Genomic DNA, 288,358 nt, shown 5'->3' with positions numbered 1-288,358 from the left:
TTCCTCTTGTTTTCTCTCTACACTAACACACTCTGCTTTAGTTACAAATTAAAGGCTATTATTCTCCATGATTAAAATTTAAAATTAGCAGACCAATTATATGAGACTTAAAAGAGATATCATTAATATTCTAAAACAAGGGGATTTTTTCTTAGCCCATAAAAGCAAAATCTTGATTTACTCAGAATTGATGAAAGACTAAAGGTCATAAAATAGGCCTTTGCTTTAAAGTACATCTAACTTTCTTTCACTGAGACAAACACTCACCTCATACTTCCTCCACAATCATGTGAGATTTGTGATTGTGCCTTCTTTGCCTCATGTTTCTCTAATCTTTAGCATCTTACCTGGATTTTTTAAAAGTCAGGGAACTGTTTGCTCCTTGTTATTCCTTTGTATCTCTCATTTTCCCCCTTTAATTAATTTTTTTACTGTAACTCACTCTACAATATTACAGTATATTTGGAAAAAGTGGTACTAAAGTTAATTGGGAATATGGACTTCACTATTTGGTCAGTACATGACCCTGGGGAGTGGAATCCCAGCAGATGGTAGCCAAGAGAAGCTTGAATTTCACATTCCCAGTGGATTCACCTTTCAGAGACAATGGCAGAGATGGTATACCCAGAAAAGGGACACAGAGAATAAGGTAAGGCCATGGCATGGGGATGTTAGGAGCCCTGCAATGTCAGAAGTGTGTGGTATCCCAGTCATACCTAAAACCTGGTCATAGGCATCCCTACATGAGTGACCTCTATGCATGTGCCCTGGAGACATGGGTTTCAAATGTATATGTCCTTCACATACGTTCCCTGGCCCACTTGTTCTTGCACATGGACCTGTCTACTCTGTTGGCATGGCAATCTATGGGAGTGTAATCCATAGAGGCATGAGTAGGGAGGGACAGGGATAGAATCTTTTCTTTTCACTTTATTTGTAAGACTGTTTGATTACATATATTTTTAAACTCATGTATCTTCTGGCTGGTAAAAAATAAATAAATACATCAGTGAGGGCTTGGAAACTATGACTTAAAATAGAGGTACCTTTCTGAAGACCCACATATAAAGGGGACCCTAGATACTATAAGCAACAATGAATATTATTTATATAATGTTTTGAAGTTTGTGTGTGTATGTATACATATACATATACATATACATATACATATATATACACATGCATATCCATGCATACACATGTACATTATATATCATATGTAACACATAATAATTGCATACATGTATCTAATTGTAGCCTTATGAGAACTTAATGAAGTATGTATAACCTATGCTATTATTCCTATTTTACAGGTGAAGAAATTGAGACTGAAGGAGATTGTGATTGCATCATAGTTATAACCTTAGCATTGGGGGCAAGATTTGACCGTAGGCCTTCCTGACTCCATATCCAGAATTTTATCTACTATGCCATATTGCCTCTCCTCTCTGGTTCAACTTTCCTGTTCTTTAACCATTCCAGATGTTCTTCTAGATATCATCCAGCTTACCTTGTTGTAGTTGTTCAGTTATTTCAGTTGGATCTGACTCTTCCTGACCCGATTTGGGGTTTTCTTGACAAGGATGCTGTAGTGATTTGCCATTTTCTTCTCCAGCTCATTTTACAGATGATGAAATTATGGCAAATAGGGTTATGTGACTTGACCAGCATCCCACAGTTAGTAAGTGTCTGAGGCCAGATTTGAACTCAGATCTTCCTGATTCTAGGCCTGCCATTTTGTCCACTGTGCCACCTAGCTATCCCAGCTTACCTACATCTTTTACAAAACCCAGTATTTAGCTATAGATACAGTAATCAGATTTAACCTGGTAAGGGTAAAGTATAAATTGAGCTATAACCTTCCTTGTTCTATAAATTAGAAACCAGACCATCCAATGAGCTTAAACTTAATGAATTAACCTTTTTGGCTACCATGCCACACTATATAGTCTGCTGGAGCCAGCTTGAACCAGCTTATGAAAGTCAATTATTATTTTTTCATTGTGACTATTTGTATTTCAGAAATTGTCAGTTGCTATAAATGTGGTTTTGATTCATTATTGTATTGATTATATAGATTTAGGAAAGTAATGGAGAAAAAAGTCAATAATGCAGACTAAACTTAAACTTGTGCAATGATTCCTTTTCTCCCCAGAGATATGTTTGTTAAATATGTAATAGCATCCCCCTCAAGCTGACCCATATTGAGCTTGCCATCCACTAATACCCAAGATCTTTTTCACATGAACTTTGATCTAGTCATATCCCCCCAATTCTATATTTATGAATTTGACTTTTTAAAATAAAGTGTAATTTTTATTCTTATCTCCGTCATCTTATTGAATATTGCTTAACATTTGAACTTTTTGAGATCCTTTCTGATCCCCACACTGTCAGCCAATATGTTCGTTACCCTTTCAAGCTTCATGTCATCTGTAAATAGGAAGTCCATGTCTTCATCCAAGTCACTGACGAAAATGGCAAACAATAGCATGTAGGATACCAGAGACCTCCTTCTCAGTTGACACAGATGGAATGATGATTACTCTTTGTGTTTGGTCATTGACACAGTTCTGAATGAAGCTCTCTGTACTACCATCTTTGGGCTGGACTAGCCCCAAAAGTTCTAATATGTTCACATGTATAGCAAGGGAGATTTTTGACAAACACCTTGCTGAAATCTTATATTTTATCCAAAATAGCTCTGTAATCTACTCATCTGTTTATTTTGTCAAAAAGGAGATGATATTAGTTTGTCATAACTTGATCTTGATAAAAAAAATTCTGGTCCTCTATGATCCTTGTGTTCTTTTCTAAGCACTCTCAATCATCCCTGTGAAAATGTCTTAGAAATTTTACTAGTAATATGCCCAATTGGGGGAGGGGGCTTTCTGAAGTACAAGGTTTTCCCTTTTTTTTTTTTCTTTTTTTTTCTTTTTTTTTTTAGTGAGGCAGTTGGGGTTAAGTGACTTGCCCAGGGTCACACAGCTAGTAAGTGTTAAGTGTCTGAATCCGGATTTGAACTCAGGTACTCCTGACTCCAGGGCTGGTACTCTATCCACTGTGCCATCTAGTTGCCCTCTTTTCTTTCTTTCTTTCTTTCTTTCTTTCTTTCTTTCTTTCTTTCTTTCTTTTTTTTAAAGGTTTTCCCTTTAATCTGAAGGGCTTTATTGCAGGTTATTATTTTGTTTTATTTAAGCTAAGGCAATTTTTCTCTTTAATCCAAAATTTTCCAAGAGCAGAGGTCATTTCCAATCTTCCAGTGCAAATGAATTATGTGAAGAATAATAATATTGTTGGAGTAATAACTGGTATTTATCTATCATTTCAAGGATTGTAAAGTATTTTACATCCCTTATCTCATTTGGAGTTCATTATATCCCTGTGAAGTAAGTACCACATGTATAAGTATTATCCCCATATCATTGGTAAGGAAAATGAGGATAAGTGTTTAAGCGACTTATCCATTATCCCACTGCTCATAAATTTCAAAGGTGGGATTGTACCTAGATCTTTCTGGCACTAAATCCAACATTCTGTCCACAGCAAAAGACTGAAAAAAACCCAGAGATGTAATTATATATTACCAACAAAGGACTTCCATTATATTGCAAGATCTCATTAACCTTGGTACCCTGCTTCATCTCTACCCTCTGTCTCTCAGATTGGAGGGTGGAGATATTAATTCCTAAACCTTCATTTATGGAAGGAACTTGGTTCAGAACATCTCCTCATTTCTCACCTGACTGTCCCACCAGTTTGGTATTGCTTTGATTTTTCTACTATATTTCCCTGACAGGTACCTTCCCAACTCATCCCGTATGCCCCAATTTTTGATCTTCTTTTTGCATGTCATCTTCCCCTATTAGATTGTAAGTTCCTTGAAGGCAAGAGACTATATTTTTTTTTCCAAATTGTATGCCTCAGGCTTAGCCTGGTGCTCAGCACAAAGTAGCTGTTTAATAAATGTTTATTGACTAATATTGTAAGTTCTTTGAGAACAGTGTATATGCCTATTATATCTTTTTTTGGTTTTGTTTTTTATTGTTTTTTATTATATCTTCATTACATCCAGTATCCAACAAAATGCTTTCCATATAGCTGACTGAGTGACTGAATTCCTTTAGAAAATAGTTAATCTTCTAGGAGTTACATGAGGAATATTAGCCTACTGTAAATAACACTGACGTTGTTCTTTGTATTCATAGTCTTACCTACATTCTTTGATAGATTTGTGATCTTCAATGTCTGACCAAGCTCTAAACACTCTACGGCGCCTGATTCAGCCACTTTCATGGTCATTGGAACAAATTATTATCTACTCATTCTGCTAGGGAAAGTCTTCACATTTGGGGGATAGACATCTCTCTAACTCACCAACAGGTTTGAGACCTGTTGGTTACCTTTAGCCTGGTTTAGTCTGTCCACCAACATAGTATGCACTTAATAAATCCTTGCTTATTTATTGACTGATTGGCCATGGGCAAACAAATGATAAGAAGTTCAGAGTCAGAATTTGAACTCACATCTAGCTCCAAGTTCAGTACTCCTTTTACAATATTATACTGCCTCTTACTGTCTCTTTAGTTTCTTATTCACAAAGTGAACAGCTTGTTTCCTTTTTAAATGCCACCTCGAAAATGAAGTCATCATTACTAATATGCTGCAGCCTACTTACATACATCTTTCATCATTCCAACATCATTTGGGTCATATGCAATTAGCTGTCAATACAATCATTCTTTGCCTTCTATGTCTCCCATCTCCTATCAACAACAAAAACAACTTATCAGTTAGCTCCAGGTTTCCCCTTTATCACAATTTAACAGGTTTATTTCAATTTGCTGGCAATGTTTTATATCCTGTAAATTGCAAGTCAACTGAAAGGTAATACCTAAAAATACAAAATTCAATAAAAGATGTGTGAAAAATAAATGCCACTTGATTGCAATGTTTAATTTGTGATGGAATTCTCACTTCATAGTTCTTGAGGCAGCACAGTTCAGTCCTCTAAATGTTTCCTTCCAAAAATAAACACTGTAAACACCAAAATGAAGATGAGAAATGTGAAGACTGAGAGCTGAATTGACCTGATAAAAATGGGATGAGGCAATTTAGAAACAAAAGACTAAATCTTGCATTCCTATCCTCATGTATGACTTCAAGCCCTTTTATGGTAATGCAGGTAAAATCAGCAAGAGCTGTCCATAAATTTATGTGTACCAAAAATTCCCTGTAAAGTATATTTTGTTTTGGGGTTTTTATGCCATGAATACAGGAAAATAGCTGGAAATGTAAACATTTTCCAGTATGATACAAGAAAAGCAAAAAACACCAAGATATTTGGCTCTGTGTATATAAAAAATCTTTTATATATATATATACATATATATACATATATATACATATATATACACACACACAAATACATATGTACAAACATGTATATATACATACAGATGCATAATGTAAGTATGTATACATTTTATTGAATGTATATAATGTATAGTATATGCAAATGGATATGTGTGGGGCAGCTAGGTGGTGCAGTGGATAGAGCACCGGCCCTGGAGTCAGAAGGACCTGAGTTCAAATCTGGCCTCAGACACTTAACACTTACTAGCTGTGTGACCCTGGGCAAGTCACTTAACCCCAATTGCCTCACAAAAAACCCCAAAAAACAAAACAAAACAAAACAAAAACCAAAGCAAAACAAAACAAAACAAAAAAACCAAATGGATATGTGTGTGTGGTATAGTAGTAGTAGTAGTAGTAGTAGTAGTAGTAGTAGTAGTAGTGGTAGTATATAGATAGAAAGGAAAGGTGGCATGCTATAGTATCTACAGAGCCTGACTCAATGCAACAACATCCCACCTCTGAGACATATTGGCTCTGTGGTCCAGGACAATTCACTTAATGTTTTATTGCTCTAGGAAACTCTCCATGACTATAAATTGTAGAGAGGGTGTTGATCTGCATTGGTAGAGGGAGTTTTCTCTTCTGAAAGTTCACTATAACAGGGAAATAACAGGTATAGAACCTATCTGAGAGAAAGACAGAAATGGGAACACAGAGACAAAGCTAGACAAAGAAAAAGACACAGAGGGACTGGGGTGGGGGTGGGAGTGAAAGGAGAAGATTTCTGTGGTATAGGAAATTCCAGAAAAAGAAATTCTCTCTTTACTAATCTAGACAAAGGTTTTCCTGCTTCTGAGATTATTCGTTTACTCCATATATAGACAGATATAAGACCTCATGTATTTATTTAACGCATTGCCCTTGTGGTTCATTGTATCAAAGCCAGTCCTCTGCAAAATCAAATGCTTTTTCTTTGTTAACTCTCCCACTTCATCCTTTTGTGCTCCTCTCTCACCTTCTGGCCACTTCCCTATTGTATGCCTAGCACCTGCATGCTTCCCTTTGCCTGATCAAAATAATTCAGTAAATTCATCATTTTACTCAGGCCCATCCTGGTCATCCTGCTTCCCCTAACTCAGCGTTTTTGTGACCTCATAATTAGACCCTCTTCATTATCTTCATGAATGAGATTAGCTGCAGTGCTTTTTCCCCTCTGCATTATTCTGAAAGCCCTGTCAAAGTCCCAAGTGGATTCAACCATAAAACCTGGGAGGTTATGTCCCCCACAGTACATATGAACCATTCATACAACAGGTGTTCAAGATATATTTGTTGAATCAATACTAATGCTATTCTGTTGATTATCTCCAGTTTATCTGGTATATATATATATTGTTTGTAAAAAGTTTTTCATGCTTTCTCTTTATTTGACTGAGTTCCTTGAGAACAGGGACTTTTTTGCCTTTCCTTTTATGCCCTGGGCTTAGCATAGTGGCTGGCACATAGTAGGCATTTGTTCATTTCTAGTTAACTGATTAATGAAAAAACAAGTGACATGAAAATGGTAAATATAATCTATTGACAAAGAGCAAAGAACCATTCTTATTTAGATAGAATTTTTCACTCTTAACAAACCAATAGGGAGGGAGCAATAGACTATATAGCATAGTTTTCAGGAGTACTTGACTAGGACAATGAACTACTGGGATTCACAAGTAGGCTTGAAACTGAGGATAATTGTGACCTCTTTGTATGAGTACTTAATGATGGTGAAAGGCGGCTAGTATGTTGGGTGAGTCAAAATGTAAAATGGGCCAAATTCAACAGCAGCAACAATTATCTATGGAAAGAAAAGGTCTAAATGAATCTAAGGTGAAACGTAGACATTTAACAAAGCTTGTTCATTTGACAATATATCCCATTTGAAAATGAGCAGCAGTGTTGGGTATTTCACAGAGCACTGGTCTTGGGTTTAGGAAGACTTGGGTTCAAATCCTGTCTCAGATACATATTAGCTATACGACTCTTGACAAGTAATGTTACTTCTCTGGGTCTTGCTTTTCTCATCTGTTGAACTAGGTGCCCTTTGAGGTCCTTTCAAAATTCTATATCTCTGATCATGTGATCTCTCCTGCAACATTGCCTCTTTTCCTGCACCATTCAGGGTGATTCCAGACCTTCAGAATGGGTTTACAAGAATCATTTAAGGGACTAGAATTTTTAGGGCTCTTATTTCTCCCTGTGACTTCAGAAAGAAACCCTTCATTTAGGGAATATGGTCCACCTACATGTAGTATAGTATAGGCTAGGTCTGTGACCTGAATACATACAGAGTAAATGCACATATAAGATACATATCTACAGAGCCATATTAAGAAAATTAGAATCCATTAGGGAGAGAATTGCCTTTGTTACAAGTCATTAGAGCTAAAATCCTGAATAACTTATAAAGCCAATTATCTCACATATAGGAATCAATTGCTGCTGCCATTTTGCTAGTGCTCAGCGTCTTTTTTGATTACAAAGTTTTATCGGTTTCAAGCAAGGTAAAAGGCAATAAAAGAGTGCCGTAAAATTGGTTAAGAGTTTGGGTAAAACTGTAAAATGCCAATGTAATGAAGAGACTACCACTGAAAATTCACACTGAAATTAACATTTACAGAGACACTTCTGGAGAAAGGAAGAAAGTGACTTGATCAGAAAGTTTAAAATAAACGAGTAGAGAAAAGGTGGCTGAGAGAAATATCACATCAATGTTTTACAAAGAGTAGAGTCTCATATTACCTGCTATAAACATATATTGCAAGTTAAAATGAGATAGGAGATAACAAGTATGCAGAAGCAAAGATCAAATATTCAAGGTAGTTAAAATGTTCCCTGCTTTTAAAATTAACTATAAGCAATGTACTATTGGCTATCTTTTTAATGATACATTCTACTGATGCTGGGAATGAATATACTGTAGGGGGAGGGAAAAGATTCCTGAAAATAATAGGCATGAATTTTTTCTCCTTTGGTCTAGACATGTGATTTTATTGTATAGTGAACTCCCAGTAAAGGAACAGTCTCTATCAATGAAGATGGGCCACTGCTTTAAAATTTACAGTCTTAGAGGGTTGTTTGAAATATTAAGAGGTTGTGACTTGCCCAAGACCACATAGAAATGAACTGGAAAAATTTAAATATTTAATATTTAAAAGTAAATCTGGGGCAGCTAGGTGGCACATGGGATAGAGCACTGGCCCTGGAGTCAGGAGGACCTGAGTTCAAATCTGGCCTCAGACACTTAACACTTACTAGCTGTGTGACCCTGGGCAAGTCACTTAACCCCAATTGCCTCACCAAAAAAAAAAAAAAAAAGTAAATCTTCAACTCTGTCCTTTGGTAGGGGTAGGGAATAAATAGTGCATTCATTTAAGTAACCCTTCCTAGAACTTGGTCTAGATCTTAGAACAGCTTTCTGTTAATGAATGAACCAGGTTCTTCCAATTTTCTGCACCTTCCAGGCAGAAAATTGGCAGAACTTTTGGAAACCTACCTTTTACAGGTCCCTAAAATAGGCCCAAGCTCATTGATATAATAAATGTACCAGCAGAAATGATCTGCTTTGTATCCAACAAAATTTCTGAAAATCATCTTGTTATACCAAGATGGGGTTGCTGGATAATATTACATATTGAACTAAAATATACCTTTTGAGTTTCAGTCTTCATTACAAAGTTGTTGTGTGATATAGAATGAAGAGAGCACAAATTACTTTGGTTTTGGAATCAGGGGTCCTTGTTTCAAATCTTGACTCTACTACTTACTGGTTATGTGACATTGGGCAAGTCATTTCCAATCTGCATATCCATTTTCTCTTCTGAACAGTTAGGATGGTTGGACTTAATCATCTCTAAGGTTCCTTTGGACTCTCAATCTAATGTGCTGTTAATTTTTTTAAATAGTTTCCCAGAAGGGTAAAGTAATTTGCAATTCTCACCTCAAAACAGTGATATAATGATTTGGGAGAGAAAACTGCAGCATCAATGGCACTTTATCAACAAAAAGTATAAAAAGGAATGACCTTGTGTAAGGATTATATAATCAGCTTCAAATCAATGCCAATAAATTCCCATTGGCCACTGGACTTCAATTATAAAAGGAAACATTAACCTGTATTCTCTTCTAACTTTGATTCATTGCTCTAAAGGAAGATACTAGTCAGTAAGTGGAGGCTTAACAGAGAGGGCTTGCTCTATATTCTTTCTATTTTGAGTCAATAGACATTGTGGCTGGTCTTTAGATGTTGGACTACTGTCTATGTACTGAAGTGTAAAAATTATTGAGAAGAGTGTCTTTTTATGTGCACCTAATTCATGAGATAATTATTTGAAATAATGTTGGTAGCATAGGTGGGTAAGATGACATGGAAGTTTTATCAGTACCCTCAGGAATGATCATTAGTATTAATCCTTCCCAGAGGAAAAGCCGTAATGCTCACTATACAGTGTGTCCAATGCCCACCTACATTTATAAAGTACAAGTTAAAGGTTGCTAACAATCACAAGCAATTTAACTAAGTCCATGCTACAGGATACATGGGAAAACCAAAATAAAGTATAAAATGGAATACCAAGAGCTAAATATAATGTGAATAATGGCATTCATATTACTGATTGTATATATGTGTGTTTAGATACATTGTTGTTGTTTGGTCATTCATTTATTTCCCACTCTTTATGATCCTGTGGAACATAACATGCCAATATTATCCATGGAATTTTCTTGGTAAAATTATTGGAGTGCTTTGCCATTCATTTCCTTCTCCAGTAGATTAAGGAAAACAGAGGTTAAGTGACTTACCCAAGATCACATAGTTATTAAGTGTTGGCTGCTGGTTTTGAACTCTTCGTGACTCCAGTCTTGGTGTTGAGGCATTCAGCTGCCTCTATGTATATACATATACATATATGTGTATACATATACATATATGTATACACATGTATAGATACATATTTGGAATAGGGCCTATACCTGTGATTTTGTTGATATAGGGAGATCTCTGGTAAGGAAACTCTCTCTGCCAGTGTAAATTGGTATATTATGAGAAATTTATTATGTTGAAGAGTTGCTTAGGGCATCATCCCATGAGTATCTGCTCTGTGATCCAGTTACACTAGTCTCCCTCTTAGAACAGGACACTCCAGCTTCGGAGTTGGTATTTTCAAATATGTATTTTATAATATACCCCCTAACTAGAATGTTCTCCTTTCTAGTCTCAACCACCTTCTTTCTCTGTCTTCCTTCAAGTTGAAATTAAAATCCTGCCTTCTACAGAAAAGTTTTCCTATTCCCATTTATTCTAGTGCCTTCCCTCTCTTGATTATTCCCAATTTATCTTCTATATAGCTTGTTTCATACATAGGTTTTTGTATGTTTTCCTCTCCATTAGCCTGTGAGCTCCTTGATATTAGGGACTATCTTTTGTCCTTTTTGTATCCCCAGAACTTAGCACAATGCCTGGCACATAGTCGGTGCTTAATAAATTTGTAACTGAACAACTGAGATGAGGGAGGCAGGACTGTTCTAAAAGGTAAAGCACTGAGAAGACACTGGAGAGGATAGAGTGAATTGTACTGGCACAGGGGCTGTTTTTCATAAGAAGGGTTACCTCTGACTCAGAGGTGAGAGCAAAGGAGGACAAAATGAGATATGATGTAGAGAAGGGTTTCAGGTATAGAAAATGTGAGAAGAGGGAACTCGTGACAGATGGCTTTTTTTTTCTCCATAAAGTGGGTGGTAAGGTCTTCTGCTGAGAGGGAAGGGGAGGGAATAGTGTAGGAGGCTTGAGGAGAGAAAGTTTAGAACAGCTGCTGTGGAGTGTTTGATAAATTAGGGAAGCTTAAAAGAATTTCAGTGCATCCACAAAGTCTCAATGGAAATGAGATTTATAAATTTGTAGTGGACCCATTGTGATTTAATCCAATGGTACTTAGCACCAAAAGAGCAGGTGTGGAAAAGGCAGGTGGTGGAGGTGACAAAGGATTGGTGTTTGGCAAGGCATGATGATAGGGCAAAGGAAGAAGAAATTGAGACAAAAGGAAAGAGTTAATTTGACCAGTTAGCTACAGCATCAATTTTGACCTGGGAATGAGAGGAAAATTGGACTAGGGAAGTCATAAAGGATAGAGTTATTGGGGGTGTCAGTGAAGAAAAAAAAAATGAATTTTAGTTGTAGTAAGGGAAATGAAGAGATAAAAAGATTAGAAATTTTCAGAAGGATAGAAGGGACATCAGAATTCAGGTTTGTGGGGAACAGTTGTGAGTGGTGTAAATTCCACGTTCTGACTAGCCCTGCACATGGCTATGATGAAGGGAACATGGAGATCATGGGAGTTGAGAAGGTTGGTAGAAATGCAGGTGTTGAGTGATTATAGTATCTGTGGGGCCATTTGTATATACACCAAAGTCCTCAAATATGAGGATAGGAGTTGGGGGTGGAAAGGAAGACTTTGAGTCAGGCAATGAATTCCTTAAGAAGGGAATAACTCATGCTCTGTCTAGACAATACAGAAGGATGGCTAAATCTCCAAGGAGAGATTGGTGATTGTTACAGTGAGAGGGGCCAAAACTAACAGAGAAGAGCAAGGCGTGTGTCTGTTCCTCCTTCCATCTGGCCTGAAATGGGTTATACGTGTATAGGCTTAGGGAACTAGTGAGGGAAGAGCCTCCCAGTACTGGAGAATGCAACCAAAGTGCAATGTTTTATGGGGGATGTAGGTCTCTGTGAATTAAAGAAAATGTAAAGACATCTAAGAGAAAAGAAATTTTGTTAACAATAGACTGGGAATCCCAAAGGGCATAGCGGATCTGGTTCAAAACAGTATAGGGACTCAGGTGGGGATGGAATGAAGTAAATGAAAAGGGAAAGGGGGTTTTGGCTTGGTAATCCAGTCCAGCACTCTTTTATTAAGTGACTAAGTGACTACTATGTGTCAGGTACCAAGCTGGAAGTTTAGGATACAAAGGCACAAGGCCAAAAAAAAAAAAAAAAAGATGTCTTTGCTCAAGAATTTGCAGCCTTACTGGGTCATGGGGATCATGAGGACAGACAGCTACATTTTTGACAGCCACAGAAAGAGGAAATACCATTTAATTGAAATTCCAGCCCACAATGATCCTGTAATAGCCCATAAATACCTTGTTGTTCTTGCTCACTTAACCAAGGTAAAAGCTAACAGTAGGTTTGGACAATGAAGGTAAGGAGAAGAGAATACACATTTATTATTTATTAAGAACCTACTATGCGAGAGGCACTTTGATAAGTGCTTTACAAATTTTATTTCAGTTGAAATAGGCAAATAGACTTCCTGTGCTAAGATGTCCAAGTGAGGAAGCTCTCCCAGATTTCCCCTCCAAACTGACATAAAACTGCCTCTGAATTACCCAGGAGAAGGAAAATGGCCTACCAGCCTGTCAGGAAAGGTCTGTCTTAACTGGGTGTGGAGGTAAGTGAGGTCCAGGAGCAGCAACAGCAGCTTCCAGGGCTCACAGCAGGGGACCTCAAGCAGGGCTCTAAGCCTGGGGCAATTCACCATTGAGGCTCCACCTACCTGCAAACCAGAAGCTCCCTGCACAAGTGAGCAGTCTGTACAGCATAGCAGGTGTTCCGTCAAGGAAACATTTTGTTTCTTCAGGAACAACAGGGGGGACTGTAATGATTGGAATGACGCCACCTACTGGAGACTTGCTGTGGAGAGCTCCACCATGAGGAAAATGCCTCAGAGGCATTGTGGCTTTTCCTTGGCGTCAGGAAATGACGCTTGCTCATGGGTGCTGTCTATCAAGTCTACCAGCCAATCAACTGGAGGAGCCTCCTATGGTCTGGGAGGAGACAGGAAGGAGGAAAGGGAGCCTGCGCAGAGAGCGCGGGCCTTTTTGGCTTCCGGACTTGATGGTGGTGGCGGCAGAGGACTTCACAGGAGATTTGAGGAAAGATAGGAATGCCAGACTGTTAGAATTCTGTTCTCAATCTTTTTCTTTCTATTTTCCAATAAACCCTTAAAAACCTAAACTCGTTTTATCAGTGATTTTTAGTCAGTTTCCCCCAAACTGGGGGAACACATTAGAATCCACATTTAGAATCTTAAATTACACACAGGGACCCCCACCAGGTACCCCAAAGCTAGCTCAGACCAGCAGGGAGGCTTTTACACCACTGCTAACCAGTAGTGAAGCCCTGTCCAAGACTGGTCAACAAGTTCCCACCCCTTCTACTTCCCAGCAGAGAGACTCATTTCATAAATCAGTAGCAGGGACTCAGCAGATCACAACCCTTCCAGGGCCTGCTAGCAGAGTGACTGGTTACCATGGCAACCCAGGAGCAGAACCCCCCCCCCCTTCTCCTCCCTCCACACACTTGGGCAGATTGGAAACAAAATTGCTCTTCCAGGACCAGCTAACAGAGGGGCCCTGATAACAGAGTAACCCAGTAGCAAGGTACCAGCACTGGGGCAGACAAACAACAAGATCGCTCCTCCAGAGCCAGCTCCCAGAAAGACTTTGCTAACTTTAGCAACCCAGCTAAAGCAAGTGGCTAAGCCCTAAAGTCCAGTAAATATCACCAATGAGACATAGAACCTCAGCACAAACCCTGGGACAGTTTAGGAAGAAAGCCCAACTTGAATAAAAATATCAAGGCACAAAAGTGAGCAAAAACAACAACAAAAGCTTGACTATTGACAGTTACTATGGTGACAGGGAAAATCAAGACATAAACATACAGGAGGACAATAGTAACAAAATGGCTACAGGTGAAGCTTCAAAGAAAATTGTAAATTGGTCTCAGGCTAAAAAAGAATTCCAGAAGAGCTTAAAAAGAACTTTAAAAATCAAATTGGAGAAGTAGAAGAAAAATTGGGTAAAGAAATAAAAATAATTCAAGAGAACTATGAAAAAGAAATACAAAAATTTACTGAGGAAAATAACTCCCTAAATAACAGATTTGACCAAATGTAAAAGGAAGTACAAAAGGTCATGGAGGAAAATAATTCTTTAAAAATTAAAATTGAACAAATGGAAATTAATGACTCTATGAGACACCAAGATACAATAAAACAAAATTTAAAAATGTGAAATTTCTCATTGGAAAAACAACTGAACCAGAAAATAGTTCAAATATTATTGGGCTACCTGAAAGCCATGACAAAAAAAAAAAAAGTCTGGACAATATCTTTCAAGAAATTTTCAAAGAAAACTGCCCTGAAATATTAGAACCAGAGGGAAGAATAGAAATTTAAAGAATCCACCAATCACAACCTGAAAGAGATCCAAAAAGGAAAACTCGCTGGAACATCATAGCCAAATTTCAGAACTCACAGATCAAAGAAAAAGTATCACAAGCAGCCAAAAAAGAAACAATTCAAATACTGTGGAGCTACAGTCAGAATTACACAGGATTTGGTAGCTTCCACATTAAAGAATCGAAGGGATTAGAATATAATATACAGGAAGGCAAAGGAGTTAGGTTTACAACCAAGAGTCACCTACCCAGCAAAATTGAATATAATCTTTCATCTGGAAAAAATGGACATTTAATGAACTAAAGGACTTTCAAGCATTTTTGATTAAAAGGCCAGAGCTGAATAAAAAATTTGACCTCCAAATACAAAACTCAAGAGAATCATAAAAAGGTAAAAAAGAAACAAGAAAGAAAATTTTAAGAAATTCAGTAAGGTTAAACTGTTTATATTTCTATATGATAAGATAATATTTGTAAGTCTTAATAACCTTATTATAAGGGCAATTAGTAGTATATGGAAAGAGGATGTGGTTTAAGGTAATATTGAAGGAATGATAATATTTGTAAGCCTTAACTTTACTATAAGAATAATTAGGAGTATATGTAGACAGAAGGTGTGGTCATAAGGTGACATTGATGGAACAACAGCCCAGAAAACAGAATAAAGGGGTAAAAAGAAATTTCATGAAAGAAGAAGGAAGGGAGAAATTAAATGGGGTTAACTCTCTCTCTCTCTCTCTCTCTCTCTCTCTCTCTCACACACACACACACACACACACATACATACATACATACATACACACACAGGCATAAAGGAACTATCATAATAGAGGAGAAGATGGGGGACATGGACAAAGATTAAACTTTACTCTCATCAAAATTGGCTCAAAGAGGGAATAACAAACACACTCTTATGGATATAGAAATCTATCTGCCATCGGGTGTCAGAGTGGGGGCTTCAGGTGAAAAATAGCATGGAGAGAAATAGTCATCAGAACTATAAATGTGAATAGGATGAACTCACCTATTAAACTGAAGTGGATAGCAGGATGGCTTAAAAACCAAAATCTTACAGTATGTTGTTTATGAGAAACACATTTAAAGCAGAGAGATACACACAGGGCACATGTAAGGGGCTGGAACAGAATCTGTTATGCTTCAGATGAAGCAAAGAAAGTAGGGGTAACAATTATTAGATCGAGGTAAAAGAGATAAAGAAGGGAACTATATCTTGCTGAAAGGTACCATAAAGAATGAATTCATATCAATACTTAACATATATGCACCTGTGATGTTTAAAATCTAAATTGTGGTTGCCTTAAATTAGAAGCTTTAGCACCAGTCCTTGGGCATTAAACATTTATTAAAGCATACAGATATCCCCATGGAGTTCAGAAAGTTAAGAAAAAAAGCCTATTTAGCCTAGAGTTCCAGCCTGGTCTGGTTCTTCCTCAAGTCCTCTGCCACAAGCCTTCTTCAATCACCAACTCTCTCCAGCAAACTGGTTGTGGAAGCTTTTTATAAGTCTGGAAGAGAGGAGTATATAAGTGTATATAAGTATATAAGTGTATAGGAGTATATAAGTGTGTCCTTACACACTACTTCAAGCTGATTGGTTGGCATCATCCAAATCCATTGGTTCTGAAGGTGTTCTCAAGGTGTGATTACAATCCAGTTAACTTGAAGTAGGCTAATCAACAGTTAATCACTCCCACTTGATTCAATCAGTCTAGATTAATCTCCAGGTGGGTCTTTGAGTATCTTCTAAATCTCATTATTTCATCACACACCAAAAGGTATAGCATCTAAATTTTTGAAAAAGAAGTTGAATGAGTTACAGGAGGAAATAGATAATAACACTATCTTAGTGGGGAACCTTAACCTTCACCTCTCAGAACTGGATAAATCTAACCAAAAAATAAACAAGAGATTCTTGAAAAGTTAGATGTCATAGATCTATGGATAAAATTGAATGGGAATAGAAAGGAATATACCTTCTTCTCAGTAGTACATGAGACCTACATGAATATTGACCATGTATTAGGGCATAAAAACCTTACAACCAGATGCAGAAAAGCAGAAATAGTAAAGACATTCTTTTCAGATAATAATTTAAAAAAATTATATTCAATAATAGACAATTAAAAGAGATATTAAAAACCAATTGGAAATTAAATAATCTGATCTTAAAAAACAAGTGTTTCAAAGAACAAATCATAGAAAAATCAATGATTTCATGAAAGAAAATGACAACAATGAGAAAACTTATCAAAATTTATGGGATGCAGTCAAAGCAGTTCTTAGGGGAAAATTTATATCCCTAACTGTCTACTTCAATAAAATAGAGAAAAATCAGATCAACGATTTGGGCATGCAACTACAAATACTAGAAAATCAACAAATTAATAATCCCCAACTAAACACCAAATTGGAAATCCTAAAAATCAAATGAGAGATTAATAAATTTGAAAGTAAGAAAATTATTGAATTAATAAAGAAAACTAGAAGCTGGTTCTATTAAAAAAACAATAAATAGATAAACCATTGGTTAATTTGATCAAATAAAGGAAAGAAGAAAACCAAATTACTAGTTTCAAATATGAAAGGGGTGAACTCACCACCAATAAAGAGGAAATTAAGACAATTATTAGGAACTATTTTGCCCAATTATATGCCTATAAACTTGACAATCTAAATGAAATGGATGAATATCTACAAAAATGTAAATTGCCCGGATTAGCAGAAGAAATAAAATATTTAACTAAGCAAATCTTAGAAAAAGCAATTGAACAAGCCATCAATAAACTTCCTAAGAAAAAATCCCCAGAACCAGATGCATTCACAAGTGAATTTTACTAAACATTTAAAGAACAATGAATCCCAATACTATATAAATTATTTGAAAAAATAAAGTGAAAAAGGAGTCCTAACAAATTCCTTTTATGAGACAAATATGCTGCTGATACTCAAATCAGGAAGAGACAAAACAGAGAAAGAAAATTAGAGACCAATTTGCTAATGAATATTAATGCAAAATTTTAAAATAAAATACTAGCAAAAAGAATACCGAAATATATCACAAGGATCATACACTATGACCAGGTGGAATTTGTGCCAGGAATGCAGGGCTGGTTCAATGTTAGGAAAACTATCAGCATAATTGACCATATCAATAACAAAAGCAATAGAAATCATATAATTATCTCAATTATCTAAAACCATCAGCAAGCATTATCTGTAATGGGGATAACCTAAAAGCCATCTGAATAGAATCAGAACTGAAGTAAGGATGCCCATTATTTTATATTGTATTAGAAATGTTAGCTATAGCAATAAGAGATGAAAAAGCACTAAAGGAAATAGAATACATAATGAGGAAACAGAACTATCACTCTTTGCAGATGATATGATGTTATATTTAGAAAATCCTAGAGAATCAACTAAATAGCTCCTTGAAATTATTAACGAGTTTAGTGAAGTTGTAGGATACAAAGTAAACCCGCATAAATCATTCTCATTTCTATATATTACCAATAAAGTCCAGAAACAACAGATAAAAAGACAAATTTCATTTAAAATAACTATGGCCAATATAAAATACTTGGGAGTCTACCTCCCAAGACCACTATATGACCAGAGCTACACAACACTTTTCAGAGAAATAAAGTCAGATCTAAACAACTGAACAAATATTAATTGCTTTTGGGTAGGCAGAGCCAATATAATAAAAATGACAATTCTAACTAAGTTAATATATTTATTTAGTGTTATACCAATCAAACTATCAAAAAATATTTTATAGAGCCAGAAAAATAATAACACAATTCATCTGGAAAAACAAAAATTCAAAGATATCATGGAAAAAAATGAAAAAAAAATATGAAAAAGGGTGGCCTAGTAGTTCCAGATTTCAAACTGTATTATAAAATGTTAATTATCAAAACAATCTGGTACTGGCTAAGAAATAGAGAGGTAGATCAGTAGAATAAAATAGATAGAAATTATACTATAGTAAATGCCTATAGTAATCTAGCATATGATAAACCCTAAGATCCAAGATTTTGGAACAAAAACTCATTACTTGGCAAAAACTGCTGGGAAAACTGGAAAACAGTATGACAGAAATTAGGTACAGACCAATATCTCACACCATATACTAAAATAAGGTCAAAATGGTTACATGATTTACATATAAAGGATGATACCATAAGCAAATTAAGGGAGTATGGAATCATTTATCAGTCAGATTTTTTGTTAGAGGAAAAATTTAGGACTAAAGAATATACAGAGAATAAAATTAATTGTAAAACAGATCATTTTTATTATATAAAATTAGAAAGCTTTTGCACAAACAAAACTAATATAACCAAGATGACAAGGGAAGCAGGAAACTGGGAAAGAATTTTTGAAACAAATAAAGCCTTCATTTCTCAAATATATAGAGAACTGAGTCAAATTTATAAAAATACAAGTCATTCCCCAATTGATAAATGGTAAAGGTTCTGAACAGGTTTCGGACAAAGAAATCAAAGCTATCAATAATCATATGAAAAAAATACCCTATATCATTATTAATCAGAGAAATGCAAATTGAACAAACAACTCTGAGTTATCACCTCACACTATCAGAGTGGCAAATATAACAAAAAATGGAAAATATTGGATGTTGGAAGGGATTTGGGAAAGCCAGGATGCTAATCTACTTTTATTGGAGTTGTGAAAAGATCCAACCATTCTGGAGAGTAATTTGGAACTATGCCTAAAGGGCTATAGAACTGTACATACCCTTTGATCCAGCAATACCACTGCTAGGTTTATATCCCAAAAGCATCCTCAAAAAGAGAAAAAGACCTATTTGTACAAAAGTATTTCTAGCAGCTATTTTTGTGGTGCCTAAAACTTGGAAATCAAAGGAATGCTCAACAATTGGGGAATGTCTAAACAAACTGTGGTAAATGATGGTGATGGAATATTATTGTGCTATAAGAAATGACAAGCAGGATGACTTCAGAAAGGCCAGGAAAGACAGGTATGAAATACTATACTTTGAAGTGAACAGAACCAAGAGAACATTGTACACAGAGACAGCAATATTTTTTAATGAAGAACTGTGAATTACTTGAGTATTCTCAACAGTTCCATGATGCAAGACAATCCCAAAGGACTATTGATGAAACAAACTATTCACCTCCAAAGAAAGAATTGATATTGATGGAACAGACTAAAGCATGCTATTTCTCACTTTCTTTCATTTTTTTAATCAATGTAATATAATTTAATTATGTAATGTTTTACATAATCATACATGTATAACCCATATCAGATTGTTTGCAATCTCACGGAAGCAGCAAGGGAAAGAGAGAAGGAGGGATAAAAATTGGAATCCAAAACCATAAATAAAACTGTTTCATTATTTTTTAATGGGCAAATACCTGGTCATGAAGTCCCCATATATGGCAAGGGCCCATATATGTAGCAGATACTGAGCTTCTGGCCTCCTACTGGTAGTTGGGCACTCCCAACTTCTCAAGCCTTCTCTATGAAAGTGTCTCTACTGGAGCATTCCCCACATTTGGTTTTGAAATGTTTGTTAACCTATACTCTTCCCTTTCCCATTCTCCACAAAGTGACTCAAATTTTACTATTGTGTGGAGTTTTATATCAAAGTACACACTTGTGGTATTGGTAAAAAATTTCTAGTTACTAAGCAATGTTGAACCCACATATTTTATTAACTGGTTACCTGGGGAAGAGGACCTAATGAAACTCAGAATGATTGTTTAGACTAGGCAAGCAGCATCAGAAATATTAATAGTCCCATCCTCCCCTTAAATATATCTTTTCCATACTTCTACACATTAAAGGCCCATTAACATTAACTTGCCCCTTTTCTAGAGTGAAAATATAATTATCCATTCAAATTCCACCTGAATATGGATTTTGCTTTGTTCTCAATTGCATTCTACAATTATATGAATGATATGAGATTTGAATTCAGGGCCTTCCTGACACGAGGCCTGGTGCTCTATCCACTGTATTACCTAGTTGCTTTACTCAGAGACCCTAGGCAAATGTATTCTCTCTCAAAATCAGGTTTTTTAATTTGTTAAATGGGAATTATAATCTCTATAGGACCTATATCAAAGAGATGCTGTGAGAATGAAATAAATTGATTAGGCATTTTACAAATCTTAAAGTATTTTATAAATTCCAGCTGCCTAGCATATAGAATTTTTCATCTTAGATTGTTGAAACTGTACTGGAATGAATCAGTAGACTCAGATTCTACTAGCAGGTTTGCCATTAACTACATGGACTTAATATGACCAATGAAAACCCCAATAAGCATAGTTTCTTGGTAATTGATCATCAATTTATTAATTAGGCTAATCAACAATCAGTAAATTGATGGTCAGTGATTTCTCTCAATAATCAAAGACACACAGTGGAGACTGGGAACCCCTTAACTAATCCTTCTGAAAGGGAATTCCCTTGACAAGTGAAAATCAACCTTGATTGATGGATATTAAAAGAGGAGATAGGATAGGTCTTCAGCTCCTCCTGCTGATAACATGACTTGATCATGGGAATCAGCTGACTTCAGCAATCTGGACATGGGAATCCAGCTCCATCCATACCACTCTGGTTGGTTTTCTCCTTCATGAGCTGGGCTACCCTAAACTCTAGTGGAAGGGTACAGGGACAGGGGCTTCTTTTCCCAGGGTAAAGACTCACCCAGACTAGATTCTGTTTATACTCTAAAGAGAAGTTAGGTCTCCTAGTTGGTTGGGATCTCACCCAAGTTTGAAAAGCATTTTCCTTTAAAGCTAAAAGAAATCTCATCAATCAGACATGCCCTTCAGAGATTGACTTTAACAATAGCTGGGACTTTAAATGAAGAAATTGAGGAGAAAAGCCTGGATCCCAATTTAATAATTAGTTTAATAATAATAATAATTTCCCTCATAAGATATATTATACAACCTGATAATGGAATGGGAAGGGGGCTAAAATTCTAGCTGAGTTCAAATCCTAGTTGTGATACTCACTACCTATGGCTAATTCACTTCACTTCCATGACCCTCAGTTTTCTCCTTTCCAAAATGGGGGGCTGAGGGGAGGCACCTAGGTGGCACAGTGGATAAAGTACCAGCCCTGGATTCAGGAGGACCTGAGTTTAAATCTGGCTCAAATACTTGACACTTTCTAGCTGTGTGACCTTTGGCAAGTGTGTGTCCTGCAAAAACAAACAAATAAATGAATAAATAGGTCCCTGAGTGGCTAAATAAATGAGTGAATAGATAAATAAATAGGTAGATAGATAAATAAATAGATAAATGAATGAATGAACAAAAAATAGATGAATGAATGAATGAATGACTAAACAAACAAATAAGTAAATAGATAAATATGAAAAATTAAAAAAAAATAAAATGAGGGGGCTGGACTGAATGACCTCTGAGGTCACTTCTACCTCTGTATATGTGATGCTCTGATATTCAGGAGCTGAATTAGATTACTTACAAGTCTGCTTCTAGCTCTAAGGTTCTATAATACATCTCATATGTACAAATGTGAGATTTGCAGGTAGTAAGATTAGTTTCCTGCCTGATGAAATCCATAAGTTCAATTTTTCTTTTGTTAAATTCAGTGATGGCACTCAGGGAGAACCATGCAGATGAGCTGACAGTGCTGAGCTGATAGGTAGAAGCATAATATCCAGGGACTGGAGGCTCCCTAGCACTTCACCAGAACACATCCCCTAGGTTAGGTTAGGAATTAATGAGAAAATGAAGAGCTTTGCTTTACAACCAGCCTCACAGAATATAGAGAGATACCCATAAAATAGTGCATATCATTAGAGGTGAGGCTGAGGAACAGCCGTGAGAATCCCTGAACAGTAAAGGATTTTAGCCTCAGGATAAACAAGCCAAGTTATAGTAACTTTTCCCCTGTGGTGGAGGGGGGAAAAAAAAACAAACACACTTTTATATTTCCTTTTTTCTGTTAAGAAAGCTTAGAAAGAAGACTTTAAAATATACTTTACTTTCTTCCTTCCTTCCCAGTGTCAGTCTCAAAAAGGATTTTGGTAAGCATCCAGAGATCAAGGCCTCTGAATTGTGTAGTTCAAATGTATTCCCTTGATCAATCTGATGAACTAATTAAAAAGCCTTTAACCTTATCCTAAATACAAAATTAAGTTCAAGTAAGCTCTCACTTGAAAGCAATTGCTCAATCAAATCTAACTATGAGATAAACCCCTGTTCCCATTTTTTGTGTTTGGCTCTGAACCCTTTATCCCTCCCACACATCACTAACTGGAAACCCATTTGGATTAATTGGCATCTTTTCTAGAATGCCAATACACCTTGCTAGGGGTAAAACTACTAGTCATTCACATCTTAGAATCAATTTCTTAATTACATCTAAAATAACCCCAGTGACCTCATTCTGTGCAATGAGGAAGTTGGAATAGCTGGCCTCTGAGGTTCCTTCCAGATAAAGTCTATAACCCTAAAAGTATAGCAATCTTAAAGACCAGTGAAGAAGACAGGATGGCGGGGTTTATTATTGGGGGTTTTGGAACGGCTGTTTTTTGTTTTTTTTAAGGTTGAATTATCTTAAGTCCACCTCCCCCAGAAGAGTGGGACTCCAGGGAAGACATTACCCTACTCCAGCCCCAGTGCCTAAAGAGCACTTGTAATTTTCTGCTCTCTTGTCATTGTCTAAGTGTGGGGTGGTGCCAAGTGATCTAGGGTGGGAGACTATGGTATCTAGAGGAAGCAGGGGATCTGTTTCATAAATAAAACCCTTCTCTATACTCTGGCATTCTCTCTGGCAGTTCCCTATCCCTAGAATACTCTCCCTCCTCTTTTCCAACCACTGACTTCCCTTGGCTTCCTTTAAGTCCCAACTAAAATCCCACCTTCTACAGGAAGTGTTCCCAACCCCTCTTAATTCTATTAACTTCCCTTAGTTAATTATTCCTATTTATCCTGTATATAGCTTGTTTTTTTTATGAATCTCTTTGTTTGTTTTCTCCCAGGTTAGATTTTATGCCCCTTGAGGGATAGACTGTCTTTAGTTTCTTTTTGTATTCCCAAACATTTAACTCAATGTTTAGCAGATAGTGGCATTTAATAAATGTTGATTCATTTATTGATTTTTCTGTCATGGAACTCTTCGGAAATCTGTTGAAGACCATGTATCCCTTCATGGAATAACATTTTAATGTAAAATAAATAGAATTTTTAAAAATTATGTTGAAATGAAGTTATCAAATTACTTTTTAAAAGTTCATAGACCACAAGTTAAGAAGCTCTATTTTAACCATTGTTCTTTTCTCCTGGGAGAGAAATTATGGAAAGAAGATCCTATTTTGGAATGAATAAAATAAGTTTTTTCTTATTTCTGTCAGGGCATGTTTCTGATAGGGAAATATGGAGAAAGGTGACTGGGCAGAATTAATTATTTACTGAGCTATTGATAACTTGTTTCAGGGATAAGGTGATGGGAAATTTGATACAACTACAATTTAATGTACATGTATTGGATGGTATTGGATAGATACCCTATGTTTTTGAGGAAGAATGAGGAAACCTGGACTCCCTAGGTGTTTCAAAAGAGGCAGATCAATTTGGTTTTGCCCTGGATTTTGAGGTTTAGAAAAGGATAGATGTAGGGATGGGGTGCAAAGCCAGTCCCATTTTATACCACCCCTCACCCAAATCCAAGTTTGTCAAGGTCTGAGATCAGTGGAAGGGCCCAACCCTAAAACAAGAGTTACAAACCCAGAAACATGCATATTCCCCTAGGTTAAGCTTGACAAGAAGGTACATGAACTATTTAGTAAATAACTACACTTTCCAACCCTTTATTTCCTTTGTGTTTGTGAATAATGAATACTAGAATTTATTTTCTTTCACAATGAATGGGAATTTGAGGTTTATTGAAAGAAAAAGGGAAAGAAGATCAAAACAGCTTGACAACCCCTTACTCTAAGGATATCAGTGTCTTCTTCCCTCTAACCCACTTCCCTCCCAAAAGCATTAAGGAGGAAGTTTGGTGTTTGCTTGTCCAGTTCACATTCTAGGGCAGGCATCCTGGGGCTATTTGGCACTCCCTGCAGTCAGTATATATTTACTACCCTATTTTATGGGAGAAATATCTCCTCTCAGTTCATGTAGTAAGTATCTGCTGCCAACTTAATTTACCACAATGCAGAAATTATAGACGGAAAAATTTAGGTATTATTATTCAGCTAAAGCAAAGGATCAGGTCTCAGAGAAAAACTGAACAATCATTGGGATTCTCATAAGTTTTCATAAAGGCAAAATTACAACAGAGTGACAGAGAAATAATGATTTTACATATTGGAATCTTCTACATTCCTCTTAGTCCATAAAAGTTAAAGCAGAAATATTGATAATAGCATGTTTCCTTCAATGTCATAAAAGTTGAATAAACTTAAAATGATATAATTTCATACCTCCCTTAAGGAAACAAATTTCTTTTTTTTTTCTTTTGGAAACAAATTTCAAACAAACTCTATGTAAAGTAAGTCAGGTTTCATGTTAAACTACATTTAGAGGGTTCACAAATAGGTTGAGGGGAAGATTTGCATATTCTTTTAGATTCTTTTTTTAAAAATTATTTTCAATTTATGGAATAAAACAAGCATTTCTATAACATAGTATAGTAAAGATGATTGCAAATGAAACTGCAAATTTATTATGTATAACTTGCTATTACTTTTAAATGCATAATAAAGTTGTCATATAAATTTCTTTTTTTAATATAAAAAACTGTTTAAGGCTTTAAGTAAATTTTCACATCCCATGAGTCAGGTTTTGGTTAGATAAGTTTAATATTAACAGAAGACAGGCTTTAAGTTAACCAAAAATTTCAGGAAGAATAAAAGGAAATCAAAAATAAAACTTTAAAGTTTTCAGCAAAATTAGTCAAATCTTGTACATGGCCCACCCATTCTGGATTTATGGAATGTTTGAATGCATTAGTATAGTACCCAGTGGTGCAGTATAGTTTTTCTTAAGCTTTTTGGTGGCAGACCCCTTTACAAACCTAAAAATTACTGAGGATGCCAAAGAGCTTTTAGGTAATATCCTTATGGATTATATCTACTCTATTTTCTGTAATAGTAAAGTGAGATCATATTTGTAAAAAAAGTAATTAATTAATAAAAAAAAGGATTTATCACATTACCTGGTACTTTGTAGGTAACATAAAAATACTTATTTCTTTCCACTCCCCCTTTTCCCTTAAAATTGATACATTTGTAAACATTTATTAATTATTTAAAATAAAATATTTAAAACAATTCCATTACATGTTAGTATAAATGACAATTTTATGACAATAGCTATGTTTTTTTTAAAAAAATGAGAAGCATTGTTTTACACATCTTTGCAAATCTCTTCAAAGTCTGGTTTGATAGAATACTGGATTTTCCTATCTCCTGCATTCAATCAATCATAATATGTTGCTTGGTGGAAATATATTTTAAAAAATCTGTTCTAACATTTAATTGGAAAAGTGAAGAGTATTTTAATAGATAAATAACAACCTAGTATTGTCAACCTGAATTCAATAGAAGACAGTCATTACAGCAAAAATGATGTTATTTAGTCAGGGCAAGAAAGTTGCATGCAGTAACAACATGGCCAGCCCATCACAGTTGCACTCTCTGCAGTAGAGTTTGAATGCTTGGCAGTTCAGCTCAAGAGAGGACTTTAATGTCCAGTACCCTGCCATGTGATCTTCAGAATCTTTCTAAGACAATTCAAATGGAAGCAATTCAGTTTCCTGCAATGTTGCTGGTAGACTGTCTAGGTCTCACAGGCATGCAATGATGAGGTCAGCATGATATCTCTGTAGCCCTCCAGTTTGGTAGGCAGCCTAATACCTCTTTTCTCCCACATTTTCCTTCCAAGTCTCCCAAACACTAAGCTAGCTCTTAGAGTTGTGTGTGTCAACCTCATCATCTATGTGAATGTCCATGGAAAGTATACTGCTAAAGTAAGTGATCTTGTCCACAGCATTCAGAATTTCTCCATTTATGGATGGTGTAGTGCTAGCTGGTAGAGAACCACTATTTTCTTGGTATTAATTGTCATGCCCAAATTAAGCACAAGCAGCAGAGAATCTATCCATACTTTGCTGCATCTCAGCCTCAGAAGCTGCATTGAATGCACTTTGAAAATCAATACTGTAATAGGTTGGGTGTTGGGCTTTCAGAAAGTCCCACTTCAGATCTTCACTTACTTATTAGTTGTACTTCCCACAGCAAGTAAGTCATTTTACTTCTCTGAGCCTGTTTCCTCAGCTGTGAAAAGAAGGGCTTGGACTTCAGAATGTCTATGGTCTCTTCCGGTTGTAAATCGAGGGTTTAGGATTCCATGATACAAATATCAAGATTCCCTCAAGATCTGTCTCAGTGTATCACTCAAGGCTCCCTCTACCTTCCTTTCTGCCACCACATACGAATTTATCCTGCATATGGTTATTTTGTACATTTTTATATTCAGGTGTGAAGTCCTGAAATAAATAAGTCATGACTTGAGGAATAAAACATATTTAATTGAGATAACAGGGTAGAAAATTGCCCCCCGGGGGATATCTCATGAGCACAGAATACAAAGGATTTCCCAAACTGGAGACCAACATAGAAGGTTTCTATAATTTTAGGAAGAGGAGGAGTTAGTATGAAGTAGCAAGGCCTAGTCATGAGATCCCAGTCACCCTTGGCAATCCAGGCAAGGAAAACGACTTCATTCTGGCTTTTCTGTCCTTCATGCCATGAATCACAAGGGGGCAAGGACACTGTGAGCTGCTTTGGAACCTGGTCTAGCACAAGCTGGCATTGTTTACAGGATAAGTTTCCAGAATGGAGGGACTTAGGGTACAATTCAACTCAACCTAATTGATTGTAAATCCAAGGACATATGGAAATTCTGACAATACTAGGATCATTAAGAGTATAGTTAAGTAACATTAGATTTGTTATTAACAATTGTCTGTCATTATATTAACAATTATATTATCCCTAAAGCTTAGCTCTGTGTCTGGTAAACAGTAAATAAATATCTATTGAGTGACTAATGTGAGAAATGATATTTAATAACTAATATCTTGGGGAGATTCAGTTTTCCCCCTTCATGGAGGCCTAAATGCTCCTCCTCCCCAACTTCTGAAAGTTTCCCCTCCCCCCCTTCTTGATGAGATTAAATGAACTCTCTTTCATCTTGGTCAAACTCATCTGAAGTTTACAAGTGTGGGGAAACTCATTGTGTTCTACTCAAGCTAAGGTAGAGACATATCAGTTTATCTAAATAGGAAAGTCTCTCCTTCCATGGAAGGGTCACTTAGCCTACCCACTTTGAAATGATAGCCCAAGGCTGGGGGTAGTCTGATATAGCCCTTGGTTTTAATATAACCCACCTTTCCCACCAAATTCCTTACCTGTCTTTGTTTAAACTGTCTATAAACCACTACAAATCTGTTATCTGGTGTCCTATTCAGGAATAAACTGGATAGTACCCATGGTCATATTAAATTTTCTTCCCTGCTTAATAAAACCTGTCACAGGGGAAATGGGTGATGGTGGTCCTTAGGTATTCCTCTTTAAAGAATTATACCCTGGGGCAGCTAGGTGGAGCAGTGGATAGAGCACTGGCCCTGGAGTCAGGAGGACCGGAGTTCAAATTTGACCTCAGACACTTAACACTTACTGGATGTGTGACCTTGGGCAAGTCACTTTACCCCAATCGCCTGACTAAAAAACAAAAACAAAAACAAAAAAATAAAAACAAAACAAAACAAAACAAAAGAATTACACCCTGGGGCAGCTGGGTGGCACAGTAGATAAAGCTTTGGCCCTGGATTCAGGAGGACTTGAGTTCAAATCTGACCTCAGACACTTGACACTTACTATCAGTGTGAACCTGTGCAAGTCACTTAACCCTCATTGCCCTGGGAAAAAAAACAAAACAAAACAAAACAAAAAGGAATTACACCCTCTTGCACAGGAATCCAATTAGAATAAAATAGTCTTTTATTTAAGCACAAGAGAAGGGAAACTAAGAAAGAAGTCAAGAACTTCTCTCGAGGTTTCAGAGACATTCTCTGAGATACCTATGTCCTCAAAAAGTAGAAAGGCAAAAGCTTTTATAGATAGTAGATTAGGTGATCACCACCTGACAATGGAAAGTTCCTTTTTTGGGGGGAGGGCGGGATTTTGAATGAGAGGTAGTCTTCCAGACTTCTGGAGTTATCTCTATCCCTTGGCTCCCTTACTTCTTAAAGTGTGTCTGTCCTTTAGTTTAGCAAGCCAGTTTAAACTTTAATAGTCCCAAATTCCATAATATGTCCCAACCCTATAACAAAACCTTTCTTTAATTTCACAGGCATTGTCTTTCTCTGGTTTCCTTCCCTTTTAGGAAGAAGGGGATTTAAATATTGAGAACTGGCCTTTGTGTTCTCTGGTCTTCCCCTTTGGGGGATGCTCAAGAGAGCATTTTTCCTAGGTTTACAGGACCAGCCATGCATGTTACAAGGCTTTTGAACCCAAGATATTGGTGCCGAAGGATTGCTTAGACTGATGGAGAAACACTGCTTTCCCAGATTTGGATTGTGTTCTGATCTTTTGTGTTCTTCCAGCAGTCTCCCTGCCGTATTCCATGGGAAGAAGACATTCTTCGCCTGGATCAGAGGTGGGATAGGAAAAGAAGGTACACAACTAACCCTTTCCTTCTTTTTCTTTGTTGAACCACATCTGGTCAAGGGATCCCTTCATTTATCCTAAGGTGCCTTTGAAAAATGCATTATATATGTTTTTGTTTTTGTTTGTTTTGGGTTTGGTGAGGCAATTGGGGTTAAGTGACTTGCCCAGGGTCATACAGCTAGTGTCAAGTGTGTGAGGCTGGATTTGAGCTCAGGTCCTCCTGACTCCAGGGCTAGTGTTCTATCCACTGTGACACCTAGCTGCCCCAAATGCATTACATTTTAAATTCTCTAGGGAAGCTTGTTATTTAAGAGAACCCTGCTATGAGTCCTTTTTAATGGCACTTCCCCTCCCAATGTGTTCTTTTTTTTTTTGTAAATATGGGTTTTGCAGTACTGGGCTTGCTTAAAGCCTCACTATAAATATCCTCGCTAGCCTCGCCATAAATATCATACAACCAGAAATTTGACCCCAATACCTCCTTTTGTTGTCTCTGCCTTTTGCCACTGTAGACATTAAAAAATAAATAAAACCACCACTTGGCTCTTTCTAGGGATGTTAGTGGGAAATGCTGTTTGTTTTGCCTTTTACAGTGTTGGCTCAGAGAGGATCTGCAGACCAAAGGAAGAAAAATCAGTTCTTGATTGTAAGTGGCAGCCTCAGTTAAGGCAAAGCCTGTCTTAAGCCTCTGGAAGCTACAGATTCCCTATTTCCAACCCACTGGATGTTTTCCCAATGCCCTGAGGAAAGCAAGAGAATCTCATTCACACCTTGCAATGAATGACTTACAGTGTTACCCTCACTGGAGAAGAACATTTGCATTTGCAACTGGCCTAAAGGGAAAAGGTGGTTCTTAAAATGGAATGCTAGAATTTCAGGTATCCTAGCAGCTGATAGAAAAGATTTTTGGTCTGGGGAACTCCCCCTGCCCTCTAGTACCTTTTCTATCAGGGTGTTGCACACAGTAGGTATTTAAGAAATATATATGGAATGAAAGACCAGAGGAATGTTTCTCCTGCCAATACAGGTGTCCAAGAGATACTTTAAAGAGAAAGGGAAAAAACAGCCTAGGAAAAGTTCTACTGGATGATTTCAAATTGGCATGGTAGACAATGTTCCTAAAGAAAAATTAAGCAAGAAAAGTTGTGGGGGTCAGGGTTGGGGAGAAGCTACTCAAAAAATGAGGAGGGATATCAACAGTGAGAGAACTTCCTCTGGCAGCTTAGAAACATAACTGAGCAAGAATAATTGATTCATAAGAGCAGGTAAGTGGAGTAGTTGATAAAGAGCTCTGGGCCTGGAGTCAGGAAGACCTGAGTTCAAATCCAGCCTCAGACACTTACTATCTATATGACCCTGGACTAGTCCCTTAACCTTGTTTGCCTCAGTTTCCTCATCAGTAAAATGAGCTGGAGAAAGAAATGGTAAGCTACTTTAGTATCTTTGCCAACAAGGCCCTAAAGGAAGTCACAAAGAGTCAGACACAACTGAAAAGACTGAATAACAACAAAATTAATTCATAGGACCTGAGAGTCAAAGCTGAAAGGAACCTTAAAAGTCTTTTGTTCTGAAGACATATTTATAGATGAGTAAAGTAAAGCCCAGGGCAGCTAGGTGGTACAATGAATAGAGCATTGGCCCTGAAGTTGGGAGGACCTGAGATCAAATCTCACCTCAGACACTTACTAGCTGTGTGACCTTGGGCATGTCACTTAACCCCAATTGTCTTAAACACGGGGCAATCTCAAATCATCCTGATAGATATCCTGCCACTGGATTCATATGGTTCTGGAGGAGAGAGTGAGATTGGTGACCTTGCACAGCCCTCCCTCACTTAAATTCAATTAAGTGCAAGTCATGACATCACCCTGATGTCATTCACTCTGAGGACAGGGTCCCCTTCTGGAATGAAGGACAAACAACAAAGTAAATCCCAGAGAAGTTAAATAACTTCCGCAGAGTCACAGGTATTAAGGAGGAGTTTCAGTATTTGAACCTATACTCTGACTATAGGTCTGGTATTTTTTCCTCTGTACTACTTGGTTATTTCTATCTTCCTCAAGAACTTCTTCTATAGGTTCCCTGGTATTTCCATCATTCTCCTTCTGGGTAGGTCTCTTTTCCTCTCCAACTCTAGAACTCTACTATATTTCATGCCATTTGCCCCTAGTATGGTTTATGATACTTATATTGGTTAAAATTTCCTACTTTTACACAGTAGGTTGGCTACCTCTTTGGTGTAGGCCTAGCAGGCAGAAGAGGAAGAATCCTCTCACTGTCTTTTTTTGTTTGTTTGTTTGTTTTTAAAGTGAGGCAATTGGGGTTAAGTGACTTGCCCAGGGTCACACAGCTAGTAAATGTTAAGTGTCTGAGGCTGGATTTGAACTCAGGTACTCCTGACTCCAGGGCCGATGCTCTGGGCCACCTAGCTGCCCCCTCTCACTGTCTTTTGTAGCTCCTTTGTCTGGCCCTTTCTATGATACTTATTAGCTTTATTGTTTATTCGTTTTCCATTGTGTTCAACTCTTTGTGACCCCTTTTGAGGGTTTTCTTGGCAAAGATAGTAGAATAGTTTACCATTTCCTTCTCTGGGTCATTTTACAGATGAGGAAACTGAGGCAAATATGGTGGAGTGACTTGCCTAGGGTCATACAGCTAGAAATGTCTGAGGTCAAATTGAACTCAGAACCTCCTGATTCCAGGCTCAACACTCTATCCACTGTGCCACCCAATTTCTTTCTACTTACTATCTACTCTCCCTTATTTCATAATTGTGTATTAATTTTTTGCCCTTTGGATCATAAGATCCTTGAACATAGACCCTGTATCATGTCTCTCTTTGTATAGCCCAGACCTAGGATAGTGCCTTTCACATTATAGGTATATGTTTGCTGTTTGGTTATGTTTGTATATGTTATATGTTTGCTGAGTATATATTTGTTGAATTGAGGTGAATTCATAAGTAATGTATCAGGGAAAGTTAGGTGGTTCAGTGGATAGGGCACTGGCCCTGGATTCCGGAGGAACTGAGTTCAAATCCAGGCTCAGACACTTGTCACTTACTAGCTGTGTGACCCTGGGCAAGTCACTTAACCCCAAATGCCTCACACAAAAAATAATAATGTATCAGACTTAAGTATGCAATTTGTAGCTGATAATAATTGATAATATTTTGGATAATGATTAGAAGCCCATAAAAATATTGATAGACTAAAATAATGAAGCAAATCTAGCAAAGTGAATTTTATTTAAACTTCATCTAAAAATAAATGTAGGGGGCAGCTAGGTGGTGCAGTGGATAAAGCATTGGCCCTGGATTCAGGAGTACCTGAGTTAAAATCTGGCCTCAGACACTTGGCACTAGCTGTGTGACCTTGGGCAAGTCACTTAACCCCCATTGCCATGCAAAAAAATTTAAAAATTAATAAATAAATGTAAAATTGCACAGTTGGGATAAAAAATAGCACAAAGAAGAAATTGGGCTAAAATGGCTTGTAAACAGTTAATATGAAAAAGATTTACAAGATTTATCTGACTGCTAACTCTATACATGTCAATAACTTAATATGGCTGCCAAAAAAAGAAAAAGAAAGTGGTTTTAGGCTTCATCAACAGAAATAAATGTAGTCATCTCACTTTTCTCTTCAAGTACCACATTGTTTCTACAGTATTGGATTTAATTCTGGTGACCATATTCTGGGGGGCATATTGGAAAGCTACTGTGTATTCAGAGGAAGCCAATCAAGATTTTGAAGGGAATCAAAGTTATATCATATAAAGGTTACCTGAAGGAACTAGAAATATATAGCCTAGCGAAGAGTGGGCATGGGGAAGGCAATAGCTATTTTCAAATTATTGAAGGTCTGTCACATGGGTTACATTGATTTTATCTGTCCCCAGAGAGGAAAGCTAAAAACAATGGTAAGAAAACTTCTTTGTTTTTGTTAGGGACCTGTGATTTAGTTGGAGAAAGAGGAGAAAATCTCTGCACAAATGCAAATCTTCAAATTAACAACTGAGTTTCAATTTATAATCTATAGGGTTGCCTGGATCACTGGGAAAATTTATCTATAGTTGAATATTTTCTAAATGTTTGTGTTTTAAACTTCTGTCTGCCTCAGTTTCCTCAACTATAAAAGGAAGATAATGATAGCACCTACCTCACAAGGTTATTGTCAGTATCAAATGAGATAATATTTGCAAAACACTTAGTATAGTGCCTGGCAAACAGTAGACACTTAAGAAATGCTTTTTCTATTCAGGTTCTATCATATCCCTTTCCTAGGCAAACCTTATTTCTATCCATTATGCCATGATATCTCATTTTAAAGTTATAGCAGAAAAATACAACTAAATATAAGGGAGATTTACCAAATATGTCATTCTCCTGCTCAAGAAACTTCAGAGTTCTTTTGCCTCGAAAATAAAATAGAAATTCCTGTTTGGCATTTAAAGCTCTTTACAATCTGGCTCCAGTCTCTTTTTCTAGACTGATTTCACATCACTCCCCCTCACAACACTCCTCTAACAGACAAACTGGCCTATTTGCTGTTCCCAACACACAACATTCCATCTCCCATCTCTAATCCCTTCGCCTGGCTATCCTCAATCTTCAGAATGCTCTTCTCCACTTCTGCTTCTTAAAATCCTTAGCTTCACTCAAGGCTCACCATAGGTGCCATAATGTACTTGATGGTGTTCCTAGTACCATCACTAGGGTACCTAAACAGAATCACCTCCGTGTGGTCCTCTCCCCATGCCTTAACCAAAATATGTTGTATTTCATTTCTTCCTACACACCCCTTTAGAAACTGAGCTTCTTGTGGGGCCCAGTTGATTGATTTTGTTGTATCTCTAGCATCCAGTACTTTAGGAGATATGAACTGGGCCTGTGATTTCATTAGTATAAGGAATTCCCTCTATCAATTCAGGTCAGCACCGGGAAGTTAAATGACTTGCTCAGTGTTAGAGCTAGTATGTGTCAGAAGTTGGATTTGGGGGTGGGGGGCAGCTAAGTGGCACAGTGGATAGAACACAGGCCCTGGATTCAGGAGGACCTGAGTTCAAATCCGGCCTCAGATACTTGACACTTGCTAGCTGTGTGACCCTAGGCAAGTCACTTAACCCTCATTGCCCCCTTCCCCCAAAAAAGAAGTAGGAGTTGGACCCAGGATTTCCTGGTTCTGAGATCAGTTCTCTATTGACCATGCAAAGCTGCCTCTTTACCAGCCAAATAGTTGGTGATTGATGAGTGTGGTGTGCCATAGTCTGCAACAGAGTCCTGCCCCCAGTACCAGCAAAGGGACCCCTGAATTTCCTTCTGACCAGTTGTCCAACTCCCTTACCATCTGTGGACTGAGAGCTCAGGAAATTGCCACTGCTGCCACTGATTTAATCACCCCCAAGGCCTATTGCTGCTTTGCTGAAGTGTAGCCTGACCTACTTTGATAGAGGGATCTGAAATAGGTAGTTCTCTATACAAATGAAATCACAAATCCAATTCTTATCCCTGTCTCCAGTCTATCTACAGAAATATCTAGAAATCTAGAAATATAGGTATATCTAATGTAGACTAGATAAAGATACGGATATCTCTGTAGGTTATCCATTACCTTCATATTACACCCTGGATAATAGACATTTCCCACTTTGATTTTATTTGTGTAGCTAGTTAGGCCAAATACTTGAGTAATTATGAATGCTCTTTAAGGGGCTCTGCAATGTTCTGGGCTTGACACAATGAACATAATGTTATTCATAATAGGAGCTCCTGAAGGACCTTATGTTTTATGGCGAATCCTTCTCCAACCTGGACTACGAGTGGAATCTCCATTATTATAATGGTGAACGCTTTTGGTGAGTATATTCTTTCCATTTCATGCCTTACTTGATGTTAATGATCATGTATATATACAGATATATTTGGAACAATACGTCATTCCCTCCTTAATGCCTTGCCCCTGGGTCTTTCTTGAGGGAAATAAAAAATCCATTGTATTTGAAAGACTAACTTAAAACTATTCTAATTAATAAATTTTTACCTAAGTTAAAATATAATGCATCCAAGTATTATAATAATAACTTTAAAGGCCTGAGTAGTTAGTTTTATAGTCTTGTAAACAGATAATTATATGCTGTTATCATTGTGCTACAAGATAACATTCCCAAGAGATTAAATACTTTATATTCTGTAGCATGACATAAAAAGCACAAAATAGATTCAGAAAACTTGCATAATAGAAATTGCAAGCAAAGACAGTAGTGGGAATCCATGGTTTGTATGCTCCATAGATTATGTACTAAAGTAGGCAGCTAGGTGGTACAGTGGATAGAGTGCCAGGTGGGCCTGGAATCAGGAAGAACTGAGTTCAAATCTCTGATATTAACTAGCTGTGTGACACTGAACAAGTCACTTAACCCTGTTTTCCTTCAGTTTCCTCATCTGTAAAATGATCTGGAGAAGGAAATGGCAAATCACTGAGGTATCTTTACAAAGAAAACCCAAAATGGGGTAAAAAAGAATCAGACACAATTGAAGTGATTCAATAAAAACAAAAGAGTTAAACCTGAGATAAATTGGATTTTCATTGGGCAGACCACCTGACACTGAGAAGACATCAATAAGAGTTGGGTAGAAGGCATGCAGGGACTTTAATCTGTGCTATTTGAGGAAACATAATATTAGTGAGATCACAGTACAATGTAGCTAGACTTAAAGCCAGGCAGACTTGGGTATGAATTCTGCCTAAGGCCCTCCCTGACTACATGAGAATCTCTTCAAGCCTCTTTTTCCTCTGTGGTATCATTTACTACACTGGGTTGTTGTGAGACTCAAATGAGTTAACATATATACATTTCTTTGAAAATCTTAAAGGGTTATATAATAATAATAATAATGGCTATTATTATTATTACTTAAATTTTCTTTTACACTTTCATGATGCTCCTATTTTCCAAACCAAAAGGCAGAACACGTGCTTTTGAAAAACCTAATGACACGTATGCTTTCCTTGAAAGAAGGCTGTGATTTAATAAACATATCATAAAGCATGGAACATATTTTAGTTGGTATATTTACCACTGAACTTTTGAATGTTAAGTACAAATGGGTCACTATTAACTGTCTCTAACTTCCTCTGGAGTTAAGAGGAAGCGAGTAATAAAGGGAAAATACTATTTCTATTGTTCTTTTTAGAGTTAACACAACAAGCTCCTATTTAGTCTGTAGGTGTAAGGCAACATGATGTTGCAAGATGTTCATTGCCTCTAAGAAAAACCTCTGAAATTTCCCAGCTTTCTATCTTTTGCCAGCTGACAGCACCATGGAAACAGAAAATGGATCAGCAAAAGCTGGTCAAGTAGTTTTTTTTAAAAAAATACCCACAGTTTTGTTTTGTTTTTTAAAGACACATACAGAGGCTAACTTACAATTTTATACATTTTAAAGGCCAGAGGAATGTTTAAAACTGACCTATTTTTCACTGATTTAAAAATATCAGTAATATCCCCATTTTGGTGGGAATACTTCTAACCTCAATGGTTCAAGAGAAAAAGACACATATTTGGTCTTTCACTTTCCTATCAGGTTTTAGCATGTTTAGGAGTTCACAGGTTAGAAGTTCTTATAGAAAGAAAAAAAAATCCTTAAGTTAATACATACTCAACTTTAAACAAAATGTCCCCCAAGGAAAAAAAAAAACTATAAATGGTTCTATTTTACCTAAATCCTGTATCTAAGAACTAGAGGGGAAATTGTGGTATATTAGAAGACTGGACTGAGTTGAATGACCCCTATTCTAGTCCCAGTTCAGTTACTCAGTAACTGTGTAACCTTGTGCAAGTCCTTGTATGTCTCCATGACTAAGATTTCTCAGGTGTAAAATAAGGTGACTGAACTGGAACTCCACTTCCAACTCTAAATACACACTCAATGTCTCCCTCTGATTCATGTTGTCCTAGCTAGGTGGTCATTCTCTTAGATTTCCCTACATGCTCCCTGGTCAGTTGTGGGGAGTGGGGATATATATATATATATATATATATATATATATATATATATATATATATATATATATATATATATATATATATTTTACACTCAGCTTTTGCTACAGTCTAGAAAATGCCAAGTTTGACACTTATTCAGGCAATGATCCTGGCCAAATCACTTAATCTTCTTTCTAAGCCCCAATTTAATCACCTATAAACAGGGGATAATAAACATTGCTTACTGGCTGAGTAAAGCCTTTTTCAAATCTTAAAGAATTGGATAAATAGGAACTGCTGTAATTGTTAATATAATAATTTCTGCTCCCCTGTGGAAAATACCTTTCTAATGTGTAAGTGATATATGGATATCACTGGACAAATATTAACCAAATTATACCCTCTGGCTCTCCTCTTATTGAGACCCCTTGGAGACCATCATATTTCTGTCTGCATTTACATGTATTACAATTCTCAAATTTATGCATTCTTCTATTAGTTACATTGTGATTGGTGTCTCCTTGGGAAAAGTTGAAAAATGTACTGACCTAACACTTTTGTGTTATAAGAAATGATGAGGGGACAACTAGATGGCACAGTGGATAGAGCACCGGCCCTGGAGTCAGGAGTGCCTGAGTTCAGGTCCGGCCTCAGACACTTAGCACTTACTAGCTGTGTGACACTGGGCAAGTCACTTAACCCCAATTGCCTCACTAAAAAACAAAAAACCAAAAACAAACAACAACAAAAAAAAAGAAATGATGAGCAAGATCCTCTCAGAAAAACCTGGAAAAACTTACATGAGCTGATACAAAGTAAAATGTACTGTTTACAAAATAACAGCAATATTGTAAAATGATCAGCTCTAAATGACTTAGCTATTGTCAGCAATACAATGATCCAAGACAACTATGAAGAATTTAGGATGAAAAATGCTATCCATCCCCAGAGAAAGAAGTGGTGATATCTGAATACAGATTGAAGCATAATTGTTTTTTACTTTATTTTTCTTGAGCTTTTTATTCTTATTTTGTATGTTTTCTTTCACAACATGACTGATATGGAAATGTTTTGCATAACTGAACATATATAACATATTGAATTGCTTGCCTTCTCAAAGAGTGGGGGGAGGAAGAGAGAAAATTTGGAACACAAAGTTTTAAAAATGGATGGTGCAGCAGGACAGCTAGGTGGCACAGTGGATAAAGCACCGGCCCTGGATTTGGGAGCACCTGAGTTCAAATCCAGCCTCAGATACTTGACACTTACTAGCTGTGTGACCTTGGGCAAGTCACTTAACCCCCACTGCCCCACAAAAAAACAAACCAAAACAAACCAAATTGGATGGTGCAAATTGTTTTTACATGTAATTGGGGAAAAGTAAAATGCTAAATAAACAAAAGAAAAATGTACTTACCTAGTCAACAGCTCATTTGGGAATCTTATATCAGGGGTTATCTAACTCAACTCAACTAACATTTCTAAAACACTAAGTGCCAGGTACTGTGCTAAGTTCAAGGGATACCAAAAAATGGAGGGAAAAGTCCTTCCTCTCAATGAGCTTTCAGTTTAATGGAGGAAACATGAAAAGAATTATGTACACACAAGATATAGACAAGCTAGGTAAAGTAATCTTAGAATGAAAGTACTAAGATTGAGGAGGACTGGGACAGGCTTCTTAAGAAAAAAATTAGTATTACCATTACTTACAACTTGTGAGTTTGAAGACTTTTAAAATTGTATTTTTTTTCCAATTATATCTAGAGACAATTTTTTTTTTTTTTTTGGTGAGGCAATTGGGGTTAAGTGACTTGCCCAGGGTCACAAAGCCAGTAAGTGTCAAGTGTCTGAGGCTGGATTTGAACTCAGGTCTTCCTGAATCCAAGGCCGGTGCTCTATCCACTGCTCCACCTAGCTGCCTCTAGAGACAATTTCTTTTTTTTTTTAGTGAGGCAACTGGGGTTAAGTGACTTGCCCAGGGTCACACAGCTAGTAAGTGTTAAGTGTCTGAGGCCAGATTTTGAATTCAGGTACTCCTGACTCCAGGGCTGGTGCTCTATCCACTGCGCCATCTAGCTGCCCCCTAGAGACATTTTTTTTTTTTTTTGCAGGGCAATGGGGGTTAAGTGACTTGTCCAGGGCCACACAGCTAGTAAGTGTCAAGTGTCTGAGGCCGGATTTGAAATCAGGTACTCCTGAATCCAGGGCCGGTGCTTTATCCACTGTGCCACCTAGCCGCCCCCTAGAGACAATTTTTAATGTTCATTTATATAAAACTTTGAGTTTCAAATTTTTCCCTCCCTCTCTTCCTCAACTGCCCTCTTTCTAAAATGGTAAGCAATTACATATAAGTTATATATGTACAATCATGTAAACCAAACTTCCATATTAGTTTCAGTTGTGAAAGAAGAAACAGACCAAAAGGAAAACACACACACACACACACACACACAAAGTAAAAATAGTATGTTTCCATATGCATTCAGACTTCATTAGTTCTTTCTCTGGTGTGGACAGAATTTTTTATTATGAGTCCTTTGGAATTGTATTGCATCATTGTATTGCTCACAGGAGCTAAGTCATTCATAGTTGATCATCATGTGGTGTTGCTATTACTGTGTACAGTGTTCTCTTGGTTCTGGTCATTTCACTTTGCATTAGTTCAGTTATTTTCTGAAATCCACCTGCTCTTCATTTCTTATAGCACAATAGTATTCCATAAGAGTTTGAAGACTTTTGCTCAGGTAGGCCAAATTTACTTTGCTCTCTGCTTTAGCTGAGGCTTACGAGAATCCCAGGCAGTTACAAAAGAGGGGTAGTGTTCCAAATAACCAAAAATCAATTGATTTTAATCTTAACTCTGGAGAAAGTCATCATACCTCAATCCCTTCTTCATGTTTGGATATTTTAATTGTATTTTCATCTGAATGTAGAGAACAGCAAGAAAAACAGTATGTCCCAACTGTAGAGTGCAAGATAAGAGTAATTTATAAGTCTAAAAAAGGTAAGAGGGCAACAGGTTGTAGAAGACCTCAAGTGTCAACCTGAGGAGTTTATATTTGATCCTAGAGTGAATAGTTGCCAAAGAAATTCATCAAGTGGGCCTGGGAGTGGTGATGGGGTAGGAGGACTAGATATGACCAGACCTAAACTTTGGAAAAATCATTTTGCTAAGAGTGTGAAGGATGGATTGGAGTAGAGAAAGATTTGAAGGAGGGAGTAATGAGTGCCTGAACTAGGATGTAGGTTACATATGTGGAGACCAGAGGAAAGATAGGAGAGATGTTGTGGGGCTAGAAAAGACAAGATTTGCCAATTACTTAAATATGTGGAATTAATGAAAATGTGGAGTTATGAATAACACCAACTGTGTGAAGTGGCTTATTAGAAGGGGACAAAACTAGGGAAATCTGGAAAAGGAGTGGGTATGTGGCGAAAGATAATGTAATGAGATCTGTGAGGCAGATTGTAAGCCATTAATGACTATTCATTCTGTGCAACTCACTGTCCCACATAAAAAAAAAGTGGGTGAGGCATCTTATGCATGATTCATTTCCCTGGTGCCCTCATAGGGACACCAGCTACAGATAGTTGCTGATTTGAGGTTCAGGAGAGGGAAGAGAGGGTGGGCATGCTGGAGATCAAGGGAAATTTTCTTAGTGGCACCTGTGCAGCTGCTCTTGATGGTGTCGAGGTTGTGTTATTGTCCTGAAGAACTGAAAGGGAGAGGGCGAAACTTACAGGGAGGCAGGAAAGGGCAGACTGGGATTGTGTTTGGCGATTATGAGTAAAGAGTATATATGATAATGTTGGAAACAAGCTACACAATCAGATATATAATAGGCTAGGTGAGTTGTAACCCATCTTCCTACCATCTGTTTGGTTGAACACATATCCCTTGGGGTCATTCAATGGTCCGCACTTTGGAAAACACTGCCTTAAAATGCTAGGAAGCTTGCATCAAATCAAGGATTCTACATAACTGGTTTAAAGAATAAAATGAGCAGCATTAATTTGGTTTACTGAGCAAAAGAGTCTTCAATCCCAGAAGTTGCAATTAGTTATGATCCAAAACAATCCATTTCATAAATCTATTTCCATTTTCCTGTGAGTTTAGTTTCTCTCTAAGAGATAGTACCATCTATAGCCTTGCATCAATACATTTCTTGACTCAGTTAAGCAGATAAAACACATAAAACTACCTTGGAGATAGGGAGAAAAAAAACCTCTGAAATGAGTTTAAATAGTATTTCATACTTGAGCATATTGGATTGAACATAGTCAGCATTTCTAGAAACCCATTTCTATCAACTTTTCCCCATATAAATTCATTCATTATGAAAACATTGATTGATTTTTTTAGTTGTGAACAGAGCCTTAGGTTAGCCATTGGGGATTGATTGATTTATTTATTTTTTGCCCATGCTTTTGATTTCAAAGTTATAGAGAATTCCTGGTGTAGAAATCTCCTTTACTGATACAGAATGGCAGATCAACTGAAATGTGTAGCCTTAGTCATCTGAAGCACTGAGAATTTAACATACTTGTTCATAGCCATAAAACTTAAGTTTTTTTCAGAGGCAGTATTTGAACCTTAGTCTTCCTCACTCTAAAGCAAGCACTCTACCACTATACCATGTTGCCTTTATAAGTAAGCCAAATAATACACAATGGCTATGATAGCAACAAGACAACAACAAAACAATAACAAAACCTGGCCCATGCCACCAGCCAGTTGTGGCATCTGAAAATTTTAAACACTCACTACTCTCCTCTTAAATGGTCATCATTTTTTAAATGAAAAACCTATCAAGCTTTGACCTTTCGAAGTATCTGTTGTCTCACCAATAGACACTGTGGTGGTGAATATCACAAATATATCCCTTCTTATCCTGTGTGATTTTTATTAATATCCTTCAATAAATCCTCTACAAAGTGTTCATTTCAAGGGATAAGGGCCTTTTTTCCCCTGGATCTCCTGATATTAAATGGATATGAACACAGCCATTGGAAGGTCGATCTATTATCTCTTGTTTTCCCTACATGACTGGCTAAATCATATTCAAAGGATCCATCTTTTCAATTATATCTTTAACATTGCTGCTTGTGTACAATTCTTCTTTGGTAATGCATTGCAGTGCATTTACCCCTACCACAAACCTTTCAAATGCCCTTTGGGTGAGTCAAAGTTTAATTCTTTTAAAGATTATGGTATTCCAAGATTAACAACCATACAATGGAGCTGGCATGTTGGTTAGACTGTGATCTAATGTCTGAATTTCCTGTGTACTTTCTAAAGAAGTAGAAGTGGCACTAAGAAGAAAAAAGATGATAAGAATCCCTGAAATGGACCAAGGGAGATCCCATGCTGTAGGCAAGACAGTTTTGAGACCAGTGAGTAATTATTTCCCAAGATATCAGAATGATAAGGGTACTAAATGCCCCAACAAAAACACCGAAAACATGAATAGTATAAAAAGATAAAAGGAAGGCATTTGAAAATATTACTAATTATCAGTTCTTAATTTCTACAGATGTTATTTGACTGTGAGATGTGGAATGATAACAGTCCCCAAATAACTGAGAAATAATATAGAGAGGGTACTGAAAAGGTACATGTGTCAGAATTTGGCAAACTGCAGCATAAACCAAAAAGAGTTGAAGAATGGGGACCAATGGATATGTTTTGAGCTCTAACACTGGAGGGAACATAGAAATCAATGAGAATACTTACCATTTGAGTATCTGAGTGCTGAGTAGATTCCTACTTTCCTAATTCTGCAAATTTTTACATGAGTAACCTATATATGGACCCACAGTATTTTCATTGGAGACATAAGAAGGGAACAATTGGCTAAGCTTTTACAAATGATATTTTATAAGATCAAGACACACAGTTGATAGAAAGGTACAGAAAAATCCATGGTCACTCTGGGTTTATTATTTGTTGGTTATTCCACCAGTTTGATCTTGAATTGCAAGGTATTGAGAAAGAGCCAGCTACTAAATTGATCTAACAGTAGGTCCTACTGATAGTAGACAAACTTATTTAGTGGACTAATGAGAATGCATGTGCCCGAATACTTCACTGTCACCATAGTCTGTATATTGGTTATGATTTATAAGAGACAAAATAGCAAACATGATAATCTCAGGTAATTAGCTTATCCTATAACTGAAAACAGAGGACCCAGGGAGATTAAGGACTGTGGTTTTTTATACTGAATTAAGTAAAAGGAACTACAGTCGGAATGAACAACTCCATTGAGTATAGCACCAAAGCTATTACTTCTAGATGTTTAGTCTTATCTGACCTATATACAATTGGCAAGATCATATATGTTATATCTCTATATATATTTGTGTGTGTATATATGGGTATGTGTATATGTGTATAATTTCAGATTCCTGGAAAGATGCAGCAGAAGTAACTTCATGTAACTAGTCTCTGCTCATTAATATGAAGTGAGGTATTAACTAGGAGACATAGGCTTGCCCAAAGTGTTTGCCACTGACATAGAGATTGATTATCCAGTACTAGTTCCAAATGGATGAATGAAAGATACTTTATGGACAGTATTCTCCAAATGTAACTGTTTTAAGATGGCATTGTGTCAGTATCACCAAGCCCTAGAACATGGCAAGGCCTCCTAAATAGGATACATAATCATTTTGTAAGGTCTAAAATTCTAGCTGTGATGTCTAAAATCTAATGAGTGGTCGCCTTAAATGAGAAGCTTTAGCAAGAGTTTAGGGTTTTAAGTATTTATTAAAGTGTATTAGAAATTAGTGAAGGGGGAGGGGGAAGCAACCTTCATCTAGCTAATCTAAGAGCAAGCCTCCATCCTCCTACCAAGCCCCAAGTCCGGAGACCAAAAGAACTCACTTCTCTGTGGCTTCTCCCAGAAGCCCCGTGTGAAACAGGAAACAGGGCTGTCCACACACACAGTTCCAAACTAAGTGGCTGGTAACACTGATTGACAGGACCCACAGGCAGCAGACATAACTTTCCGACACCAATCTGACCTTCAAAATCCCAGAAAGGTCACTTCTGGATGCCAAAGACACATGTTTTCTTTTCAGTCCAGAGCTCACAATGTCCCTCCCAGCAGGGGGTGTCATTCCAATTCTCACAATTTAAAAGAGTTCTGTCTAACTAATGACACATAGAAAACCTAACCAATACCAATAGAATTTGAAATTTGGAAACCCTTCCTCTGATAAAGTCATAAAAATAAAATAAAACTCAAGTTTAAGTATTTGAAGGAGCTCTGATTTCATAAACTTAGGAAATTTCCTGTAACAATTGGTCTATGAAATTAGCCATATCAAAGAGTGATCAATGGAACATAGAGGTTAAGTGATTTAACCACAGTCACATAGCTAGTAAAGGTCAGATGCTTAAGACTGTAGGAATTTCTGATTCCTGACTCTAGCACTCTATTCATTGTACACACTGGATCTGGAAGATTAAAAATTCAATTTTTAAAAGTGAAGATTGTCCCTACCTTGAAAGAGCTTACTTTCTAAAAGGAGGAGTCAACAAATTTAGTAGAGAGGTACCCAGGGAAGGGTTTGTGGGGTTTTTCATTTTGGGTTTTTTTTTGGTCTGGGAAGTCTTAAGGATGGTGAGCTGATCCAAAGGGCAGTTAAATGAAATACCTTTTGTAAAAATAATGGAGTATTAAATTGATCATTTTGCTCTAAGCAAGGAGCAGAAAACAGGGGATTATATGCACAAGTGACAGATCAGGAAAGATTGTGGATGACTAGACAGTTTGTGACACATGGTTTGGTCTAGAGTAAATGTATTCTCTTGGGCTAGATGAGTTGGAACTCACTAATTAAAACAGTGAGGATTCCAAAAAAAGAGTGTATGGATTCCTGGGAGACTGGGAGTATTGTTTGTTTCTGTAGGTCTGGTCTGGAGGATTCATCTCCAAGTGAAAGGAAGAATGGTTGTGACAGAGCAGATGGCAAGATGGCCTAGGTGGATACGAGGTGAGTAAAGTTCATCTCTTCCAGAAATAGAAATCTATGCAGAACCAATCCAAGCTGGGGGTGGGGAGCAGAGAGAGTGGGTAAAGCAGGGGAAGGGGAAAGGATGTAGAATAGGTTAAAGTTGAAAGCACAGCTAATGGAAACCATATCCAGGTGTGAATATAGCACAGGAAGGAGAAATATATGAGATTGTGGCAGGTTCAGAAGATGCTACTAAAATAGTTGGTAGGATTGAACAAGTTCTCAGAAAAAGCCATGGTCCGCATCTCCTGGTCATCTAGGGCATCGCTTCATCTTTCTTAGTCCTTTAAGCTTTGGCATTCTCCTATCAATGGGACTTCTCCTCCTAGAAGGCATCCAGATGCATGAATCACCTGCTGCTGGGCAGCTGGCACTCAGGAGTTCTCAACTTCATGAATTCACAACACTACTGCTATAGCTAGAATGATCCACTTCTCAGAATGGCAACTCATCAGCCTGTGATCAGGAAAGAAAAGAGAAAATAGAGCAAGATAGAGATCTGAGCATGTGTTCTTGCTGTCATGTGCTTTCAGCCACCATTGTTCCTGGTGAGGAAGGAAGAAGAGGGAATGGAAGAACTATCATATCTTCCCCCCTCCTGTCTGCTAGAAATAAAAAAAAAAAAAAACACACTGGAAAAATGGTAAAAGTAATAGGTAATTGCTAGAGCCCTGTTCTTGATTGATTAAAAGGCAGGCCAGTGAAGTCCTTGAAAACCTGAAGATTGCTCAGATAGATTGTTAGTTGAAAGAGGTTAAATAAATATAATGGACTTTAAAGACAAACATACTAGTTCCTGCTTATTCTACAGCTATATTGCTTATCCTGCTGGAGCTATTCTTAATAACCACTCTTCTTTCCATTATTTCTCTACATCTTTTATTTCTATATGTGCTTTTCAAGCAGAAGCTATTTTTAAATCTGCATCTTACCCAATAATTTTCCTGAATTCTTATAACATGTGTGCACTATTCTTTCATTTAAATAAATCATGACAGCAAGACCCCAGAGGTAAACATCTGAAAGATATTCTAAGGTTTGTTTATTTCTTTTTAACTCCAGCTTCCCAAGCAAAAAAAAAATCTGAAAAGGCTGAACAAGTAAAGAGATCAGGCATATCCCCAAGAAATTTAGTTGTCTTCCCTATAAGCATCTGATCAGAAACTCTGTGCTGGTCATCTTTAAAACACTTACTGTGATCTTTTAGTTAGGCTCCACAAAATTCTGTTTAGTAGGAAAAGTCTAAAGTGAATTCTCTAGTTCTCAGGTATAGACTTGGATGACAAAAATTAGTGTTATAACTGGCACTTCTATAATAAAAATTAACAAAATATTATTTTATTTAGAAGTTAATGATATAGGGGCAGCTAGGTGGCACAGTGGATAGAGCATTGGCCCTAGATTCAGGAGGACCTGAGTGCAAATCTGGCTTCAGACACTTGACACTTACTAGCTGTGTGACCCTGGGCAAGTCACTTAACCCTCATTGCCCTGCAAAAAAAATGAAATTAATGATATATATTATCCATATTTTACAGATAAGTAAACCAAAACTCAAAGAGGTTTGTGTCTTTTTTAGCATTACACAACTAGGAAATGATGACTAGAGTTTAAGGATAGAACTCAGGTTTTGTGTCTCTAAGTTCAATACTTTATCTACTACCCCATAAGGTTCCCAACCTCTAGGTTGAGGGCCTTCAAAGGTCATGATAACCCTGAATGATGTATCTGAGAATTGTTATGAACACCAAACATTGCGATTTTGATCTTTATTGACAGCATTTACAGTGTGACAAAGTATGAAAAAATTAGTCAGAATATCTTGTGGAGAGTGAATAAATGATCTTTTATGCATCTATACTACTATTTCCAAATGTATATAAATTCTTTTAATAAAATTAATTTAAAAGCAAAAAAGAAGTTAATGGTATTGAAGGGGAAACATGACATATTAGACAGAATTAAGATTGTAGTTAGGAGGAGCTGAGTTCAAATCTGCCTCTATTGGCTGTGTGCCCATGGGCAAGTCACTTAACCTTAGTGCCCCCAAGAAACTCCATCCTAGAAGAATGGCTGATCTATTTTGAAAGCAAAAGTTTCCTCACTGGAAAATCCCTATATCAATGAAATCATAGTTCTAAATTTTGTATATAGTATTAAAGACTTAAGGACAATACCTAGATCTCCTCAGCAGTAAGAAGCCAGTATTGTCAGGCAAATACATCAATTGTTGTGAACTTTAACAGTTAACATCAGAAACAGCTACCAGCTTCATCCTGACTCTCTGAAAGAAATAAGTTCCTAACAATGAGTTCAGAAATGTTTAAAAAAGTGTTTCTGAAACAATTATCAAACTATTTCTTACATTCAGGGTCGGTTGTGTCCCCCCTATTAACTGTCATTTTGATAGTGACAAGGCTCTCATCTTACTCGTCTTAGAGTTTGGATGTGGATTTATCTAATCAAATTGATATGGCTATATGTTAATATAGCCTATTTAGCAATAGGCTAAGGAAGGATCATCTATAATAGGAAAACTCCAACCCCATCCCATCCCTATTTAAACTGAGATCATTCAATGAGGCATATCCTTACACAGTTATTTATGCATTATTTCAGAAAGGATTAAAACCCAGTACATCAAAGCCTTCAGAATGTATCTTTCATTCAAGCCTGCAAATCCTTCCCAGAACAGTCATCTTCCATTTGGAAGGCAAGCCAAACCTCAAGAACTCACTTCCTGTAGGATCGATGTCCAGTCATTTGGGGATACTCAGGAACTCAGGGTGCTCCAAATGGTCTGTCTCCTCCTGTAAGGGCAGCCTGTCTCCAGCAGACAGATTGGCACCAGGCAGACTTGATTGGGTGCTGATTCTTCATCCATATGACCAGATGATCCTTACTCTTCAAGTCTGCAGTCCTTGCCAAGGTGAGGGGAAGGAAATTTTCTCTGAAGTAGATAGGGTATAAACAGCCTGCGTCTCTCAGTCCTGTCTAGGCTTCCGAAGAGGAAGAATGCTCAGGCACCCTAAAGAGGAACAACACAGGTACACATGGCCCAATATTTTCTCTTACTTTCATTTTAGCTCCTTTTTAAAATGTCAAACTTTTAGGTTTCTGTTTTGTTTTGTTTTCCTGTAATGCCCAAGTTCACTCCACATGTGGGAAGGTTACATTTCTTTTCCCAAGAAAAACTTTATCTCTTCTGTCTCCTTCATCTTATATCTCCAACTAATCACCATCTTGCCAATTCCATCTGTGATATTACTCTAATCTATTCCCTTTATTATACTATATTATACTTATCACCTTACTATAGGTCAAGCCCTAGCTCTTCTTTGTACTATTGAAATAGCCTCTTAAGTAATCAGTACCTAATTCAGTACCTGACATCTGGTAGGCTGTTAATAAATTGATTGATTGAATTGGTTGACTGAATTATTACCTACTTTATTCATCCTGTGCATAGCTAGCAAATAGCTCTTTCTAATATTCCTTTTTAATCATACCTACCATTGAACTCAAATAGCTGTTACCTGCTGAAAAAGGACCAAACTACATTTCCTGATATTGGGGGTACTCATTAATCTGCCTCCATCCTACTTTTCAGGGTTTTTTTTTTTCTCTCACATACTCAATATTTAAGGTAAACTAGGTTCATTGGTATTTCTAGAATATTTTGTATTTTTGTCCCAAGGATGGAATGAAATACTACCATGGAAATTCTACCAGTCTTATAAGGAACAGCCCCAAATCTATGCCATCTATGAAATTCACTGTTCTATCCTTCCTCATCCTCTCCACTGCAAAATGATCATTTCTTCCTCATCTGAACTCATCATCTCCTTTGTGCTTATATACTTTTAGAAGTAGTATAAGACAGGGGAGAAGGAGCTATGCAGAGCCAAGAAAACCTGGGATCAATTTTTGTCTCTAACACATTACAGGCTAAGAGAACCTAGACAAGTCACTTATTTTTCAGTGCTCTGACAACTAAGACTAGAAGTTTCAGAAAATGTACTGACCAACATTGATAGAGGCAGGTTCCACACCTGATAGATCCATACACAAACCAATGAAATCATAGGTCTTTCATAATATTTAATTTGAATTATTTATGGAATATATATTATATATACATGCATATATAATATGTATTTTCTCTATATATAAAACGTATGATGTTATATGGCACAATCTAGTAGACAGAAGTTACACAATATCTATATACACATAATATATATTATATATATACATTGCATGTATAATATATAATGTATCTATATTATATATCATACATAAGTATACATGCATATATGCATGTATGTACATATGTATATGTGTATATGTGTATATGTGTATATATAAACTCATGCCTTACTAGACTTCAAACAAGTTTAGGAAAAAACTACACTATTTATCTTTTTTTTTTCTTTTTTCTTTTTTTGAGGCAATTGGGGTTAAGTGACTTGCCCAGGGTCACACAGCTAGTAAGTGTCAAGTGTCTGAGGCTGGATTTGAACTCAGGTCCTCCTGACTCCAGGGCCAGTGCTCTATCCACTGCGCAACCTAGCTGCCCCTATTTATCTTTTATACCTCTTACTATGTAGCACAATTCATTACAAATAGCAAATGAATGAATCTCCTGTCAACTAACTAAATACATATGGGACCTCAGTGGTGAAAATATTTCCTCCATCAGTAAAGATGAGAGATTCTCCAAAGATGCTTTTACTGTGTGATTCTTAGAGATTGGGGTTAGAACCAAAATTATGATTTCACTAACATAAAAAACTCTTGGCTGAGGAAACCCCCTTTACAAACTTCTCTACAACTTATTAGTTTTATTGAATTGTCTAGGGCATTGAGAAGACAAGGGACCAGTAAAGGGCAGAGCTTGAACCCAGATTTCTTAGCTTTGAGGCTTCCTCACATTCCATGACACTATGCTGTCTTTTATGATTCTTATCCGTCTTTCTACATTGGACCATTCTAATGTTTTGAAGGACTCCTTATTTTTATCACATCTCAAGGGGAAAACTCAAATTTTCTTACTGTTATGTCTGATTCTTACTACAGCATGGGCCCAGTTCAGTTTTGTTTGTACATTGCCCTCACTGATATCTTCTATACCAATACTTTTATATATATTATTGCAAATATACTAACTATCAGTATGTTTCATGTTCCATTCTCTTGTCCTTTGGATCACCTGAAAAAAAGTGTTCCATATTTCATTATTGTATAATACCAATGAGAAAATAATTGGTCCTTATATATATATATATATATATATATATATATATATATATATATTAGGACCAATTTTATATATATATATATATATATATATATATATATATATTAGGACCAATTTTATATATATATATATATATATAACTATAGCCATAGATATAGATATTGAGATAGGAAACATTAGGGATAATTTAAAACACTATATTTTTTCCCAAATGTTAACCAGTCCAACTTTATAATCTCATGGTTGGATGGGTTAATGGATGGATGGATAGATCTGTGATTTTATCCAATTTGGGGAATTTTTAATATCAAAGCTCTACCTCCTATTATAAATTGGCAATTCCTATGTAATAATCTTAGTTTCCTGAGCCTATTGGGAGATTGAATGACTGTACCCATGGTCTTTCTGACTCCCAAATAGGAATTGTCCCTCACCCTTTATTCACAATGAGTGAATATGTGCAATGGGATCCTAATACATTCCTAGTGTTTTAGATGGCATCTCCACACAGAATACACTAGAGAGAAAATGACATCTCTCCTCATGAAGGATGCTAGGGAGTTCTTTCTGGGGAAATCATCAAAGACAATATACCCCATATCATGCAATAGCATGTGTCAGTGACAAGAATAGAGTACAGGTCTTCCCGACTCTGAACTCGGCTCTCTTTCCATAGTCTTATTGAATTTGTGGATGGATAGATAGACAAGAAAGAAAAAAACATACATACATAAACACAGTCATAAAATTTGCTTCCTCTCCAGGTTCTATTCCTGACTGCAGTGCTCTACCATGAACCAATGTGGATACCTTTTCTTCTCCCTCTTTACCTTCCTTTTATGTGTTGTTTTACCTCATTAAAATCTGAGTCTCCTCTTGGGGGCAGCTAGGTGCCACAGTGTAAAAAGCACTGGGCCTAGATTTAGGAGAACCTGAGCTGAAATCTAGCCTCAGACACCTGACACATACTAGCTGTGTGACTCTGGGCAAGTCACTTAACCCTCATTGCTCCAAGGGGAAAAACTTTCTTTTTCTTGTATTTGTATTTTTAGTGCTTAGTACAGGGCCTGGCACACAAAAAGTAAATGTCATCCATGCATGTCTTCTTTGGAAAATGTTATCATTGATAAAGAATACTTCAGATTGGATTATCTGCATGGCATCTCTCAGGATACTTCTGATTGTTCAGGGCAAATAGTCCCTTTTTATGCTTCTTTTGGTGTCAATACACAGGCAATCATAAAATCAATCAACAACTTGTGAGCCTCTCTGGATCTTAGTTTCCTAATCTGTTAAAAATGGAGAGAAGGAGGTAGATTAGATAGTCACTAAGATCCCTTCCATCTTTTATGGATAATAAGACCTCATATTGGTTCCAAATACAGACATTTCACTTTTTATGGTAAATTATTATCAGGTTAAAACTTAACAATAATTTCAGATACCTAATAGTGACTTGTGATAGCATCCAACAAATACTAACAATGTCTCTATGGACCCAAGAAAATTATTTAAGGGCTCAGAAGATGTCAAAGATGTAGCTGCCACTGATATTATGATACAAATATTGTCACCAAAAGTTTTGGTGTATATTCTTTTCCTGAGATATCAAGCAAATTTTTGTGCTGTCTGGTATACAACACTTTCTGAGGAATACACACAGTGCAGCAAAATAGAAACACATAGTAAAATTTAAAAAAATAGAAACATACAAAATTAGAAAGTCAACTAAATAACCATTCTCCACAATACTTCTCAGTTATACCATATCAAGGTCTCACTTGGATTCCTTGTTCTTCCTCTTGTTAGCACACTGAGCTCTATAGCTCCAGTGGGAAGGCCAATTATGAAGACCAGCCTATATTTATGTACTTTTGCTGTTTTTCTGTGCTGTCTACAGGAAGCCTCAGAGTACAAAAGAGACCAATGCTTTGGTAGGACTACAGACAAAAGATGCTATCTTTCTGTTCCCACAGAAAAATTTTCCTGTCTCCCAGATTGTGATGGGAGTTAGAACTGAAAGGTGACTTAGAGATGCAAGAATTCCAAGAAAAATTCTAAATTTTTGACATCCCAAAATAATACACTGTTACATGAATGTCCCATTGTATGATGGCACTAAAGTTGGCATTTCTTCCAGAACTATTGACATTGAGATACTCCCTTTATTTGTTTCTGGCAGGGTTCATTTAGAGTTTCTTTCTGGGAAAGGGTATAGATATTTTCCTTCTCTAACTGTGACTGCCAAAAAAATACCCATCATAACAATTATGATGCTGGTACTTGTGATATAGCCATCTGCACTAAAGGAATTAATAACCAGGGAAAAGAAAAAGAGAGTACATGAATTATTAAGGAGACTATATGAAAACAAAAATGGTAATAGAGCTAGAGATGAAATTATAGGGTTCTTATGAACCCAGTAAGCCAGAATTGCAGAATCTCAGAGTTGAAAGAGGCCTCTGAGGTGATATAATCCAATCCATATTTAAACAAGGATCCACTCGATAGTATCCCCCACAAGTGGTGATTCAGTCTTTGCTTGATGACCTCCAGTAAAGGGGAATCCATTACCTAATGTGGCAGGCCAATCTATTTCTATATAGCTATGATTATGAAGAGTTGTTTTTCATGAAGACTAAGTCTATTTGTATCCAGGCAAATTCCACCAACCACTCTTAGTTCTTCCCTCCTAGGCCAACCATTATAAATCCAAACCCTTTCCCCTTGATATCCCGTCATATTATTAAAGATAGATCTTATCACAGCTACAGTCTCCATCCCCAGTCTTCTCTTCTCCATACATACATATTTCAATTGTTCCTCATGGGCATCATCTTGAGCTATATCACCTTACTAGACACTAGACTCTGGATGTTCTCTAGCTAATTAATACCTATTAAAATGTGATACCAAGAATTGAACATAATACTCCAGTTTCACACTTCGACATTGTATTGCAGCACTCTCTCTCCTTTTAATACAGCCTAAAATCACACTAGATTTAAAAAAAATCTTTTTAAATCAAAATTTTTTGAATCATATTGAATTCCATTCCATTGAAACCCTTGGATTTGTTACAAATGAAATGTAGTCAAACCACACTTCACCAGTGTGTTTTTCTTATGGTTTAGGATTTCAATCTTTGCTCATCAGATGCCAATCAATAGTGTGACAAATTTTGCAAAGTAAGATCGGTGTGTGTGTGTGTGTGTGTGCGCGCGCGCGTGTGCTTGTTATGTAATTCTTACTTTTAGATAGTCTTTTATCAGTCAAGCAAGAATTTATTAAGCACCTACTTATTATGTGTTAACAGGTAAGCATTATGCTTAGGAAGACAAAGAAAAATCAAAAATCAAACTTCCCTTGACCTCTATGATCTTAAATTCCACAGGGTTCTACAATATGTATACACATAAGAACATGCAAGATAAATGTATACAAAATAATTACAAAGTATTTTTGGCAGGGTTTTTTGGGGTGGACACTATCAACTGTAGGGATTAAGAAAGGTTGCATGTAGAACATGGCAAATGAGACAAACTGAAGGAAACTAGATATTTTCACCCTGGAAACTCACTCCACCCCTAGACTACTTCTTATACTGGAAGCACCCCCCCCCCCCCATGGCTTATCTCTCTAATTGGCAGTTTACTCTAATAACAAAATTATAAGGAGCATGCCCTGGCCAACTAAGTTTTCATTCCTTTTGTTAGAAAATAATGAGATTTGGCAGATACTCAAAGGCCCACCTGGAGATTAATCTAAGATTGAATTAAGTGAGAGGGATTGACTTTGCTGATTAGCCTATTCAAGTTAATTAGATTGTAACCACACCTCGCTGGCCCTTAAGAAGGTATTGTTTTCAGAAGCTAAGGACTTTGAACTCAACTTGAGACCACCTTCAAGTCCAGTGAACCAATGTATTTGGATGATGCCTATCAATCAGCTTGAAGCAGTGTGTAAGGACCACCTCTGCTCCAGACCTATAAAAAGCTTCCACACTCAGTTTGAGGGGCAGTTTGTGTTTGAAGCAGGCTCATGGTAGAGGACTTGAAGAAGAACCTGACCAGGCTGGAACTCTAGGCTAGATAGGCCATTTCTTAACTCCATGTGTCCTTTTTTTCTAATACCTAGTATGCTTTAATAAATTCTTTATTTTTTTTGTGGGGCAATGGGGGTTAAGTGACTTACCCAGGGTCACACAGCGAGTAAGTGTCAAGTGTCTGAGGCTGGATTTGAACTCAGGTACTCCTGAATTCAGGGCCAGTGCTCTATCCACTGCGCCACCTAGCTGCCCCTTTAATAAATTCTTAATGCCCAAAGATTGGTGCTAAAGCTTCTAATTGAAGGTCACCACACATTTAGATTTTAAACATCACACTTTCTAGACTCCAATCCTGTCTCTCTCTATTTTTTCTATCATACACCTGCCTGAGATACTTTAATCTCTCCCACTCAATCTTCCTCTTATTATCTTCCTTTTATGTGTTTTCTTCCTTCACTATAATGTAAGTTCCTTGAGATCAGGACCCATATTTATTTTTGCTTGAGTTTGTATTGCTAGGTTCACCTCAGTGCCTAGCAGATAATAAATATTTGTTGTTAACAAATATTTGTTGACTTCACTTGAGTGCATGCCAGGTATGAAGGACACTTGTCCAAAAATAGAGGAGGGAGCTGTGTGTGAGAAATACTAAGTAGACCTGTTTGTTTGAATTGTAAAGTGCATGAAGTTAAATAATGTTTAATAAATATGGAAATATAAGTTGGAGTTAGGCTAGAAAGAGTTTCTATTTAATAGCAGAGGTAATACTCAGACCCATACTTTAAGCATTTTCCCTTTGGCAACTTTATGGAGAATGCACTGGAGCTGGGAGTTACTTGAGGAAGGAAGATCAAACACAAGGATATTGTAATAGTCCAGATATGAGGTGAATGTTACTTGAACTATAGTTTGATATGTGGGTTGAGGGAGGATGACAAGTCAATGATGACTTTGAGTTAGCCAAGTTATATGATGGAGATAATAGTGGTATCCTTGACAGAAATAGACACATTTGGGAAAATGGTGAATTTTGGAGAGAAGATGATTTTCTTTGCAAATGCTGAACTTAAGATGCCTATGGCACATCTTATTCAAAATGTCCAATAGAGTTGGTCCTGAAGGGCTTAAGCTCGGGAGAGAGATTAGGGATGGATATATAGATCTAGCAGTTGTCTCAATAGATGTAATTAAATTTATGGAAAAACAGTGAAACCATCAAGAAAGAGAATTAGACCAAACGAAAAAGAAAAAAAGAAAGAGAATTAGCGAGAAAAGAAAAGTGTCCTGGACAGAGACTTATGGTATATCTATAGTTAAAGAATAGGGTATAGATATTAATGAAGCAAAGGAAACAGAAAGAGAACTCAGACAGGTAGGTGGAGAACCAAGACATAATTGTTCTGAAACCCTATAGAAGAGAAAATATTCAGGAGGAAAATGTGATCAACAGTGATTCATATTACACAAAGTTGAAGAAATATGAACACTGAGAAAAGTTATTGGATTTGGCAATTAAGAAATCATTCATACCTCTGGAAAAAGCATTTGAGAAATGAGGTCAGAACGTAGATTACAGAAAGAAAGAAAAGTGAGTGAAAAAGAGAATATATGCAATGAGCACAGATAATTTTTTTCTGTTTTGTCTGAGAAAAGGAAGAAAAACATAGGATGACAGACTCAAAGGATGATAGAGATACTTACCTGCCATCAATGCTAATGGAAGAATATGGTGTCAGAAGACCTAATGATACAGTAGGGGAAAAAAAAACCCACTGGCTCTGGTGTCAGATAACTAAAGTTCAAATTTTGTCTCTGTTGTTCATCATGTGTGACTTGGGTTTGCCACTTTTTTCTCTATGCCTTATTTTCCTCATATGTAGAATAAATATCTATGGTCTTAATATATTTTCCTTTATCCAAATTCATGGTTGTATATGAATCCTTCCAGATGAAAGTAAAATCACTTCTACTTCTATGTTTGTGTCTTTACAAATATTAAAAGGAACTATGGACCTGTTTCCTTGTAGTCAATAAATGTTTCCTCACAGCCAAATATTTTTAATGCTCTAAATCATTAATGATTAAAGAAATACAAATTAATATAACTCTGAGATTCTATTTCATATCTATCAGATTGGTAAAGAATACACAAAAGAAAAATGGCAGTTGTTGGAAAGGATTCAGGAAGATAAGCACACTATTTTATTGTTGGTGGAAATATAAATTGGTCCAGTCCTCCTAGAGAATAGTTTGGAACTATAGCACAAAAAAAAGTCACTAAGCTGTGCACACTTTTGGACCCAGAAATAGAGCTACTAGTCTTATACTACAAAGAGCTCAAAGAAACTGAGAAAATGATGAATTTTGGGGGGGGTACTGAGGCCCCCCATTCAAGGGCCTAACCAGGGAGCCTTGCCTGACCTCTTTGAAGGACAGCCCAGAGTCAGGAGAATTGCAAAGGAAATGTAGATTGACCTTCCAGACTACCTAAAGGAAGTTAACTGGGGGGAAGCTAGATGGCGCAGTGGTAAAGCACCAGCCCTGGATTCAGGAGGACCTGAGTTCAAATCCAGCCTCAGACACTTGACACTTACTAGCTCTGTGACCCTGGGCAAGTCACTTAATCCTCATTGCCCTGCAAAAAACAAAACAAAAAAACAAATAAAGGAAGTTAACTCACTGAGGTGACCCCAAGTCATGTTATTCAATGGACTGGCAAATTAGCTTAGATCAATGTGCAGTGACCTACCCCTACCTGAGAGAGGATAAAGATCCTTCAGGAGAGGGGTATTGCTCTCTCTTTTGTGCTTTTTTTTATCTCCACTGCTCTTTACACTGTGCCTCTCCCCATCCTCGGATTTTATTCTGGGCCTGGGATGCTGGAGGAGGCAGCTACATGGTCCCCTCTCTTTCTCTTTTCTATCTAGATATGTAGGGCTTCTGAATTCTAATTTTTAGCAATGTGCTCTCTCTTTCTCCTTACTAACATTTAATAGGCTTTAATAAATGCTTAAATGCAGTAGCCTCTAATTTCTTTTTTTCTGTTTAGAATTTTATTTTCCAAAATATATGTAAAAACAAATTTTGACATCAATTTTTTAAAACTTTGTGTTCCAACTTCTCCTCCTCCCTACCTTCCCAGCCCCCACCCCCAAGAACTCAAACAATTCAATATAAGTTAAACATGAGTAGTCATGGAAAGCACCCCCACATTAGCTATGTTGTGAGAAGAAACAGTTAAAAAACAGAACTTCAGATTAAGGAATTGTCAAAGAAAAAAAAATGTGTTTCAATCTGTTCTCATATACCATCAGCTCATTCTCTGTAGATGGATTGCAATTTTCATAAGTCCTTCAGGGTTATATTGGATCATTGCCTTGCTGAAAATAACCACATGCTTCCCAGCAGATCATCTCACATAATTGCTGTTATTTTGTATACAGTACATTTCACTCTGCTTCAGTTCATGTAGGTCTTTCCAGTCTTTTCTGATAGCATCCTGTTCATCATAACCTTTATATTTATAACCTTAAACTTTACAATTAATTTTTTTCACAATAGCCCAGCAAAGTAGGTACCACACATTTTGCCATTATAGTCAATCATCATAACTATTTCCCTCCATCCTATTCCCTTCCCATGATATTTACACTATTTTCTATCTTCTTTTACCCTATTTCTCCTAAAAAGTGTTTTACTTCTGACTGTCCCCTTCCCTATTCTTCCCTCCTTATCCTCTTCCCCTTCTACTTTCCTGTAGGGTTAAATAGATTACTCCTCCCAATTGGGTGTGAATGTTATTCTGTCCTTGAGCCCACTCTGATGAGATTAAGGTCTGATGAGATTAAGATCTAATTCTATGTTCTAAATTTTTCTTCCTCCCTCCCTCCTAAACCTTCCCTATGAAATCAAGCAATTAAATATGTCGTACTTGTGCAGTTATGGAGAACATCTTCGCCTTCCTTGAAAGTATTTTGCTTTTTACTGTTCTCTCTCCCAATATGCTCTTCTCTCCTTCCCCTCTTCTCTGCCCCCCCCCACCATCTCCCTCCCCTCTCACTTTCCCTAAGGGCAAAGATATATTACTATACCCACTTGAGTATGTATGTTATTTCCTCTTTAAGCCATAAGCTTTTTTATTGTTTCCTTCATTTGAAGTACCTCTCCTTAGTCTACCTCTCCCTTCTCTCCTCCCCCAGTCTATTCCTCCTACCCCTCAACCCTATTTTAAAGATGTCATGTTAGCTAGGTGGCACAGTGGAAAAAGCACCAACCCTGGACCCAGAAGTCCCTGAGCCCAAATCTGGCCCCAGACATAAGACACCCCACCTTGTTTGCCCCATAAAGTATAAGGATAAACAAAAAGTAAATGCTTCATAAATATCACCTCTTCATATTCAGTTCAGACCTGTGTGCGCTGTGTATTCCTTATTGAAAAAGTTCTTATGAATTTGAAGTATTATCTTCCTATGTAGGGATATAAACATTTTGATTTTTTAATGTCCCTCAAGATTTCTTTTTCCTGTTTACCTTTTCATGCTTCTCTAGGGTGTTGTTTTTAAAAGTCAAATGTTCTTTTCAGTTCAGGTCTTTTCATCACAAATGCCTGAAAGTCCTCTTTCATTGAAGTCCCATTTTTTCCTCTGAAAGATTTTTACAGATCAGTTTTGCTAGGTTTATGATTCTTGGCTATAGTTCCAGTTCCTTTGCCCTCTGGAATATCATATTCCATGCCTTCCAGTCCTGTAATGTAGATTCTGCTAGATCTTGTTTTATCCTTATTGGATCTCCACAGTATTTGAATTCCTTTTATCTACTTGCTTGAAATATTTTCTTCTTGACCTGAGAGCCTTGGAATTTGGCTATAATATTGCTGGAGGTTTTCCTTTTGGGATCTCTTTCAGGAGGTGATCAGTGGATTCTTTCATTTTCTATTTTGTCTTCTGCTTCTAGAATATCAGGGCAATTTTCTCTGACAATCTCTTGGAAGATGCTGTCTAAACTCTTAATTTGGTCATGGTTTTCAGGTAGTCCAAGGATTTTCAAATTATCTCTCCTGGATCTATTTTGCAGGTCAGCTGTATTTCCAAGGAGAAATTTCATATTGCCCTCTATTTTTTTTTTTAATTCATTTGGATTTGCTTTACTGTGTCTTGGTTTCTCATAAAGTCACTAGCTTGCATTTGTTCAATCCTAGTTCATATGCAATAATTTTCTTCAGATAGCTTTTTTATCTTTTTTTCCATTTGGCTTTTCAAGCTGTTGACTTTTTTCTCATGACTCTCCTGCTTTGCTCTCATTACTCTTTCCATTATTTCCTCCACCTCTCTAAATCATCCTTCTATCTCTCCTACTTTCTCTTCAAAGTCCCTTTTGAGAGCTCCCATGGCCTGAGACCAATTCATATCTTTCTTGGAAGCTTTGGATGTAGGGGCCCTAAGGTTGCTCTCTTCTTCTGAGGGTGCACCTTGATCTTCCTTGTCACTAAAGAAACTTTCTACTGTTCTCAACTTTCTTTGCTTGCTCATCTTTCCCCTTTTTACTTGACTTTTAACTCCCTCTTACAGTGGGTCCCTACTTCTAAACTACACTGTCCCAAGCTTCAGAGGGTCCCAGGTATTTTGGTTTGAGGGAGGGCAGGTTTTACTCTTGACTGGCCTGTTTTCTGTTCCAAAGATAACCTCAAGCCAACTTGCTAAGCCAATAGAACTATGTGTGCTATGGATTGTAGCTTTGACGAGCCTTTGGCCCTCTCCCACCTGGGTCTCCTGTGACTCAGGATTTCTTCCTGGTTCCCTGCTGGTGTGGGATAGCCAAATTCCTCCTTAGGTCCCACAGACACCCCTGCACTCCCCCCCCCCGCCACCAGTCTTTCAATCCTCTCATCTGACCATAAATTTAGATCCAGAAGACATTGGTGCTGCAGCTGATTTGGAGGCTCAGGGGTAAGTCGCTCTTTCACAGAGTGTCTGGGGGCTGTGTCAGCACAGTTGTGGTTTTGGACTCTGTTCCCAGCTCGGTACAGCCCCCTTTAATCTGGAAAATAATCCCAGCCCTTCTTTTGTGGGTTTTACCACTCCAGGGCTTGTTTATTGCAGTAGTAGCCTTTAATTTCTAAGTAGCGATATATCAGAAACCCTAGCTAAGTTCCCTAATACTTGGGATAGATATAGGCACCCCCATATAATTTCAAATGAACAAAACAAAAACAAGGGCCAATACGTACAAAAAAATTTTCTACCAACTCTTTTTGTTGTAGCACCCCACTTTTTCTGAGTGTTATTCAGCATACATTAAGCCAGAATCATCTTTTGTCTAAACTACTCCCATACCAATTAGAAGTTACATTAACTAAGTCCATCAGCCCTGAAATAAATACTAAATAATGGCCTTCCTCACAGTATAATTCTACTTAATAACCTGAAGAGTAGTGTACTTTTCTATGCAAATTATTCACTGCTTAATCACTGGAAGAATATGTCTGATGAGGAGGTCAGAATATGATATGGGTAAATCATAAGATCAAAAATTTAGAGATGAAAAGGTCCCTGGAGTTCATCTAGTCCAGGACTCTTGAAACTCAAATAAAAAGGCATCTCCACGAGCCACATATTGACTTAAAAACTAGAAATTAACATTATCTCTATTCAATTGTATTTTTATTTTTGTTAAGCATTTCCCATATATAATATATACATGCACACATATGCATATATATACACATATGTGTATATCTTTGCATCTATGTGTTTAAGATACATGTATGTGTGCATGCACACACATGTATTTGGTTCCCAGATCAGGTCACTTCACAGATGCACATATGAAAACCTGTTTAAGAGATCTGACATTAAAAATTGACATGGAAGAACAACTATTTCTTTTTCTTTTTTTTTTCTGTTTTTGTTTTTTTGCAGGGCAGGGGGTTAAGTGGCTTGCCCAGGGTCACACAGCTGGTTAATATCAAGGTCTGAGGCCAGATTTGAACTCAGGTCCTTCTGAATTCAGTTCCAGTGCTCTATCCACTGCACCTCTTAGCTGCCCCCAGAAGAACAAGGGGTTTTTTTTGTTTGTTTTGTTTTTTTGGTGAGGCAGTTGAGGTTAAGTGACTTGCCCAGGGTCACACAGCTAGCAAGTGTCAAGTGTCTGAGGCTAGATTTGAACTCAGGTCCTTCTGAATCCAGGGCCAGTGCTCTATCCACTGTGCCACCTAACTGCCCCAGAATAACTATTCTTAAAGAGGGATACATCTTACAATATAACTATAGAAAAACAAGGAATCTTAGAATACATACAATATGCAGTATATAGTAAAGTATCTGTACTGAATCAAAAGACGGATTCTAGTCAGTACTCTATCTTTGCTATACTGTGAACTTTCAACATGTCATAACAAGAACCTCATTTATCTAATATGGGGCAGGAACTTCTCAGAGTTAAGAGAAGCAAATGATTATTTGGGTGCCCATTAATTTTTGTGAATGGAGCTGATACAACACAATTAAATGTTGAACATTCTACTCTATAACTAGTCACAGAAAGAATTATTTATATTAAAAGAACTTTTTGCTTCTCTGTTTCAGCATTCTAAAACAAACAAAAGATCAAAACCTATGGTCCAGAGATATTAAGTGATTTTTCCTGAGGTCACAGAGAGAATAAATGACAGAGCAAGAATTTAAAGCAAGGACATCTATTTCCAAATGAAATTTTATATAGACACACATATACATGGATATGTGTTTATACACTATTTCCATTTTACTTTATATGTAGTATAAGGTAGTATATGGCCTCAACAAAAGTAAAATATTTTCTTACATGATAAATATATATATTTATTTTTATTTCATTTTTTATCTAAAAAGTATTTTATTATTTTCAAGTAACATGTAAAGATGGTTTTCAACATTCATCTTTATAAGATTTTGAGTTCCAAATTTTTCTCGCTCCCTTCCTTCACCCCTCCACAAGACAGAAAATAATCTGATATAGGTTATATATGTACAATGACATTAAACATAAAACCAACAGTAGTCATGCTGTGAAAGAAGAATCAGAACAAAAGGAAAAACCTCAAAAAAGAATAGAAACAGTATGGTTCAAGCTTCATTCAGATTCCACAGTTCTTTTTTCTAGATGTGGAGAGCAATTGTCTTGGATCATTGTAATGCTAAGAAGAGCTAAGTCTATCACTATTGATCATCATGCAATGTTGCTGTTATTGGGTACAATGTTCTGCTGGTTCTGCTCACTTCACTCAGCATCAGTCCACTTAAGTCTTTCCTTTGTTCCCTGAAATCTGCCTGCTCATCAATTCTTATGGCACAATAGTATTACATTACATTCATATACCACAACTTGTTCAGCCATTCCCCAATTGATGGTCATCCCCTCAATTCCTAATCCTTTGCCACCACAAAGAGAGCTGTTAGAAAGATTTTTGTACATGCGGGTCCTTTTCCCTTTTCTATGATCTTTTTGGGATACCGACCTAGTAGTGGTATTACTGGGTCAAAGGGTATGCAGAGTCCCATAGCCCTTTGGGCATAGTTCCAAATTATTCTCCAGAATGGCTGGATTAGTTCACAACTCTACCCATAATGCATTAGTGTTCCAATTTTCCCACATCCCCTCCAACATCTGTTATTTTCCATTTTTGTTATATTTGTCAATCTGATAGGTGTGAGGTGGTACCTCAGAGTTGTTTTAATTTGCATTTTTCTAATCATTAGTCATTTAGAGCCTTTTTTGTGTGGCAATAGTTTTGATTTCTTCATTTGAAAACTGCTTATTCATATCCTTTGACTATTTCTCAATTAGGAATGATTGGATTCTTATAAATTTGATTTATTTCCCTATATATTTTAGAAATGAGGCCTTTATCAGAAAAACTGGCTGTAAAAATTGTTTTCCAGCTTTTTGCTTGTCTTCTCATTTTGACTGCATTGCTTCTTTTTGTAAAACAAGATTTTAGTTTAATGTAAGCAAAATCACCCATTTTGCATTTCATAATACTCTCTATCTCTTGTTTGGTTATAAGTTCTTCTATGCTTAGTTAAATATATATTTTTAAAAAGTTATGTGAGTAGAGTATCTACACATACATGGAGAGACAGAGACAGGGAGGGATACAGGGAGGGAGGGAGAGGAAGATAGAGGGAGAGAGAAAGAGAGAGAGAGAGAGACACAGAGAGAGAGAGAGAGAGACAGAAAGACAGACAGATAGACATCTATTAAAGAATTCGGTAAAGCAAAACATTCAATTTTAGAGATTGCAGCCAAACTCTCCCATTGAATCAGTTACTAGGTTTCATGTTTTTACGATCATTTTCCCTCAGTATAATTTTGTTATTGTTAGTGGTAATCTTCAGCTTATGTTACAAAGGACTTTCATGCCTTTTCTAGTCATGTAGGTTTTCATTAAATACTGCATTATGGGACAATAATATCTACATAATCTGACTCTTCTACTATCCTTTTAATAGATTGTGTGATTAGGCCCTATTAAAGTGAATGAAGTGATACAGGTGTTATATTTTCCTTTCAGTATAAATTTCTTAGGAGGGGGGCATGGAATCTGGTGTTACCAACTACTTTAATTGAAGGGAAGAACCACCTATTTTTACTTCAAGCTAATGAGCATTAGCAGTAATTATTTAAACACCTGAAAATATTGATGGACACTACATGTAACCTCTTAATCAAATAGCATAGGGAAAATTGTGAAAAGCTCAAGAATGACTATACAGTGAACAATTCTAAGAAGAGAGAAATAAATTAGTGGGATGTGTGTGTGTTTGTATATAGGTTCCAAAGGTTGTCATGCCGGGATGGGAGTGCGGATAAGCTCCCACTCTATATAAAATGCTCCAATGGCATGCGTCTCAAATAGCCTCTGACAACCGAAGTCCAACTTCTGGCCTTCTCATGGCAGAACTGTTTCCACTAACAGGAGAAGAGGTGAAGGCGAGTCACTGGCGCCTTAAAGCCAGTCGCTTCGGGCAGGTGGGGCTCCTTAGCCTTGGCAGGCAACCAGCCTAGGGGAAGGAACTCTGATTTTAAACCTCCACTGCCTTGCGGCTATACCCATATATGGGAAAGACTTCAGGAGTTAACCCTGAGGAAAAATCAGGAGTCGGAGTTCCTTAGGTAGTTGGATGTTGGACATCACATTCCTCTGGCAACTCCTGCAGCGGCACTGGTGCCAAACTGTATTGGCTCTGCCTCTCCTTTGGATCCACCAATGTCGAGGAGAGGGAAAACCTGCTGCATGGGCAACAGCTTGTTTTCCAATTGATCTGCCCAGGCCAGCGGCCTGGAGAGGACACTCCAGCTACTCCTCATGTGGTAGATACAACATGGGATGCGGCAGTTACCGGTTATAAGTCACTCAGGAGCTGCGGCTCCCATATCGGACTGCACAGCCTGTGGCTCTTCAAGGCACTGATCCATGGTCGCCTGCGACTGGTGGAGGCATGTTACTACTACTGTATATAAATATATATATATATATATATATATATATATATATATATATATATATATATATATATATGCATGTATATGTATATGTATATGTATGTGTGTATATATATGTATGTGTGTGTATATATATATGTATACATATATTTCTATTCCAAGCACTGTAATACTATTATTTTCTGTCTTTTGAATATAAGTTATTGCTTTTAACCAGTTCACTTTTTTTTTTTTTTAATTTTTTTTTTTTTTTTTTAGTGAGGCAATTGGGGTTAAGTGACTTGCCCAGGGTCACACAGCTAGTAAGTGTTAAGTGTCTGAGGCCGGATTTGAACTCAGGTATTCCTGACTCCAGGGCAGGTGCTCTATCCACTGCGCCACCTAGCTGCCCCTAACCAGTTCACTTTTAAAACCATACATATCCAGAATAGAAAAGTGGATATTCTGTAAGAGAAAAATGGAAAGAATTAAGAACTTGAAGAAGGCATAAATTTCCTGGATTCTTTCTTAATGAAAGAAGAATAGGAGACATTGTCCCAAATTAAATAGATTCTCCACTCTGTTAAATAATTATCCCCCATATCCTGAAGCTACTCTTGGTTCATATTTTTACTGAGAACAAAATTGAATCGTATTAGGAGAACATAACCCTAAAGATGATTTTGAGTCATCAGGAATGCAGTCTCATGAATAGACTTGTCAAAAAACACTAACCATATCCAGTGTGTCTCTGAATCTTCAGATATTACCAAATTCTGGATGTAGAAATATTTCTTCCAGTGCCCAGGGGAGAAAATCCAGCTCTGTCATTTATCTGCCCCTCTAGCAACGTCTTGTAGACTTGGAATTAGTGATGTTGGCTTATTCAGAATTTTCCTCCCCAAAAGGGGAAAAAAAAATCCCCAATAGTTCCTTCCCTCTCATCCTCCTATCCCTTTTAATTCCACAAAGGATTCATAAGGAGAAGAAAAGATTGCCTGTCTAGACCCCCAAACCCTGAGGCTCTATCAGAGAGAGGATAATGTACTTAATTGTATGCTGAAGTTGTAGTCAAGATGATCTAGGTTCAAGTTCCATTTTAGACACATTTCCTGAGTGACCATGGGAAAGTTGCTTAACCTTTTTGTACCTCAGTTTCCTCCTCTGAAAAAATGGGGGAGATGGACTTAATGATTTCCAAGGTTCTCTCTAGTACTAAATCTATGAACCTTTGATTCTATGATCATCACATGATAGTTTTAAGGAAACTGATGTATACATTTCTCCCTCTGAGATATAAATGGTAATTGAGGGTGTCATCTACTTAGACACTCATGAAGTCGCATTATCTTGATAGTCTCTGATTTCATCTGGTGAAAGTTCAGGAAGATAGTGGCTATGAACGACTCTAGTCTTCTCTGGAGTTATCATTTTTGATGTATTTCTTCTATTCCATTGAATCCAACAAATATTTATTAAGTGCTTACTAAGATGACAAATAGCACAGCCTCTTTCCCCAAGTAACTTACTATCTAATAAGGAAAATGCAATCTCCATACAAATATTTATGATTTAGAGTATAATATGGGTTGTCTGGAAAAAACCATAATGTGTAGAGAAGATCTCTTCTAACCGTGGATGAGGGAAGAAAAAGGGTACAGGGAAGGCTTTCGGAAGAAAGTGCCATGTGAGGTAGAGAAGGATTTCAACAAGTGGAGATACAGATGAAATGAATTCCTGTCATGGTAGTGGTGATAGTATAGAATTGCACAGAAGAGCCCAGAATGGAATTAGGGAGTGGCATGAAACAAAATAATTGTGGGAAAAGCATTTGGAATGAGAAGACTTAAGTACTAGAATAAAGAGTTTGTATTTGCTCCTCTAGGCAATGGGAAGGCATTGAGCTGTTCTAGGCAGAAGCTATGCTCACTCTGGGATTTTAGGTGGATACTGGGGCAGTAGTGTTGAGGGTGGATTGTAGAAGCATAGAAATCATAATACTTGGCATTTTGTGAATGAGTGGCTAGGCAGTAGTTCATAGTGCTAGAGCTGAAAGATTCCTCAGAGGCAATCAGGTCCAACTCCTCTCCTTCTATATTAGAAATGAAGAAGGGTAGGGGCAGCTAGGTGGCACAGTGGATAGAGCACGGGCCCTAGACTCAGGAGTACCTGAGTTCAAATCCGGCCTCAGACACTTAACACTTACTAGCTGTGTGACCCCGGGCAAGTCACTTAACCCCAATTGCCTCACTAAAAAAAAAGAAATGAAGAAGGAAAAGCTAGGTGGTACAGTGGATAGAGCACTGACACTGTAGTCAGGAGGACTTGAGTTCAAATCCAGCTTCAGACACTTGACATTTACCAACTGTGTGACCCTGGGCAAGTCACTTATTGCCTCAAATATTCAGGGCCATTTCCAAATGTCCTGATATATAATCTCACCACCAGACCTAGATGGCTCTGGAGGAGAAAGTAAGGTTGGTGACTTTGAACAGCCCTCCCTCACTTAAATCCAATTCAGTGAAAGTCATCACATCACCACCACCCCACCCTTGTCTAGAATTCAGGAAAAACAACAACAGAGATGAGGAAACTAAAGCACAGGGTGATGACTTTCCTAGGGTCATACATTCTATTCTAATGAATCATATGACAGTATCAACGGGGAAATTTGAAGGTATCTCTTTCTGATTCCAAGTCCTTTGCTTCATCCACTACAAAACATTGCTACTCCAGATTGTTTAGAGAGAGTATGGGCACACTAGGGTTGAAATAGAAATGATCCTGTCTATCCTTAAGCATGAAAATTTCTTTTCTTCCAGTGTTCCCTTCATCTTATATATGGTTTGGGGATATGATGGTAGCTTTTAACATTTAATTTCCAAGGGTTTGTATTACAGTGAATTCAACAATTCTGTGTCTCTTTCTATAAACTAGGAAGAACATGTCCAAGACACAAAAAGTCAGAAAAAAATATATATATGTACTTTCTGTACATGCACGCACACATATATACACACACATACGCACACACACACAGACATATATATATATATATATTATTTTTCGGTATGAAGTAAAACCAACCTTCAGAACTTGCTTGCTGCTGTTAATAGAATCAACCCTGCTGAATGTTCTACAAGTTGGGAAAGAGCTTGTTGGCAGAAGTAGTTAATTACTCCTTTCAGGGAAGCTGTGTAAAGAAGTAGCAAATAGACAAGATTTAATTCTAGTCTCTTTCGACTTCCTTCTAAGGTTCTGCTGGGGAGATTTGTGCATATTTGGCTAGAAGACAGGAGGGAGAGGGAAGGGAAAAAGAGAGAATGGTTACTATCTGGGAGCATTACTTTTTAGTGACTAGAAATATGCTCATTTCTGCCTTCTTTATTTGACTCCAAATATACCCATTATTAGACTTGAAAAGCTGCTATTGCAGCTTTTAAAGACTAACTGCAATCTGTGAGTCAGTGTGGTGTAGTGGGTAAAGGGTTGACTTTAGTCCGAAAGACCTGATCCTAACCACAGACAAGTGACCATGGGTTAGCCACTCAACCACTCACTTCCAGAGAAAAATATTTAGGAATAAAAGTTATAGAGGAATTGCAGATCTGCACAGATGGAGTGAATTTCTAAACTAATAGTTATGGAATTTGGAGCTTGGAAGGTGGCTCTGTAGCCATTGAGTTCAACCCAAATAGAAAAGATTCTCTAATTCTATAACATACTTAACAAGTAGCAGGCTAGGCTTTACTTAAGACCTCCAAGTAAGGAGAATACATTACCTCTAAAGGTAGCCTATTGCATTTTTAGGCAGCTATAATTATGAAATCACAAATTAGCCTCAAAGAAATTGGGGATTTTAAGAGGCAGTGGGAAAGAGGATGTGTATTTCAGGCACAAGGGTCAGTCAAAGCAAAGACATGGATATTAGAGAGTGTTCTACAGCAGGGCTTCTTAAATTTTTTTCACTCACAAGCCCAGGTATATAGATATATAAAATAGGAATACATAATTTTAAAATTTGCCAAATTTTTCATGACCCCCACTTTCAGTTATGTGACCCCATATGGGGTAATGACCCACAGTTTAAGAAACTTTTATAGTAAGGACCAACAAGAAGGTCAGTTTGGCTAGATTGTAGAGGGTATGCAACAAGATTAGAAATATACAATGGGCTCAGATTTTAAAGAGATACCCAGAAGTGATTTTCCTAAATCACAGGCAGAAAAATATTACTTCCCTACTCAGTAAACACCAACAGCTCATTATTACCTCTATAGTCAAATATACATGCCTTTGATTAATATCAAAAGCCTTAAAGTCTATTATTCCCTTTCATACAATCTTAAGTTCCACCAAACTGGTCTACCTCTTGCTCTTCTCACACAGCACTCAATCTTCCATTTCTGTAATTTTGATACCTGAGACCCCATATGCCTTCAATGCATTCCCTTCTTACCTCTTCCTCTCTTCCTCCCTTACCCTCCCTCACCCTGTCTCTCCCCTTCTCACACCCTCCCTCTCCCTCTCCCTCTCCCTCTCCCTCTCCCTCTCCCTCTCCCTCTCCCTCTCCCTCTCCCTCTCCCTCTCCCTCTCCCTCTCCCTCTCCCTCTCCCTCTCCCTCTCCCTCTCCCCTCTCCCCTCTCCCCTCTCCCCTCTCCCCTCTCTCTTCTCTCCTCTCTCTCTTTAGGGTATATATAGGAACAAAGCAGCTGAAACATTTTTAGGTCATACAAAACAGTTCCATATTTGTCAGGTTGTGAAAGAAAACAGGCAAAACCCATAAGAAATAAACTAAAAAACATTATGGTTCTGTATTGAGACACCATCAGTACTTTCTCTGGAGATGGATTTCATTTTTCATAAGCCCTTCAGAGTTGTATTGGATCATTCTATTGCTGAGAATAGCTGTCATTCACAGCCAATCATTTTACAATATGGCTGTTACTTTGTATACAGTACATTTTACTTTGCATCAGCTCATGTAAGCCTTTCCAGGATTTTCTGAGAGCATTGTGTTCATAATTTCTTATAGCAGAATGGTGTTCCATAATAATCACATCCCACAATTTGTTATCCATTCCCCAATTAATAGGCATCACCTCAATTTCGAATTCTTTGCACCAGAAAAGGGCTATGATAGAAATTTTTCCACATATAGGTCCTTTAACTCTTTGTTTTTGATCTCTTTTTAGATACTGACCTAGTAGTGGTATTACTAGGTCAAAGAGTATGCATGATTTTAAAGCCCTTTGTCCATAGTTCCAAATTGCTCTACAGAATGTTTGAATCAGTTTACGACTCTACCAACAGTTCATTAATGTCTCATTTTCCCCATATCCTCCACAACATCTATCATTTTCCTGTGCTGTCCTATTATACAATCCAATAGGTGTGAAGTATTACCCCAGAATTATTTTGACTTGCATCTTTCTAATCAATAGTAAGTTAGAACACTTTTTAAAAATATCACTATAGATAGCTTTATTTCATCTGAAAACTGTTCATAACTTTTGATCATTTATAAATTGGGGAATGGCTCTTATTTTTAATAAATTTGACTCAGTTCTCTATGTGTTTGAGAAATGAGGCCTTTTTCAGGCAAACTTGCTTCAAAATTTTTTCACAATTACTATTGCTAACCATATTTCACTCTGTCCTATTCCCTATCCATGACATTTACTCTATTCTCTATCTCCTTTTATGCTGTCCCTACTCAAAGTGTTTTGCTTCTGAATGTCCCCTCCTATCTGCCCTCCCTTCTATCACTCCCCCAACAACCCTTATCCCCTTCCACTCCTACTTGCCTGCAGGGTAAGATAAATTACTATGCCCAATTGAATGTGTATGTTCTTCCCTCTTTGCCAATTCTGATGAAAGTAAAATTCACTCATTCCCTAGCACCTCAATATTTTCCCTTCCACTATGTTTTTTTCCTGCTTTTTTATGTGAGACTCTTTTACCAAATTCCACTTTTTTCCCAGTGAATTCCTCTCTCACCCGTTAAATTTATTTTTTAAAGATTTCATCCTTTGGGGCAGCTAGTTGGTACAGTGGATAAAGCACCGGCCCTAGATTCAGGAGGACCTGAGTTCAAATCCGGCCTCAGACACTTGACACTTCCTAGTTGTGTGATGGTGGGCAAGTCACTTAACCCTCATTGCTCCACCCCCCCCAAAAAAAAGATATCATCCCTTCATATTCAACTCATACTTGTTTCCTCTGTCTATACTCCATCTACCTGTCTTAATGAGAAAGTTCTTATGAGTTAGAATTATCAACTTTCCATATAGGAATGTAAAGAATTTAACCTTTTAATATCCCTTGTGATATTTTTTAACTGGTTACCTTTTTATGGTTCTCTAGAGTCTTGTATTTGAAAGTCAAATTTTCTATTCAACTCAGGTCTTTTCATAAAGAATACTTGAAAGTCCTCTCTTTCATTGAATTCCCATTTCCCCCCTTAGCATTATAATCAGTTTTGCTGGGTAGGTGATTCTTGGTCATAAACTCAAATCCTTTGTCTTCTGTAATATCATATTCTAAGCCTTGCACTACTTTAATGTAGAAGCTGCTAAGTGTTATATTATCATGATTTCTTTCTGGATGCTTGCAATATTTTCTCCTTGATCTGGGAGCTCTAGAATTTGGTTATAATATTCCTGGGAGTTTTCATTTTAGGATCCCTTTCAGGAGGTGATTGGTAGATTCTTTCATTTTCTATTTGACCTTCTGATTCTAAAATTATAGGGCAATTTCCCCTGACAATTTCTTGAAAGATGTCTAGGCTATTTTTTTTTTTTTGATCATGGCTTTCAGGTAGTCTAGTAATTTTCAAATGATCTCTCCTGGATCCATTTTCCAAGTTAGTTGTTTTTCCAATGAGAGATTTCACATTGCCTTCCATTTTTTTTTTATTCCTTTGGTTTTACTTTATTGTTTCTTGATTTCTCATAAAGTCATTAGCTTCCATTTGTTCAACCCTAATTTTTTAAGGAGTTATTTTCTTCAGAGAGTTTTTGTACCTCCTTTTCCATTTGGCCAATTCAGCTTTTCAAGGCATTCCTTTCCTCAATGGCTTTTTGTACCTCATACCATTTGGCCTAGTCCATTTTTTAAGGTAGTATTTTCTTCAGTATTTTTGTGTGTCTCCTTTACCAAGCTTTTGACTTTCCCCCCCATGATTTTCTTGCATCACTCTCATTTTTCTTTATATTTTTCCTCTACCACTTTTACTTTATCTTCAAAGTCCTTTTTGAGTGCTTTCATGGCTTGAGAGCAATTCATATTTTTCTTGGAAGCTTTGGATGTAGGAGCTTTGACTTTGCTATCTTCTTCTAAGGATGCATTTTGGTCTTCCTTGTCAACTAAGAAACTTTCTACGGTCAGAATTTTTTTCTGTTGCCTCATTTTCCAAGCCTATTTCTTGACTTTTAATTCTTTGTTAATGTGGAGCACTCCTTCCAGTATGGAGGGTGCCCTGTCCCAAGTTTTGGGGGTTTTGTGCAGCTGTTTTCAGAGATACTTCTAGCAATTTGTAAATTTTATTTCTTCCATGGTGGTATGATTTAAGGAGAGGTAGGTTTACTACTCTCCTGGTCTGCTGCTTTTCTGCCCTGGAACTATGATCAGAGTCCTGTTCCATTGTGGCTGCAACCTCTAGTGTACTTATGTTCATCCCCCACACTTGGGACTGCCACCCAAGACTGTGACCTGGATACTAGTATGGGCAAAACAAAAGATTACTCCCTCAGTGCTAGCAAAGAGATCCCTGCCATCTCCTTCTGGCCAATTATTTGACCTCCTTACCATCTGTGGGCTTCGTTCCAGAATCAGTTGCTCCTGCTGATGATTCAGAGGCTCCCAAGACCTGCTCCTGGTTTGCTGTGACTGTGGCTAGCTCTACACTGGGGTTGGAGCTGTGCTGGTGAGGCCTGTATTAGGCTGTGCTCCACTCTTGTCCTGGTACAGCAGACCTTTCCTTACAACTTTCTAAGTTGTTTTTGTCTAGAAAATTATTCCACCCTGTCTTTTTGTGAGTTCTGTTGCTCCAATAATTGCCTTAAGGCATTATTTGAAGGTATTTAGAGGGATCTTGGGGAGAGGTCAGGCAAGTCACTATCTTTCCTCCACCATCTAACTCTGCCCCCACCTCTGTCTCTTAAAACACGTACTTCAAAAGTCAGCTCAAGTGAGCTGACTTTTCTTGATCACCACCCTCTCAGCTGTTAGTATCTTGCCTCCCTGATTTCCTCTTATTAATTCAGTATATATTTAACATTACTTATATATTTACATATCTTCCCAGAGAGAATGTAAGCTCCTTAAGGGCAGGGATTACTTTTTTTTTCATTTTTGTCTTTTTATACCCAATGTCTAGTATATAGTGGGGTTTCCTTGATTATCCCACCCACTTAAAGGAAATTATCTTTATTGGGAAGTGTGAAAAGGGCCTCTACAACTCCTTGAATCAATCTGTTCTCTGAATAACTTGGTCATGCCCTAATGAATTTGTATGAAAGGAAGCAGCTTGATGGGTTTGGAAAAAGCAAAGTTATTATTTAGCTTTGGCAAAGAAGGGAAATAAAGAAAAGCCATTGTCTTTGTGACAGAAGAAGATCTGATTAGAGGAAACTTTCAAGAAAATATAGGCTCTCTCCCCAACTTCCCTTTTTGATTCCATCTATTCAAAGGGTGGTCCCAAATTCTTAGTGCAGTTTTAAGATTTAAACTGGGGATTCCACATTGTAAGCTTAAAACTGAACTAAGACTTTAGGAATAGCTTCTGTATATGGCTCAAATCTGCTGGTTCTTTATCCAAACATTTATGGTAAGGTATATTTCTCCTCAAACAAAAAGAGGCCAAGAATTAACCAGAGATAGATATGAACATAAAGTTACACAGAGAGTCTAATCTTCTGCTTAAATGTTAGGAGACTTTTTAATCAAGTGCTTGGTTTACTGAATTCAGAACTTTTTGTATAAAATAAACTCCCTGGAGAGGAGGGAATTGTGAAGATTAGGAAACATAATGTTGCCACTTAAGCTTCAGAGTCAGTCAGTCAACAAGCATTTACTGAAGCTCTTAATATGTTGCCTGGCACTGTGCTAAGCACTGGAAATCAAAATAAAAACTAAAATTTGAAATGGCCCCTACATTCAAAGAACATACATTCTACTAGCTTTCTAAGTGAACCACAAGGATTTTCCAGGTATACCATCATATCATCTGCAAAAGGAGTTTAATTATTGTATTGCTCTTTCTGATTCTTTCAATTTCAATTTCTTCCCTTATTACTATAATATCTAGTAAAATATTGAATAATATTGGTGATGATGGGCATTCTTGTTTCACTCCTGATTATTGAGGCTTCCAGCTTATCCCTGTTTCATATATTTAATAATATAATGAATTGATCTTTAAATTTTTGGTAGACTTAACTAAATCCATCTGGTCCTGATAATTTTTTCTTAGGAAGCTCATTTATGGCCCATTCAATTTCTTTTTCTAGAATGGTTTTACTTATTCTATTTTTTCTATGAATCTATGCAGTTTATATTTCTGTAAGTATCCCTTCATTTCACTTAAATTGTTAAATTTATTGGCATATAATTGTTTTAATTTAATCCTCATTAACACTTTTAATTTTTAATGCTGATGATTTTGTTTTCTCTCTTTTAAAAATCACATTAACCTATGGTTTATCTGTTTCATTATATTTTTTAAACCAGCTACTTGGTTTTTTTTAATACTTCAATGATTTTCTTATGTTCCATTTTGTTAATCTCACCTTTAATTCTTAGTATTTCCAATTTGTTATTTAATTGCGGATTTTAAATTTGTTCTTTGTCTAATTTTTTTTAATTGCAAAACCAATTCAATGGTCTGCTCATTCACTATTTTATTGATGTAAACATTTAGTGAGATAATTTTTCCTCTGGTTACTGTTTTTGCTGCATCCTATAAGTTTTATGTTGCCTTGATATTATATTTGTCTTTAAGGAAATTATTTGTTGTTTTTATGACTTGTTCTTTAGCCCACTCATTCTATAAGATGAAGTTATTTAGTCTCCAATTAATTTTTAATCTGCATTTCCATAATCATTTATTAAATATGACTTATTACTTTATGATGGGAAAATGATGCATTTAATATTTATGCTTTTCTGCATTTGACTAAGAATTTTTTGTGGCCTATATATGGTCAATTTTTGTAAAGATGCCATGTGCCACTGCAGGGTGGGGAGGTATATTCTTTTCTATTCCCATTCAGTTCTTCTCAGATCTATCTATCTATCTATCTATCTATCTATCTATCTATCTATCTATCTATCTATCTATCTGTCTGTCTATCTGTCTATCTAATATCTAGCATATCTAACATTCTATAAATCTCCTTGGCTTATATTTTATTTATTTTTGGTTAGACTTATTTAGTTCTGAGAGGGGAAGGTTAAATTTTCCGACTATTATAATTTGCTATCTATCTCTACCTGTAATTCATTTACCATTTCCTCTGAAAATTTGAATGTATATATATTTAGTATTGACATTATTTCATTATCTATGGTATCTTTTAACATAATACAGTTTCCCTGCTTATCTATTTTAATTAAATTGATTTTAGCTTTAACTTTCCCTGAGGTTATGATTACAGTCCTTACTCTTTTAAATCAGCTGAAGCATAATAAATTCTATTCCAACCCTTTATTTTTACTTTATGTATGCCTCTCATTTTTAAATGTATTTCTTGTAAACAACATTTTGTTGCATTCTTGGTTCTGATCCATTTTTATATCCATTTCTATTTTGTGGGTGAGTTCATCCAATTCACATTTGGTTATAATTACTACTTATATATTTCCCTCTGTTGAATTTTTCTTCACTGTTTATCCTTTTCTCTTTCTCCCCCTCCTTCTCCCTTTCCCCCATCCCTCTTCAGAAATCTAATTTTCTTATGATACTGCCTTCTTAATCCATATACCCTTCTAAAAGTCCCTCCTTTATCCTATCCCTTTGCCCTATTTCTAAATCTGCAATCCTTCTAATAGTCCTTCCCTTATCCTATCCACTTCCCTTCTATTTCTTTGTAAGAAGACATTTAGATTCTACTAGTTATGTATGCTATTTCATCTTTCACCAAGTTCTGATAAGAATAAGGCCTCCACACTACCTGTCCTGCACCCTATCCTCCCATTCATTATAACAGTTCTTTCCCTCTTCTTTTTTTTTGTATGAGATAATTTGCTCCATTTTACCCTTCCCTACCCAATTTTATTTTTTAGTATCATCCTATCACAATCAACTTAACCCCTGGCCTTCTTTCTATGTATACTCTTTTGGACAACCCTAGTAATTATAATATTTTTAAGAATTGCAAGTATCATTTTCCCACATAAGAACTAGTTTAACTTATTAAATCCCTTATAATTAGTCTTTCATGTTTACTTTCTTATGTTTCTCCTGGTTCTTATAAGTAAAATTTTATGTTCAGTTCTGATCTTTCCTCAAGAATTCCTGAAAATAATTTACTTCATTAAATATCCATTTTTTCCATTCAAAATTATACTCAGTTTTGATAGGTAGGTTATTCGTGGCAGCAAACCCAGCTCCTTCACATTTTGGAATATTATATTCCATGTTTTTTGGTATTTTAATGTAGAAGCTGCTAAATCTTGTATTACCTTGACTGTAGTTACACAATATTGAAACTTTCTTTCTAGTTGCTTGAAATATTTTCTCCTGCACCAAGGAACTTTGAGACTTAGTTATAATATTCCTTTCAGATTTCATTTTGGAATCTCTTTTAGGTGGTGATGGTTGATTTTTTTTTCAATTTCTATTTTACCCTCTAGTTTTAGAATGTTAGAGCAACTTTCTGTTATAATTTATTTAAGTATATCATCTAGACTCTTTTTTAAAATAATCATAACTTTCAGGTAGCCTGACAATTCTCATATTATCTTTCCTCAATCTGTTTTCCAGGACATTTATTTTTTAAATGATATGCTTCACCTTCTTTTCTATTTTTTAATTTTCATTTTATTTTTTCTTAATGTCTTATGAAGTCATTAGCATTCCTTTGCCCAATTCTAATTTTTAAGGACTTATTTTCTTCAATAAGATTTTGGATTTCTCTTTCCAATTGGTTGACTTTATTTTTATAATTCTACTGCTTTTCTTGCATTATTCTTATTTATTTTCCCAATTTTTCCTCAACCTCTCTTGTACAAGTTTTAAAATCTTTTTAAAGCTCTTCCAAGAACTCTTTTTGGGTTTGTGATCATTTTACATTTTTTTAAATTTTACAGAAATTGTTTTGTCTTTGTCTGAATTTGAACCCCTATCTTCTCTATCACTATAGTAACTATCTGTGGATGAATTCTTTCTATTTTTATTCATTTTAATGACCTATTTCTTGGCTTTTAATTTTGTATTAGAGTTAGGCTCCACTCCCAGGGTGTGGGGAATAATATCTGAGGCTTCAGATGTTTCATGCAGTTGTTTTCTAAGCTATATCTGGGGGCCTTTTGACCTCTCATTTATTCCAATATTCTATAATCCAAGAAAAGGTGTGGTCACTGCTACTCCAGCTCACAACTTTGTCTATAAATGGTCTTAGGTACTCTTCTACCCCACCCCCCAATCCTTGAGTGAAAACCAGGGCTCTAGCACTGGCGCCATTGCAAATGTTCTTGCTCCCTGTGCTTCTCACAACAGTCACAAGCTAATTATCAATTCACTTCTCTTCCCTGGAACAAAAATCAGGTGCTCTGTTCCTTTGTGGGTGACCACAGCTAACAAGGTTCCTATCCTTCTATGACCATATTCAACTGTGTATGCTCACTCCTCCTTGTCTACAACCAAAGCCTGGATCCCAGTCTGGTCAGTGCAGATGGGCCTTGTGTCCAGCAACAGCAGAAGGCCCCCAGTTTTCTCCTGATTAGCCACCCATTCCCAACACTGTTCATGGAGCGAAAGCTCCTGAAGCTGATTGTTGCTGACACAGGTGCCCTTACAGGTTGCTATTTGTTGATTTGTGAGGTATCTGCCCTTCAATCCAGCCAGACCACAAACCTCAGGAGGTCAGATCATTCCTAAGGTTCTTCCCACCTAACCTGTTTGCTGAACTCCAATTTTACACTTCCAACTAACTCTTAGACATTTTGAATTGTATGTTCAGTAGATGTCTTAAACTCAACACACCTAAAACCAAACTCATCTTTCCCTCTAAGCCCCCTACCATTCTAACCTTCCCTATGCAACTTATTACTGTAAAGGGTAGCATTATCCTCCAAGTCCCTCAGGCTTACTACCTACATTTCATTCTTGACTTCTGTAAGAAAACAATGGGTTTTGGGACACCCAAAGGCCCCAGCTTGATTGGATTGAAGGATGCTGCTGATTGACTCACTTAAAGTTGACTTGATTGAAGCCACACCTATCTGACTCTGAAGAGGGTGTGTTCTCATAGACTACCTCAACACAGGACCACCCTCAAGTACAGTGAACCAATGGATTTGAGTAATGCTAGCCAATTAGCTTGAAGTAGTGTGGAAGAAACACCTCTCCTTGGGAGACAGAGGAAGCTGGGACTCCCAGTTCATTGCTCAAACAGGCTGGTGGTGGGTGAAGTTGAGGATGTTAGGCTAGATTGGTCTTTTCTTGGCTTTTTTACCCAGGTGTTCTATTTTTCACTAATAAATGCTTAATGCCCAAAAATTGGTTCTAAAGGTTCTAATTTATAAGTAAACCCTATCTAGTTTTCTCTACACTTGGGACAGGAATAAGAGGACCACACATTAGATTTTAAACATCACACTCCTGATGTCTTGCCCTCCCCATATCCAATCTATTGCATATCTCTCTAGTATGCTCTCCTTTGCCACCACTCTGTTATAGGCACTTAATACCTCACACCTGGATTATTGTAATAGCCGGCTGGTAGATTGCCTGCCTCAAGTCTCTTCCCACTCCCATCTATCCTCCATTCAGCCATCAAAGTGACTTTTCCTAAAGTATAGCTTCAAATATGTTAGCATTTCTACTCAATAAACTCCAGTGGCTCCTCATCACATCCTGGATCAAAAAAAAAAAAAACTAACTGGTGTTCAAAGCTCTTTATAACCTAACCCCTTGGGAGCAGCTAGGTGGCACAGTGGATAGAGCACTGGCCCTGGATTCAGGAGGACCTGAGTTCAAATCTGGCCTCAGACACTTAACACTTACTAGCTGTGTGACCCTGGGTAAGTCACTTAACCCCAACTGCCTCACCAAAAAAAAAAATAATAATCTAACCCCTTTGTATCTTTCTAATCTTCTTAGACCTTAGTCATCACCATGTATTTTCCTATCCAATGACACTGGCCTCCTTGCTGTTCCATAAACAAGATATTCCATCTCTCAACTGGGCATTTTCTCTGGCTGTCCTCATGCCAGGAATGTTTTCCCTCCTTATCTCCACCTGCTGGCTTTTTTTTACTTCTTTAAGTCAAATTAAATCCCATTTTCTAGAAAAAACTGATTTTAATCTCTCTTAGTACTAGTGCCTCCATTCTGTAAATTATTTTACATTTATTCTTTATATAGTTTGTGGCATATAGCTTGTTGCTTTCCCCCATGTGATTTTAAGCACTTTGAAGGAAGGGACTGCTTTTTTTGTGTCTCTTTGTATCCTCAGTGCTTAGCACATTTATTAGCAAACATTAATAAATGTTTGTTGATTGACTGATTAGAACCAAGAAAGGAATGGAGATATGGCTGGTCTGGGTATTTTCTTTAAAATGGAGCTTCTAAGAGTTAATGATGAATGAGAAAAAGCAGTTCTGTAGAGCAGCATATACTTCCAATGTGAGGAAGCTACTCTGGCATGATAAAGTCCTAGAAAGGAATAAAAACCACTGGACAGATATTTAAAGAGTTGGTTATAATACAAAGGGGTTTAAAAAGCACATTACCTGGCACTTCATAGGTACTTAGTAAATGTTTATTTATTTTTTATTCTTGTGACTTTCTCATGGAACTTTCACACTGTCTTTCTTCCTTTCTCACCTACTCCCTCTATAACTACCTGCCCAAAACAATGAGTTTTCACCAAACATTTATTAAGCATTTACTACTAGGCCATGCATTCAGCTAAACTTTTGCCTAAGAAACATAAAAATAAAATGTCCCCACTGAAGGAGATTGAATTCTTTTTTGTTTCTTTGTTTTTGTGGGGCAAGGGGGGTTAAGTGACTTGCCCAGGGTCACACAGCTAGTAAGTGTCAAGTGTCTGAGGCTGGATTTGAACTCAGGTACTCCTGAATCCAGGGCTGGTACTTTATCCATTGAGCCACCTAGCTGCCCCCAGGAGATTGAATTCTAATAGGAGTAGACAAAATTTCAGCCTTGTGTGAATTTCAAGAAACAGTATAACACCCAAAGTCTATATCCAATATAAGTTAAAAGACGGATAATCACCACTGTCTGAAGTCTTACACTGCCTCTTTTGAGTAAGATATTTAGCATAATTGAGCTGTAATAGTACTTAGATATCAACTAGTGTAAGCCCTTATTTAATTTTTAATTTTTCTTTTTCACCAGAAACAACAGAGGCTAGTCTAAAGTCCCAAGGTAATCACTAAACATTAAGCCACATAGAAAGTTTTATATTTATTTAGAGAATATTTGACCATATAGGAAGCAACTTCTTTTAGGAAGCTAGGAAACAAAAAAATGGGAGTCCCATATTCTTGATGCTCTACCTCTGGAGGATTTCGAAGTGGCAGAGTAAGGTGACTAACTGAGAGTTGGCTGCAGGGTTCAGACACCAGCCTTCATTGCAAAGCCAATTTAACTAAAGATTTTTAGAAAATAGGGTCCTAGAGAAAAGGGTATCCCACATTATATTGTACTGTTTGGGGAGTCATCAACACTGTCTCCCTTACTATATCTTCTCCATGTATTTCAGAGGCTCCCATTCCTCTGTCTCTAAGTCCTGGCACTCATTTCAGTCCTCTGATCAAGTAGATTTATTTAGAATACTCAAGCAAAAAATAATCAACTCTCCCAATCCGTTCTTTTTAACTTTTAAATAGCCAGACCTTGAGGAAAAACAGCCTGTTAAAAAATTTCCCATAAACCCAAATATGTTTTCTTTCTTTTACATCCTCTCTACTAAAAACAACATTCAGAGTAAATGAAGTCAGTGTTGAACATAAAAGTTAATATTCCCCAAATGATTTCCTATCTGCTCAAGTAGAGGCTGATACTTAATGAGCTAAAAACACATCAATGATTTAAATATATCATGTCACAGGCACATCTTGCAGTTTCTCAGATCACAAACTAAAGCATTCCAGAATTCAAATGTGCGTGTGTGTGTGTGTGTGTGTGTGTGTGTGTGTTTGTAAGTGTAATGTATTATATAAATTCACTGAAAGCCTCAAGCCATTCTGGTTTCTGCCCTATGTCAAAGAAATTAGATAGATAGGATCATTTACTTAAAGCTTAATTGGACACTTAATTGGTTTCTTACCAGTTAAATGAAGTCTTTCATGTAAGGAATCTCACTTGGAAGATCAGAGTTAATGCTTCCTTTAGTCCTTGTATGGTATAACAATTATCAAACTGTCTCCTAACAGATACATAGGTAAGAAGATAATCAGATCTAGATTTGAAAGAGACCTCAGAGGCCATCTAGTTCTCCCTTTTGTATAAAAAGAAACCATAGCCCAAAGAAATTATGCAGAGGTACAAAAGTCAAAGAGTAGATTTATATCTGTTCTTTTGATTTTCTCTAATTTGTCAAATATATCTTGTTCAGAAATAGGGTTTTTTGCATGTTGTGTTCTCCCTCTCCTATTAGACTGTCAGCTCCATGAGAGCAAAGTCTATCTTTCTTTTTCCCTTTTTATCCCCATCACTTAGCACAATGCCTAGGACATAGTAGGATCTCTATAAATACTTGATAATTTAACATGATTAACATATTCAAAAAGATCTTTGTTCCTTTTTAAGGAGATATGGTTTCTTCCAACTACAGCAGCAGACAAGAAAATAAATGGGCTTCAGTAACATTTTTCTATTAGGTGATACATTCTCAACAATTATGTGAATGGAGACAGATCCTACCAAGTTGGAAAGGATTCATTTTCGGATTATGATAGCAATCTGTTGTCCAAAAAATAGCCCTGATCAGTTCAGAAAGGTTCAACATAAGAATGATTGCCACTAAGTGATAAATTTTTGACCATGACAATTCATGAAAGCTATCCATCAAGGTAAAAATATAATCTGCAGAAATGGAAGGGATTAAGAAGAACAGAAAGATTTGGATGAGGAGGATGGAAGGGCTGTGGACCTAAAAATTGTGGTTGTAGTAAACATATTTTATAGACATACCTTCTACTGATGCAGATAAGATACTCTTGCATGATTTATAATCTAGGACTAGTGGGGGAGGGGAGCACTGGGAGGTAAAGTAAGTTCATTATGATTACATAACTATGAATTGACTGGTACAGAATTTGAACCCAGGTCTTCCTTTATTCTCTGTCTCAATGTTGTCTCCTGAATCTGTATATATAGAAAGAAGATATATAATGACGAAAAAAGAATATCTTTGATGTACTGAACTACAAATATATATTTTTTAAATAAAAGAGAATTGCCCCCTTTTAATAGATTTTGTAGTAGGCTTAGCTAGTGAAGCATTTTCTGGGTCTCTTTTATTGATTTTTTAAAAATCACAGAATAAGTATCCTAGAAATATACTGTTAGAAGGTACTTCAAGGTCCATCAAGTCTAACTATCACATAAATCACAAAGAAAAGTCCATCGCTTCTTTATTATTGACCGCAGTAGATTGGGTCTAACCCAGCCAGTGTGAAACAGAAGGTAACACATCATCACTTAGTGAATCACGATACAAGCAGACAAACTAACTTAAAACTATTTCTCTTTCACAGAATGTGAAAGGATGCTTTCCTCCCACTTCACACATCCAGGTTTATCCTGAAAGATTTGTACATTAAAAACAGAAGCCAGAGAGTTCACTAGTAGGTGGAAAGGACATGTTCCATTTAAGAGGTAGGTTATGGAGATGACAACATTATGAAGATTAAAGAGTCAATCATCTCTTACAAACTCTTATTGCTGAAAGGTTTTTGGGGGGTTTGGGTGGGTCTTGGGAGGTTTTTTTTTTCTTTTTTCCTGGGGGGTTGTTTGGTTTTGGTTATTTTTTGCCTGGAGAGTTGAGAAGGAATGAGTGGTGAATGCACCACAGAAATGCCTACATTTCTGAAATTCAACTATTAACTTCTCAGGCCTCCATTTTGTTTCCCTTTGGCTCTGTTCTTTATTCTCTTTTTCCCCAAATTCTTCCATAATCTCAATCATCACTCTTTTCTTCTCTTCTGCCTCAGTACCATACATGAGATATCAGTCCTTGTTCTCACCAAAGTCATTCTCTAACTATGCCATTACCATTATTCCCATGTCCATTTCTCCCCACCATGAACAGTGACCCCATAAAAGGAGACTTCTAAAAGACCAATCACCTTTCACTAGCCTTAGAGGATTTAATAAGCTCACCTTTGGCATGCCATCATAGGGTCGAGCTATCATAATTTACAGCTGAGTGTTCAATAACCCAGACAATGCTTTATTCAGTTATTTACCATGAAAACAGGACCTACCTCAAAAGGCATTTTGCTAACCCCTGAATTGATCCCTTTTCACCAACCTTAATCAAATCAATACTATTCTTGGGTATGTCAATCAACTGTCCTATAGCTTTAATCACAAATCCCTGTGATTTGACAGACCAACACATCTTTCCTTGATCCCTTCTTTTCTGTATGCATTGAATCTCCCAATAGAACATTAATTTCTTGAGGGCAGGAACTGTCCTATTATATTATTTGTATTTTTATTCCTAGCGCAATGCCTAGTATATAATAGGCATTTAATAAATGCAATTTCATTCATTCTTTATCAGTATAGTAATGGAATCATTTATGCTATTCCTCCTCTAAGAATATTCCTGTAAGTCTATTTTTAGTGATTTTATTATCTTCAAAATTTCACTAGAATTATTAGAGAGAAAGTAGCATAAGTAGAATATGTCACCCTCATATTTATCTCAAGTGGGTGGGATTTATTTTTGCCACCATATTTAAAATGTAACAAACTGCAAAGGGTAAGTTATGGGGTAAAAATAGCAATCATATTTGGATCAGACTCAATAAGATCAAGGTAAATACAAATTTAGGTTCTTGCCACGTCATTAAACAAGTCCTAGTTGTTGCTATGTACTGCAGCACATATGGACTCAAAAATCACCCACAGTTTTGAGACCCCCTAATAGATGACCATATGTACTGGCTCTCATCCCAAGGAAGAAGAGGGTTGAGCTGACATTTGGCTGGCTGCTACTTGAAGATGCATTTGCTCACACGGTTACTGGTTTGTATTTTATTTTCTGGCAGTTTTTCCTCAAATTCTGTTATTTAACAACATTAATAGGGGAAACTATGCATTATTTTAGATTGTTAAAAACACACATAATTAAAGTCCTTTCCCCAATACCATCCACCTACCCCATATTCTCTCCATCTTTTCCATACCATACTATTATAGTGCTTTTAACCACCAGAATACTTCATCTTTATTAATATTTTGTCATTACTAAGATTTTTAGATGTACCTTGAATTATTCTCCTTTCAGGTTAAGTTATTAAACCTCCAATCAATTAAGTTTTCCTCATCTTTAAAGCAGTCATTGGTTTTTTGCCTCTAGTACTTAGATATATGCTAACTCAAAAGAACCAAAAGATCTCATTCTTATTCTTTTGAATCCTAACCGGAAGCCAATTTTGTGATGAATAAATGAAAAATCATTATTTAGCTTTTAGTGTATGTCAGACACTGTGCTAAGTGCTGAATTTATATAAATGAAATAAGTTGGTAAGACTTCCAAAAGTTAGGCTTTCTGTGTGTTTTGGTAGAGAAGTGGCTATTTTTAAAATAGGATATCTATGAATCTTATTTTGTCTTAAAGTAAAAGGTTAAAAGAGAACAGTATCATGAAAAGATATATATTAGTGAACTTAGTACTATTTATATAAATTAATCATTTAAACTTTATTCAATATTTAATGACACAAAGACTATGGGTTAAAAGACAAATGATTTAGGATTTCATAGATTTGAATCTTTTGGGGCTAGAACACTAAAAAACATTGAAATCTGAGTAGTTCAGACTTCCCACTCATTCCCAATCTCCCCAGACCTATTCTACTCACACCCTTCTCCCTCTTCATTTGAATTATTTATTTATTTACTTATGTATTTGTTTGTTTGTTTGTTTATTTATTTTTAGTGAGGCAATTAGGGTTAGTGACTTGCCCAGGGTCACACAGCTAGTAAGTGTTAAGTGTCTGAGGCCGGATTTGAACTCAGGTACTCCTGACTCCAGGGCTGGTGCTCTATCCACTGCACCATCAAGGTGCCCCATTTGAATGATTTATTGAGGTCTCCTCCTCTTTTAAGGCTATGAGGTCCCAATTGGAGAAGATACTTAGCATTTGTAAAGGGGGATCTGGTCATAAGGACATGGTAAGTTGATTCTATTATTGACCTTTTTTCATGGGAATACCATTAATGAAGCATTACTCAGTGCTATAATTAACTTTTGCAATGGTGTAGAAACAATAATGTTTTAAATAGGGTTTCTATGCAAATATATTAATTTTTAAAATATTTCCCATGAAATATCAAATACAAATCTATATGCACATCAAAAATGAGTCTTACATGCAGCAATTTGGGGTATAAAATAGGTTTGATTATTCCCTTTTGCTCCAAAATTTCCCCACTCTTTGTTCCAGGGATATTCCATATACCATATCCTTAGGGTCAAAATATATAGGTACCACCAGTATATTTAAAGTCCAAAAGTATTTCATAGCCAGGTTATTTTATTATCTGTATCAATTGTATATTTCTCTCTTTTTTATTGTTTTTTTTTTTGGTGAGGAAATTGGGGTTAAGTGACTTGCCCAGGGTCATACAGCTAGTAAGTGTCAAATCTCTGAGGCCAGATTTGAACTCAGGTCCTCCTGACTCTAGGGCTGGTGCTCTATCCACTGCACTACCTAGCTGCCCCATATTTCTCTTTAAACATTTTTTTTTAAATGTAGCTAATAACACAGTTTCTGCCATTTGGCCTCAAACTCCATTCTCTAACTTTCAGTGACTTCACCATGATTTTTGGTTGCTATTTTATGTGAAACTGTCTCCTATTAAACATTCTTTAAAAAAATAAATTAATTAATTGAAACAAATTAATTAAAACATGATTCAAGAAAGATTCCATATAGCATGAAACTTTAGCTTGATCAAGGTTGAAAAGAAGCCAAAGTTCAAATTTGAACCAATCCAATGGTTAGGGAAACAAAGTTTTCTCCTTATATTTTTTATATTCTTTATATTCTTTCCCTAAAAAAAAGTTTAACAAAGTTAGGAAATATTCTTGCAATGTTTAAGTATTAGAGTCACAAGAATTTTCCAAAATAAGATATTTGTTTCAAATTCCATTTGTTTTCACACTTTTCTAATTAAAAACCTGTCCATGTTCTACAGTTAAATTTAGACAATGAACACTATCAGGGTATATAAAACCCGTGTTTCAACTTTGGGTGTTTGTATCTCTGTCTTAAAGTAGAGAGAAAGCATAGCTATGTACAATCAAAAATTTACTTTTTATACTAAAGAAGGAATATATATACATACATACATACATACATATATATACAGAATAGTTATTCCTTCTCTGATTAATGGCAATGCTTAAATGAGAGAGAGAGAGAAAGAGAGAAAGAGAGAGAGAGAGAGAGAGAGAGAGAGAGAGAGAGAGAGAGAGAGAGAGAGAGAGAGAGAGAGATATGATAAATCACAAGACAAAATCAGGTAAAGGGTCTTTGGAAACCCTTAGAGTTGTTCATTTAAAATCTGTACTTGATGAATGGCCATTGAAAACTGGAAAGTATTCTCATAACTGTAATGATTTGCCTTCCTAATATTTGCCATCTCTTCTCCTTCAGTTTCCAAAGGACTTGAAGAATTCCATTCTTTAAAACCCTGTTTATGTCCTATAAATCAACAGAAAAGTTGAGGCAATATTTCATTTCCATAATTGTTCATAAGATCATTAATTTAGAATGAGAAGTGACCACAGGGGGTATGTAATCCAAATCCTTCTTTTAGTATATAAAGAAAGCGAGTGCCAGGGTTTAAGTGACTTTCCCAAGGCTGCACAGGGAATGGCAAGCCTTCAGGTGGACTATTCAAGTTTCCTTTTTGAGATTATCAATTTTCACCATGAGGTAAGCTTTTTCAAACCACTTTTTTCATTTTCAGTTTTAGTATCTCTAGTGTTTAGGAAAGTGCCAGGAACATAGAAGTAACTTAATAAATGCTTGTTGAATGATTGATTAGTTTGATCCATGTTATTATGCACGGATAAGATGAATTTCTCTCAAATACAAATTGAACAAGGTAATTTCAGTAATTTAGTTGTGAGAGATCTGGGCTCTAGACATGTTGGCTGAAAATAAAGGCACTAAAAAAGCCATGTGTGCCCCAAAATACAGTGGTGTGTGTATTACTTGGAACAAACAATAACTTTAATCTTGTTATAGGATTAATAATGTATGTATCTTTCTATTGGTCCTGTGCTGACTCAGAATGTACAACCCTGATCATATGAAATTGGATAGATCATATCTCCCTCATTTTAATTGGGTCTCTGTAAGTTGACTGCTGGATTTCATGCCATACATTTCATTCCTCTCTTTTGTGCTGTTTTTAATTCTGTGTTTTTGTAAGAATAGACATTGTACTAATCAAACATACAAAAGTAGTTGCTCTTAAAGAACACACTTCAATTAGAAATATTTTAAGGGCTGCTGTTGTGATAAAATCAAGCATTTCAAGGATCATTGAAGTCCACAATAACACAAGATCAGTCAAGAAGAAGGATAATAGAAAGGGAAGCAAAAACCACACCAAGAACTGACAAGTGACTGCCTTAAAATAGTTTAATTAATTCTTTAAAATAAGTGAAGACCTGAAGCTGGAAGGGTTGCTATTGCTTCCTCTACAGGGTAGCATAAGCTTCTTAAAGTTGGAAGAATAGCAAGAATACCAGTTTAAAAAAGATTGTAAAAATAATTTTAGTGATGAAACAATGTTTCATTCAAGGTTATAAACATTTTTTGTCAGAAGATGTCCAAGTAAGGCTACAAAATCAAATTATTATAATTAGTGTATAAAACATTCTCCCAAAAACTTATTTTGGGATTTTTTTTTCTTTCAGCAGGCCTAATAGCTTTATCTCCCATTGTAGGAATACTGAATCCTAATAAAAATAATAATATTCTGAAAGGCAGAATTATAGGAATCCTCCAAAAGGAAATGGGATATGGAAACATGGGCTTATTCCATGCCACATATCATGAAAAATGAAAAAAATATGTTAGAGATGGAGACAAAAAAGCTTCACTGGCATGGGATTTGATGGATTTGAACCCCACTGAAAATCAATGAGCTTGGGGGCAGCTAGGTGGTGCAGTGGATAGAGCACTGGCCCTGGATTCAGGAGGACCTGAGTTCAAATCCGGCCTCAGACACTTGACACTTACTAGCTGTATGACCCTGGGCAAGTCACTTAACCCCAATTGCCTCACCAAAAAAAGAAAGAAAGAAAGAAAGAAAGAAAGAAAGAAAGAAAGAAAGAAAGAAAGAAAGAAAGAAAGAAAGAAAGAAAGAAAGAAAGGAAGGAAGAAAGAAAGAAAGAGAGAGAGAGAGAAAGAGAGAAAATCAATGAGCTCTACTCACACCAGCTTTGGGAAATTGGGCTGTTTATCAAAGTACACTTATGGTCAGATGTGATGAGTACTGTTTCATGATAAAGAATTAAATGTCATGAGTCAAAATCTTATAAAGTTAATGCCAAATCATATAAAAAGTGATCATGGAAAATGTAATATTAATTATGGCATATTGAACATTTATTAAATGTGCAAAAAAACTTGTAAAGTTTTTTAAATCAATTAAAATAATTATTTTATTTGCTCCCAGTAAATTCAAATATCATTGTATATAGAAAATGTTTCTACAATGATGACAATCCATCCAAAGATGACCTTAAGGCCAGGTAGGTGACACAATGGAGTTGTGGTCAGGGAAACCTCAGTTCAAATCCTATTTCAGAAATTTATTAGCTGTGTGACATGTGAACAAATCACTTAATTTAACCTAGCCTAATTTCCTCAATTATAAAATACACATAATAATAGCATCTATCTCACAGGTTTGTTGCGAGGACCAATTGAGTTGTTATTAAAGCACTTTTCAAGTTTTAAGATGCTATACAAATACTAGGTATTCTTAACCTAAGAATAATAATCCCTCCTGTCACATTTGCTTCCCCTCTAAGATAATGTTAGCACAGGGTTTATCATGAAAAATGAGACCACTGAGAGAATTTGAGCATTTTGAAATTGAATGTTCCTTTGCATTCAAGTCCTTATATATGGCTCTTAAGCAGGCAGACAGCTTTCAGATTCATTTCATCAACATTAGAAAAATTGTCTTGGTGGTGCATGCTTTCTCCATTGTATAACCCCAAATTAGGTATAAATGCAATAACATTTGACACATGCACTTGTTTCCAGAGTCTAGGATTACCACCCTTTTAATTTTCTCTATTTTTTCCAAGAAAAAAGTTATTACTCCCCAATGGTCAGTAGTTCCTTCTTGTTTCCTGGTTTCTTTCATTACATATATACCTATATAGCAAATTCTTTGAGAGTAAAAAGCTTTTGACTCTTTATATTCATCTTCCCAGTGCCTAGCAGAGTACATGACACATAATAGATGCTTAATAAATATTGGTTGATTGAGATTGGCTAATATAACAAAAAAGGGAAATAATTGATGTCCAAGGGGATATGGGAAAACTGGGACACTAATGTACTGTTGGTGGCGTTGTGAACTGATCCAACTATTGTGGAGAGCAATTTGGAACTATGGTTATATGGAACTATGGCTACCAAACTGTGCATACCCTTTGATCCAGCAATACCACTGTTAGGCCTATATCCCAAAGACATCATAAAAAGGAGGAAGGGATTATTTGTACAAAAATAGTTACAGCAGCTCTTTTTGTGGTGGCTAAGAATTGGAAATCAAGAGGATGCCCATCAATTAGAGAATGGCTACATAATATTTGGTATATGATTATAATGGAATAATATTCTGCTATAAGAAATGACAGGCAGGATGATTTCAGAAAAACCTGGAAATACAGAAACTGATGCAAAGTGGAGTGAACAGAACCAGGAGAATGTTGGTCACAGTAACAGCAATAGTGTTCAATGAAGAACTGTTCTATTTTATTCTATGAAATACAGTGATCCAAGACAACTCCAAATAACTAATTGATATTGTTTGAACACAAGCTTAAACATGTTAGTTTTCATTCCTTCTTTTTTTTCTCTTTTTTTAGTCTTCTTGTACTAATATGGAAGTGTTTTACATGATTACACACCTAAACCTGTATCTAATTGTTTACTGCCTCAAGGAGTGGGAAGGGGAGTGAGGAATAGAATTTGGAACTCAAAACACAAAAAAATCATCAATATTTAAAAATTGTTTTAACATGTAATTGGGGAAAATTATATATATATGTATAGATATATTTATATATGTATATATATAAAGAAGATGAAAACAAAATGGAAAATGCACTCTAAATCAAACAAACAAGCAGATGAATGAATGAATCTATTGGTTGGTTGGTTGGTTGGTTGGTTGGTGAAACTATAGGGATTGTTTTGAAAGCAAAATCAGGCATGTGAAAGAAACAAGAAGAATAATGGGCTTTTATAAAATAACATAAATTTGTGTTTTTTCTCACAACAATGCATGTCAGTGGTGTTGCAAATGTCTTTGCCCCAGGTTTTGATAAAGATGCTGAGGCACAGGGAGATTACATAATTTCTGCCATGGTCAGTTAAAAAAATATTAAGTATTAGAGCTATAATTCAAACCTAAGTCCCCAGAATCTATGTTCAGCTGTTTTCCCACTACATAAGAAATGAGATAAATGGGAGATGGAAGAAAGCAGAGAGTAAAGAGTGAAAAGGGGAAAAAAAATCTTCCACCTTTTCCTCTTCTCACAGTATAAATCCAGCACAAATGCTTGAAGACCAGGGGTCTCATCATTTTATTTCATAACTTAAATAGTCACAGCAAAGAAAAGGTCAAAGTTAAAGACATCATGGAGAGCCTGGGTCATGATAAAGAGGAATGAAGCAGATCCTACCTCCAGGTGTTTTAGGCAGATTTCAAATCCCCTGCTGCAGAATTGATAAGGTTCCTGAATCTGAATATTTGTTCATTGGTACATTGAAGCATGAATTAATTAGCAAGCTTTCTAGTACACTGAGCAATTAAGCTCCCCTGCAGGCTACAAACATGCATGGCCATTGGCTCTCTGCCTCTTTTTGATCCCATTTTTGCAATACTTCTCTAGAGGGTAGTGCAATTGAGAAGATGGCTGGTGACCCATTGGTTTCACCTCCATCAACAAGTCTGGGCAACCCCAAAGCTTAACAACACACTGATTTCCTCTAAAACAAACAGGAAGACATTCCCCTCTCCTACATAAAACCTCTGAGATTTTGACTACACCCAAGGCCTAATCCATGCTTTGGAAGAAATGACTCCATCTCTGAGTTGTTGATTATGGGTTTTTTCCCACTCCTTTAATGCTCTTCTCATTATCCAGGAAGCCTTTCTACATCTTCTCTGCCTAGATAAACTTTTTTCAAGGAAGACCCACTTACACTGTGATGGTCACGCTGCTCTGTGCTCTTGTCAAGATACTTTTAATTTTGGCTCTTGATTTTATATTCTCTGTTTTCCTCTAGTGCTCATATGAGTCTTCTGCATATTCAAATTGTGTCTCCACCTAGACAGAAATCATGGCAACAAAATATTGTATCAAGCAATGTTTGCATATTTTAAAGTATAGTGTTTTCTAGGTAGCATGATCCTTAGTTACTTGTATTCTCTTATACTGAAACTATTACAGAATAGATTTGAATCAATTTGGATTAGAACTGTCTTCTATTAATTCCTTGGCCTCAAATTCTGATTTTGCCCTAAACAATTCTTAGATACATACCTTTAAACTAAGCCCTACATCTGTTTCCCTTTACAGGCAGCAGAATTACATGGGAAATAAAACATATTGATTTTGGATTCTGAAGTACTGATTTCAAATCCTGCCTCTGATATTAACTACCTGTATGGCCTTTGATAAGCCACTTAACCTCAGTGTGCCTCAGTTTTGTTTTTTTTTGTTTTTATCTGAAAAATAAGAAATGTTAGACTAGATGGACTCTGGGGAGCTTCCCAACTCTAGATTTATTATTAGTTTGCTTAATTGGCTGATTTGTTAGTGCCTGACCTAGTCTCTTCAACTATGTTATTATTACTTTGTCTATAATGATTAACCCATTGTGAGTCATATCATCGACTCTGAGACTGTATAATCTCAGGCAGCACCAATGGGTGACTGGTCTGGGTACAACCCTTCATTTAGGCATCCTTGCATTGACTCCCTCTAAAAATAAGCATTGACTTTAACATTGTCTCACTCCCTGATGAGGCAGTTCATGGCTGCAGCCCAGTAAATTTGCTAGATCTTTTGTCACTACCATATGTCCCTGCTTACTCATTAAGGTCAGAATCAGCAGGATATTTGCTTTGTCCAATACATAATCCCTAGTCCCTCAGAGCAGCTCTGCTTTCCAATTGTGACATTTCTTCCCAAATTCTATTCACAGTGCCCTTCAGTCTGGGCACTTATAACTAAAGACATGTCTGTCCACAACCACATTTGAAAATGCTCAAGAAAAACAGGGCTGTTTGTTGTGGTCTAATTGCAAAGCACCCTGTGACTCTTTTGTAAAGGACTCCATATAAATGCATGTTGTTGTTGGTGTAATTATCATCAAACTAGTGCACATGCCATGGCTTTGCCAATGTGGAAATCATTCCATGAGAGCCATGTAATTTAAACAGCCATTTTATTTTATTTGTTGAAATTAAGTAAAAGGAGGAGAGTTTATTTTTATCTGCCTTTTCTTCCTTCAGACTAAAAAAAAAATTACTAAGAAGGGGAATCCTAGAGGTTTGGAGTAAAAACTCTCCCAAATCCAAATGTGCTTGTGTGTGTGTGTGCGTGTGTGTGTGTGCGCATTTATATACACATGTATCTGTCCATCCAATCACCACTCTATTTATCTACATATACATCTGTATATGTATGTTGTTATTTAGTCATCTCTAACTCTTCATGATCCCCTGGACAATGTCCATGGTGTTTTCTTGGCAAACATACTAGAGTCGTTTGCCATTTCCTTATCCATCTCATTAAGACAAACAGAGGTTAAGTGACTTGCCCAGGGTCACCCAGCTAGAAAGTGTTTGAGTCCAAATTTGAACTTAGGTCTTCCTAAGATATAGATATAGATATAGATATAGATATAGATATAGATATAGATATAGATATAGATATAGATATAGATATAGATATAGATATAGATATAGATATAGATATGGATATAGATATAGATTATATACACACATATATATCTATAAGTATGTGTGTTCTTTTTCATGGATGAATGAAAATCATAGTGTCACCATATCATAAGATGCAGAGCTAGAAGGGACATTAGGGAACACTTAGTCCAAGTACTTCAAATCTGGACTCAAACACTTTCTAGCTGGGTGACCTTGGACAAGTCACTTAACCTCTGTTTGTCTTAATGTGATGGAGCACAAAGTTTCAAGAATTACATTTAATTGAGGAAAAACAAAAATTTAAATAACTTAAAAGAAGAGATAAGTATGGGAGTTTCTCTTTTTAAAATTTTCATTTGTCATCACTTTTAGGTGCTAGCATCAGGCCAAACTTTGTCTATGGCAGCCTTGGAGCCATGTAGTCAGCCAGCCTAGCAAGGAAGCTCCAAGAAGCCAGTGTGACCAAATCAATTTTTTTAAAGCATACCTCTGACCACTTCACTCATCTGTTTAAGAAACTTAAGATGCTTCTGTGGTTGTCTATGGGCTCAGTAAAAATGTACTCCTTTATTTAACACTTTAGAGGCCTTTAACAGCCAACTTTTCAAGACATTTTTCACATTACTTCCAGTCATGGACTTGACATTATAGCCAAACCAATCCATCTGCCGTTATTTATACATATCATTGCATCTCTGTGCTTTTGTACTTGGAATGGTCTTCCTCCCTATGTCTGCCTTTTCAAATCTCTAGTCCCTTTCATGGTTCAAATCAGGCACCCATCCAGCAGGAAAGGCCTTGCCTGATCTTCCCAGTTGTTCAGGGAACAACTTGCCAAAATGACTTTGTCTGACTTTGTGTATACATAACATTTACTTATATGAACATTCAATTACATGAAAAGAATATAAGCTTCTTATCTTTTTCTTTATATTCCCAGACCTTAGTACAGTTTCTTTCATGTAATAAATGCTTGTTGAATTTAATTGAAATATCTGAGACTCACTTTCCTCAATTGTAAAATGCAGGAAGTTAAAGAGTTAAAATTTTTAATATCCCTTATGATTTTTTCCCATTTATGTTTTTTATATTTCTCTAGAGTCTTGTATCTATTCAGCTGAGATCTTTTCATCAAGAATACCTGAAATTCCTCTCATTGAATTCCCATTTTCCCCCTGAAGGATTATACTCAGTTTTGCTAGGTAGGTGATTCTTGTTAGTAATTTCCAGTTTCTTTGTCCTCCAGAATATCATATTCCAAGCCTTACAAACTTTGTTTGGGGGGGTGGTGGTGAGGCAATTGGGGTTAAGTGACTTGCCGTGGGTCACACAGCTAGTAAGTGTCAAATGTCTGAGGCTGAATTTGAACTCAGGTACTCCTGACTTCAGGGACAGTGCTCTATCCACTGCACAACCTAGCTGCCCCCCCCCCCTTACAAACTTTTAATGCAGAAGCTGCTAAATCTTGTGTTATCCCAACTGTGGCTCTACAATACTTGAATGGTTTCTTTCTGGCGGCTGGCAATATTTTTCTCCTTGACCTGAGAGCTCTGGAATTTGGCTATAATATTCCTGGGAGCTTCATTTAGCATTCTTTTTCAGGAGATGATTGGTGGATTCTTTCAATTTTTATATTTTTGGAAAATGCTGTCTAGGTTCTTCTTTTTTTAATCATGGCTTTCAGGTCATCCAATAATCTTCAACTTATCTCTTATGGATCTATTTTCCAGGACAGTTGTTTTCAAATGAGATATTTCACATTGCCTTCTATTTTTTTTTTTTTTTTGCTTTTCCTTGTTTATATTTATAGTTTTCATGTGGCCCTCAGTTGCAGCATATCAGATGCAAATTGGGTTCTTATTTTTTTTTTTTTTTGTCGTTTGGTTGTTTTTTTGTTTTGTTTTGTTTTTGCAGGACAATGAGAGTTAAGTGACTTGCTCAGGGTCACACAGCTAGTAAGTGTCAAGTGCCTGAGGCCAGATTTGAACTCAGGTCCTCCTGAATCTAAGGCTGGTGCTTTACCACTGTGCTATCTAGCTGACCCCTGCCTTCTATGTTTTTTTTTTCATTCTTTTGGTTTTGCTTTATTGCTTCTTGATTTCTCATAAAGTCATTAGCTTCCATTTGCTCAATCCTAATTTTTAAGGAGTTATTTTCTGCAGAGACCTTTTATACTTCCTTTTCTATTTGGCCAATTCAACTTTCCAAGGGATTCTTTTCCTCATTGGCTTTTTGTACCTCTTTTACCATTTGGTCTAGACTGCTTTTTAAGGTGGTAATTTTCTTCATTATTTTTGGGTCTCCTTTACCAAGCTGTTGACTTTTCCCCCATGATTTTCTTGCATCACTCTCATGTGTCTTTCGATTTTTCCTCTACCTCTCTTATTATACTTTCAAAATCCTTTCTGAGTGTTTCTATGGCCTGAGACCAATTCATATTTTTCTTGCAAGCTTTGGATATAGAAGCTTTGTCTATGTTATCTTCTTCTGAGGGTGTATTCTGATATTCCTTGTCACCATAGAAACTTTCTAGGGTCAGAACTTTTTTTTCTTTGCTCATTTTCTCAGCCTATTTCTTGACTTTTAATTCTTTGTTAAAGTGGGGCACTCCTTCCAGGGTGGAGGGTGCACTGTCCCAAGATTCAGGGTGTTTGAGCAGCTGTTTTCTGGGAAAATTATATGGATTTGTAAGTTTTTGGTTCTTCCAAGTTGTGTGATTTAAGGAGAGTTATGTTTCCTCTACTCCTGGCCTGTGCTCTTGTCTTCAAGCAACCACAGGCCTGTCTTTCTGCCTTCAAACTATGGACAGAATCCCACCCCACTGTGGCCACACAAGCTCCAGCATGCTTGTGCCCCCCCCGCCCCCCCCCCCCAACCCCAGCCTGGGACTACCACCTAAGACTGACCTAGATACTAGCATGGGCAAAACAACAGAGTCTTGCCTCAGTGCTAGCAAAGAGATCACTGTAATCTCCTTCTGGCCAATTGTTTTACTCCCTTACAGTCTGTGGGCTAAGAGTTCCAGATGCATTTTCTGCTTCTGCTGCTGCTGCTGATTCAGAGTCTCTTGAGGCCTGCTCCTGGTTTGCTGGGGCTAGGGCTAGGGGTGGGTCTGCGCTAGTGTGGCTTGTTCTGGCATGCACTCTACTCTCACCCTGGACAACAGACATTTCCTGCTGAACTTCTAAGTTGTCTTTGGATGGAAAATTATTTCACCCTGTCATTTTGAGGTTCTGTTGCTCTAGAAATTGTCTTATGACACTATTTGAAGTTATTTGGAGAGGTGTTGGGTAGAGCTCAGGCAAATCACTGCCTTCCCTCTGCCATCTTGGCTCCTCCCTCTATACTCATTTCTTAGAGCACAAAAGTAAAAGAGAGGGAGAGAGGATATCCTCCCTTGTATCTCAATTCATGGTGCCTACACTGTGAATAAACTGTTAATTTTACCCTGTGGGCACAGCAGGAATGTCCTCAAATGAGAGAACACTTGTGTAAAGAAGAGAAACTATGCCAGTCTGGCCAGGTTTAAAGATGCTGCTTGGTTTGGCAAAGCAGCCAATCAAAGCAGGCCACTCCTGTCGATACAGTAGGAAAAGGCAGGATGCAGAGTGCTTACATGTTAGATTTGGTTACATTCAGGGCAAGGCCCTTACATATATAATAATAGTAAAACAACAACAAATAGAATTAGAAGTTTGAAGAAATGTTTTCCCAAATCTAGGCAATTTATGGTTATATCACATTAGATTTAATTGAGAATTCAAGACAGTCACTAGCATTCTCACCATTCTTTTATATTAGTATAACTCTTTGTCCACATTGCCCTAAGTAAAATGAATTTCCCTCATTAATCTCCCTCCACATTAAGAGGTTACAGAACCTGATTACAGAATAGTTATGATGATATAAAAGGAAATGTCTTAAATTCACTATGGCATATGTACAAATAGTCTTTAATTGGTTCTTGTTGACTAACCACATTGTGAGTGGAAGATATTTTGATTGGTTTCAGGGGCATTTAAAAATATAGTTGGGGGGGGGGCGGCTAGGTGATGCAATAGATAAAGCACCTGCCCTGGATTTAGGAGGACCTGAGTTCAAATCCAGCCTCAGATACTTGACAATTACTAGCTGTGTGACCCTGGGAAAGTCACTTAACCCTCATTGCCCCACAAAAACAAAAATATAGTTGGTTTCTGCCATCCCTCTTTTGTCTCATTTGTTCTTTGTCACATTTTTGCTCATAGTTCCTGGTGGAAGATGATGTTAAGGGGAAAGGATTTAGAGAATTTTTATCTCTGAGGCCATGTTGTCGCAGGAAACAAGACTGAGCACTTAGCCTTTTTGAAAGTTAATTGATTAATATTTTATTATTAAGACATGAACAATGGCTACTCCTGTTCAATTAAGCACTACTTTTGGGTGAAAGATGACAGATAATACAAACATAAAACATAGAACAATTAAGACATCTAGATGTCATGGCAGAGTACTGAACCTGGAGTCAGGGACATCTGAGTTGAAATTTTGCCCCAGACACTTACAAGCAGTGTGACACTGGGTAAGTTTCTTAGCCTCTCTGTGCCCCAGCTTTCTTATCTATAAAATCAAAGGTTGCACTCATGGTCTCTAAAGTCCCTTTCCACTCTAAATATATTCTCCTATAAAGAGAATAACAAGGAGGTAGTGTGATGCAGTAGGAAGAGTGTTGTTTGGAGTAAAAAGACAACTTCAAATCTCAGCTCTGACAAAGAGTACATGCATGATGTTAGATATGCCATGTAACCATCCTGTGACTTAATTTTATCCATCCATAAAATGAGGGTTTGGGGTTCAATGTCTTTTAGAATTCCTTCTAGCTTTAAATCTATAATCCCATAATTAAAGTACTTTTTAATCATCTAAATAGAAAAAGAGGCCATCCAGAAATCAAGACATGTGGTAGGTATGAGGAGCCTGCAACATATTACCAAAAAATGGAGAATTATATAGGAAACCAAGATGAAAGTTGTTATCAAACATGTGCTTAAGAGAGCAAATTAAGTGATTTCATCAAGAAAGCATTGATTATGTAATGGATAAACTGTGTCCTCCATGGGAAAGAAGGAGAGAAGAAAAAAAGCAGTTATTTAGTGCTTACTATGTGTAAGGCATTGTGTTGAGCACTGGGGATACAAATACAAGTAAAAAGAAAGACAAACTTTGCCCTCAAATATTTTTATTTTAATTGGGTAAGAACAAAGTAGAGGAGCTAAAACATAGGGATGTTTAAGACGGAAACCTGTGGAACCCAGAGGAATTCCGGGACAAAGCCAGGAAAGGAATGAAGGCAGATCAGCCTGAGATCCTCTGAAAAATGGAGGGAGGGTGAACTTTGTGGAGGAAATTTCCATTGTGGTACATCCACAATAACAATGATTTGTTTACCATTTCAATGGTATATGGTAGACTGTTCCAGCAGTAGAGAAGACATGATTTTGAAATGTAGGGGAAGTCAGAAACAGAGTCAGGAGACTAAATAAGGAAGTATCCTTTTGATGTCAAAAGAACTAAAGGAAGGCCTCTAGCACTTGAATAGCTCTAGATGTCTTAAATAGTGTATGTTTGATGTTAGGGTCATCTGTCATCTTTTCATCCAAGAGTAGCCCTTTGTTGAAACAGAGTAGCTATTTAATTCATGTTTTAAAAATAAACTATTAAAAAATTAATGATAACAAAACATGGGCCACAAATATTCACTGTGAAGATGTAATGAGAAGCCATTGACAAGATATAGGTTTGGGGCGGAAAAGAGGGAGAAGAGGGGTGAACTTTACCAGGAAGAGACTATCTATGTCCATGACATCACAGATCCAATTAAATTTTGTAGTAAATTAAATCATGTTTCATCAGATAGAATATAATAAGATTTAGGAGACTCTCCACAAAATCTAGGCAGCATCATGATGTTTGCTTAGTCTGCTCTAATCTCAGGAATTATACAGGCAGTAGTTAGTTAATTGTACTCATGGAGCACCTACTATGAAAAGATAACAGTAGCACAAAGCAAACTCACATTGGTACTATTCACCTGGATCTTGGGTCTTGGCAAATGGATAGTAACGGTTAGTAATCAAGGTAGTTTGTTGTCAATGCTGTAGTTAAGATGGTGGTGGTTTAAATTAGGATAAAAACTAGAATGTGTACTTTTTGTTTTCCCCTAATTGTTTTAAATTCCTTGAGGTCAAAATTGTTCTTTTTTCATCTTTGCAGGCTCAATAATTAGCATAGCTGTTGTTGTCGTTTGTCCTTCATTCTCGAAGAGGACCATGACCTCTTGACTTGCAGTGAATTGAATTTAAGTGAGAGAGAGCTGTAGCTCTCTCTTCCTGAGTCTTATGGGCCCAGTGGCAAGATATTCATCAGGATGACTGGATATGGCCCTGGATATTTAAGGCAATTAGGGTTAAGTGACTTGCCTAGGGTCACACAGCTAGTGAGTGTCTGAAGTGAGATTTAAATTTAGGTCCTCCCAACTTCAGGGTCAGTGCTCTATCCACTGTAACACCTATCTGCCCTTGACACAGCACCTGGCACATGGAAAAGCTTAACAAATAATAATAGCTAAGATATGTATAATACTTTAAGGTATGCAGGACAATTTACAATTGAGGGGAGGGAAAGAAAGGGAATAAGCATTTATATAATGGCTATGTGCCAGGCACTGTGCTATACACTTTATAAATATTATCTTACTTGGTTTTCATGACTGTTCTCTGAGACCAACCACATTTTATAGTTGAGGAAACTGAGGAAATAGAGGATAAGTGTCTTTCCCAGATCACATAACTAGTAAGTATCTAAGCTAAATCTGAACTCTTATCTTCTTGACTCTAGGTCCAGTGCTCTATCTACTCTGACACCTACCTCCCCCTATCTCATTTAAATCTCATTTTATTTTCATAACAACTCAGGAAAGAAGTGATGTTATTATCCCTACTTTAAAGATGAGGAAACTGGCAAACAGGAGTTAAATGACTTTCCCAATGTCATAGACTTAATGTCTGTGGCTTGATTTGAGTTCCTCACTTGGGTCCCATGCTCTGACCATTGTACCAACAGTTTGCTGCTAAAAAAGTTGTTGTATAAATAAAATGATAGATGGATGCATTTGGGCAAACTACATTTTTCATTATAATTAAATTTATATCTTGGCTAATGACCAAGGGTAACATTTACACAGAATGAATAAGTAAGCAGCATGAATTATCTTATATTTGCAATTTAAGCAAATAATTATTGGGGGCAGAAGGAAGGAATTCCCTTAGCAGGCTATACCTATGTTAGATTACTTGTGACTCACTGGTAATGATTACAGACCATTAATAAATTAATCTTTTCTATACTAATATACTGGTGATAAATCTATGAGTTACTCCAGACATTCTAGGATGCAATTTGAAACTGTTTTTTTTAAAGTAACTAAAATATTTATATTCTCTGACTCATAGGTCTCACTAATAGGCAAATACCCCAAGGAGGTCAAAGATAGGCTCCATATACAAAAACAATAATTCTAAAAGCATTTTTGGTGTGGTAGTAAAGAACTGGTAACAAAGTAGATGTTCAATAATTTGGGCATGAATATAAAAGTGTGATATCAGCATGTAATGGAAGTTCACTTCATCATAAGATCAAATTAATATGAAGAATTTAGAGAAGGATTGGAAAATGCTTATGAACTGATGCAGAATGAATTAAGGAATGACAGGAAAACTATGGAGAATGATTAAAATTTAAATGGAAAGAACAATTAAAAAAAAAAAACAAGAACCTTAGGGTGGAGTCAAGATGGTAGAGGAAAGTCAATGATTTCCTGGAGCTTTCCCCACAATCCCTCCAAATGCCTTCAAATAATGCCGTAAGACAATTCTTGGAGCAGTAGAACCCAAAAAGGATGGAGTGAGATCATTGTCCAGCCAAAGATGGCTTAGAAGGTTGGCAGGAAAGGTCTGTTGTACCATGGTGAGTCTGGAGCCCAGACCTGGGCTGTACCTGCACAGATCCAGCCCCAGGCAGATCGTAGAGAAAGAGGCCCCCAGGAGCTTTGGAATCAGCAGTAGCAACAGCAGCTACTTCTGGAACTCAGCTCATGGAGCAGTGAAGGAGTCAAGTGGTTGGCTGGCAGAGATTGCAGGGGTTTCTGCTGGCACTGGGGTAGAGCTCTGTTGTGTTGCCTGTGCTTGGAACCAGGAAGTAGTCTTGAGTGCTTGTGGTCCAGGTGGGAGAGGAGCGCAAGCATACTGGAGCTTGTAGCTACAGTGAAAGAGTATTCTGTTCCCAGGTTAAAGAGCAAGCAGGCCTGTGGTTGTCTACAGAACAGAACATAGGCCAGGGGAGTGGAGAACATGCCTCTCCTTAAATCATACCACCTTGGACCCTCTGAAGCTTGGTACAGTGGCTCCTACAAGCAGTGCCACTCTTTAAGAAGGAGTTAAAAGTCAAGAAATAGGCTAGGAAAATGAGCAGAGAGAAAAAAATGCTGACCTTAGAAAGTTTCTTTGGTGATGAGGAAGATCAAAATACACCCTCAGAAGAAGATAAGAGAGTCAAACTTCCTACATCCAAAGCTTCCAAGAGAAATATGAATTGGTCTCAGAACATAGAAGTGCTCAAAAAGGACTTTTAAAATAAAGATAGTTAGAGGGAAAAATGGAAATGAAGTGAGAGAGATGCAGGAAAGTAATGAAAAAACAAAAAAGTCAATGGCTTGAAAAGCTGGACCCAGGAGGACCCAAGCCTGAATCCAGTCTCAGACACCTGACACTAATCAGCTGTATGATCCTGGGCAAGCCACTCAACTGTGACTGCCCCATACAAAAACAAACAAACAAACAAAAATTATATAAAATGCTTTAAAGATATCATCCCTTCATATTCTACTCACACCTGTGCCCTATTTCTAACTATACCCCACTCAGTTCCCCTAATACTGAGAAAGTTCTTATGATTAAGAAGTATCATCTTCCCATGTAGGAATGTAAACAGGAAAAGCCAAATTGGCCAAATGGAATAGGAGATACAAAAGCTCTCTAAAGAAAATAATTAAAATAAAAATAAAATAAAATAAAATAATTAAAATAAAATTAGGATTGAACAAATGGAAGCTAATGACTTTAAGAGAAATCCTGGGTTCAGGAATTATGCCTTGTCCACTGTGCCACCTAACTGCCCCATAATGATATCTTTTTTTTTTTTTTTTTTTTTGGTGAGGCAATTGGGGTTAAGTGACTTGCCCAGGGTCACACAGCTAGTAAGTGTTAAGTGTCTGAGGCCGGATTTGAACTCAGGTACTCCTGACTCCAGGGCCGGTGCTCTATCCACTGCGCCACCTAGCTGCCCCTCCATAATGATATCTTTAAAGAAATAAAATTAATGGGTAAGAGGAATGCACTGGGATAAAGGGAAAGGGAGAGGTGGAATGGGGTAAAGTATCTCACATAAAAGAAGCAATAAAAAGCTTATGGAGTAGAGGGGAAGATGGGGAAGATTTGGGGGAGTGAGTGAGCCTTACTCTCATCAGAATTGGCTCAAAGAAGTAATAACATACACACTCAAGAGGGTATAGTAATATATTTTGCCCTGCAGGAAAGTGGGAGGGGAATGGGGAGAAGGGGGAAGGGGAGAAGGAAGGGAATACCGATTGGGGGAGGGGGCAGTCAGAAGCAAAACAATTTTGAGGAAGGATAGGGTAAAAGAAGATAGAAAATAGAGTAAATATCAAGGAGATTTAATAGAATAGAGGGTAATACAGTTAGCAATAGTAACTGTGAAAAAAATTTAAAGCAAGTTTATCTGATAGTCCTCAGTTCTCAAACATGTAGAAAACTAAGTCAAATTTGTTAAAATGAGAGCCATTCCCCAATTGATAAATGATCAAAAGACATGAAGTTTTCAGATGAAATAATCAAAGCCACCTATAGCCATATGAAAAAAAATCCTTTAACTAACTACTGATTGGAGAGATTCAGGTCAAAACAATTCTGGGTAATACTTCATACCTATTAGATCAGATTATAGGACAGTAGAATAAAATGACAAATGTTGTGGGGGATATGGGGGAAATGAGACATTAATACACTCTTGGTAAACTTGTAAACTGATTTAAACATTCTGTAGAGCAATTTGGAACCATGGCCAAAGGACTATAGAACCATTCATACTCTTCAACCTACCAATACTGCTACTAGGTTGGTGTCCTAAAAGAGATTTTTTTAAAAAGTTGAATTAGAAATTGGGGTGATGCCCATCAATTGGGAAATAGCTGAACAAATTGTGGGATGAGATAAGGATGGAAAACTATTGTGTTGTAAGAAATGATGAGCAGGATGCTATCAGAAGGATTTATGAAAAATGCAATCCATCTACAGAGAAAGAACTGATGGTATCTGAATACAGATTGAAGTATATATATTATTTGTTAGTTCCTATTTCTAAAGTTTTTTGTCTGTTTTGTTTCACAACCTAATGTGGAAATGTTTAGCATAACTGCACATGTATAACTTATATTGAATTGCATGAGTTCTTAAGGGGGTGGGGAGTGAGGGAGGAAGAAAATTTGAAACACAAAGTTTTAAAAATCAATGTGAAAATTTGTTTTTACATGTAACTTGGGGAAAATTCTAAATAAATAATAACATTTAAAAATAAAATTAAAGAACTTGTACTCTGTGTAATTATTATAATCAATATTTTACACAAAGAAAATATGAGGAAATTTATCTACCTCCCTTCTTATAGGTATGAAGCAATGTTTATAGTATCAGATTTAGTTGTTATGTAATATTGTTAAGCTTTTTTGCCCCTTCTCTCTTTCTAACATTTTTTTTAAAAAGAAGGGATGGCTTAATTGAGGTAAGGTAATGATGAATATATTTGAAAATGGCAATGATGAAAAATCAAATGTTATCAAAAAAATTAAAAATTGAGAAAATAAATTACTGTGCTTGTATTCCAAAAGAATGTTTAAACATTGGAAATTTGTCATGACATATCAAGTGAAATTCACAGGTTGTCAACACTTCCATATGAAAAGTTCTGATAGAGACAAAAAGTATTGCTTTGAAATGAAAGTATAAACAGAAGGATGATTGATCAATATATGAAATATTCTTAGTTGTTATATTATTAACACTAAATTTGATATTTTCATTAACATATCTGTCATCTATTTTGCCATATTTCTTTAAATGATAAAATCCCACCATGAAACAATTTTTTTTTTAAGATTCACATTTTAAAAGTGATGTTATATGGATGTGAATCATAGAATATCACAGTCTCCAAGGAATCAAAACCTTGGGTTATTCAAAAGATATTGTAAATATGCATGGTGGTAATAAATAGATTAGACAATGCTTTTGCTCACAAACTATGTGCACAATCAACCAAAAGATATCTTTACAAATACATAACCCAAAAAGGGGGTGGGTTGATTATATAAAGAGGGAAGCAGATAGACAATCCACATGTTAGATTAGTATTGACACAATATCAAGAGATTTAAAGCTACCATACACTATCCACTCAGTCAGGAAATTTAGGTGAGCATGAACAAGTAAGAAAAATAAAACTCAGGCCTGGAATCAAGATTCTCTGATTTTGTTTGCTATTATCAGCATATTAATTGTCAATCTTTATACAATTTACTTTAATCTTTTCCTACTTCAGTTTTTGGAGGTTTGTTCTGAGCCAAGTTAACATTTGTAAAACACTCTGAAATCCATGTTATAAATTACAGTTGAATACAAGTCCTACTATTCTGACTAAATCAAATGATTTAATGATTTTCAAAACTATAAAAATGTATTGTTATTCTTGCTCTCCTAGAAGTAACATCTCCTAATTGCTTCATCTTCCTTTCCTGAATGGTGGTTGGAGTGGGGGAGGGAATTGTGAGGAAAGAAGCAGCTATAAAATCCTTACCAATTAAATTCTTGGAGGAAGTCAAACATGACGACAGGAGGATATAATTTCCATATTCGTAATACATTAAATAAATCTAACCACAGCAAATAACTGAGATATCCCTCAGAAGTGGAAACTTGGAAGAGAGCTCTAGACCTGGAATCAGGAGAGACTTTTATTCAAATTCTGCTTTGGACAGTTGCTAGATGAGTGACTATGAACAAATCATGTAAGCTCTTTAAGCATCATTTTCCTTATTTGTAAAGGAAATCATAACACATAAGCTACACACCTCATATGGTTCTTATGAGGCTCCAACCATTCCAATGCAATAAGCATTTATTAAGCTCATAATAGCTAGGTGGTACAGTGGATAGTGCACTGGGCCAGGAGTCAGGTAGACTTGAGATAAAATCTAGCCTGAGACACTTACTATGTGACCTGTGCTAGTCACCTGTATTCCTCAGTTTCTTCAACTGTAAAATGAGCTGGAGTAGGAAATGGCAAACCACTCTAGCTTCTTTGCCAAGAAAATCCCAAATGATGTTGGAGGCGATGTAGAAAAGCTAGGATGCAAATCAACTGTTGGAGGAGTTGTGAAAAGATCCAAAATTCTGGAGAGCAATTTGGAACTATGCCCAAAGGGCTACAGAACTGTGTATACCATTTGATCCAGCAATACCACTGCTAGGTTTATATCCCAAAGACATCCCCCAAAAGAAAAAAGACCTATTTATACAAAAGTATTTCTAGCAGCTCTTTTTGTGGTGGCTAAGAATTGGAAATCAAAGGAATGTCCATCAATTGGGGAATGGTTAAACAAGCTATGGTATATGATGGTGATGGAATATTATTGTGCTATAAGAAATTAGAAGCAGGATGACTGCAGAAAGGCTTGGAAAGACTTCCATGAACTGATGTTTAGTGAAGTGAGAAGAACCAAGAGTACATTATGCACAAAGATAGCAATATTGTTCGATGAAGAACTGTGATTGACTTGACTTTTCTCAACAATACAATGATCCAAGATAATCTCAAAGGACTATTGATGAAACATACTATACACCTCCAAAGAAAAAACTACTATTTATAGAACACAGAGTGAAGCATCATATTTTTCACTTTCTTCCATTTTTTTCTTGTATAAAATGAAAAATATGGTAATACTTTGCATAAATTTAAGTTATAGGACAAGGAAATAAAAGAAAATAGGAGAAAGTTCATTCTATTTTTCAGCCATCTGAAAGTCCTATTTCTGGATCTGGCTTCTCACAATGTGTGTGGCCTCTACCTGACTCCCTATTTAATGGTTGTGTAACCTTAGGCAGGTCCGCTTCCCTTTCAAATTTGCTCAGCTTCAGCTTTCTCTTCTGTAAAATGAGTCACTTGGTAAGGAGAGCTCTAAATCATATTTTTTATTAAATATTTTTCAATTAGCAAAAATCTTCCTTATTTCCCTTTCTCTCCCTAATACAAAATGAAAGAGAAAGAAAACTCCTGTTAAAAACATGTATAGTCAAGGAAAATAATGTCTATATTGGCTATTTAACAATGATATGCATCATATTTATAATATTTATTATCTATTTATTGTATATTGCACATATTTAAAAATAAATCTATATATTAAAGATACATACATGTCTCATCTTTTACTCTTGAGTCCTTCACCCCTCTGTATCAGAAGGCAGGTAGCATGCTTCATCATTATTTTTCTGTAATCATGGTTGATAACTATTCTAATCACCTAAGTCTTTCAAAGTTGTTGTTTACAAAATTGTAGCCTTTATATAGACCATTCTCCTGATTCTGTTCACTTTACTTTGTTTCACTTCATACATATCTTTCCAGGTTTCTCTGAAACCATACCCATCATCATTTCTTATAGCATTACAGTATTCTAGCAATTCAAAGATCATAACTTGTTCAGCTATTCTTTGAGTAACGGAACACTCATATTCCCATTCTTTGCCAGCTCAATAAGAATTACAAATACTGTTATACATACTTAGTTAAAGTTTGTTTTTGCTTAGGACTAATTTCTCCTTCCTTAATTTATACTTCCTCTAATTCCATCATCTCTCTTCTCACCTTTCCTTCCTATTTTCCTATTGAGTGAAATGTATTTCTACTTATATTCTTCCCTCCTTTGATTGGTTCAGATGAGTGGGGTTCAAATTGTCAGTTATTCCTCCTCATTTATATAGACTTTTACTTGCCCACTCTGATGATATGAAACATATTTCCTTAACTTTCCATCCTCTTCCTCCATTGTATTCTTCATCCCCTCTCTTTATAAGACCATCAAATCATAACAGAATGATTTTCAGATATTCCATTTAATTAGACTTCCTCCATGACCCCTGATGATGATAGGGTTCAGAAAGAACACATACATCATCCTCCATATTAGAATAAAATTACTTATGCTTGTTTAGTCCCTCATGATTATTCTTTCACTTTTGCCCTTTTTTATTTTTCTCTTGATTTTTGAGTTTGCACTTCAAAGTTTCTATGCAACTCTGGTATTTTTATGAGAAATGTTTGTAAGTCCTCTGTTTTAAGTTCTCTATTCCTTTATAATGGTAGTTGCTAAATTATGTGTGATCCTAACTGCCTTCTTGGTAATTTAATATTTTCTTTGTGGCTGCTGAAAGTTTTTTCTTTGACCTGGAACATCTGTATTTTGGCTATAATTTTCCTGGGGGCTTTAATTTGTGTGTTTCACCATCTGGTTTTAAGATATCTGGACAGTTTTCATTTAACGTTTCTTTAAATTGAATTCTAGGCTCTTTGTTTGTTTGTTTTGTTTTGTTTTTTAATCAGGGCTTTCAGGTAGCCCAGTGATTCTTAATTGTTTTTTCTTTTCTGTTTCTTTTCTAAATTATCTTCTTTTTTGCCATGAGATAACCTTAATTTTTTTTCTATTTTTTCAGTCTTTTGACTTTGCGTTTTTTAACTTGAAGACTCATGGAAGGGCAGCTAGGTGGTGCAGTGGATAAAGCACCAGTACTGGTTTCAAGAGGACCTGAGTTCAAATCTGGCCTCAGATACTTGTCACTTACTAGCTGTGTGATCCTACGCAAGTCACTTAACCCTCATTGCCCTACAAAAAAAAAGATTCATGGAGTCATTGGTTTCTATTTGCTCCATTCTTATTTTTATGAAGTTTGTTCCCTGCACAAAGTTTTATACTTATTTTGCCAAGCTTTTAATTCCCTTTGCAATTTTTTCTTCTGTACTTCTCATTTCTTTTCTCACTCATTCCTCTAGTATTCTCCTTTGATTTATTTTTTTAATAATGCTTAAAAAACCTCTTGCTTCATCTCTTCCAGAAATTCTATTTGACTTTTTGCCTAATCTGGGTTTTTCTTTGAGGCTTCGCTTGTAGATATTTTGGAATCATTCTCTTCTGGGTTTGTGACTTGAGTTTTCCTGTCACAATAGCAAGGAAAAGAAAAACTTTTTTGTAGCACTGTGGTAAGTGTTTTACGCATTATCTTTTTAATCTTCACAACAACAATGTAAGATGGATGCTTTTATTATCCCCATTTGAAAAAAAAACCTGAGACAAACAGAGGTCAAGTGACTTCCTCAGGGTCACAAAGCTACTAAGTTTCTGCAACTGGATTTGAACTCAGGTCTTCCTGACTCCAAGCCTAGCACTCTATCCAGTGTATCACTTAACTGACTAATAGCTAACTATGTACTAATGCTTTCTAATTTTAGACTTGATGTTAAGGGTGTTACCTGAAGACTTCTGGAAGGAAAATCTATGTTGATCTTGTTGCTCCTTTCTTAGGGGTTATTGAAGTATTGTGTGATTTCAAGCTCTCAGGTATGAGTCAGGATGGGGACCTGTAAGCTCTCAGTGCTTTCATAGTGGTCTTATCAAGGTAAAATCTGCTCACTGTCCATCTGCACTGAGCTGTAAAGTTCAGTGTAATTTGTAAAAATTCCTGACCTGGGTTTGGGTCTGATCAAGAGTTTTATTCAGAGTGACAGAACTGCAAGGTCTCCTTTCATTTAGGATTCCTGTCATAGTTATTTCTTGGTTTAAGACTGGACTAGAAGGGGGAATTAAAACCCTGCTCTGTTCTGGGGTCTGAGCCACATTGCTTCTTCTTGCTTCTGAATTTGCTCCTCTCTGAATACACTTGAAACTGTTCCGTAATCCAGAAAACCACCCCTGAGCACAGGTTCCCCTCATCAATCTGCCCTGGATCTGTCACCCAGACCTGAGAAATAAATGACAAACCTGCCAGTTGCCACCTATTTCTGTACCCTACAAAAGGCTGTAGTGCCTCAGTATGGGTCTAAGACCTTGTCTTGCCTTGCTTCACAACCTCTTCCTGCTTGATGGAGTGCTCCATGAGACATGATCCTGGCATTGAGACATGATCCTCACCATTGTCCAGAGACCTCTCTTTATATATGCTGACCTGCGTTAGAAAAATAACTCAAAAAAAAAAATGACTCACCTGTGGATGAGGGGGATCTTCATTTGTTTCCCTATAAGAATCCTATATAGTTCAATTTTAGATGTTTGAGGAGGACCCCCACCACCACGAGATCTCTTGATACTTTACCATCTTGACTCCACCCTCAATTATATGATATTTTTTACTTCCTTTGTCACATAAAACTCTCCCATATTCTCCTTCCTTTGTCCTTCATTTTAGATCCCCGGCCTTTCATGTTTTGCTGTCTAATTTTCTAATTCATGACTGTTCTTGTATCAGAGATTGCCTTTCAAGATCAACTTTCCCCCACATCACATAGTAATGCATAGGATTCCATGGTGTATTTCCTAGAGAGATAATATAAAAGTAGCCTAATATGGAACTGAGTAGTTGAATTTCACATTGCATCCAATCATTCACCCTGATCAACTTCTTGCTGTCTTCCCCACAACCTCAGGACAACTAGATATCCAAAGACCATACCCAAGGGTACTAAATCTATTCTGCTTTGCAACTCCTGCCCTGTGGTTGAGCTGTCCTAAATGATGAATGAGTGGCAAACTCACATATCCCACTATAAATATCCAGCCTCAAATCAGACCATGCTTCATATCCCATTCAGCCATCCACCCTGTCTGTCTTTTTGCCATCTGCCCGGACAAATGCCCTTGCTACTCCAACCCTAACTACCTTTTTTTCTTTTCCACCTCTTACTCTGGAAACAGTAATCAAATAAATGCTACTTTTGCATCTGCAAAAAGTTTTACAAGGTTCAGTATCGCCTTTATTTTCCACACCTAAAGAGTCATCCCTAGCCAACACTGTTCTATATATGTTGCCATCCTGTATTAGAATGTTAGCTTTTTCCTGAGGAAAACAGTCTTCACTTTTGCATTTGTGTCTCTAGTGCTTAGCATTATGCTTAGTAGTACTTATATAAATGCTTTTGAGTGAAGGAATGAAATGCATATATTTTGTTTATTCATTCACATGGAAACATTTTAGAGTGTCCTCACATTATCTCATTATATTTCTTATAAGAGGTATAAAGGATAGTGTGTAGGAGGATAGGCTGGGAGGTAGGAAGACCTGGGTTTATGTCCTGCCTTTGATACATGTTGTTAATAATAATGATTAATATTGTTGTTGTTGTTGTTAACAACACATGTAGTGCTTTTAAATTTGCAAAGTATTTAACTTAAAGCATCTCATTTAAACTTCACAACAATCCTTTAAGGTAGGTTCTATTATTATCTCCATTTAAATGAAGAAGAAACTGAGTGTGAGTTTTGAAATGAAGAAAAAGTATCTGACAAAAGTTAAGCAATTTGCCCAGGGACACAAACCAAGTAATTATCTAAGACAAGATTTGATCATAAGGCTTCCTGATTTCCAAGATCAGAATTCTAGTTACCTCTTGGATAGATTTAAGAAGCCATGCAAGAGTTATGATCTAAACTACTTAAGGAGGCACCCAAATCATGGAGATGATTATATTTGCACTTTACATATATAGCACCCACCTCAAAGGACTTGTGTAAGGCTCAAATGTGTGTATACATATATACACATATACATATGTTTGTATGTACATATATATATATAATATACACATAAAATATATGTATAAAACTTAAAGTACAATTTAAATGCTTCTTTTTTTTCCTCTTTTTTTTTTTTTTTTTGGTGAGGCAATTGGGGTTAAGTGACTTGCCCAGGATCTGGATTTGAACTCAGGTCCTACTGAATCCAGGGCCGGTGCTCTATCCACTGTGCCACCTAGCTGCCCCTAAATGCTTATTATTATTATTATGCTTTTGTCCTATTGGTATCCATTGATTCAGGAAATATATAAGTATATATACCCCATAAAATAGCTGCAAGCCATGGGGCCTGCAATCCAAAGATTACAAACATTGATCTAGAGGGCATTTTCAATGTTTCTCTGAATGACAGCTTGAAGACAAACTTTGTGATTATAAGTCAGTGAGTCACATATTTTCTAAGGAAATGAAGGCTGCTGGTGTTCAGGTTCTCAGCCTCACATTTTCTAGTAACTTGTTTCAAAGTCACAAATCTTGGCCAGACCTCGATTTGAAATTTCCCATACATTGGATTCTTCAAAATTTGGCATGGATTACTGTAGATCACTGTAGAAATGTTCTGTTTTCTCATGTGTGTTTGTGGTGTGGGTCCAGATACACTGATCAAAGTGACAAAGTGTTTGTATTTCAGATATTTCAGACATGAAAATGTCAACATCAGTCAGCCACTTATGCCTTTGACTAACTGTGAGTTGGGAGGCAATTGACTTCTTAATTGCATATCCAGTGCCAGCCTTTGAGAGGATGGGCTCATTGTGTATGATTAAGAAAATATTCACAGGTGGAATATATTTAATGATCTCAGACTCTCCCACTTTAACTGAGTAATACTTTCAATGTAGGTGCCAAGATTTCCTATCAGTTGCCAAGGTTTGTCAGTCCTACTTCCATAACATCTTTCATATCCAATCACACAACCACTATCTTAGTTATGATGTTTTTCACCTCTTCCCTAGACTATTGCAATAGATCTCTCTCTAATTGGTCTCCCTGCCTCCAGCCTCTCACCTTTCCATTCCGTACAATTATCAAGTTGACATAGATCTGACCAGGTTACCTCTCCCTCTCTTCCTTATTCCAAAAATCTTAGTGGTTCCCTATTGCCTCTAAGGTAAGAAATCTTGAGGCTGGAATATAAAGACCTCCAAAATTTAGCTCCTACCTCCATTCTCATTTTATATAACTTCCATTAATGTACTTTTCATTCTAGCCAAACTAGCCTCTTTACTGCTCACTATATACAACATTCCACCTTCCAAATCTTGTGGTTTTGCACTTGTTGTACCAATGTCCATATTTCATTTTTTCCTCTCTTCTGCCTCTTAAAAATCATAGCTTTTCAGGACAGCTAGGTGGTACAGAGGAGAAAGCATTGGCCTTGGATTCAGGAGGACCTGAGTTCAAATCCGGCCTCAGACATTTGACACTTACTAGCTGTGTGACCCTGGGCAAGTCACTTAACCCTCATTGCCCTGAAAAAAAAATCATAGCTTTTGTCTAAAGCACAGCTCAGGTGCCATCTCCTATATGAAAAATGTCCCCCATCAATATCAGTTGTTAATGATCTCTCTTTTCTGAAATTATTTTGTAGGTGTTTTGTATTTACGTAGTTGCATACATTAGGTTCATACTTAGTTGGAATTCCTGTAAGAATGCAAACGTAACAAGAGCCAGGACTAGATATTATTATTCTTTACATTTCTCATGTTAATTTAAGACAGGGATAGGGATAAGGACAGGAAACTGTGATTTCATTGATATAGAAAGTTCTCAGGGAGGAATTCCCTCTTCCAATACAACCATCAGACTTTTCTTCAATTTATAACTTCAGAGAGTTGCCTAAAGCACTTTGAAGTTTAGTATCTTGCCTGGGCATCATTCAGACAGTACATTTCAGTCAGGACTTGAGTCCAATTTTCCTTCATTCCAGGATCAACTCTCCAACAACACAGCTTTAAATACAGTAAGTGACTTTTGAATTGAATTTTTATATACTTATCACAGTTCTCCAGAATTTCACACTCACCTTCAATATCAAGATTTATCAGACTGTTCATCTTGACTTCTGCACTGGGTTTTTTAAACCTCACACACATATCTCTTCATTTAACCTAGGAGATGTAAGAAGATGCCACACTCCATCCTAACTCACTCCCTTCTAACTCCTCTTCCTCTCTCACTAAGCCTTGATGGAACTCATCCACTCCTTTCAAAGAATATACATCAAAACAACATGAGCTGGAAGCAGCTCCCTCAAGGAGGTACCTTTCTTTCTTCCTTCCTTTCTTTTTTTTTGGGGGGGGGCAATGAGGGTTAAGTGACTTGCCTAGGGTCACACAGAAAGTGTCAAGTGTCTGAGGTCAGATTTGAACTCAGGTCCTCCTGAATCAAGGGCTGGTGCTTTATCCACTGTGCCACCTAACTGTCTCCTAGGAGGTGCCTTTCTTCAAATTTCCTCCTTCATCATTGCCACCCTTACTTGAACCCCTTCAAGCTTCCTAATCATTGGTATTATTCCTAGGACCTCCCTTTCAAATACACTGTTCAGAAAACTTAGAATGATTCTTAATTTGCTCCCTCTGAAAAGTTTCTAGATTTCCCAATTAACTAAAGACAAGTTAAATGTCATGTTCCAGTCTGTATCCAATTGCATCCCAGAAGAAAACATGACTCCCTCAAAAAAGCTATTTTGAAACCTTTACTAACAGATGCCATTTGTACAGAATTTTAAGGTTCTCCAAATGTTTTATGTACATAATCTCATTTGAACCTCAAAACAACCCTGTGAGGTTGCTGCTGTCATCATTATCACCCCCATTTTACAGATGTAGAATCTGAGGCTAAGAGCTAAAGTGACTTACCCAGGCAGCAAATATCTGAGCCAGGATACCAACCTATGTTTTCCTGATTTTACGTTCAGCATGCAAGCCACTCTACCATATTGCCTCTCTCCTTTGCAATAACCTTTTAAAACAAGGAAAATATTAGTCTCTATGTATAGATAATTGGGGCTCAATGACAGTGAGTTGTAACGGATCAGACATCTAAATTCAAAGCTCTACTAAACCAGCCCTATTATTCAGAAACCAGGCTGTCTGCTGATGCTTGCTTATCCACTAATTGAATGTTAAGTTAACTTAGCTATTAAGTGAATAAATCACTGAGCTTATCTGATGCTTTTAAAATGACAAGGGTGATTTGTACTTTTCCACAGTGTTTACTAGATATGGTTGATGACAAATAATAATACTGTCCAATGAAATTCAATACCTTGCAGCAGGGTCATCATTCAAATGTTAAGGACACAGATACATACTGAGCATTCCAGACTTTAAAATGTACTAAGATTTTTGGGACATCCTGTATAGAGAGTACTGAAACTGAAAATTTGTGAATGATAAATATAAACTACATTTAGTCGTGCAGTACTCTCTACCAATAGATATTCCATACATTGCTGACTGATCAAAGGAAAACATTATATTAATATATGGAACTAATTAGGAGATTGTTCATTAACATAAGAAAGGATTTTTTGAATCTAAATAGAATTTTCCATTAGCAAAGCACTTTATATTCATTCATTATTCCTCCCCAAATCCAGGAAGACATAGGTTAGGCAATTTTCAATAATACTGATTGGTTCCAGATTTAGGGTTAGGAAAGGGAGGATGAAGGTAATTTGACTAATACAAGAGATGATGTCTAGGAAAGCATACCCCCCAAAAAGAAGACAGTTTGTCTTCCCCATTTTAGGCTCCTTCATGGGACTTGTTTGAGAATGTTCCCCACCCCTCAATCTAAAATCAGTCCCCCATATTAGTATTCTAAATTAACATATTGGGTTGGCAGCTTTCAGCCAAATCCTTGCCTTCCAACAAATTACTAATTATTCCCTAGAAAATATATAGTGCCAAATTGATTCCAAATCATGCAAATAAAAATTGATTCTTTCTGAATAGCATGTGAAATGTTTATAGCATTTTTCCAGTACTGAGCTTTACATCCAATATAGTTCGATATTATCCCACAAAACAGAGATGAATTTCAACCCTTTATAACTCTAACCATATTACCTAACACAAACATGAGAGGCTTTGAAAATCCATGTTCAAAACTGGTTTAAGTCTCCTTTCTTTACAAGTACCCACCTGCAGCAATTACTATTCTATTTGCATAAACCAGTCCTGAAAAATAAAAACATACCTGAGACAGATTTATAAATAATATATCCTCCCAGAGAAAAATATAGATTAATTATTCAACATGACTATTTATACATAATCTCTACTGTCTGTGTGTATTTAAGATGGCCCATTTAAAAATTGCACTAATAAGCATTTTGGTAAGACAGTGCAAGTTATTAATAGCTATAAGGACATACATTGCCTCTATGTATTCTGGCTCCTGACTTTAGGAGGATCACAGATGTACCTTTTAAACTTGTGAAAACCACAGATCATAAAACTCTAAACATTGGTTATGATTTATTTGAAGCATGTGGTGGGTAGCATCCCTTTCTAAATAAGGGAAGGGAAACTCATCTTGTGCTAGATATTTGGGGATGAGGAGTATGGATATAAGTTTTTGAGGATTATTTAGTATGGGTGTGGATCTTATTGGATGAAAAAGAAGAAAGAAATTGACCTGCCCAATTATCATGGCATCATCACAAGAGGGAGGACAACACATTCTCCTTTCATAGACTGGTGATCACTAACAAGGGTGTAATGGAGCTATATCTAAACAGCTTGGGAAAGCCAGTTATTCAGTTTTGAGTATTGGAATTTTCAATATGAAAATCTACAAATGCTATAAATCAGAACTTGATTTAGTGTTTTGTTTATTGTCTTGAGTGATAATAATGCTGATTAAATGTAAAAGTGTGCCATTCATACTCCCCCCTCCCCGGAGATCCTGTTATTTAACAGTTAGCAGCACGCACAATGTGGTTTTAGAAATAAGTGAAAGGTGTATAGTTAGATTGATCTCTGAACAGCAAACCCTCAAAGACTGAATTTTCTTCAGATCTGTGCCTGAAGAGACAAATCTTCCTTAGCCTTCTTGGACCAGGGAATTTATCGTTCCTTGTTATTGGCCCTAGGGATCTAATCAAACCCAAGGAGAATCTCTGCATGAGCCTTCTGCAGAATTTTCTTTGTTTTTTTAGGGAATCTGAACCTGTGATTTTACCAATGTAAAGAACTTGGTGCAGACCTGTCTACTGCCATTGCAGGTCTACAATTCCTCTGTAACTTATGACAGAGAGTTATCTGGGGGCACTGAGAGGCAAGTGACTGAGCCAGCGTCACATAGTCAGTATGGGTCAGAGGTGGGACTGGAAACCAAATCAGTCAGCCTTCTATCTAATGCATTATATTACCTATCCTGTAACAGATATATTTCCCTTCAAGAATCCTTAAAATTCAATCCATTGGGTATAAAATTCATCTTAAAAGATCATTGAAGCATCCCATTCAGTCTACTTCATTTAGACATCCATCATTTATATAATACCTGTATCTGATGGCACAATATAATATTTTGTTTTTCAAATACAGAAAATAAAAACTAGATTAGAGGAAGTGACTGACCTAAAGTCACACAGCTAATCAGTACTAGGTTTGGGTCTATATTCCAGGCCTTCTGACCTCTAACCTAGTAGCAGGTGTAACCAGTTGATTTACCATGGAAGTCTTCTATCTACTTTTTGATGTCTTCATTTCCTATTTCCTTTTGTATGAACTTAAAATTAATAATAATAATAGCAGTAATAATGATTACAGCAATAACAATAATAATGACATAGAGTTGGGGTGGGCAGCTAGGTGGCTCAGTGGGTGGCTGGCTGCTGGGCCGGGAGTCAGAAAAACTCATCTTCTTGAATTCAAATCTGGATTCAGACACTTACTAGCTATATGACTCTGGTCAAGTCATTTAACCCTGTTTGCCTCAGTTCAGAAAATGGCAAACCACTCCAGAATCTTTGCCAAGAAAACCCTGATTGTGGTCACAAAGAGTTGGGCACAACAGAAAAAGACCAAACAACAACAATAGTGCTGGGTAGAACTTTTTCCTAGGGAAAAAGCCACATTTGGAATGCAAAACATGGGAGGAAGAGAGAGTAAGAGTGGCAAAACAGATGAATCAAAAATGATTAGGAGAAATAAAAGCTATTACCTATTTAAATTTTTTGTTCTCTGACATCCAGCATAATTCTCAGTATAGCAGTTCTTTGTTTTCTTTTGCAGGAAGGAAGGGAGATGAATCATAAACCAGATAATCATACCTTCCTTCTATAATGAATGAGTGGTAGTGACAATCACCCCCAAGTCATCTCAATAATAAACAAGAAATCAACTAAACTGTTTTGCTCAGAAAAACAGAAATCATTTCTAAAATGTGTCTCACCTGCTCCAAAGGGAAGATTAAGGCGGTTGTTCTAAATTCAACTATTCTTATGGCAAGAATGTGAGATGAACTAACCAGGACAGGGAAACCCTCACTGATCACTATCAGAAGACTAAAGACTTCTTAAGGATTCAGGAAACTCTACACCAGGGGTTCTTTGTTTTTTGGTTTTTTGGTTTTTTTTGGAGTGAGGCAATTGGGGTTAAGTGACTTGCCTAGGGTCACACAGCTAGTTAAGTGTTAAGTGTCTGAGGCCGGATTTGAACTCAGGTCCTCCTGAATCCAGGGCCGGTGCTCCATCCACTGCGCCACCTAGCTGCCCCTAGACCAGGGGTTCTTAACTATTTTCCCTCTGATATTATGCAGTCTAGTGAAGTCTGCAAATTTACTCATCAGAATAATGCTATTAAAAGAATAAAATAAAATGTGTAGGATTATAAAGGTAACCAATTATATTGTAATAAGTTATCAATTTCTTTTCATTTCATGGATCAAAAATTAAGAACCCCTCTTTGGAATGTGGGTTGCTGAGCAAGTGTTAACCTGGATAGATAGGGTTGTTTTTTTTTTTCATCCTTAGTTCTCTATACCCTAGCTTTTTATTTTTAATGTAATAAACCTTTTTATTTATAGTTTTGGGTTCCAATTTTTATCTCCCCTTTCCCTCCCTGAGGCCGAAGGCAATCAGATATGGGTTATACATGCACAATTATGTAAATATACCCTAGCTTCTTAAACTGTGGATCACAACCTTGTATAGGGTCCCATAATTGAATGTGGGGGTCTTGAAACATTTGGCAAGAGTAAAAGGTTATGTATACCTCTTTTATATACCTACATACCCAGGGTCACATAAAAAAAATAGGCAAAAAGGGATCTCAAGTGGTAAAAGCTTAAGAAGCCCTGCTCTATAACAATGAAATCTCAAGCAATTCTGATGGAGGAGGGGGGTTCAGCAGAGACAATATAATTCTGTAATTGAGATATCATAGCCATCTTGCAAAAAACACTCTGTGGAAGAAGAATAAGACTTGTTTTGTGACTGCAAACAGAAAAGCCAAGGGAAATAAGTGAAAGTTGAAAAGAGCAATATTTAAGCTTGATTGCCAGAAAGACCTTCCTAATAGAGTTATCCATCAGTAGAATGGATTACCTTAGGTTCTGTTGTGTTTCTCCTTTAGAGGTCTTCAAGCAAAAACTAGATGGATGTTATGAGTTGAACTAGATGGTTGCTGAGGTCCTCCAAAGTCTAAAATCCTGTGATTATTTGATATTAATATGTCTAAGGAAAAAGTGGTAAAAGTCTGGATTTTGATGCCCAACTCTCCAGTGCAGACCTATTGTCCTCACATTACCTGTCCCCTGGGAAAAGTGCCTCATTTGGGCCTGGCTAAATGCCATCTCCCTCTAAAATCCCTTTCCTACTTCCTCAGTGTGACACCAATCTCATGTCACTCCCCCTACTGCAAGCCTACCAGGTGAGTATACCATTCCTTCAGTTTATTGAGCTCTGTTAGGTGTCAGACAATCTGATCTGAATTATTGTCTTCAAGGAGGACTAGCACCTTTGGTATGGGGGTTTGCTGAGCCCTTTTCAGGGTTACTCATCCATTTTTGGCATCAACTCTCACCTGTGGCTCCAAGAAGCTGTATTATGCATAGCAGCCACATTCCAGCAAACCATCTGTGCAGATGGGCGAAACAAGTTTGAGGGTAACTAATGGGCTACAAACTTGTGAGTGGAGTGTCTACCCCAAGCATGTGAAGACTTCCCCCAGGGGAGCAAACAGCTGAGAACAATTTGTTCCAATGGCCATGAAGGTGACTAAAGCAGGCATTATGGAGCTCTTAGAGCTTGGCTACACATCAAAGATGCCAAGGTCATCCACTGGATCCCGGACAATCACCAGTCGACTTGACTTTTGTCTTGCAACCAGACTTCTATGAGTCTGGAGGAGAATTGAGGCTGATGACTTTGTGAAACCATCTCACTTAAATCCAATTTACCCATGAGTCAAAATAGACCACCTTATGATGTCTTGGGACATCAACAAGGACAAACAACAAATAATTGGGTTCTCTTCTTTTGCAACAAGCCTAAGAGACATATATTCACATCCAGAAAGAGTTAAAAGGCTGCTACTGATATTGGGAGTTTCATGGACTTCCACTGTCCAATCTATGGTCAAATGGGTCTTAGAGTGTCTGTCAGATAATATCAGTGAGACGACTGCACTTTGATGATCATCTCTACATCATTATGTTTCTAGTCCATTTCATTTAGATAGTTTAATTAGTTGCCTAATATTATTAGTTATTATTAGTTGCCTACTACTAGTACAAGGCACTAAGCTAGATACTGGAGACACAAAGACAAAAACGAAAACATCAACTCTCACATGGTCATTGAATCTTTGACTTGTTTACTTATGTGGCTTTTAATTTAGTGACATTTAGTATCACTTTGGAAAATATTCCTCTATCACCTTCTCTCCTTTTTCCCTCTAGGACCTCAATAATCAATCTTTTGTTTGTGAAGGGTTATCTAGAGTCTCTGCTTCCTTCCATTTATATTCATTCTATCAGTTTTGATAGTATTTTATTGACAGGACAAATAACCTGGTTTTCAGATGGCTTCTATGTTGTGAATTTGAATGAGATTTCCTATAAGGGACACATGGCAGATCCTCAGCTTTCTAGCTTCTCCTCCCCTCCCCACTTCTACTTTTCTTTCTAAGGTATTTCTTGCCAAATAACTATGCTTATGTTTAGGTCCTGTATAAGCCAATTGGGTCCCTTTCCTGGTTCTGCAAGCTGATGAGTGTTCTTTATTTTCATATGCCAACTTCCTCTATGCCTTCTGGTGGCATGGCAAAGAAAGGGATATTCCAGAACCGAGGATGGAGAAACTCCCCACTCTAGCTATTTCAATTTAATCTAGACTTTTCGAGGTGTGGGATTTTTAAGCTCTAAGACTTGTTTCATCTTCTCCCTCTGAAATTCAGCCAATGAATCAATCTCAGTAATTCCTTCAAGAATTAGCTCACTTAAAGAACAAGGGGTCATTTATAAGACCATGGGCCATTTCATATGATAAGCAATTTATAGTTCAAAGGAACCTTACAGGGGCAGCTAGATGGCTCAGTGGATAAAGCACCAACCCTGGATTCAGGATAACCTGAGTTCAAATCCGGCCTCAGACACTTGACACTTACTAGCTGTGTGATCCTGGGCAAGTCACTTATCCCTCATTGCCCCACCAAAACAAAAACAAAAATAAAACAACAAAAAAAGAAAGGAACCTTAGAATTTATGAAGTCCATCCCACCCCCTCCTCATTTTGCAAAGGTGGAAACCAATGTCTAAAGAGTATAAATGCAAGTTGAGAAAGTTATTGTGTCTAAAGTGAGATCAGAACCCAGACTTTACTGATTCCAATCCTGGTGCCCTATAGACTACACATGCCGCCTCTCTAAGATTCGAGGAAATTTGGAGGGTCTTTGACTTTCCAACACTAGTATTAAACAGTTACCCTGGGCTTGAAATGTATTAACTCCTTAGAATAAGCCAATAAAAGTACCTAATTTTTTCTCTGGCATATTTATTCTTCCAGCCTATCTGAAGAACCTTCCTGTGCAAAAAGCTTGGCACCTAAACATGTTTCAAAAGTTTTTCAGTATAAATTTTCTGTCCAGAGGACTTTCCTTTCTGCTTTTGTAGAGTACTAGAATGTAGACCTTTAACTGTGTTGTTTATATGAATAGTCTATATGCATATTATAGCATTGTTTATCCTCATTTGCTATTTGAAAAATGTTGGTAATGTCATTGTTTAACAAACTTTTCAATGTATTTTTGCACTTTTGAATGTCCATAAGAATACATAGATTTTCAGTCATGTTTTCCCTACAGAGCCCACTTCTTCTGTTTCTTTCAGCTGAAATCTACTATTCTATCCACAACAGGTAGGTAGGTAGTACAGTGGATAGAATGCCAAGCCTAACTCAAGAAGACTGACCTTCCAGAGTTCAAATCTGGCGCTTACTAGCTGTGTGATCCTGGACAAGTCACTTAACCCTCTTTGCCTCAGTTCCTCATCTGCAAAATGAGCTGGAGAAGGAAATAACTACCTTTGCCAAGAAAATCTCAAATGGGGTCACAAGGATTTAGAAATGATTGAACAACTCTTCAAATATTTAAATGGCAGGGCATTGTTTCTAGAAAGCTCAAGGCCTTAAAATTAGTTTCCCTCTAAGGGAGTTTCAAACTCTCAGAGTTGAATGCAAGATAAGAGAAAGATTTAAACTGAGAAAGAAAAAAATTTCATAAGATCTGATACCCTGAACCTTTACTTTGGTCTATACAGGGAATGGATGAGAAAAAGAGTATTTCAGTGGCCTTTTGGTTTACATAAAAGCATCCAATTATGTTGAGTATCATTGTCTGAAAGAAATATTAGTCAAAGGGAAATTGCATTTCTATACTTCTGAAAAATACTTTGACCCTGAACACAAGGTGTTTCACATCTCCACACCTTTGGCATGCCTCAAAATTCCAATGTTATCTCCTATAGGAAGTCTTTACTGATAGCCACAGATGGTAATGGACTTCTTCCTTAGATCTCACCTAGCACTTTGTTTGACATTTATCTTCTGCATTTAACAGGACATATAATGGAAAGAGTATGAGGCTTGATGTCAGGAAGACTTTAGCTCTAACTTGACCTCAGACACTAACTATATGACCTTGTTTGCCTCAGTTTCTTCACCTGTAAAATGAGCTGGATGAGGAAATGCCAAACTACTCCAGTATCTTTGCCGGGAACCATCCCCCACCAAAAAGGGGGAGTCATGAAGAGTTAGATACAAGTGGAAATGATTAAACAGCTGCACTTAAGATGTAATAACACTATACTGATGTCATGTCCTCATATTAAACTATTAAACTCTTTGCGGGAAAGAACAGTGTCTTACCTAAATATTATTTCTCTTCCAAAAACTAAAATGGTACTCTATACACAGTTTCACTTTAATAAATATTTGGCTTCTATTTTTGAAAGATTATTTCCTTGGCATTTTCATTTGCTATACAGATTTTTCTTTACATGTTAGAATTTTTTTAGATATAACATCTTTAGGAGCAGGGACTGTTTTTTTTTTGTATCCCTGTGTTCTAGCACATTGCCAGGTACAAGGTAAGTGACTAATAAATCTTTATAAATTAACGGATTTCTTCTGTGTACATTTTGGGTAACTCCTGCAGGGCAGTTCCCAGGAATATTTAATTCACTTGGTACAGGATCTGACCTAATGGCACTGCTAAATGGATGTCTTTTCTTTTTCAAATATAGGCTCATATGATCACAAATATAGAGTTGTGAAGATTTTTTTTAAATCACCTATTCCAAATCCCTCATTCGAAAATGAAAGTAATCAATGTTAGAACATGAATTATTTAATTGATATTCAAAATATTAAACTTAAAATTTTCATGCTAAAAAGGAGATTCGTGAAATGTACACATTTGATAAAAATAATGACCAAAAAATTCCTTTGATAAGATTGGAAGGGGCAGCTAGGTGGCACAGTGGATAAAGCACCAGCCCTGGATTCAGGAGGACCTGGGTTCAAACCCAGCCTCAGACACTTACTAGCTGTGTGACCCTGGGCAAGTCACTTAACCCCCATTGCCCCGCAAAAAAAAAAAAAAAAAAAGATTGGAAGAAAAATATGTTCACTAAGCAAATAATCTCCTCAAAAGCATGTTAAAATCTTTGCCTTTTGTTCATTAAAATAAAAAAAGAGACCAAGGTAACGTTACTCCTAGCACCTGACCTCACATGGTGTCTAGTTGTCTGATGCATCCCTGATGCCTCCTAATTACTCTGAAATATGCCTTACTTATCCTGTGGCAAGAAACCAATCCCTGGGCCCACACTGTATATATTAGAAGTATATAGTCATGGCTGGATCAATATGTCTCCGTCACATTGCTGCCAGAGGGACTTGATTAACAGCCACCTATGTGATGCTTGGTATTAGTGTATTTACTCAGACAGAAAATTAGCAAATCATCTCCTCATTTACTTAGGTCATTACTATAAAGTCATCTAACACCTAATCAATGATCATCCCTTTTCCTTTGGAGTAGAGATACTAACTGCATTTCATTAGTAGAATTTCATTTTTGGAAATATCCCATGACCTGTATTTTTTCTGTGGTCCATCATAAAACTATCTTAGAGCAAGGGCACACCAGGATTGGCCAAAATAATTTTTTGAGACTCCATGAAGAAATGATGAGTTTCTTGAAATTTAGAAGGCAACTAGTTAACAACTAATCGATAACCATGTGTAAGCACCTACTATGTAATTGTACTAGGCATTGTGGGTACAAAGAAAAAATGACCCTTCTCTCAAGGAGTTTATATTTGATCAGGGAAGACAAAATGTACTTGTAAATATAAACTGAATAGACAAAATAAATATAAAATAAATACATAGTAGTTACTAGCTTTAAAAAGTAATATGGGGTTGGGAGAGAGGGAGGGAAAAATCTTGGAACTCAAATGTAACCAAAAATATTAATTTAATTAATTTTAAAAAGGAATATGGATGAACCTAAAATATGTAAGCCATGTAAGAACGACTCTTATACTTGAAAATAAATATTTTTTTAAATAAGTACAATTTTTAAATTAGCATTATGAGATAATAAGTATTCATTCAAGTTAATGTTATTTTCTGTGTTACTAAGCATCAGGCCTGTTACAACAAAGTAAGAGGAGAGATTTTTCATGATTTACTTTTTGATTTTTGTTATGAGTGGCATAAAGGATAGAGTACCAGGTTTAGAGCCAGGAAGACCTGGGTTCAAATCTAGCCTCTGAGACTTTCTATCTCAGGAACCCTATGCAAATCACTTAACAACTTCTATGTATTGCTAACAACACCACAGGATTTGCTGAGACATATATCCTTCATGTATTCCCATATAGCGTACATAATCTAGAGAAAGCTGCACTGAGTTGTTGTTTGGTTTGGTTTTGAGACTGAATCTCCTTATATTGTCCAAACTGGAAATGCAGCCACCACTCATGAGCCTATAACCACCACTGATCCATCACCCTTTTATCTGCTATATTTCTGAACTGGACCAATTTGCCCCAACCTAGGACCAGAGTCCCTCCCTTCACCCCAGGAATCACAGTGGCCCCATATCCCAGAACAATGCCAGGCACTATGAACAACTGATCTGCTTTAGACTTCCTGTAGTTCAGAACTTCCAGCCTCCCTGGTACCAGGGATGAGATTACAGGTGGTAGTTTATGACCTACTATTTAAGGATTATAGTTAAAGGGCAATTAATTGATAAATACTAATTTAGGATACAATGACTATAATTATGTTTTTTCAAGGATCCTAGACCCTGTGTTACTGAAATTGTTCATCTATAACCTGGCTAGATGTGTGATAGATCTATGAGTATTGTTTGAAACTCTTATATACTCTATTTTATTCTCCTTGCAGAATATGAATGGATGGATTGATAAATGGTTGAATAGGTCAAAGGATGAATGAATGAAAAATCATTTATTAATCCCTTGCTATGTACCAAGCATTGTGTTAAGTGTTGAGGATACAGAGGGAAAATTGAGACAGTCCATGTTTTCAAAGAGTTCTCATTAAAATGGGGAAGACAACAGAAAGATTATCAGTAGGTAAAATAGAGAAAAGGAGAGAGGGAACGAGGAGGAGAGAAAGAAGAAAGGGAGATGAAGGGGCAGAGGAGAAGGAAAAGTTAGGTGCAGGACAAATGACATAGTCTTGTGATCCTTAGGATAAAACAGCAGAGTGGATGGCAATGTCTGAGAGGTCAGATGTCACAATTGATGTGCAGATGGTAATGTTTGTAAGACAGAGTTGACACAGATTAACTATAACTACACCTTCTTTCAAAGAACCCCTACAGACACTGCTATTAACCATTAGGATAAGTGTATTCTATATATGACACAAAACATACTTGCAAAGCATTTGGTTATATCCTCTTCTGCAAACATGTTAGTATAACAGGGAAGTCTCCTTAGTGGGGCTTCATAGGCAAGGAGGAAGCAAGTGTGAATAGTTTAAGGTGAATAGTTCCATGTTCCTGCCTAATCACAGCCTTCCTATATCCACTGTATTTAAGTAAGAGAAGAAATGCTTCCTTTACCCATAATCTCTAAGAGTAATTCTGCTGACATTGAATGATCCAGTTTGAGGAAAAACAAGAAAGGAATGAGTAGGACTCTTATTACAGAGAAATAAAGTTTAGAAACAGTTACTTGAATTCCACTGAGAGCAACTCTGTAGGGACTCTATAGGCACTCCTTTCAAGCAGAAAAAGAAACCACCTTATCATGACTTGTATTTACTCTCTTTTGTCTTTGTAGTGAACGTGACATCACCATGGAGATAGTTAGTACTATTCTGGTGTAATATAGGAAAATATGTCCAAAGTAACATACCTGTTGTAAGCTTTCAAGACTGCACTTGTCATTGGGTCTGCCACTTGTGTCTAGGACCATGACAGTTCTTCCCTCCTTTTTGTCAACCATTCAGAGTGATTATTCATTGGTTTGGGAAATTCTAGTTTGGAAAAGTTCTACAAATACAAATTGGCAACCCAACTTTAACTTACAGTCTTGAGAGTTGCCTGGAGGAGCTGAAGGTTAAAGTAACTTATCAATGGTCATGATGCAAGTATGTAAAGGAATAAGGGTTTGAACCCAGTTCTTATTAACTTCAAGTGAACCATCTATCCACTGTATTTGCTCAAGGCCATGAAAATGTCCAACATTCATTTACTCACGACAACATTCATAATCATGGAAATGTAGCCCATTTTAGGAATTAGTTTGATTATACAGAAAATGGTCTATTAAGTTTCTTCTAATTCTCTGGCTTTCTCCTTTGACTGTCCTTTTATTATAGAAAGAAGTTGTAGTCATTACACTTAGCAGAGAGAAAGTATGTATGACATTTGTCTACAACAAAGATCATGATGGAGTCTAGAGCAAGAGATATTAGGTACTGCAGTCTAGTTTTTCATAGTAAATTTTAACAGGAATTTTGTGCCTGAAAAGATAGTATTTTTTCAGAAATGTAAATGAATTACCTGGTGCAAATGAAAGTACTGTATTTCTGTTTCTTACATTATTTCCCCCAATTATATGTGTTGCTTATTATCTTGTTATCAAGATTTTTTGAACTTATATTTGCATGGTAATTTACTCCCACGTTCTTCATGAATGCACACTGTCTCTCCCATTGTTGATCCTCTTTTTCATAAGTGTGAAAGGCAGCTTAGAGTAGTAGACACAGTGTTTGACTTGGCAACAGGAAGAGATGGAGTCAAATCCTCTGGCACTTACTTGCTGTGTGTTGCTGGGCAAATTGCAACACCTCTGAGTCACAGAATACTTTCTAGGATTTACCTATTCAATTAGAAAGTTGTAGATTTGCTTTAGGAATTTACTATATTGATGATCATAGATAATTCTCATAACTGTTTTTCATTATTATACTTTAAAATTTAACTATTTCTTGTTTATATAATTATAACAAAAGTACATTTTAATTATGTAAATACAAAATTATATGTTAAAAGTAAACATATTTGTTTAAAAATCCTTGTTAGTTGGTTTTTTGCATTTTTGCCAATCTATGTTTCTCATATAATTGTGTTAAAATAATTAATTAATATCATTAAAACACGAAATATCCAATTTTGATTGTAGGAAAAGATGAAACCAAGGGATTTTATTTAAAATTGTATCTCTTACATTTTGGTACAATTTCATGTGGTCAAGAACTTCATATATCCCATTGGGAATAAACGCCCTAAGGACAAAATTACATTTTCATTTGATTTCTACACTTTATCAGACAGCTCTCTTTTATCTATTTAACCATGACAGAAATTATTCCTCTTTTTTGTGCAATATTTTATGAATTTGCTTTAGATCTCTTTCATTTAACTCATATTACTTACACAAAGGAAACCTTAAAATGTTTAGATGATATTTAAGTAGATCACTATGAATAAATAATTGCATTTTTGGAAAATGATAAGGAAAGCTTTGTAAAGAATTCTGCCCATGGACACAGAGTGTATCGAAGAATGTACTTAAGGCTTTTGGAGGGAAATGTCTTATACCAACTGTTCTGATTATACCATCTTAGTAAATGCATTTGCTAAAAGCTAATTATCTACTTGCTGATTTTTAATGGGAAGCATGCCAGTGGGGGCTCATGAGCTATCATAGTATGAATGTTCAGGGTAGAAGTCACCCTCTGACGACCCAGATTTTCAGTTTGAGTTCAAATTAGAGGAGTAACCCCAGAGGGCATGTTATAAGTGTATTCTTTCTTTCAAAAGGCAACATGGGATAATGATAGCTTACATTTACATATTGCTTGAATGTTTTATATTTTTTATAAATTGTTACATCTGATCCTCACAACAATTCTGTAAGTTAGATGCTGTTATCTCCGTTTTATAGATTCTCACCAGATTTGGAGACTTGCCCAGGGTCACATAGCTAGTAAGTAGCTGAGGTAAGACTTGAAATCAAGTGTTATTGGCACTGAGTTTAGACATCTACCTAGTTCTCATTGTTGGACTGGACCTAGGTTAGGACCAGGGCCTCAGATAACTCAAGCACTAAGTCAATGACCTGAGCATCAGATACCAAGACTAGAGCATCAGAAACTAGGCACTTTTCCCCATAACACAGACCAGCATCAGGCTCAAATATCAGACGTCTTGCCATGAGAAGCTCATCTATCAGTAGGACCATTGATGCCAGGCCCAACATTCCTTCTTTTGTAATGCTTAAAAAAATAACTTTAAAGGTCTGTCCTTATATGCAGTACTCTTGAAGTTGGAATTGTCAGGATTATTGCTACCACAATCCCACTTTCTCATCTCCGAATCCCAGTGATATAGAACCATTGACTGGAAAAAAATCCATTTCACCTGTTACCACTCCCTGCTTTCCTCCATATCAGTCATCATCCCCCCCCACACACACACATACACAAAATTATTAACCTTTTTCTTTCTCTTCCATTGTTCCCTGTGAGACTTCTTTAGTTGTAAGGAAATAAATCTTTATTGTAGACCTTTTATTCTTTCATTCCTTCCATCTTCTGGTACTCAAGGAGATCTGGCTACATATAGAACATTCTTGGGCACATTCATTTTTTTTTTTTTTTTTTGCATGGGGCAATGAAGGTTAAGTGACTTGCCCAAGGTCACACAGCTAAGTCAAGTGTCTGAAATCATATTTGAACTCGGTTCCTCCTGATTCCAGGGCCGGTGCTTTATCCACTGTGCCACCTAGCTGCCCCCCTTGGGCACATTCTTGGGAACATTCTCTTACTGTGAGGTTCAGTTTCTCTCATGGCCCTACACAAAATATACTAGAATGAAGATTTGGCAAACTCCTTACTCTTTACTACTACTTCCAAATCCACCCTCCATGATCATATCTCAGCAATCTCCCTTTGAGATATATTACCTTATGCATATTATGGTGGTTATTATATCATGAGTTATTCTCGTTCTTTTTTTTTCATTTCTAGGTACGTTTTTCAATGAGTAAGCATTTCTTTTCTCTGCTTCCCAACTTCCCCCCTCCCTCTGTCCCTCTCACTGGAAAAAATAAATCACTGTGGGGCAGCTAGATGGCTCAGTGGATAAAGCACCCAGCCTGGATTCAGGATGATCTGAGGTCCAATCTGGTATCAGATGCTTGACACTTACTTGCTGTGTGACCCTGGGCTTAACCCTCATTGCGGCACCAATAAATAGATAAATAAATAAATAATTGTAAGAAATATGAATAATTAAAACATTCTCAAATTGACCATGTTCATTAATGTGTCTTTTTCTGCACACTGAGTCACCTCTCTGTCAAGTGGTAGATAGTGTTCTTCATCATTGGTCCGTTGGAATCACATTTGGACATGGTGTTGCTCAGAGTTCTTAAGTTCTTCAAGGTTGTTCATTTTTATAATGTTGTTATTGTATAAATTGTTCATCTGATTCTGGTCATTTCATTCTATATCAGTTCATATACGTCTTCCCAGATTCACCTGAAACCTCCTTCATTTTTTCTTACAACACAATAGTATTCAGAACTTGGAACAAAGCACTTTTCACTTCACTTCCTACCCTCCTACCTTAGGACTTCAGTATGGAATCTCAAACATTCTAGTTTCCTAATTCATCAACTTCCTCAACTCCTATGACTACACTTTCACTCCACTTCAGTAATATACAGGGATATACATACACTTGATCTCACTAGCATCCACAGGTGTTCCACTCCTATAACCAAGAACTCTGGATTTCATATATTTGACCATAACTTCCTGTGTTTCCATCTTCCCTCGTGCCTCTTCCTAAACCTGGTCTTCATCCTTGCCCTGACTTCTAGTCCCTCCATTCCTCGATGCTTTCCTAGGTCATAGCTCCAACTACAGTTTCATTTTTCTCCCTTACTAATCTTTTCCCATTAATAAATAAATTCAAATTCCTTTACATTCAAATCCTTTGCTTCCTGTCCTGCCATCTTAATTACTTCCCAAATATTAACCCTGGATTGACCTTACTCAGTTCCACTTCTGTTCCTACTTATTTGTTGCTGAACAAAACTGTAATAAGTCACTCAACTAAGCTGACTAAATCCACCATAAATCTGTGTTTTCTAATAGCAACTTGGCTTCCATCTCTGTATGATGGTTTTGTTCTTTGCTAATCAACCATCTATTCCATTCTCTACAGATTCTGTCGCAAAGATTTTCTATTTGATTCTATAGAATATTTTCTATTGTCCTTATTCTTCTATCACTTAGGAGAGAATCTTGTCTCATGCTTTCCTGAAAATAAAACTGATTTAAGTTTTTACCTTGGGTTACTTCTTTTCTTCTTCTCTATTTCTCAGTACCCCTAGACACCATCTCCCATTCTCCCTTCTTTTGCTCTACTCTCTATAGAAGAAGTGGGTAGCAAGGCAAACCTCTCTAATTGGGCTTTGAATCCATCCCTTCCTGAACACTCTGAAGTTTGCCCCTACAACCAATCCTCATCTTTCTCTAATATTCAATGTTTCCCTTTCTAGTGGCTCCATCCCAAATGCCTAACAGAATATGGAAACTCTATCCTTAAGAAAATGTCATTTGAGGGGGCAGCTAGGTGGTACAGTGGATAAAGTATCAGCCCTGGATTTAGGAGAACTTGAGTTCAAATCCAGCCTCAGAAACTTGACACTTACTATCTGTGTGAAACTGGCCAACTCACTTAACCCTCACTGCCCTGCTAAAAAAATAAATAATTAAAATGTCATTTCATCCCACCATCCCTTCAAGCTATCATCCTATATCCTTTTCTACTTTTACAGCAAAAGTCCTAGAAAAATCATCTACCCTTATAGTAATTGCTTTTTTCCTACTCACTTCTCAATAGTTTATAATCCATTTTTCAACTTCAGCATGCTACTGAAACTGGGACTCTTTAAATCTCTTAATCACTAAGTTGGATGTTCTCTTCTCCATCCCCATCCTTCTCAATCTCTCTGCAGCAACTAATACTTTGAACACTGACTCATCCTGTATATTCTCTCCTCCCTGGATTTTAATGACATTGATCTCTACAGATTCTTTTCTTTTCTTGTCACATTTAAGTCTTCTTTACTGGATCATGACCAATGTTCTATCACCACTACCTATGTGTAGCTAAACTTTTGGTCTCTGTCCTGAGTCCCCTCTTCTTTATTATATACCCTCTTTAAGTGATATTGTGGCTTCCTAAAGTTTCTAGTATCATCTACAATGCAGATGACCACAAGATCTATATTTCCCATAATGAGGCAAGGTTTGGCATTAGCTTGAGAATGGAATTTTGGAGGATAATGGGTGGTTCGAAAGTTATCAGGTGAGAAGGTGGTATAAATAAAATTGTTCAGATAATAGTGTGCCTTGAATACTAGGTTAAGGCATGTGAAACATTGAAAATAATCCCTTGAATGTTTTTCGTGTTTTGTACATAGGTTTTGAGTGAAATCTTCTGCTTCTATTCTTTCTTGATTCTCATAAATGCTTCTGCCTCTCTCCCTCAAATGTTCTTGTATTTATTTTGTAGATGCCTACATATGTACATGGTATCTCCACCAAGATAAGGTAAGGCCTTGAGAGCAAGGAGTATTTTGTTTATGTCATTTTATCCATGATTCTGGCACATAGTAGGGTTTAATAAATACCTGCTTGCTTGATGCATTGATATATACCCAGCCCTAATCTCAGTATAAATCTGCATCACAAACTGTTTATTGTATATTTCTAACTGAATGTTCTCTAGATATCTTACCTCAACATGTACAAAGAGTACTCTCAGGGCATCTAGGTGTCACAGTGCATAAAGCACCAGCCCTGGATTCAGGAGGACCTGAGTTCAAATCTGGCCTCAGACATTTAACACTCACTAGCTGTGTGATCCTGGGCAAGTCACTTAACCCCAGGTGCCTCACCAAAAAATAAAGGAGTACTCTCTATCCCACCCCCCTCAAAATAAATGAACACCAGCTTTGTTCCTAACTTCCTTAAGGAAACAGCTATCCTACCAGTCTCCCATGTTCAGAACTGAAAAGTAATCCTTAACTCTTTCCCCTTCTTTCCCCTTATTATCCAATCTTTTGGTAAATCTTACCGATTTTACCACCACAACCTCTCATAACTGTATCTTCTCCATTCGCCAAAATGCTATTCCAGATCTAGCCCTCTTAACTTTCTTCCCTTCTCCCTATTATAATAGACTCCTAATTGGTCTTCCTGCCTTCATTTTCTCCCCTTCCATAATTGATATTCCTAAAGTGTGGTTATAATCACATCATTACCTCACTAAAGAAGTTCCACTGACTTTCAACTCTCTCCAGGATAAACAACTAAACAATCTTTTTGGCATTTAAACTTTTTCACAACATGCTCTAGTCTACCACCCCACCCACCTTATTGAATATAACTCTATGGCATGCACCCTATATTAAAGTCACACTAGCCAATCTTCTGTTGCCTTTGTGGCATACTCTGTGTATTTAGAGCATTAATGGTACTCTACATATACAGACTCATCTCTGTGCCTTTAATCAATATGTATTCCTTTTCCCCATTCTTGGAACTATTCTATGCTGACCTTTGCCTCAGAGAATCTATAACTTCCTTCTAGTCTCAATGAAAGTATCACCTACTACAAGAGATTTTTCATGACTATCACCTCCTCCCAGTTGCTAGTTGCTATTTTTTCAACCCTGGAAATTTCTTTTAATTTTTTTTGCCTGTATTTTGTATTTATTTTTCTGTGTACATATTCTTCTCCTTCTCTAACAAATTATATGTTTCTTATTAGAAGACTTTAATTTTGGTTTTTATGTCCCCAGAGTCATAATGTACCTGTCATATAGCAGGTATCTAACAAATATTTATTGAAGGAATGAATTAATTAATATCATATATGCTGTGAATAGACTGTTAAATGTGGTATAAGAAAGACTTGAGTATAAATTCTGTATCAAATACCCTTACTATATGAATAAGGATGGGCAAGTCACTTCATCTTTCTGAACCTCAGTTTACTCATTTGCAAAATGGGGACAACTCCTGTTGTGCTTGCTTCACAGGGATATTATAATGCTCAAATGAGATATTGTATAAAAAATTCCAAGCATTATATGAATTCTAGCTGCTAATAGTACCTACTATTTTCCTCATCATGAGTTTGGGGCTCCAAATGATATTATAAGGGGGTTTCCTTCATTCAGTCTATTATCTCCCCCTTTTCTTCTTTCTAGTCTCTCCCAAGGTGACTTCATCTAGATCACAGCTTAAACTGCCATCTGCATAGTTAATAATCCCAAATTTCAGGATCTCATTCTCTGATTTCTTCCTGATGACTAATGACTAACTCAAATTTAACATCACTAGAAAGATTAAGTACCACATTGTTTGTCTTAAATCTTCACTCATCCCATTTTTCTTGATTTGTATAAGAGACTCCATTTCTCTTTGCTTCTTCCAGACTTATCATATTGGTATAATTTTTCACATTCTTTCTCTCCACCCCACTCTTCCCCAGACCCTGTTCTCAATATCACCAGCTCAGAGGCATATTCAAATTCTTTCCAAATTTTCTAATTTTTTTCTCAACTCTCAATTGTACTCATAAGGTACAATTATGAGACAAAAATTAATTGAAATGCAAAATAAAGCAAACAGAATGAAGAACAGAATAATTTTAAAGTTTCAAGGGAAAATTATCAGTAGGATTCTCCATCACTAAAAATCTTTAAAACAGAATCTGGATAACCCCTTATCAGGTATGTTTTAAAGGCGATTCAGACTTTTGTCAGCGCTTGAACTAGGTGACATCTTTAGGTCCTTTCCAATGTTAATATCTAATCATTCGGGGCAGCTAGGTGGCGCAGTGGATAGAGCACTGGCCCTGGAGTCAGGAGGACCTGAGTTCAAATTTGGCCTCAGACACTTAACATTTACTAGCTGTGTGACCCTGGGCAAGTCACTTAACCCCAATTGCCTCACTAAAAAAAAAAATCTAATCATTCAAATAAAGAAGCATAAAGTGTCAATTTTAATGTGACCCTCAAGTCAGGAAGCCCAGTTTAAAAAGTAGGGTTGAGTCCTTTGGATTTTTTCCCCTCCCACCTCTAGAAAACCTCCTTTCTTCAATGTCTTTGCAAAAATTATTTTACATGTACAGTACTATAGTTAGCTAATTTATTGCTCTACAGTATCTAGAACAATACACCTACAAGTACTGTCTGGCACCAAGAAGACTGAATTTTGTAAGAACAAGAAAGAAAAGCATCTCTTTTTGTCTCAGTAGTGTACCATCTTCCCTTTGGTTGGTGCTTATACCTTCTTTTTCTGTAGTTGTGTTCACTTTGCTTCACTGGAGATGAGAGGTATGGGTTAATATTTAGGTGGACAGCCTCTTGTTGGAGAAAACAATGACAACCTTCTCCAGCATTTTGCCAAGAAAACTCCAAATGGGGTCACAAAGTGTTGGACATGATTGAAATGATCCAGCAACAACAAGCCGCTTATTAAACATATCCAAGAATGAGTGCCTTAGACTTAGGCATCTCATACCAGTAATTGAAGGGAGAGGCTAGGATGAAGGCCACCATTCTTTACCTTCACTTAATCTGGAAGATTTTCTTTAGAAGGTGGGATTGGAGAAGAGTTTTTACAAAAGATTTTGCTGAAATGATGACTAGTTGCTGTAGATGTTGGAGAAAAAAATTCCTTCATGGAGTGCGAGCCTAAATTAGGTGACCTCAAATGATTCTATGATTCACTTCAATGCATTGAGGTAGTAGAATAGGAGAGTAAACTAGAGGGCTAGACTCAAAGTTAAGAATATCAGAGTTTAAAGCCTGCCTTAGGCACTTACTGAATAAGCAATCCTGGGTAAATCACTTACCCCCTCTTTGCCTGAGTTTCTTCATCTGTATAATGGAATTGAACTCAATGACCTTACAATTTTTTCTAGCTCTAAACTGGTGATCCTATGATTTTAAAATTATATACTTTTTGTGGAACATCTTGAAATGTTCTTTCATTTTCTTTAATGCAAACTTTTGCTTTGTAAAGTGTACTTTACTATATCAAGGTCTATTTTCTAACTCCATGATACCCTGCTTTCCTGGAGTCAGTAAACAATGCCTTCAAATTCCATCTCTGACACTTGGTAGCTAATTATTGTTCAGTCATGTCTGACTCTCTGTGACCCCATTTGGATTTCTCTTAGCAAGAAGTTAGAGTGGTTTGGCATTTCCTTATCAAGTTCACTTTACATGTGAGGACATTGAAGCAAACAAGGTTAAGTGACTTGCACAGGATCAAACAGCTAGTAAGTGCTTAAGACCAATTTCACCTCTGGAAGATGAGTCTTTCTGACTTCAAGGCTGGCACTTTATCTACTATATCACCTAGCTGATCCTCATCAGCCAGGTGAGTATGCAGATCACTCACCTCTATGGGCCTCAAATTCCCCATCTGAAAAAAAAACAACACTGGGGATAATGATAGGATTTGCTTCACAAAATAATTGGGAGAACCAAAGTATATAATAGGAACAAACCAAATTAAAAACCTTAAAGTGCTATATAAATTGTAGTTATTATTGATATTATTATTGTTGACTCATCTATATTGATGGAGTTCAGAAAAATGACTTGAGGACTAATCACTATTCTGTTGTTCTCTTTTTATATTTAATGTTCTTTAGATGGTTGAACAAGTGTATAAAATGACTGCTTTTTTGTAGCAAGTACTGGGGTATAAGCTCATCCTCTGTAGATTCAATGAGAGCATCCTCAGAACAACTCCAGTAGCAGACAGGAAGTTAAGAATGATATGTACCAGGGGCAACTAGGTGGCACGGTGCATAAAGCACCAGGCCTGGATTCAGCAGAACCTGAGTTCAAATCCAGCCTCAGACACTTGACACTTACTAGCTGTGTGACCCTGGGCAAGTCACTTAACCCTCATTGCTCTGAAAAGAAAAAAAAGGGATATATATATTGACCTTTTTTCTAAGTGAAAATTTTTTTAGTCTCACATAGTTTGGCACTTATGAGTATTTTGCTATGTCATAACAAATTACTTAAAACATTATTCTTAAATGTTTATGGATCTATGTTATGTACAGGTTTTGTGGGGAGTAATTACTTTATCAAATACATTTTAATATTTGTATGTATAGTATAGGTATTTGTCATCTGTTGTCTTTTGGTGTATAAGTCTAGCCATATAATGTTCCCTTTCTAGGTATCCAAAAGATGCTAAATGTTTGTTGCTTGCCATGTAATTTTTTTAATAAAGTATTTTATTTTTTCCCGTTACATGTAAAGATTGTTCTCAAATTTTGTTTATACAAGCTTTCCAATTTCAGATTTTTCTCCCTCCCTCCCTTCCCTCCCCCCTCCCCTAGACAGCAGGTAATCTGTTATATATATATATATATATGTGTGTGTGTGTGTGTGTGTGTGTGTATGTGTGTGTATGTATATATATATATATATATACATAATAACATTAAACATATTTTTTCATTAGTCATATTATAAGAGAAAAATCAGAGCAATGAGGAAAAACCTCAAAATAGAAAAACATCAGCACCAAAACCAAAAGAAATAGTATGGTTCATTCAGCATCTATATACTCCACAGTTCACTTTTTCCCCTGGATTTGGAGATCCTCTTCCATCATGAGTTCCCTGGAACTCTTCTGTACCATTGCATTGGTGAGAAGAACATAGTCCATCACAGTAGATCAACACACAATGTTGATGATACTGTGTGCCATGTACTTTTTATAATTTTCATTATTTCATTGCCTTCTCTGTATAAGTTAATAAGTATGAATTCCTTAAAGATAAATGCTCTGTAAAAATCTGTTGGCAATGGACTGATCTTGAATTTGTTATTATAAGTCTCTATGGTTTTATAGACAAATCTGTGTGGCTCAACCATTTGATCAGTCCTTCTTTGTCAAAATAGTTTGGGTTGAATACAGCTGGATGTCACCCATGGAGTGTCTCTTGATTCCATTCTTGGATATTAGCCATTTCATATGAACTATACAGTGAGAATCTACCTTAAGTTACATTTGATAAATCCAGTTGGATATACCTGTTATCAATTGTGACAATTATAGCTTTGCAAAGAGGGGTCTATTTTTATGAAAAGTATGACTGTACATTTTATCTTTTTATTGTGTTCTCTAGGAACCATTAATCATTTTTCCTTCATTTTTTAAATGAGGGAGTATTAATGCACATATTGCTTCCTAATGTGTTTTCTTAACAATGTGTGGACTTTTGTTTTCACATATTGTAGATCTGATATTATCTGTTTAATGTGCCAGAAATATACAGTAAGTAAATAAAGATTAGTTACTCTAAATGTATTCTTTCAGTTATGCTGTATCTTCTGGTTCCCAGTCTTTTAACATATATATCCTCAGCTTTCTGCTTGATAACCCTAAGCTCAGTAAGTTATTGTTGTGTGTGTGTGTTTTTCCTAGAAAATAATAAGGCATATTGCCTTGAATCTGCTTATGTTTCCTGGAAGCATATGAATAACTTTACATTTCTGAGGCCAAATAACATTTTGATTGATATCACTGGAGAAATTTTCCATAAGATGAAGGATCTATTTAACCTTTTGTTTTTCATTGAAGTGATATAATGGTGGCATGTATGTATACCAGAGGATCAATTGTACTGTTTTAGGGCAATAAGATGCTCTCTTTGTCTTAAAAGAAATAACTACTCAATTCTATTCATGAGGGATGATATTGAGTATAAGACTAAGGCAGAAACCTAGTGGAATTTACCTGTCTCCCCTAAAGGAGTGATATTTTCTATCAGTTGTTATTGACATTAAAACGGTCCAGTAATACAAAAGCCCCCAAATCTAAAGTAGGTTCTCTCTCTCTCTCTCTCTCTCTCTCTCTCTCTCTCTCTCTCTCTCTCTCTCTCTCTCTCCCTCCCTCCCTCCCTCCCTCTTTCTCTCTCTCTCTCTCTCCCCCCCATACACACACACACACACACACACACACACACACGTACATACCACACACATGTATAAAAGTAACTAGCTACTTACCCTTCCATTACTGTTGGAACTTGGAATCTTTTATCTGCTGTCTAGTCCTCACAAAGATCCTCACTGGGTATAGCATCTCTACTAAGCAGATTGCTTTGCTAAGCTCCCAAACAATTTTAATAAAAGTTGCCAGGGATGATTCTTTACTGAATCCATAGCTGGCTCTCTTTTTAACTGTCAGGGATCACATTCCTTGAAACTGCTCTCAGAGTTGAGTAGCTATCTCTATAACTATTCCCATTTGTTGAGTTTATCTCTACTTTGGGGCAGCTAGGTGGTCCAGTGGATAGAAAACTGGCCCTGGAGTCAAGGAGGACATGAATTCAAATCCAGCTTGAGATACTTGAAACTTACAACTGTGTAATTTAAGATTCTAAATGTGGATTCTAATCTGTTCCCCCAGTTTTCGGGAAACTGACTAAAAATCACTGATAAAATGAGTTTAGGTTTTTAAGGGTTTATTGGAAAATAGAAAGAAAAAGATTGAGAACAGAATTCTAACAGCCTGGCATTCCTATCTTTCCTCAAATTTCCTGTGAAATCCTCTGCCGCCACCACTATCAAGTCAGGAAGCCAAAAAAACCCCAGTGCTCTCTGTGCAGGCTCCCTTTCCTCCTTCCTGTCTCCTCCCAGACCATAGGAGGCTCCTCAAGTTGATTGGCTGGTAGCCTTGATAGACAGCACCCATGACTAAACGTCATTTCCTGACGCCAAGGAAAAGCCACAATGCCTGAGGCATTTTCCTCATGGTGGAGCTTTCCCACAGCAAGTCTCAAGTAGGTGGCGTCATTCCAATCATTACACTACCTATGTGACCCTGGACAAGTACCTTAACCCTGATTCCCTTAAACAACCAGGGCCATCTCCAGTCATCCTGATAGCTACCTTGCCACTAGACGCAGATGGTCCTGGAGGAAGGAGTGAGACTGGTGACTTTGCCCAGCCCTTCCTTACTTAAATTCACTTTACAGCCAGTCATGACATCACCAGACATCATGGTCCTCTTTGAGAATGAAGGACAAACAACAACAACAACAACCAACAACCAATAACCACCACCAACAACAATTACCTATACCTTGAACTCTCAAACTGACATTCCAAATGTTGGATGAGATCTCTACTTTGGGGCAAATAATCCTTCTGTTAGCCACTATGGCTAATGTGTACATCTGTAGCTATACTCTGTTTTGCTTAGGACTAGTACTAATTCTTCCCTTAATATAGCCTCCCTCTTATTACTCCTTCTTCCTCTTCCCATTTTCCTCCTGTTTCTTTGTCGAGTGAAATGTATTTTCTGTACCATGTCTGTGTATGTGCAGCTTGAAATGCTATATAAATCCTAGCTATTACTATTAAGATTTATTCATATTTTGGGCAATGTATGCTGTGAATGTTTAATATAAATCGAATACCCTATAATTTGTCTATTTTTCAGGGGTCACTATAAACTCATATTTTGTAACAAATATGTGAAACCTTGTTAAGAAAAATGAGAACAGGCTTGACTCAGAGTGGTAAAGTGCTTTGCTAATACTGGAAGCATTTGAGCCAGCAATTATGAAACTGATCTGGACCATCAGTGTTTTCCAGTTTTGCAAAAAATCTAGAGTTTCAGTCACCTCCTTTTATCTAAGCATTCTGCCATTCATTATAATGATCATGTGCAGTTTTTGTTTCACATTTCATCTAACATATATTTTCATTATCTTGGGCTTCTTTAAACATAAAGAACAGGATTTTCTCTTTCCTGTAATTTCTTTGCATCTTTGACCTCTATCTATACTGTTGTTTATATATATATATATAATTTTTTATATATGTATATATATATATATATATATATATATATATATATATATATATATATATATATATATATAATTCTTTCTTTTTGTGTAGCTTTGATTCCTTGTATAACCATTTTTTCTCAGGGTTTTGTTTTCAATTATACTTTGTATTAAAAATTTCTGATAAACTTTTGCTTTCCAGATTCCATTTTACATATTTCATTTTTGTTTGATTTAATTGGCCAAAATGATCTTTAAGATTTCTAATTTGTGTACAGGCCATATATTGATATAAAACTCCAATGTCTTTTCATACCTTTGGTAGTTTTCATAAAAGCCATTTCTCCCATGGTGGTTTTTAAAATCTATTGTAGGAATATTCCTAGATAGCTCCACCTTTCTTCCTATACCTCTTACATGCATGTGCATGGTTTTGTATGTATACTTAAATAATGTATTATATTTAGTATGATATCACATTACATATATGTGTGTGTGTGTGTGTGTGTGTGTGTAATATGAGTATGCCTACACACATATTTAAAACATATCTAATTGTTGTTTTTCGGTCATTTCAGTCATATCTGTCACCCCATCTGATGTTTTCTTGGCAAAAATACTAGAGTGGTTTATGATTTCCCACACAGCTCATTTTAAAAATGTGGAAACTAAGGCAAACAGGGTTAAATGACTTGCCTAAAATCACACAGCTAGTAAGTGTTGGAGGTCAAATTTGAACTCAGACCTTCCTGACTCCAGGTCACTGTGTGGATAGATAGATAGATAAATAGATAGATAGATGGATGGATGGATGTAGATATACATAGATAATTATTATTATTATGGAAAAATTATTGTTCATGTTTATTATATCAGATAAGTTTTATAATAATAATAATAACCAGCATTTATACAGCACTTTAAGGTTTGAAAACTGCTTTACAAATATTTTTCTTTTTATCCTCACAACTACCCTAAGTGCTATTGCTATTCCCATTTTACAAAGAAGGAAATAAAGACAAGGAGAGGTTAAATGAATTCTTGCCTTCAAACTCTAAAAGAATCCTTAGAATTCCATTCCAAGGGTGTCCATCACTTCTTCAAATTGTTCTTGTTGTGGTGGTTGTTGTGTTTTCTTTTTTCTTTTACTTTTCTTTTTTTAATCTTTTTTCTTTTAGGGAAATTGAGGTTAAGTGACTTGCCCAGGGTCACACAACTAGTAAGTGTTAAGTATCTGAGGTCGGATTTGAACTCAGATCCTCCTGAATCCAAGGTTGGTGTTCTATCCACTGTACCACTTAGCTGCCTTGCTTGTCCTTCATTTTCTTTCTTTCTTTTTGTTTTTGTTTTTGTCTTTGTTGTAGGGCAATGGGGGTTAAGTGACTTGCCCAGCTAGTAAATGTCAAGTGTCTATGGCCGGATTTGAACTCAGGTCTTTCTGAATCCAGGGCCAGTGCTCTATCCACTGTGCCACCTAGCTGCCCTTTGTCCTTCATTTTCAAAGAGGATCATGACAATGAGAGGTGATGTCATGACTTGCAGTGAAGGAGGGCTGTGCAAGGTCACCAGTTTCCCCCTCTCTCCAGAGAGAGTGATTCAAGAGAATTCCAAAAGACTCATGATTGCAAATTCTCTCCACATCCAGGAAAAAACTATGGAGTTTTAATGCAGATCAAAGCATAATAGTTTCACTTTTTGTTGTTTTTTTCTTCTTTCTTTTGGTTTTCCCCTTTTGTCTTGATTCCTCTCTCACAACATGACTAATGTGGCAATATGTTTAACATGATCATAATTTATAACCTATAAAAGATTGCTTCATGGCTTCAGGATGGGGGAGGGAGGAAGGGAGAAAAATGTGGAACTCAAAATCTTACAAAAATGAAAGATGAAAACTATCTTCACATGTAATTGGATCACACAGCTAGTAAATGTCAAGTGTCTGAATCTGGTTTTGAACTCAGCTTCTCATGACTTAAGGATAAGTACTTTATCTACTGTGTCACCTATCTGTCCTGTTCCTTCTTCAAATGCATTCAAGATATCAATGTTATTTTTGACATCCATTTCATAATTAGGTAACATTTCTGGAAATTGTGTTAAATATATACTTTAAAAGCCTTGACTTTCTTTATCTTTTCCCCTCTTCAGATTTAAGTATCTTTTCCATTTCTACATCTAATCTGATTTTAGTAATGAAAACATAATTACTCTACATTTATTTGCAATATGTTGCTGAGGATTTGGACTTGGGGTTACTATTGACAATTCAGTATGAAGCTTTTGTCTATAACTGGTAAATTCTGATTTCAATTTTATCCAGCTTCCTTAGTACCTTCATAGTCAATGTGTCTTGCCTAGAGGAAAAATAAAGTATTTGTAAAGGTTATCCATTTATTCGATTTCACCTGTAGATTCCAGCTTGAAAGCTTTAGTCTCTCATTTTTTTGATACACATAATTTTATACTTATTGAGTACAAAAAATATTTTCATAACATTTTAAGTGAGGTCACGTAGCTTTATTTTATCTATGTTCCCCAAGTGCTTAAAATACATTTTAGTTTGACCCTCTTTTTTATTTGAAAGTCATATTTACTTCTATTTAGAAAAAAGACAATGGATTTATGGCTAATCATAACCATAATGGGCAAAAGTGTCTGACTTAAATATTTCATATTTTTTATCAATTGCTCTTGATATTATTGTATTGGCATAGTTTTTTAATGTAAATTTTTTCCATATGGACATTAAATATTGTGAGATTAAAATTGGATATTAGATCATAAATCTCCCCTACTTAACCTTTCCCTTAATTTATCTCCCAGACTAGTAAATGGAAGAAGCTTCTGGTTTTCTAGATAGAGCCTTTATTGTATGGTAGTCACAAGGTGATGTTGATTAGAAGGATAGGAAAGTAGAAATACAATACAAATCGTCTTAAGTCTAGGCTTAGTCTATATTCTGTATAAAACTCACCAAAACCCAAGGCCACTTTTGGGGAGAGACACCGAGTCAAGCGTGTGCTGTTAACCGAGAGCTGGGCCGAGTCAAACTCCAGTCCGCATCTGTCTGTGCAGCACAGCCAGGAGACCAGCGGAGCAGGAAAAAGCTCCCACTTCCGTTCTCTCCTTGCCTTTTAAGCTCGCACCCCGGAAGTCAGAAGTCGAGTGCTCAGCAGGCAATGCTGTTGGTCTCCTCCCCAAAACGGTGGTCCTAAAAAAACCCAAAAACTGGCGTCTCTCCATTATCCAACCGACTGTTAAAACTTTTTACCACAATATTTTCACAATTTTACTATATTGGGTCAGTTTTGAAGTATGTGACTAAACTATAAGTGTAGAACCAACTTGAAGATTTTACAATAATTAACAAAGAAGGGGCAGCTAGGTGGCACAGTGGATAAAGCTCCAGCCCTGGATTCAGGAGGACCTGAGTTTAAATATGGTCTCAGACACCTGACACTTACTAGCTGTGTGACCCTGGGCAAGTCACTTAACCCTCATTGCCCTGCAAACAAACAAACAAAAAAGCAAACAAATAAATAAAAAACAAAGGAATGGAAATGTTATTTCATGTGCCTACATCTTGTTCAACCAACTTGGAAGAAAAAAACCCTGCTCTTTATATATCTGTAACCTCCTTTGCTTCTCAGACAAGATATTGTTGGGCATTTTAAAAAATGTGTTTGTAGCCCTTTTTTCAGTCATGCAAGCTTAGGAATCTATATAAACTGCATAACTATATAGTACATTTGTAAGGGTCACTATTGTTCTTATATTTTACTAAGAGCCATATGTTGCTTTCTGTTAAGAAGGAGGCGGTCAAAGCACCACCATGATACTTTTGGACCAATAATGGGAGAACTTACCTAGGCCCCACTGCTTTCCAATTTTACAGACAAGCTAGAATTTTCCATTTCTCTTGGTTTAAATCTAGTGTCATTCATTGTAGCTGTGGTACATTTCCTGTTTGTTTCTTCTTTGATCCAACTTGGATTTTTGTTGTTTTGAATTTCTGTAATCATATAGACACCAAGAAATTTTCCACATTCTTTTTCTTTATGACTTTGTTCTTTTATCTGATTTCTTTATTTCTTAATTGTCTATTATAAAGCCTTGAAATTTAATTGTTTATTTTGTTTTTTGAACTGTTTTGACTTCTTGTATCTCCTTAAACTGTTGTTTCAATCGCCAATTAAGGGCATCTAAAATGTTGCCTCGGGGGAGCTAAGTGGCACAGTGGATAAAGCACCAGCCTTGGATTCAGGAGGACCTGAGTTCAAATCCAAGCTTAGACACTTGACATTTACTAGCTGTGTGACCCTGGAAAAGTCACTTAACCCTTATTGCCCCACCAAAAAACAAAAACAAACAAATAAAATGTTGCCTCTAATTAAGGAATTTGGCATTCTATTTTCTTATTGAGTACCAAGTAGATATTGAAGTAATCTCCCAATGCCATTCTGTAGATTTTCAATAGTTCTGCAGTCATTTCTTTCATGCTGGTGTTTGATGCCTATCCTTAAGAGTGTTATAGCTCCACCTTCTCTCCTATGGCAATGACCACCACATATTCAACTCTGTGTAGGACCTAAGATATTTTTACAATTTCTGTCAAATTCCTTGAGAAACTTTGTTCGTTTATAACAGTTGTACTATATACCAGCTTTTAAATTTACTGTTTTAGTATAATTGGTCTGAAAGGTAGATTCATGTTGTCACATTCAAAAAGGATTTTTTAATTGGTCAGCCATCTATTCAGTCATTTGTAAAAAATTTATTATTTGTTATAATTTCTTCAATTTACATTAGGTGAAGCTTTTCAATGACTTGGAACTCTTTAATTTTCCCTTCATAAGATTTTAGAAGCATCTTGATTTCATCTCTTATTTTATCTAATATAGGTTTATGCATGAAGATACTTCTTCAGTGGATCTGAAGTAGTTAGAAATGTAATATTGTGTGAGATGGAGCTGAGAGTACCAAGGACAAAAAACAGCATGAATCCCTTGCCTATAAGTGGTGAGATTTGTTTCAAGTTTTGTTATGATATAATTGAAGCAGAGTCTGGTACTCACTCTCCTAATCCCCACTCACATTAATAGATCAGGTCCTCACAGGGCAGTTTGATATTTCTTTCTTCAGGGTTCTAGGGGTAACCTGAAGTGTTCAAAGGGGTGTTTCTTTAGTACTATAGCCCATGAAACCCCAGTGGAGTACTTTTCATTCAATATCAATTATCCAGCCAGAGTTAATTAGTATTTAAAGAAGGGTATTTAATAAGCTTGACTATTGCAAGAACAGTAGATGCAAAATATATCTCAAAATCTAGGATACTTTCCCATAAGTCCATACAGAGTACAGGTGAAAGTGGTCTTGGGCTTAAGGAACACATGTGGTAAAGGGCAAGTCACAGCTCCTGGTTCTAGAATCCTCTTCTCCTTTTGATGAGTTCTTATAATGTTGTCTTAGATATAGTATAGTATTGGGCTTATCTTGTAGATCCCAATGATGTCTTTTTTTCAGTACATCTATTTTTTTTCCTTGGTTCCTGGTGCAGATCCTGCCAGCAGCTTACTGCTGTTATAGACATTAGTTAGATGCCCGAGGGAAATCTAAAATCTTCTTATCATTCTGTTCAAAGGGAGGGGAAGGAGAAAGAGATTATTTTCCTTTCTTTCCCATTAAGAAATTAATTCTCCAGGATTTGGTTAGACTTCTCCATTCTCTACACTTGTCCACCATTTGCCAGGCTCTAAATTGGCTTACTCTTTTGTCCAAGACCCACAGGTCAGAATGAATGTCTTCTGCCAATCTCCTTACATGTTCTGTGCAGTATCATTTAGCTATATTCAACATCCTAATTTTTATTAATAATTTTTACACATAGCTTAATGCCTTGGATTGAATAATTCAATAGAGATATTATCAACTAATTAATGTGGCTACTTGATGTGGGGGTGGGGTGATTGATTGATTTAACCTACTCCAAAAGTGTCATAATACTGGTACAAAATGAAAGTATTTACATGTATTTTTTGCTTTTAATTTGTCTCTCCCAATGTCCCTTCATTCAACCAATGTTATATCTCCACCCTAAATGAAACACTTAATGCATACATGCAAATTCAGGCCAAAACATTCCCATATTGGCCCTATCTGAAAATGTACATTTCTTTTGAAGTGTAAGTTGATTACCTCTCAGTTAGGAAATGAGTGACATTTCATGTTCATTCTTTCTGAATGATAGTGGAGGTTCATTGCATTGATCAAAGTTCTGAACTCTTTCAAATTTATTTTTCTCTATAATGATGTCAACATTATATAATTGTTGTGGTAGTTCCCCTTATTTTTCTCTGTACCAGCTCATAGAGGTCTTCCTAGCTTCCTCTGACATTATCTATTTCATAATTTCTTCATATACCACAACTTATTTAGTCATTTGCCACTAGATACATACCCCCCATTAATATCCAGTTTGGGGCTAAGATGAAAATAACTATGAAAAATTAATTTTGTAAATACAAGTTTTTTTATTGATATCTTTTATTTTATTTTTGCAGGGCAATGAGGATTAAGTGACTTGCCCAGGGTCACACACCTAGTAAGTGTCAAGTGTCTGAGGTTGGATTTGAACTCAGGTCCTCCTGAATCTAGGGCCAGTGCTTTATCCACTGTACCATCTAGCTGCCCCAATACAAGTTTTTTTATACTTTGATTTCCTTGGAGTATAGGGTTCAATCAAATATTCACAGGTGAGTAACACTGGTGACATAATTCTAAACAGTTTTCTAGAATGACAGGCCAATTTACAGCTCTATCAACAGCATAATAGTATACCTCTTTTCCCCTTAAGTATCTATCATTTCCATCATTTGTCACATTTGCCAATCTAATGAGTGTGAAGTGGAACCTCAATCTTGCTTTAATTTGCATTAATCTAATTAATAGTGATTTAGAATTTTTTCATATGGTTGTTAATATCTTGGATTTCTTCCTTTGGAAATTGTCTGTTCATATGCTTGGCTATTTATTGGGTAGTGGTTCTTAGTTTAATAATTTTGAATCAGTTCCTTATATATTTTGTATATAAGCCTTTTATCAGAAAAACTTCCTGCAAAGATTTTTATTAGTTGTTTCCCTTCTAACAAATTTTTATATAATAAAATTGCCCATTTTATCTTGCATGATCCTATAACTTCTTTTGTCATGATCTCTTCCCTTATCTATATATCTGAAAGGAAATCCTTCCTCTTCTAATTTTTTATAATGTAAAATTTTATATCTATGTCATACCCATTTGGAGCTTTTTTCTCCCTTGGGTTGTTCTTTCCATTTGCAATGTTGTAGTAACCGTGTATATTGTTTTCTTATTTTTGCTTATCTCACTCTGCATCAGTTCACTTATGTGAACTGTCTTTCATTTCTTCCAACACAGTTATATTCCCATTGAATTAATGTAAAACAATTTGTTTAGTCATTGCCCAATAAATAAACATTCTCTTTGCATTCAATTACTATTGTAAAAAGTGCTGCTATAAATATTTTGATGTATATGAGAAATTTATTCTTATTAATAGCTTCTTTGTGGCATAAACATGGTACTGGAATACCTGGGTCAATGTGTGTGTATATTTTAGTCACTATATTTGCACAATTAAAATTGCTTTCCAAAATTATTATATTGATCTACAATTCCATCAACAATAAACTACTGGTCCTATTTCCCTAGAGAATTTCTGATATTGTTTATTTTCATTTTTTATCATCTTTGCCAATTTTTAGGCTGAGAGGTAAAAACCTCAGGAATATCTTGATTTGCATTTTTTGTATTATTAGTAATATGGAACATTTTTTTCACATGGTTGTTAATGGTCTGCAATTCTTGAGAACTTTTTGTTCGTATCCTTTGACCACTTATTATTGAGGGAATGACTTTTTATCTTAAAGATATCTGTTGATTGTTTTATATATCTCCATACCAAATTATCATCCCATTTAGTTGATTCCTTTTTTATCATAGGTAGATCATTTTTGGTGAAGAAACATTTTATTTTTATGTAAACAAATGTTTCTGTTTTGTCATATAAATGTTCTTAATCTCTGTCTTTTTGTTAACATATCTATTATCCATAATTATGATGATCTACTTTTATACAAATATTTTTAAGGTTTTTCATTATGACAATTTTCATTATTAAATTCACACATCTACTTAGAATTTACTGCAGAATATGGTATAAGGTATTGTTCTAAGCCTAATTCTTCCAGACTGCTTTCCAGTTTTGCCAGCAGTTTTTATCAAATAGGAAGCTCTTTCCTAAGTAATTTATGCTTTCTGATTTATTTGTTATTGAGTTTCAGCATTTCTCATTGTTACTTCTCTATTCTGTTCCATTTTCCTATCTCTATTTTTTAATCAGTATGAGATGTTTTTTAGGGGAAAGGGGATGGGAAAGGAATAGGCATTTATATTGCAACTATGTTTCTACATGCCAGGACCTATGCTAAGCATTTTACAAATATATAACTTATTTAATCTTCAAAACAACCCTTCAAGGTAGGTGCTGCTAGGATGACCATTTTATAGTTGAGGCAAACAGGTTAAATGACTTGAGAAGGTCATACAGCTCATATATGTCTGAGGCTGAATTTGAACATGTCTTCCTGACTCTAGGGCAAGCACTCTATCCACTGTGCCAACTATTTCCCCTAGTTTTAATGACTGCAACTTTATAATTTTGAGTTCTCATTACATATTTATATAAATAGAGAAAAAATATAAAGTGTAGCCCCTATTAGCCCTTTCCCACTACCTTTTGAAGAACTTCCTTCATAATCTAAATCTTTTATTGTTCCAACTGAAATTTTTACTAATTTATCAAGTTGAACAAAGTGTTCCATTGACAATTTGATTAGTAGAACATTAAAACTGGAATTTTTGTGGTATTATCTTCTTATTTGTGGTATTATCTTCTTATTTTATTGACATTTATTGACATTGCCTAGGCATAAGCACTGAATGTTCCTTCAGTTATTCCAGTTATTCTTTTATTTTTTAACAAACACTTTTCTATTGAATCTATACAAGTATTTTGTGTTCATTGGTAGATTGATTCCTAAATAGTTTATTTAGGATGGTGTTTCCTTTTGTAGTACCTCCTTCTGGATTTTGTTATTATAATATGGAAATGCTGTTGATTTGGGAGAATTTATTTGTACCCTGGAACTCTGCTGAAGCTATTATAGTCTCTTGCTGATTACCTGTTTTTTTCCTAAACAGACCATCATGTCATCAAAAACAAGGAAAGCTTTATTTTTATGCCTTTAATTAATTTTATTGCTATTGTTAGCATTTCTAGAATTATAAAAAATAGTAGGGAGAGGAAGCAACCTTTCTTGAGTCCATATTTTTAGGAAAGTTCCTAAATTTCTATTGCATATGATCCTTGCTTTTGGTTTTATATTATTTTCATTTTTAAAAGGTCCCTCTATGCGCATAATTTTTTTTGGGGGGGGGGCAGGACAATGAGGGTTAAGAGACTTGCCCAGGCTCACACAGCTATTTAAGTGTCAAGTGCCTGAGGCTGGATTTGAACTCAGGTCCTCCTGAATCCAAGGCCAGTGCTTTATCTACTGTGCCACCTAGCTGCCCCATGCCTGTAATTTTAAAGGTGTTAACATAAATAAGTATAATTCATCAAACATATTTTCTGCATATATTAAGATAATCATGCAAGGTTTTTTTGTTTTTAATATAATTGTCTTGATAGTTTTTGTGATGTTGAACCATTTTTGCATCCTTAGTCTAAATCCAGCTTGGTCATTAACTGATTTCATATAGTCTATTTGACAAAATTTTCTTTTAAAATATTAATTGATATTCAAAAGTAATATTAGTTCATATTTATCCTCTGTTTTTTCTTCCTTTCTTGGTTTAGGGATTACCATATTCCCCCTCCTTCTCTACAAAGACAGCATTTTATATCTTCAGTTGTTTTAACTTAATCTACTTTGAAATACCTCTATTCTCATGAGTTCTCTTCCCCGCTTTCTCAACCTGTTCCTTCTCCCTAGTTTCAAAATTTTGCTTAACATATACATTTCTATCTCTTTCTTCCTTTTTAACTATTTAATTTGTCCTCTTTTTTCTGTTGGAAAATAATTCAAGTAAACTCCTGCCTTTTTCTATTCTCCTTAATCTTGTTTTGCTTCTTACTTGAAAAATATATTTTCTGAATATTTTATTACAAATGATTTCTTCCCTTCATTCTCATGACTGTTTCTCTTCTCATTCTTTCTATTCTAGACTTTGTTGGATTTTTAGCCCTTATGTTTATTTATTCCTTCTTTAGTTTAGTATGCCTCATGGAATTAAAACTTCTAAGGTATCTATTTTAAATTCTCTCTTCTAAACAGGTTTTGTATTTTTGCCTTATTCTGTTACTGTCCCTGCTTCCTTTTTCTACTATGCCTCACTCTTATGAATTCCAATTCCTGAAAATGTTAGAGAGGAGAAAAATATGGTTCAGTGGTAAGAATTTTCCCATGTCTTTGTGCAGTTGTTCATAGTTACTGTTTTCTCATTTTCCATGAAATTCCCTCCCTGGCCCATTCCCTCCCACTTTTCTGGGTTAGTTACCCTGCCCCCCTTAGTAGTTTTATTCACCTTCTCCTAAGCCAAAATGATTTAAGCATCAAATCCCTGCCGATGACATCCATTATAATTTCTCTTCTCCCATTACAAAATAGCTCTCTTCCCCATGAGAATATTCTTTACTGGTGCTCCCCCATATCACTAAGACAAACTTCCTCCTTTATCTCCCCCGTCTCCCTCTTGCACCCTTTCCTATTTTATTTTAGACTCTTCTTACTGACAAATTTTTCCTTCTGGGCAGCTAGGTGGTGTAGTGGATTGAGCATTGGCCCTGGAGTCAGGAGGACCTAAATTCATATCTGGCCTCAGACACTTGACACTTACTAGCTATGTGACCCTGGGCAAGTGACTTAACCCGATTTGCCTCTCCAAAAAACAAAACAAACAACCAACCAAAAAACCCACAACTTTTCCTTCATTGTTAACAATTGACTTGATTTGAATATATTACCTATTCTCCTCTATCTCTTTCCAATCCTCTACCCAAATATGTCTTCCTATTCTGCATTATAGTCCCACTTTTTTTTTAATGACTTTCCTGGAGGCAGGGTATTGTGAGGTTTAGTTCATGATATTTTAGGCCTGTTCCTACAACATTGCTTCTTCGTTTTGACTTCCATGTTTAATCAAGCCTGTATGTGTGTATGCGTGTGTTTAAAGAAAGAAATCTAATGGTCTCTCTGTGCTTGCTTTGTGGTTATTATTCTAAACCCACACATATATTTTTATTTTTTCCTATTTTTCCCTGGGATGACTGATAACTATTTTGTTATTTCTGTCGTCCTAGGTGCCGCTGCCATCGTCGTCGTCATCGTCATCTTCTTCTCCTTCTCCTTCTCCTTCTCCTTCTCCTTCTCCTTCTCCTTCTCCTTCTCCTTCTCCTTCTCCTTCTTCTTCTTCTTCTTCTTCTTCTTCTTCTTCTTCTTCTTCTTCTTCTTCTTCTTCTTCTTCTTCTTCTTCTTCTTCTTCTTCTTCTCCTTGTCCTTCTCCTTGTCCTTCTCCTTGTCCTTCTCCTTGTCCTTCTTCTTCTCCTCCTTCTCCTTCTCCTCTTCCACAGGGTAATGAGAGCTAAGTGACTTGCCCAGGGTCACACAGCTACTAAGTGTCTAAACTGGATTTGAACTCAGGTCCTCCTGAATCCAGGGCCGGTGCTTTATCCACTGAACCACCTAGCTGCCCCCAGGACCTAGATATTTTCAAAGAAAATAATCTGTTTGAATTGATTTTTCTTTGTAGGAATAATTTTAATGCATCTTTTGAATAAATGTACCTTTTTTTCACTAATGATCAGGTTCAAGCTTACAGAATATATATCATATTGGGTTGTATCTTTGCTCTTCGAGAATTTTGTCCAGGAGATTCCATTCTTTTCAGGAGTTTCTAATGGATGCAGAATGTTGTTGCTGTTCAATTGTTCAATGGGGTGTGACTCTCTGACCCTGTATGGGATTTTCTTGGCAAAAACAAAAGAAAAGAAAAGGGAAAAAATAGTGTGTGGGTTGCCATTTTCTTCTCCAGGATTTAGAAAGTCCTGTAGGTTAAGAAGGCAAACAGAGGTTAAGTAACTTGCACAGGGTCTTATAACCAGTGAGTGTCTGAGGCCAAAATTGAAATTAGATCTTTTTTTTTGAATCATAAAAATATTTTATTATTTTCCAGTTACATGTAAAGATAGTTTTCAACATTTGTTTTCATAATATTTTTAGTTCCAAATTTTTCTCCTTCACTCCCTTCTCTCCACCCTCCCCAAGAGAGAAAGCAATATGATATATGTTATATAGGTACAATAAAAATAAACATATTTCTACTTTAGTTATGTTGTGAAAGAAGAATCAGAACAAAAGGGAAAAAGCTCAACCCCCCCCCCAAAAAAAAAGCAAAAACAGTATGGTTCAATCTGTATTCAGAATCCATAGTTCTTTTTTCTGGATGTGGAGAACATTTTCCATCATGAGTTCTTTGGAATTGTCTTGGATCATTGTACTTCTGAGAAGAGCTAAGTCTATCACAGTTGATCATCACACAATTTTGCTGTTACTGTGCACAATGTTCTCCTTGTTCTGCTTACTTCACTCAGCATCAATCCACTAAAGTCTTTCTAGGTCTAAATATATATATATATATATATATATATAAAAACAGCAATATTGTAAGATGATCAGCTGAGTAACTTAGTTACTTTCAGCAATGTAAATCTGCCTACTCCTTATTTCTTACAGCACAATAGTATTCCATTACATTCATATACCACAACTTGTTCAGCCATTCCACAATTGATGGGCATTCCATCAATGTCCAATTCTTTGCCACCACAAAGAGAGCTTCTATAAATATTTGTGTACATGTGGGTCCTTTCCCCTTTTTTATTGATCTTTGGGATACAGACCTAGTAGTGCTATTACTGGGTCAAAGGATATGCACAATCCCAAAGCCCTTTGGACATAGTTCCAAATTGCTTTCAAGAATAATTGGATCAGTTCACAACTCCACCAACAATGTATTAGTATTCCCATTTTTCCACAGCTTCTCCAACATTTATTACTTTCCCTTTTTGCCATATTAGCCTATCTGATGGGTGTCAGGTGGTACCTCAGAGTTGTTTTAATTTGCATTTCTCTAAACAATAGTGATTTAAAGCAATTTTTCATTTGGCAATAGATAGCTTTGATTTCTTCATCTCAAAACTGCCTGTTCATATCCTTTGACCATTTCTAAATTGGAGAAAGACTTGCATTCTTATAAATTTGATTTATAGAACTCAGGTCTTTTTGAATCTAATCCCAGTGCTCTATCCAATGTACTACTTAGCTGCTTCTGGACATGGAATACTTTTGTGTTATTTGAACTTCCCTTATTTTCTATTTTAATGTTTTCTTCTTTGGTCTCTTGTAGAAGTAGTTGTTTAGGGGTGGCTAGGTAGCACAGTGGATAAAGCACTGGCCCTGGATTCAGGCGTACCTGAGTTCAAATCCGGCCTCAGACACTCAACACTTACTAGTTGTGTGACCCTGGGCAAGTCACTTAACCCCAATTGCCTCACTAAAAAAAAAAAAAAAAAGAAGTAGTTGTTGGCCCTTAGAGCTGTTAAATTAAACTACTATATATGTCTTAAATTTTGAAGAAGAAGGTTTTATTTATTTATGATTTGGGGTTTTTTTGGAAGTGATCTGTGGATTTATTGATACTTTATACTTTGTGTTCAAAAGTTCTGGCCAATTGTATTATTTTATGCTTTATGGTGTTTCAGGGTTTTTTTTTTACTTGTATTAATGTTTTAGACCTACAACTTTGAAATTGCCTCTGTTCAATTGTATTTGAGATAAATCTGCTTTGCTTGAATAGAGATTGTTTTATTTTAAATTTGTTTCTTTTTCAGTTTGTCATTTGCTTCTGAGTATTTGTATTGTCAATAAGATGTTCTATCTGTCCTTTCTTTGATAAGACCTGCTAGCATGGATTCTAGTTTTTCCCTTTTGCCAGTTATTTCTGCTGTAAAGTTCAGATGCAAAAGCAGAAAATCTGTTTTCACAATTCATATTTCTCTTTTAAGCCAGGAAGATCTTTTTCTACATCCATGCTCCCTTGGAAATCTCCCAGGTCCTCTACCACCTCAGATATTGATTATTTCCTTTGCCTTGCATTGTTTATGCTTACATTCTTAAAGGGTCAGCTAGGTACTAGAGTGAATAATGTTAGGCCTAGAATCAAGAAGACCTCAGTTCAAATCCAGCCTCAGATACTTATTAGCCATGTGAACCTAAGCAAGTCACATAATTTTTTTTATGTCTCCGTTTTCCCATCTGTATAATGAGAATAATAGTAGCACCTAACTCCCTGGGCTGTTGTGAAAATCAAAAGAGATAATAATTATAAAGTGTTTAGCACGGTTCCTGGAACATAGTAAACACTGTACACATGCTGCTATAGTTAATATCAGTTGCCTGCACTCTTTTGGCTGATCTAGAGGAAATAGTCCCTTCTTTATTATTATCTTCCCTGTTGATTAAACAGTTTATGCTTAAGATCTTTAGTTGACTTTTCTTCCTCTTAAAATCATTAGTAATTTGAGCATTTGTTCTCAATTCTTTTTCTTAATTTTTTCTTAAATGTTTTCTTTGAATGTGGTTTCACTCAAGACTAGACCTCAAAGCTTTGTAAACCTTCTATCCCATCCGAGGTAATTTACATTTCATCAGCCATGATACCTATCTCAAATGACTTGGGCTGGGGTGGGGTGGGGGCGGCATGGAAGATGACAAAACAGGCCACAAGTAGAAGCCAATCCTCTTTTTTGAAGGACTATTAGAATGCCACATACACATTAATGGCCTACCCCAGTTCCCTTTGTTTCTGAGTTCTCTGGTTGAATAATGTTGTAGTATAAAGCACTGCCATGCTACAGTCCCAGCCAGATCAAGGTCCTGCCTTTTGATTTTCCATGGCATAAGGAATTGGGGTGGGGGTGGCAGGAAAATAGTTGAGATCTGCCGAAATTCTGTGAATTGGTTTGCATAACCCTGAAAGAGTGTCATGCTGGGCAGAGGAGGGAGCAAGGATTCGACTCTTCTGTGTTAGTTCATTGGGATGTTATCACATTAAGGGTTGAGCTGTCAACATCAGAAGACAGCAAAAACTGCTTAATCACTTGTATATCCTTATTATTTTGGAGAGGGATGAGAAATCATGAGGATTACAGAAGGTATCTATCCATATACTTTGTTACCTGATCCAAAAATAGTATACACTTTCTAATATAGTATAACCTAATTGTTCATGTTTTATTTTAAATTGTTCTGCCAATTTTAATTTGGTATTTTGGTCCATAGATTTCTTTCTCTGCTTTGTCTCTCCCTGGTGTTGGTATCAAGAACTTTGAAAATGATTAGAAAGATTCCTTGTTTCTTTATCATTTGTTTCTTTTAAAAATATATAATTTAGGGGGGTAGCTAGGTGGCACAGTGGTTAAAGCTCTGGCCCTGGATTCAGAAGAACCTGAGTTCAAATCCAGTCTCAGACACTTGATACTTACTAGCTGTGTGACCCTGGGCAAGTCACTTAACCCTCATTGCCCTGCAAAAAATTTATATATATATATTTCCCCAAATACATGTTTTTTCCACTTAATAGTATTTTTTCCAATTATGTGTAAAGGTATTTTTCAAATTCATTTTGGTAATATTTTGAGTTCATTTTCTCCTTCCCTCCATAACCTTTCCCCCTTCCCAAGACAGGAAGCAATTTGATGTACGTTATGTAGTGTGAGAATGTTAAACTCATTTCCACATTAGTCATGCTGTGAAAGAAAAATCAGAACAAAAGGGAAAAACCACAAGAAAACAACAAAAGAAGTGAAAATAGGATGACTCAATATGCATTCAGATCCCATATTTCTTTCACTGAATGTGCATTGCATTTTCCATCATGAGTCTTAGAGAACTGTATTGCTGAGAAAGGATAAATCCATCACAGCTGATTATCACAAATTGTTACTGTTACTATGTACAATGCTCTCCTGGTTCTGCTCACTTCACTTTGCAACAGTTCATGTAAGTCTTTCCAGGATTTTCTGAAATCTGCCTGCTCATCCTTTCTTATAGCACAATAGTATTCCACTATATTCATGTACCACACATTGTTCAGCCATTCCCCAATTGATGGGAATACTCTCAATTTCCAATTCTTTTCCACCACAAAAGAGCTGCTTTTTATTGTTATAAAATATATTGTGGTATTGGAATTAATTGGTTTTTATATTTGATAGAATTGATTTGCAAATCCATATGAACCTGAAGTCTATTTTTTCCTTTGAAAATTAATATAATATTTATTCAATTTTTTCTGATACTGAGATACTTAAACAATCTTTTTCTTCTTTTGTTCATGTAGGGTTTTTATATCAATATTCTCTAAATTAGAAATGTTTAGCATATAATTTAGCAAAATAGTTTTTGATAGTTTCCTTTATTTCCTTTTTAATTTGTTGTGGTCTTTTTATTTTTTTTACATGATCAATTTGATTTTCATTTCTTTTAAAAAATCAGAAAACTTGTTTATATACTTTATTTTTACCCCAAAAAGTCCCAATTCATCAATTCAACATTCTTTTCTTTTCAATTTTAATCTTTCTTTAATTTTAAAGCTTTCTATTTTAGTAATTAGTTGGGAATTTTTTATTTGTCATTCAAGTTATATAGCATTTCCAATTCCTGGATTTTTTTCTTTTTGTTGTTGATAAAAAAATGTTTAAATATAAATTTTCTCCTCAGACCTACTTTACATTCGTCCTATTCATTGTTCTACTGTATAATATATTGCTATAATTTTATCTGCTATTTCTTTAGAATTGTGTTAGTCTCTACAGACTAACTACTTTCACTTTTCTTTTAAAAGCTGTAAATGACAAATATTTTATTAACCCACTACAAACACCACAAAATGAGCAAATATAACCAAAAAAACCACAAATTTCTCCATTTATGCCTGTGTAATCTCGAATCTTAACCATCATTTCCCACTTTAGTGACAAATATCTTTTGTACTAAAGTATTTCTAGAAGATGGGATAGTAGCATTTCTGATTTGTTGTGGTATATCTTGCCTTTTTTGGTGCCAAAAGTCAAAGGAGCAATATTTTCTCTACTATCCATGGTAAAGTTGATCATTACATTGGTTTTGAATTGGACTAGGCCCTAACCCTTTGCCATGCAGACATTCTATTCATTCACTACAATGACCAGGATGTTATTCCAATCCATATTATTAACAAAGCACTATTTGCCAGTATTTTAGGGTTCTGTATTGGTGCTCAAATTGAAGTAAATGTATCATTCACAGTACTTTACTAATAGACAGTGCTTAATAAATGTTTGTGTACTTATAACAAGGGTAATGAGTCTGAGAATGTATATTATGGGATAGAATGGAACGGAGCACAATGTAATACTGTATAATTAAGACATTAAGTGTTTGATTTCAGCTTGGATTAATTTTTAATGGTCTAGAGAATTTTTTCTATTTATGCCATTTAAATCTAACACATTCGCAAAACCATGTAATTTTAGAGCCAGAAAGAACTTAGAAAGAACACTCTTTATGTAATTGATAATTTGACCAGGATCAAGATTCAGTTATTAACCTTTTAATGAGTTGTATTTTTTCTTTATTGCTTTTATCTTATTAATATCAAAAGTATTATTTGCTATTCTATCTTCATCTGTTGCATTCTAAATTTTTTTTAATATAAAATAAATCTGTATAATATTTTAATTAAAGGATTGGTGAAGGACCAATGTTAACATGAATAGAAAATAGTGGTAGATTCTTTCATGGCTGCTGGGTACTGATAAAATAAGTAAACTTTATCATTGTAAAACAGTTTATATCATTAAACATCCAATTAAAATAAAATCAAGTAGTTTCATTTACCCCAATGAAAATTATTTTCTTAGCCATTTCTCATTTCATCAACATCAACCTCTCAAACATCATATCTGAAAAACTTTTCAGCTATGAATTCTTGTAATGGATGCAATCACAAGGCCAGAATTTTCCCACAAACTATTTTTTAAACACAAAAAGTAAAATTCCCCAAATGAACAAAATATCAAACCTCTTGAATTTTACATGTTCTTCCACTGATAATGAAACTTCCTTCAATATTCTTATTAACTAGTTGTTTTTTTTTCTTAACCAATGCTCCCTCTCCAATTTTACAGATGAGGAAAGTTAGGGACAGAAAGTGGATAAAAAGGTAAAATAATTTTCCCAAGGTTATATATTCTGTGTAAACAAATTTAGTTTTTTCAATGCCAGATCAAATTACCAAAATTATTTTAAACAGCTAGAAAAATAATAATAATCATTTTGAAGAACAAAAGATCAAATATGTCAAGGAAATCAATGGGAAAAGATGCAAATGTATGGCTGTAACATATCAAACTGTATTACAAAATGGTAACCATCAAAATACTCTGGTACTAAAAAACAGTGTGGTAGATCAGTGGAATAGATTAGGTACACCATACACAGTAATAAATGACCATAGGAATCTAGTGTTTTACAAACTCAAAGATCTGACTTTTGGAACAAGCACTCACTATTTGCCAACAACTTCTGGGAAAAACTGAAAAGCAGTTTGGCAGAAGCTAGATGAAGACCAAAATCTCACACTATATGCCAAGATAAAGTTAAAATAGGATCATGACTTAGACATAAAGGGTGATATTATAAGCAAATTAAGAAAACATGGGAAATTTTACCTGTCTTATCTATGGATAAAAGAATTTATGATAAAACAAGAGATATAGAGTATTACAATATATAAAATGGATACTTTTATTATTTTAAAGTTTTTCACGAACAAAAACAAATTAGAAGTAAAACCAGAAACTGTGGAAAACATTTACAGAAAGTTTCTCTGATAAAAGCCTCATTTCTCAAATATATAGAGAACTGAATTAAATTTATAAGAATAAGTCATTTCACAATTGATCTAAGGATATAAAAACAAGCAGTTTTCAGAAGAAGAAATCAAAGCTATATATAATCATATGAAAAAAATGCTCTAACCCACCATTGATTAGATAAATGCAAATTAAAACAACTCTCTAAGGTAACACTTCACACCTATCAAATTGGATAATATGACCAGAAAGGAAAATTATAAATTTGGGGGGGAATGTGGGAAAATTGGGACACTAATGTACTGTTGGTGGAGTTGTGGACTGATCAAACCATTCTGAAGAGCAATTTGAAAGTATGCCTGAAGGGCTATAAAACTATGTATACTCTTTGACCCAGCAATACCATTTCAAAGAAATCAGAAAAATGGCAAAAAAAAAAAAATCAGAAAAAAGAAAAAAAGAAAATGACCAAATATACAAACCTAAGCAAATCTTTTTGGTGACAAGAATTGAAATCTGATAGGATGCCTATCAGTTGGGGAATGGCTGAACAAGCTATGGTATATGATTGTGAAAGAATACTGTGCTGTGAGAAATGAAGAGCAGGATGTTTTCAGAAAAATCTGGGCAATCTTACATGAATTGATGAAAAGTTAAGTAGGCAGAACCAGAAGAACACTGTACAGACTAATAGCAATCTTATATGATCACCAACTATGAATGACTTAACCATTCTTAGCAATATAATGATCCAAGGCAATTTTGAAGGACTTACAATGAAAAATGCTAGCCACCTCTAACCAAAGAATAGATGGAGTCAATGCAGATTGAAAAACAATTTTTAAAAATTTCTTGTTTTTCCTTTTTTGGTCTACATTTTCTTTTGCAACATGGCTAAAATAGAAATGTTTTGCATTACTGCACATATATTATCTATATCAAATTGCTTGACTTCTCAAGGAGGAGTGAGGGAGGGAGGGAGGAAAGGACTTTGCAACTCAAAATTTTAACATGAATTTTAAAAATGTTTTTACATGCAATTGAGAAAAAATGAAATAAATGTTAGAATTTATTTTGTTGACAATATAAAACAAAGACCAGGTTATTACAGAATATATGATTTTCTTCTAAAAGGTACATTCACCCTGCTTAGACATGCCTATTTTATCCTTTTCAAAAGTAACTGTCCTTTGGTGTTCCTCACCTCAGTAACACATATATGTCTGCCTATTGAAAACATACTGATTCCTCTTACAAGTATATGAAGTGAAGCAAAACAAAGCAAAAACAGAAAAGAAAACTCCGTATGTGCTACATTTATATCTAGTATATTGTCTGATTTCTGTTGGGGCCATTTTTTCCATAGATATTTTTGTTTCCCTATAAGTCAAATTAGGGAGATAGAGGATTGATCTCACTAAAATTTCTGACGGATGGGGCAAGCAACACTAAAGGTGCCTTCAAATCAACATTTTAAGATAAATTGAATCGGGGGGTTATTTTAAAGGTATGGCTGAGCTGAGGGGGAGCAACTATCAGAGGTGATCCATGAAGAAGTGGTTCATCTAATATTTTCTTTTATAAGTAATTATTGTGTGAACTGAGTGGTAAGGTCACTTACTTCTATTTGCTGAAAGATTTTAAGTCCTGTCAACATCCTTTAAATTTTGGCACCCTGCCACATTCACTATGGTCTTAGTTACACATGTGGTTTGACAAAGATGACCACTAAGGTCCCTTCCAAGTTCTAAGAAGAATATGGAAGACTGCTTGGGGCATTGTAGGTAGGTAGAGGCTCTATATTTCACAGTGGATCATCCTTGCAAGTTTCATAAATGAATGAGTTTGGGAGAATTTGAAAGTGAAAAGGATATTTTCCTTGGGTGGGGGAGACCAAAATGGGGAGAAGACTGGCAGAACATATCAAGAATAAAGAGGCAACAGAAAAGGCAAAAAGCAGATGCATCTTGGCACAGCAGAGGGAGCCAGATGGGGAGTAGAAATAGAAATAGGATAGGAACAGAATACGGAAGAGTACAAAAAATTTTATTTCACCCAGCAAGCAACCAGAGCCTGAGGATCATCTGAAAGAGAAAATTTATAAACTCTACAGTGTTTCAGATAGAGGGAAAATTAAAAAAGGATGAAAATGAAGGGAAAATGAGATGAGGAAAGACTGCTGACAGGGCTTTCTTACCTCTGAAATTTTCCCAGGACTAAGTATCCTTCTGAAACTAAGAAAAATAGGGCATTTTTACCAAAAGAAAAGATAGAGCAGATAAAGATAAGGAGGGGGGACACAATTGTGGGAGATTAAAAGCCTTGCATGCCCAGCACAACTTATCTTGTAAAAAAAAATCCTATGGAAAAAGAGTGGAGGAGATAGAAGGCTAGGAAGAGTCTTGAGATGAAAAAAAGAGATAGAAGGAATTCAAGGCAGTGTCATGGCGAAAAAGAGGGCTGAATTTGGAAACTGACTTCAATTCCCGACTCTGCTACTTACTACATATGTGATCCTTTTTTATAACTCAGGGATATATTGTTCTCAACTCTAAAATGATGGTTTTGGACAGCATAATGTAGAGTGCTGGATTTTTAGTCATGAAGACCAAGGGTTGTAATCCCACTTCATACATCTCGGGCAATTCATTTAACTTCTAAACCTCAGTTCATCATCCATCAATTAAGAGGATTAAACTATTCAGCCCCTAAAGTACCTTCTAGCTCTAAATGTATGATCTTGTAATTAGCATAGTGCTTGCCACAGAGTATGTGCTTAATAAGAGTATTGACCAACTGGTCCTAGATTTGTGGCAGAGAGTACCAGTTCCTATAGAAGACCTTTCTTGATTGTCCCAATTCTCTCTATCTCTCTTTACTTACCTGTATACATATAATAGCTGTATTCTACACACCCCACCTTTATCACCATCTATCTCAGCATACATGTAAGTTGCTTGAGGGCAGGGAACACTCCATATTTTTCTTTGAATCCCCTGAGTATTTTGTGGTACATTGAACAGAGTAGTAGACACCTAATAACTATCTGCCAATTTGAATTATAGAATGGAGAGAAAGACTTAACCAAGAGAGTATGGACAGAATAGTAAAATCAGTTTGAAGGTAAAATTAATAGTGGGTGGAAGTGATTATGAGGCTTAAGATAAATCTTTTTGACTAGAGGAGTATTAATGACCTCTATTACAGTGGCAAAGAAACATAAGCAAGTAAGGTACAATTCTTTTTTACTTATTTCTGTTTTTTTTTAATTTTCTAAGATATTTTAGTCTGTTTTTTTCCATCTTCCAAAGGTAGGTAGACCAGACTTCCTCCTTGGCTTACTCTCATTTGTTGTTATTGTTGTTCAATAATGTCCAACTCTTTATGGCACCATTGACCACAGCACACCACAACTTTCTAAGCACAATAATCTACCAAAGTCTGCCCAGGATCATGTTTGCTTGCTGCCATGACACAATCTTATTCTCTCCAGTCCCCTTCTGCATTTGCCTTCAGTTTTTCCAACACCAGAGTTTTTTCCCATTGAATGCTGTTTTCACCTTCAATATTTGGCCTTCCAGGAAATACCTTGAATTCATTTATTTAAGTATTGACTTATTTGATCCCCTTGCTGTCCAAAGAACTCTCAAAAGTCTTCTCCATCACTACAATTCAAAATAATCAATCTGCAACCCTCAGCTTTCCTTATAGTCCAACTCTCATATCCATATATTACTACTGGAAAAGCTATAGCTTTAACAATATGGAACATTGCCAGCAAGGTAATGTCTCTGCTTTTTGGTATGATGTTCCTTCTCTAGTTCACTTGATAGATGAGAAAACTGAGGCAAACAACATTAAGCAACTTGTCCAGAATCACACAGCTAGTACATGTCTGAGACTAGGTTTGAACTCAGGAATATGAGTCTTCCTAGATTCAGGCCTTGTACTCTTTCTGTTGTGCCAGTTAGCTACCTCTTTAACCCTCACTAGAGTCCTGCAAGCAGAATGTGGATTAATGCTGCCTGGGATATTGGAGAGGGAATTTGCAATCAGGTACCATTTGTACCCGGTGGCCTCTTTTACCGTTAAGATTCTTAGCTTCTTCTTACCCCAAATCAATTTTTTTTAACAAATTTGCTTTTTGACCAAAAAGTAGCTATAAGTTCTAAAATGAGGAGGTGTTGATACATCTGCAAATAAAGATGAATTTTGTCCTTGAAATATCACTTTCTATTTTATTTTAATCACAGACTCAAAAAAGCTCCTTATGAAAGGAAATCATAGCAATAATGGCTTTTTATCTATCTGAAAGGTGCTCATCTCATCAACCTTGAACCATTTTTGCTTCTGATTAAAAAAGATTGAAGTTGTGTGTTCCTGGTCAATGCTGACCTTCATTTTTGAATGAAGCTTCATCATCTTTTGAGATGAATTTTCCCTGAGAGTTCTTGAATCAGTTGTCATTTCCAGGAAATAACACATGAATAAAACTGGTATACTTCCAGGGAACCAAAAGAAAAAACACTTGAGAAAGTTATATCCTCCTCTTACCTCTTCCCTATCATTAAAATAAGCATGTTTTAATGGATTTCTTATCTGATGATAGCCAGCAAAGTTCCTCAGTATTTAACTTTTTTTTTAAATTTAGTACCATATTAAATGTTTATTGATTAACTTCGGATGTTATCTTTCTTTTTTCTTCTTAAATTTTATTTTATATTTTCCAGTGACATGTAAATATTATTTTTTGTAAAATTTTGAGTTTCAAATTTTCTCCCCTTCGTCCTCCCCTAAGACAGTAAATAATTTGTTATAGATTATTCATGTGCAATCATGTAAAACATATTTCCTTTTTAGCCATGTTATGAAATAAGAAACAGAAGAAAATGAAACAAATTATGAAAAAATAAAGTGACAATAATACTTTGATATGCGTTCAGATTATATCAATTCTTTTTTTATTAAATAAACATTTTTATTTAAAGTTTTTTTAAATTAATAAAGTATTTTATTTTTTTTCCCGTTACATGTAAAGATAGTTCTCAACTTTTGTTTATACAGGCTTTCCAATTTCAGATTTTTCTCCCTCCCTCCCCTCCCTTCCCCCTCTCCTAGACAGCAGGTAATCTGATATAGGTTATATATATACATAACATTAATCCTATTTCTGCATTAGTCATGTTATGAAAGAAAAATCAGAGCAATGATGAAAAACCTCAAAATAGAAAAAACAACAGCACCAAAAACAAAAGAAATAGTATGGTTCATTCAGCATCTATACTCCACAGTTCTTTTTTTTTTTTTTCTTGAATTTGGAGATCCTTTTCTATCATGAGTTCCCTGGAACTCTTCTGTACCATTGCATTGGTGAGGAAAATATAGTCCATCACAGTAGATCAACACTCAATGTTGATGATACTGTGGTACAATGTTCTCCTGGTTCTGCTCATCTCACTCATCATCAGCCCATGCAGAACCCTCCAGGTTTCTCTGAATTCCTCCTGCTCATCATTTCTTACAGCACAATAGTATTCCATTGTATTCATATACCACAACTTGTCCAGCCATTCCCCAATTGATGGGCATCCCCTCAACTTCCAATTCCTTGCCACCACATAAAGAGCAGCTATAAATATTTTTGTACATGTGGGTCCCTTTCCACTTTCCATGATTTCAAAGGGTATGCACAGCTTTATCGCCCTTTGGGCATAATTCCAAATTGCTCTCCAGAATGGTTGGATCAGTTCACAGCTCCACCAACAAGGCATTAGTGTTCCAATTTTCCCACAGCTTCTCCAACATTTATTATTTTCCTGTTTTGTCATTTTAGCTAATCTGATAGGTGTCAGGTGGTACCTCAGAGTTGTTTTAATTTGCATTTCTCTAATCATTAGAGATTTAGAGCATTTTTTCATATGGGAATAGATAGCTTTGATTTCTTCATCAGAAAACTGCCTGTTCATATCCTTTGACCATTTCTCAATTGGGGAATGACTTGGATTCTTATAAATTTGATTTAGTTCCCTATATATTTTAGAGATGAGGCCTTTATCAGAAGTACTGGCCACAAAAATTGTTTCCCAGGTTTCTGCCTCCCTTCTAATTTTGGATGCATTGCTTCTGTTTGTACAATTTTTTTTTAATTTAATGTAATCAAAATCATCCATTTTGCATTTTATAATATACTCTATCTCTTGTTTGGTCATAAACTGTTTTCCTTTCCAAAGATCTGATAGGTAGACTAGATTATATCAATTCTTTCTTTGCATGTGGACAGCATTTTCCATCATGAGTCTTTTGGAATTGTCTTAGATCATTGTATTGCTGAATAGAACTAAGTCAATCATAGTTGATCATCACACAATGCTGCTGTTACTGTGTACATGTTCTCCTGGTTCTGCTCACTTCACTTTGCATCAGTTCATGTAAGTCTTTCCAGGTTTTTTTTTTCCTAAAATCTTTCAGCTCATCATTTTTATAGCACAGTGATTCCATTACATTCCTATACTACAACATGTTCAACCATTCCCCAAGTGAGTGGTATCCTCTCAATTTCCAATTCTTTGTGAAGCTATCTTTCTTACCTGGACCATATTATAACCAGTATATCAAGTGAATTGCCTCTTTTAAAATCAGGGAATGATATAGCTAAGAGATACAAAGGATGGACTGACTTAGATGATTTCCAAGCTATAAAATAGTCTCTTGATTATTGCTTTAATTTCTATTTCATTGGTGGTGAATCCACCCCTTTCATTTTTGATACTCAATTTGGTTTTCTTCTTTCTTTTTGTAAATCAATTTAACCAAAGGTTTATCTATTTTATTGATTTTTTTCATAAAACCAGCTCTTAGTTGTATTAATTCTATAGTTTTCTTACTTTCAATTTTATTAATATCTCCTTTGATTTTCAGGATTTCTAATTTAGTATTTAATTGGGGATATTAAATTTGTTTTTTTTCTAGCATTTTTTAGTTGCATGTCCAATTCATAGATCTCCTCTTTCTCTCTTTTTTTTCATCTAAACATTTAGAGATATATAATTTCCCCAAAGAACTGCTTTGGCTGCATCCCATAGCTTTTGGTATGCTGTTTCATTATTGTCATTCTCTTGGATGAATTTATTGATTGTTTCTATGATTTTTTGTTTGACCCACTAATTCTTTAGGATGAGCTTATGTAGTTTCCAATTAATTTTCAGTCTGTCTTTTCATGACTCTTTATTACATGTAATTTTAATTGCATCATGATCTGAGGATGCATTTACTATTTCTGCCTTTCTACATTTGACTATGAGGTTTTTGTGCCCTAATACATGGTCAATTTTTGTTTATGTGCCTTGTACCACTGAGAAAAAGGTATATTCCTTTCTATCATATCTAACTTTTCTAAAATTCTATGCACTTCTTTAGCTTCTTTTTTATTTATTTTGTGGTTAGATTTATTTAGTTCTAAGAGGGGAAGTTTTAGATCCCCCCACTATTATAGTTTTGCTGTCTATTTCCTCTTGTAACTCATTTAACTTCTCCTCTAAGAATTTGGATGATATATAACTTGGTGCATATATGTTTAGTATTGATATTAATTCATTACCTATGGTACCTTTTAGCAAGATGTAGTTTCCTTTCTTATTCCTTTTAATTAGATCTATTTTTGCTTTTGCTTTGTCTGAGATAAGGATTGCTACCCCCCATTTTTTTTTTTACTTCAGCTGAAACATAATATATTTTGCTCCAAACTTTTAGCTTTACTCTGTGTGTATCTCTATGCTTCAGATGTGTTTCTTGTAGGATTCTGGTTTTTAATCCACTCTACTATTTGCTTCTTTTTTATGGGAGAGTTCATTCCATTCACAGTTGTGATTACTAACTGTTTATTTCTCTCCATCCTCTTTTCTTCTTTGTTTTCATTCTTTTTTCTTCTTTCACCCTATTCTTCCTCACTAGTGTTTTGTTTCTGACCACTGCCTCTCTCAGTCTGCCCTCTTTTATCAGCCACCCTTCCTTTTCTTTCCCCTTTCTTCCCCTGCTTCTGCCTTCACTTCTATCAGTACCACCCGTTCCCCCTTACCCTTTTACTTCCTTAAAGAGTAAACTAAGTTCCTTTATCCAAAATTCCCTCTTTGAACCAAATCTGATGAGAGTAAGGTTGAAACAATGCTCACCCCTCCCTTCTTTCCCTCTATTGCAATAGGTTTTTTATGCCTCTTCATATGATATAATTAACCCCATTCCACCTTCCCTTCCCTCTCTTCCCCATTCTCCTTTTATTCTGCCCCTTAAGTTTCTTTATATCATCACATCAAATTCTATTTAGTAACTATACCCTAATAGAGATAATAATCTAAAGAGTTCAAAGTATTATCTTCCCTCATAGGGATGTAAACAGTTCAACCTTATTGAATAACTTTCCCCCCACCCTGTTTACCTTTTTATATTCCTCTTGAGTCTTGTATTTGAAGACCAAATTTTCTGTTCAGCTCTGGTCTTCAGGAAATCTTGAATGTCCCCTATTTCATTAAATGTTCATCTTTTCCCCTGACAGATAATGCTCAATTTTTCTGGGTAGTTGGTTATGGGTTGTAATCTAAGATCCTTTGCCTCATGGAAAATATTCCAAGCCTTGAAATCCTTTAATGTTGAAGCTGCCAGGTCCTGTGTAATCCTGACTATGGCTCCATAATATTTAAATTGTTTATTTGTGGCTGCTTATAGTATTTTCTCCTTCACCTGATAATTCTGGAATTTGACTACAAGATTCCTTGGATTTTTCCTTTTGGTGTCTTTTTCAGGAGGTGATTGGTGGATTTTTTCAATGTCAATTTTATCCTCTGATTCTACAATATCAGGGCAGTTCTCCTTAATAATTTCCTGAGTATGGTGTCTAGACTCTTTTCTTTTGGATCATGGCTTTCAAGTAGTCCAATAATTATTAGATTATCTCTCCTGGATGTATTTTCCAGGTCAGTTGTCCTTCCAATAAGGTATTTCATATTTACTTTTTTTTTCAGTCTTTTGATTCTGCTTGATGGAATCTTGGTGTCTCATGGAGTCATTAGCTTCCATCTGCCCAATTTTAATTTTTAAGGCATTTTTTTTTCCTCAGTAAGATTTTATACCTGCTTTTCTATTTGGCCAATTTCCCCCATTTGATCAATTGCATTTTTTAAGGAATTGTTTTCTTCAGTCAATTTTGTGCTTCTTTTCCCAGTGTAATTCTCATTTCTCTCATTTCTTTTCGCATTTTTGTTCTACCTCTCTCATTTGACTTTTAAATGCCTTTTTGAGCTCTTCCAAGAAGGCATTTTGGTCTTGGGACCAGATCATCTTAACAGTTAAGGCTTCACATGTTAGGCATTTTGACAGTATTGTCCTCATCTGATTTTGTGTTTTGGTCTTCTCTTTCACCATAGAAGCTGTCAATGGTAAGGGTCCTTTTCTGTTTCTTACTCATATTGTATCCTATTGCTAAACTTACAAAGTTGAGGTCTGATCCTGGGGCACATAGGCCACTGTTGCAAGCTTCTTGTGCTGGAGGATAGGGTCATTGGCTTTCTGCTTTGAGGCCTCTGTGGCTTTCAGGTTCCTTACTGCCCTGGGCTTGTTCCCTATACTGAGATGGGTTAGCCTGTCCTGTGGGTGGTTCTCTAGCTGGCAGTTTGCCCTCTCAGGCAGGGCCAGTGGATCTCATAAATGGCCTTTTGTGCCACCAGCCTTCTGAGCCAGGAACAAGGGGCCTCAGTGACTTTTTTATTCTCTTAGCTGAGCTGAGCTGTGCTGCACTGAGCTATGCTGAGCTGCCCTCCCCTTTCACCCAAGGGAGACAGACCTTTCCTGAAGTCTTCTAAATTATCTCAAGTTGGAAGACTGTGTCTCTCTTTTTGTAGGTTCTTTAATAGCAGAAACCATTTAGAGGCTTGATTTAATGTTGTTTTCATGGGAAACTTGGGAGAACTCAGGCAACTTCCTGGCTTCTCTCTGCCATCTTGGCCCACAGTCTCTTGGAGAAAATGAACAGGTGGAAGATATTACAGAGCCATTTGGATAGTGATGGGGGTCGAGTGCCATGTAAAGATCTAATCCATCTGCTAAGATTGTGTTTCCACATGGGAGATGGTAGGAAATTGCTTTTTGGAGAATTATGATAACATGTGAAGGAAGTATATGTGAGGACATCCCATAGTTAATTCTGATTGGCCTATTACATCAAGAAAAATCTTTTTTGACTGACTACAAAGCTGGAAATCTCAGTGTTTTCAAAAGCATATGTTATCTCCAGCCAATCTCTTTTAACATAATTTACATCTAAGTGATTGAAGTGACTCCTTTACTCATGTGTTTAGATGAAAGAATTATGCTGTTAGGGAAAGAGCTATGGGCCTTCACCCTTTCCTCCCCCAGGCTCTGAGAAATTGGCCTTAATTATTCATATTTTTTGTTATTTTCCTTTCTAGGCACAAATAATAGAGACTCTGACATTAGGAGTTTCAAAGCCTAGGAGCACAAGCCCCAGAAATCCTTAAATATATGGATCTAATCTTGGTATTTCAGCCAGCCCAGCATTGAAATTTTGAGGAACATGAAGCAATTCGAAAGGTCTGGCATTACCTTCAGAACTCTAGCCTATCAGAAGCCAGTGGTATTACTTTTGGACATGAACATAGTGAAACCAATGCTAAGTGGGAACTAAGCTAAGTTATGAGTCTAATATTCCTCCCCTTACCCCCACCAATGTGGTTTAGAGGGGATTAGGTCCTGAAGTATTGAAGGATATTGTTTTTTTCTTCCTATAGGTATGGAGCTAAATAACTTAATTAAAAGCAAAGTTAAATATTCAATGGTTAAATAGTACTAGGATGCTAGTTACTGGATCCTTAAAATGGGAAAAATATATTGTGTGAGGTCATGAGCTGATGTCAGAGAAAAGATACAATCAATTTTCTCTTGGTACCCTAAAAAAAATGAATAAAAAGTCTAAGGACCCAGCCCTAGGTGTGTTTGTGTGTGTGTGTGTGTGTGTGTGTGTGTGTGTTTAGGGGGTAGGAGAAGGAGAATATTGCCTTAAGTGGGAAAGGCCTCATGGTCTTTTCCCTTACAACCAGCTTCTCTCACCAGAAGCCATAAGTGAAGGATTCATGTAACTCTTTCAGATAGGAATTCATTTAAGAAAGAAGACTAAAAATGTCAGAGAGGTGAATATGGACTGAAATGACTCAACAATAACAAAATGATTCATGATCTTTTGAAGACCCTGACAGTTCTAGCTATGCAGCCAGTGGAAAAAAGGCCCTCCCAAAGATGTGATAGGACAAATATAACAAGTTACAGGATATCCACATATGTACTTCTCTCATACCTCATTAGGATACTCCTGGAAGCAGCTCCCGATTGTTTTCCACTCAGAGATGCCACCTTGGCAAACTGATGACTTCTGCACATGAGTCAATCCCCCATTAAAGGAGTATTTGAATAATTATAGCTCTTTAACAGTTCATACCTACATTCCTTCTCCTTGCAGGGCAGGTCCCAAAATGAAGATATGGGTGGTTATAATATTAAGAGCTTGGGAATTCATTTGGCATTTAAGGTAAGAATACCACAAGGAAGCAGATGAAATTCCATCCGGAGTCCTTTTCCCTCTCCCGAACAATGCTTCTGTAACACGATCTCCTTCCCCCTCATATCTCCTTATTCCCTTCTTGTTGTTTGGTTGGACAGCTCTGCTCTTTAGGCTGGAGGATCTCTAGAGAGCAAATCCTTAATGAGCTGCTACAGGAACAGGGACATGGAGAGTACACAAGAACAAAACAAATTCATGAAGCAAATGATTTCAATTTGTAAATGATATATGTGTGGTTTTGTATGAATCAGCTAAGATGACATATTGCATAGATTTCTCAACAATGGCCTACAAATTTTACAGGTTGGAAGTTTTTCATAGAGGTAGATTTGGATTGATGTAAGAAACTACATTCAATTCAAATTTACTAAGCACCACCTGCAAAGTGCTGGACATACAAAGAGAAGAGGGATATACTCTGCCAACAAGGAACTCATCTCCTGTAGGTGAGATATAACCATGTATAGAAATAAATAAAGACAAAATATTTTGGTTGTCTGGATCTCCAATTTCATTGGCATAGAGGATTCTCTATGAGGAAACTCTTTACCAATGCCAGTACCCAACTGTTCTGAGATTTATAATCTTAGAAAGTTGCTTGGAACAATTAAGTGGTTTGTTTAGGGTCACACAGGAAATAGATGTGAAAGGTTGGTCTGTGAACCCATATCTTCCTTGCTGCATGGAAGAATTTTCAAAATACAAAGAGTATACTAAGCAGTTACATGAAGACCAGGTAGGTCAATGAGGCTGGAACACTGTGAAGGGCAACAATATGCAAAAAGAAACCATGAAGGACTTTAAATGATGAGCTGAGAAGTCTATTTTATCTAAGGGGCAATAGGGAATCACAAGATTCTTAAGCAGGGAATGAATGTGATCATTGATCCAATTTATATTTTAGGAAGGATTACCTATGTAATTGGTAGAAGTACTTTCCCCATCTGGGAATCTTCTATATGACTGAAATTCCAGGTTCAGTCTCCTTCCCTCTTCTTTAGAATAACAAATATACAATTAGGTAAATATGGCAATAACACACGTACACTGAAAAATACACAGTTGACAATAATGGTAAGGAAAGTATCATTTTATCACAGCAGTCACAACCAGAGGAGAAAAGCAAAGCAATGTAATAGTTAGTTGGAAAGCAAACTTGAATGCCTGTGATCACTAAATGTTACTGAAATGTGAAAAAAGCCAATAGGCTGTTAAATCAACAAATTTTTCTTAGGTAACATCTGTATGACAGTGGCTACACTAGATGTTGGGGATAAAAATACAAAAAGTAAAACAATCACTACTTTCAATCACTACTCCTTTTATCAGGGAAATGGTATATCAATATATAGTTGTATGCAGAATAAATATAAAATATAAACAAAGTTTTTAAGAAGGGGAAGAACAAAAAGTGAGGGGTTGAGTTTAGGAAATGATCCATGTAAATGGACATCCAGGTGGTTAAAACTCAAGTCCCCCAAGGGCAGGACTGATACCAGTAATCAGCAGAAAGCTTTGAGAAATTGAAATAATTTTATTTCCCTCTAATGAGGTAGATGCCGTATGACCTGATCACGGGCATTTGTTCTGTAGGTTATTTTAGCTCCAGTGCTCCAAATTGTCGCATGAGTTTTCCTTTCTATGCATGTCACCACTATTGTTCCCCTACCCTAATTCATATTTTGCCCCAGTTCTTTCCTGCAAGAACTTTGTACTCTCCTGTCACCTGCTTATCAGAAAGCATTTGTCTTGGCTTACCTGAAGGAAGGGAGTTGAAACAAATTCTATAATGATTTTGAGGCTATTTGGATGACAAATTCTGCATAATTCAGGGAGCCCTTACTAGCTAGGGGATGCATTTTACAGAATCCCACTGAGACAGAGAGCATAGTAACACAGCCTCGAAGCTCCCAAAAAGAACAGGTGATTCAAATAGAACAAAATATGCTCAAGGTAGTAATATTGTTATTGTCTACCTAGATGCATACAAATTGGTAGGACAAAGCAGATATTCATCTACATATGTGAACTGAGCATAGAACAACATATTCATAGCATCTTAGGGTTCATCTTTTCCAACACTCTGGATACATAAATTTTCTCTGTAACAAGTGGACATCCAAGCTCTACTTATACACAAGAGTAGCAGAGAACTCTGTAACACAGAAAGTACTCCATCCCATTATTGAATAGTACTAGCTATTAGGAAATTATTTGTTATTTGAAAATTATTCCTGATCTGTCTAAAAGCTGCATTTCCATCCAATGACCCTAGCTCTGGAAACTGAGGTCCCAAAAAATAAGGCATTTGTATCTAAATGAAATTATTTGTAAATATTCATTCATCCAACAGGAATTAATTGGGCACCTATTCTTGCAAAACCTGGGGGCTAAGCACAGGGGATAGGAAATCAACAAGAAAACAGTCCTTACTCTCAAGTAGGTTACATTCTACTGGATGGGTATGAGGAAGACAACATGTATACATATAATTCAATATAAGATATAAACAAAGTAAATAAAATAAATTCAGGAAGACATGGTAAAGTACTAATCATTGCATGGATTGGGAAAGAACCACAGGATCCAGTGGCTTTTTTTTTTATGAGGCAATTGGGGTTAAGTGACTTGCCCAGGGTCACACAGCTAGTAAGTGTGTGTTAAGTGTCTGAGGCCGGATTTGAACTCAGGTACTCCTGACTCCAGGGCCGGTGCTCTATCCACTGTGCCACCTAGCTGCCCCTCAGTGGCTTTTGAATAAGGCCTTGAAAGACAAAGGAGGTTTGATACTGGAGGGGGTTGTGGAAATGTATTACAAGTATGGGGAACAGCTTAACCAAAAAGAGAATGGGAGGTGAAAAACCATAAAGAGGAAACAGCAAGTAAGCCATTATTTGAAGAAATTTATTGTGTTTCTAAGTTTTCTCTTCTTCTGGTAAAAATATCCTCATTTCCCACAAGTCATCCTCACCTGATATAGTCTTTGGGTACCATTAATCCTGGTGTGAATTATCTGAATTACTCTCCAGCTTGTCCATATCCCTCTTCAAATGAATGCACCTTGCGGAGCAGAGCCAAGATGTTGAAGGACAGGCATTAATCACTTGGAGCTCCCCACATGATGACACCAAAAACCTCCAAATAATGCCATAACAATTCCTGGAGCAGCAGCACCCACAAAAGGATAGGATTAGATCATTTTTCCAGCCAAAGATGCCTTAGAAGGTAAGCAGGAAAGGTCTGTTGTATCAGGTTTAGAGTGAAGCACAGCCCCACAGGCGCACATGCAGATCCAGCCCCAGGCTGGGCACATTGAAGAAAGGAACCTTCAGAGCCGCTGAACTGGCTGCAGCCACTACTTCTTCTGGAACTAAGCTCTGTGAGAATTGGAATGACCCCCTCTATTGGGAGGGACATTGTGAGTTCTGCCCATGAAAAGATAGCATGTGACTTTAGCATCCAGAAGTGATGTCTGCCACCTGTGGGACTTGTCAATCAAAGTTGTTGGCCAATTAGCTTAGAGCTGTGTGTGTAGGTGGCCCTGTTTCCTGTTTCACAAGAGGTTCTGGGAGAAGCTGCAGAGGAATAGCCCTTTTTTCATGGCTGGATAGGGGCTTGGCAGCAGAGACAAGCAGGAGAGAGAGAGCAGGCAAATCTCATACTTTTTCCACATGTTTCTCTTCACTAACCCCTAATATGCTTTAATAAATACTTAAATGTCTAAACTCTTGCTAAAGCTTCTAATTTAAGGCAACTACTCCTTAGATTTTAGACATCATAGCTAGAATTTTAGGCCCTTACAGCTCACAGTCTGGTGAGAGGGCTGAGCAGCTGTACAGGGGAAGATTACAGGGGTCTCTGCTGGCACAGAGGCAGAACTCAGTTATTTTACTTGAGCTCAGATACAGGAAGCAGTCTTGTGTGGAAGGCTGAGGTGGGCGAGGGGTACGGGCTCTCCGAAGCTAGCAACCACTGTGAAACAGAATTTTGTTTCTGGATTAAGGAGCAAGTAGGCCTAGGGTTATTTACAGACCAGAGCACAGGCCAGAGGAGTGGTCAACCTGGCTCTCCTTAAATAATACCACCTGGATCCTGAAACTTGGGACAGTGTGTCCTGGAAGCAGTGCCCCACTTTAAGAAGGCCTTAAAAGTCAAGAAATAGGCTAGGAACATGAACAGAAAGAAAAAAATGTGGACCATAGAAAGTTTCTTTGGTGACAACAAAGACCAAAATACCCTCTCAGAAGAAGATAACAAAGTCAAAGCTCCTATATGAAAAACTTTCAAGAAAAATATGAATTGGCCTAAGACCATAGAAGAACTCAAAAAGGACTTTGAAGATAAAGTTAGAGATAGAAGAAAAAATGGAAAGAGAAATGAGACTGATGAAGGAGGGTCATGAAAAAAGTCAATAGCTCAAAAAGCCAAATGGAAAAGCTCTCTGAAGAAAATAATTTCTTAGAAATTAGGATTGAACAAGTGGAAAATAATGTCTTTATGCGAAATCAAGACAAAATAAAGCAAACCAAATGAATGAAAAATTAGAGGACAATATGAAATATCACCTTGGAAAAATAGCTGACATGGAAAATAGATCCAGGAGAGATCATTTGAAAATTATTCAACTACCTGAAAAACATGATCAAAATAAGAGTTTAGACATCATCTTCCAAGAGATTGTCAGGAGAAAATGCCCTGATATTCTAGGAAGGTAAAATAGAAATTGAAAGCATTCACTGATCACTTCCTGAAAGAGATCCCAAAATGAAAACTTCCAGGAATACTTTAGCCAAATTCCAGAGCTCCCATGTCAAGGAGAAAATTATTTTAAGCAGCCAAAAAGAAATAATTCAAGTACTGTGGAGCCACAGTCAGGATAACACAAGATCTGGCAGCTTCTACATTAAAGGATCAAAGGGGCATGTTTTATGATATTCTGGAAGGCAAAGGAATTGGGATTACAATGAAGAATCACCTACCCAGCAAAACTGTGTATAATCTTTCATGGGGAAAAATGGGACTTCAATGAAAAAGAGGACTTTCAGGTATTCATGATGAAAAGACCTGAACTGAACAGAAAATTTGACTTTCCAATACAAGACCCTGGAGAAGCATTAAAAGGTAAAGAGGAAAATGAAATCATGAGCAATGTTAAAAGGTTAAACTGTTTACATTCCTCCATGGGAAGATGATACTTCCAACTCATAAGAAATTTCTCACTATTAAGGCAGCTGAAAGGAATAAATTTAGACAGAGGGCACAGGTAAGAATTTATTATGAAGGGATGATATTTCTAAAGCATTTATTTATTTGGTTTTTTATTTTTGTTTATTTATTTATTTTTGCAGGGCAGTCAGGGTGGGGTGGCATGCCTAAGGTCAAGCAGCTGGTGAGTGTCTTGTGTCTGAAGCTGGATTTGGGCTCAGCATCTCTTGGGTCACGGGCTGGTGCTTTGTCCTCTGTGTCACCTAGATGTCCCATGATGACATATTTAACATAAAATTAAGGGGTGAGGGGATTGCACTGAGAGAAAGAGAAAGGGAGAGGTGGAATGGGGTAAAGTATCTCACATAAAAGAAGCAAGGAAAAGCTTATGGAGTGCAGGGGAATATAGAGTCGGAGCAGGGGAGTGGATGAGCCTTACTCTCATCAGAATTGCCTCAAAGAGGGAATAACATACAAACTCAAGTGGATATAGTAATATATCTTGCCCTGTGGGGATAAGCAGGAAGGGGTGAAGAAAGGGAAGGCAGATTGGGGGAGGAGAAATCAGAAGCAAAACACTTTTGAGGAAGGGAAGGGTAAAAGATGATAGAAAATAGACTAAATATCATGTGGAATAAGTAGGATAGAGGGAAACAGAGTTAGTAATAGTAACTGGGAAAAAATTTGAAGCAGAGGCAAGAGCAATTTAAGATGATGGTGATGATGACGACGACGATGACAACGAGGATTACGATGCTGATGGTAATTTGCTGGGCTATTGTGAAGAAAATTATTTGTCAGGTTAAGGTACTATACAAATGTTAGCTATTATTGTTGCAATAATCAACCTCATGGGTGTTTTTTTAAGGAAATCTTCCTTTACAGTATTATATAAATGTAGTTTACTATTTAAAAAAAGATGAACAGAATGCTATCAGAAAAACCTATAAAGACTTACATGAACTGATGCAAAATGAAGTGTACTATGTTCAAAATAACAGTAATATTGTAAGATGATCTGCTCCAAATGACAGTTATTTTTAGCAATACAATGATCAAGACAACTCTGAAGGACTCATGAAAAATGCAATCCATCTACAGAGAAAGATTTGATGGTATCTGAATATGGATGGAAGTATATTTTGTTGTTGTTATTAGTTCCTTTTTCCAAAGGTTTTGACTGCTATGTTTTGCACGACTGCACATGTATAACATATTGAATTGCTTGAGTTCTTAAGGTGGGATAGGGAGGAAGGAAGAGAATTTGGAACACAAAGTTTTAAAAATCTATGTTACAATTTGTTTTTTCATATAAGGTGGAGAAAAATTCTAAATAAACAAATGAATGCCCCTCCAAAAAAATAACCTTCCTTAGTGTAGCATTGCAATGACCTATGTATTTAAACTGTAAAGACAAGCAAAATACAATCTGAAAAAAGTAAAATGAAAACAGCTTTGCAAGAGACTCCTCCAAAAGAGAGAGTTTCTTGACTGGTAGAAATCTTTTGGCATTGTTTTCGCACAATTTTCTTTACTTTGTTTAACTTTTATTTAGCTTAATTGCTTAACTAGTACACTAATCCAGAATTGGGATATTTAGCAATGCAAAACATTAAACTAAACTAAAATCTTCATTTAAAGACAAAAGTGTTATGCAGCTAGTATGGCAGCAAAGCCCCTAATCCACGAAGATATGATAATATACTCTCTAAGCCAGTCTTGCTAACTAATATTTTGTTAAACTATACCTTGTTGTTTCAAAGGCATCCTTGCTTCAGGAGTATAACTAGGTCATCCTGATGCCCCGGGCTAGATAAGTTATAGGAAGCTGACAAAATAAACCCATATGCTGTTTGGGATAGTTCTCTCCATCTCTCCTTACTCACTTAGAATTCATTCAACATTGAGTACACAGTTGTCACACATGGTTACTCAATAAATGTTGACTGATTGACACCATTTTTAAATCCACATTTTCCAAGACAAGAGGTTAAGAACTTTGCATACAGCTCTCCTTATGAAATGGCTCTGAGTTGAAAAGTTGACAAAAATTGTAGGAAGCAATTAAGTCAGAGGTCTAGGGTTAAATAATTTCTATTAAATGATTTGAAATAGTTCCAACTGAATCTAAATATTCAAGAAGGAAGGCACATTTGTCATTCTGGAACTTTTCTCTAATTCTAGGTCATCCCTCTATCTGTACCCCAGGCTCAGAAAAAAAATCACCTAATAATTTTAAGATACACTAAAATATATCCTCCCTTGGGAAGAATGTATGAAAGCAGTATTGTACAGTGGAAACAGCACTGAATTTATAGTACAAGGATTTTGGTTCAAATTCTGGCTGTGTAATTTACTACCTGTATAACCATGGGCAAATGACTTCCCCTCTCTAAGGCTCATTTTCCTTATCAGTAAAATATAAGTTTTGGACTAAATGATCTCTTAGGGAACCTTCCTGATCAAAGTCTATTATTTTATTGTATTTTTCTCCCTCAAAAAATAATTGGTTTCTACTTTCGTTTGATTATCAAAATTAAAAATAGATATAGATGATAGTCAATAATCACTTAGTAAGCAACTACTATTAGAAATACATGTTAAACAGGGGGGAAATAGAGAAACAGAGATTTTAGAGCACATGATAAACAATTAAAATTAAAATGCACAAAGGTAGCTAAGTGGCCTCAGTGGATATTTATTGTTTACCCTTCATTTTAAAAGAGGAGCAATGATGTCTTGCTTCATGGATGAATTATATTTAAGTGAGGTACAGTTACAAAGCCATTGGTCTCACTCTCTCTTCCAGAGTCATTAAAGTCCAGTGGCAACAGAAAAGTAAGGATGACTAGAGATGCCCCTGGATGTAGTAGATGACTTTGGCCTCCTTGATGTCTGACTATGAGTACTCCAAAGTGCCTTCTCCAGCTGCATTCATGGTTGTTGGGACAAATTATTCACTTCCTCCCATTCCATCAGCAGAATTCTTGACATGCTTAGGTAGACACTACCTTAACTCACCAGCAGGTCTGAGACCCATAAGTTACCCTCCATATTGTTTAGTCAGTCTGCCAAAAAGCTTTATAAGGGTGTGACCACTATGCATTCTACAGCTTCTTGGAGCCAAAGGTGAGAGTTGAATGCCAGGTCATTACCAAACCTAGATTAATAAAAAGAGCTCAGCAATCCCTCACACCAAAGGTGCTAGTCCTGCTACAATACTGCATATACCTTGGGAGGCAGGGACCAAGATTGTGGAGAGAAGCCAAAAAGTTTCCTGAACTCTCCCAAATTTCCCTCATAAACAATATTAAATCATGCCTCTAAATGAATTCTGGAGCTACAGAACCTACAAAAATACAGAGTGAAACAAAAAAAAATAACTTAGAAGGATTTCATAAAAGGTCTGTCTCACCTGGTTAAAAGGGGAGCACAGCACAGAACAGAGGGTGTCTAAGCAAGCCAGCAGAAGGCTCTTAGCTATAGCATAGATCATCAGCTGAGTACCCTTGGACAGGGATCAAAAGGCCAGTGGCACAGCAGGACAGTTGTGAGCCTCCTGTCTCCCAGCCCCAATATAGAAGGCCATCTGCCAGCTGGGTTAGATGCTACACAACAGACACTACTGGGGGGGGGGGCTACCCCAGTGCCATGAGCAAGCCACTACAAGCCACTGAAACCTCAGAACAGAAAGCCATTGATCAGAGCCCTGGCCTCAGGGGCACAAGAAGCTTGGGACAGTACCTCCTATGACCCAGGACTTTAAAAGTCACAAAAGTGGCTAAAATATGAGTAAAAAACAAAAAAGAACATTCACCATAGAAAACTACCATGGCAACAGAGAAAACCAAAACACAAACATAGAATTAGACAACATTAGCAAAATGCCTAAATGTGAAACCTCAAAGAGGAAGATTAATTGTTCTGAAGACCAAAAAGCCCTCTTGGGAGAGCTTAAAAAGAATTTAAAAAATAAAATAAAAAAAGTAGAAGAAAATGGGGGGAAATAAGAGGCATTCAAGAGAGAGTCAATAGCCTGAAAAAAGACAAAAATTATCTGAGGAAAATAATTCCTTCAAAAATAAAATTAACCAAATGGGGAAAATCAACTGAAGAAAACAATTCCTTTAAAAAATAGAATTCGCCAAATGAAAAAGGAGGTGCAAAAGCTGAATGAAAAAAATAATTCCTTAAAAATTAGAATTGGGCTGAGGGAAGCTAATGACTCTATGGGACATCAGGAATCAGTCAAACAGAAATAGCATAATGTGAAAAAAGAAGAAAACATAAAAGAGCTCATTGAAAAAACAACTGACCTGAAAAATACATCCAGAAGGGACAATTCAAGAATTATTAGACTTCTTGGAAGTTATGATCAATAAAAGAGCATGGACAACATATTTCAGGAAATTATCAAAGAGAACTGTCCTAATGTTCTAGAACCAGAAAGTAAAATACTCATTAAAAGAATTCACTGAAAACCTCCTGAAAGAGAACCCCAAATGAAAATTCCAAGGAATATTATGCTCAAATTCAATAATTATCAGGTGAAAGAGAAAATACTGTAAGCATGCACAAGGAAACAATTTAAATATCAAGGAGCCACAGGTAGGGATACACAGGACCTAGCAACTTCAACCTTAAAGAAGGGCTTGGAATATGAGCTTAGATTACAAAAAAGAATTAACTACCCAGAAAAATTAATCATGATATTTCAAGGGAAAAGGTAGACATTCAATGAAATAGGAGACTTTCAAACTTTTCTGATAAAAAGTCCAGAGATAAACAGAATTTTCAATATCCAAATATAAGAATCATGAAAAGCATATGAAGGTAAAAGATGAAAAAAACATGTTATTTAGTAAAGTTAAATGTTTTTTATATCCCTTCATGGGAAGATGATACTTCTAACTCTTAAGAACTGGATCTCACAAGGGCAGATAGAAGAAGTATACATAGAAAGTGTGGGTATAACTTGATTTTGATGTGATGCTATAAAAAATGTAAGGAGTGAAAAAAAGGATTGTAGTAGGAGAAAAGGAAAGGGGAGGCAGAATGCTATAAAATGCCTGATAGGAAGAGACACAAAAGACCTGTTACATTAGAGGGAGAGAAAGAATGGGATGAGCGTTGTTTGAACCTTTCTCTCATCTTATGCTATAGGGAAGTTGGAGGGGAAAAGGGAAAGAAAAGGTAAGGGGTGTGTTACAGAAGGGAGGTCAGATTGAGGGAGACAGTGGTCAGAAACAAAACATGTGAGGAGAGACATGTTGAAAGGAGAGGGAAAGGTATAAACAAGAAGAAATATAGATGGAGGGAAATAGAGTTAGTAATTATAACTATGAATGTGAATGGGATAAATTCTCCCATAAACTGGGAGATACATAACCTAGTGGATTAAAAATCAGAATGCTAGAATTGTTTACAAGAAACACATATGGTTCAGCTGAAATAAAAGAGCAAGAATAACAAGTCTTATCTCTGACAAAGCAAAAGTAAAAATAGATCTAATTAAAAGTGATAGGGCAGGGGCAGCTAGGTGGCACAGTGGATAAAGCCCTGGATTCAGGAGGACCTGAGTTCAAAACCAGCCTCAGACCCTTGACACTTACTAGCTGTGTGACTCTGGGCAAGTCACTTAACTCCAAATGCCTCACCTAAAAAAAAAAGAGAGAGAGATAGGGCGGGGGGGGGGGGGGAGGGAGGGGAGGAGCCAAGATAGCAGAGGAAAGGCTGTGACTCTCCCATGCTCCTGACAAATCCATTCACATACCTTCAAAAATAATGCCATAAGACAACTCCTGGAGCAGCATAATCCACAAAAGAACAGAGTAAGTCTATTTTCAAGCCAAAGACAGCTTAATTAGGCAACTGGGATCATCTGCTGTTCAGGGCAAGAGAGGAATTTAGTGCTACACAGAGCCAGCCCCAAGCAGGCCATGCCTTCAGAGCCCTGGAATATTCAGCAGCTTCTTCTGAAACTCAGCTCACAGTGTGGTGATGGAGTCCAGTGGTTGTTGGGGGAGATTGGGTGGGAGGGGGGGAATAGCTGCAGTCTCTGCTAGAGCTAAGGTGGAGCACCCATATTCTGAACCAGTAAGCAGACTTGAGGGGCAGGGGCCCAGTGAGGGAGGAGCACAGGTACACCTAGCTCCTGACGATAGAGAATCAGATTTTAATCAGACATCTGCTTCCAAGATTTAACAACAGAGTTTAGTAATTGTAATAAGTTGATTGGTTTTAATAAATATATAAAGTTCAGAACCCTCTGATCAATGTGGGTTCTTGTCATATGATCAAAAATGAAAATCCCCAACCTTGTTAAATTCTATGTATTTAAAGTCACTGACTTTAGACACATTCAAAATTCAAGTAAATTTTAAAATACTATTAAAATAGCAAGCAAGCCATTTAAGAGAAAGAAAACAAATTAGTAATGATTCTTATATAACAGTGACAAAGCCGAGGGGAAAAGGAAGAAATTTACCAATTCTTAGCAACATCTCAGGCCAGGCACATACAGGCACTTCACAGGAAGATTCTTCCATAAGTAGAAGAGCATGCAAAGAAGACCAAAACTGTGTTCTTATGGTTAAGTCCTATGTCTGTATGTGTAGCATCTGCCATTTCCTCCTTTGCCTGTCCCTCCCATTGTTGCCTTTTCTTTTCATGCTTCCATTTGCAGACACATTCCAACTTCCTGGTCCAGCATAACCCCAGCAGGTCAAGTCTAAAGTATATGATGAATCCTGTTTTATTTATTTTCTGAGGGTAAGAAGAATACTCCTTAAGATACTGAAGCAAAAATCCTAGGGGCATGTGAAATTACTCCCTAGAGATGGTCTCTGTCTTTAGAAATATGCTGTATCTACAAAAGGTATGGAAGGAGTATGAAGTAAAGAAATCAATTTCCTTATGTGGCTCCAAAACTCCCTCTAAAAGTTTTCTCTCTAAATGTTTTCCAAAGAAGAGTTAGTTTCAAAAAAAGAAAAAATGTAATAATAATAGCACTATTGACAAAAGAACACAATATTCCACAGTGACTTCATTGAAAATTAAATTATACATCCAGAGGGAAGACCAGAGTATAGTGGAAGAAGTATTGAACTTGGAGTCATGGACCTAAAGTGAAATCTTGACATATCATTTAACTTTTCTAGACCTGAGTTTACTCATTTAGAAACCTAGGATGTTGAAATAGATGGCCTATAAGTTGCATCTAATTCTGCACCCATAATCCTAATTATTGATCTTATTTTACATTATACAATTATACATAATTATTTTTATATGTAATTAGAAGCAGTAATATGGATATAGTGATGGTATCATTCAGGAAGTAAGCAGACCTGAATGCTAGTTCTGGTTCAGATTTAATCAATCATTGCTCAAATTACAGAAAGGCCTACACCCAGCCTTGGCTTCTGTATCTCTGAGCTGCTTTACAATGTGTTCTACTTATTACTTCCCCTTTGTGAACTCACTGAAATCATAGTTGCACTGCCCTTACTTGCTTGTACTTAGGGAATATTAATTTCAGGTGCTTTTCCACCAAGTAGGAATGGGCCAGAGGAAGTAAATAAGGTATGAGTATGAGTGAATAAAATATAGAAAAAAATTAATGCATTTGTGAAAGTTATACATTGCTTAAGGTTCTTAGACTATTATGTATTATCACACATGGTTAAAATGGTCAATAAGGTTAAATTTGGCTTCGATAGTTTTGGGAACTTTTTGCTATCCCTAGGATTCTGATTTTGCTATATATGAGGGAAGAAACTGTGGCAACCATTCATGTAATTATAGCCAGGAGAACCCTTTGGATGCAATTATTTGGACATGCTTGATAAAGTTTTGTGAGAGGGGGTGGAGATGGAAGGAATTGCCTTCAAAACTTGTTTGCAAAGCCACATAAATAAAACAATTTCATTCCTTTGCATTTACATTTTATAGGGATAGAGACTGAATTTGTGACTCCATTGGTATAGGAAACTCCCTCTACCAATGTAGATGAACACTTTTTCTGCAATTAGAGAGTTACTTAGTGCCACTATGTATTTGGAGTAAGAGTTGAATCCAGGTTTTTCTGGCTTTAAAGGCAGTTCTCTATGCACTCTACCACCCTGCCTCTTTATTTTGTGAGTAACACAAAAGTCACCATTGTTTTGGATATTAAGCGTAAATATGAATTATTACTTCAATATTCCATTTCTCTTTGCATGTATGAAAATATGATTTAAAACAGTTCCATCACTTATATTCTTGGATAACTCATGCAAAAATATTTATAATCATAAAAGGCAGCAAGTCAAAGGCTTATTTGTAGTAAAATGTAATTTAGATTAAGATCCAAGGAAAATGTTAGATGAAATTTATTTTTATCTTTGTAAGTTCTTTGAACTGGATATTGGATATAGAAAAACTAAATCTGCAATAATCCCTTCATATTTAAGAGGGGGGAAAGCATTCTGTGTTTACAAAATATATCTATACTTGCTATTCCAAATATAGGAAAGTATATCTGTTTTATTAAGCCTGTTAACCATGGTTTATTATATTCTACATATTATTATTGACATTTTAAGACAGCATACATGATTCTTAGCTTCAAAACATGATGTACCCCAGGCAACTCTCTCAGAATGGAAAGGAGAGTTGTACAATCATCTGAAAATCAGGCAAATGTGTTAGCTATATAAAGCCTGGGATTTGGATCAGAAAACTTGAATGGTACCTACAAATCTCAACTACATTTCATCTGCCAATGAAGATGTGGACAAAACCTGAGATGATTCTTGCAGTTTAATGATGCTAGTTTCTTAAGTATTTAATAACAATTGTCAAAGAAGATATTAATAAAATCATTGGAAGAAAAACAACATAATTGAATATTGTATAATTATTATGACTAAGCTTGGCACCAGAGAGGAATTAAAAAATGTATTTTCTTTCCTTCATTAGTGGGCTCAACTACTTATCCACCTTTGGTGTCCACTTTCCGCCCAACTCTCACTTGTGGCTCCAAGAAGCTGTAGCATGTATAGGGGCCAAAGCCCAGTAAACCATCTTGGCAGATGGGTTAAACCAGATGGGTTAAACTTCACTGAGTGAGGGAGTGACTAACTTTTGCATGTGTAGACATCCCCTGACAAAATGGACAGATGAAAACAATTTGTTCCAAAGCCATGAAGGCATTTGAAGGAAGTGCTGTGTAATGATTAGAGTTTTGTAAGACCAAAGGTGCCAAGGTCAAACACTTCATCTTGGGCTATCTCCAGCCACCCCGACTTTTGTCTTGCCTCTGGACTTCAATGGCTCTGGAAGAGAGAATATAGCTAATGATTTTGTGCAACTCTGCCTCACTTAAATTGAATTCGTGTGCAAGTCAGGACATCACCTGTGATGCCATTTATCCTCTTTGAAATGAATAATGGAAAACAACAATGGGCTGGGGACCAGGCATGAGAAATAATGCATGTACTGTCTGGCCCAATCAATGTGTTGGAGTAAGTTTTGATGAACTAATTTTTGCCTCCTTTTTATTAGCCTGTGTTTCAAAATAATGACTCACTAGTTTTGAGGGGATAGAGGCCTATCTTAGGATCATAGATTTAGTGTTTGAAAGGATATCAGTCGTAATCTATTCCAACCCCACCACTTTACATATAGAAAAATGAAGTCCAGAAAGATTCAGCAACTTCTTCAAGGTCACACAGATTATAAGAAAAAAAATGGAATTCAAACCTAGGACCTCTAAATGTAAAGCCAGTATTGTTTTGTTTGTTTTTTCCTCAACCATTCAATTTAGGGAATGTATATAATATAGAAGCAAAAGGTATAAATCAAAATAAGACACAATTCCCAAAAGAATACATTCTTTGGATGACATTCTTCTACTACTTAGTTTTACATTTTTAGAGCCTAAAAGTTAATCAAATAGACATACTGCTTCAATAACTGCAGTCAAACTAAAAGAGGTTAGTGGGAAGGAGTTAGAAGGGATCACTATAAAAGTTTTTCAATATGGGGTTTTGCTCTCATGCATACTATAGAAAATCAGAGTTTAAGACTGATCCAGATTGTACAATCCACTTAGACCAGAATAATACTAAAATAAGATAAAATTAGTTTAATAAAATTAATTAGTTTTTACAGCATAATAAAATTAAACTTTTTCCTATTGATATACACACACATATATACATATGTATATGCATAAATATATGTGTATATATACATACATATATATATATGAAAATTCAAAATGGGAAGAACACTCATTTCCTTTAGAATAGGCAAGGAATATATCTGTTCTGGCATGATTAATTATTTTACTAGAATCCAGTAGTGAATAGCATTAATAGTAGATTCATAGGATAATTTTTAAGAGATAATTGATAATTACTTAAAAGCAATGAGCCATCTAGCATTTGCACCTCATGAAAAATTATCCTAAAATGTTTCTTTCACCTCAGAGGAAATTATGAAAAGCAATTAAATTTCTTAAACTTGCAAACATCTAGTAATGGCATGTTCCCAATAATATTTTCTAAACAGTGCTTTGAGCAATTAAATTTCTTTGCATTCTCATACTTACTTTAGATGCAGTTGAGGTTGCATGGTTTCCAACTTTTCAGGGACCATGATTTCTGCAAATTTTTTAATGGCAACAAGGATCATATCACCAGTGCCTGTTGGTGAGCCTATGTCTCTTCTTACAAACACACACACACACACACACACAGAGTAAGATCATTGGCAAACAAATGAAGATCCCATTTGGATTTTATTCTGGATAAATTAATTAAAAGGGAGCATGTGGGTTTTTGAAAGTACTGCTTATTCCCCAATGATATGAAAAAAAAAACCTATTCAACCCAATTCTTGATGCTAATGATTTGAAACAGTCCTTGTGTGACAATGTTGATTAATGCTGAAGAAGCATTTGATTGTATTGAATTGCTTTAAATAACTCAAATGATTTTCCTTTTGAGATGTTGTTATCTCATGGTTTGGGTTACTCTCCAAGGTAACTGAAATAGAAATTAAATTTAAGAATGAGCGAATATCCCTTGTCCTATTTCTTCTAACTATACAGTTCTCCATGTCCTTAATAGATCACAAGATAGGAAGACTGAGTACCAAGACACATCACAGCCCAAGACACATCACAGCCAAGGCACAAAATATCCAGTTTGTAAAATGAGCCATATCTCCTGGCTACAGGCACAGAATAGAGAAAGGAAGCTCAATTAACAATAATTAGTAGAACATTTGCTCTAACAGAGTTTTGTCAAGAATGTTAAGAATCTTGGAAAAATGTCTTTCTGGACTCTAAGAAGGTAAAATTCCTTTGTAATTATTCCACTGTTGTTGCCTACAGTACCGGATATTTCCAGTGTACAGAGTGATAGGAATCATAAAAGACACTGTAGCTGTCCTCAAAACCAGAGGCCAAAAACAAGTTCAGGCCTGGCTAGGACTCAATGGCATATTGCACAGAGAAAACAATGATGATCCATTACTAAATGCTAAAGATTAAGGACCCAATTTGGTCCAGCACCATTATTTTATAGATGAGAAAGTTGAGGTCCAGAAAGGTAAAGTGCTTTGCCTAGCATCTAAGAAATTATCAGCAATAAGGTGGAACTTGAAGCTCAGTCTTCTGAGTCCAAGGTCTAGGTTCTTTATGCTGAACCACACTGCCTCTTGATCCATGTAGAGGTCAGGATGCAGGGAACGAAGGAGGGAAAGAGAAAAAGAGGAAGGAAGGAAAGAAAGAAAGAAGGGAGGAAGGAAGGAACACATTTTAAAAATTAAATGAATTAAAGTGAAACTGGGATGCTAATGAGAACCTCCAGCCAAGGCAGCCCTGCTTCCCTTTGGACTTCATCAACCGTATTCCACAAATCAAAGTAGAACTAGGAGCAGTAAGTGAATTAATAGAGACAAGTTTTCACTACATGGTAAGGAAAAACTTCTGACAATTAGAGATGTCTCAGAATGGAATGGGTTGCTTTGGTAGATAGTGAATTCTTTGTTACTAGAGGTATTCAAATATAGGTAGAGTGAATAATTAGCAGTACTTTTAATGGATTAGTTAGGTGGCACAGTGGACAAAGCATCACAGAAGACACAGGTCTGAACTGAATATGAAACAGTACTTTTAGAAAGGAATTTTCTGTGATTCTGTGACTATATCTTTTTTTCAGTCAGAATATTACTAAGATGATACAGGTAGTTTTGTTGTTTTGTTTTGTTGTAGTTAGCACTTTCATAGCACTTGAAGGTTTATAAAATACTTAACAGATATTATCTCATTTTATTCCCACAATACCTTGGGAGGTAGGTGCTATCATTATGACCGTGTTAAAGCTAGGGAATTTGAGGTAGACAATAGGTAGGTGATTGAGTAACTGGAACCAGATATAAATTCAAGTCTTCCTGATTCCAGGTCCAATACTCTACTCACCTACCTTCTCTGGTTGTTTAAAGTAGCTGATTAAGTATATCATGTACTGAGCTTTCTGTAGTTCCAGGGCACTGTGGTCCTCTCAAACATTATGGGAAAATGGGTAAAAGGACCAAGCTAGGTAACAATGGACTTAAAAGGATGCAAGATATAATGTTTGACCTCCTGCATGTTTCTCATTCCTACTCCAATGCCTCATGTAGGATATAGGGGTGATCTTGAGTTCTCAAGGACTGGGCAAAACATCATGCACTCTGGAAATACTCTTTATAAGCCCCAAATTGATTGCATGCCTCTTTTCCAAGGACAAGCCTAGATAAATCCATAGATGACTACCAAGCTAAGGTTGGCCACTAGGCATTCAGTATTTTTGGCTACAGCAGCTTACAAATACGTATAAATAGATTGTAGATTTAGTGTTCAAATGGCCCTCAGAGATCATTTAGTCCAGTCATCCTTATCTTTTTTTGTCTCATGACCCACTCTAGCATTCTAAGGAAGCCTATAAACCCCTTCTCAGAATCTTTTTTATGCATAAGATGAAATACATAGTATTACAAAGAAAAACAATTATAATGAAATAAGTTATGAAAATATTTTTAAAAATAAGTTTTCTGACCTCAGATGAACCTCTAATGTAGTCCAATTTCTGTTCTTTCTAAATAAGGAAACCGAGCCTCAAGAGGTAAAACTGCTCACCTCAAACCATGCAAATAGTAACAGCTGTAAATTCTAACCCAGTTCTTCTAATACTTCATATAGTACTCCTTCCAGTCCATTCTGTTGATGATGGAAAAAGTTAATCTGTTAAAGCACTGATCCTTGAACTATTGAAATATAAGTTCTAAGTCCTGCCAATATTTTATCCATTTAAAAAGAAAAACAATCACTATAACCTGACAGTCTCTCAAAAACCAGATAAATTTTGAAAGATTTGATCAGAGCGCCAAATAGATCACATTTAGCAAGAAATTTAACCCTGGGTCACAACATCAGAAAGACATGAGTTCATGTCTAGCTTCAGACACAACTTCTATATGACCCTGGGCAAGTCACTTAACCTGTTTGCCTCAGTTTCTCCTCTATAAAATGAGCTGGAGAAGGGAATGGCAAACCACTCCAGTATCTTTGCCTAGAAAACCCCAAATGTGGTCACAAAGAATCACACATGACTGAAATGACTAAAAAACAATAACAATGATATTTGTACAAAAATAATCCAATCTCTTTCCTCTTCCCCATCCAATCATATGCCTCCACCAATAACTCTCAGCACTGTTTTCCAGTCACCCAGCCAAGAGTGCATAGAACCAAGCAGTGAGGGGAGTATATGCAGAAAAGCCACTGAGTATGAGTAAATATATAAATTATTTGGAGATTACTGGTTATTTGAGATGATTTGTTCCACTGTTTCCTTCCATTTACATGAAGAATCAAACTCAAACAACATTTTCACATTGCCTCAGAGGGCTTCATGATCCGATTTAAGGGACAAGTACAAATTCTCAGTAATCCAAATGAATTGTTTCCCACCAAAAATTTGCACATGAGCCAAGAAAAGCTTGGGGCCAACAATAAATGACAAAGACAGCTGCTTTATCTTGATGAAGATCTTAAAAATATAGAGTCTGTTTCCTCTTTTGGACCCACATACTTTGCATACAGATGCAAAAAAAATAACATGTTTCCCAATTTAATTCCAAATATAGGTACTTCAGATGTCTCATTTTGGATTGGGCAGCACATTAGGCTACAAAAAAAGAACTGGAAGCTCTTCATCAAATTCTTTGCATTGTGATTAAACAAGCACACAAGTCCACAATTCAATTCAATTTAATGAGCATTACAAATATTTATAATGGATAAAGAGCTGGTCTAAGAACCAGAAAGACCCAGTGCAAGTATCACATGTAATGCATCCTATGTATGTGACCCTGGGAAAGACACTTAACTACTAAGTGCCAAGGCAACTCTAAGACATCAAGTTGCAGAAAAAGTACTTTTTTACATTGCTACAGGAAATTTGACAAGTGAGTTCACTATCACAATGAAATGACAGGTATAATTTATATCAATACTAAATACTATATGCTAGGCACTAAGCATAAAAAGGACAATAAAATTACCCCACATAATTTCTCTTTCTCTCTCTCTCCCTCTCTCTCTCTCTCTCATGCTCTGGGATCCACTCAATGATTTTTTCACTTACTGCTATAGTTTCTACCAGCAAATATACTCCTGCCCGTATTCGACCATTCTGTGGCAATAAGCAGCAGAGATCAACTCTTTCCAATCCCCTTCTGTAGGAGGGTGAAATACACATTGGCACTTATTCTGCCTGGAGGAGCAAAATGTTTCTGCAGCACTTAGCCAAAAAACTAAAGAACAGAGAGAATTTGAGCAGGGTACAAGTGTCTAGGGTGGGACTGTTTCTGTCCAGAAAAAAATAAGATGGGCATCCAACTGGGGTCAGTTTTGCACAAACACCCTCCCAAAATTTAATTGGTGAGGAACTGAATCAGAAGAAAAGTTAAATCCTTAACATGGAAGGAAGCTGAGACAGCTTTAAGATACAGCCCTTAGGGGAGTGGCCAACAAAGTGGGAAGAGTCCTAAAGTGAGCAATAGGAAAAAAAAGGAAAAAAGAATGAATACCAAAGGTCTCAGAAGAAGGAAAACTAATTTTAAACGTCTTGAGCAGAAGCAGATAAATCTATAGTGATGATATGAAAAAGAGGAGATATGATCACTGAAACATCTAAATGAGTTCAAACATTTCTAAATAAATATTTCCCATATCTGATGTGAGAGGACACAGTGGATTCCCTAGAGATCATTTAACCATACCAGTGTGTTCCTGAATGGTTCAAAAGAGAAATAAAAATTGCAAAAGTAGAATACCTGGCCTGTATAACAGAAATAATTGTCATAATAGAAAAGCTTGTGTAGAAAAACTTGTACAGCAGCAAGTCTCCAAAGAACTGGAAAAAATAACAAGTTGTGGTATATGAATGTAATGGAATACTATTGTACTGTAAGAAACGATGAGCAGGAGGAGTTCAGAGAAACCTGGAAGGACTTACATGAACTGATGCTGACTGAGAGGAACAGAACCAGTAGAACATTGTACACAGTAACAATAACAGTAACAGTGTGTGATGGACAATGGGGATAGACTTGGCTCTTCTCAGCTGTGCAATGATCCAAAACAGTTTCAAAGATCTCATGATAGAAAATGTTCTCAAAATCCAGAAAAAAGAATTATGAATTATGAATTCAGATTGAACCATACTGTTTCTACTTTTGGACTTTTTTCCTTCTTTTTTGAGATTATTCCCTTGTGCTCTGATTCTTCTTTCACAAGATGACTAATGTAGAAATATGTTTAATGTGACTGTACATATACAACTTATATCTGACTTCTTTCCATCTTGGGGAGGAGGGAGGGAATGGAGGGTGGGAGAAATAATTTTGGAACTAAAAATCCAGTGAAAACAAATGTTGAAAACTATCCTTATATGTAACTGGAAAATTATAAAATACTTAAAAAAAGAAAATGTAGAGAGAACCAACTCTTGGTCCTGATGGATTTACAGGAGAATTCTTATCAAACTTTTAAAGAAAAAATAATGCCAATACTACACAAATGATTTGCCAAAAGAAAAATTGAGAAAAAAATTCTATCCAACTCTTCTTATAAGAGAGTGTCCTAATACCTAAATCTACAAAAGATAAGGAAGAGAAAAAAGCTATAGCCTAATAACAATAATAATATTTATTAATTTTTTAAAAATCCTATCAGACTATATAAATTCATCTAGGAAATAATTTATTGAGAAAAACTTTGGTTTACAACAAGGTAGAAAACTTATTTCAACATTAGGAAAACAATGTAATTAATCATATTAAAAAGAAAAAACATACAAAACCAAAAGCATGGAATTATCTTAATAGATGCAGAAAAAACTTTTACAATGAATACTTATTTATAAAAAGCTTGAGACATATAGGTATAGAGGAATCTTATATAGTATCTGGAAAAATATCTAAATCAAAAATCATGCATTATATACAATGAGGATGCATTAAAAACTTTTACAAGATATATAGGAATGGGCAAAGATGCATACTCTATCTACTATCATATATATACATATATATATATATATATATATATATATATATATATATATATATACACACACACATACATATGTATACATGTATATATAGAGAAATTCTAGCAATAAGTGCAAGAAATTAAAGACATAAACTAGGCAAAGAAGACACAAATGCATCCTTATTTGCTAAAGATATAATGATTTACTTCTGAAATCCAAGGCTAGCTATAAAGATTTTAATTGCAATAACCAATAGCTTCAGCAAAGTTGCAAGCTTCAAAATAAAGCCTCAATAGCATTCTATATAATAACAAAATCTAAGAAAAATAATAGAAATTTAAATCTCACTCAACATAATTACAAAATTCATAAAATATCTACTAAATCACACAGAATACTTTCAGGGGTTCAATTACAAAGCATACCTTAAATAAGTAAAGAACAGCTTAAAAATCTGGAGGATTATCAATTGCTCATGGCTACGCTGTGCCAATGTAATAAAAGCTGCACTTTTACTAAAATTCATTTATAGTTTTAATGCTATGGGAATCAAATTATCACAGGAATACTTTAAAGAACCTGAGAAAATAACAATAAAATTTATCGAGGAAAAACAAAATATCTAAGAAAGAAAGAGGGAATCGCACATCCATGCCTTAAACTATATAATAAAGTGAAATTCATGAAAAATATCTGGTACTGGTTAAAAAATAGAGAAGGAGATCATTGGAAGAGATTTAGAGAACAGAGAATCAGAAACAATAGAATCTAAATAAACCAGTCCTCAATAAACATGAAAACATAAATAGGAAATGTCTCCCTACTTGCCAAAAAAAAAAAAAAATGAAAAACCCAACTGAAAAAAACAAAAACAAAAACTGGAGAGCATCCTGGCAGAAACTAAGTTTAGACCAATATTTTATTGCATATTCTACAATAATTCAAAATGAATATGTAATCTACATATTAATGAACACACAAAAATTATTAGAAGAGAATCAGATGTTATATCTTTTGCAACATGGTTAGGAGTTGTATTTTTTTTCAAATAATAGATGAAACAATTATAGAAGATAAAATAGAAAATTATGATTATATATAATTGAAAGCTTCTATATAACAAAATGAATGCATCTACTTTAAGAATGGAAGCAGTCAATGGGAAAATATTTTTGTGTCAAATTTCATAGTCAAGGGTTCGTTTCCCAATACATGGACAAAACACATATGTAAATATATTGGAGAGAGAAAGATACAGAGACAGAAAGATATGCAGGTGTGTGTATACACATATATGTACATGTGTGTATACATGCACTCGTGTGTGTATATGTAAAGATCTAGAGTTATTCTTGAAAAGATGTTTGGTTGAAGGATATTAATAAAAAGTTGTCAAAATAATTGAAACTATTAATAACAATATGTAACATGCTCCAAATCACTAATAATTAGAGAAATATAAATCACAATAACTCTGAGGTTTTACCTCATTATATTCTCCAAATTGGCAATGATGACAAAAACTGGGAATAGTTATTGTTGTAAGGATTAGTTGTAAGATGATTGGAATACTAGTGCATTATTGATGTTGCAGTAAATCAATATAATCAGTTTGGACAGTAATTTGGAGTTATGCAAATAAAGTGACTAAAATGACACTTTGCCCCCAAGGAAGTATTGATAAAAAGAAAATGCCCAAATACGTCAAAATATTTATAGCAGCACTTTTTGTGGTAGTAAAGAAATGGACACAAAGTAGATGCCAATCAAATGCAGAATGGGGAAACAAATTATAGTCTATGATTACAATAGTAAGACAAAGGGAAAAAAATCTCATAATTGTGACCAAATTTTCCAACAATAGTGAATGCAAAACACTAAATGGGAACATAATACCTGCCTCTTCAGAGAGAGGTAAAAGTCTTGAGATGCTGAACGAAATGTATTAACAAGTATTTATTTGTTTTGATGGAATATATATGTCTGTCATAAGGGAGAGCTTATCCTCTGGGGTGGAGTTTACATATGAAAGGATGTAACAACCTTTTTAAAATTCACAGAAAAATATTTTAAAATCAGAAAGAAAGAGAGTACTTTTGTTACTCTGATAAATGCATGTGATATATGTATATATACTAATTTTAAACACTATATTCTTTTTTGTTTGTTGAAAATACATTTTTCAGCAATCATTAGGTCCCCAATAATATATATTATACACACATTATAATAGTATGTACATATATATAATTTTTAATAAACTATTTGCATATAAAAGATGGATCTTTGCTTCAGTGAGAAGTTTGGGAGTTATTAAAAGTGCTGCACAATTTCATAAAGATAATCCAATCTACTTTCTTGCCTCTATGGCCAGTTCATTCTCTAGCTGCAGTTCTGAACACTGATGTATGTGTATGTATGTGTGTGTGTATATATATATATATGCGTGTGTGTGTCTCTGTGTGTGTCTGTTTATATATACATATATGTATATATGTATGTGCATGTATATATGTGTGTGCATAGATAGATCATCTTTATGGGTTGTCCACACAACTGTGTATCATATGCCAGACAAGAGGCATACTTGATTCAGTTTTTTTTTTTAATTTTCCCCACATGACTAGCAAGGATTACTTCTTTCAGTCATAATAGACTCATTTGGGAAGCTTTGAAATGCTACAGACCTCATGTAATCAGCATAATTTCCTCCCAAAAAAGGAAGGACCCTCTGGAGGACTTCAAAACCCATAGAGAATTGCACTTCTATATGAATTTTATGCTGGACATACTCCATGAAAAGGGACAAACCCCGTTAGTGAGTGTATTTCTCCTTATTTCATGCTTCACTTAATATTTACAATCTGAGAGTCAAAGAATAAAGTAGCATCTTTCAAGGAATCTTATATGAGTTTCTCACAGACATCACAGGCACCTTGCTTGAAAAGACCCTTGAATGAGAATTTTGCTTTACCTACCTACTCAAGTGAGTATATTTATTTTATAATTAACAAATAGTAAATATAATAGAAGCATTTTTCTTCATCTTTGTAAACTTTTTGTCTGCTATAGAATACAATGTGCTAAAGTTTGCCTGTTTCAATCTCATGCCTCTACCAAGGATGCTCTCAATATATGTATTTTTTAATAAAGATTTTGTAGCAATGGGGGAAAGCATATGTCAGCAATTTTTGATATTTTCTTAATTATCTTTGTTTTCTTTAGTAAAAATAGTCATGACTTTTTTTCTAGACATGTGGTATCTCCCTTTATCTTTCAGATAAATTTAGAATCAATGCCCCTGTGCCCTTAAAAATGTGTTGCTTCCAACACACATTGCCTTCTACAACATTTGGCTCATTCCAGCTGTTCTTTGGATTTCTATTTTCTCTATCAGTCTAAGAAGATAATTTGCTATTCTGATCTTGATAGATCCTCTCTATCTTTCATTCTTCTTGTCCTAGTTCACCCTTAAATGATCTGGCTTATGTCTCTAGTCAAGTTTTCATAGAAACACAGGGTCATAAAATTGTTGGATCATAGATTTAGAACTATAAGAAACTTTAGATAGCCAGCTAGCGCAACTTCATTATTTTACAGATGATAAAACTGAGGCTCAGAGAGGTCAAATGTCTTGTCCAAAGTCACACAGGTAGATGGCAGGGCTAGTACTTGAACCCATATCAAAATTGAATGAAATACTCTTTCCACACCCTTGTTGTTGTTTCATAATTTCAGTCGTGTGCAACTCTTTGTGACTACATTCAGAGTTTTCTTCAGAAAGATACTGGAGTGGTTTGTCTTTTCCTTCTCCAGCTCATTTTGCAGATGAGAAAACTGAGGAAAACAGGTTTAAGTGACTTGCCTAGAGATATGGAGTGTGAGACTCCATTTGAACTCTCAAAGATGAGTCTTCCTGATTCTTGGCACAGTGCTCTATTGACTGTGTCACCTAGCTACCCCAAAACTGCCCTCATCAGCTTAATTCTCTATCTCCCACTTTTTTAATGTTTTAGGAGATTATAATATTTTAAAATATTTTCTATCATCATTCTCCATAAAATTCTCCAAATAGGTTTCTATATGGAAACAAGGTGGGAATGAACTGGTACATAGACCTAAACTGTGTGCAGTATTTTTGTTGAGTATTTTTTCTATGTGCTGAATAAGTATTTGTTAACCATTTAATGACTTATGAGTCTCTCAATTCCTTTCAATATCAGACCTACACCACTAAAGGAATCAGCCTGAGTCACACCTAGCCCAAAGCATAATCACTTGCCTCCTTGGGGAGGCAAGTGTGAACCATCCTTCTCAGCTGCTACTTTCTTTTGTCTTCTGGTTTTGTTTATAGTGAGAATGTCAAGATTTGCATGATTCAGCTCTTACAGTAATATGTACACCTGCTGATCATTGGACAAGGTTCCCACATTTAGAATACCAGCAGGAAAGAATATTTAAATGAAGTATAAAATTGAGATTCCTTTTTCTGTAAATAGTGATATCTCAATATGATATATAATTGCATGTGGAATGACTAGCCCAATAGAATGAGCCTTAAGTTAAGGTAGACTAAGGCCAAGGATCTAGTTTCCTACATTGTGGAATTCATTTTGTTTTAAAGACAACTCCGTTCTAGGACCACTGTATCCTTATTCCAGATTAATTATATTGAATGTAGTGACTTTTGTTCGTAAGGACCTCCACCAAAGCTCTATTATGATGCAGAGACATCAAGACATTGAAATAATCCTGAGCTTTCACAGGTCCTGACTGAGAAGCCAGTCAGCCCATCAGTTAATAAGCATTTATTAAGAACCTACTATATGCATGGTACTATGCTGGGGATCCAAAGAAAGAGACAAGACAGTCCTGTCTCTCAATCTTGCAATCTAATTGGGGAGATAACAAGCAAATAAATATATACAAACAAGCTATGTGCAGGATAAATAGGAAAAAAAATCAACAAGTGGAATGCAATATATTCAAAGGGGATCAAGAAACACTTCCTATAAAAGGTTGAATTCTAGCTGAGACTTGAAGAAAACCAGTGAAGCTGGGAGGTGGAAACAAGGAGAGAAAGCATTAAAAGTATGGCATATAGACAGAGAAAATGCATGAACCTGAGGCAGCATATATCCTGGCAGATTCTACCAAGCCATAAAGACTTCAAGTATAGACCAGGAAATGAACTACTTATGCCTACTTTCCAAGGACCAACCAAGGTAAATTTGGAAACATTCTTCATCTAGTTGGCCATAGGGGATACATTTTTGCCTCCACAAATTTCCATGGACACCTGTGCAAGTGGAGGAAAAAGCAATACTGTCAAAGTCATAGATGCCTGAAATATTGAAGCAGTGCATAGGAAGAAATTGAAAAAGTGTGAATAATTCTTCATAAACATGGTTATCTTTCTATATGAAGGACAACATGTAAAATTACATGGCCAATAAAATTGTATAAAAGAAATCCAGAAAGAATTTGAATGGGATTTAAATAGATACACATCTCTTCAGACCAAATGAGGAATTTTCTTGGCATATGGTTCATTTTTTTAAAAGATAGGGAGTAGTTAGTAATGAATAATGACATGATAATATGGTTATTGGAACTTTAAGAAATGGTGAAGTTGAAAGGGGTAAACAGGTTTTGAAATATTAAGATAATTGAGCATTAATCAAAAGTTGGTTTTCTAAGAATTCATGCAAACACAGCACTTTCACTACTACTTTCATTCACATCTTATTTTTTAAAACTGAAAATATTGGGGCAGCTAGGTGGTGCAGTGGGTAGGGCACCGGCCCTGGAGTCAGGAGTACCTGAGTTCAAATCCAGCCTCAGACACTAAACACTTACTAGCTGTGTGACCCTGGGCCAGTCACTTAACCCCAATTGCCTCACTAAAAAAAAAAAAAAAAAAAAAAAAAAAAAAACCCTGAAAATATTTTTCAATAGGGTGATATAAATTCATAAAACATTTGAGCAGGATGGGTCCTTTGAAAATTAGTCTAGTCATTATTCCCAAAAGACTATAAAACTGTGAATACCTTTTGATCTAGCAATACCACTGGTAGGTGTATATCCCAAAGACATCCCCAAAAAAGAGAAAAAGGCCTATTTATACAAAAAATATTTATATCAGTTCTTTTTATGTTGGTTAATAATTGGATATCAAAGGAATACCCACCAATTTAGGAATAGCTAAACAAGCTGTGGTACATGGTTGTGATGGGATATTATTGTGCTATAAGAAATGACAAACAGGATGATTTCAAAAATCTGTAAAGACTTATATGAACTGATGTATAGTGAAGGAAGCAGAACCAGGAGAATGTTGTGCACAGAGAAAGCAATATTGTTTGGATGGTTTTTAGAGTGATCATGTCATTAGTTCGGGAGCTCACTCAGCAATATTGTTTGGTGAAGAACTGTGAATGACAACTATTCTCAGTAATACAACGATGTAAGACAATCTCAAAGGACTAATAACAAATCATACAATCCACCTCCAAAGAAAGGAATGATATTGATTGAACACATAATGAAGCATGCTATTTTTCACATTGTTTCATTTTTTTCTTTTATTCAAGTTTTCTTATACAAAATAACTAACATGGAAGTTTTATATAACTGCACATATATAACCTATACTTGACTACTTAACATTTCAGGGAAGGGGTAGGCGGAGGAGGGAAGGAAGGATAGGATTTGAAACTCAAAACTTTAAATAAAAATGTTTATTATTATTATTTTAAAAAGAAAAGAAAATTAGTCCAGTCCCTCTCATTTGGTTTAGTCAATTATTCAACAAATATGCATGAATCATCTCCTATTTTCAATGCATCATCTAGGTTTTGGGAAATATACAATTTTTATGAGATAAAATCCCTATCCTGAAGCTTATAGTATAAAAATAGAAATACAGACAAGTATAATATAAAGTATTACATTGCTATAGAGAAATGAAACAAAGTGTCGTTCAAGACCTGAAAAGAAAAGCTTTTACTAATTAAAGGGAATAGAGAAGTCTTTATAGAGAAGGTGTCACCTGAATTGGCCTTTAAATGATGTGTGGAAAGTCCATAAGTGAAGAGGAGAAGAAAATTCAATCAAGACACAAGAAACAGAAAAAGCAGAAGCAGAGGCAAAAAAAGCACAGTTCATGTATGGTACAGTGCATGGAGAGGAAGAATAGCAAATAAGGCTAGAAAGGTAGTTTGATATTTTATATGTCCTTGAATATCTAGAAAAATAATTTAAACTTGATTCTGTAAGCAATATGATACCTCAGGAGATTTTTTTTTTAGTAGAATGACATAAGTAGACTTTACAAATGAGGAAACTAAGTGCTAAAAAGTTAAATGATTTACTCCACAAAAAGAGGCCATGTTTGATCTGAAGTTTATATCTCTTACACTATCTGGAATAATAATAAATGTGCATTTACTGAATAGATGACTGAATGCGTGAATAAAAATCAAACAAACATTTGTTAAGCACTTCCAGAGTTAAAATTCTGTGCTAATAAGCACTGGAGAAGCAACTACAAAAAGAAGAGAGACTCTGCCCTCAAGAAGCTTACATTTTAATAAAGTAAGACAACTCATATAAGGGACTCACTGATAAGGAGGGTTAATTTAGTCTGGAAGTCACTTGGAAGGTGGAGCAATCAAAAATCAAGAACTTTTCAGTAATAACAGTGTTGATTCATTTAGTTCTAAGAGCCAAAGGCATAAAGGTGGATTGGAGTGGGAACTGAATGAAATGGGCCTGTGACATGGCATAAAGATATCAGGTAAGCAGCCAATAAGCAGCATGGTCAGATTCTGTCTGGCTAGTTATGGAGAATTCTTATCAATCAGAAGCAAAGGTTTCCAGGGTGGCCACTGCAGAGAATATGAATTGAACATGCAGTTAATTAATACATGTTTATTAAATTTAGCTGAATTGAACTGAACTTGAATTGAATTGAATGAAAAAAGATTTAGAACCCAGCTCTTTTGATTCCTAGTTCAAAACACTTTCCCTTCCAAGTAGAGGGGAATCTTGACTTTTTTAAATTTTCTTTTTGTTGTTTTTTTAACCCCAATGGGTTGGGAATTTAGAACTTTCAAGTTTTAATTCTTTTAATATGAACAAAAAATAGCACAAACCAAAAAACTGAAGTAACCACAATAAACAACACCGACAACTTGTTTTAGTTAGTATAAATTTTCAACATGATTAAGAAGTCACAAATAGAAGCTCTGCAACTTCAGAATGCACAAGATGGTCCCCTGGGTGCTACAGTAAGAAACCTAATTTTGAGGGAAGGATGGATGTATATATTTCCAGAGCATGTGTTCACTGTTTACATATTGTAAATATTTTGAGAACATTCAAGTTTAACACTCATTAACACATTTTATCTGTTCACTTTTTAAAAAGCTGCTTAAAGCTTTTAAATGGATCCTTCTAAATATTGAAACTATATATGAACTCTTTTAATAGCTATTGATTTTAAAGCCAAATAAAAGACATTGAGCAGGATTCTACATTAAAGAGATAGGTTTCTTATCTCACTGAAGAAAACTTAACGATCTTAAATTAGCAAACAGTAGTCCTTTTTTCCTTGCAAGGTAGAAAAAAGAATATGGGAAGTCAAGGTAAGTAGCTGTCTTTTGAGAAAAGAAACTAGAGTGTGTGTGTGTGTGTGTGTGTGTGTGTGTGTGTGTGTGTGTGTGAACTATTATAGATAAGGGGGGAAAGCACAGGACTCAAGCAGATAAGCCTCATTTTTAAAAAATGGGGAAGATTGGAAATAATGGATTCTGTGAATTATAGGCCAGTGACTTTGAGTTTTATTCCTGGTAAAATTTTAGGCCATATTATCAAAGAGATGTTTGGTGAAACATCTAGAGAAAAACAAACAAGAAACATAATGAGCAAGTTTGGTACAATTAAAAATGGATCATTCCCAAAACCCCCATTTTCCATTTTTACAACATCATTATATGGATAGGTAAGAGGAAATACTGTGGATACTCTTTACCTATGTTTTTAGCAACTTTTGAGAATATTATTGGGAGGGGAGGCTATGCAATCAAGTGATAATAGGTTAGATGACAGTATCATTCATTGGATTCAGAGCTAGTTGAATGGTCAGAACTAAAAATTATTCATTAGTGGTTTTATATCCATTTAAAGGATGTATCTGGGAGAATTCTTCAGAAATCTATGATGGTTCCAGGCTCATTTACAGTTCTATTAGTGACTTGGGAAAAGGCATTGGTTATATGTCTATAAAATTTTCAGGTAACTCAAAGTTGGGAAGGAAAGCTAGTACAGTAGATGAGTTCAAATTAATAGACATTTATAGACTAAAACACCGGGTCAAATCTAATCAGATAAACTTGTATTAAGTATGAATATTCAGACTTAGATAAAAGAAAAAAAACCAGCTTTACAAGTACAAGATGGGAAAGTATGACTAAACAGCAATTCATTAAATCATTTTTAGTGGAGTACAAGTTCAATATGAGTCAACAGGGTAATATGGCAGCCAAGTAAGCAGCCAAGGCATTGTAAAATGCAATGAGAGGCATAGAAGCTAGGAAATAAAAGAGCTAAAAGACATTCTGTGTATACTACCCTAATCAGACAACATCTGAAGTATTGTGTCCAGTTCTTTTCTCTACTTAGAAACTCTATATATGTGTACTCTTACCACTGATATTTAGGGAAGAATGAACCAGGTTTATGGTGTAAATGCTTTTGTTGTTCCTGTTCTTACTGAGCCATTTCAGGAAATGACTTTGCTTTGAGCTAATTACGTCCTCTGGTTTATGATTAAATTTAAACACATTGGGGTGGGGATTCATTAACTATAGTTTAGAAATACAGATGCACAGAGCACCTTGAATCTAGGATACTCTATGTGAGTTGGGGAGGGGGTGTTGCTAAATTCTACATTAGACACTACTACATATATACATATATATTAGCATACTACATATATATTTTATGTGATATATATATGTATATGTATATCACATATATTTATGTAACATCTGGCAGCACCCCTTCTCCCAATTCAATTAATGGATTCTTTTTAGGATAAAGGTTCAAAGCACTCTGCATCTATAATCCTCAATTATAGCTAATGTAATTTGTTTATGAGCAGAAACTGTTTTGATTTTGTTTTCTTATTCCCAATGTCTCTCACTGTGCCTGAAACCTAGTAGGTAACTAATAAATCCCTTATGATTAATTGATTAATTGTTTGATATGATTTAATGCTGAAAAGGACCTTTGAGATCATCTAGTCACTAGCTCATTCTGTTGTTCTCCCCACCTAAAATGTGGTTACTCTCTCTCTGTGCTATACAAATCTTAATTACCCTTCAAACCTCATTCATTTCATATTTTACATAAAGCCATATTTATGACTTTTATATGTACTTTAAAAATGTTTCTAGCCTAAATAATGTTAGCAATTACATATATGGTTATTACCAAAATATTACTTTAAAAATTATATTAGATGATTAGAGAGATGCAAATTAAAACAACTCTGAGGTACCACCTGACACCTATCAGATTGGTGAAAATGACAAAAAAGGAAAATAATAAATGTTGGAGAAGCTGTGGGAAAATTGGAATACTAATGCATTGTTGGTGGAGCTGTGAACTGATCCAACCATTCTGGAGAGCAATTTGGAATTATGCCCAAAGGGTGATAAAGCTGTGCATACCCTTTGACCCAGCAATACCACTTTTGGGTCTTTTTCCCAAAGAAATCATGGAAGGGGGAAGGGGACCCACATGTACAAAAAAATTTATAGCTGCTCTTTACGTGGTGGCAAGGAATTGGAAGTTGAGGGGATGCCCATCAATTGGAGAATGGCTGTACAAGCTGTGGTATATGAATACAATGGAATACTATTGTGCTGTAAGAAATGATGAGCAGGAGGAGTTCAGAGAAACCTGGAGGGTCTTGCGTGAGCTGATGATGAGTGAAATGAGCAGAACCAGAACATTGTACACAGTATCATCAACATTGAGTGTTGATCTACTGTGATGGACTATATTCTTCTCACCAATGCAATGGTACAGAAGAGTCCCAGGGAACTCATGATGGAAGAGGATCTCCAAATCCAAGAAAAAAAAAAAGAACTGCAGAGTATAGATGCTGAATGAACCATACTATTTCTTTTGTTTTTGATGCTGTTGTTTTTTTCTATTTTGAGGTTTTTCATCAGTGCTCTGATTTTTCTCTTATAACATGACTAATGCAGAAATAGGATGTTATTATGTGTATATAAATATATGTATATATATATATGTGTATGTGTGTATATGTATATATATATATATATAACCTATATCAGATTGCCTGCTGTCTAGGGGAGGGGGAAGGGAGGAGAGGGAGGGAGAAAAATCTGAAATTGTAAAGCTTGTATGAACAAAAGATGAGAACTATCTTTACATGTAACGGGAAAAAATAAAATACTTTATTAATAAAAAATTATATTAGAAATCTTGATATCAAATAAATGTCGTCCTCTTTCAAAGTAGTTTTCTTGGAAGATTTTCCACTTACTCCAAGGATGCAATCATTCTCCAAAACATTATGGGGCACTTCTTATTTGGAACTGCCTTTGAAACCTGTGTGTGCATCATTCAAATCAACAGTACTGCAAGGAGACAAATAGAGTCCTATTTTCCACAGCTATGTAGTATATGCCAATATAGAAAGTAAAGGAATAAATTTGAGAGGGACACAGACCAACAGTCTGGAGCCAATCATGGCTATTTCCCAACTGTTAGACAATGGCATATTTTCACCATTTCACAAAACATACTTTCAAAAGTTCTTACCTCTGAAAAAAATACCTCCTGTATAACTGGGGGAAAATGGTCCCACTTATTCCTTCTCCATGAGTCCTGCTCTTCTTCACTTCACTTCTTGGTCTGTGTCACCTGAGCTTTTGAAATTGTGTATAGTTTATAGATGGTGTAGTAGTCTGCAATAAAAATAATATTTACTTATTTTACCAGCCACAGTATAGTTTGGGTTGGGAAACACTGATGTAAAAGCTACAAATTCATTAGTGTTTATACCATCTAAGACTGACACCATTGGATGAGAGACAGTATAATATGTTGGCAAGGGTTTCATATTTGGAATCATATCTCTACTGCTTGCTACCTACATTACTTTAAACAAATTGTTTAACTTCTGTGGCCTTCGGTTTCCTCATCTATGCTGTTGGATTAGACAATCTCTAAGGTTCTCTTCAAGGTCTATAGCTCATGTTCTTAGACTGAGAGATCCAAGGTATGCTGTAGAAGCATCAGTACACAGAGAACAGATGAGGGGAAGAGTAATTATTAAATACAGAGTTATTTCTGGTTCCTCTTCCTTAATTGTCTTTTCTGTACATTGAAGTGGTTCCCTATGATTTTCTTCTAGAAGCTTTGGACTGCCAGTGATTATTCCTCAAGGAACTTAAATTCTAGTGGGGAAGAAAACATGTACTTATGTAAACATATATAAAATACACACAAAATAAATACAAAGTAACTTTAGAGAAGGCTCCAGCAGATAGTGGAACTAGAAAAGACTCTTTTTGTAGAAGGTAGTATTTAAACTGAATCCTGAAAGAATAAAGGGATTTCAAGAGGTAAATTGAGGCTGAAAAGTATTCGAGGTTTGAGGGACAGCCAGTATAGAGCCGCAGAAACAGGAAATGGAGCATAATGTGGGAGGAACAGGAAGTCAAAGTCCAGTATGACTGGAGGTGGACTACAATGTGCAGGAAAGGGGTAAAGTAGTAAGGGGCCAGTTTGTGAAGAGGTTGTGAAGAGCAGTCTATATTTGATACTAAAGGAGGCAGGGAATTTCTAGAATTTATTGAGCAGACGGTAATATTGACCAACCTGAATGTTAGAAAAATCACTGTGACAGCTATGTGGAGAATGGATTTGAGTAGGGAGGGAAATGCAGCAGGAACATTAATCAGGAGATTATTGCAATAATCCAGGTGAGAGGCCATGGGAGCCATAAACTTTGTGGTTGCTGTTTGAGTTAACAGCTGGGGCTGTATTCGTGGGGTAGAGACTGAAACAACAACATTTAACAAATGATGAAATAAAATGGTTGATAGTGAGGAGCTGAGCATGACATTGAGGTTTTGAACCTGGATGACTGGCAAAGTAACAGGGTCTTTGACAAACTTAGAATGCTTTTCAGCCTCAACTTACCTCTTGAAGTCCTATATTCTTTTGGAATTTAGTTTAAACACTACCTTCTGCCCTGAGAAGAGGGCTAGTTTTGTGATGAAAGATAATGAATTCTGTTTTAGACCTATTGAGGATTATACAATTTCTTTGTTGGAGTAAGCAAAAAGCTGTCCCACAAGTGATACCCATAATTGAATATTGAATGTCTTTATGGAAAAGAGACCCTATTACTCACCTTTTGGGAGACCCTAGACATAAGCCAACTCTAAACTGTGTTTTAGAGATTTGTCTGGAGGAATGCAAGTGAGGATGTTAATGATTGAAAGATAATGACTCAATTCCAAAGGATTCATAAAGAAACTGCTATCTACCACAAGAGAAAGAACTGAGATCAAAGCATGCCGTTTTTCACTTTATTTATTTCATGGATTTAAAAAATTGGTCTGTGTTTTCTTTCACAACATGACTAATATGGACTTATGTTTCGCATGATTGCACATGTATAACCTATATGAAATTGTTTTTCATTGTAGGGAGAGGAAAGAGAAGGAGGGAGAGAATTTAGCGCCCCAAAATTAAAAATACATGTTAAAATTGTTTTTTATAAATAATTTAGGTAAATAAAATATTAATCAAAAAAAAGAACAACAATAACTTGATCTTTTTGAGATTAAGCTACAAGAATCAAATAACTACTAATAAAAATAATAGCAGCTAGCATTTATGCATAGTTTACATTAAAATTTACAAAGTGCTTTATAAATAGGATCTCATATTTATCCTCACAACAACCTTTGGAGTAAGGTACATTTATTATCCCTTATTTTATAGATGAAGAAACTGAGGAAGAGAGAGATTAAGTGACCGCCCAGGACAACTCAGCCAGTAAGTATCTCAGACTATATTTGGATATGTCTTCATGATTCCAGATCCAATGCTCTACCCATTGTGCCACCAAACTGCCACATGAACTCAGAATTCCTTTTGAGGCTTTCTGGGCCTCAGAAAATACCACGACTTCTTTATGTTCCTAATTTTTTATAATGAAAGAATTATTAATTTGGTCAGTAATTCCCCAATCCCTGGGTACCCATGCTATTTCAGTTCTTTAATACCATGAAAAATGCTGTTGTAAGTATTTTTTGTATATATCGATGCTTTCTTTCCCTCTGTCCTTGACCTACACCTGTATATCCCATAGAAATCTCAAGTGCAATGTGATTTTTAAATTCATAAAACAAGCAATTGTAAATGCTATATGGGGTGAGAAACTCTTATTTTTGTCTTGGAATATTATATCCCTAGGAGTTAGCACATAGTATACATTTAAAGATTTGTTGAATTGAATTTAATGGAAAAATGTATAGTTTTGAAATTCCTCTGCACTCAGTGCTACTGGGAACTTGCACCTAAATTAGATGGATATGTTGGGAACAGAGAAGTGATAGTTTGCTCATTAAGGACCCATGTGAAATCATGGCCTGAGCTTAGGAAAGTCCCTGAATTACTTTATTATTTTATCCTGGGGCGGGGGGGGATATAAATACATAAACAAATAAACAGACATAGACAAATAAATAAATAATAGGTGAACTGCTAAATAAATAAATTTATATATGTGTGTGTATAAAAAGGATAGAAAAATAGATATAACATCTGTGATGACATAATATCTCACCTCTATAGGTAGGAAATGGATTACCAATTTCAACTACCCTCAAAAAGGAGGAAGGGGAGAAAAATGCATCTGCTTATTTCAAAAATTTTAAACAAAAATTAGGGTTACTGAAAATGGATGTAAACAGCATTCAATCAAATGGAATGGAGTGGGAAAGTATAGTAATATGCTGAGTACTGTGCTAAGACCAGAGGATCCCAATATAAAATTAAGACATTCCTTACTCTCAAAGACCTCACATTCTAATTGGAGAAAACAACACATAAAGTAGGAATCATGTTTGGGTTCAATTCACAGCTGATGGAAAGACCAGGTCACACTTTGGCAGAAGAAATCACAGGGCAGATGATAATATCCAGAGCTTCTTGGGCACTAAAGGCAAGGCACATGGTTCTCTAGCAAGAGCATAGTGTGTTCAAAGTTAAAGTGGGATCTAAGAGTCAGAATACTGCTAAGACTGATCATCTTGAACTTGGTAGGAACTGGGAAGTGGGACAATGAGATTTGATTGGGGAAAGTATAAGTCCATGGTTTCCCCCATACTGGTGTCGATGGTCTTCTTGCTTGCCAATATAGGTGAGGATAGTGGAGCCAGTAGTTCCTGGTGCTTGTTAGTCTACTAGTTGAAGATTTGGGACAGGGAAAGGGAGGTCAATATTCAATTTTTAAAATAAAATAAAATATTTAGATAAAAGTAAAATGGTAAATTATGACCACCCTCAAAAAATATATTCTTTGGCATGCATATCTTGATTTGCTATCACTATTAAATCATTTTTAAACCTCCCCCACAAAAAGATGAGAAAAGTGTTTTTTATTGTTTTTATGGTTTGCTTATTTATTTTGGTAAATGTAAGAGATCAGTATAGCAAGGGGAAAATGGCATATTTATCTTTGGAACTATATCCCGAGAAGCTTAAAAGAACACAGGAAATGGCTTGGAGCAAGATGCAAGAGAATGGTGGTATGAGAAGAATTTGAAGAGAAACAATATGAAGGAGGTAGCTGACAGTGCAATGAGGACCAATCAGTGATGTGATGAGGAGCAGCTGGTAGTATGACAGAGCTGACCTGTGAGGAGATAGTCATCTACTAGGTGAGATATGGAGAGGTGAAGATGACCTAGCTCCAGCAAGGCAGCTCAATCATGTGAAAGAATAATACTCTGTAGCTATTCCTGAAAGACTGAGAGAGTTGACTGATCAGAGATGGTCTGTCAACCTTCTCATACCTAAAATAAGTTAACTATTTGCTTTATATGGGTATAATGAGGCATCAGCTCCCTGGGTACACCCATACTTGACTATCTGATTCACTGCCTTTGTTATATACCTTGCTTCATGTTTTGATAAAAAAATTTATTGGATTTATGCCTTAAAGACAGGTAGAAATAGTGTGAAGATCGTGGTATAAATGAGCCTGAGATGTGAATAATTTGTTACCCAAAGTAAGACTCCACACTTGGAAAGAAGTAAGAGAATAGAAGTGAAACCTGGGCTACACATAATCATATCTATAGAGGTTTAATCTTAGCGCAGAATTTGTAACAAGCAATTCTTGTTTTATCATTCTAGTTCCTTAAATTTAAGATATAAGCATTGAACTGATCGTTCTTCCCTAGCATCAATTGTGGTGATGACCTCCTCCATGACAGCTACCATGGTACCAGGACCACTACCACTACCCCAGCTAGTGCTCTAATAGTGGTATTAAACTCAGATACAAATGGATCACTGGAGGCTGTATATCAATGTAGAAAATCACAAATTAACATTATCTATTTTGTATTTTTATTTAATTGGTTAAATATTTCCCAATTACATTTTAATCTGGTACCAACAATGTTCAGTAGCTTTGCCAGCTGTTTGAGGCCAGTGATTGAGTTTGATACCGTTTGAGTCTATACAACCTCTGTGAGGTATGTCTTAATTACTGAATTCTCATATACTTTATAACTTCAGTAGTTGTTATGAATATAATTTCTTTTTTATATATTTCTACTGGGTTTTGTTGGCAATGTGTAGAAAAGCAATTGATTTGTGTGGGTTACTTTTATGTTCTGCTATTTTACAGAAGTTCTTAATTTGTTTCAACTAATTTTGGTTGAATTTCTGAGATTTTCTAAGTAAACCATCATATATCTGCAAAAAGCATTATTGTTCCTTGTTCTAAAACCTCTAGATATTCTTTATTATAGGTAATGCTAGCTTTGGGATTTAAATAGGTGGTAGTTTTCAGGCTTTTCAGTTGTGTCTGACACTTTGCAACCCTACTTGGAGTTTTCTTGGTTAAACGACTTGCCCAGGGTCCCACAGTCAATCGAGTATCTAAGGCTGGATTTAAACTCTGGTTTTCTTAACTTCTGGCCATGCAGTCTATCCATTGGGCCACTTAACTGACTTACATAGATAGGTACTACTAACCATATTAAGAAAGATTTCATTTATTCTTAGTCTTTTTTGTCATTTTTAACCTAAATGGGTGTTGTATTAGGTCAATAGTTTACCCCCATGTTTATTGACATAATCATTAGATTTTGTTGTTATACAGTATTCCTACTTTTGAGCCAACTTTGGATTCAAGGTCATAATGTATCATCTTTTTATTATGTTGTTGTAGTCAGCTAATATTTTATCAAATTTTTATACCAACATTTATTGGTGAGGTTTCTCTGTAGTTTTAATATCTTCTTGACTTTATCTCTTTCTCTTTTAGTTAACAGGACTAAATTTGTCTCATTGGATGAGTTTGATAGGATTATCTTTATTTTTGCAATTTAAGTAAAATTATTTAATCTTTTATTTATTTTAATAAACATTTTATTTAAACATTTGAGTTCCAAATTCTATCCCTTTCCCCATCTCCCTGCCCCCTTCCCTGAGGCAGTAAGCAGTAGTTAATTTTTTAAGTAATTAAAATTAATTCTAAATTCATGTAGTTCTTTGTTCCCCCCCTTTGAGAGTTCCTTTATGACTTGTTAATTTCTTTCCTTGAAATTAGTACATTTCAATTCTTTATTTCTTATTCTGTTAATCTAGTTACTTTCTATTTTATAAATATATATCCCTTTCATTTGGGTGATCAATTTTGAAGGCATATAATTGGTCAAATTAGTTTCTAACAATTTTCCCAGTTTTCCCTTTAAATGTTATGAATTATCTTTTTTATAATTTCTGTATGGTAATTTGGGTCTCCTCTTTTCTCATATTAGTTTACATTATATTTATTTAATGAATTGATTTAAAAAAACTTGTAGCCTTATTGAATTCACTTTTTAAAGTCACATTCTTTTCATGTTCTTTTATTTTTTTCAGTTTTTTTAAAACTTTATTCTATTATTCTTTATTCTGGCTATTTCATTATATCTTTCCAGGAGTCTATTCCTTGGATCATATTTTCTACCATAAATTCTAAGCTATTTGTTTCTCCTTGAATTGTATCTTTTCTAAATGCATTATATTTCTTGCTTCATATCTTCCCTCTACAATTTCCTTAAATTTTTTTTTTAAATTCACAAGCATATATTGTCTCTTTCTCCCATGTCCTAATGGGAAAAGAAAAAAAGAAAAAAAATAACACCTTCAAGGGATAATAGGCAAAATTTTAAATTATTCATCTTCTGGAATAATACTTGATCATTGTGTTTATGAGAGTTCTTAAGTTTCTCAATATTTTTTGTTTACGATGTTATTTTATAGTATAAATTTTCCTCCTGGTTCTACTCCATGTTATATTAATTCCATTGAAGGATCAAATGATGCCTACTGCCCTCCTCACTCCTTCCTTTTTTGTAGTTTACTTGTACCTACCAACCCTATCATGAGAGATAATTTTAGTTCCAATTTTTATTTTTTATTATTTATCCAAGTTTTATTTGCTAGTATCTCCTTTTCAATATCTCTCTCCTTTCTTCAAGATCATTACAATATAACAAAAATCCCAGGCCTTCCATTTTATATTACTCCCACTTTGAACCCTACTGAAATAGTTCCCTGAGAGTGCTTGTATTTTCCTCCCACACACTCACCCATTAGAGGGTTGGGAGGAGGGCCCAGAGATAATAAGTTCTATTTGGGACATGTTGATTTTTGAGATCTATTTTCCTTATATTGAACCTTCCTACAATTATATAATCATTGACCTCTAACTAAGCTGGCTTCACTGGATTGGGAGAAAAAGGACCTTGATTCTAATCCCAGTCCTTGGATTTGTAACCTGGGTAATAACATACTAGTCATTTAAGGCCTCTGGGCCTTGGTTTCACCAATATAAAATGAGGGATTTAAAATAGATGGAGTCTAAGTTTCCTTCCAGCTCTAAATCTATTAAAAGCAAATCTCTCTTCCTAAAGAAAACTTTTCACATATTTGAAAGGTTCATATGTTCATCAGATTTATTAAGAAATAGAGGTGTTTTGGCAGATGATAATAATAATACACTATAGATTTTGGTGATGTGGTCTAATTCTGTAGTTATATTTGATTGGATTTTCATCAATTTGTATAGTTCTTTTTTTTTTTAATCTTTTTCTTTTTTTGGTGAGGCAATTGTGCTTAAGTGACTTGCCCAGGGTCACACAGCTAGTAAATGTTAAGTGTCTGAGGTCAGATTTGAACTCAGGTCCTCCTGAATCCAGAGCCAGTGCTTTATCCATTGCGCCACCTAGCTGCCCCTTTGTATAGTTCTTTTTAAAAAAAAAATCAGGGCCACTAAGTGGTGCAGTGGATAAAGCGCCGGCCCTGGATTCATGAGGACCTGAGTTCAAATCCAGCTTCAGACACTTAACACTTACTAGCTGTGTGACCCTGGGCAAGTCACTTAACCCCAATTGCCCTGCAAATAAATAAATAGATAGATAGTAGATGATAGATAGATAGATGAATGGATGAATAAATAAGTTAATAAGTAAATAAATAAACAAATGAATAAATAAACAGATGATAGATAAATAGATAAATCAAAGTATTTGATTATTTCTCAGTTACATATAATAGTATATGTATAGTTATATATAGGATAGTTTTCAACATTTGTTTTTATAAGATTTTTAGTTCCAATTTTTTCTGCCACCCTCCCTTCCCTCCCCCTCTCCAAGACATAAAGCAATCTGATATAGATTATATATGTGTACTTACATTAAACATATTTCTGCCTTAGTCATCTTGTAAAAGAAGAATCAGAGCACAAGGGAAAAACCTCAAAAAAGAAAGAAAAAAAACCAGCCCCAAAGTAGAAACAGTATGGTTGAATCTGTATTCATAATCCACAGTTCTTTTTTTTCTGGATGTTGAGAACATTCTCTATCACGAGTTCTTTGAAATTGTCTTGGATCATCGCATTGCTGAGAGGAGCCAAGTCTATCACTATTGTTCATCACACCATGTTGCTGTAACTGTATACAATGTTCTCCTGCTTCTGGTCCTCTCAGTCAGCATCAGTTCATGTAAGTCCTTCCAGGTTTCTCTGAACTCCTCCTGTTCATCTTTTCTTTCTTTTCTTTCTTTTCTTTTTCTTTTTTTTTTGGGGGGGTGGCAATGAGGGTTAAGTGACTTGCCCAGAGTCACACAGTTAGTAAGTGTCTGAGGCTGGATTTGGACTCATGTCCTCCCTGAATCCAGGGTCAGTGCTTTACCCACTGCAACACCTAGCTGACCCCATGCTCATTGTTTCTTACAGCACAACAGTATTCCATTACATTCATATACCACAAGTTGTTTAGCCATTCCCCAAATGATGAGTATTCCCTCATTTTCCAATTCTTTGACACCACAAGGAGAGCTGCTATAAATATTTCTTGTACATGTGTGTCCTTTTCCCTCTTCTATGATCTCTTTGGGATACAGACCGAGCAGTGGTACTACTGGGTCAAAGGCTATGAAAAGTCCCATAGCCCTTTCGGCATAGTTCCAAATGACTCTCCAGAACGGTTGCATCAGTCCACAGGTCCACCAACAATGCATTAGGGTCCAACTTTTTTCCCTTAACTTCTCCTACATTTATTATTTTCCTTTTGTTTGTCATATTAGCCAATTGATAGGTGTGAGGAGGTACCTCAGAGTTGTTTTAATTTGCATTTCTCAATACTCATTTAGAGCATTTTTTCATATGGTAATAGATAGCTTTGATTTCTTCACAGAAAACTGCCTGTTCATATCTTTTGACCATTTCTCAATTGGTGAATGACTTACATTCTTATAAATTTGATTTATTTAACTATATATTTTTGAAATGAGGCCATTATCAGAAATACTGTCTATAAAAATTGTTTCCCAGCTTCCTGGCTCCCTTCTAATTTTGTCTGCAAAATTTTGTTTCTGCAAAAATTTCTAAAAATTTCTAAAAAAAAAAATTAGTGTAATCAGTCTTCTATCTTGTATTTCATAATATTCTCTATATCTTGTTTAGACATAAATTGTTTTCCTCTCCATAGATCTGAGAGGTAAACTATTCCTTCATCTCCTAATTTATCTATGTTATCCCTCTTTATGTCTAAATCTTGAACCCATTTTGACCTTTTTTTTTTTTTGTGAGGCAATTGGGGTTAAGCAACTTGCACAGGGTCACACTGTTAAGTGTGTAAGTGTTAAGTGTCTGAGGCCAGATTTGAACTCAGGTACTCCTGACTCCAGGGCCAGTGCGCTATCCACTGCACCACCTAGCTGCCCATTGACCTTATTTTTGTATAAGGTATAAAGATATTGATCTATGCAGAGTTTCTGTCATACTATCTTCCAGTTTTCCCAGCAGTTTTTGTCAAATACTGTGTTCCTCTCTCAGAAGCTGGAGTCTTTGGGTTTATCAAACAGTAGATTGCTATAGTCATTTACTACTGTGTCTCCTGTGCCTAACCTATTCCTTTGATCCACCACTCTATTTTTTAGCCAGTACCAGATAGTTTTGATGATTGCTACTTTATAGTATAGCTTCAAATTTGGTATGGCTAGCCCACCTTGCTATGCATTTTTTTTCATTAGTTCCCTTGATGTTCTTGACTTTTTGTTCTTCCAGATAAATTTTATTATTTTTTCTAATTCTACAAAATGATTTTTAGGTAGTGTAATGTATAAAATATAATGTGTGTCCTTACCTGCACCCCCTCCAGTTTTGAGGGGAAACTAGCTAAGATTTACTGATAAATTCAGCAAGAATTTAGGCTTTTAAGTATTTTTTCAAGAGTAAAGACAACACATGGAGTACCATAACACAAGAAAAGCCTATCTACTTTCCTCTCTCTCTCACTCTGCCACCAACCTGAAGTCCTGGCACAAAAAAGACCAATCCAGGGAGCCAGCCTCACCTTCCTACTTCCTGTATCCCTCCCCAAAAGGGGAGGTCCTTCAAGCCGATTGGTTGAGAGGTGGTCTCCTCTTGATGTTGTAGTCCACAGCCTCTGAGAACAACACCCCACTCAGGGCCAACCAGGTGTGGTCTCAATTTAATCAATGTTAAGTAGGTTCTCTGTCAGTCTCTCAATCTCACTGAATTAAATCAATTCCAAATCAATCTCCAGGTGAGGGCCCCTGGGCCAAATCCCATTATTTTATCACAATAGTCTGATTGGTATGGCACTGAATAGGTAAATTAATTTAGGTAGAATTGTCATTTATATCATATTAGCTCTGTCTATCCATGAGTAATTGATATTTTTCCCATTACGTTGATTTAATTTTATTTGTGTGAAAAGTCTTTTGTGATTGTGTTCATAGAGTTCTTGGGTTTGTCTTGGCAGGTGATTCCCAAGTATTCTATACTGTCTACCATTACTTTCAATGGAATTTCTCTTTCTATCTCTTGCTGCTGAGCTTTGTTAGTCATGTATAGAAATGCTGATGACTTATGTGGGTTTATTTTATATCCTGAAACTTTGCTAAAGTTATTAATTATTTCAAGTAGTTTCTTAGTTGATTCTTTAGGATATTGTAAGTATACCATCATGTCATCTGCAAAGAGTCAAAGTTTTGTTTCTTTCTTGCCTATTTTAATTCCTTTAATTCATTTTTCTTGTCTTATTGCTAAAGCTAACATTTCTAGTACAATATTAAATAATAGAGGTGATAATGGACATCCCTGTTTCACCCCTGATCTTATTGGGAATGCCTCTAACTAATCCCCATTACATATAATGTTTTCTGATGATTTTAGGTAGATACCACATATTATTTTAAGGAAAGCTCCACCTGTTCCTATACTCTCTAGTGTTTTTAATGTGAATGAGTGTTGTATTTTGTTGAATGCTTTCTCTGAATTTATTGAGATAATCATATGAATTTGGTTAGTTTTATTATTGATGTACTTGATTATGTTGGTAGTTTTCCTAATGTTGAACCAGGCTTGCATTCCTAGTATAAATACCACCTGGTCATTATCCTGGTGATAACTTGCTGTAATCTCCTTGCTAATATTTTATTTAAGATTTTTGTATTGATATTCATTAGGGAAATTGGTCTATAATTTTCTTTCTCAGTTTTGGCTCTACCTGGTTTAGGTATCAACACCATATTTGTGTCATAAAATGAAATTGGTAGAACTCCTTCTTTACCTATTTTTCCAAGTAATTTTTATAGTATTGGGATTAATTGTTCTTTAAATGTTTGGTCGAATTCACTTGTAATTCTATCTGGCCCTGGAGATTTTTTCTTTTTCTTCTTTTTTAATTATAAAAATTTTTTATTATTTTCCAGCTACATGTAGAGATAGTTTTCAAAATTTGTTTTTATAAGATTCCTAGTTTCAAATTTTTCTCCCTCCCTCCCTTCTCTCCCCTCCTCCCCAAGACAGCAGGTACTCTGATATAGGTTATATGCATACAATAACATTAAACATATTTCTGCATTAGTCATATTATAAAAGAAGAATCAGAGTAAAAAGGAAAAACCTCAAAAAAGAAAAACAACAGCACCAAAAAGCAAAAGAAATAGTATGGTTCAATCTGCATCCATATTCCAGTTATTTTTTTTTCCGGATTTGGAGAGCCTTTTCCATCATGAGTCCTTTGAAACTATCTTGTACCATTGTATTGCTGAGAAGAATCAAGGCTGTCACAGTTGATCAACACATAATTTTGATACTGTGTAGAGTGTTGTGCTGGTTCTGCTCATCTTACTCATCATCAGTTCATGCTAGTCCTTCCAGGTTTCTCTGAAATCTGCCTGCTCATCGTTTCTTATAGCACAATACAATTCCATTACATTCATATAACACAACTTGTTCAGCCATTCCCCAATTGATGGGCAGCCCTTCAGTTTCCAATTCCTTGCTACCACAAAAAGAGCAGCTATAAATATTTTTATTCATGTGGGTCCTTTTCCACTTTTATGATCTCTTTGGGAAAAAAAACCTAATAGTGTTATTGCTGGGTCAAAGGGTATGCACAGCTTTATAGTCCTTTAGGCATAATTGGAGTTCATTGATGTCTTGTTCAATTTCTTTTTCTAAAATGAGCCAATTTAAGTATTTTATTTTCTCTTCAATTAACCTGGGCATTTTGTATTTTTGTAAATATTTGTCCATTTCATTTAGATTGTCAAATTTATTGGCATACAGTTGGGCAAAATAGCTTCTAATTATTGCTTTAATTTCTACTTCATTGGTGGTGAATTCACCCCTTTCATTTTTTAATACTGGTAATTTGGTATTCTTCTTTCATTTTTTAAATCAAATTAACCAAAGATTTATCTATTTTATTGTATTTTTCATAAAACCAGCTCTTATTTTTATTAATTCTATAGTTTTCTTACTTTGAATTTTATTAATTTTCCCTTTGATTTTCAGGATTTCTAACTTAGTATTTAATTGGGGATTTTTAATTTGTTATTTTTCTAGCTTTTCTAGTTGCATGCCCAATTCATTGATCTCCTCTTTCAATTTTTCATTCATGTAAGCATTTAGAGATATAAAATTTCACCTAAGCACTGCTTTAGCTTGGTATGTTGTCTCATTATTGCCATTCTCTTGTATTAAGTTATTGATTGTTTCTATGATTTGTTGTTTGACCCACTCATTCTTTTTTTTTGTCCATAATACTATATTATTTTCCAGTTACATGAAGAGAGTTTTCAACATTTGTTTTTTATAAAATTTCTGGTTTCAAATATTTCTCCCGATAAAGTTTATATATTAACAATCACATTAAACATACTTCTGCATTAGTCATGTTGTGAAAGAAGAATCAGAGCAAAAAGGAAAAGCCTCAAAAAAGAAAAGCAAAAAAAATAGAAATAGTATGGTTCAATCTGCATCTAGATTCCATAGTTCTTTTTTTCTGGATTTAGAGAGCATTTTCCATCATGAGTCCTTTGGAACTGTCTTGGACCATTGTATTTCTGAGAAGAGTCAAGTTTATCACAGTTGATCAACACAGAATGTTAATGATACTGTGTATAATGATCTCCTGGTTCTGCTCATCTCACTCTGCGTAAGTTCAGGTTAGCAGCTATAAATATTTTTGTACATATAGATCCTTTTCCCTTTTTATGATTTCTTTGGGAAAAAAAGACCTAATAGGGTTATTGCTGTAACTCGCTCATCCTTTAGGATGAGATTATTTAGTTTCCAATTAATTTTCAGTCTACTATTCCAGGTAAATCTTTATTACATGTAATTTTTATTACATCATGATCTGAGGATACATTTACTATTTCTGTCTTTCTACATTTGACTGTGAATATTTTTTGTCCTAATACATGGTAAATTTTTGAATATGTGCTATGTCCCACTGAGAAAAGGGTATATTCCTTTCTGTACCCATTCATTTTTCTCCAGATATCTATCATATCTAACTTTTCTAACATTCTATTCCCCTCTTTAACTTCTTTCTTATTTATTTTGTGGTTAGATTTATCTAATTCTGAGAAGGGAAGGTTCAGATCCCCCACTAGTATAGTCTTGCTGTCTTTTTCTTCTTGTAACTCATTTAACTTCTCCCCTAAAAATTTGGATGCTATACCACTTGGTGCATACATGTTTAGAATTGATATTACTTCATTATCTATTGTACCTTTTAGGAAGATGTAGTTACCTTCCTTATCTCTTTTACTTAGATCTATTTTTTTCTTTTGCTTTGTCTGAGATAAGGATTGCAACCCCTGCTTTTTTTTTACTTCAGCTGAAGCATAATATATTCTGCTCTAACCTTTTTCCTTTACTCTGAGTGTATCTCTCCTTAAAATGTGTTTCTTGTAAACAACATATTGTAGGATTCTCATTTTTAATCCACTCTGCTATTCACTTCTGTTTTATAGGAGAGAACAACCTATTCACATTCATAGTTAAGATTATTAACAGTTTATTTCCCTCCATCCTCTTTTCCCCTTTGAATACTTTTTCCCTTCTTTCACCCTATTGCTCCTGACCAGTATTTTGCTTCTGACTCAATCTGCCCTCCCTTTTATCTGCTGCCCTTCCTTTTCTTGCCCCCTTTTTTCCCTTGATTCTGCCCTACCTTCTATTAATAGCACCCTTTCCCCTTCCCTTTTTGCTTCCTTAAAGAGTTAAGATAAGTTTCTTTATACAAATGGGAGTGTATGTTTTTCCCTCCCTGAACCAAATCTGATGAGAGTAAGGTTGAAATAATGCTCACCCCTCCCTTCTTTCCCTCTATTGTAATAGGGATTTTTGTGCCTTTTCATATGATTTAATTAACCCCATTCTACCTCCCCCTTCCTCTCCTCCCCACAAGTTCCTTTTATTCTGCTCCTTAAGTTTCTTTATAGCATCACATCAAAGTCAATTTAATAACAATACCTTAATAGAGATACAAATCCCAATAGTTAAAAGTATTATCCTCCCTCATAGGGATGTAAGCTGTTTAACCTCACTGAACAACCTTCACCTTCCCCCCCCCCATTTACCTCTTTATACTTCTCTTGAGTCTTGTATTTGGAGATCAAATTTTCTGTTCAGTTCTGGTCTTTTATTTCAGGAAACCTTGGAAGTCACCTATTTCATTGAATGTTCATCTTTTCCCTTTCAGGGAGTACCTGAGTTCAAATCCGGCCTCAGACACTTAACAGTTACTAGCTGTGTGACCCTGGGCAAGTCACTTAACCCCAATTGCCTCACTAAAAAAAAAAAGGATCATAGGACTTGAAATGTGATATTCCAGAAGGCAAAGGAACTTGGATTACAACCAATAATCAGGTACTCCTGATTCCAGGGCTGGTGCTCTATCCACTGCGCCACCTAGCTGCCCCCCTATGATCCTTTAATGTTGAAGCTTCCAGATCCTGTGCAATCCTGACTGTGCCTCCATGATATTTAAATTGTTTCTTTCTTGCTTGTTGGAGTATTTACCCCTTCACCTGAAAATTCTGGAGTTTGGCTGTAATATTCCTTGGAGTTTTCATTTTGGGGTCTCTTTCAGGAGGTGATTGATAGATTCTTTCAATGAAGATTTTATCCTCTGATTCTACAATTTCAGGGCAGTTCTCCTTGATGATGTCCTGGAAGATGGTGTCTAGACTCTTTTCTTGATCGTGGCTTTCAGATAATCCAATAATTCTTAGATTATCTCTCCTGGAACTATTTTCCAGGTCAGTTGATTTTTACAATGAGTTATTTCACATTTTCTTCTATTTTTTCAGCCTTTTGATTCTGCTTGACAGATTCTTGGTGTCTCAGGGAGTTATTAGATTCCATCTGCCCAATTTCAATTTTTAAGACAGTATTTTCCTCACTGAGATTTTGTGCCTCTTTTTCCATTTGGCCAATTTTTTTTTCTCCCATTTGTCCATTTTTTCTCTCATTTGGTCAATTGTATTTTTTAAGGAATTGTTTTCCTCAGTCAAATTTTCTGCTTCTTTTTCCAGCATAACTCTTATCTCTCTCATTTCTTTTTTTTCCCATTTTTCCTTCTCTCTTTGAAATTTTAAAAGCCTTTTTGAGCTCATCAAAGAAGGCTTTTTAGTCTTGAGACAAGATCATCTTCCCTCTTGAGTCTTCACTTGTAGGCATTTTGACAAACTCATCTGAGTTTGACTTTTGGTCTTCCCTTTCACCATAGAAGCTGTCAATGGTAAGGGTCCATTTTTTTAAGTGAGGCAATTGGGGTTAAGTGACTTGCCCAGGGTCACACAGCTAGTAAGTGTTAAGTGTCTGAGGCCGGATTTGAACTCAGGTAGTCCTGACTCCAGGGCCGGTGCTCTATCCACTGTGCCACCTAACTGCCCCCATTTTTGTTTCTTACTCATGTTTTAGCCTATTTTAAAACTTATAAAGTTGAAGTCTGCTCTTGAGTCACCAGGGGTCACTGTTGTAAGTTTCTTACCACTCTCAGATGTGTCAAGCTGCAGCTGTGTTGAGCTGCTCCCTGAATGGATCTGTGCTGAGTCGAGCTGTGCTGAGCCACCCTCCCCTTTTTCCTATATGAGACAGACCTTTCCTGAAATCTTCTAAATTATCTCAAGTAGGAGGATTATGTCTCTCTGTCTTTTTGTAGGTTCTGTAGTTCCAGAATCTGTTTAGAGGCTTGATTTAATGTTGTTTTTGAGGGAAACATGGGAAAGCTCAGGCAACTTCCTGGCTTCTCTCTTCCATCTTCATCAATTTGTATACTTCTAAGATAAAGCATTTTGTAGGTAATCATAGAAGTATTCAAGCATATGAATACCACAAAATAATAGAATTTTTAAGCTATAAAGGATAATCTAATCCAATACCATCATCCATCTCCCTCTAAAAATATTAGTTATTATTGATAATTAGTCATACTTACAGGACATTCATTATTGTTTTTTACACTGTCTATAGCACTGTAATCCTTAGCATCAGGATACCCAAGTTCAAGTCATGATTTTGACATTTTACAAGTTGTGTGACCATAAGCCATCTTAACCTCTTTTAAAACTTTCTGAGCTGCATCTGTCTGTATGCATATGTGAGAAAGAAACAGAGACAGGGAAAGACAGAGGAAAATGCTTCGTAAATCAAAAAGTATGACTTTTTCAAAGTATTGGTTATTATTGCTTGGCCTCTTAGAGCCGTATATTTGAATCTTGTAGAATCCAATTTATTTTTACTCCCATAGTTCATCTATTATCCATCAAATGTCCTAGATGAAACATCCAGCATCTTTCCACATGATATTCTTTTCATGGTATCTTGATGGCTGTTGGGCAGCTAGATGGTACAGTGGACAGAGTGCAAGGCCTAAAGTCAGGAAGACTCATCTTCAAGAGTTCAAATCTGGCCTCAGACACTTACTAGCTGTGTGGCTCTGGGCAAGTCACTTAACCCTTTTTACTTTAGTTCCTTCATCTGTAAAATGATCTGGACAAGTAAATGACAATCCACTCCAGTATCTTTCCCAAGAAAATCACAAATGGAGTCATAAAGAGTCAGACACAACTGAAAATGACTGAACAAAAAAAAAGTCAGAAATAAGGCTTAGACCAAATCTTACCCATTTGATCACAATGATCTGCAAATGAATGTATAAATTAGATGTAAAAAGTCACATCATAAACAAATTAGAATAGCAGAGGAGAAGTCCTTGAAGATTTCTTTACCTAACATCTCTAAGGTCCTACTCATATCTATCAGGTTGCAAAAAAACAAATGAACAAAAAGGAAAAGAAAACAATTGTTTTAGGGGATGTGCAAGGATGAATATATGAACGCATATTGGTACAGCTGTTAATGATTTAATCATTGTAGAAAGGAACTTAGAAATATACTCCCAAAGTCATCAAAGTCTACATACCCTTTGACTGACTGATACTAATAAATCTATATCCCAAAGAAATCAAAGAGAGAAAGGTCTCCTACAATGAAGAAATGAACAAAAACCTTTATAAACACTCTTTTATTCCTGGCAATGATCTGAAAGTTAAGGGGATACTTATTAATTGGAGTATGTCTGAGCAAAATGTAGTATATGAGTTTAGTGGAATAATATCGTGATTTAAGAAATGAGGGAAAGAACAGATTCTGAGAAACTGGAAAATATTTGTGTTGCATGATACAGAGAAAGGTGACTAAAACCAGGGGAAAATTTGACACAGTGAATAAAATATTGCTTTTAAAAAAGCTTCAAAAGACTTAAGAACTTATATCAATCAAGGATGACTCCAGAAGACTAATGATGAATCATTCTTTCCAACTAAAATATTGTCCAACTCAAAACTGGCCTAGATACTTACTCACTGTATGACTCTGGGCAAATCACCTAAACTCTGTCTCTTTTTTCTCAACTATAAAATGGGGATAATAACAGCTATCTCTCTTAGGTTTGTCATGAGGATCAAATGATATAATGTTTGTAAAGCACTTATCTGAATGTATAGCACATAGTAGGTACTTAATATACATTTGCTCTCTTCCCTTTCCTTTGGTAGAGAACTGATAAACTGGAGATATAGAATGAAACACTGATTTTTAGACACAGTCAATATGTGGGCTGATTTTATTTAACAATGCTTATTTGTTACCAGGGAGAGATTTCTGTTAAGGGTGGGAAAATAGGGATAAAATTAAAAGCTAGTGATGGGAATGCCCACCCACCGAACCCCAGAAGAAAACAAGAGTATCAATAACACTTTTTATTTTGTAAATCCACTGAAGATAACTGAAGAAAGTCTAGGTGAAGACAGCAAAAAAGATCCCACCTCTGGATTGAATATATTTATTTTGTTATGCATTTTTAAGTGAACAAGATATGGATAATATAGCTTCACAGTTTCATATGCAATATTTTTTTGTTCTCATTATATGGAAATATTCATACTAAATTCAGAATAACAAAAATTTAAACTTGAAATCTTAAATAATTAAAACCTGCCACCTCCTGCAGAGTTCTTCATGAGTACTATTGTACATGCTATAATGGAAAGGGCTTAACATTTAGAGTCAGAGGTCATCAGTTTGGAGCCTGTCTCTGTTGGATCCTATCTGTGGGAGTCACTTCACCTCTTCTGAGTCTCAGTTTTCTCATATGTAAAATTAAGAGATTGGACAGGATCATCTCTATGTTTTTACCATCTCTGGGACCTATCTATTTATAATCCTCCAGAATGACATTTTGGACCCCATTCTTTCCTTTGCATGCTGGTTAAAACTGAGCTTCTATTTCCATTACAGACCAGCATTCTGCTTTGCAACTTATCTTAGGCGTTGCTACATATATGCATAAGGAGGATTTTTCTCATTTTATAAATAAGGATAGAAAAAGTGATTCAGTTTGAGATCATGGTTTATACAGTCCAATTTAATGAAGAACAGGGTTATTTATTGGTGCAATCTACCTTTGTGAATATTTGTCCTTTGTTAAGTAGAGAAACATGGACTTAAAATAATTAAGCCACTAAATACTCAGTTGTTCTTACCAGAGGGCAGAGTTTCATAATCTACAAGGTATGTGAGTAATAAAATAGTGATTTCTTCTTCATAATATGCTGTACCAAGATCACTGAAAGTCATGTAGGAATATCCCTCTGGTTTTTTAAAGGCTTTTCCCTGAGATTATTGCACTGTGATCTATTTTTGTACATGAAATGAAGGTTTTCATTGTTAAAACAAACTTGATGTTCTGCTAGCTCACATTCAGTAACATGGTGTTCCAGGAGGTATGTTATTTCCTTCTGTTAATTTCTTTTGATAGTTAATCAATTTTCTAATTCTTATAAACAGTACCAAAAATATTAAAAAAAAACACCATACAGCTGAAAAAGATCACGGGGTTTTCAAAAAATGCATGTTCACTTTGCAACATTCATTGGACTCAAAAATAAAACTAATCACTAAAATCTAATTTGGGAAGTTTTTGGATTTCTTGTTTTCCTTTTTATTCCTGCATGGTCATTTCCTTGTAACTTCCATATTTGGATGGATCCATCATCTCATTAATGTGGATACTTCCTTCTGTGGTATAGATCACAACTCATCCACAATGTCTCATCTCATGAGATGCTTGTCTATGCCTTCCAATGACAAAACCCTCTAAGGCAGTGCCATTTTATGAGCTGAGACTGTACTCTAGATCCCCTTATTTGGTGTCCAGGTTGTAACGATTGGAATGACGCCATCTGCTGGAGACTTACTGTAGAAGAGCTCCACCCATGAGGTGAAGGTCTTTGAGGGCAAGACCATGCGTCTTTTCTTAGGCATCAGGAAGTGACGTTTGCTTGTGGGAGGAAGAAGGGGGAGCCTGGTGCTCTGACTCACACTCTTTCCTGAGGACTCCAGTGGAGAAGGGAGCTAAAAATGTGCTCTCCCTTTAATAGACAGATGAATGTAGGCCTTTCTCTCTCTTTTTACCAAATTCTTATTCTACTTAATAAATGCTTAAAAGTCTAACTTTTGCTAAAGCTTATAATTTATTGGCGACCACTCATTAGATATTTTAGACAGACTAGCTAGAATTTTAGCCTTTAACAAGGTCAATACACTGTATATATATGCTTAGTTTAGTACAGCTGCTCTTTCTCCTTTTGTTTTCTTTTGAGCCATTTCTTGATATCTATTTCTCCATGCAGTACATTGAGGATTATGACAAGAGAGTCCAAACATAAGTGCTCTACTCTCATTAATGAAGAGAATATATTATTATAGTCATTTTGACAGATCTTTTCTATTTTTCATCTTTTTGTTGTCATCTCAGTTTTCCCTTTAAATGATCCGGTGATCGTTAGTTGAGCCTCCCACAAGGCTTCCTGAAAACTTATATTTCCTTACTACATCCTTCTGTCTCATAATATTTTTAAATTCTTTTTCACAATATTCTTTAAATGAATTTATATCCATACTTACATTGCCCTTGGCAGCCATATCTATCCATTTGCTAGGATATTAAGAATCTATTAATTAAAATGTGACCAATACATTGTAGCAATTGCTTTTAGGTTAGTTAAACTTCATGAAGAAATGATAGCATTCTGTGTTCACCCAAACAACAGCAACAAGGACCTATTAAGTGCTTAATATGCACTATTTGCAGTTGCTAAGTGGTGCAGTGGATAGAGTGCCAGGCCTGGAGTAAGGAAGACTCATCTCCCTGAGTTCAAATCTGGCCTCAGACACTTATTAGCTGTGTGACAATAAACAAATCACTTAACCCTGTTTGCCTCAGTTTCCTCATCTATAAAATGAGTGGGAGAATGAAATAACAAAATACTCCAGGACCTTTGCCAAGAAATTCCCCAGATGAGGCCACAAAGAGTGGGACATGACTGAAAATTGACTGAACAACAATACACTAGGTACTGCACTAAGTACTAGGAATACAAAGAATGGCAAAGATCCTCTCTTCCCTCAAAGAACTCACATTCTTTAGGGGAGACACCATACAAAATATACATAGGGTAAATTGGACGTTCTCTCAGAGAGAAAGTATCAGCTTTGAGAGCCGCTTCTTGAAGGAAGTGGGATTTGAACTGAGACTTGAAGGAGGCCAGGAAAATAAGGAGGCCAGAAAAAGGAAGATGAGCATTCTAGGCATGAGGATCAGTCAGAAAAAAGACACTGAATCAGGAGATTGAGTGTCTTGTGTAAAGAAGCTAGTATTGCAGTGTTATAAATTACATAGAGTGGAATAAATTATAAGAAAAATGGAAGGGGCTAGGTTGTGAAGGGCTTTCAAATCCAAAACATTTTATATTGATCCTTTAAATATCAAGGAGCCACTAGAATTTGGGCAGAAAGGTGGTTTGGTGAGAACTGTAATTTCAGAAGATAATTGTAATAGCTTAATGGAGGGTAGACAGGAGTAGGGGAAGACTTGAGGGAGGGAGCCCACCCAGAAGGCTGTGGCAACAATCCTGATGTGAGGTGATGAGGACCTGCACCAGAATGGAGCCTATTCCTTAGCAGAAAAGGGATTTTTACAAGAGATGTTGCTGAGGTAAAAATGATAGGACTTAACAACAGATAGGATATGAGCGGTTAGTTCAAGTGATGAGGTGAGGATGGCACCTTGGTTGCAAAATCCATTGACTGGAAGGGTGGTGGTGCTCCTTTCTTAAAAATATCAGGCCAGTGATATTTTAATTATATGCTATCTTCTTATTTTAATTTTTTCTTCTAATTTTTTAAATTTTGATCTTTGCTCTCCCATGTTGTAATTCTGAATGCATACAGATATTTGTCTTAGAAATTACTCTCACATCAGTAAACAGTCATTTCCTGTCTTTTCAGCTATATTCACTCTCACTTTGGAGAGAGATGTTATTCAGTATTTCCCATGAGCAATATCTCTCAACTCTATTCTAGAAAAAAAATGTTAATCATATATTGCATTAGGATTTTGTATTTTCTTCAAATCTTTGTTCTCTTGCATTTTATCCTTTTAAACCATATTTTCTAATATACAGGTCTATCACTGGCACATTGGCTATCCTCTAACAGAAACTCTACTAAATGACTAAATGCTTTTGCATTCCAATTCATTTGAAAATCTACTGGATAGAAAAATACAAAAATAAACAAAGAAAAGCAAAGAATAAGTTTAAATCTGAAAAAAATAGCCTTAATGCTGTATTGAGAGGTGATAAAAGGTTTATTTCTGCAGAATATGTGCAATGGTCCATGATGGTTTCAAGATGAGTCTAATATGCATACCTAGCTCACCACTCCCTGTTCTTTTTTCATTTGCACCAGTCTGATGAAAATGTGACTCTTCTCCTTACCGAAGCCAATAATTCTAATCATGCTCTTAATCTTATCCTTGCCTATTATCTCATGGAACTTGTCCATTTTATCAACACTCCACTCTCAAATCTTCAATCTCTCCCTATCTTCACTCCTCCCCCTACATGTTCTCTCTTACTATACTCATTTGTTCCCATGAGTTTATTTATTCATTCATTCATTTTTATTGCATCAGCAGCAATCAACATGATAAGCTTAAAGCCTAAGTCTGACCATGTCACTACCCTACATAATTAAATTAAGTGGATTCCTATAACTCCTAGGTCCAAATATAAACTTTTCTGCTTCCCATATAAGCCCTTCACAATCTGGCCCTAACCTACTTTTATAAGCTTTTTATATATTATTCCCCTTCACACACAATATGGTCAAGCCAAACTGGTCTTACTGTTCCTCCTACAAGGCATTCTATTTTCCATCATTGTGCTTTTGTATTAGCTATCTCCTATGCCTGGAAGGTAGTCTTCCTTAACACCACTTCTTAGAATTCCTATTTTCCTTAAAAATCAATTCAAGTGCAATCTTCTATAATCTTCTCTCTTTCCTAATCTCCTGTTACTAATGCCTTCCCCTCCCAAATGTTCTTATACTCATTTTGTATATACCGACATAGGTATACATTTTCTCTCATCTTGCTAAGATTACACAATAACTCCTCAAAATTAGAAGTGATTTCACTTATGCATTTGGATTCCTAGGACCTAAAACAATACCTGGATGACTGTAGGTGATAAAATGCTTATTGATTAACTGAATGTTGACTTTCAGATCTATATATCCTACCCTAATATTTCTCTTGAGGTTGAGGATCAATAACCTGTTGGATATCTTCAATTAAATGTCTTGCAGAGATCTCACATTAAGCCTGTCTTTGCTGCTAAATCTTCCCCTCTTCCAGACTGTTAAATTTTTATTGTAGACACTATCATCCTTTCAATCACCAAGGTTCACAGTTTTCAAGTTATCCTTTCTCCCATTTTTCTTAACCCTAACACCCATTAATTTTCCAAGTCTTAGTATTTCAGTCATAGAAACATATTATTATACAGGGTGAACAAAACTAACCGACACAAAAACCCAATCCAGCATGAAATTAAGGTTTCTAGATCCATCTCTGGAAAGAAGGGAGAAAAATTTATTCATATTTCTTTCTTCAAGGAAGTTTGGTCATAATAATTATACAATATTCAGTTTTTTATTTTATAGTTGTTCTTTCCATTTGCATTGTTGCAGTCATTGTGTATATATTCTTTTCATGATTCTGTCCAATTCACTTTGTATCAGTTTGTATATGTTCCCATGATTATTTTTCATCTTCATTCTTTTCATTTTTTATAATGGGACAACAAAATTATTATTATCTATTATATTTGGGTGCCATTGTAACGATTGGAATGATGCCACCTGCTGGAGACTTACTGTAGAAGAGTTCCGCCAATGAAGTGAAGGTCTTTGAGGGCAAGACCAGGAGTCTTTTCTTTGGCGTTAGGAAGTGACATTGGCTAGTGGGAGGAAGAAGGAAGAGACTGGCGCTCTGTCTCGTGTCTTTCCTGAGGACTCCGGTGGAGAAGGGAGCTAGAAATGTGCTCTCCCTTTAACAGATAGATGAATGTAGGCCTTTCTCTCTCTCTTTACCAAATTCTTATTCTCCTTAATAAATGCATAAAATTCTAACTCTTGCTAAACTTATCATTTATTGGTGACCACTCATTAGATATTTTAGACAGACTAGCTAGAATTTTAGCCCTTAACACCATGATTTGTGAACCTATTTCCCAATTGATTGGCATCTGCTTTGTTTCCATTCATTTTCTGTTACAAAAACATTGCTCTAAATATTTTGATATATGTGAGATATTTTTTATTATGTTTGATCTTCTTAGTATATACACCAAGCAATGAGGATTTCAAACTCATTAGATCTTAGTAGACAGAGTTCCTGAGTTAGATCTGTTAAAATAATAATAGTTATCATCATCCATTGTCAAAGTGGTGATGAATATCCATTCTCAGAACTTTAGTTGGTCCTTTATTGTGGGCAGACAGTCTACCAGGAGGCTTATACACAAAGAATTAACTTGATACTTGCCCAAGCTTAAATTTGATTCCTTTAAAAAGAAGGAATTATTTGACACCTTTTCAATTTTGCCACCCAGCAAATTTAATTAATAAAAGCAAAATGTTAAGTGACCTAAATTTCAGAAGTTCTTCCCAAGCATGTCACAGACAATATCAGAGCTATCTTTGGCTTTAGGGTACAACTGTGTGACTCTTTAATACTTTGTTTTGAGATTATTTCCCAGTATTATGTATTAGTATAATGCAGAGAACTATTATCTCTCAGAACTATGTTTACTACTCTCTGCAGAGAGGTGGTCTTCCCTTTAAAATATGTATTATTCTTCACAATTTCCCATTTATATATATAAAGTCCTGGAAACTTTGATCAATAACAAACATTTTGCCAACAAAATAGAGAGCCTCTTCCTTTTTATATGCTAAAATATAAGATACATCATGGCTTTAAGAAGATTAACAGGAGTCAAACTTTAACACAATAATGCTTTTGTGACCATTTGATCTTAATGATATAGTTAGATTCTGGGTTCTTCCTGTAATCTGAATTTCAAGTCTTTTTTTTTTTCCAACACAGGTTTCTTCAAGTAACACAAGTGTGATCCAAGTAAATCACTGACCAGTGCAAAGTAACATTTTCAAGGCCATCAAGTTATGTCTGTCTTCATTTTTCAACTTAAGTCATTCATTCAGCTCATAATGCAGCCTCCCTGCTTCTCTCTCATCAATTATTCTTTGTCATTTCTCATCTTTGAAAGCACTTTTTCCTTCTATGTATGATGATTAATTTTTAATTTTAATGAATGTATTTAATTTCATTTTAATAAAGTGTTTGCTTTTTAATGGAGAGGCAGAATAGCATAGCAAGTAATTGGTTTTTTCAAAGTTAGAAAAATATGGGTTCAGGTCTTATCTCTGACATTCTAGCTTTATGACTCTGGGCAAGTCACTAAACTTTTCAGTGCTTGAGACAACTCTAGAGACTCTACATTGAAGGGCAACTATAGATTTGCATTGATAAAGGGAATTCCTTATCTGGATCTCCCTATACTCATGAAATCCCACACATGAACCAAATAAAAGGTTGTCTTTTCTTTTTTGTCATCTTCTTAATCTTCCATAATAGGAAAATTTCTTTAGTTTTTAGGCAACCTCAAAAAAATTCTATTCTATTTTTCCACTATTTTTCACTATTCTTTAAATGTGGCCCTTCCCACATTTGTATTTTTTTACTGTAATTCTTTTCATAACTTCTGAAATAATTAAAATTCAGTCTTTCTTAAAATAGGTGAAGAAGCAGAAAAGGGCATATCAGGACACTATTTCCTTTTGAATTTCATTAGAAGGTAACAACAACAAAATGTGATCTGCAGCACCATTAAAGATAATTAGAAGTGTAATTATTCAAAAGAATTTTGGATGTAAATTGTCACTTCACGGCCTCTGTTATTACAATATCTGCCAATCTTTCCTGAAGTCAACTCCCAAAACTCTGGCTGCAGGTTTGATTTTAGAAAGCATATGTTTCAAAATAAATGCATCAGACCTTAGAGTAGTTTTATGGAATTTATAAGTTTGGGCATTTTCTGATTTTATCTCAGCATCTTAAGCTCTTTGTATTGAAAAATGGTTGGTCCTGACTGAAAAATTACATTTCTCTGGTATTTCAATGATCTGTTTCATATGTAAAGAACAAGGAAATAATGGTGATAAATAGTATTCCTTAAGAAATTGGTTTTTTCCCATATTCTCAGGATAAGTGACAAACTTTACAAATAACTATATGGTTCCCTTTAGAGGTAAAAGACTTCACAGAAAGCTCAACTCAAGAAACACTTGTTTAGCATCTACTGTGGGTAAAGTACCATACAATTATCGCAGAACAATACTCTTAGTCCTGAATAATGGAAAAGCATTTCTTCCTTTGAGGAAGGACATGGAAGAATTTAAGGTAGTGAGGTGGCACAATAGAGTGCCCGGTTTGGAGTCAGGAGTACTTAAGTTCAAATGTGTCATCAAACACTTTCTGGCTCTGTGACACCAGGGAAGTCACTTAACCCTGTTTGTCTTGGTTTCATCTATTAAATGAGCTGGAAAAGGAAATGGCAAACCACTCCAGTTACCTTTGCCAGAAAACCCTAAATGGGGTCATAAAGAGTTGGACATGACTGAACAAGAAGATTAAAGGATTTAATTACATATATGTATGTATTTGTATGTCACATATATGTATGTATACATATGCAATTGGCAGATAGTTATATATAGACAAATTAAAAAATTTAATGATAATAACAGCTAACTTTAGAGAAGTTTTTGTACAAAGCTAAGCTGTAGTTATTATATAAGGCTCTGATGACCATTCCCAAATTCTCTGTATGTACAGATAGAAAATAGATTGATAGATGTTAGATAGATAGATAGATAGATAGATAGATAGATAGATAGATAGATAGATAGATAAAAGATAGTCTGTCCATCAGTAAATATTTATCAAGGTACTATATGCCAGGCAGTATGCTAAGCACTGGGGGAAAAATATGAAAAAAGACAGTCCCTGCCATCAATGAGCTTATCAGTATAATGGGGTAAGACAATACATAAAAAGAAACTAAAAATGGGGTAGGGTGAGTTTGGGGAAAAACCCAGGGCAGGGACCATGCTGGAAAAATCTAGAGGAATGCAATGGGTTGGGAAATCAAGAGATGAATGGCCTGGGTGCCCTCCTTAAATGGAGCTTTTGGGAAGAGTTCCAATGTTCCAATCAGAGAGAAGGACCTCAGAGAGAAAAAGAAAGAGAGACAGACAGAGACAGAGAGAGAGAGAGACAGACAGACAGACAGAGAGACAGAGAGAGACAGAGAGAGAGATCATACCATTACAGTTCCACTAAGAAATAAAGGGGAATTCTTGCCCTACATGTTAGTAACTTTATTAAGATTCTATTTTATATATCACTTTAAGGTATCTTTCATCCATATGGATCCATCACTACAACATAAAATCTTCTCTGGCTCAAGCTGTACCTATATTATGCTAAATATCTAAAGGAAAATTGAAAATTTTCACCAACAAAAACAATGCTTCTAAAAATCCCATATTTTATTATTGTGTGGACATTGCCACAGAACAAAGAGCGCCATCTACTGAATGTTGAGCAGAATGTATTATAATATTTTGGAGAAGGAAATGGCAAACTGCTCTAATATCTTTTCCCTGAAAATCCCCAAAAAGGGTTACAAAGAGTTGGATGCCACTGAAAAATGACTAAACAAAATTCTATTATTAAAACCATTTGAAGGTAAGTCCTGACTCTAGTTTGTATTCACTAGAGACAATGTTAATGACACCCATGATATTAGAAGTCATTTTTTGTAACTGCCATTTGGCAGGTGGATTGACTATCATGAATAAATGTTAATCAGTGAGGTATGGTTTCTCCTACATTAAAAATTTCACATTAAATATAATCAAATGTACAGGGTTATCCTTAAATATTGAGATTTTATTTTTTTCCTTTGTTCTCTAATAATATAATACCCCAACTTTAACTCCCCCTAAGTATTTAATAAATGCTTGATGAATTAATGAATGTAATCATGCATGGTCTGGGAAATCTGTTCATTTCAGAGGCCACAATAACAAAGACAGGCATGAAATGATTCATTTGACCTCAGTTTCCTTTGTCAACCATGGAGAAGTCAGGGTTCCCTGAGTTGAACTGAATGGCAATAAATCCAGAAAAGTCCCCCTCCTTTCCATATATTAACCATAATGTGGCAGTAATTGGGGTGAGAATTCAGGAAAAGCATTGGGGCAGGGACAACTAAAGCAAGATAAAGAGAGGCCAGAGGGTCCCTATTAACAAAAAAAGGTGCTCCACTAAACAATAAATATTACTCATAATAGGTAGTATTTATATTGCACTTTGAGGTTTGCAAAATGTTATCTCATTTGATTCTCACAACAACTTTATAAGGGTAACATTATTATTATTTCCATTTTACAGATAATAAAACTGAGAGTGAGAGGTTGAAGGACTTGCCTGGGTCTATTAAGAGATAAGATGAGTCAGGATTTTGGCAAGTACAGCATTTTATCTACTGCACCATATAGCTGCCATTTTTCCAATGAAAGGTAGAAAAAGATTTTGAAGTGTAGCTATGCTTGACCCCATAGATGGAGGCATGCAGGAGCATGGAGTTGGAGCAAAGAGAAAGGGATAAATAACAGATCTACTCCTGACTACCCCAAAAGAGTCTAAACATTTTCCTGAGGACTTAAATTTGCCAGAGGAATCCAGACTTCCTACACTGATCACTGATAATTTCCAATGCCTCTGCTATTAGGCCAGAAAGAGGTATCATCCTTTAAGCCCAATGTCATAATGCATAAGTATACTGTTTCCAGAGCTATAGACAGTCATGGGTTGTACATACAGGGGAGGAAACTGGAATCAGAAGAACCAAAGCAAAGGATGGGGCTCAAGCACAGGAGTGGGTCAGAGGCAGCTGTGTAGTGCAATGGATAGAGTGTTAGGTCTGGAGTCAGGAAGACCTGAGTTCAAATCCAGCCTTAGACACTTACTAGCTGTGGAGCCTTGGATAAATTACTTAACCTCTATCTCCTTCAGTTTCCTCAACTGTAAAATGAACAATAGCAAATGAGTGAATATATGTAAAGCTCTTAGTACAGTACCTAGTACATAGAAGGCACTAAAACAAGTCAAGAATGAATACATGCATGAAAAGGCATTAATTAGGTACTTAGGTGCCAAACTCTATGATAAGGGACAGGGCTATGAATACAAAAGGAAAGAATACAAAAAGAAATACAGTCTCTGCTTCTAAGGATCTTATCAGGAAGCTAGAAATCACAGTGGATAAAAAGTAGGGTTTAGAGTCAGGAAGACCTGAGTTCAAATCCAGCCTCAGATACTTAATAGCTATGTGACCTTGGGCAAGTCACTTAACCTCTGTTTGCCTCAGTTTCCTCATCTACAAAATAGGGATAAAAATAGCACTTACCTCCCAAGATCAAATGAGATAATAATTGTAAAGCACTTAGAACAATAAGTTATATAAATGTTAGCTGTTATTAATATGGTAGATAATACACATAAGAGAACTGTGGATAGGGAATAATTTTTAGGACTAGAAAGTTTCAGGGACATAACCTTTTCAGAAATGGAATTGTTGATTGATTACTGTTCCCAAAGCTAGAGATAAAAAGGAAGGGAACACAGAAAGGGGAAGTGGGTTGAAGAATGGAAGGAAGATGATTGGAGATTAGGAAAATGGTGGGTCTATGCAAGGCCGATTATGAAGAACCTATAAGAAACCTGGGTCACAGGGTGGGTCTTAGAGAATTGGGATCATGTTGTCTATACAGTACAGGCCAGAACAAAGCCTGATACCACACATTATTTTTTACAATTCTAATTTCTCTTTTACATTTTAGGAATTGTAAATATCCATAATTTTCTCTGGTAAAGTTGGCATTCACTAAGAAAAACTTTTTATATGACCAAAATATATATCATTCAATTTTAATGTTGTGCTTGTTTAATACAAATTGACAAGAATTCTTCAGAAGATTGACAATAACCACGAGTATAATCTTTTTTGTTATAACCTCACAAAATAAGCAAAACAATGAGTCTAAAAGGGAGAGCCCTTTAATGAAAAAAGAAAGTGTTTAAAAGTAGAAAGGAAGTCTCTGCTCTCTTCAAGTAAACATTTATCTGGCTGATGGCTCTTTGGAGGACATCTTGGTATCCTTTCTTATCAATCTAATAATATATATTTTTTTTAAAAAGTAATTCCAGAAAGAAAAACATGTCATTCCTCTCTTCTTCCTTACCTTTGCCATTTCCTGTCTTTTAAAGAAGCTATTTTTAAACATTGAACTGGAATCTACTTTAATATTTGAGTTAAATATTTATATTTAATATTGTGTGTGGTACTTTCAATCTTCTCTTGTAAGACCTATCAAGAAAATAAAGCATCCTTCCAGAAAATCAGTAGATAAATAATCCACATTAACCAAAATAAATGTAAGTAGGAAGTGATTAACGTGCAGAAATGATATATAATCTTCCTGGGTATCTATGGTGTTCTTCATCAAAATTACTATAAATTTACAAACATTGATTGGCAATCCACAGCCATGGATTGCTCTTGCCTTTTAATCCCTCTCTGCATTCATCTAAATGAATATGTGTCAGGGACTGGAGCTGAGCATCAATCTCTCCAGCTTTAGGAGATAATACTATCAACAGTAGCTTTGTCAAATTCAAAAATAAAACACAAACAGTAAAATCTTGTTAGAGAGCCGTGGACCATAAATTCCATAATTCCCCTGCACAACATGTTAAATCACACCAGGGTGTGAATGGTGATAGTATGTGCATTTCTCTTGCTTTAGGAAAAGTAGAAAAGAGGCCTAGAATTTTCTTTATTTGAATTTGCACATATTTTATCTTTTTTCACCAGCATTCACAATATTCAGTCTCATGTTATTTTTGGTCTTTTTTTTCTTATGTATTTGTCTGCCAATGAGCATTATATATGTATTGTGCCCAACTTGATTTCAAAGTCTGAGTTTAAGACATTTCATATTCTGTATTTCCATGTAATGCTGGACAGAGTGTAGAACACAATTGTGTTTTTCTTCACGGTTGTGTTGTGTTTTTGCTTATTTATTCATTTATCAGTTTCTTGGAGGGAAAGAGGTATATCTGTTCCTCTGATTTCACCACTACAGATAAGCTCTATTGTGGAAATTAACTCCACTAATACGGACTGGAAATTATTTGGCAACTTTAGAGCTTCAGGGTGATTTTAAAAAGTTTGTTGAATAAGAAGCTTTTGTATTCTTTCAATAAAAGCACAGGTCTAGGCTCTCTCCTGATTCCAATTGCAGAACTCTATCTACTATAATCCTCAATAAGTCAGATTTTGAGATAGGATATGACATGAATATAGATAAATATAGCATGAGGATGGTGTAAATGAAGGAATCTATTGATGTCACTTCCATATGCAGGGCCCACCATGTTGGTGCAGTTTTGCTTAGTAACAAAATCAAGCGTAAACATAATGCAAAATTCTCATTATGTCCAAACTGTTCCCTAATATGTCAATTGTATTGCGATAATTTCAAGTTTTCAAAACAAGCACTATAGTTGAACTATTTCCAGACATTGTACAAGTTACTGTGGCTACAAAGACAAAAGTCAAAACCTCTCCCCTTAAGGAATTTACATTCTATTAGGAAAAACATCATGTACATCTATAAGTACACACTAAACATGTACAAAATAATAATGCTTTTGAGGAGAGGGACTAGCATCTAGGGTTTGTAGAGACCAATTTTTAATTGGGGAGTGTTAGCTAAGCGGCTCACCACAATATTGGGGCAAGGAAGGAGACCGGCAGCCTCCCTCAAAACAGAACAGGATTTATTTTAACAAGAACGAACTTAAAAAAAAAACACAAATAAGATCAGTAGGATCAAGGGAAAGGAAATAAAATGGGGAAAGGGAAATTATAAAACCTCAAAAGATACCACCGCCCAGGAATCAGCTGAGAATATGAAGCAGACCTCATGTCATTCCAGCGTCCAGCTAGAATGCCCAATTCTCCTCCCCCAATACCAGAAAAAACCCACACAGCCCCAGCCAATGGGATGGCTGCTCTGACAGTCACATGACTGCCCTCACTAGGCTTCCAATCATTATAATTTTGCCAGGCCCATGTAGGCATCAGCGAGTGGTGATGACGTGAGGTGCCACCACCATGACAATGGCTACAACCAGTGGGTGGAGCACTGTGCAGTTTGCAGAACCCCAGGTTAGTGTGTACCGAGGCATAAAAACCTCAGATAACAATTAATTCTTTATAAGTTATGGGAGGATAAGGCAAGATTTCATGTAGAAGTTGAGCTTTGAAGGAAATAGAAATTCTGTGATTTTGAAGTGAGAAGGGATAGCTGTCTAGGAAATGGAGGTCAGATTGGATAAAGGCATGGAGAGGAAGATGGAGTGTCATGTGTGGGAAAGAGCAAGAAACCATGTTATTCTTCAAGCAGTAGAGGCTACTTGTAACCAGATGTGACCTTTCTACCTTCACAATTTGGTGGAATCTCTATCACACTCATACTCCAACACTTATATACTTTGTAAGTGCAAGGTCATCTATGTCTCCATTCACACTAATACCCCACCCCTACAGAGCTCACAAAATGATCTATTTTATTTTATAGAAACTACTATGGAATTACAACTGTAGCAGGGCTACTCATCATTCCTAGTTGCTAAAATTTCACTTTAAGTACCAGTAGGAATATATATCACCCACTGAATCTTGCCAACTAGGTTGGCTACCTGCCTCCATGTACTACCATAATAATTCCACTGTTCACCAAGGTTCCTTAAAGGCATATTAGCTTTGGAGAGCATCAAAAATCCTCTGAGGATTTAGACTGAAGATCCAAAATGCCTGCTCAGATTGTCTGATTATCTCTACCTGAACGCTCACTCACTCACACACACATACATAGACACACATACACACATATACACACTGATACAATCCATCAACTTGCATACAGTTGTTCCAAGCTCTTTCCTAACTCACAAGCCTAACACTAACATTCTAGCCCCACTCTGTGGGTTTTTTTATATACTTTGTACTTTACTCTCAAACACCCAGGGGATGGATGCTAATCCCATACTGCACAAACCACCAGGAGAAGCTGGGAAATCAAACCTGCCTTTTCTTTCAGTATCCTAGGATGAAGTTCATCTGAACCTAGGGACTTAAACTCATTGAAGACAAGTAGGTGACCTCTTTCTATCTCTTCATTTACTTTGGTTTTAGCTTCTCATTGGCCAGTTTTATTCTTCCAGCCAGAGATCATTACTCTTGTTTTGTTTTGTTTTTTGTTTTGTTTTGTTTTGTTTTTGTTTTTTGGTTGGGCAATAAGGGTTAAGTGATTTGCCCAAGGTCACACAGCTAGTAAGTGTTAAGTGTCTGAGGCCAGATTTGAACTCAGGTCCTCCTGACTCCAGGACTGGTGTTCTATCCACTGTGTCACGTAGCTGCTCCTGATCATTACTCTTTTTTTTTTTTTTTGGTGAGGCAATTGGGGTTAAGTGACTTGCCCAGGGTCACACAGCTAGTAAGTGTCTGAGGCCGGATTTGAACTCAGGTACTCCTGAATCCATGGCCAGTGCTTATCCACTGTGCCATCTAGCTGCCCTCTGATCATTACTCTTAAAAGAGAAAACAGAAGCAACATCAGAGTTGAATAATTTAGCCTTCTCCTTATAATGTCATCCCACTGATCCCAAATAGTTGTCCTATTGTTAGTCAGAGTCAGAGTTAGAACTTGAAACCAGCTCTTCCTGATTAAATCCATCCCTCAACTATATTCTCTCTTTCACTCTCTTTTTTCTCCCTTCTCTCTTGCTCTCTCTGTCTCTTTCTCCCTCTCTCTTCCCTTTCTCTCTCTCCTCCCTCTAAATACATGTTTATCAGTATGTGTTCATTATTAGTATGAGAGACAGATGAGAACCATGGGTTTTTTTGGAACTCTTTTTATATATGTTCTCCCATAAAATTATTGAATTGTTGACCCTCTTTTCTGCTGTTATTTCTTTTTCTTTTTTTTTTTTTGGCAATGGGGGTTAAGTGACTTGCCCATGGTCACACAGCTAGTAAGTGTCAAGTGTCTGAGGCCAGATTTGAACTCAGGTACTCCTGAATCCTGGGCCGGTGCTTTAACCACTGTGCCATCTAGCTGCCCCCACTGCTGTTATTTCTACTGTTGTGTACCTGCTACTCTCTATGGTATTAAACTTGGCAGGTAAACTTTGGAAGTTTGTTTGTTTTTCTGTTACTTCTTTTCACTTTGAAATGCTCTTGATAATTTCATTAAATTCTTAAGACTCAAGCAAATATATCTATCAATCATCAGGTACAGTCTATCCCCAGATTATAGTTCACACAACAATACAAATACCATTCTCAGGTATAATCTTAGTTAGTGGGCTACTTTCCAAATTTTCATTTATCTCCTGAATATCCTACTTTCAATCAGCAATAGAAATGAAAATACAGCCAATATACCTAAGATCTTCTATTCTTTCCCCAGAACATCTTAATCTTAAGCAAATATATTTTTTATTTTCCTTCTGATGTTTTAATTTGTCCTCCCACGAATTATCAGGAATGAGTATTGTCAAGCTAGACAAATTTCAAGGTTCTCCATCACTTCCCAGATCCAAATCCCTGGAAGACCTCCATCTGACAAATAGCTGCCTCAGTAAGCTTCAGCATTGTCTCTTTGACCATCACTATTTATTTATACATCTTCTTCACCATTATTGGATGTCATCTTGCCTAATGACACCTATAGGTCCACTTGCACTAGAGCTCAAGTTCCTGCTTACTTCTTTTTTTTTTTTTAGGCAATTGGGGTTAAGTGACTTGCCCAGGGTCACACAGCTAGTAAGTATTAAGTGTCTGAGGCCGGATTTGAACTCAGGTCCTCCTGAATCCAGGGCCGGTGCTCTATCCACTGCACCATCTAGCTGCCCCACTGCTTACTTCTAAGAAAATAAAGTTCCACCTTTGCAGGGCAAGCCTCCTATATCTTCCTTATTTCCAAATGTTCAATTTCCCTCTTCAGTCTTTCCTTCTTATCACATTCTTCCACTTCTTGGCACATGTTATAATTCCACTATGCCCCCTTCAACCCTTTATATTCGTTTCTTTTTTCAGATATTTTCCCATTTTTTCCATAACAGTTTATTCTCTCCTTGGAGACTACAGACACAATATTTTAATTCATTAACCTTCTTTCTCCTTTAGGAAAAAGACCAATTTGCATTTAACATATAAATAATTCTTATCCAGTGATGTCATCTAAATATGAATTGTCTTCTCTCTGATGGTCACTAAATGCTTCTCCTTACCTTCTGCATTTTTTTTAAATCTCTTGTTATTGTCTTTGTGCTAGCTTTCATGTATAAAATGAGTGGGTGGTCAGTGGCAATTCAAGCCTTATATCCTTTCCACAATGGGAATGTTGTCTATTTTACACCAGAGCTCAGGTGCTAGATGTTCCTAAGCAAAGCTTGTCTTTGTGGTAAATTATAGCTGGCTTCAGATTTTCTTTCTGTTTTTGCCTAGAATGGATTCCCTTTTTACCCACACCACTTAGAATCAGGAGTAAAGTCAAAGACCTAAAAAGATGCTGAGTTACAAGGCACAAGAAAGTCCTGGTTTGGGTGGGATTTTGAAGTGTAGATATCTTTGAGAGTAGCATGGCTGCCATTATCGCAAAGAGAGAAACAAAATGAAAGCAGTATTTACACCAATTTGGTCTTCAAGGACACACAAGGCTTTTGAGCTTAGAGTCAAAGGTAATGAAAAGTCAATAATTTCATGATCAATCTAATTTCCACCCAAACTCAGTTTAAACACCACCTCCTGCACAAACCCATCCCTCACCCTCCCCTCCAACAGGTAATGCCTTCTTACAAAAAATACCTTATGAAGCACTGCATCCCCCATACTCTGAGCTCACTCCACCAAATACAATGGCACTGATTAGTTGGATCCCCAGATGGGTCACTGCTCTAACTTTGCAGGTTCTAGAAGTAATCCTATAAGTGACAATGTACCTAACCTATATCCCACAAGCCCCTGCTGAAATGCTTTGCCCTTAGAGTCAATGAATAGATTCAATTCTTTAGCAAATGAAATAGCAAAAAGAGAAGTTACAAGACATAAGGCACATACAAATAAAGTGGAAAAGATCCTTTATGTGCAAACATATTTATGGAAGCTCTTTTTGTGGTTGTAAAAAAAAAAGTGGAAATGAAGAGGACAATCATTGAGGAATGCCTGAATAAGTTATGGCATATGAAATGTAATCAAGTACAATTGTATTCAACATAAAAGAAAAGATTTCAGAAATGCATGGAAAGACTTATATGAATTGATGCAGAGTGAAGTGAGAAGAAGCAGAAGAATAATTTATACAATGACAACACCACTATAAAAACAAATTCCTTTAAAAGCTTTAAGAAATATGATCAATACAATGGCCATTTGGGATTTTAAGGGACCGGTAATTAAACATGCTATTCATTAGAGAAAGGTAATGGATTGAGGGTACAGAATGAAATGTATATCTATTCATTTATCTATTAAATCTTTCCATATGAATGAAAAGGGTTCTTTTTTCTACTGTAAACAAAGTATTTCTATGGTGGAAGGGACCTGAGGCTTAAATATATCACCTGCATTAATAAAAGAGCAACAAAGACAATATAATGTGCCCCAGGGCAGATTGTTATAAGTAGGTAGGTAGGTAGGTAGGTAGGTAGGTAGGTAGGTAGGTAGGTAGGTAAGTAGATAGATAGATAGATAGATAGATAGATAGATAGATAGATAGATAGATAGATAGATAGAGACAGAGAGACAGAGAGACAGATAGATATACATATGCATAAAGCTATATTTGTTTTGTTTTATTAAGCATGTTTCTTATAAGAAATTTGTATTTTCTTTTTTAATGGAGTGCAGGGTATGGGGGAAGAGAAAATAGATTTCTATTATTTTTTTAATGGGGGTACTACAGATGTGAAATGTTGCATGACCTTTCATATGAGATGCTTAATTCTTTTACTTTGGTACAAAAGAATTGTCATGAAAGGGGAATAATCTGTAAATTTTTGTAGTATAAAAATAAAACATGTCATCTAAACTGAAAAATGTAAATATAAAATATAAGAAGTAACCCATGATATGAGGCACATTGCATTGTCTTTCTTGCCCTTTTCTTAACCCAGTTGAGCAATTCAAGCCTCATAGCCTTTCTACAATGGGAATGTTGTCTTTACACAAGAATTTCCTCTTTTTGTTCCAGTATCTTTGCCTTTTCATTCCTTCCACCAAAGAGCTTTGCCAGTCTTACCTGGGCACATTATTACATTCAGATTTCTTTTGCATTCATTTGATATACTTATATGTATACATATTGTTTACCTGAAGGGAAGGCAAACTACTTAAAGGCAGGGTTGTCTTTGCATACCCAGTGCCTCATTGAGTCTGATACATAATAGATGCTTAATAAATGCTTGTTGATTAATTGCTCACGTGCGTTGAATTGGCAAAAGACATATTGGTGCCATGCCCTAACTCAAACAGAAGCAAACAAAAGCTAATCTATTAGTAGAAATCCAAATATTTTATTAGATCTAATTTCCCAACTTGTTTCTCTTTGCCAAATGATCTCCCATTTATTCTTCAAACAAAACATTTCATCTCTGACTCCAGACATTTTCACTGTCTGCCTCCTATGTCTAGAACACATTTCTTCCTCATCTCTAGTTTGTGACTTGCTTGACTTCCTTCAAACCCCAGCTAAAACTCTACATTCTATAGGAAGCCTTTTCCTTTATATAGATTACATCCAGTTTATCTAGCAAATAGCTTGTTTGTAGTTATTTGCATATTTTCTTTCTTTTGTAGCCCTAGAGTTTAGCATGCTGCCTAACACACAGTAGTACTTAATATAATGACTGACTGATTCCCCTGACTGATTAGGTTTCAGGTTTTCTACACTGCATCCTATAAGTATTCTAGAATAGTGGTATACAAATGTTTTTTGATAATAACTGTTCCCATATATAAATTACATACTGGTACTATTCTACTAATAATTACCTATATTATAAAAGTTACACAGAAACAAAAGTTTGAAAAGGTGAAATAAGGGTGGAATAATATTTACCATAGAATTAAAAAAAACAAGAACACTGGAATTTATTGAGTAGAGGAGTGACCTGGTCACACTTGTACTTTAGGAAAATAATTCACCAAGGCAGCTCTATGAAGTATGGATTGGAGAGAGGAGAGATATAAGGCATTGAGATAATTTAGGTTATTACTGTAGTCCAGGAAAGAGAAGATGCAGCTTGGATGGGGTGGCAGCTGTGTGAAAAGAGATAAGGAGATAGATGGAAGAGATAAAGAGGTACAAGCAACAAAATTTGACAATGGATTGAGTCTATAGGGTAAGGAAGAGTGAAGAGTCTAAGAGAAAAGTGATGCTGTGAACCTAGGGAACTGGAAGGATAATAGTAGCCTTAGTAGTAGGTAAATGGGGGAGAGTTATGGATTTGAAAGAATGTAATGAGATCTTTTCACTCATAACTTTATGCTTATACTATGTAACTCACTTTGTAACATCCAAAATGAAAAAAAGATTTTTGACTCTTATTAACATGTCACTGTCCTAGAACCCAAAGCTCATCTTCTAAAGGGTTTCTGCCCCAGCCACGGAAAGATCTGGGGCACAAAATATAGGTATGCTGTATGTAGGGGAATATCATGTCATTTCCCCAAATGGCTTCTGCACTGAAGGAAAGGAAGAAGGGAGGGAGTATTAAGAGATAGGGGAGGAGCAGCTAAGTGGTGCAGTGAGAGTCAGCCCTGGAGTCAGAAGGACTTGAGTGCCTCTGACATTTGACACTTACTAGCCCTGTGACCCTGGGAAAGTCACTTAACCCCAATTGCCTGAAACAAACAAACAAATAAATAAATAACTGAATGAATGAACAAACAAATTAAGTAATTAATTAAAATTTAAAATTATTTTTAAAAAAGAGGGGAGATAAGTTACTGGTTGGAGAAACACCCCAGAATTAGCTATCATAAAAAGAGAGAGGACCCATTTTCCTCTTTCCATTACCCTCCTGTTGGTTGATCACATATCTTGTAGGGTCATGCTATAGTCGCAACATTAGATACTATTGCTTTAGAGAAGACAATTCAGACATAAATTTGTTATTGTTGTGTGTTGACATCGGTATTCTTACAAAATGGCTTTGCTTTTTTCTACCCGTTCCATTTCATCTCCCAAATACTCCCTAGAGCTGGAAAGAAAAAATACTTTTTTATTGAGAGAGTAAAAAAAAAAGGGGGGGAAGGGAAGGAAAATAGAGAGTGGTGAAAGAAAGAAATAAAGGGAGTCATTCTGGGTGGCACAAGTTGTCTATTCTTGTTCTTGATTTTTTTGTCAATTGCTCTAAGAACGAAGATAATACAGGACACTCCTCTGATTTGCAAATTCAAGATTCATTAATTCAGATAGCTCCCAGTTCCTTATCCTTGGTGTTCTTCCAAGTTTACCTCCTCCTCTTCCTGGCTTCTATTGCTTCTATGCCACCATGGCTGTTGTTTGCAGAAAGCCCTTCTCCTGCTCCTCACCCTTCTTATTAAAAGGGAAATTAGCAGTTACTAAAAAGATATAAGACCATTCACTTCTAACTGGAGTTTTAGTCTATAAATAGCCAGATGGGAAAGAGAATCTAAAACTGGGGAGCTTTAGAGAAAAGTAAATACTCATGGATTCATCTATAAACAAGGATCTCACTTCCATTGAATAGAGAGGGGATTCTCTACTCTTAGAATAATGTAAAAACTATACATTGTCTTAGACACTTGAGGTCGTTCTAAGCTCTAAAACATTAGTCACTATAAAATCAAATGGGTTTGAACAGCATCTTCATTTTAAGAAGTTTGAGATTCAACTAAGTGACATGGCCAAAATCACCCAGCCACAGATTTTAGAGTTGGAAAAGTCCATATCTCACCTAATCTAACACCCGCATTTTACAGGTCATTCAACAAGCAATTAATAAGTTCCTACTATGGCTAGGAACCAGGAATACAAAAACAAAAAGAAATAGTCCCTGTTTTCAAAGTGTAAGGGAGACTACTATGTAAATATATATCATCATAGATTAAGAAGAGGTCATCATAGGGAATTTAGTTTGATTCTCTCATCTCACAGCTGTTGAAAGTGAGGCCTGGGGGCAGCTAGGTGGCACAGTGGATAAAGCACTGACCCTGCATTCAGGAGGACCTGAGTTCAAATCTAGCCTCAGACACTTGACACTTACTATCCATGTGACCCTGGGCAAGTCACTTTAACCCTTATTGCCCTACAAAGAAAGAAAGAAAGAAAGAAAGAAAGAAAGAAAGAAAGAAAGAAAGAAAGAAAGAAAGAAAGAAAGAAAGAAAGAAAAAGAGAGGCCTGGGGAGGTTAAATGACTTGTTGCCTTAATATGGACAGGGTCAAAATATAGATAGTCTAATACAAGGAAGCATGGAGCTCTGGAAAAAACAGTAAAACAAGCCAGCCAGATACTCAAGAAATAAAGAGTAGTCAGAGAGAATTAGGGAAACAGCTCTGCTGAGGGGCCCAGGTGGAGCTGGATACCCTTTTGGAACCCTGTTGGGAAATGGGCACTCCACTGAGGTCCCAGAGGAAATGGGTCACCTTCTCCCCAAATAATAAAGTTTGGTGGATTTTTATAGGCTTCCTATCTTTGTCTAGTAGGACCAAGTATTGGGGGCAAGGAGTGAGGAACCTGCACTTGAGGGCTAGTCTTCATTCATGCTAGTGAGGAGATGTAAGATGCCTAGGGAAATGGAAGCTCATTAATATTCAAGCTTTCCCAAAAACGGGGATTTTGGACTAGTGGTACTGGTCTTATTCTGACAGGGTGACTCAACCTCTCTCTCAGAATTACTGAGCTTCTCCTGGCCTTTTTTTTTTTTAATGGGTTGGGAAGATTACCATATTTCTTACATTAGTCCTAGGATACATGGGTATTAAGGGTCAGAGGTGGAATTTGGATCTAGGACCTCTCACCTCTGATTCAATACCCTTTCCATGGTACCATTTATGTGCAAAATATATACAAGGTAATTTGGAGACTATGGGAATCAAAAAAAGCTTCATTATAGAAGAATTACTTGAGCTGAGATTTAAAGGAACCTAGTGATACTAAGAGGAAATGGATTATAGGAATTCAGAACAGCCTGGCAAAAGCCCAGAAATGATCCTTTGATAGATATTGTTGTATAGGAGGAACAGTAAGCACTTAATTAGACTGGAGAGAAGAGTGCATAAAAACAAATGAATGGGGATAAACGTAGAAAGGTAGGTTGAGGCCAGGTTGTAAAAAGAGAAAGGGAGGAATTTGAATAGATGAAAAATTTGAGGCACTGCAAAATGTAGAATTTGCCCAAGGGTCATATAGGTAAATAGGAAGTGGAGTTGGTCTTCAGATTCAAAATTCAGTGTTCCTGCCATTATGACCTATAGATAAACAGAGACTCAAACCTGGTGTCCTGATTCCCAGGGCCAGTGCTACCTCTACTATGCCACAATGCTTCTCTTCACATTAGAAAGGAAGTGTTGGAAGAATCAGTAATTGGCCATGTCAGCTTGGATGTTCAGAAAGACAAAGAAGGAGGAGCCCCTTGTTCATTTGCATATCATACTGAGTGAATTCCGATTTTCTAGAAGGCAGGCTTTTGTTAGCTGTTGTAAGAATGGCAGAAGCAGCTGGCACTGTTTTGACGTTTTGGATAGCAAATGTAATCTTCTGAATTTAGCTTTCCATCAACTGAACCAATCATTCAGGGAAGGGGGAAAAAACAAAACTGTGTATGTAAAAGGATTCTTAAAACAAACTTGGGAAAGGTGGTCAAGGGTCTTGATCATTCAGCCTTGATTTGTCACAAAGGCAATAAAAATAACAGTATTTCTGAGGAATATCAGTGAGAAGAAAAATTATAACCAGGTCTCTCAAAAAGTGCTTTTAGATATCTGTATAATGAGTCCAACTAAATAATGTGACAAGATATTTCATTAGAAGTCATTATTTTAACTCATTGGTTCAGGAAGAATTAAAAAGAAGAATTGGTCTTTCTTCAATTGGCTACTCATCTGTCCATACCCTAGAAGTAAATGGTGGTAGCAATGGGGATAGTCTGCTACCAAAGCATATTTTCTCCCTTAATTCAAATAGTCTTCATTCCACAGCTGATGAGTAGGATGGAAGTGGCACTGAGTCATCATTCCCTCTTCTTCTTTAATCTCCAACTCATCCATGCTCACCACTAGAGTATTGATCAAGAACATACCTTTCCCTCCCCTTACTATGCTCAATGGATTTGATGGGTCCCAGATTTCTCTGAGAGAAGATCAAATAATAGAAATCTACATCTTTAACAATAGTTTTCTAAGGGGCAGCTACAAATCCCCCCAAATTTAAACAACTATATTGGGGTTTAAGTGCCCAAATGCTTGGTTTCAAAATTATTTAAACATATCAACAAATGGACAAAATGTATAAGACATTCAAATGTTAATTGAATGAATGAACAAATGAGTGAAAGTGTAAGCAATAATAATAATAATAGAATCTCATAGGTTTACAGTAATCCCGTTGCCATGATTACCAGATAAAAGAAATGTTTAGAACCAAAGATATTTGGAACATTTAAAACTTTTCCCTAAAATACAAAGTGCCCCTCATAGGGCACAGGAAGGGAGATAAACTCTTCCTGAAACTATTTACTCCACCAGCATCAATGGGGCACTAAAAGAGAGACTTTTATAGATTTATTTTCTTTAAATATTTTGGATAAGAAGCAGCCTTGGAGTTGGCAATGTCCAAGTTCAAGTCCCATCTCTGACACACACTGGAGATATGACTCTGGATTAGTCACTTAATTTCTCAGTAGCCCAGGTAACTTTCTAAGATTAAGTGGGCTGTGCAGGTACTTGATATTACCACTACTAACTGCTGCTACTGCTACTACTACTAGCTAACATTTCTGTAGCACTTTAAAGTTTACAAATATGATCTCATTTGATGTTTACAATAACTCTCTGAGGCAAAATTTATTTTTAATCTATTTTCCTGATGAGAAAACTGAGGCTAATAAAGAAGAAGTGATTTGCCCAGGGTCACAGAGTCAGTAAATGTCTGAGACAGTATTTTAACTCACCACTCTATCCACTATACCACCAAGCCAGCCACTTCTGAGCTACACTGGTAAAAAGGGAGAGCCTCACCAGATTTATACACTGATGTAATCAAAAGTGTAACCAAAATGTTAATGGGAGATGAAGGGACAACCTAGTTTATGACTGGTATAACAATAATTGTTTATACCAATCAATTATTATTAATAATAGTTTTATTCATATAAACACTTTATTAATAATAGAGAAATCTATTCTTATAATGTTCAAAATGAAATTCCATTAAATATCTGATAGACTACTAATTAGGCTGTGGATATCTATGAAAAGGTCTGAAACAAAGAAGCAAAGAACAAATTGAGACAGAGAGGAAAGGCTGGTCAATCAAGTTTCTATAATGGCTCCCTCTGTATCAGACACTGTGCTGGGGAAGGGGGTAGATACGAATACAAGTGTGTGTGGAGGGGGGAAGACAGTTGCTGACCACAAGAAGCTTACATTCCAACTTTCCAACTATTGTGCTGTAAGAAATAATGAGCAGGCAGATTTCATAAAAACCTGGAAATACTTACATGAACTGATGCTGAATGAAATGAGCAGAACCATGAGAACATCGTAGACAGTTTCAACAACATCGTGTGAGGATCAACTGTGATAGACTTAACTCTTATCAGCAATACAATGATCCAAGATCATTCCAAAGGACTCATGATGTAAAATGCTCTCCACATCCAGAAAAAAACACCGTGGAATCTGGATGCAAATTGAATTGTAATGTTTCTATTTTTTTTTCCTTTTTGAGGTTATTCCTTTTTGTGCTAATTCTTCTTTCACAATATGACTAATGCAGAAATATGCTTAATGTGATTGTACATATAATAGCCTATACTGGATTGCTTGCTGTCTTGGAGAGGGGGGAGGGAAGAGAGGGAGGGACAAAAATTTGTAACTAGAGATCTTATAAAAACAAATGTTGAAAATGAAAAAGAGCAAGGCAGCTATGTGGTAGAGTGGATAAAGCACCGGCCCTGCATTCAGAAGGACCTGAGTTCAAATCCAGCCTCAGACGCTTGACACTTACTAGCTGTGTGACCCTGAGCAAGTCACTTAAACATCATTGCCCCACAAAAGAAGACGAAGAAGGAGAAGAAGAAGAAGCTTATTTAAATTTCAATGGGGAAAATATAAAACCTAAAAGCAAGCTGAGCAGTAGAGATGGGGGAAGGAGAGGAGACAAATCTATCCAGAATTAAAGAGCATGATAGATGAAGTCAGGAGTACAGCCTGGCAAAGAATGAGACATGCCTGGGCACTATCCCTTAAATGGAGGATATGTGAGAGGGAGCCATTGAATCAGAGAAAGAGGTTTCAAGGGCACATCCCAGGGCTGGAGTGAAGTTTTAGGATAAAAATTTAGAGGTTGGTAGAGAAAGTCTGGATAACAACTAACTAAGAAAATACTGCAAGAGAAGGGAAGAAATCATATCAATGTCTGCATTGAAAAGAGACACAAAAGATGTATGAACTTCCAAGAAACTTGGCTGAAGGGTGACCAAAGAATTTAGAAATAGAAGCAAAATTTCCCACATGAACACACTGATACAGAATTTCCCTGCTATTCTAAAATAGGATGGAAGTTCTCTCAAATGTTAGTATTCCTTTTATTTTTTTTTCCTCAGGCTTTACTAGCCTCAGATTATAGTGCATACAACTCCCAGCTGGCTGCTAGGAGGGGAGAAAATGACTGCCTTTAGGATATATTATATTATTTTACAACCACCTCCTGCTCATACATTTGTTTGCATTAGGATTAGCCTGTCAGCTGCATGAAACAGTTGGGTATGATGCATAACTGTAAAAAGACTAAATGTTTGCAGTACTTGGGGCGTAAAGCATGATTGTTTCTAGAAGATCTAAACTAGTCACTAGAGTTTGTAAAGTAATGTCCCCTTGGAATGTTACACTTGGAGAAATGGCTTTGGTCTTACCCATTGAGATGATAGAAGGCCCCAAAATCAGAGACAAAGAGCTGAAAGGGAACCCTGAGTCCTTCTAGTAATAGCACTATAGATTCAGAGATAAAAGAGGTCTTGGAGGTCATTGAGTCTATCCCCTACATATTACATATGAGAAATATGAGGCTCATGAAAGTTAATTAACTTTCCCATAATCACATAGCTAATAAGTAATTAAAGCAGGAGTTGAATTCAGGTCTTCAGACACTGTATCGTGCTATTGCTCTCATTTTACAGGTGAAAAACTAAGGACTGTGGAGGTGATGTTTCTGGATCAAGGCCACCCAGAAAGTAAACTTCAGGGGTAGGATTTGGATCCATATTTTTTGGTTCCAGTTTCAATGTTCTTTCTACCACAATGACTCCCTATGCCCCCCTGATGTAGGGTCTTATTCTAGCACTTTAGCATTATGACACTGTGATTGACTATAGTCTTGGGATTGTAGATCTCAAGTTGCAAGTGGCCTAAGAGGCGATCTAGCCTGACATCCTGATTTTAAACATAAGAAAACTGGAAAGTTAAGAGATTTGCCAAAGATTACCCAGGAAATAAGCATCAATCATTCAACTGATCAATAAACATTTATTCACTAACTGCTATGTGTCACACACTATGCTAAACACTAGCAATACAAAAAGAGGCAAGACAGTTACTCACCTAAAGAAGCTTACAATCTGATGGGAGAAGCAGTATGCAAACAAATATATGCAAAGCAAGCAATATATAGGATAAATAAGAAATAATGAACAGAGGGAAGGCACTTGAAGTAAGAGGAATTGAGGAAGGTGTACTATTGAAAATGGCATTTTAGTTGGGATTTAAAGAAAGCCAGAGGCATCAGTAGTCAGACTGGAAAGAAAGAGCTTCCCAGGCATGGAATACAGCAGAGAATGCCCAGAGCCAAGAAAGATATGGAGTGTCTTGTTTGTGGAACAATCCAGGATAGAATAGTAAGTGTAGGGGGGCAGCTAGGTGGCACAGTGGATAAAGCACCAGCCCTGGATTCAGGAGTACCTGAATTCAAATCCGGCCTCAGACACTTGACACTTACTAGCTGCATGACCCTGGGCAAGTCACTTAATCCCCACTGCCCCACAAAAAAAAAATACTAAGTGTAGGGGAGGAAGGTGTAAAAAGACTGGAGACAATATTTGAACCCTCATCCTCTGATTCCACAGTCAGTATCCTTCCCACTATACCACACTACATTCCCACAATCCTGATGCAATGTTCGATCTTTCAATCTCCTACTCTGCCAGGTTAGCTCCCTGTAGGATAGACATCTGTGCATGCTGTGACAGAAAGAGTGCTGGATAGCAGTTTGGGATATGGTCAGGACATTGAGATTCTAGTTTGTTGTTGTTCTATCTTTTCAGTCATGTCCAACTCTTTGTGACCCCATTTGGTGTTTTCTTTTTCTTTTTTTTTTTTCAGGGCAATGAGGGTTAAGTGATTTGCCCAAGGTCATACAGCTAGTAAGTGACAAGTGTCTGAGGCTGGATTTGAACTCAGGTCCTCCTGAATATAGGGCCAGTGTTTTATCCACTACACCACCTAGCTACCCCCTATTTGGTGTTTTCTTGAAGATATTGGAGTGGTTTGTCATTTCCTCCTCCAGCTCATATAACAGATGAGGAAACTGAGACAAACAAGGTTAAGTGACTTGCCCATGGTCGAACAGCATAGTGAGTATGTGAGGCCAGATTTAAACTCATGAAGATGAGGCTTTACAACTCTTGGCCTGATGCTATATCCACTGCACCACACAGGTGCCTTGCTATTAGTCAGATAGTGCCACTTTGGGCAAGTTGCCTCATTTCTCTAGGCTTATTTGCCTCATTATTGAAAACGAGGCATTAGACTAGTCTGGTAAAATAGAAAAGGCTTTGGTTTTTGAGTCAGAGCATCTGTGTTCAGTGTTCTGGCTCAATTACTTATCATTTGTGTGACCTTGGACAAGTTAATTAATCTCCCTGGGCCTCAAATTTCTCATCTAAAATATGAGGCCTCAAAAAATAGATATTAGAAAATATCCTCACCCCACCTTTTTGCAAAGATAGACTGAACACATTGCATCTATTCTCAGCGTTTTTCATACATTAATCAATTTTTAAATTTAATTTTTTTGTTATTCAATTATTACTTGCTTTGTGGGATTGTGGGAAAGGGGGAAGGGGAGGGATATTGGGAACAATTTTGGTTATGTGAAAAAAGATAACAATAAAAAATTATTAGAGAGAAAAAATAAAATAAAAGAGGTTGAACTAAGTAACCTCTAAGATCTCTTTTAGGTCTAAATCTATGATCCTATGATATGAAAAGATGATCCCTACCAGTAACAAAATTCCCTGAGTCTCTTATTCAGTTTGTTGTTGTTATTATTATTGAGTTTATTTAGTCAGGTCTGACTCTTCGTGACCCCATTGACCTTTTCCTGGAAAATATACTGAAGTGGATTCTCATTTCCATCACCTGAGAATTAAGACGAACAGGTTAAGTGACTTGGCAGGGTCACATAACTAGTAAGTGTATAAAGTCAAATTTGAACTCAATTTTTTTTTACATTCTTCTTTTTTAATTTTATAAGGTATTTTTTTTTCCATTACATGTAAAGTTAGTTCTCAACTTTTGTTTATACAAGCTTTACAATTTCAGATTTTTCTCCCTCCCTCCCCTCCCTTGCCCCTCCCCTAGACAGCAGGTAATCTGATATAGGTTATATCTATATATCTATATACATATACATATATAGATATAGATATATACACACACGTATATATATACACATAATAACATTGATCCTATTTATGGCTTAGTCCTGTTATAAGAGAAAAAAATCAGAGCAATGATGAAAAACCTCAAAATAGAAAAAAACAACAGCACCAAAAACAAAAGAAATAGTATGGTTCATTAAGCATCTATACTCTGCATTTCTTTTTTTTTTTTTTGGATTTGGAGATCGTCTTCCATCACAAGTTCCCTGGAACTCTTCTGTACCATTGCATTGGTGAGAAGAATATAGTCGATCACAGTAAATCAACACTCAATGTTGATGATACTGTGTACAATGTTCTTCTGGTTCTGCTCATCTCACTCATCATCAGCTTAAGCAAGACCCTCCAGGTTTCTCTGAAATCCTCCTGCTCATCATTTCTTACAGCACAATAGTATTCCATTGTATTCATATACCATAACTTGTCCAGCCATTCCCCAATTGATGGGCACCCCCTCAACTTCCAATTCTTTGCCACCACGTAAAGAGCAGCTATAAATATTTTTGTACATATGGGTCCATTTTCCCCTTCCATGATTTCTTTGGGAAAAAGACCTAAAAGTGGTATCGCTGGGTCAAAGGGTATGCATAGCTTTATCGCCCTTTGGGCATAATTCCAAATTGCTCTCCAGAATGGTTGGATCAGTTCACAGCTCCACCAACAATGAATTAGTGTTCCAATTTTACCACAGCTTCTCCAACATTTATTATTTTCCTTTTTTGTCATATTAGCCAATCTGATAGGTGTCAGGTGGTACCTCAGAGTTGTTTTAATTTGCATCTCTCTAATCATTAGAGATTTAGAGCATTTTTTCATATGGGAATAGATAGCTTTGGTTCCTTCATCAGAAAACTGCTTGTTCATATCCTTTGACCATTTCTCAATTGGGGAATGACTTGGATTCTTATAAATTTGATTTAGTTCCCTATATATTTTAGAGATGAGGCCTTTATCAGAAGTACTGGCCACAAAAATTGTTTCCCAGCTTTCTGCCTCCCTTCTAATTTTGGATGCATTGCTTCTGTTTGTATGAAAATGTTTTAATTTAATATAATCAAAATCATCCATTTTGCATTTCATAATATACTCTATCTCTTGTTTGGTCAAAAACTGTTTTCCTTTCCAAAGATCTGATAGGTAGACTATTCCTTTCTCTCCTAATTTGCCTATGGTATCACCTCTTATGTCTAAATTTTGTATCCATTTTGACCTTATTTTAGTATAAGGTGTAAGATGTTGGTCTATGCCTAATTTCTGCCATACTATCTTCCAGTTTTCCCAGGAGTTTTTGTCAAATACTGAGTTCCTATCCCAGAAGCTGGAGTCTTTGGGTTATCAAACACTACATTACTAGTGTCATTTACTACTGCATTTCCTGAGCCTAGCCTATTCCATTGATCTACCACTCTATTTTTAGCCAGTACCAGATAGCTTTGATGACTGCCGCTTTATAGTAGAGCTCCAGGTTTGGTACCACTAACCCACCTTCCTGTGAATTTTTTTTTCATTATTTCCCTGGATATTCTTGATTTTTTGTTTTTCCAGATGAATTTTGTTATTATTTTTTCTAGCTCTATAAAATAATTTTTAGGTAGTCTGATTGGTATGGCACTGAATAAGTAAATTATTGTCATTTTTACTATATTAGCTCTGCCTATCCATGAGCAATTGATTTCTTTCCAATTATTTAGATCTGATTTGATTTGTGTGAAGAGTGTTTGGTAGTTGTGTTCATAGAGTTCCTGGGTTTGTCTTGGCAAGTAGACTCCCAAGTATTTTGTATTATCTCCTGTTACTTTAAATGGAATTTCTCTTTCTATCTCTTGCTGCTGGGCTTTGTTGGTCATGTATAGAAATGCTGATGATTTATGTGGATTTATTTTATATCCTGCTACTTTGCTAAAGTTGTTAATTGTTTCAAGTAATTTTTGAGTTGATTCTCTAGGATTCTTTAAGTATACCATCATATCGTCTGCAAAGAGTGATAGTTTTGTTTCCTCCTTGCCTATTCTAATTCCTTTAATTCCTTTCTCTTCTCTGATTGCTAAAGCTAACATTTCTAGGACAATATTAAATAATAGGGGTCATAATGGACATCCCTGTTTCACCCCTGATCTTATTGGGAAGGCCTCTAATTTATCTCCATTGCATATAATACTTGCTGATTGCTTTAGGTAGATACTGTTTTTATTATTTTAAGGAAAGCTCCACCTATTCCTAAACTCTCCAGTGTTTTTATTAGGAATGGGTGTTGCATTTTGTCAAAAGCTTTCTCTGCATCTATTGAGAAAATCATATGATTTTGGTTGGTTTTCTTATGGATGTGGTTGATTATGTTAATAGTTTTCCTAATGTTGTGCAGGTAGGTTTTTCCACTGTCCTTCTTGGCCACCAGATTTTTGAACCAGTTTCCGGGGGCCTCAGTTGTTCGGCTGTGGCCCGCAGCTCCTGCTGACTTTCCCTGACCCCCTCGGCACTGGGTTGCTGCCCTGCACTGGGCCTCCCTTTTGTCTGAGTCAGACCGACCTTTTCCTGAAGTCTTCTAAATTATCTCTGCTTGGAGGACTGTGTCTCTCTGTCTCTTTGCAGGTTCTGTAGTTTCAGAATCTGTCCAGAGGCTTGATTTAATATTCTTTTTGAGGGAACAGAAGGAGAGCTCAGGCAGCTTGCTGCTTCCTCTCTGCCATCTTGGCTCTGCCCCCTGAACTCACTTCTTGATGACTCTAGGCCAGCATTCTATCCACTGACCTATATAGTTGCCCCTCTTATTCAGTTACCATTTGGCAAACTAATGAGTCACAGAATTCTAGAGTTAGAAGATCATCTAGTGTAAGCCAAGTGTGAAAGTTATTTCCACTAAAACAATTTAAGCATTTGCCTCTACTCAAAGATTGCCAACGATGGGGACCACTGCCACCTTCCTACTTTTGGACAGCTCTCATTATTAAGAAGTATTTCCTGACGTCCAAACTAAATCTGGCTCTTTGTGAATTCTCTCAATCAACAAAAGCCTGTGCTAAGCACTGAAGACATAAAGTCTAAAGAGAAATAGTCACTGACCTCAAGGAGCTTAAAATCTTATAGTGGAGATGGTATTAAAATATAAAAGTAAATGTATAACATATAAAAACTGAATACATAGTAGTTTGAGGAGGGAAAATACTAGATCTGTATATGGAAGAGCAAGGTTAGATAAGAAAAAGCTTCATGTAGAAAATGGCATTTGTGCTGAGTTTTGAAGGAAACTGGGGATTCCAAGAGATAGAAGTGACAATGGAGAACATTCTAAGAATAAGGATGGATAGCCATTACAAAGTCCCAGAGATTAGAAATAAAATATTGCAAGTAATAAATAGCAAGTATGCTAGTATATAGAGACTATAGACTGTGTGGAGGGGAAGAAGACTGAAAAGGTAGGATGGGGCCAGGCTATGAAGAAAGAAGATTTTATATTTGATCCTAGAGATAACAAGAAGTCATTAGCTTTCACTGAGTAGGGGAGGGGATGGCATGGTCAAACCTGTGTTTTAGGAAAATAACCTTGGTAGGCATATGGAGGATGAATCAGAATGAAGGAAGACATGAGAAAGGGAAACCAAGTATGAAGCCATAGAATCAGAACAGGCGACTCCATCCCCTAAAACAAACACAAATCTATAAATAATTGTTGGAGTTGGGTTCAGAGGGGCTGGTAGAATTGTATGTCTCTAGGCAATTTTAATTTAATTAATGAATAAGTGCAAAATCATACCTCCTTACACAGCCATATGGTTGTTGTTTGTCCTTCATTCTCGAAGAGGACCATGAAATTGGGGTGATGTAGTGACACAGTGAATTGGATTTAAGTGATGGAGCCTGTGCAAAGTCACTATCCCCACTCTCTCTTCCAGAGCCATCTGGGTCCAGTGTCAAGATATAGATCAGGACTACTGGAGATAGACGTTTTAAAGCAATTAGTGTTAAGGGTCACACAGCTAGTAAGTGTCTGAGGTAAGATTTTAACTTAGGTCTTCCCAATTTCAGGGCTAGTGCTATTATCTACTGCACCATACAGCTACCCCAAAGTCAGAGATAGATAGAGAAGAAAGGGAGGAGAATGAGTAGGGGACAGAGAGTGAGTAGAAGAATGAGAAGAGTAGACTTGTTTTATTCCTTCTACTATTTAAGTCTTGGCCATCAAGTGTACAAAGGTACATGATTTTGTGGACTACTGAGAAAGACAATAATACAATAAATATTTATTAAGCACTTTCTGTATGCAAATCACTGTTCTAGACACTGGAATAGATACAAAGTTTAGATACCCTATGCATGATCCCTGGCCTCATAGAGCTTATGATATACTAGGAGGATAAGGCAAAAACACAGATAATTTTAAAACACCAAATAAAATAATAATGAGCATTTTTTTAACATTTTAAGATTTGCAAATCATTTTACAAATGAAATTCCATTTTATCCTTACAACAGTAGTAGTAGATGCTATCCTTATCCACATTTTATAGATTAGAAAACTGGGGCAGACACCAGTTAAGTGATTTGACCAAGGTCACACAGCTAGTAAGTATCTGAAGCCATATATGAACTCAGGTTGTCCTAAATTGAAGTCCAGCAGTCTATCCATTGCCACCTATAGGTGTGTTGTATATGCACTAGAAAGGTCCAGACTACAATGTTTTCTTGAGGTCTGAAGAGAAAAGTAATTCTGTACCAGAGAGAAGAGCAAGTCTTCATGGATATGTAAAAGATGAATAGGGATTCAGTGTCAAACAGAAGAATGTGTATTTTATACTAGATGCAATTCATAATGAGACACTAGGGGTTTTTGAGCAGGGAAGTGGTATGGCCAAACCTGAGCCTTTGTAATATTTATTTAGCAGCTTTGTGGAGTATGGATTGGAGAAAGAATGAGCTAGTTATAGGAAGGTTATTACAATAATCTATATAAGGTGTAGGAAGAAAAGATGCACATGGTAGCCTTTAGTGGAGCAATAATCTAGCTATGGAGTTGAGTTGACCAGCCAAGAGGAACTATAATTCTGGGGCTTTGAGCTGGGATCCTGCTTAGGAGATAGCAAGTGTCAGAGCCAAGACTCTTACTGGTCCTAGAGAATGAAGTATAGTCTTTATGACAGAATAAAGCAGTACCCTTTGCTAGGACATTAGCTGATCCTGAAGTTAGTGGCCATGGTGACTACAATAAAGTTCTGAAATGATATCCACTACCATAGAAACCCTTAGTGAAATAGCTTCTGGCAGACTCCAAGATCAAGGTCAGCAGGAGCAGTACAAAACCATCAGTGGTCTTACAGCCCTGAAATATCAGTAGCATGGATCATTTCTCTTTGTTCATGCCCTGGTCACTTACATTGTCTCCCATTGGCCATCTCCACTTGTGAACTCTATGTGACCCTTAGTCCCAGTAACACTATTCATTTGTGGGAGAATGAACTCTGGGATTATGAGGAAAATGTTACGTTTCTAATTAGACCATTCCACCAAAAACCTTGCTTTAAACTTATTGCATCAATTGGCTGATTATTAGAAGATAAATCTATTAGTATGGTCTGTGATATATAGATTTAGGAATTTTATAGACTTGGAAGCTAGGTAGCACAGTGGATAGAGTGCCAGGCCTGGAGTCTGGAAGACTCATCTTCCTGAGTTCAAATCTGACATCAGACACTTACTAGCTGTATGACCCTGGGCAGGTCACTTAACGCTGTTTGCTTCAAATTCCTCCTTATTTGTAAAATGAGCAGGAGAAGAAAGTGGCAAACCACTTCAGTTTCTTTTCCAAGAAAATCCAAAATACAATCATGAAGAGTCAGACATAACTGAGAAATGACAACAGAAGTTTTATAAACTCATAGAGTTCCTCAAATCTGGGGTAACTGAACTCTAGGGGATCCAACCTGAGATTGAAAGTTGGAGTATAGCTCAGAAGGGACACTTTATAAGGAAAAAAACTTTTTGCTAATTAAAATTATCCCAAAATAGAAGGGCATTTCTCAGGAGGCAGTGAGTTACTATCATTGGAGGTCTTCAAGCAGAACCTTAATGACTATTCATCTAGGATGTTGTAGAATGAATTCTTTGCTCAGGTATTTGAGATCAGAGGGTCAGTGAGATTCTAAGATTCTGAGATATTTTCATATCATCAGTTATAAAAGAATGAATAAATTATGTTTATTACCTTCCATTTGTTAAGGCAGGAAAGTACATTATTACAGTTTAGAAAGATTTTCAGTAGTTAGGATTGAAACAAACAAAACCATACTCCTTTGACCAGGAAACACAAGAAATCCAATGCTTATTCTCCAAGAACCTTACTTAAATCAAGATACAGCAAGATTAGTACAAGTAATGAATCTCCTAAAAAGTTTGCAAGTATTCAAAAGCATACTATTCGTAACTTGTAATTATGTAAAATATGGTAGTTGATTCCAATAGGAATAATGTGAATTTGAATAATGCAATCACTTCAGGAGATTCATTATTCACATTAATTGGGACTTGGTTGGACATGAATTAACAATAGAATCAGCAATGGAATCTTTATAAAATAAGTTTTGCATGTAACTATTGTTTTTGCCCAATGTGAATGTAATAACTATCTCCATCTACAGGACTTAGAATTAGGGCTTAAAATCATTTCTTTTGTTTGTTTGTTTGTTTTTGTTTTTTATTTTTGGTGGGGCAATGAGGGTTAAGTGACTTGCCCAGGGTCACACAGCTAGTGTCAAGTGTCTGATGCTGGATTCGAACTCAGGTCTTCCTGAATCCAAGGCCGGTGCTTTATCCACTGCGCCACCTAGCTGCCCCTAGAATCATTTCTTGCTTCATCAAAATACTCTCATATAAAGAAACATATCCATGAGGTCATCATGGTGGATGTTCCTTTGACAAAACCCACACATGTCAGCCAATCCTTTGGAACTCATTCATCTGTTCCCTTAAGTTCACCATGGAGGGCCTACCAATATGTTGATGACCTTCCTCATTTTCTCTTGAAATTGGAAAGATATCATAGGAGCAACCAGGCTTTCCATTATATCTATTCCTTGCCCTAACCACATGACCAGTCCATCTTATTTTTTCAGTTAGACATTTCTTTGATGGCAAACTTAACTCCAGTTCTTCATAGTCTCTTATTTTTATTCTTTAGAGCCTACTCATTCCCACTATGTTCCACTCCATTGCCAACTCTCTGATACTGATTTCAAATCCTTCAGAGACTGTATAATTCCATGACTCATAGTCATAAAAAGTTAGTTAAAAACAAGTATTAAAATGATTGACCTTATAGTAAGTAGAACATTGGGTCTGAAGTGAGAGGACCAGAGTTTATTTACCCATATTATAGACCTGATTCCTCATCTATAAAATGAGGGGGTTGGACTAGATGCTCTCTAAATTTCCTTCTAGGCCTAAGTGTATGATAATCCTCTCATGGTGATGATGTGGGGTTTTGTTTGTCCCCCCCCCATGGAGAAATTATGATCATTAAAAGAGCTTTGCAATTTCTTGAAGGCAGTTCAGCCAGCTGTACTGTGTTTCATTGGGTCCTCGACCTTTGTCTTGCTACTGGACTTTAATAACTCTGGAAGAGTCAGTGAGACTGAAGATTGCACAAGCCCACCTCACTTAAATCCAATTCATATCCAAATCAAGAAATCACCTTGTGATGTCATTGGTCTTCTTAGAAAATGAAGAATGAACAACACTAATTCTAGGCTGTGCTTCGTCCATATCTACACATATATCTATGTATGTATTATGTATGTGTATATGTGTGTTTTGTTGTTGTATTCAGTCATTTAGTAGTATCTGACTCTTTATGCTCATGAACCATCGCATTCCAGGTCTTTCTATCCTCCACTATCTAAAAGTTCATGTTCATTGTTTCTATGACAATATCTATCCATCTTATCCTCTTCCATTCCCTTTGACTTTTGCCTCCAATCTTCCCCAACATCAGGGTCTTTTCCAATGAGTCCTATCTGCCTCATATGGCCAAAGTATTTAAGCTTCATCTTCAGTATTTGACCTTCCAGTGAATATCCTGAATTAAGAATTAGTTGATTTGATCTTTTTCCTATCAAAGGCACTCTCAAAAGTCACAGTTTGAAACCATCAATTGGACAGGGCTCAGCAATTCTCAAAGTCATACACTGGTACTGGAAAAACCATAGCTTTGACTAGGTGGACCATTGTCAGCAAGGTGATATCTCTGCTACTTAGTATGCTATCCAAACTTGCCATAACTTTCCTTCCAAGGAGCAAATGTGGTTTTTGTTTGTTTTCTTGATTTTTTGTTTTCTTTTTAATTTCATGGCTGCAAGTCACCATATGCAGTGATCTTTGAGTCCAAGAATATAAAATCTGACATTGCTTCCATTTCTGCTCCATTTGCCAGGAATGATGGAACTAGTTCCCAAGGTATTAGTTGTATGTTTTTTTTAAGTTAGGCTTCAATCCATCTTTTATACTCTCCTCTTTTACCCTCATCAAGAGGCTTCTGACATTCCTCCATTCCATGTTCCTATATAATATTGATATTTACAGCATTGGACTTTCCTTTCATCACCAGATTAATCTTCAGCTAAGCTTCCTTTCAGCTTTGGACCAGTCACTTCATTAGTACTGGAGCTATATGTAGTTGTCCTCCACTCTTCCCCAGTAGCATACTGGATACCTTCTGACCTAAGGGACTAATCTTCCAATGTCATCTCTTTTTAATATTTTAGTGGTTCATGGGGTTTTCTTGGCAAAGATACTGGAGCTATTTGCTATTTCTTGCTCCAATGGATCACCATTTGTGAAAGCTCTCTTTTTTTACCTTTCCTTCTTGAATAACCTGTATGGCATAGCTCACAGTTTCTTTTTCTGTTGTTTGTTCGTTTGTTTGTTTGTTTTTTTTTTTGCGGGGCAATGGGGGTTAAGTGACTTGCCCAGGATCACACAGCTAGTAAGTGTCAAGTGTCTGAGGCCGGATTTGAACTCAGGTACTCCTGAATCCAGGGCCGGTGCTTTATCCACTGCGCCACCTAGCTGCCCCTATAGCTCATAGTTTCAATGAGCTACACAAGCCTTTCCACCATAATAAGGCAGTGATCTGGGAGTGGTAAGGTATTCGTGTGTGTATTCGTGCACATATACATGCACACATGTGTGTATTTGTTAACATATATATCCACATGTTTGCATGCATGTATGTGGTGTATATTTGTATACATGATAAATATACATTTACTGTTGGACAGGCTCTATAGATCTTCATCTTATTAGACAACAAGCATTTCTTATCCACTTGGATTTTACTGTGTGGATAGTCAAGGCAAAATTGTTTTTGTGTTTATAGACTTCACCTAGGAGGTTGTGAAATGTACTAGGGCCTGATACAACTAGCACGATGTTTTGCACAAGTACAAACATCTGGAGGATCTCACCAACTATAGGGAATCCTTCTTCAACTTGAACTCCTCTGATGACATTAATATTTTAGGACAACGAGAATCTGAGATGCCTTATTTTCACTATGGAAATTGATATTGTAGACCTAGAACTGTTCCACACATTACTCATAGTTTTTTTCAGGTTATTTTCTAATTTCACATTGTTTGAGCACATGGGAGAATCTGCAAAATTTTTATAACCAACAAAAGCTAAAAAATGATTCTGTTTTATTTTCACCTTGATATATATTAACTCTGAGGAGTAATACCTCTAAATAATATTACTTTGTGATTTTCAAAGTATTAACACAAAAGTTGTTTCATCATAGGCATTTGAAAAGCACATGTACATGTGTGCATATTTATATATGTTGATTCAAGCTTCTGATTTAATTGCTGTAGAGAAACTCGGTTCTGGAAACTAACTCCACTGATGCAGGTCAGCAGTTCATGTATAACCAATAATCTTAAAATGGTCACATAGCCAGTTAGGTGGCAGTCTCCAGAATCCAGGACAGACCTTCTATCCACTAATCTTGCACTTAACACAGTACTTGGCATACAGAAGATACACACATAATGAATCCTTGTTAATTTGAGTTTACTTAATTCAGTGACTCATATATATTTTAAATCCTCAGAGAATATAGTACCTGAATACGGGTATATTAATATTTTGGGCATGTTTAATAAAATATGATTTACTATTAGGTAGAAAAAGCACTTAGAAATTCATTTCTGGCTTATATGGTTATTTTTTTAATGTTTGGACTTATTTCTCTACTTATTTTGTTGATTTGTGTGACTTCCAATGTCAGAATACATTGGAACATTTGAGAAAAATTAAAAACATGAATCATTCACAATTGCTTTTGGAGTAGGAGAATTTGGTAAAAGCTAAGGTATAAAAGAGGGTAGGAGAATAGAAAGTTAGATATTACATTGTGATAGGCCAGCCTTGACACAGACTAGTCTCATAACTCAGGTTTGAGATTGGATTGAAATGAAATACTCATAATTCATTAACAATTAGCAAAAGGAGGTTATCTTAGCCAACATGATAAGCATACTCAGTAAGGATACAGCACTAGTTCAGATAGAATCAGCCCTCTTGTTTCCATATAGAATCATGTATGATCAGCAAGAAAAAGTGTGATGACTGGAATGGCAATGGGGTATCCCCAGGTCTGAAGGTCACTTGTTCCTCTTGGGCTGAGCTCTTTTATGCCCTTTTATGTAATCAGGAAGCTATGTCAGTAGCATGAGCCTTAGTTTCTTGAGGTAACCAGTTTCAGGGACAGAGAAGCAAGCCTAGCCTATTCATGTAGAGATAAAGAAGAGTTGGGGAGAGAAAGAGAAGACTGTTAGATATTGCTCCTATCAGACACATAATGTTCATAAACAATTGACAGGAAGACATTCATATGAGGTGATTTTAAAAGGGTACAATACTTGTAAAACACGAAATACAATTTGTTCTTATACCAATACAATATGCTATGGTTTTGAAGCACATAGTCACACGCAATTAGGTGCTTCTGCCCATACTATTCTCTAATTCTCCTCACTCAGCAAGAAACCCCTTAACAACTTGCTAAACCATTTAAAACATCTGTACCGAGTTCCATGTGAACAATCTGTGAAACACCTGTCCCATGTTGATTGCTAATGCCTAGGTGAAGTGATTTCCTCTTTCCTCAACCCTCAATTTGCTGTCTGAAATGGGCCCCTTTATCCTACAAATAACTCAACCCCTCCCCAGCACCACATTCAGACAGTTCTGCCAACACAGAATACAGCTATCAGCATTTGCAAACCACATTTAGCTACCAATATGGGACATCTATCCCCATTCCTTTAGGTGTATAAGAAAAAGTCCATGGGAAGAAAACAGTAGTTGGCTTGGTATTCATTTCCCTTTTCCCAATCCATCACAAAACAAGCCAACTGTCTTCTGACATCTGCTGCAGAGTCAAGAGAAGCAGAAAAAATAACCCCAAAAGATGGCAGTTAGAAACTACATCACGAATGAAACCTCTCCACCATTTCTTTTTTCCTTGCCATTTCCATAATCACCACATCTGTCCAAATTCCATTAACTTGTGCATATATTACATGATCAAGCTGCTACCTAGCTTAGCATATAAGCATACATACATGTATTATGTATGTGATATATAAATGACTTGTGTGTGTCGTGTATGTGTAAGTCTGTGTGTAAATGTTGTCTCCCTCAAGGTATTGGCTGGTTGAGGCAGCTAAGTGGGGAAGGTAAAACACTGGACCTGGAGTCAAGAAAATCTCAGTTCAAATCTAGCCTCAGATACTTATTAATTGTGTGACCTGGGGCAAGTCACAACTTCTGATGCTTCTGTTTTCTCATCTGTAGAATGGGAATAATAATAGTACATACCAGCATCCAAGTTCTTAAAGGAGAAGTTAAATGAGTTACAAGAGGAATTAGACAGTAATACTATACTAGTGGGGGATCTGAATCTCCCACTCTCAGAATTAGATAAAGTCTAGCCAAAAAAATAAAATAAGAAAGAAGTGAAAGAGGTGAATAGATTACTTGAAAAGTTAGACATGATAGATGTCTGTAGAAAATTGAATGGGGATAGAAAGGAATACAACTTTTTCTCAGCAGTACATGACACATTTTCAAAAATTGACCATGTATTAGGGCACAAAAACATCATAGTTAAATGTAGAAAGGCAGAAATAGTAAAATGCATCCTTTTCAGATCATGATGCAAATAAAAATTACATGTAAGAAAGAGCCAGGGAAAAGTAGAATGAACATCAATTGGAAACTAAATAATTTCATTCTAAAGAACGAATGGGCCAAACAACAAATCATAGAAACAATCAATAACTATATCCAAGACAATGACAATAATGAGACAATATACCAAAATCTATGGGATGCAGCCAAAGCAGTGCTTAGGGGAAAATTTATAGCTCTAAATGCTTACATGAATAAAAAAGAGAAAGAGGTGATTAATGAATTGGGCATGCAACTCAGAAAGCTAGAAAAAGAACAAATTAGAAATCCCCAATTAGATACTAAATTAGAGATCCTGAAAATCAAAGGAGAAATTAATAAGATTGAAAGCAAAAAAACTATAAAAATAATCAATAAAACTAAGAGCTGGTTTTATGAAAAAACCAATAAAATAGGTAAAATATTGGTTAATTTGATTAAAAAAAAAGAAAGAAGAAAACCAAATTACCAGTATCAAAAATGAAAAAGGTGATGTTACCACCAATGAAGTGGAAATTAAATCAAGAATTAGGAATTATTTTGCCCAACTGTATGCCAATAAATTTGACAATCTAAATGAAATGGATGAATATTTTACAAAAACACTAACTGCCAGGTTAACTGAAGAGGAAATAAAATCCTTAAATAAACCCATATTAGAAAAAGAAATTGAACAAGCCATTAATGGACTTCCCTAAGAAAAAATCCCAGGGGCCAGATGGGGGTTACAGGTGAATTTTATCAAAACATTTAAAAGAACAATTAATTCCAATATTATACAAATTTTTGGAAAAATAGGTGAAGAAGGAGTTCCACCAAATTCATTTTATGACACAAATATGGTGGTGATACCAAAACCAGGCAAAGCAAAAACAGAGAAAGAAAATGATAGACCAATTTCCCTAATGAATATTGATGCTAAAATCTTAAATAAGATATTAGCAAGGAGATTACAGCAAGTGATCACCAGGATAATACACTATGACCAGGTGGGATTTATACCAGGAATGCAGGAAAATTAGCAACATTAGGAAAACTAGTAACATAATCAACCACATCCATAAGAAAACCAACCAAAATCATATGATTTTCTCAATAGATGCAGAGAAAGCTTTTGACAAAATACAACACCCATTCCTAATATAAACACTGGAGAGTTTAGGAATAGGTGGAGCTTTCCTTAAAATAATAAAAACAGTATCTACCTAAAGCAATCAACAAGTATTATATAAAATGGAGATAAATTAGAGGCCTTCCCAATAAGAACAGGGGTGAAACAAGGATGTCCATTATGACCCCTATTATTTAATATTGTCCTAGAAATGTTAGCTTTAGCAATCAGAGAAGAGAAAGGAATTAAAGGAATTAGAATAGGCAAGGAGGAAACAAAACTATCACTCTTTGCAGACGATATGATGGTATACTTAAAGAATCCTAGAGAATCAACTCAAAAATTACTTGAAACAATTAACAACTTTAGCAAAGTAGCAGGATATAAAATAAATCCACATAAATCATCAGCATTTCTATACATGACCAACAAAGCCCAGCAGCAAGAGATAGAAAGAGAAATTCCATTTAAAGTAACAGGAGATAATATAAAATACTTGGGAGTCTACTTGCCAAGACAAACCCAGGAACTCTATGAACACAACTACCAAACACTCTTCACACAAATCAAATCAGATCTAAATAATTGGAAAGAAAATCAAATTGCTCATGGATAGGCAGAGCTAATATAGTAAAAATGACAATACTGCCTAAATTAATTTACTTATTCAGTGCCATACCAATCAGACTACCTAAAATTATTTTATAGAGCTAGAAAGAATATAACAAAAATTCATCTGGAAAAACAAAAAATCAAGAATATCCAGGGAAATAATGAAAAAAAATTCACAGGAAGGTGGGTTAGTGGTACCAAACCTGGAGCTCTACTATAAAGCGGCAGTCATCAAAGCTATCTGGTACTGGCTAAAAAATAGAGTGGTAGATCAATGGAATAGGCTAACCTCAGGAAATGCAGTAGTAAATGACACTAGTAATGTAGTGTTTGATAAACCCAAAGACTCCAGCTTCTGGGATAGGAACTCAGTATTTGACAAAAACTCCTGGGAAAACTGGAATATAGTATGGCAGAAATTAGGCATAGACCAACATCTTACACCTTATACTAAAATAAGGTCAAAATGGATACAAAATTTAGACATAAGAGGTGATACCATAGGCAAATTAGGAGAGAAAGGAATAGTCTACCTATCAGATCTTTGGAAAGGAAAACAGTTTATGACCAAACAAGAGAGAGAGTATATTATGAAATGCAAAGTGCATGATTTTGATTACATTAAATTAAAAAATTTTTGTACAAACAGAAGCAATGCATCCAAAATTAGAAGGGAGGCAGAAAGCTGGGAAATAATTTTTGAGGCCAGTACTTCTGATAAAGGCCTCATCTCTAAAATATATAGGGAACTAAATCAAATTTATAAGAACCCAAATCATTCCCCAATTGAGAAACAGTCAAAGGATATGAACAGGCAGTTTTCTGATGAAGAAACCAAAGCTATCTATTCCCATATGAAAAAAATGCTCTAAATCTCTAATGATTAGAGAGATGCAAATTAAAACAACTCTGAGGTACCACCTGACACCTATCAGATTGGCTAAAATGACAAAAAAGGAAAATAATAAATGTTGGAGAAGCTGTGGTAAAATTGGAACACTAATTCATTGTTGGTGGAGCTGTGAATTGATTATTAACCATTCTGGAGGAGCAATTTTGGAATTATGCCCAAAGGGCGATAAAACTGCGGCATTACCCTTTGACCCAGCAATACCACTTTGGGTCTTTTTTCCCAAAGAGATCATGGAAGGGCGAAAGGGACCAACATGTACAAAAATATTTATAGCTGCTCTTTACGTGGTGGCAAAGAATTGGAAGTTGAGGGGATGCCCATCAATTGGGGAATGGCTGGACAAGTTGTGGTATATAAATACAATGGAATACTATTGTGCTATAAGAAACGATGAGCAGGAGGAGTTCAGAGAAACCTGGAGGGTCTTGCTTAAGCTGATGATGAGTGAGATGAGCAGAACCAGAAGAAACATGTACACAGTAACATCAACATTGAGTGTTGATACTACTGTGATGGACTATATTCTTCTCACCAATGTAATGACACAGAAGAGTTCCAGGGAACTCGTGATTGAAGACGATCTCCAAATCCAAGAAAAAAAAAAAAGAACTGTGGAGTATAGATGGTGAATGAACCATACTATTTCTTTTGTTTTGGGTGCTGTTGTTTTTTTTTCTATTTTGAGGTTTTTCATCATTGCTCTGATTTTTTTCTCTTATAACATGACTAATGCAGAAATAGGATTAATGTTATTATGTGTGTGTGTGTGTATATATATATATAACCTATATCAGATTACCTGTTCTCTAGGGGAGGGGTAAGGGAGGGGAGGGAGGGAGAAAAATCTGAAATTGTAAAGCTTGTATAAACAAAGGTTGAGAACTATCTTTACATGTAATGGAAAAAAATAAAATACTTTATTAATTTAAAAAAAATAATAGTACATACCTCAAAGGATGTTGAGAAGATCGAATGAAAGATCTATGAAGTGCTTAGCACAGTGACTAGCACATAGTAGACATTTAATAAATGCTTCTACCCTTCTCTTCCTTGAGAGCAGAAACTGTATTTCTTTTTCCATTTGTATCCCTAGGTCTTAGCACAGGACTTGGTACATAGTTCCTAATGAATGCTTTTGTATCTATTCATTCATAATAGCTATATAGAATGAGAAGGCACAAGTGTATTGAGATTTGCATCACTGCAGAGCATATTCAAATAAATGAGATCACAGATCCATTAAAGTAGCAAGATAGCTGAAAAATGGATTTTATTACTGTTTCATTTCTTGACTACTGTCTTCCTGAATTACTGGTCTTCTCAGCTGCTATTCTTCCTAAGTTACAATAGTTGCTCCATTATATAATAATAAAAGCTAGCATTTATGTAAGCACTTTAAGGTTTACAAAGCACTTTAAAAATATTATCTCATTCCATATTTATAACAACTTTTGGAGGTAGGTACTTTTATGATCTCCATTTTACAAATGAAGTATCTCAGGCAGACCTCTAGAGGTTAAATAATTTGCCTGGGGTCACATGGCTGGTAAGTGAATGAGCCTGGATTTGAACCCAAGTCTTCCTGACACTATGCCTAGTGTCCTATCCTCTTCACTGTCATCATCTAGTACAGTACCTGACACATAGTAGATACTCTACAAATACCTATTAACCAATAGATTAAGTAATTATAAAACACAACAATAGAAAAAGAAATAAAATAACTATATCAATGAATATGGCAGATATCTGGGAACTGGATAGTTGCTCAAGCAAGAAAGGAACCAAATGGAATAAATTAAGGTGAAATTGCAGGGGTATGGGGTCAAGAGTAGGGAATTATGTTTATATATTCCATGTATAATATATCCTCTTGAGACACTGAAAACTGTATGCAAAACAAAACTAATGTAACCAAGATTATAAGAGAAGCAGAAAACTGGGAAAGAATTTTTGAAACAAATATCTCTGATAAAGGCCTCATTTCTTAATTATATAGAGAAACTGAGTCAAATTTATAAAAATACAAGTCATTTACCAATTGATAAAATGGTCAAAGGATATGAACAGGTAGTTTTTAGACAAAGAAATCAAAGCTATCTATTAATTATATGAAAAAATTCCCTACATCACTATTGAGCATAGAAATGCAAATTAAAACAACCCTGAGGTACCACCTCACACCTATCAGAATGGAAAATATAACACAAACAGAAAATATTGGATATTGGAAGGAATGTGGGAAAGCTAGGATGCTAATTCACTGTTGTTGGAGTTATGAAAAGATCCAATCATTCTGGAGACCAATTTGAAACTATGCCCAAAGGGCTATAAAACTCTGCATATCCTTTGATCCAGCAATACCACTGCTAGGTGTATATCGCAAAGACATCCCCCCAAAAAGAGAAAAGGACCTAATTATACAAAAATATTTAAAGCAACATTTCAACATTAGCCAGGTTGTGAAAGAAAACAGACAAAAACAAAACTTCAGATGAAGTAACTAACAAACAAAAAAATTATGCTTCAATTTGTATTCAGACACCATCAGTTCTCTCTCTGTAGATGGACTTCATTTTTCATAGGACCTTCAGAGTTGTCTTGGATCATTGCATTGCTGAAAATAGCAAGACATTCACAACAGATCATCTTACATTCTGTGCTGTATTTTTTGTATATAGTACATTTCACATTGTATCAGCTCATGTAGGTCTTCCTAGGTTTTTCTGATAGCATCTGCTCATCATTTTTTATAGTAAACTACATTTATATAGTACCTTAAAGACAAATTTCTTTACAATAAACCCATGAGGTTGATTCTTGCAACAACAGTAATAGATAACATTTACATAATATCTTTTTTTCCTGACAAAGAATTTTCTTCATAATAGCCCTGAAAAGTAAGTACCATACATTTCATCATCATCCTCAATTAATTTTCATTATCATCAATCTATCCTCATTCTCATCAACTAATCCCCATCTTCATCTAATCATCAATCAATCAATCAATCCATCATCATCTTACATTATTCTTGCCTCTGCTTCAAAATTTTTCAGTTATTATTGTTGTTACCCTCCATCATATTACCTTCCCCATGATATTTACTCTATTTTCTCTTCTTTTATCCTATCTCTCCTCAAGAGTGATTTGCTTCTGACTGCCCCCTCCCCCAATCTGCCCCCGCTTCTTTTACCCCTCCCTCCTTATCCCCTTTCCCTCCTACTTTCCTGTAGGGTTAGATAGATTATTCCTTCCAATTGAGTGTGTATGTTATTCCCTCCTTGAGCCAACTCTGAGATTAAGGTCTTTGAGCCTATTCTGATGAGTGTAAGGTTCATTTATTGCCCTGTTCCTCCCCCATCTCTCCCCACACTCCATAAGCACTTTCTCATTTCTTTTATGTAGGATTTCACCCCACTCTACCTCTCCCTTTCCCCCTCCCCAAGTGCATTTCTCAAACCTCTCATTTTTATCCTAAATATATCATCATGAGGCAGCTAGGTGACACAGTGGACAAAGTATCCACCCTGGACCCAGGAGGACCCAAGCCCAAATCTTGCCTCAGACAAAAAACAATCACCCATTGCATGATACCAGGCACATCGCCCAACAGCAACCACCCCACAAAGAAAAGAGATAAACAAAAAATAAATGATTTACAAATATCATGCCTTCATAATCAATTCCCATCTGTACCCTCTGTCTAAATTTATTTCTATCATCTGCCCTAATACTGAGAGTTGTTATGAGTTAGACATATCATCTTCCCATGTAGGAATGTAAACAGTTCAACCTTTTAACATACCTCCTAATTTCTTCATCCTGTTTATCTTTTTATACTTCTCTAGGGTCTTGTATTTGAAAGTCAAATTTTCTATTCATTTCAGGTCTTTCCATCATGAATACATGAAAGTCCTCTTTTTTCCTTGAAGTCCCATTTTTCCCTGAAAGATTATACCCAGTTTGGCTGGATAGGTGAATCATGGTTTGTATACCAATTCCTTTGCCCTCTGGCATATCACATTCCATGCCCTCCAGTCCATTAATGTAGAAGCTGCTAGATCTTGTGCTATCCTGACTGGGGCTCCACAGTATTTGAATTGTTTATTTTTGTCTTCTTGCAATATTTTCTCCTTGACCTGGGTGCTCTGGAATTTAGCTATAATATTCCTGGGAGTTTTCATTTTGGGATTTCTTTGAGGAGGTGATAGGTAAATTCTTTCAATTTATATTTTACCTTCTGATTCTCAAATATCAGGGCAATTTTCCCTGACAACTTCCTGGAAGATGCTGTCTAAGCTCTTTCCTTGATCATGGTTTTCAGGTAGTCCAATAATTTTCAAATTTTCTCTCCTGGATCTATTTTCCAGGTCAGGTGTTGTTCCAAGGAGATATTTCATATTTTCCTCTGTTTTTGCTATTCATTTGGATTTGTTTTATTGTGTCTTGATTTCTCATTAAGTCATTAGCTTCTATTTGATCATTCCTAATTTTTCAGCAATTTTTTTTGTTGTTGTTTAAAAGCTCTCTTTCTTCAGAGAGCTTTTGTACTTCCTTTTCCATTTGGCCAATTTGGCTTTTCAAAATATTGACTTTTTTTTTCATGACCCTCCTGCATCATTCTCAATTCTCTTTCTATTTTTTCTCTATTTGTCTTACTTTATCTTCAAAGTCCTTTTTGAGTACCTCTATGGCCTGAGACCAATTCATATTTTTCTTGGAAGCTTTGGATATAGGAACCCTGACACTGCTATCTTCTTCTGAGGGTGCACCTCAATCTTCCTTGTCACTAAAGAAACTTTCTATGATCTGCATCTTTCTCTGTCTGCTCAACTTTTATTTTTAACTTTTAACTCCTTCTTAAAGTGGGCACTCTTTCCTGCTGTTACTGTGCAAAGCTTCAGGGGGTCCCAGGTGTTATGATTTAAGGAGGGGCAGGTTCTTCACTCACCTGCCCTGTTCCCTAGTCCATAGATAACCCCAGGACAACTTTCTAATTAATCAGGCAGAATAACTTTTCTGTTGTGGTTGTTAGCTCTGGGGCACCCACCTGGGCCCCACCTGGGCCACCAGCACTCAAGCCTACTTGCTGGTTCCCAGCAGGGATAAAACACCCAATTTCTGCCTCATCACCAGGAGAGACCGCTGTAAACTCCCCCCAGCCAAATGTTCAACCCTTTCACCAGACAACTCTGGCACTGCACCTGATTCAGAGGTTCCAGGGTTCTCTTTCTCTGGCAATGCCTGCCTGGGACTGGATCTGTTTCAGCATGACTGCGGTCTTTGGATCCACTCTCACCCCAGCACAGTGGCCCCCTCCTACCAATCTTCTAAGCCATCTTTGGCTGGAAAATGATCTCACCCCATTCTTTTGTGGGTTCTGCTGCTCCAGGAATTGTCTTATGGCATTTTTTGGAGGCTTTTTGGAACAATCGTGTCATGAATTCTAAGAACTTACTACCTTTCCTCCTCCATACTGAACTCAGATTTTTTGAGTCATCAAAACTTGTCCTAATGATTTATTTTGGTTTTGTTTCTGTTCCTATGCTGGTAATTTTGGCGGCATCTTTATTTTTGATCCTTGTTTGTTGGCTTTTGGTTCCAAGCTGCAGAATTGCCTCCATCATGTTATAATGGGAAAAATGCTAGATTCGCAGTTGGAAGCCCTCTGTTGATGAACTTTATTTAACCTTTACTTTCCTCAGTTTCCACATTTGTAAAATGAGGGCAGTGTACTGGGTAATCTCTAAAGTCCCTGCCATCCATATAATCTATTTTCATATTACCCTGATCATCTTTTAGGACAAAGTTTTCAATCTTTTAGGCACTTCACTAGACTGATGCTAGACTCTCTGGGAACAGGTGAAGGCAGGAGGAGTTCAAAGCCATGACCAAAACAATTGAGTGTACAATTAGTATAAAATTCATATACTTTTTTCTATGGAAACAAAATATAAATCAAAGTTAATAAAGGTGAGAACAACATAGTAAATTTGTTCCAACTGAAAGTGAATGCATTTAAGCAATTAATATGGTATCAGCAAATGTGGTCAAATTTAATCAGTGCATGCGAAATCTTCACATGGATGTGTTTTAGTGTAGGCTCAGGAAACATATATATTGTGTTGTTATGTTCCTTGCTGCTTTTGAAAGTGAAATCTCTAAACTCAGTGAATCTATAATCTATAAAAATCAAGTAATATGGCAGGGGACTGAGACTGGAGTTATGAGAATATTGAGTAGTCTGGGAATTGCTAGAGCAAGAAAGGGATCAAGGAAAATAAACTCAACATTAATATTTGTGTGGCTGTTAAAAGCATCATAGTAACTTTATATGTGTCAATGTCTTTCATTTGGTAAATCTAACAAACTAGTTTCTAAGAAACTGTCAACCTTTTTAAAAATTAAATTAATTCAACATTTTCCAAAATATTCAACATATTTAAAGTTAATTCTGTTAAAATTTTTTTATTCTGTTTTTTTAAGTTGAAATATCCTTTCATGAATACACAACCAGGTGTAAAGAGAAATTCACTGGAATAGCTAAAAACTAATTCAAATATAGCCAATAAAATCTAAGTAGCAGAAATTCAGAAACAAAAAGTAAAAAATTCAAAAACCAGAAAACCTACACACTTTAATAACCTGGTAGGGTGTGGCATGGGATTTTTTCCTACTCTGTAACATCTAAAGCATTAGCTGATTTGTATGAGGCGTAACAAAACCTCATTCAACAGAAGGACCACTGGTGCTCCCTGCAGCTATTGATATGGTTGAAATGATGGTTTGTGAACTATATACTAAGCAACTTCAAATAGTTGCACTTGCAGATAATCCTAGTGGAAAGGAAATTGTTCATGTGTCTTAAGACCTTTTGAAATCAATCATTTAAGAAAATTAAATCTTCCTATTACATTCTAGCAAGGAGTCAGAGGCTCATTCGATTACATATGATATAATATCTTGTTGAAACTGCTGTTAGAAAAAGATTTGTTACTCCTCAAAACCTATTGATGGATAGTGTCACTTGAGGATAAATTTTCAATAAAACTGAAGGATTTTTATAGGAAAATGTTAGAATATGGAAGAATTCATATTGGATTCTTCATTGGGCAGGACTCAATTGAACAGAATTCATGTCTACAAATGCCATAAAACAGAGCTTTCTAGCAATTTGGGACACAATGAATGCTTCACAGACAACCACTTCTATTGAGAAATATGACTAAGTATCTACATACCATTTAGAAGATGTTTACAAGAGTAATTGGCCTTATTTTAAAAAAAACAGTTCATTAGAAGGAAAGCTTTTTTCAAAACCACATGACAAGATATAGGGTACTTCTATATTATTCTGAGAAATTCTGGCTTTCTTTTGCCAAAGTCCTTAGAAGAGTGTTTGAAGGCAAAGAAGAAATTACCATTTTTCTTAAAGATCATGAAGCTTTTAAAATTTTATATAAAAATTCCCTCTTCAAACTTGCATATTGGTTGGATAACTTTGAAAATCTTAGTGCTCTAAATAAAACTGAGTACTCTAAATACATCAGTGAAAGAGTTTCCTCTATTTTTTTGGAAAAGTGGGAGACTACAGATATGGAATATTGCATATACTGTGAGACTCATCAATTACTCCTACTGTTTTTCCCTCTTTTTTAATTCTTTGGTAGAAGACTTGGGTTTATGAGGAATGAATGGGAGAAGCATGCATATGGAAATGAAGGTGATGTCAAAATAAAATATAGCAATAAAATTTAAAATTTAAAAATGATGATAGATTCATATTCTGTTCTGGAAATATAAAAATGACTAAAAAATCTGGAGCTATAGGTAATATATATATATATATACATACATACATACATACATACATACATACATACATACATATATATAATTTTCCCAATTTTAAAAAAAGCTCTGCAAATGAAGCAGATTATAAAGACCTAGGTAGGAAATGGCAAACCACTCTTGTATCTTTGCCAAGAAAACCCCAAGTGGCATCACAAAGAGTCAGACATGTCTGAACAACAAAAAATTAATTATTTGACCAGTCTACAGAAGAAATGTGCATCAAACCCCTTACAGTTCTAAATTGATGAACTTGTATGTGCTGATCTACAGAAAAGTGCCACCTTCCCTCTTTTCAACACTCCCACTGGTTAAACGAGGCAGCTGTCTCCTTCACCTCTCTACCTCTACTCCAAGACCATTCCCTGTTAAATCAGCAGAGAAAAAGGCAAGGAGAAAGAGGGGTGTATCCAGTGGTCGCTGGAATTCCTATCTCCAACTGACTATGGTATCAATATTTATATACTCACTAACTGGCTTAATATTGATCACCAGCTCAACTAGCTAGTGACTGAGAATTCCTATCCTACTCCACTGAATCAACATTTAAAAATGTCAGGTGACAGTCTCAGGATGTCACGTATGCCCTGCTATGCCAAATCTCCATGGTTTAATTAACAGATGTGTTTGACGTCATCTCTGAGACCATTACTTAGTGGCTAACTTGGGGATGGGGTTACTTTTGGGTGGTACCTTAATGTTTCCAAATGTCCTATGAGACTATTGTCCTGTAATTTAGTCAGTACAGTTACCCTTCCACATCGCAAGTTTTGATATATTACAGGTCAGCACAAGAAATTAAATGGGAATTTTGGGGTATGGGGGTGGGGATTTTGTAGATAACACTCAAATGCCAGCAGATGACACAGAGTTTAGAAATGCATAGATGCATAAAATATTATTTATCTTCTTATAAAATATGAACATACTTTACCTTTTAATACCATAATAATTCAGGCTTCTCTGATATGAAGGGAGAGCCAAAATTTTTATGTGGATTTTGCAGATCATGGGGGTACTCTGTCCCTAATCCTCATGACATGTGTAAAGAATTAATTGTTATTTGAGGTTTTTATGCCTCAGTGTGCACTGGCCCAGGGCTCCGCAAACCCCATGGTGTTCCACTCACTGGTTGTAGCTGTTGCCATGGCACTGGCACCTCACATCATCACCACTCGCCGACGCCTACATGGGCCTGGCAAAATTATAATGATTGGAAGCCTAGTGAGGACAGTCATGTGACTGTCAGAGTGGCCAGACAATTGGTTTGGGGCTGTGTAGGGTTTCGAGGAAATGGGGAGAAGTCGCCATTCTAGCTGGAATCTGGAAGGCAACAGGAGTTCTGTGTATTCTCAGCTGATTCCTGAGTGGTGGTATTTCTTCAGGTTGTATAATTTCCCTTTCTCCATTTTATTTCCTTTCCATTGATCCTACTGATCCTGTTTGTGTTTGGTTTTTTTTTAAGTTCGTTCTTGTTAAAATAAATCCTTTTCTGTTTTGAGGGAGGCTGCTGGTCTCCTTCCTTGCCCCAATATTGTGGAGAGCCACTTAGCTAACACTCCCGAATTAAATATAGGTCCCCACACATGGAAGGAATAACCATACTTTGACCTCCCCATATACATTTATAAAATTCTAATTTGTATTATATTTATCTATGCACATGTTTAATCAAGTCTACTAGGTATGCCATAGAAAGAAATTGGCGTAATTGACATGATCGTAGGATTGGAGTCAGGAAGACGTGGGTTCATATCCTGTCTCTCACATATAGTGTGACCATAGGTGAATTATTTAAATCTCTATGTTCCTCAGGAACTACCTAGGATTAACCACTTATATCCCTTCATTCTTGTCTTCTCATCCTAGGAGACATTTGTCCATGTCCTTCTGTTAGACCCCACACGGAGTCTCCTTAATGTGCTAGGTGGTTGGCATCTTCATTGTCATCATCATTGTCATCTTCTCCTCCTCCTCCTTCTTCTGTTGTTGTTCTGCCTTCTAGATCTCTGGACATTATTAATGAATTCAGCTATATAACTGTTCTACCTTCATTAGCAGTTGCTTCTCTTTGACAATATTCTTTAATACTTCTAACAGGGACCAGTCCATGGTACATGAGTTCTGTCTATATAAAGAGAGATATGTGTACTAGATTAGTGCTGAAGGATTTGTACTCTATGATGATGAAGCAAGCCCTTAGACCCTGGTGATTTATATATTCAGAGGGTGAAGCAATCTCCTTATTGGTCCCTAGGTCCCTGTGACAGGTGCAGGAAGCAGAGCTAAGCCAAAAAGGATCAACCACTCAGGAGGAATGAATGAATAAGAAATGAATGAAAAAGTATCATTTATTAAATATTTACTCTGTGCCAAGCAAGGTCCTAAGTGCAGGGGACGCAAATAGAAACAGTAAGATAGTTCTTGCTCTCAAGGAGATCACACCCCTAATAGGGGTGATAACACACAAGAAATTCAGACATGGGGGAAGATGATAAGGTCTGGAGGTCCTATAGTTGCAGGGGAGAGTCAGCTACCAAGGCACTGGAGTCAAGATCATCAATAGGTCAGATGACAGTGGCAGAGGTCTTCAGGTTTTAAGGGCAGGGAAGATGATAATGCCTAACAGTCCTCCATCGGACTAATCCGTGAGTCAATACATATTTTTTATTCACCTACTACATGTCAGGCACTGTGCTAAGCCATTTGGTACAAGGTAAGGCAAAAAGAAATCAGCAGCTCCTAAAAGTTCTGGTCTTCCCAGGGTCTGAGGAGAAAGAGTTACCTACTCAAAAGGCTTTAAAGAAGAAATAATTTCCTCTATCACTTTCTCTTTTTCTGTCTGTCAAACATGACAGAACTTTTCAAGCTTCTTCCTCATATTTTTTTTGATTGGTGGCATAATTCCTTTCCCCCAACTATTCCTCCCCAAGCATCTCTAAAGGCTTCTCACACATGTAACTGGGAGAGTATGTTATAAAGGTGCATCTGAAAATAGACTTCAAGCATGTGGCTACTTTTTCTGCTCTGTGCATTTGTTCCCCACCCACCCACCCCAAGCACAGGTAACTAAACAGCAATCCTGAGACAGGTGTTTTCTAACCATGCCTGCAACCTCAAGAGTTCAAGAGGTTGGACAGTGAATGGGTCTGGATCTTGGTTACCTATAAGGAAATGATCTCTGAAACAATTTTGCAGAGTAGTTGACCAACAAAAGGATGATGACTTGCTAGAAGACATAAACATTGGATGAATTGCTCAAACTATACAGATTTGAGAAAAAAGTAAAAAGCAAGTTCAGCATGCCCCAAAAGTGCTGCACGTTTTAATATTTTAAGTAAGAGTCTCCTTGGAGAGCATAAGAGATGATATGGAATATTGTTTAGTATGTTAAGTATTTGATGATGCATACTTATGAGCCTTTTGTGTTTTGAGCATTTCTTTTGTGGTAGAAAAAATAAATAACTTTCCCATATCTGAAGCCAATGGACATTGATTACTTTTCTAAAAGTGACCCAGTTGGTACCTCTTGGAGAGAACTTTGAATAAGTTTTAAGAGATTTTTCCTGAGGCTCTCAGATAGGAGCAAAATTATCTAGAAAATGTGAGAAGGGCCCTTTCTTTAGGGGGAAGCTAGGTGGCACAGTGGATAGAGCACTGGCCCTGGAGGACCTGAGTTCAAATCCGGCCTCAGACACTTAACACTTACTAGATGGGTGACGCCGAGCAATTCACTTAACGCCAATGGCCTCACAAAAAAAGGAAAAAAAAAAATATATATATATATAAAGAAGGGCCCTCTCTTTAGAAGTCATGTTCCCAAGGACTGAAACTTGTGTGTATAGTGTGAGCCCAGAGCTGGGAGGGCCCTGACAGGGAGAGAATCTCCCAATACAAGACTTTTCACCTGCTTCTAATCTACAATTCTTAATTAATAATATGCTGCAACATCTCTATATCTACCATGCATCTTTCCATGACTCTTTCAGTTACCTGCAACTTTAATTCTTCAAAGACTGTGTAATTTATCTCATGCTGAACAGTCTTATAGTATGAGTACAAGAATTATGTTGTTTTAAAAATATGGCTATTGGGGCAGCTAGGTGGCGCAGCGGATAAAGCACTGGCCCTGGATTCAGGAGTACCTGAGTTCAAATCCGGCCTCAGACACTTGACACGTACTAGCTGTGTGACCCTGGGCAAGTCACTAACCCCATTGCCCCGCAAAAAAAAAAAAAAATGGGCTTTTATTTCAAGAAGAAGTTTAGAGATTATTTTTCATTAGTTTTATAAAAAAAAATTCTAAATCCTTTTCCTATTCTTGAATTCTGCATCTACTCCCTTGTATCACCTGACAAGAATATATATTTCTTGATGACCCAGCATCCAACTAGATATTATATAGACATTTTTCATCCACTTTCCTTCCCCTGTGGATAGTTGAAATATTTTGGAGTGATATTGGGTCTCATTTAGAAGGTATAAGGGGCAGCTAGGTGGTGTAGTGGATAAAGCACGAGCCCTGGAATCAGGAGAACCTGAGTTGAAATCCAGCCTTGAGATACTTGACACTTACTAGCTGTGTGACCCTAGGGCAAGTCACTTAACCCCCAAGGCCCTGCAAAAAACAAAAAAGAAACAAAACAAACAAAATAACCCTCTCTATATTTGGGCAGCTAGGTGGCGTAGTGGATAGAGCACTGGCCCTTGGAGTCAAGAGTACCCTGAGTTCCAATCTGGTCCTCAGACACTTAACAGTTACTAGCTGTGTGACCCTGGGTAAGTCACTTAACCCCAATTGCCTCACTAAAAAAAATAATAATAATTTAAAAAAAAGTTATATAGTATCCCAGCTTGATACTGACCCATATGCCTTCTTTCAAAATCATAGAATCATAGATTTAGTGTTAAAAGGACCCTATAGATAGATAAGTAGATAGAGTATTGGACCTGAAATCAGAAAAAACCTGAGTTTGAATCTGCCACAGATACTTACTAGCTGTTTGAACCCTGGCAAATCACTTAACCTCTGTCTGCCACAATTTCCTCAAGTACAAACTGAGGATAATAATACCTTCCAGAGGAAGACGAGAGTAAAATTCAGAAAGTGCTTAGCACAGAGTCTGGCATATAGTAGGTACTCAATAAATGCTTGTTTAAAAGATGCCCTCTTTTTATACATGAAAGAATTAGAAAGTAGAAAGGTTAAATGACTTGTACATAGTGAGTGATAGATTCAGAGTTTGAATCAAGTTTTACAGACTCCAAATTCTGTACCTTTTCTACTCATCTTGACAGTCATAATTGATTAGAAGGTATAGAGAATTCAAGACCTCACCATCTTAATTGTTTGTTAGCTATAAAAGAGCATTTGATTTGCTAGTCACCTTAAAGGCTCTCTTCTAAAAATATTTCTCAAATGTATATATTTAAAACATATAAGATTCTGAAAGATGTAACGCCAAATATATTTTATATAGTTTTCTTCTGATCATGAATATGAAACAAGGCATAAAATATGAAAATTGTTATTCATCCTTCATTTTCAAAGACCAATGACATCAAGGGATAATGTCTTGACTTATATCTGAATTGGATTTAAGTGAGGCAGAGTTGTACAAAGTCTTCAGCCTCACTCTCTTTTCTGGTCATCAAAGTCCAATGGCAAAACAAAGTCAAGATGATAGCCTAGGATGTGGTGAACAACCTTAGTGCCTTTGATATCTTACAAAGTTCTCAGTATTCCAAAGCCCCTGCTTCAGCTGCCTCTATGACCATTGGAACAAATTGTTTGCATCTGCCCATTCTGGAAGTCTTCACATGCTTAGGGTATATATATCCCCCTACCACACTGAAAGGTGTGAGGCCTAATCAGTTACATTCAAATTGGTTTAAACTATCTACCAAGACAATTTGACCAGGGTGTGGTCATTGTAGATGCTACAGCTTCTTGGAACTACAAGTGAGAGTTGGATGACAGGACACCAAAGGTGTATGAAAAGGACTCAGCAAGCCATCATAACAGAGGTATTCATTCCCCCTAAACACCTCAGAGCCCCAAAACATGGAAATTCATGTTCACCATAAACATTGACCACAGTTATAGAGGACATCTAGCACAGAGTCGATATAGAAGAGGGATTACTTATATATGATTAGATCCTCCATAAAATCCTATTTATGGATAACATCCTGCTAATTGCATCATGTCCCAGAACATTGCAGAACATCCTAAATGAGTGGGTGTTTAATAATGAATGAATGAACGGGCAGTTCTTTGTAAGGCACACTCTTGTTTAGGCCAACAAATGTTTCAAAACAGAATTTTAAAAAAAAGAACTGTAATGAATGAATTCATTAATAATTATTCTGCCTTCTTTGACATTAGCCAAAGTTTAGCTTTTAGCCAAAATATATACAAATGGATACCTAGCTAGAAAGATAAATAGATATAATCTTTATGTATAATGAAGCAATGCCTCCCTTTTTTATTTTTCTAACTTTCCTGAGCGGGCTTCTTTCTAGCTTTTCACTTGAGTTAAGCAAGCTATTGAATAATTTTACTCTAAGGAACTGAGGCTGCTTTACAAAACAATTACCTCAATAATCCTCCCCAAATCCAGTGAGGTAGGAAGGAATACATTTGTTTAGGGAAAAAAGGAAATATTATAAACTGGGTATTTAGCTGGAGTTTTATCTGTTAGGGTAGCCTTAGGTTATACATTTCATTCTGCCCTGAGGCTGGAAAAATGGTGCTCTTAGACAAGACATACAAAGAAAATAAAAGGATTTGAGAGATTTCCATGTAAAACACCCTGTTTCTATTTATCCAAGGTTCAAATACTGGGATGATTAACTGAAAAGCTGCAGCTGACCATAACTCTCATGGGTATATTTAGGCCAGCAGATGATTTTATGGAAATCAGAATTCAAACTATTTAGGTCCTTGTTTATTAATCTCAACATTTTAAATTACAGCTGGAGGAAGGCAGGCATATTTCAGCTAGCCAGCCCTGAAAACCTTTCTTGACAGGCATCCTTGCCAGCGGGAGGGGAAATCGTTGCCTAGCACTGAGATTATCCAAGAGCAGATCAGCACATAAAGGCAGGAAACACAGAAAGGCAAAGCTGCCAGGGTGCACTGAAAACCTCCTGCTGGAAGCAACGTTATCAATTAAATGACTGCTTTCTTAAGGGATCGATCCAGGTTTAAGGAAAGATGCTTTTTGCCACTGCTTATGTAATTGACCAGAAAGCATGCTAAAGAAATGTATGTAATTGGCCGAGAAGCATTCTAACAAGCAAAAGAGCAAGCAACATATTCTGTGACTATATAAGCCCTTATCTGCTCCACTGAAAAACAAAACAAATCTTCTTTTAAATAGCATATTACCCTCTGGACTCACTTGAATTCTGCATAGAAAAAGAAGTAACTACTTAAATTAGGGCATTTCACCTGTTTAATGAAAATTAATTCACACTGTAAGTCAATGGACAGGCATTTATTAAGTACCTACTATGAATTTTCAAGGCATTTATATTCCAAAAGTGAGATAGCAAGTTCATAAATAAGAATATATAAAATAAATACAAGATAATTTTTTGAAGGAGGAAGGAATATCAGGAAAGGTTTCAGATAGAATGTGACTGTTGAGCAGAGTTTTGAAGGAAAGGAGATATTCTTAGGAAAAACAAATGAAACAGTTCTTCTCCTGGAGAAACTTACATTCATCCAATTCAGAGAAACAGTACATATACATATAAGTATATCCCAAATACAGACTAAGTATATACAAAGCTGGTTGTTGGTTGTTGGTCTTCATGCTAGAAGAAGACTAAAATGACATCACTATTTCAGAGTTGAGGTACAGTGTGTCCAACTGGTTGATCAGATCAACATATCTCCATTCTAAATGTGCATACAGACTATTTGTGCCTGACTTGTGGTAGAGTTTCTGAGCTTGTACTGAAAATACAAGGTAGTTTAAAATGGGAGCACTACTGGCTGAATGATTAATGAAATATAATAAATTCCATTGGGGGTGGTTCTAAATGTTTTCTCCCTCCTCAAATATTTCAAGAATTCTATGTTGTTTTCTCCTTTCCTAAACTCAACATGAATTTTTATCTTTGGATATGTTACATTCTTATCAAATCACATTTCCCCAACATTAGATGCCAAGCTTGGTAAAGGCAGGAATTATGTCATTTTTTATCTTTCTATTCCCTGGATCTAGCACCATGCTTATACATGATCAGTCCTTCTAACAAATGTTTTCTGGATTGAATTAAATTCACTTTTTTTTTCAGAGATGAAGGAAACATAAATCCACCAATTTCATATCCACTCTATACAGTTTTCTTACCCTGTACTTTTAAGAGTAAGGAATGGGTATAATTTAAAGTAATACAATTTTTTGCTTGTGGTAGGACTATCTTCTAGATTCCCCTGCCATGTATGCTGAGCTACTTAATTTTCCTTAAAATATTTTGAAGCTGTTCTCAAAACTCAATTGGCACAGGGGACTAAAGGCTCAGGTGATAGGCAGTTGCTAGTTTTTTTTGTTTGTTTGTTTGTTTTTAGTGAGGCAATTGGGGTTAAGTGACTTGCCCAGGGTCACACAGCTAGTGTCAAGTGTCTGAGGCCGGATTTGAACTCAGGTACTCCTGACTCCAGGGCCGGTGCTCTATCCACTGCGCCATCTAGCTGCCCCAGTTGCTGTTTTTTTAAGTGAAAAAAATCAAGAGAAACTCTAGTTCCTCCCTGTTATTTGGCCACTGTACCACCATGAACAAATCAGAAGCAGGGGGAATGACTCAAATAAATCAACACATTTTTCTCTCTGAATGTCCTTCTTGAATTTATTTCCCAGGCTGTGGAGGAGCATATCTACTTTGGTTAAGTGTTAGATGGACTAAAAGTGTTTTCTTTTGTTCTGTAATGGAATTTATTAATTTGATCATTAACAATGCTATGCTAAGGTTTAGTAAAAATACAGCAATTCAAACAGTTAAAGAATAGAATCCAGGTTTCCAGACCAGAGTCCAGAATCCAGCTTTCTAGACCAGAGTCCAGAATCCAGTTTTCCAGACCAGAATCCAGTTTCCTCCTGATGACATGTTACCACTTCAAGAAGACAAGAGAACTCAGAGACTTTATATGAACTGTTTTGCTTTATTAGTTTTTACTATCTCCTTTCTGTTATAATATACACTATCTGTAACATGTACTCTCTGCAGAGGCTCTCCCTTTGCAAGACTAATGTCAAAGTGTCGGTTCATGAGGAAAAAAAAAAAATCGCCCCTCTGGACAGAACTTTCCTCTCTTCCTTTTCTATATTGTTGTTCACATATTATTAGTTAGCAATAGTTATTATATTATTTTTATTGTTCTGTCAAGGAAATATTTTGTTTCTTGAGGAACAAAAGGGGGGAATGTGGTAAAAAGTTTTAACAGTCAGTTAGATAATGGAGAGATGCCAGGTTTTTTTAGGACCACCCTTTTGGGGAGGAGACCAACAGCATGAGCTACGCACACCAGTCCGCCTGCAACGCACACCAGATTGCCTGCTGAGCACTCGACTTCTGGGGTGCGAGCTTAAAAGGCAAGGAGAGAATGGAAGTGGGGCCTGGCTGCACTGCACAGGCAGACGTTGACTGGGGTTTGACTCGGCCCAGCTCTCAGTTAATAGCACGCGCTTGACTCGGTCTCTCTCCCCAGAGGTGGCCTTCGGCTTTTGGTGAGTTTTATACGGAATATAGACTAAGCCTAGACTTAAGACGATTTGTATTGTATTTCTACTTTCCTATCCTTCTAATCAACATCACCTTGTGACTACCATCCAATAAAAGCTCTATCTAGAAAACCAGAAGCTTCTTCCATTTACTAGTCTGGGAGATAAATTAAGGGAAAGGTTAAGTAGGGGAGATTTATGATGTAACATCCAATTTTAATCTCACAGTTCTCATCTCAAACTTAAACTACTAGAGAACTGGCTTAGTAAATTCTGGCCTTTAGCACTAGTTTGATGAAAAATCAATTTGATTTTTAATTATATTTTTCCTAAATGATGAATAAATAACTATGGAACTCCATCAAAAATAGTTGAGTGATATTAATTATTTAGATGGTTTTTGAGGAGATGAAGAGCAGACAATGACACTTTCAATCCATATCCTCTCCTCAAATTTCTCAGCTTTATCACACATTCTCTCCTTCTTTCCTCCTAAAGTCAGAACGGATATGCCAGCTTCTTAATTAGGATAAAATATTTAATTTTCCTCTTTCCTCTCACCTCCTCTAGGAACTTATTCCAGCAATCAGTCCCTCTCCCTTTGACCATGCCCTCTCCACTGACTACTTACCATCTGCCTACAAACATTAGCTTATCTCCTTTATCCTTAAAAAATTAATTGGTCATCCTACACAAAGCTAACATTCATGAGTTAAAACAATTATTATGTACTAATTATATTAATTACTAATTATATGGCAGGTATTGGGAAAACATGTTGTTCTTTGTTCTTTTTTCTCCAGGAGGACCCTGACATTGAGGTAATGTCATGATTTGCAGTGAATTGGATTTAATGGAAGGCTGTGCAAAGTCACCAACCGCACTCTGTCCTCCGGAGCCATCTGGGTCCAGTGGCAAGGTATGTATCAGGAAGACTGGAGATGGCCCTGGATGTTTAAAACAATTGGGATTAAGTGACTTGCTCAAGGTCACACAACTAGTAAGTGTCTGAGGTGAGATTTGAATTCAGGCCCTACTTCAGGGCCAGTGCTCCATCCACTTCGCCACCTAGCTTCCAAAGGAAACATCAAAAAGCAAGAGAGCCCATAGAAGCTTATGTTCTAATACCAGAAAACATCACCTCTCAGGGAGTTATGGCCAGGAAAGTATTTTGGTCTGAGAAATTACATACATGATCAATTCAGTCATAGGTAAATTGGGCAATTGCTTGATTATTTTCTTTCTCAGAATGTTCAGGTTGATTTTATTATTGTTCCTGGTGCAAAAGGTGGAAAGTACAGCTGGTGTAATGATTGGAATGACACCACCTGCTGGAGACTTACTGTAGGAAAGCTCCAATATGAGGAGAGTGCCTCTGAGGGCAGGACCATGTGGCTTTCTTTGGTGTCAGGAAGTGACTTTGGCTTGTGGGAGGAAGAAGGGGGAGGCTGGCGCTCTGACTCGCTCTCTTTTTCCTGAGGTCTCTGGTGGAGAAGGGAACTAGAAATGCGCTCTCCCTTTAATAGATAGATGAATCTAGGCCTTTCTCTCTCTCTTTACCAAATACTTATTCTCCTTAATAAATGCTTAAAAGTCTAACTCTTGCTAAAGCTTATAATTTATTGACAACCACTCATTAGATATTTTAGAGAGTAAAGCTAGAATTTTAGCCCTTACACTGGGAAAGGAAGAAGAATATGGTACATATGTGATGGCATGGTAGTAAGGTGGTCATATCATATACTGGAGGATCTGGAAATGCCTAGGATCCCCTCCCTAGCCACCATTCCCTGCTTCTTCAGATCTATCAATATCAATACCATTCTTCTGTTTAACCTATCCCATAGTACCCCGCCCTTTCATAAGATTCATCGTTACTTAACAAATGGTTTTTCACAGTAGATATGTATACTACCTCTAGAAATTATTTTGTAGACAAATACATCCTGTTTTCAAGGTCTTAGTTTGCATAAACTTCAAGTTTTAAAGCTATTGAATTTTGCTACTACTAAATTGTCTTCTATTTTTTGCATTTTTAAATTCCAAATCTATCACTGTCTCTACATCTTTTTTTTTTTTTTTTTTTAGTGAGGTAATTGGGGTTAAGCGACTTGCCCAGGGTCACACAGCTAGTAAGTGTTAAGTGTCTGAGGCCGGATTTGAACTCAGGTACTCCTGACTCCAGGGCTGGTGCTCTATCCACTGTGCCACCTAGCTACCCCTGTCTCTACATCTTAATAGAAATTGTCCATCATGTATTAGGTATTCTATCTTGTCACTGGTTTTTAATTTGGTATTTAAAGCTCTGGTTTTTGGCCTCATTTCTGTTTTTGTTTTGTTTTTTGTTTTGTTTTGTATTCGTGGGGCAAGGGGTGTTAAGTGACTTGCCCAGGGTCACACAGCTAGTAAGTGT

This window comes from Dromiciops gliroides, chromosome 4 (assembly GCF_019393635.1).
Source record: "Dromiciops gliroides isolate mDroGli1 chromosome 4, mDroGli1.pri, whole genome shotgun sequence".
NCBI classification, from domain to species: domain Eukaryota; kingdom Metazoa; phylum Chordata; class Mammalia; order Microbiotheria; family Microbiotheriidae; genus Dromiciops; species Dromiciops gliroides.
Note: the sequence above shows the minus strand (reverse complement) of the source record.